At 34.9% G+C, this 288,358-nt stretch overlaps 1 pseudogene; it reads left to right on the top strand.

Moving 5' to 3' along the window:
• Window positions 1-81,959: 81,959 nt before the first annotated feature.
• Window positions 81,960-258,529, top strand: LOC122916744 (annotated as a pseudogene).
• The last annotated feature ends 29,829 nt before the right edge of the window (window positions 258,530-288,358 follow it).

Here is a 288,358-nt window from a genome sequence, read left to right as displayed (position 1 = left end):
CAAATGTCAAATAAGTAGAAAAATAGAGTAAAATAAAGGAAACTGTCTTTAGATATTGGGTGCACCTTTAATATGTCTATTTTTATTTGGTGTTTTTTTCCACACATAACATGGTTAAATCCTGGATCAATTTGGAAATGGGAAACAGTTCTATTTTTCTGAACACTTCAACTAATTGCAAATTATGTATCATCAAGGGTAAATTACTAATGAGTGGTCTGAAATCAGTCAGCATTCATCACTAGAAATATAAGTTTCTTTAAAAGAGAATAAGGTCAACCTTAGTGGAAATCTATAATTGCTTTGAAGCAATGCTCTTATGAAAATGTATAGTTGGGTAACTAACTGTTAGTATAAGGACTCCCCCGGAATCATCCGCGTTTTCAAAAAACTTAAAGTTGTTCTTTTTTCAGAAAAAAAGGGATGATAAAAATTATAGGTTACATCTAATGAAAATCAAAGTCTTACGTGTTAAGTTTTAAAGGACATTAGAGGACACTAATTTGGGGCAAGAGAGCCTTGGATTCTATGAATTATGATGTGATCCCAGTAAAACACTATTTCACATTTGTAAAAATTTGTATTACTATTTGGATTTTTATATAAGAATTAAATGAAAATTATATGTATATTTCTTGTTCTAGTATGGATTCATTTTTATTATCAAAAGTAATTGTAAATATTTTATCAATATTGGATTACAGCATTAAGTGCCATGAAAATTCAAGTAGGCCTATCCACTACTGAATCTTTAAAATATAATTTTTGAATATTGATTCAGTAACTATGCTGAATGAGAAAGATATACCAGAAAATACTATTTTAAATAAGTTTAAAGTTGTTGAAATAGAGGAGAAAATGATAGCTCTTTATTCCACAAAAGCTAAAAATAATTTCAAAAGCTTGTGCCTGAAATCTGAAGAAGAAATTTAGAACTGACATTATCTCTGGAACTACTTTGGTGGTATCTAGAGGTATGCTTGAGATCTATGATCATACTCTGCAGTATAAATAGAAATCAATACTTGAGGATCATAGATAGAAGAGTCTCACTCAATAAGACAAAAGACCCAAAGAAGTTAGACTACAACAAAAAACACAAAACATAATCTTCACAATCATGGTCTAAAACATTCTTCTTAAGCTATGGAAGTTATGAGAAACACAGAGGAGAAGATTGACTTCCCATTCTCATAAAAGAATATTAAATAATATTAATATTAATTAATAATCAATTATTAATTAATATTAATTTATATTAAATAAATACATGAAAGACTAACCTTCTTCTTGATTCTGGAAGTACCCTTCCCCTTTTCCCAAATACGCAAAGCACAGGGACTCATTGATGAAATACTGCATTCAACAATTGGGGAAAAATAAACTATAAGATGGGAAGGTAGGAGTTCTAGATACAGGATTCAAAAGGTTGATTAGGATCAGAGAACTGGAGAAGTAAACATGTGATAATTTCCAGTAAAGACTTTTATATGTCCTTTAAAATATATTTCTCTTCATAAAATCTTAATATTTCATCATAAGTCCATAAGCTATGGACTTATGATGATCTTTTGATAGAGGTACTATTTTTTGACCCTTTATAAATAATGAAATGGAAGCAGAGAAATATTTGTTAGTTTGATCTAAGTCACACATTTTGGAAGTAATTGAATGGGATTCAAATCAAATTTGTGTCTTTACCGAGTAATATATGAAAAAAAAAAAAAAAAGAATGACAGGAGTATGAACATCCTCCTAAGATTAGTCCTGGGAGTGGGAGGAAAGAGAGAGAGAAAGAGAGAGAGAGAATGAATAAAGAGAAATGGTAATTAAATAAATAAGAATAGGAAATTTCCCAGAACTAGGAGGAAACCTAAGATCTCTTATCAAAAGGGTTTATTGAGTTGTAAGCACACAAACATAGGGTAGTAAAATTTAAGCACATCTAAAAGAAGAGAAATTTTCAAAGCTCCCTAAATGAGAAATATGGGTCATAAATGCGTAAATGAGAATCAGACTTCCAGTTGCAATAAAAATATAAAGCAATGATTTAAAAGGTTTGAAGTAACAGCTTTTATTTTTTATTTTTTTAAGATTTTATTTATTTATTTATTTGTTTGACAGAGACAGAGATCACAAGTAGGCAGAGAGGCAGGCAGAGAACAAGAGGGAAGCAGGCTCCCTATCTAGCAGAGAGCTCTATCCCAGGACCCTGAGATCATGACCTGAGCCGAAGGCAGAGGCCTAACCCACTGAGCCATGCAGGTGCCCAGGTAACAGCTTTTAATTTAGAATTTTATGTATTGTTGAACTATACTATCTTTCAAGATTGTAGCTACTATCCGACTACATGGTTCTTTGACTTGGAGGAAGTTAGAGCCACCACCAGTCCACCCTGCTGTGACCCAAAAAACACTAATTATTTCACTTAGGTATAATTCTTTTTTTTTTTTTTTAAGATTTTATTTATTTATTTGACAGAGAGAAATCACAAGTAGGCAGAGAGGCAGGCAGAGAGAGAGGGAAGCAGGCTCCCTGCTGAGCAGAGAGCCCGATGCGGGACTCAATCCCAGGACCCTGAGATCATGACCTGAGCCGAAGGCAGCGGCTTAACCCACTGAGCCACCCAGAAGCCCCATAACTTAGGTATAATTCTTGCATGCTTATTTAGAAAATGACAAAATTTCAAGTCAAAACAGTCATATCAAGATATCTGTTTAAATTTCCAAATGGGACTATATTGTATTTTATTTTGAACATAAAAAATTAAGTACTACCTTAATTTTTAAAATAATTATGTAGCTAGAATTGATTGGAAGAATTCATATAAGTTATTCATCAATAGTGCCATTTCAATTAGAATTTTGAATCACTTTCTCATATTATGAATTACTGAAGAATTTATTTCCTCTTAAATTGATTAAAAGTGACTACAGTTGCCATACGATGAATGGAGGATTTAATTAAGCTCAAAATAATGTGTATTTTGTAATAGAATTACTTGTATTGTGCTTAATTGCTCACTACCTTTGGTAAGAGTTAAACAGAAATAGCATAGAGTACAACTGTTCAAATCTTTTAACAAGTCTTATCTGACACTTGAAAAAAAAAAACTCTCAAAGCATATGATTAACTATAGTACTTTATTTTCCATACAGAATTCTGAGGATTAAAAAATACTTAGGTTCTTGAGATTATTATTTATTTTTGAGAATTCCAATGTATCTTGAAAGTATCTTGAAAAATATTTTAATTTAGATTATATCCTTTGAAATATTATTAAAAGATATAGTTTACTTCAAAACCAGGCAGTTTCAAGTACCACTGCTTAAACAGATAAGTATAATATTATCCAGATAATATAATTATGTTGCCTGGTAATGTAAGTTATATGTTTGATATTTTGAAATGAAACTACATAATTCCATCTTTTTTTTTTTTTGCATTACTTGCAATATAAGTCCTTTGACAAAAAGGGAAAGAATTATTGAAGGGGATGTAGAAAAACTAGATTGTTTTACCAACAGATAAGTTGGTTTAAATCATTTATTAAACAAAACCTAATGAAATTTTGGCTCTTTTCTCTCTCTTTTCTAATTCTTACATATAGTTGTGGTAAATGACTTAAAACCATACTACATACTGAGATTCTAATTTTCATGTATGGAGTAAGTAAAAAAAATGATAAATCATTAGATGTAATTTCCAACTTCCAACAAAATTACCACAATCTATTAACAATACTCCTTAGTCTGTAAATTCTTCCTACAGACTTCAAAGAGAAACAAAATGTCTTGCTATTTATTCTATCCTAAACACTTTGTGTAATATATTGAAGCATTCACTAAATATTTAATACACATAATTCTCTCACTTCTTTTGTCCTCCTCCAGTCGCAAAAAGGGTATAGAAATGCTGTTCCAAAGTAGCCAGATTATCATTAATACCCAGGTAGAAGGGGAAAAAAAAAGACAGCTGGGGAATGAGAATTGAACCAAAATAGAATATATATTTGCAGGCTTGGGAGAGATAAATAACAGCTTTATAATGATTAGGATGAAATTTTCACAAGCTACACAGTATGTATTAGGAAGAAGTTTCACCCCATTGTCATGTTGAGTTAATTTTGTTGGTAAAATCTATCTAAAGCTTTAATTTCTTAAGCATTCAAATTGCTTTATGTCTCTAAAGCCAGAGCACAGTCAGGGTTCTATTTAACCTGCTGATTAAGCAGTGTATGTATCTACGTATATATTCGTAAATATATGAAATATTCTGTATAGGACAGTATGCTGGACATTGGGACTATATATATGAAGGGACACTCTTTAGTCTGAGCAATTTACTTTAAAACAAAACAAACAAAGCAAAAAGAGGAACACTGAAAAACAGACTCTTAACTACAAAGAGCAAACAGATGGTGACCAGAGAGGAGGTGAGTGGGGAGGGTGGGGGAATGTATGAAACAGGTGAAGGGAGTTCCGGAGTGCTCTTGATGTGATGAGCACCAGGTGTTGTATGCACCTGCTGACTCATATATTGTATACCTGAAACTAATATCAGACTGTATGTTAACTATAATAGCATTAAGATTTAAATAATTAACATCTTTTCAAAATAACTTAATACCCATGTAATACCTTATGCATTTGAACAGCAAGATTTTATATAAACATAGAACAGTATTATTTTAATTATAATAGAATGTATTCATTTAAAAAAGGGGGGAAAGAGGAAGATTTTGGAAGTAATGGGTATGTTTCTTACTCTAATTGTGCATGGGGTTACAAGTATATGTGTATCTCCAAACTTGTCAAATCTTATGCATTAAATATGTGCAATTTTCATATAGTAATAATTCCTCAATAAACATGTTTTTAAAATTAAAAAAATACTTTAAACTATCAAAGGCTAAATTTTGAAATAATGTATTTGTTTTAAAATAGCTATTATAAGTCACATGAATTACGGTAACATACTTTATGGGCAAACACATTTCATTCTCACCTTAAATTCTTTAGCAGTTCAGAGTAAAAGAGGGTCATTCAGTAGTAGTGTTCTAGCACTTTCTTTAGGGATTTGCATCCAGACATAGGCCACTAATACTAAAGGTCAAAATGACTAATTCTGCAAAGGTTCAAACTTTGTCTCAGTACATTCATACATATGCATAATTTTCTTAACCTTGGTTGTGACTCCAGAACATGTCCTCAAAACTACTCCTTAAAATATCTTTAATAACTATCAATGTAATAAATTCTGTGTTACTAAGCACTAAGAGGCTAAAGATCGAAAACATTTCTAAGTCTAATTACTTTTAGATACGTGTATTATAAAATAATATTTTTAAATGAGGATGAATTAAAATTGAGACATTTGCTCTAAACAGTGGATATATTCATTCATCTGTATTTATATTTTTACTAAGGTTTGAATTTTCATAGTAAGCAATGTATTATATCATTACCTAATAACAGGGATATTGAAAGTGTTGAAAGGGTAAGATATAGAAAGTATTACTACATGATATTTCCTCTGAACTTTTTTTTAACATCAACGTGTCAATTCAAATTATAAAATTTGAGGAATATTAACAAATGTACACTCACGAAACCATAGCAAAATCAGGAGACAGACATTTCCATAACCCATCAATATTTTTTTGTACCACTGTAGTCAAACACTTCCTATACCCTTGGCACCATAGAATCAATGATATATTTTCTTTTTTTATATATTAGTTTGAGTTATTTGGAATTTTATATATTCTGTTGATACATTTTGGTGTCTAGCTTCTTTCACCAAACGTTATGATTTTGAGATCTATCCATGTTGTCTTATGTATTTTTTAATATGTATTTATTTATTTATTTTTAATGAACGTATAAAGTATTATTATCCCCAGGGTACAGGTCTGTGAATCACCATGTTTTACACATTTCACAGCACTCATCATAGCACATACCCTTCCCAATGTCCATAACCCCACCTCCATCTACCGACCCGCCCCCTTCCCCCAAGGAACCCTCAGTTTGTTTTGTGAGATTAAGAGTCACTTATGGTGTGTCTCCCTCCCAATCCCATCTTGTTTCATTTATCTTCCTACCCCTTTAACCCCCCATGTTGCATCTCCATTTCCTCATATCAGGGAGATCATATGATAGTTGTCTTTCTGTGACTGACTTATTTCACTAAGCATGATACCCTCTAGTTCCATCCACATCATTGCAAATGGCAAGATTTCCTTTCTTTTGATGGCTGCATAGTATTCCATTGTGCATATATACCACATCTTCTTCATCCATTCATCTGTTGATGGACATCTAGGTTCTTTCCATAGTTTGGCTATTGTGGACATTGCTGCTATAAACATTCGGGTGCACGTGCCCCTTCAGAGCACTACGTTTGTATCTTTAGGGTAAACACCCAGTAGTGCAATTGCTGGGTCGTAGGGTAGTTCTATTTTCAACATTTTGAGGAACCTCCATGCTGTTTTCCAGAGTGGCTGCCCAGCTTGTATTCCCACCAACAGTGTAGGAGGGTTCCCCTTTCTCCACATCCTCGCCAGCATCTGACATTTCCTGACTTGTTAATTTTAGCCATTCTGACTGGTGTGAGGTGATATCTCATTGTGGTTTTGATTTGTATTTCCCTGATGCCAAGTGATATGGAGCACTTTTTCATGTGTCTGTTGGCCATCTGGATGTCCTCTTTGCAGAAAGGTCTGTTCCTGTCCTCTGCCCATTTCTTGATTGGATTATTTGTTCTTTGGGTGTTGATATTGTTAAGATCTTTATAGATTTTGGACAGTAGCCCTTTATCTGATATGTAGTTTGCAAATATCTTCTCCCATTCTTTCAGTTGTCTTTTGGTTTTGTTAGCTGTTTCCTTTGCTGTGCAAAAGCTTTTGATCTTGATGAAATCCCAAAAGTTCATTTTTGCTCTTGCCTTTGGCTATGTTCCTAGGAAGAAGTTGCTGTGGCTGAGGTCGAAGAGGTTGCTGCTTGTGTTCTCCTCAAGGATTTTGATGGATTCCTTTCTCACATTGAGGTCCTTCATCAATTTTGAGTCTATTTTTGTGGGTAAGGAAATGGTCCAATTTCATTTTTGTGCATGTGGCTGTCCAATTTTCCCAACACCATTTGTTGAAGAGGCCGTCTTTTTCCCATTGGATATTCTTTCCTGCTTTGTCGAAGATTAGTTGACCATAGAGTTGAGGGTCTATTTCTGGGCTCTCTATTCTGTTCCATTGATCTATGTGTCTGTTTTTGTGCCAGTACCATGCTGTCTTGATAATGACAGCTTTGTAATAGAGCTTGAAGTCCTGAATTGTGATGCCACCAACTTTGGCTTTCTTTTTCAATATGCATTTGTTATTTGAGGTCTTTTCTGGTTCCACATAAATTTTAGGATGATTTGTTGCATTTCTTTGAAAAAAATGGTTGGTACTTTGATAGGGATTGCATTAAATGTGTAGATTGCTTTAGGTAGCATAGACATTTTCACAATATTTATTCTTCCGATCCAGGAGCATGGAACATTTTTCCATTTCTTTGTGTCTTCCTCAATTTCTTTCATGAGTACTTTAAAGTTTTCTGAGTATAGATTCTTAGCCTCTTTGGTTAGGTTTATTCCTAGGTATCTTATAGTTTTGGGTGCAACTGTAAATGGGATTGACTCCTTGATTTCTCTTTCTTCTGTCTTGTTGGTGTAGAGAAATGCAACTGATTTCTGTGCATTGATTTTATATCCTGACACTTTACTGAATTCCTGTACAAGTTCTAGCAGCTAGGAGTGGAGTCTTTTGTGTTTTCCACATATAGTATCATATCATCTGTGAAGAGTGATAATTTAACTCCTTCTTTGCCAATTTCGATGACTTTAATTTGCTTTTTTTGTCTGATTGCTGAGGCTAAAACTTCTAGTACTATGTTGAATAGCAGTGTTGATAATGGACATTCATGCCGTGTTCCTGACCCTAGCAGAAAAGCTTTCAGTTTTTCTCTATTGCGCATAATATTTGCTGTGGGTATTTCATAGATGGCTTTGATAATATTGAGGTATGTGCCCTCTATCCCTACACTTTGAAGAATTTTGATCGGGAAGGGATGCTGTACTTTGTCAAATGCTTTTTCAGCATCTATTGAAAGTATCATATGGTTCTTGTTCTTTCTTTTATTGATGTGTTGTATCACATTGACTGATTTGCGGATGTTGAACCCACCTTGCAGCCCTGGAATAAATCCCATTTGGTTGTGGTGAATAATCCTTTTAATGTTCCATTGCATACTATTGGCTAGTATTTTGGTGAGAATTTTTGCATCTGTGTTCATCAAGGATATTGGTCTGTAGTTCTCTGTTTTGATGGGATCTTTGTCTGGTTTTGGGATCAAGGTGATGCTGGCCTCATAAAATGAGTTTGGGAGTTTTCCTTCCATTTATATTTTTTGGAACAGTTTCAGGAGAATAGGAATTAGTTCTTTAAATGTTTGGTAGAATTTCCCCGGGAATCCATCTGGCCCTGGACTTTTGTTTGTTTGGAGATTTTTGATGACTGTTTCAATCTCCTTACTGGTTATGGGTCTGTTCATGTTTTCTATTTCTTCCTGGTTCAGTTGTGGTAGTTTATATGTGTCTAGGAATGCATCCATTTCTTCCAGATTGTCAAATTTGTTGGCGTAGAGTTGCTCATAGTATGTTCTTATAATTGTCTGTGTTTCTTTAGTGTTAATTGTGATCTCTCCTCTTTCATTCATGATTTTATTTATTTGGGTCCTTTCTCTTTTCTTTTTGATAAGTCTGGCCTGGGGTTTATCAATCTTATTAATTCTTTCAAAGAACCATATCCTTGTTTTGTTGATTCGTTCAATTGTTTTTTTTTTTTTTTTGTTTCTATTTCATTGATTTCTGCTCTGATCTTTATGATTTATCTTCTCCTGCTGGGCTTAGGGGTTTTTTGTTTTTCTTTCTCCAGCTCCTTTAGGTGTAGAGTTAGGTTGTGTACTTGAGACCTTTCTTTTTTCTTGAGAAAGGCTTGTACTGCTATATATTTTCCTCTCAGGACTGCCTTTGTTGTGTCTCACAGATTTTGAGCCATTGTGTTTTCATTATCATTTGTTTCCATGAATTTTTTTCAATTCTTCTTTAATTTCCTGGTTGACCCATTCATTCTTTAGAAGGATGCTGTTTAGTTTCCATGTATCTGGGTTCTTTCCAAATTTCCTCTTGTGGTTGAGTTCTAGCATCAGAGCATTGTGGTTTGAAAATATGCAGGGAATGATCCCAAACTTTTGATACTGGTTGAAACCTGATTTAAGACCCAGGATGTGATCTATTCTGGAGAATGCTCCATGTGCACTGGAGAAGAATGTGTATTCTGTTGCTTTGGGATGGAATGTTCTAAATATATCTGTGATGTCCATCTGGTCCTGTGTCTCATTTAAGGCCTTTATTTCATTGTTGTTCTTTTGCTTGGATGATCTGTCCATTTCAGTGAGGGGAGTGTTAAAGTCCCTTACTATTATTGTATTATTGTTGATGTGTTTTATTTTGTTATTAATTGGTTTATATAGTTGGCTGCTCCCATGCTAGGGGCATAGATATTTAAAATTGTTATATCTTCTTTTTGAACAGACCCTTTGAGTATGATATAGTGTCCTTCCTCATCTCTTATTATAGTCTTTGGCTTAAAATCTAATTGATCTGATATAAGAATTGACACCCCTGTTTTCTTCTGATGTCCATTAGCATGGTACATTTTTTTTCCACGCCCTCACTTTAAATCTGGAGGTGTCTTTGGGTCTTATATGAGTTTCTTGTAGGCAACATATAGATGGGTTTTGTTTTTTATTCATTCTGATACCCTGTGTTTTTTGACTGGGGCATTTAGCCCATTAACATCCAGGGTAACTATTGAGAGATATGAATTTAGTGCCATGGTATTGCCTGTAAGGTGACTGTTACTGTATATTGTCTCTGTACCTTTCTGATCTACTAGTTTTAGGGTCTCTCTTTGCTTAGAGGACCCCTTTCAATATTTCCTGTAGAGCTGGTTTGGTCTTTGCAAATTCTTTCAGTTTTTATTTGTCCTGGAAGCTTTTAAACTCTCCTTCTATTTTCAATGATAACCTAGCTGGTATAGTATTCTTGGCTGCATCTTTTTCTTGTTTATTGCTCTGAGTATATCATGCCAGCTCTTTCTGGCCTGCCAGGTCTCTGTGGATAAGTCTGCTGCCAATCTAATATTTTTACCATTGTATGTTACAGACTTCTTTCCTGGGCTGCTTTCAGGATTTTCTCTTTGTCACTAAGACTTGTAAATTTTACTATTAGGTGACAGGGTGTGGATCTATTCATGTTGATTTTGAGGAGGGTTCTCTGCACCTCCTGGATTTTGATGCTTGTTTCCTTTGCCATATTAGGGAAATTCTCTCCAATAATTTTCTCCAATATACCTCTGCTCCCCTCTCTCTCTTTTTTTTCTTCTGGAACCCCAATTATTCTAATGTTTCATCTTATGGTGTTGCTTAACTCTTGAATTCTCCCCTCGTGTTCCAGTAGCTGTTTGTCCCTCTTTTGCTCAGCATTTATTCTCTGTCATTTTGTCTTCTATATCACTAATTCTTTCTTCTGCCTCATTTATCCTAGCAGTGAGCCTCCATTTTTTATTGCACCTCATTAATAGCTTTTTTTAAATTTCAACTTGTTTAGATTTTACTTCTTTTATTTATCCAAAGAAAGCTTTTATATCTCCCAAGAGGTTTTCTCTACTATCTTCCATGCCTTTTTCAAGCCAGCTAGAACCTTGAGAATCGTCATTCTGAACTCTAGATCTGACATATTACCAATGTCCGTATTGAACATGTCCCTAGCCTTTGGTACTGCCTCTTGTTCTTTTTTTTTTTTTTTTGTGGTGAATTTTTCTGCCTTGTCATTTTGTACAGATAAGAGTATATGAAGGAGCATGTAAAATACTAAAAGGGTGGCAAAGATCCCATGAAAATACGCTTTAACCAAATCAGAAGAGACCCCAAATTGTGGGGGGGAGAAAGGGGATAAAAAGAGGTTCAGAGGAAAGAAAAAAAAAAAAAAAAGAAACAATAAAAAAAGAAAAAAGAAAAAAAATATATATTAGATAAACTAGTTTAAAAACACTTTAAAAAAGAAAAGGGTAAATGTTAAAATAAAGGGCGCCTGGGTGGCTCAGTGGGTTAAGCCGCTGCCTTCAGCTCAGGTCATGATCTCAGGGTCCTGGGATCGAGTCCCGCATCGGGCTCTCTGCTCAGCAGGGAGCCTGCTTCCTCCTCTCTCTCTCTCTGCCTGCCTCTCTGCCTACTTGTGATCTCTCTCTGTCAAATAAATAAATAAAATCTTTAAAAAAAAAAAAGTTAAAATAAAAATTTAGCAGCAGAAGAAAAAACATTAAAAAATTAAATTAACTGTAAGACTAAAGAATCATAGGGAGAAAGCCATGAGTTCCTTGCTTTGTTTTCTCCTCCTCTGGAATTTTTCTGCTCTCCTTGGTATTGAACCTGCACTCCTTGGTAGGTGAACTTGGTCCTGGCTGGATTTCTTGTTGATCTTCTGGGGAAGGATCTTCCTGTTGTAGTGATTTTCAATTGTCTTTGCCCAGGCGGAATTGCACTGGCTTTACCAGGGGCCTGGCTGAGTAATCCGTGCAGATTCACTTTCGGGAGCTTTTGTTCCCTGAATGCTTTCCGTGTAGATCTGGAGGATGGGAATTAAAATGGCAGCCTTCCATTCTCCAGCCCAGAGAAGCCAAGGGCTCGGGGCCTCATTCCTCAGTGCGCTCTCAGAGAATAGCCCCCAATCATTCCCTTCTCCCTGGCCTATGGCTGAGCTCCGAGCTCACCGAGCCTGCGACCGGTTCAAGGTAACCCCAAGCTGAGAGCTCACTCCTCGGCTCTGCCTCTGTAGCCAGCTTCCCTATTCTAATACCTGCAAGCTCTGTGACACTCAGACACCCCCGATCCTTCTGTAACCCTGCGGGACCTGGGGCCACGCTGACCCCACATGGGATTCACCCCGGTTTAGCCTCTGGAGCGATGTCCTCAGCCGAACAGACTTTTAAAAGTCCTGATTTTGTGCTCTCTTGCTCCACCGCTTGCCAGGAGCTGGCCCCTCCCCCTCCCCCAACAATCTATCTCCCCGTTGCTTTAGATTCACTTCTCCACCAGTCCTACCTTTCAGAAAGTGGTTGATTTTCTGTTTCTATAATTGCTATTCTTCTTCTCTTCGATCTCCCATTGGATTTGTAGTTGTTTGCAATGCTTAAATAATCTATACAGCTGATCTCCTGCTACCTGATGTAGTCTCAGTCTGCTACTTCTTTGCCATCTTTCAGGAATTCTCTGTCCTTGTATTGATAGTTCCTTCTTAATACTGAGTAATATCCTATAGCATGGAGACACCACATTTATCAATTACCTTATTGAGAGGTATTTGAATTGTTTATAGTTTTTGGATGTTAGAATAAATAATAATATATAATAATTATAATTATAAATAAATAATAAATGCTATGGGCATTCTTGTTAATTCTTTCTGTGGCCTTCTGTTTTCATATTTCTTGGTAAACCCCAAGCTCTTTTGAATGGTGCATATTGAACTTTATAAGGAACATACCAGTGTTATCCAAAGTGTTCATAAAATTTTAAATCTGCTCTAGCAATGTATGAGAGTTCCAATTGCTTCATATCTAATATCATTTTTTGTGTTTATGTAAGTATCAACAACTTTGTTGATATTTAAATTTTTGTCTCATATATTGTACATGAGTTCTTTATGAGGTATATGTACTAAAATAATTTCTGCCATTTAGTGTTACATTTTTCATTTGATAGCTGTGTTTCAAAGAGAAAATAAATTATCACTTATTTTTTTTTATTTTTTTGAAGAATTATTTTTAATTATATGTCTATCTGTATAGTGTTTGAGAAATCAATGCCCATAAGCAAGACAGAAATAGTTTGTGCTGTTTCCTCCTAGAAGTATTTCAGTTGGTGTAACTTTTTAAATAAGATCTATGAAAAAAAATATATATAAGGTCTATGATTCCATGTTAAGTCAGTGGTATGTATAATGTGATGTATGTGTCCCCAGTGTGTTAATTTGGAACCTTTATTGAAGATTGATATATCATTTATGGGTTGGTCTTTAATTATCTTCATTGATATATATTTCTCTCCTTTAACAAATAGTACTACTACTACACTAGTAACTCAACTTTATGTATTCTAATTCATTATTTTTCACTTAAAAATTGTTTTGACTATTCTAGGAAAATCACACTTGCTTTAAATTTCAGAATAAACTTGTCCAATTCTCAAAAAGAGCTGCCTGGAATTTTTTTATTGGATATTTTATTGGAATAACTAAACTTATGTAGCATGTTGCTGTTTTGAAAATAAAATCTGCATCTGGCTTGTTGCTGGTAGACAGTATTTTGTTTAGGTAGCCAAATTATTTTGTATGCATATATGCAGTCATAAGTGAAAAGAAGCTTGACTGAAACCAAAAGTATATAGTCCCCAGGTGAAGAAAATATAATTTATGAATGTGTACAGAAAGAGACATTTAAAAGAAGGCACCATACATAATAAAGATTTTTTTCTAAAAATATTAAAAAGTACCTATGGTCTATAAAACTAAATTTTAAAAGAAAACTCTCCTGGTACTCATATCTAGTATTTAACCTGTTGGGTTTTTAAATTATTATTTATGGAATGTTTTATGTGACAATGGTTGGATTTACTTTTAGTCCTCAATTTTTTTTTAAAGATTTTATTTTTATTTATTTGACAGACAGAGAGCACTAGTAGACAGAGAGGCAGTCAGAGAGAGGAGGAAGCAGGCCCCCTGCCGAGCAGAGGGCCCAATGCAGGGCTTGATCCCAGAACCCTGGGATCATGACCGGAGCTGAAGGCATAGGCTTTACCCACTGAGCCACCCAGGTGCCCTTTAGTCCTCAATTTTAAAAATAAGTAAAATCTCTTTCATAAATATAAACAACACTGTGAGAGTAACTTACATCCAATTAGCCATTTTTCAATTCTAATTACTAATTGAAGTTGTTTTCATAATACTAAGGTGAAAATCACAGGAAATGAAGATCTTTGATATAATTTGTAGAAAATCATAAAGTGGATGTTAATGATGGGATAAATTCACCCTGTGATTATTTGTGAATATATTTTATCAAGTGAATAATTTCAGGACTGAGAACTAATTTTGTTTATGGTGAGGACAACTAAATAAACTATTTCAGAACACTATATTATATTTATACTATGCTGCTTATATACCTTTAATTTTGGAATTTCTTTTTGTATAACTCCATGGCTTTTCATTTATACTTAATCTGTGATTACTTAGAAAGGAAGTCATAAAAGAGGGCCAAGCAAATAAACATTAATATACACAAAGAAGGCCACACCACTACTATTTCTTCCCCAGGGATTTATCTTAAATCCTAATTTAAAATTGAGTTGCTAATAGTGTGATTAATATTTCTGAGAGGTTTGTAAGTCTACCTTAAGTAAGATCATCTTATAATCATTTTAAAACTGAAGTTTACAGTCTTTGAGACATAAATGAGTCTCTACATAAGTTATTTAAAAAATGATAAGGATTCCTATTACATACACGTATCTGTCTCTGGCTGCCTGCATTTGACCTACTTTTCATTGCCATCTCAGAAATATAACTTTTGCTTCTTTTTAATCCCCAGTAGTCATGGCATTTTAACCATTTATGACATCACCAAATTGATGTAATGATGTTTTATGTTTAAATCATCTATGACTTTTACATCAATTATTTTTGAAAACCATGGAATCCATTTTTAATATAGTTAATTAAACTATATTTAGGTTTAAATACTTAAGTATTTTGAGACTTTTGCCCAAATTAATGCATGTATGTATAATAGGCATTCATTATTAGGAACATTACTACTTAAACACAGGATTTTATATTTTTTATATTTTTTCTAAGAAAAGCTTTTATGTTTTATTGTTTTGTGTTTTAGTCCAATTTTTTCTTAGCAATTACTATAGTCAGAATTTGAGATATGATTTGGAAAGCTAGAAGGATGTCTTATCAGTCAATATGCACAGGTTTTATTTAATTCAGTTCGTTTCCATTCAGAACCTCATATCTGCTCTCCATTCTACTTTGTCTGTAAGTCCAGCTCCTCTACTGAAGGGCAATAATCTGATTACCAGGGCTGGAGAGTGATTCCCAGGTGTAACTTATACAGTGTTTAAAACAGTCTTTCTGTTTTCAATCTCACATTATACTGATTCCTTCACAGACATCTGGAACCTGGATTTATTGAATTTCTGGAATGGAGTTCCTCTAACAAAGTTACGGCTCTTCACTTTTTATTACATAAAATTCAGCTTTCTCTACTATGGTAAATTAAAAAAAAATGTTCAATACTCTTTCATCTGCAGGATTTTGTTGGCACCTTTTCTGTTCTCTTTTTCAGTATACATGTACATATTTATTTTACCTCATTTTATTGGAGTTTAGAGAAAGTAGAGTCACATATGATTTTCCAAAATGGTGGTTTCTTATAAATTGTGGTAAGAACATTTGAATGAGATCCTCTCTTTTAACAAATTTTTATGTGCCCAATACAGTATTGTTAACTGCAGTAACAATGTTGCACAGATCTCTGCAACTTGTTTATTTTGTATAACTGAAATTATACCTGTTGAAGAGCAACTCCTTACTTCCCCCTCCATCTAGCCCTTGGCAACCATCATTATGGTTTCTAGAAGTTTAACTATTTCAGATACATTATATAAGTAGAATCATGCTGTATCTGTCCTTCTGTCATGGGTTGGTTTTGTTGTTGCACATGGCAAGGTGTCCTTCTTTTATAAAATCGAATAATAGTCCATTATGTGTGTCTGCCACTTTTGCTTTATTCATCCACTGATTAGCATTTAATTGTTTCCATATCACGGCTATTGTGAATAATGCAGTAATAAATATGGGATTGCAGATATTCTTCAAAAGCCTGATTTCATTCTTTTTGGATTTTACACAGAAATTGTATTTTTGGAAGATATTTTTAATTTTTAGAGGCATCTCCATACTGTGTTTTTAGTAGCGGTTGTACCATTTTACATTCTCACCAGCATGTTACAAGGGTTCCAACACACACACACACACACACACACACACACACACACACACAGAGTTTTGATTTTATAATAGCTATCCTAGCAGGTGTGAGGTGATTCCTCATTGTTTTGAGTTACATTTGCCTAACGATTAGTGATGATAGCATCTTTTTTGTGTACACTTTGGTAATTTACATGTCTTCTTTGGAGAAATTCCTATTTGAGTTCTTTGCCCATTGTTTTCTTATTGAGTCATAGTGATTCTTTATGTATTTTGGATATTAAAACCTTATCATATATATGATTCGCAAATAATTTCTCTCTTTCCATAGGTTGCATTTTTTTCTATTTCTCTTGCTATGTAAAAGCTTTTTAGTTTGATGAAATCCAATCTATTTTTCCTTTTTTTTGTGTGCTTTTGGGGTAACACACAAAAAACATTGCCTACATAACTGTCATAAAGCTTGTCTCAATTTGCATTCTTCTAGGTATTTTACAGTTTCAGATGTTACATTTAAATCTTTATTCCATCTTGAACTGAGTTTTATGTATTGTGTAAGATAAGGGATGATTTCATTCTTTAGCATGAATCCAGTTTTCACAATACCATAGGTTGAGGACACTATCATTTTCCCATCTACAATAGCATAAAAAAAAAGATAGGAAGAGAGGAATATCAAATCAAGGAGTTGTAAACTGGAAACTGCATAACACCAACTGGGAAAGGAAAAAAAAAAAAAAGAAGGAAGACACAAATGGAAAGGCATTTCATGTTCATGGTTGGAAGAATTAATATTATTAAAATGTCCAAATTACTCAAAGGTTGTATACAATCAGTGCAATCTTTATCAATATCACAATGAATTTTTTACAGAAATAGAATAAACGATCCTAAAATTTTTGTGGAACCACAAAAAAAAAAATCAAAGCAATCTTGAGGAATAAGAATAAAGCTGGAGGGATCACACTTCCTGATTTCAAAATATATTATAAAGCCACTGTAATTAAAGTAGTTATGTTTTGGCCTAAAGGCAAACATATAAAATAATGAAATGAAACAGAAAGCCAAGAAATAATCCCATGCATATACAGTCAACTGGTCCTCAACAAGACTGTAAGAAAGTGTGTCTTCCTTCTTCTCTTATCTTAGTCTCTAAATTATTTATAGAATCCTATAAGTTAATATCTTCAATGACTATTATGTGTTCCTCCATTTCTTTCTGACATTTCTTTTGTTTATTCTTCATAACTTCTGACAAATCATCAGTTTACATTTGCACACACTACCCACATCTAACACGCTGCCAGTGTGATAAGAATAAAACCTAAATGCAATCTTTACCTTTTAAAGTATATATAATGGATTTTATTTTCATACATTAAAAATACCTCTCTTCTGTGTACACTGAATGAGATTTTGTTCGATCTTACATTTACATTTCTGTCAAGCTTTTGAGTTACCAATTTCCTTCTTTTCCAATTTATTTTTGTCATATTATACAATTTGTTATTTCTTGAACATATTCTGCTCCTTAATTGGTTTGTGTAGACCTAAAATGCACTTTCTCTTTGGGCTTGTTCTCTATTCATATTTCCTAATTCTTTTGGAATATAGTCTCTGTTATGTTTTCTTTGATTTCCCACAAGTAAAGCTGGTCACTTCGTCTTTCCTACCACTTTCTTCATTTGTGCATAGCCTTATAGTATTTATGCACAATAGCTATTATTAGTTTATCTCACTTTCTACTGTGTTGTACTCAAATATGTGAGAATGTGTGTATACATGTATATGTGTGTGTGTGTGTATACACACACACAGAGGTTTACTGTGTTAAATATACATATTTATTCCTTAGGTAATTCCATTTTTTTAAATTGTAAGTTTATATTGTGTATTTTGTTAGCTAATCTAGATTTGTCTTATTAAAAAACCTTATATAGAAAAAAAACACATCACATACTGTCATGTCTAAAGTGCCTTCTATATTAATTTTACATTGAAGTTTTATTTTGAAAGAAAACTATTCTTTTTTATTTTGTTTTTTTAGATTATAATTCAATTTTCAATAAATTAAGGGGGAATTTTATACAAGATAGTAAAAATTATGTTCTTTTATCTTAGACTATGAATTATTGGTATTTGTAAAAATAAATTCAAATTTTAGAAATCTAAGACTTGCAATTTAAACAGATTGTTCATAGATTATATATACACTGTGGTATACAGAATAGAATTAAACAATGGCTAATCACATGGTATTTAGAAAAACAACTTACCTAAGGCAACTTGCAATTTTTAAATGGAAATTTCATGATTATTTTGTACACTCACACTAAATTACATCAATATTTATCAGTACCAGCTCTTGGACATGACCAAGTGCAACTAATGATGAGCTAGGATGGGCATAGGAAAGTGGAGATTAAAGACTGATGTAGGTAACAGATACCTGAAGAGGATACAAGTCTAGTGAATAGACAAAATTATAGAAAAGTTTAGAATGAACATTTCTACTTTTAAACTAGCTTTTGTCAGTGAGTGTCCAAAGGGTCACATGAAGAATAGGGTAAAAATATGTCCAAATTTAGAGTCCAAATTAAAAAAAATGCAATTTCAGAAGAAATATTTTTAAAAATAGTATCATATGGACAAGTTGTGGAGTGTATTAGGTTTAAACTTGTGTAACAAGGCGATCTTCAGAGAAGAATGTATCTACTTTGTTCTTTTTATGCTTCATGCTTCAGTCCTGCCCCATCACCCGATTCTTAATAAAACACCTGTACTTTTGTCACTATATCAAGAAGACATAAATTTTTCATGATAATTTAGTCATTTGTATTGCAACAAAACATTTTGTCACAAATCATAAGTCCCCTGTTTATATGTGTATATAAATTCTACAAAATATACACACATTTTTTAAGATATAATGGAATTATGCATGTGCAGGCTTGTGTTTCCACAATTGTGTATTTTTCTTTAGATAAAAAAGCACTGTCCAAGATAAAAAATATCGTAACTTTTGTTCATAGCTCATGTTGCTCAGTCTCCACTCTGATACCACCTTGATTTTAGTATCAGTTACCAATATGTTTCATAATGCACACATACCAAAAAGGATGTCTTAGAATATATATTTAAATTTCATAGTTTAAACTGAGCTCTTGGGGCTCCTGGGTGGCTCAGTCCATTAGGCTCAGTTCATGTTGGTCTGGCTCAGGTTATGTTCCCAGGATCCTGGAATGGAACCTCACAATGGGCTCCCTGCTCATTGGGAGGCCTGATTCTCCCTTCTTTCTGCCCCTCCCCCTGCTTGTGCTCTCTCTGTCTCTTTCTCTCTCTCTCTCTCAAAGGAATAAACAAAATATTTTTTAAAAAATTAAAAATACAGGGGGCACCTGGGTGGCTCAGTGAGTTAAGCTTCTGCCTTCAGCTCAGATCATGATCTCAGGGTCTTGGGATTGAGTCCTCATCAGGCTCTCTGCTCAGCAGGGAGCCTTCTCTCCCCCCATCTCTCTCTATCTGCCTCTCTGCCTACTTGTGATCTCTCTCTGTCAAATAAATAAATACAGTCTTAAAAAAATAGAAATATAAACTGAGTTCTTATTATTGTAAAATATTTGACAGACAAATGAGGAATATTAACTAGAATCATTCTGTTAAGATAGAAATTGACATACAATATATTGAGTGTCTCTTTTTATTTAAAAATGACAAATACGGTAAGCAAAGACTTCCTGTTGTTTGAGAGAAAATATTTTATATCTCTTAGAGTGAACTGCTCATCATTAGAGAATATCCATGCATTCTGACACAACTCTGTGTCTATTTCTGGAAGGGACCTGACATTAAAACTCAGATAAAGGAAACCTAGATGGGTCTCCCAAAGTCTAGGAAGCTGCAGCAGAGACTAGAGCTTAGTCACAGCTCAAATTAAGACAGTTCAAATTCCCAGTATCCCTTTTATCTTTACCAAATATTTTAGCACAGCTTTTTGGCAACATAATTAGAGTTACAATTCCAATGGATATGGAAAAAAATATTTCTTGGTTTAATACATAGCATCAGGTATAAAAAGACAGCACTCTATGTTATCACTAATATGCAGAATCCAAGCAAAATAGAAATAGTGTAGATTGGTGGTTGTCATGGGAAAGGGTGAAGAAAATGGATGTTATTGTTCAAAGGGTATGTAATTCCAATTATAAACTGATTAGGTTCTGAGTATATAGTGTGGAGCATGGTAATTTAGTTAACAGTATTGCATTGTATACTTGAAAGTTACTATGAAAGTAGATCTTAAAAGTTTTCATCATACCAAAAATGTAACTGTGTGAGGTAATAGATTGTTAACTAACATTTTGTGGTATTATTTAAAATTACCTCTATATATCAAACCATCCTGTTGTACACCTTAAACTTATACAATGTTATATGATTATATGTTATATAGTTATATTTCTTTCATGCTGAGGGAAAAAGTGTCATTTGATACATTTTAATTTTATTTAAATATAGTTTTGCATACACTTAATCATATGGTAACATTATTATTAGAATGGTTTAAATATACAAAAATATAATCATCTTAATCCCTCTAATTAAACACTAGTATCTTCTTCATGTGGTGATTTGCACCCCATAAATTGTATCCCTTTAATCAAATAAACTGTTTGCCTGTAAAGAAGTCTTTCATTCATTTTCCTTTCTTCACATATTGTCTCCTCTAACCATATACTCTCAAACTCATTGTATAGCTGGTAATTTCAAATCAGGGAAACTGCAATTTTTAAAGGGCTATTTTAAGGGAACATTTCTTTTTTATATTTTTCATTGGAAAAAGGAGGTACCCTGTCTATATGCCTATGTTTCCCCTCCAAAAATTATGGTATATTATCATAATATTCATATATTCATTGTCATTTTCATCAGTAGATAAAAATTAAAAATTTGTAATATTTCATTTGTTATATAAATGAAAATCTGTAATATATTCATTGTAATTTTCATCAATAGTTATGTTGGCATTTTGTTTCATTCAGGCTGAGAGATCATTTGTTTTGTGTACCATTTCTTTCCTTTTTTTTCAATTTATTTATTTTCAGAAAAACAGTATTTATTATTTTTTCACCACACCCAGTGCTCCATGCAAGCCGTGCCCTCTATATTGTGTACCATTTCTTAAAACAAAAAATAAAGTCTAGAAGTGAAATACACTCCATAAATACATTATGTTAGTAGAAAAATAATAGGTGATCAAATTTCAAAAGTACTGTTGTTCACTGTTCAAATGATTTTTTACTGGGGATCATTTTCAATTTTATAAATTAAATATTTAAACATATCTACTCTTTTTTGAGGGATGTGAATGGCACTTGTCAGTGTGAATTCAGTTTTCTGAGGATGTAGGATGTGTGTGATTGCTTACAGTTACATGATTTTTAGAAATCAATATGCTACTTTGTAAAAAATAAAAATTCAAATGCTAATTATATTTTAACTTTGAAAATTGATTTAAATATTTTATTATATGTCAGGTTTGTAAAATTTAGTAATTTTACTTAAAAAAACTTTGTATAGGTAGGTAAGTTTCAGTAAACAATATGAATTACATTTATAAACATTCTCTTTCTGCACTTCCACCGTTTACCAAAATGCTCACGTATTTTAAAAATAAATTTAATTTTCTCTCTAAATATTATAAAATGAATATGTATATTTTATTTTTAACTCTTTGACTAACAAACATATCCTAGTCACTTACATAGTCCTATAAATCCTACATTGAAATTTATAAATCCAGTCATTTATGTTTTTCTGAACTTTTTTATGTTTACAAAATTTGCTGAATTTTCATCTTAAAATCACTAGTCTGAAATAAATTATTTAATTAACATTTTCATTTGGAATAAAAAATATCTGTTATCATGTAGTGTCAGATTATTTTAAATATTATATCTTAATAACCAAATAACCACAATTATTTATAAACTTATAAAAATACTAAAGATATAGATATGATTTAGCTTACTTGTATGCTTTGTCAGGGTGTTAAATCCTTATATATTATATAATACCAAGTGAATTTGGAGTTAAAATTACAGACCAGAATGTGTGAATTTCTCAGTGTACTTAAGTAGTCTAGAAATTAGATTTTGGGTCTGGTAATGGGATCTAGAGCCATAGGTATCTAGCATGAGTTCCCTGTGATCACAAAAGGCAGATTGACTTCATCTATATTTTCAATGTCAGTGTGGAGAACTTAAATGTAATTTCTAAAACCATGGTTTGTTTCACAGCCTAAATTCTTTGACTTTAAGATTCAATCATTTTTAACAACTTTGGACTTTATCACCTAATTAAGGTAGATAAATAACAGGAACCCTGCCTCAGGATGCTTCACCACTCAATTAGATTTAACTAACTTATTTACCGTTGATTCAACTTTTCAATTATTTGAATCATATCTATGGCTTTGCAAATATTTCTTAACCTATGTAGGCAGGAATCTAGCTTGTGTTTGTGTCTTCTTATATTGTAGTTCTAACTTGGCCATTTTTTCACAGACATGTAAAAAATATTTAATAAATATTTAATAGTATAAAAGGTTAAAAGTATAATTGTTTCACAGATAACTCTATGATTACATCATACCTATGATGAATTATTAAAATGGGCTTATGTATGCCTCAGTATTTTCAAGAACCGTTCCCTCCTCAAAGAAACATACACCTTGGAAATCCCACTATAACTGATGTTCAAAAACACCTAATACTTCAAAATATCTTAGCAAGTTCTTAGTCATTAAACAGTACTTATAGCCCTTAGAAATCCATAGTTTTACATACCACCTATGTGTTTAGAATTCTGAATAACATAATTTGAACAAAAACTTCTATCCTAAGGTCAAAATTCACTTAACCATCATTTGCTAGACTATTTGTACTTACATGGTCTACATGCAAGACAATTTCAACATGCCTATGTTAAGCAATTTATCTCCTCCAAAGAAGTCCTTTTTCTTAATGTTTCCAGTCCTATCTTAAGTTTGGAGAAACTTCTTCTAAGTTCAGAAATCCAAAAAGTAGCTTTGACAGCCTCCAAACATGTCACATGAATTTTCATTTTTCCTGACTTCTAAATATCCCCATTTATTTTACATCACCACTGCTGCTTCTCAACTTCAGATCCTCATTATTTCTTACCACAGTAAACAGCTGATAGTATTTATGTCCAGCATCTTTTCATTCGTACTGTGTCCTATGCCCAAGTGATCTTTTTAAGAGGTAAAACCCATCAGATTACTTCTTTACAGAACATCTTTAAATTGCTTCTCAAGTTTACAGGATTAAATTCAAATCTCTCAGGAGAATTTGCAAACACAGTAGGCTTTTTGCCTGCTTCTCATGCTCTATCTCAAGTGATTTCCAAAGCACAATTTCAGATCAGTGGTACTGCAGCTTTTACACATTTATTTATCATTATGACACTATTTTCCAATTACTTCTTCAATGAAGTATAATTGATGGAGATCACAACAAAAAAATCTGTTGTTTTGTTTGGTGAGTGTTGACACTTTTCTATATCCATATCTCACCACATAAAATATGGAAGTTCCTTCATGCTTTTTAGTCTGTTTCGTTTTTATCCCATAGCTTTCTAATTAGTGTCACATTAAATTGGTTTTGACTGCTCTTGGTCTTCATATATAGTATGGACCATTTTATGTTAAGATTATTATTTTTAAAAAAATTTATATATACATATATATGTATATATATATTTTTTTCAGCATAACAATATTCATTGTTTTTGCACACACCCAGTGCTCCATGCAATCCATGCCCTCTCTAATACCCACCACCTGGTTTCCCCAACCTCCCACCCCTCGCCGCTTCAAACCCCTCAGATTGTTTTTCAGAGTCCATAGTCTCTCATGGTTCACCTCCCCTTCCAATTTATTTTTTAAAAACTTTTTTATTTATTTGAGAGACAGAAAGAGTGACAGAGAGTGGGAGCAGGATGAGGTACAGAGGGAGAAGCAGAATCCCCACAGAGCAGGGAGCCTGATATGGAGCTTGATCCCAAGACTCCAGGATCATTACCTGAACTGAAGGCTTAACAGATTGAGCCAATCAGGCACCCCCAAGGCTCTTAAATTTAATAAAATATATAAGGGACTCATTACATAGTGAGTTGTTGAAAATCACCTACCTTGTGTTTTGGGTATAAAACCTAATTCATCATAATGTATTCTCTTTATTTCATATTGCTGAATTGGATTGCTAATATTTTGTGGAGACTGGTTATGGCTCTGTCATGAGGGAAATTAAACTGGGTTTTAGTTTCCTTTCTTTATTAATACTTTTCCCTTTTTTTTATATGGGGGTTTTCCTAACATCAAAAAATAGACAGGGAGAATTTCCACTTTCCTGTATTTTTTTTCTTGCAATAGCTTGTGTTTAATTTTTATGTAATCTTTGAAAAGTTTAAAATTTAATATAGAATACTTCTGCCTACTAATGCCATACCTGAGCTTTTGTTAAAACAAATGCAAAATATTTTCATAAGCATATACTTTAAAAACAGTTCAAAGCAATTTAGAAAACTAAGTTCTTTATAGATGAAAAAGTCATGAGTAAGCATTAATATAATCAATGAATTATACTACAGACGTGTATTCAAATATATAATCAATGGATATTGCAATAAGCAGAAGCAGAATATAAAATGGGTTTTTTTGTAAAAAAAAGAACTGAATTTTGATAAAGGAAGTTGTAATCAAGGTGTCTCTTTAAATTATGAGAGAGACATGAAAATCAATATATTTTGCACGTGAGTATATACATGGACATGTGTAGAAGCATTATTTTCACTATGCTGAGGATAAAAAAAATCTAAATGTCCATGAAGTGGAGAAAGGTTATCTATATTTTTAATATGCTTACAGCAAAAAAAAACAAGTAAAAAATAAATACACTTGAACTACATATATCAACACAGATAGATATAAAGTATACATTGGAGGTTGCAAGTTTATACTATATGATACTACTTTTATAAAGGCAATAAAATACAAAATAAAAAGAATAATGAATAAAATTTAATTAATTAACTATCATTTTTTATTAAAAAGAAAGAATGACCAAGGGAAAGGCATTTAGTGGGCAATGGCAAATACGCCTTTCAAAATACAAGCAATATTTCATTGAACTGTTGGGCACACTAGTATTCACATATTTTTGTATCCTGTATATTTAGCTTATATATTCTTTTAAAGTGTTGTATTTCAAAAAAGAACATAAGGTGTTCTGTTAATGTGTCCAAATCGTGAACAAGGCAATAAAAACTCAGATAGTTTACAAATCCTGCTTAAATACCATAACTGGAATTGAAACCCAAATCTTGAAGTTCTTAATAATTTTACTGTTTTATGTTAAAGAACTGACTAGGCATATTTAAACGTTAGTGGTCACAAAATCAAAAATATCTCTGGATATTTTTTTTAATTTATTTTTTATTTATTTTCAGCATAACAGTATTCATTATTTTTGCACCACACCCAGTGCTCCATACAATCCGTGCCCTCTATAATACCCACCACCTGGTACCCCAAACCCCCACCCCCCGCCCCTTCAAAACCCTCAGATTGTTTTTCAGAGTCCATAGTCTCTCATGGTTCACCTCCCCTTCCAATTTCCCCCAACTCCCTTCCCCTCTCTAACTCTCCATGTCCTCCATGCTATTTGTTATGCTCCACAAATAAGTGAAAACATATCATAATTGACTCTCTCTCCTTGACTTATTTCACTCAGCATAATCTCTTCCAGTCCCGTGCATGTTGCTACAAAAGTTGGGTATTCATCCTTTTTGATGGAGGCATAATACTACATAGTGTATATGGACCACATCTTCCTTATCCATTTGTCCGTTGAAGGGCATCTTGGTTCTTTCCACAGTTTGGCGACCGTGGCCATTGCTTCTATAAACATTGGGGTACAGATAGCCCTTCTTTTCACGACATCTGTATCTTTGGGGTAAATACCCAGGAGTACAATTGCAGGGTCATAGGGAAGCTCTATTTTTAATTTCTTGAGGAATCTCCACACTGTTCTCCAAAGAGGCTGCACCAACTTGCATTCCCACCAACAGTGTAAGAGAGTTCCTCTTTCTCCACATCCCCTCCTGTCTTGCTAACTTTGGCCATTCTAACTGATGTAAGGTGGTATCTCAATGTGGTTTTAATTTGAATCTCCCTGAGGGCTAGTGATGATGAACATTTTTTCATGTATCTGATAGCCATTTTTAGGTCTTCTTTGGAGAAGTGTCTGTTCATCTTCTGCCCATTTTTTGATATGATTGTCTGTGTTGTGTTTGTTGAGTTTGAGGAGTTCATTATAGATCCTGGATATCAACCTTTTGTCTGTACTATCATTTGCAAATATCTTCTCCCATTCCATGGGTTGCCTCTTTGTTTTCTTGACTGTTTCTTTTGCTGTGCAGAAGCTTTTGATTTTGATGGAGTCCCAAAAGTTTATTTTCGCTTTTCTTTCCTTTGCCTTTGGAGACAAAGTCAATGTACAGAAATCAGTGGCTTTCTTATACACTAACAATGACAATACAGAAAGGGAAATTAGAGAATTGATTCCATTTACTATAGCACCAACAACCACAAGATACCTGGGAATACACCTAACCTAAGAGGTAAAGGATCTGTACTCGAGGAACTACAGAACACTCATGAAAGAAATTGAAGAAGACACAAAAAGATGGAAGACCATTCCATGCTCATGGATTGGAAGAATAAACATTGTTAAAATGTCTATATTGCCTAGAGCAATCTATACTTTTAATGCCATTCCGATCAAAATTCCACTGGTATTCTTCAAAGAGCTGGAGCAAATAATCCAAAAATTTGTTTGGAACCAGAAGATACCCAGAATTGCTAAGGAAATGTTGAAAAACAAAAATAAAACTGGGGGCATCATGCTACCTGATTTCAAGCTTTACTACAAAGCTGTGATCACCAAGACAGCATGGTACTGGCATAAAAACAGACACATAGACCAGTGGAACAGAGTAGACAGCCCAGATATGGACCCTCAACTCTATGGGCAAATAACCTTCGACAAAACAGGAAAAAATATACAGTGGAAAAAAGACAGTCTCTTCAATAAATGGTTCTGGGATAACTGGGCAGCTGTATGTAGAAGAATGAAACTCGACCATTCTCTTACACCATATACAAAGATAAACTCAAAATGGATAAAAGACCTCAACGTGAGACAGGAATCCATCAGAATCCTTGAGGAGAACATAGGCAGTAATCTCTTCGATATCAGCCACAGCAACTTCTTTCAAGATATGTCTCCCAAAATATCTCTGGATATTATTTATATTTTATTTATATGGGTGTTGTTCCTTTGATGACACTAGAAAGTTCTTGAGTTTGGGTTAATGCCTTGTATTTCTTGTAAGTCCTCCATGCTAGGTTTAAGGCTCTTTCTATAGGAATCATTCAGATTTCTGGACCAAAAACCCTTTTCAATGATTTTGGCAAAATCAAAAGTGAAAAAAAGGGTCATACACAATCTTAATTTTTTATCCTACACACCCCTCATATTTTGCCTTCTGAAATATAAAAACAAAATTATTATAAATCTTGTCAACTGAGAGCTAACAGAACAAAAAAAATGAGAGAGAGAAAGAAAGAAGAAAAGAATAGAAAATAAAAGTGTCACATTTTAAATGTGCCTCTCATTCAGTTTCTGTGGCAACATGAATGAATAACTCCAAAATGAGCTAAATCCATTTTTGTCTACCACATTAACTTGAAAATATGCAGTTGATAAAGGCTTAATGGTACTTGCCTCCACCTTTACAGCAGGCTTAATGCTAGGAAAGATACATTTTCTCTTTTCTCAAGTGAAAAATAGAGGACCTTTATTTTGAAACTGCCAATCACCTTGTTTTCTGTGATTACTGGTATGATAGTACCACTATCACTGTTTATGGGAGTCTGTGTGTTTCACCACCTTAACCTCCACCCTTACAAAAAGAATACATTTATCAATTGTGTTAGTACCCTAGGGATTCTCTTTTGAAGCAGAAAGGCAAGTAGTCTTTCATGTATTTACCTGTACAAAATCCATGTATACATACACACACACAGAAGAAACAAGAGATATTGTGGTATCTTAGATACAGGTTACATTGCATGTCTAATTCTCCCACCATCATAACCCTCTACTTATCCTGGTGTATACAATTCTGTCTGCATCTTTCATATTATATTTCCAAAGCTCAGAATGCATTTTCCACTAGGAAAATATGATTTTTTAATATGTTGTCTCATTCTTAAAAGCATGTTAAATAATATGTCATTTATCATTTATTTAGAGATTTTTAAGTGAAAGTAGGATGCAAAGTGTATTTCCAATTCTCATGTATCTGGCCTTAAGGCATCATTTCTGCACTGAAAAATATTTGACACTGTGCTATGGTTTTCAAAGTATTTTGACATATACTATTTTATTTGATACACTAAGGAGTTTTGAAAAAGTACTGTACTATATCAGAGGTGTTAGGAAAGTTGTTACTGAAAATATCTGACTTTCTTAGTTTAAAAATTTAATGTAATTCAAGCAGTATGTATTTTATTTTTTCTGTTTTTTTCAAGGTATGCAATCTTTTTGCAAGCTCAGGTCCAGGTATGTCTAAAGAAAATTTCACTGAATGAGAACCACGTATTTTATATAGTGTTAACTCTTTAAACTCTATCTTTAAAAGATTTTATTTATTTATTTGACAGAGAGAGAGAGATCACAAGTAGACAGAGCAGCAGGCAAAGAGAGAGGGGGAAGCAGGCTCCCTGCTGAGCAGAGAGCCAGATGCCTGGCTCCATCAAAGACCCTGAGATCATGACCTGAGCTGAAGGCAGAGGCTTAATCCACTGAGCCACCCAGGTGTCCCTGAGCTCTATCTTTTAAAAAGTCACATGCCCACTAATATTAAGAGTAGGTGATCAATTAATGAAAGTAAAAGTTTAAAGTTTTCTTTATTGATAGCCTGTGTGTTCATACATCATTATTTATTTTTATTAAATGCTATGATCTTATTCTTAATCTAACATAGTAATTAGAAATCTGATCAGTAAAATTAAAAAAAAATTTGATCAGTGATTATGAATCCTCTATACTTCTTTAAATTAAGACTAACTTAGTCTAATCTAAATCTGAAAATGTACAATTATTTTGCAGTTACATGATTATAGTTTAGGTATTAGTTGACTCTTTTCAGATGACTAAAATTCTCCAAAATATTTTTTTCACAAATCAGTAAATCATCACAACACTGGATTTACCTACTTATTTCCATTTTCCCATTGAACAATGCATATATTTTATATATATATATTTTATATATACACAATATATATATTTTATATTATATATATATATATATATGTATATATATATATATAATCGAATCATTGGAAAGTTGTGTCAATCTAAGCCAGAGTCTGTCTGAGGAAAATTTAGTTTTTGTAAAGCGGAAATGCTTTAAGGACAATGGACATTTTTAGATACTGTGGCTCCTGGGTGGCTCAGTCTGTTGTCAACTCAGGTCATGTTTCCAAGTCCCTGGGGTGGACCCCTACCTAGGAATCCCTGATCAGTGGGGAGTCTGCTTCTCCCCCTCCCTCTCCCTCTGCCCCTTTCCTCTGCTTGTGCTCTCTCCCACTCTCTCAAATAAGTAAATAAAATCTTTAAAAAAGAGAGAGAGAAATTTTTAGGTACTGTCAATGACAAGCCAAAGACAGAAGTATACATTTGCTATTACAAATGTTACTATTTGAATCTGCAAGCAAGATAGCCCATAAAAAAGAAAAAAGACTAGATAATAAACCTTGTAAGATGGCTTTAAAATAGAAACATTAGGAAGGAAAGAAGCTATCCAGGAGACAAAGAGTTAACTACAGTGATGCAAGGACAAGCAACATAGCAACATAGCTAATAGCTAATAGCATAGAAAATGTTTACCCTGTGTCAATCCCTGTCCAAAAAATTTTCATACATTTTATTGCTTAATCATAACAGAAACCCCCATATGAGAAATATTTTTATTTCCATTTCCCAGATATTTTAAAAGAGACTGTGTGAATTTAAGTATCTAAACTTCAATATTTTGGAGTAAATGGCTCTAGAAACAGCTGAAACCAACTTTATTTTATATTCTGAACATATTACCTAAAATTATACAGGGAGAAATTTTTTTAAATGGAGAAAAGAATGTCATATAATATAGAATTATTAAGAAAAAATAGTACCAGATTGGTTACTTTCACAATCAAATTTATTAAATTCTTAGGCCGAAAAAAATCCAATTATCAAGAATAAATATACGGGGGATGGTGCGAAAAGATAGTTACACAGTAAAGACCTTCCAGTGAAGTTTGATATTTAGGGCAATATGGTCTTCAACAATGTAATGTTTTTGTTTTTAAGGTGTCTAAGAAGTGAGGGAGAAATTGAAGAGGGTGTAAATAAATATAGTTTTAAAGTCCCATAGAAAGCAATATCAAATTTAAATCTATGGACCATTCTTTTTTGAGATAAAAACACAATTTTCTAAAGGACACATATGAAATGGTATTTTAGGAGGATGACAGTTTGAATTCCAAATGTCTCAACTCAATGATCTTGTTTAAAAAAATCTCGTTCCATTTCCACTTACAAGGAATAGCTTAATAGGTTTCTGAAGGGATACAAGCAACAATTAAATTAATATTCACTAACAAAAGTTTTCATAAACACTAAGAGAAAAAATTAGATGTTACATATTTTTATCAAATATATACTAAACTTGCTAAATTTCTTAATATCAAATATATACTAAATTAATAAAATTGGGATGATTTTAATGTTCAAATACCTATGGAAGTTTCTAATTCACAATGGTATTTTTAAAGAATACCAAATCCCAAAAATATAAATGTATTAACATGTCAGTCAAACAAAACATTTTTAGATAAAAGGCATATATATGTCAGTATGTTCTTAGAGTTCCTTGATCTCCCTGTAGAACATACTCTAAAATTAATATGTCTTATAGCAAATTTCTCTTTGGAATATTTCACAGGTTATTTTAAGATTGTGAATAATGTCCTTTATTAGTCATTTTTTTCACATCTTATGCACATTTCATACATTGAAAAGTATATGTGAACATCTTGGCTTATAAACATTATTAAATGTGACTTATCTTGTTTTCAAGCTTTATATTGAAAATGCTTATCTCATAAAAGAAGATTAAAATGAAAATACCTTTAATGTATTCATTCAACATATGTTTTTTTAAATAAAATTCCAAATATAAACTGATATACAAAGAATAATTTAAAACATTCAGAAAACATTTTGGATATAACTTCATGAACCTGTTCTCCAATCCATCATCATTGCTTTGAGAGATAATTAAGTAACTAGTATAAGTAACTAGTAACTAGTACAAGTAACTAAACCTGCTGCCAAACTTCACAGAAGACTCACCACAAAAATGACAATTTGCAGTGTGGCTACCTTGCAATCATGCCTGAGATTTAGCCTACCTATCATAGTAACTTTTATCTTTGCAAGTATTGACTGGGTTTTCAATATATGCAGTGTTAATTTATAAGTTTTTTGTTTGTTTGTTTGTTTGTTTTCTAAATGAGCAACCCCTCAGGCTTGTGCTTGCTTTGAATTTTTTGGAGAATAACTGCCTACCTCTTTTAAGAAACCCTCCCAACATACACTAGGATAATTCAATGAGAACTTCATTCATTGGGAAAATGGCTTATAAAAGGTGAAGCATCAAAAACATGTATGTACAAATTTCAAATTCAGTAAAATATTATACAACACAGTCAGATGCTATTTTATTTGTATTTGTTACATGTATTGATTACACAGGCGATTGTATAACCTGCTTTTTTCATTTAAAAAAAAAGATTAGGGACATTATCACATAGTAATAAATATGTCCTCTTAGATTTCATCATTTTTTTTGAAGATTTTATTTATTTATTTGACAGAGAGAGAGATCACAAGTAGGCAGAGAGGCAAGCAGAGAGTGAGGGTAAGCAGGCTGCCTGCTGAGTAAAGAGCCCAATGCAGGGCTTGATCCCAGGACCATGAGACCAGGACCTGAGCCAAAGGCAAAGGCTTAACCCACCTAGGGGCCCAGATTTCATCATCTTTAAGGAACATATTTTAATGGTTTATTTTATTATTTGCTTATTTAATTTATTTCTTTTTTTTCTGTTTTAACTAATCCTGCAATAATATTTTCTTATAAATACATTTTCATGCATTTGCCCAATTATCTCTTCAAGCTGAATTTCTAGAAATAGAATATCTTTTGAGAAATATGCACATTTTAAGTTTGGACATTCATAGAAGCTACATGGCCAGAAGGAAGTTCCAATTTCTTTTGTTTTGTTTTGTTTTCTACACTGCCATAAGACTGCCCTTTTCCCACATTTTAGTCCACAGAGAAATGATTCACTTTTAAAAATTTTCTTAGTGTAATCTGTTAATAAAAACTATATCAGCTTAGTTGTTTTATTTTGAAATTTGTGATTACATGATGATTAAGGAGAGCTAATATATTTTCATAGGCTTATAGTTTTCACATTACCTCATTACTCGTATAGAACTGTGGTAATTAATGAATGAATTATGTTTTTACTTGTGAGCCATTTAAATTTTGTTTAAATAAATAATTTTGTACATCAGAAATATTTTCTTTTATACAAATCAAGTACTCTGAAAGTATTTGCTTATTATGTAACACATTTACTTACTAAATTTCCTAGTAATAATATTCACACAAGACCAATAATAAAGAGTAGGAACCTAGATTAAGTAAAATATAGTGACTTTTTGTGTGGATAGAGAAATTTTAAAACACTTTAAAGCCCTTTATTTAAAATTACAGAAGCTGAAAAGATAATCATGACACTAATTTTTAGTATGTATCATAGCCATTTTGAAATCAATCCTATATACACATTAAATATGCCTATCTCAAAATATAAATTTTATTTATATGAATTTACATAACTCTCTACAGAACAATATAAATTGTAAATTTTTTTCATTTCCATTTTGATATGAACCAACATTTTTAAGACTGCCACCACTGGAGATACAAGAAGGCAGATTTGGATTGTTGGTTTGCTGTTTGTTTCAAGGTGGTTTGGGGTATGCTTAGCTTAATGGTCATGGTCCAATTGAGTGATAGATAATGGCTTCTCTCTATTAAGCTGGGGCAGAGTGTCACCTTGTGTCACAGTCATCAAGCTTTCTCAGCCTGATCTATCTGCTATTTCCTGGTCTTAACATTCACTAGAAACCCAAGGTAATAATACTGATTTTTTTTAATCCAATAAAAATATAATTTGTATTTTTAAAAAATGACCAGGTCCAAAACCAAAAGGAACTTGATAATGGCTAGCAGTAGGTTGCTCCTCCACTTGATGCACTTCTGAGATTCTAGGCTACCCGTATCAAAGTGTCCCCTGGGTTATGTGTTGTGGTGTTCCTCCTATGCTTATTATGCGTGTGTCATTCACCAAAGTTTTGTTGTCCTTCCAAGTTTCTGGATTGGCTTTGATTTCAGGAGGGGTGGGAGCTTATTCATCACTCTTAATCTTATCTTTGTAAAACAAAACAAAACAAAATACATTAATTTAGTACCATATAAGGATTCTATTATTTTTTTTTTTTCTTTACAAATGCCAGTAGATCTGTGAGGTGAGAGAAAACTTCATTAATAAGTTTGCTAATCTTTATCAAGGCTGGTTTATCATTCAAAATCAAGTAATCAATCACATCAATAGGGAAAAAAATGACACTATCATACCAATACCATCAGAAAAAAAAGAAAAAAATACAAAATTCAGAACTCATTCATAATAAAAATGTTCAGTAAAGTAGGAATAGAGAGGAATTTCCTCAACTTGATAAAGTACATCTATAAAAAATCTACAGCTAACATACATAATGATAAGAACATGAAAGCTTTCCCACAAAGATGAGAATCAGGTAGGGATGTCCCCTCTCACTATTCTTTTTTTTTTTTTTTAAATTTGTAGTGAAAGCCTTAGCTAATGCAATAAGACATGAAAAGAAAATAAAATGTATGCAGAGTTGAAAAGAAGAAAACAGCTGTCGTGTTCACAGATGTCACGATTGTCTATATAGAAAACATAAAAAATTCAGCAAAAAACCTACTGACACTAAGAAATGATTATATCAAGGTTGCAGGATACACAGTTAATACACTAAGGTCAATAACTTCCTATACACCAGCAGTGAATAGTGGAATTTGAAATTGAAAGCACATCATTTACATTTGCACCTGAAGAAAAAAAAATTATATATCTGAAATAAATGAGATCTGTAATAGGAAAACTTAAAAAGAAAAAAAAAAGTCTTATTAGATAAATAAATAAATAAGCTAAATGGAGAAATATCCTATGTTATTGGGTAGAATCAATATTGTCTATGTTAGTTCTTTCCAACTTGATCTATAAATTTATTGCAATCTCAACAAAAACTAGTGAGTTCTTTTGTAAATACAGACAATCTTAGAAGACTGATACTTACCAACTTTAAGACTTATTTTAAAACTAAGTAAACAAGACAATACGGTAGTGGTAAAAGCACAGAAAAATAGATCAATGAAACAGAATACAGAGCCCCGGAATACATTTACTTAAATATTGTCAACCAAGATTTACAAAGAAGCAATAGCAATATAATACACAAAGGATATCCTTGTTAGTGATGACAATTGAAAAATTGGATATCCATATGCAAAGGGGAAAAAAAGAACCTAGATCTTATACACTTAACCAAAAATAACTCAAAATGTATATTAAACCTAAACATAGTATGAAAAACTACAAATTCCTAGGACCTGAGAAGGAGAAATTCTAGGTGGCTTTGAGCTTGGTGATGACTTTTTAGATACAATACCAAAAACACAATCATGAAAGAAATAATTAATAAGCTGTACTTCATTAAAATTAAAAACTTTTGTTTTGTAAAGTTTAATGCCAAGACAATGAGAAATGAGACTGAGAAAAAATATTTGCAAAAGATGCATCTGATACAGGACCATTATCCAAAATATACAAAGAAATCTTAAAACTTTATAATAAGAAAAAGAACAATATTATTTAAAGATGACCAAAAATCTGAAAAGACATTTCACAAAGGTGACAGATAGAGGGGAATAAGAATATGAAAAAGATCAATATCTTATACCATAAGGAAGTTACAAGTTCAAACAACAATCTGATACCCCTATACACCTATTAGAATGGTATAGATCCAAAACACTGACAACACCAAATGCTGGTTAATAGCAACTATTAGAAATTGCTGATACGAATAAAAAATGATTCAGCCACTTTGGAAGGTGCTTTGGCAATTACAAAATAAACTCCAGGGCACCTGGGTGGCTCAGTTAGTTAAGTGTCTGCTTTCAGCTCAGGTCATGATCCTGGGGTCCTGGGATTGAGTCCCACATCAGGCTCCCTGCTCAGAAGAGAGTCTACTTCTCCCTCTCTGTCTGCCACTTTGACCCTCTCTCTCTGCTTCTGCTTTCTCTCTCTTCCTCTCTCTCAGATCAATAAAAATCTATAAATAAATAAATAAATAGATAGATAAATAAATAAACTCTTCCCATACCATCCAGCAATCTCTCTCCATGGTATATACTTAAAGGAGTTGAAAATTTATGTTACAAACAAAAAAACAAAACTCTGCACACCAATGTTTATAGCAGATTTATCCATAATTGTCAAAACTGGGAAGTAACTAAACTGTCTTTTAGTCAGTGAATAGATAATTAAGTGTGTTTCATCCATTCAGTGGAATGGCATCCTATGTTATAACTAAATGAGTTATCATGACATGGAAAGATCCAGAGAAATATATTTTTTAAGATTTTATTTATTTATTTGACAGATATCACAAGTAGGCAGAGAAGCAGGCACCCCGTTGAGCAGAAAGCCCGATGCGGGGCTAGATCCCAGGACTCTGAGGTCATGACCTGAGCAGAAGGCAGAGGCTTTAACCCACTGAGCCACCCAGGAGCCCCGATCCAGAGAAATCTTAAATGCTTATTACTAAGTGAAATAAGTCAACCTGAAAAACTACATACTACATGATTCCAACTGTACGGTATTCTGGAAAAAGGCAACAGTATGGTGACAGTAAAACAATCAGTGATTATCAGTGGTAAAGTAAGAGAAGTGAATAGGTGGAGCAGAGAAAAATTTTAAGCAATGAAAGTACTCTGTATGATACTATAATGCTGGATACATATTGACACAGTTGTCAAAACCCATAGAAAGTACCTCATCAAGAGTTAACTCACTGCATACTATGGACTTGGGTGATAATGATGTGTCAATTTGGGTTCATCAATTGAAACAAATGTATCATCACTATAGCTTGGATTGAAAATATGAGAAATATTGAAGTGCAAATGTGGAGGCAGGAGACATATGTAAACAGTGTGTAGTTTCTATTCATTTGCTCAACCTAATCTTGTTCTAAAAATAAGGATAATTTAAAAAAAACAACAAGCTATTATTTAAATATAGGTAAAGATGTAAGGTCTTCTAGGTATTTATTAGGATTATTGGCTAATGTACTTAATGGTTATTAGTGGAAAAAGTTTATTAACAATAATTCTAGGTAAAATTTAATATTATAACAAAAAAGAAGGTACGACATGCTTTCTATATAGTTTTACAGTTACTTTACAATTATATTATTGGAAAAACATGGAAGATTAGGTGGTTCTCATATATATAATATTATATATTATATTAGAAATATATAATTATAACATACTAATTATATAATATATTATACATCATATATTATATCATACATAATATAATTAATATACATATTATACATAACATAATATATATATTATATATAATACACATAATATAATATACATATATAATATTACATATTATTATACGTATTATACATACATACATAATATAATATATATTAATTATTATACATAATATAATATATATTAATCATACATAATATATTATACATAATATAATATATATTATACATACTATATTACTATACATTATATATTATGTATATAGTATATAGTGTATATAATAATATACATTATAATTAAATAATAAATATATTATTATATATTATATAATCTATTAGGTGGTTCTCATATATATTATATATATATAATATAATATTATTATGTATATATGTATATATAATATTATATTATATATTATATTATATTATATATTATATATATTATATTGTATTATATAAATATTATATATTATATATATTATATATTATATTATATTATATATTATATAATATGTATATATTATATAATATATAATATAATATTATTATGCATATATATGTATATAATATAATATACTATATTATATTATATATATGTATATATATATTATATATATGAGAACCATATATTATATATTATATTATACATATTATATTATATATAATATATATTAATTAATATAATGATAGAATTATTATATTATATATGAGAACCACTTAATCTTCCATTGTTTTCCAAAAATATAAATATATTTCCAAATATATAATATATATAATATATTACATTTTTTAATAGCTAAATAAATTAGATATTGATATGTATGGAAAGTTATTTTCTGTCCTTACCCTAGAGACCATAATGTTCTCACAGTTCTGATCAAGTTCTCTTTTCAAGTAAGTAATCTCAGAATATTTGATTGCTTGATATTGTCAACATGTTACTTGAAACCAGATGACTTTGTAGATAAATACAAATACTACCAATTGTTGCTGATAAGTTAGGAAAAATTATTTTTTTATATTCAGAATTAGAACATTATTCTTTTTAATGTTTCATGTTTGTTTAACAAGTGCAAGCTGAAGAATGTGTCATATTAGCACTTGTTACAGTCTTTTCTAAAAGTTATGTAAATGTCATACCCTTCTAATCAATGTGTTAAGGTAATAAAAATATATAAATATATAAAATATAAAATATATATATAAATATATAAAAATATATAAATATATAAAAATATATAATTGAGAAAGGCCAAAGATTTCTTCCCCCTAAATATTATTGGGTTCTATTGCCCAGCAAATATAATGGTCTTTTCACTCACCAAATTCCTAAAAATGACCAGTTAGATAAGAATATTTGGTAAAAATGTATGTATGCCAGAAAAAGCATCTCAGAAAATAAAAAAAGGCATGAATTATAACAGGCATAAGTCAATCTAGGTAAAAATATAAAATTTAATTGCAAAGCAGAAGGTACATCTTTGGTTTGGGTATCTAAGTGTATTCCAGAATATATTCAATTTAGTCTGGGATGACCTATTATAGTATAAGATCTTTGATTTACACTTTAAAGCTACACAACAGTAGCATTAACATAAAATAAACTATAAAAATGCCCCCATCAGAATGTGCCAAGTATTATTTAAAAATTAAATAAAGTAAATAAACAGAAGGTGGAAATAAGCATTGTGTATAATCTACATAGATTTCATAGTAGCTTCTCAGAGAAAATGTTATTTAGCCTAATATTTATTGTGAAATGTATAAGAAAAAATTAAATATTCATATGTTTAATAGAGCCTGAGAATGGTAAAAACTCTAAGGAACTGGGCAATTATCTTGGAAACCAGCTTGATCTTAGGTATGACAAGAGTCTGAAGTACCTTCATTCTGCTTATAAAATGTCATGCAGTGTACTAAATTCTTAAAGTAGTTAAGAAAACAAGAACCCAGGATCAGGTTAAAAAAAAAAAATGAATCTTGACTTCACATTCCCAAGTCATGGGAAAGTAATTTAAGTTGAGTCTCCTGGACTTTTTTTTTTCAATCTTATTTTCTTCATTTATAAAATGGATAGAATAGTCTTACCTAAGGATCTCATGATGGAAGAGTGGTGGACGATGGAATACAGTAAATAATAAATAAAGTATTCCATGTCACCTTTTTAGCACAGTGACTGGCAAATAGTAAGTGTTTAATAAATATCTTTTTATTTGGAAAACAATTTCTTACTTAAAGTGCATTCTACAAAATTCTTTAGAAGAGGTATAATGTAAAAGAGAATAGTTTTGAATGAAACTTGAGGCATCATGAAGCAACAGAAACCAAAATGAGGTTTCCTAACTCTCAATACCTACTTCCCTGAGGTTTCCAGTGTGAGATAAAATCTAGACTCAAAAGGAATTTCAAACAGACCTTCCAATGAGAATGGATCTATCAGTTTTATGCCATTTTTGAATCCATCACATTAGAAACAAAAACTAAAATAGAATTTTGAAATGATTATAAGTGTTTCATATTTACTAGCCTATTTAATTTCTAACTTCTCATCATCTGCAATATAAAACTAAGGTGTTAAATAATAGATATTCTTATCAATTATCAGTTACAAGAGTGGTACAAAGACTTCTTTATTTTTATTCTCAGCTCTATTGAATGATGCTGATTTACCTTTTACAGTATCTTGCTTTGATTTAAGATGGCATTTAAAAGATATATTACCCTTTATTTATTTTTCAGTTGCCATTGTTCAGTTTCCCCTAAATTAGATTGCCATTTAATTATTTTTTGTTTTTATTGAAATTCCATACATTAATTTACATACAGTATGACATTAGTTTCAAGTGCAATATACTGATTCAATTATTTCATACATCACTGGGGAATCATCATGACAAGTGGACTCCTTAATCCCCATCACCTTTTTCACCTATCCCCCCACCACTTCCCTTCCAGTAACTACCAATATATATTTTTTTATTTTAATATTTTATTTATTTATTCGACAGACAGAGATCACAAGTAGGCAGAGAGGCAGGAAGAGAGAGAGGGGGGAAGCAGGCTCCCTGCTAACAGAGAGCCGGATATGGGGCTTGATCGCAGGACCCTGAGATCATGACCAGAGCCAGAGGCAGAGGCCTTAATCCACTGAGCCACTGAGGTGCCCCTCAATATGTTTTTTTTTAAATTATTATTTATTTTTATTTATTTGTCAGAGAGAGAACAGAAGCATGGAGATCTATAGGCAGAACAGGCAGAGCAGGCAGAAGCAGCAGGCTCCCTGCTAAGCAAGGACCCCCCCCACCCCCACCCCACAATGTGGGACTACATCCCAAGACCCTGGGATCACAACCTGAGCTGAAGGCAGATACTTAATCGATAGAGCCACCCAGGTGTCCCATCCATCAGTACGTTCTGTATAGTTAAGAATCTGTTTCTTGGTTTGCCTCTCTCCTTCATCCCACCCCCACTTTGTTCATTTGTTTTGTTTCTTAAATTCCACAAATGAGTGAAATTGTGTGACAATTGTCTTTCTCTAGTGGTCTTATTTTGGTTAGCATAACCCTCTCTAGCTCTATTCAGGTCATTACAAACAGCAAGATTTCATTCTTCCTTTTTATGGCTGAGTAAGTCCATTGTATACATACACTATATATTATTTATCCATTCATCAGTTGATGGACACTTGGGCTGTTTCCATAACTTGGCTATTGCATATAATGCTGCTACAAACATTAGGGGATGTGCATCTCTTTAAATTAGTATTTTTGTTTTGGGGGTGTAAATACCTAGTGTGTAGTTGCTGGATCAGAGGTTTTTCTATTTATAACTCTTTGAAGAAAGTCCGTACTGTTTTCCACAGTGGCTGCACCAGTTTGCATTCCCACCAACAGTGAAAGAGGGTTCTCCTTTTTCCACATCCTTGCCAACACATGTTTCTTGTTTGTTTGTTTGTTTGTTATTATTATTATTTTTATTTTTAATTTTATCCATTCTGACAGGTGTGAAGAGATAGCTCAGAGTAATTTGATTTGTATCTTCCTAATGACGAGTGATGTTGAGTATCTTTTCTTGTGTGTATTGGCCATCTGGATGTCTTCTTTGAAGAAATGTCTACTTGTGTCTTCTGCCCATTTTTAATTGGTTTATTCATTTTTTGTGTGTTGTTTTATATGTTCCTTATATATTTTGGATACAAACCATTAATCAGATATGCCATTTGCAAATATCTTCTTTGATCCCAAAGGTTGCCGTTCAGTTTTGTTGATTGTTTTCTTTGCAGTGAAGAAGCCTATATTTTGATGAAATCTCAGTAGTTTATTTCTGCTTCCTTTTCCTTTGCCTCAGGAGATATATCTAGAAAGAAGCTGCTATAGCCAATATCAAAGAGGTTACTACCAGTGTTCTCTTCTAAGATTTTTAAGGTTTCAAGCTTCACATATAGGTCTTTAATCCATTTTGAATTTATTTTTGTGTTTGGTGTAAGAAGGTGGTCTAGTTTCATTCTTTTGCATGTTGCTGTCCCGTTTTCTCAACACCATTTGTTGGAGTGACTCTCTTTTTCCCATTGAATGTTCTTTCTTGCTTCATCAAAAATTAATTGACCATACAATTGTGGGTTTATATCTTGGTTTTCTTTCAGTTCCATTGACCTATGTGTCTATTTCTGTGCCACTACCATACTCTTTTGATCACTACTGCTTTCTTTTTTTTTTTTTTAAGATTTTTATTTATTTATATTTATTTATTTATTTATTTGACAGACAGAGATCACAAGTTGGGAGAGAGGAAGGGAAGCAGGCTCCCTGCTGAACAGAGAGCTTGATGCAGGGCTCGATCCCAAGACCCTGGGATCATGACCTGAGCCGAAGGCAGAGGCTTTAACCCACTGAGCCACCCAGGCACCCCGATCACTACTGCTTTCTTATATAATTTAAAATCTGAATTTGTAATGCCTCCAGCCCTTCTTTTCTTTTTAAAGGTTTTATTTATTTATTTGACAGAGAGAGAGAGAAAACAAGTAGAGGGAGAAGTCTCCCCATGGAGCAGGGAGCCTGATAGGGGCTTGATCCCAGGACCCTTGTATCATGACCTGAGCTGACTGAGCCACTCAGGTGCTCCTAGCCCTGCTTTTCTTTTTCTTTTTTTTTTTTTTTTTTTTCCTGCTTTTCTTTTTCAAGTTTGCTTTAGCTATTAGAGGTCTTTGTGGTTCTATACAGTTTTAGGATTATTTCTTCTAGCTCTATGAAAAATGCTGGTGGTATTTTGAATGTGATTGCATTAAACATGTAGATTGCTTCGGGTAATATAGACATTTTAACAATATTTGTTCTTGCAGTCCATGAGCATGAAATATCTTTCATTTTCTTTGTGCCATCTTCAGGTTCTTTCATCAATATTTCATGATTTGGGGACTAGAGATCTTTCACCTCTTTGGTTATGTCTATTCCTATGTATATTATTGCTTTGGGTACAATTGTAAATGGGATTGACTCCTTAAATTCCCTTTCTATTGCTTCATTATTGGTGTATAGAAATGCAATAGATTTCTGTACATTGATTTTGTATCCTGCAAGTTGTGGGATTCAGTTTGCTAGAATTTTGCTAGAATTTTGTTGAGAATTTTTGCACCCATGTTCATCAGAGATATTGGCCTGTAGTTTTCTTTTTTCATATATTCTTTATCTGATTTTGATATCAGGGTAATACTGACCTCGTAGAATGAATTTAGAAGCTTTCCTTTCTTCTTCTCCTCCTCCTCCTTCTTCTTCTTCTTCTTCTTCTTCTTCTTCTTCTTCTTCTTCTTCTTCTTCCTCCTCCTCCTCTTTTTCTTCTTCTCCTTTTTTTAAATAGTTCGAGAATAGGTATTAACTCTTCTTTAAATGTTTGGTAGAATTTACCTATGAAGCCATCTGGTCCTGCAGTTTCGTTTTGGGGAGTTTTCTGATTACCAATACAATTTCTTTGCTGATGATCAGTGTATTCAAGTTTTCTATTTCTTCCTGGTTCAGTTTTTATAATTTATGTTTCTAGGAATTTGTCCATTTCTTCTAGGTTATCCAATTTGTTGTTATGTAGTTTTGCATTATATTCTCTTATAACTGTTTGTATTTCGGTGGCATATGTAGTGATTTCTCCTCTCTGATTTGTGATTTTTTTTTCTTTTACATCCTTTCTCTTTTCTTTCTGTTCAGCATGGCTAGAGGTTTACCAACTTTATTGCTTTTCTCAAAGAAGCATTGATTTGTTTCATTGATAAGTTCTACTGTTTTTGTTTGTTTTGTTTGTTTCTGTATCATATATTTCTTTTCTTTATTATTTATTTCCTTCAGCTGGCTTTAGGTTTCATTCATTGTACTTTTTATAGCCCTTTTTGGTGTAAGGTTTTATAGTGTACTTGAGTTTTTTCTTGCTGCTCGAGTAGGCTTGTATTGCTATATACTTGCCTCTTAGCACCACTTTTGCTGTATCTGAAAGGTTTTGGACCATTGCAATTTGATTTTCATTTCTATTCATGTGCTTTTTGATTTTTCCTTTACTTTCTTGGTTGACCTATTCATTGTTTAGTAACATTTTGTTTAACTTCCATGCATTTGTGGTCTTTCCGCATTTTTTCTTATAGTTGACTTCTAGTTTCATAGTGTTCTGTTCAGAAAAGACACATGATATGATCTCAATCTTTTTGTACTTGTTGAGGCCTGATATGTGACCTAAAATGTGATCAGGTGGCGTCCGTCCCATGGGCACTTGAAAAGAATGCGTATCCTGCTGCTTTAGAATGAAATGTTCTGAATGCATCTGTCAAGTCCATCCAGTCCAGTGTGTCATTCACAGTCATTGTTTCCTTGTTGATGCTCTGTTTACATGATCAGTTCACTGATGAAAGTAGTGTGTTCAAGTGCCCTATGATTACTGTATTACTGTTGATGAGTTCCTTTATGTTTGTTATTAGCTTTTTTTATGTATTTGAGTTCTCTCCTGTTGGCTGCATATTTACAATTATTAGATCTTCCTGTTGGATTATCCCTATTGTGATTATATAATGCCCTTCTTTATCGCTTGTTATAGTATTTGTTTAAAAGTCTAGTTTGTCCAATACAGATATTGCTACTGCAGCTTTCTTTTGCTATTCATTTACATGGTAAATATTTTTCCATCCCCTCGTTTTAAATCTGCAGGTGTCTTTAGTTATAAAATGAGTCTCTTGCAGAGGCTCCTGGATGGCTCAGTTGGTTAAGTGTCTGACTCCTGATTTCAGCTCTGGTCATGATCTCAGAGTACTGAGACAGACAGCACTGTGGCAGGCTTAGCTCTCAGTGGAGAGTTTGCTTAAGATTTTCTTTCTTGCCATCTGCCTTTTCCCACTGCATGCTCTCTCTCTATCTCCCATTTATTTCTCCCTCTCTCTCTCTCTCTTTCACACAGACACACATAAATGAATAAATAAATGAATAAATAAGTCTTTAGAAAGTCATAAAATAAAATGAGTCTCTGGTAGGCAACATATAGATTGGCCTTCGATTTTTTTATCCATTCTGACACCCTATATTTTTTAAATCAAAACATTTATTCCATTTATATTCAAAGCAATTATTATAGATCTGTATTTTGTGCCATTTTTTGACTTGGTTTCTCATTGTTTTTGGAGTTTTTGTCTCATCCATTCTTGTCTTTATCACTTTTGGTCTCTTCTTTGCACTCAATGCACTCTTTAATATTTCTCACAGGTCTGGTTTAGTGGTCACAAACTCCTTTAGTTTTTTTTTTTTGTCTGGGAAACTCTTTACCTCTCCTTCTATTCTTAATGATAGCTTTGCTGGGTAGAGTATTTTTGGCTGTAGATTTTTCCCATTCAGAACTTTGAATATATCATATACTCCCACTGGCTTGCCAAGTTTCTGTTGAGAAATCTCCAAATAGCCTTATAGGTCTTCCTTTGTACATTAACAGTTTCTTTTGTTTTACTGCTTTCAGGATTTTTTTTTCCTTTATCACTATAGTCTGCAAATTTGGTTATATTATACCTTTGTTTTGGCCTGCTTTTGTTACTTTTTGTTGTGGGAGTTCTCTTGCCTCCTGGATCTGGATATGTGTGTTTTTTAACCCAAATTAGGGAAGTTTGCTACTATTATTTCCTCAAATAAATTTTCTGCTAATTTTCTCTTTCTTCTTCTTCTGGGACTCCTATAATATAAATGTTATTATTTGATTGTGTCATTGAGTTCCCTATGTTTACTCTTGTGTTCCATAATTCTTCCTTTTCTTTTTTGTTCAGCTTCATTATTTTCCATTATCTGGTCTTCTAGGTCACTAAATCATTCCTCTGCTTCTTCCAGCCTGGCATTCATTGCATAAGGCCTCTTTCCAATCTCTTTGATATCATTCTTCATCTTCAGTTGATTCTTTTTTAACTCTTTAATCTCTGTGGTAAGGGTCTTTCTGATGTCTTCTATTCATTTCTCAAGCCCAGTGAGTATCCTCATCATTGTTGCCATATATTCTCCATCAGACATAGTCCTTATATCTGTTGCTTAGATCTTGGCCAGGACTTATCTTGTTCTTTCATCTGGGAATAATTTATCCATCTTTAGCATTTTGTCTAAGCCCCTGCCTTCTTCTCTGTGTTAGAAAAGCCAGTATGTCTCTTATACCTGAAAGCAGTAGCATTATGAAGAAGAGGTAATGTAGTTTCTAGGACCTGACATTGTAGGGAGTGTCTCTAGTGTGTGTTGCATATGCTCAGCTGTTGTGTTTTGTTTTCTCTATCCTTTAGGCTATTCATCTCCAGAGGTTCTTTGTTTGCAGTGGGTAGTGTTTGGTTCTTGACATGTGGCTTTTTTTTTTTTTTTTTTTTTTAACTAGGTGTCTTTGATTTGCTTGTGAAATGAGACCTGACACCAGCTCCACTAGAACTGAGGCCCTTTAGAACTCTCTGGTCAGGAGTTGCAGAGTGTGCATAGCGGTTTATTCTGGTATTCTGGAGGAGAGATCTCCTACACTGGGACTGAGGCAAACTTGACTCAGAGAGTTAGTCTCACCAGAGTACAGGGGAGTGCAGCTTAGTGTATCTAAATTAGTCAGCCAGCAGGTGACTGTTTTTGTTTGTTTGTTTGTTTTATTTTTGTTTTGTTTTATTTTCATCTGTGAAGGGAAAATGGCACTAGCCAGCTCCTTTGTTACTAGAGATATATCTCTGTTAAGACTATCTCTTAGGGGGGCGCCTGGGTGGCTCAGTGGGTTAAGCCACTGCCTTCGGCTCAGGTCATGATCCCAGCGTTCTGGGATCGAGTCCCGCATCGGGCTCTCTGCTCCGCAGGGAGCCTGCTTCCTCCTCTCTCTCTCTGCCTGCCTCTCTAACTACTTGTGATATCTCTCTGTCAAATGGATAAATAAAATCTTTAAAAAAAAAAAAAAAAGACTATCTCTTAGGGAAGTACTCCGAGAGGAGCAAAGAATCTCTCCACTGTGTGCCCCAGACTTTCTCAGTTTACTATTGACTTATTATCTGCCCCCAAGTTGTTTGCCTGCCTTCTCTCTAGGAGCAGCACAGTGCATTCTTGGCTCTATCAGAGCCAAGCCTACTGACCTTTAAATCTGCAGACTTTAAGCCTTGCTGGTTAAAACAAACAAGCAAACAAACAAACAAAAACTTATGAAATTTAGCCCCTGTCATTTACCAAGCCAATGAATTTGGAGAAAGGTTATCCTTTTTTTTTTTTTTTAGATTTATTTACTTATTATACAGAGAGAGAGAGAGTATGTGCAGAGGGAGGGTCAGAGGAAAGGGAGAGGGAATCTCAGATAGAATCCCTGCTGACTGAGGAACCCCATGTGGGGCTTGATCTCACCACCCTGAGATCATGACCTGGGGTACTTAAGATGATTTAATGGTGATATAGTAGTGTTTGTGGGATGAAACAAGCCTCCTTCTCTGCCATCATCTTCCCTCTGCCCTTGTTCTTTTTCTAATTAGTTCTTGGTTCCCATTCAGATGGCATGGAGCTGTCACTCACACAGCCAGAACCAAAGATTGGTGGTTAGTTCCTATTCTGGTCCTGTTTTCAGTAAGAACAATGATTTTCTGATATTTCAGATGAAAAAGAAGTCGATGTGTCCCTGAGCACAATGTAATTGGCTCACTGGATAAGTATGGTAATGGTAGAGACTTCTCCCACTTATTTTTATATGACTAAAGCCTTTTAACTGGGCCTTATCTAAAGCAGAAGCTCCTCTATGCTCTGAAGTTTCACTTTCTAACATAATATGGACCAGATCATCAATCTGGTTGTTAAATTACCAGGCACTAAGTCTCATGGTAAAGCAGATTTTATTCTTGTTATTTAAAAAATGCTTAATTATCTAACACTATTTTTGCCCCCCAAAATTACTTCTTGACTTCTTCCTAAGAATTGCCCTCTAATTCAAAAGTTATGAAGCTTTTGGGTTCAGTTCTTCCCCACACAGGTGCTGCATATCATGTTGAGAGATGACGTTTTAAAGGACTGAATCTTTTCATTTCTTTATTCATCAAAGCTTTGTCAAAATGTACATGGAATAATATAGTTTTTTTAAGTAAAATCATGACTTTCATGCTAATCTAAAATGAACACAGATGAAGACTTTATTTAACTTATTAATTCATGGGGGGGACCAGCAAGATGTTTAAAACCATTTCAAATGAGAATCCTAAGAGCAGACATATATAGGAAATCAAAAATGTTGAAATGAATTTAATAGAAAATACCTTCTTACAGGTGAAATAGTTTTCATCTCCATCTGACAAAATTAATTTGCATCACTATAGACAATAATTTCATTTGCATAACCAGCAGTTTTGTAGAATTTGAACAGTTGCAAAATAGCAGGAAGACAATGAGAAGTAGAGAGCTCTACAAAATCAGATAAGGAAGTGTACACTAAACAATCTCTAGCATTCCATTTCTTCCATTAAATCTTTCATAATTTGTTCTAAAACAATTTAGAAGCAGAGTAATGTGAAAAATTAAAGGACATTGTACTGACTATAGTGAATTGTTCCCATTATTCACATGATATATACAGGCAAAAGAGCAGAAATGCAGCTAACATTGCGTACCCACAGTGTAAAGGTCTTTGCTAATCAGTGTGCATATAATATTGCATTTAATTTTTTTTTAACTTTAAAGGAAGCACTCTTTTTTTTTTAAAGATTTTATTTATTTTTTTGACAGGCAGAGATCACAAGTAGGCAGAGAGGCAGGCAGAGAGAGGGGGGAAACTGGCTCAATGCTGAGCAGAGAGCCTGATGTGGGGCTTGATCTCAGGAGCCTGGGATCATGACCTGAGCTGAAGGCAGAGGCTTTAACCCACTGAGCCACCCAGGTGCCCTCTTTATTTTTTTTTTACTGGAATATATTTCATATACAATGTTAGATTAGTTGCAGGTGTACTACATAGTATATTTAATTTTGCTAAAACCAATTGAGTTAAGCAATTTTTGTGGGTTAACTATGTTATCCTACCCTGCCACACACATAATAAAGTTGTGTAGAACTTCCTATACCAGACACCTGTGAATGTTATCTTATTTGGAAATAGAGTTTTTGCAGATGTAATTAAGATATGAGTTAATATGAGGTCACATGAAATAGGGTAAGTCCTTAATCCAATATGGCTCTTGTCCTTATGAAAAAAAGGAGTGACAGAGACAGACACACCATATATGACAGAGATAAGCATAATAAATATGTGCATATAAGGCAAAGAACTCTGAGGACTGCTAATAACAGTAAAAACTAAGAAAATAGATTGGAACAGATTATCCCCTAGAGCTTTCAGAAAGAGCATAGCCTTGCTTAGATGTATTTCAGTCTTCTAACTTCCAGAACATTAAGAGAATAAATTTCTGTTGATTTAAACCGCCCATAATGTGGTAATTGTTTCGGCAACCCTAGGAAAGGAATATGGTATTTTTATAACTTTTTACAATTTAAGATAATAGTATAAAAAGAGTGAAGTAATTTAGTAAGTATCAGACAGATTCTAAGTATCAGAATGAAAACCTGCCCCAAGTACATTTGATCCAAATCTTGCTTTTTGTTCACTATACATTTTTGGTCAACAAAGTTTTGAGTGTTAATTAGTTGTCTTAATTTTCATTACATATTAAAATGATCAGTTTCTTATTTATTACTAAATAATGGTCATTAATAAAACTTCCTCAAACTGGTTCCTTTTCTGATTACTTGAGTAAATAAAACAGGTGATAACTGTATTTATTATAACAAATCTATTACTGTTTTTCTTTTCTTTTCTTTCTTTGTACAATATAAAAAATCTACTTAAAATAGTCTGAGAAAAGTGTTTTCAAATATAATTTGAAAACAACAAAAAATGGGGGAGCCTGGGTGGGTCAGTCAAATGTCTGGCTTCAGGTTAGGTCATGATGCCCGGGGTCCTGGGGCCAGGCTTCACGTGGGGCTCCCTGCTCAGCAGACAACCTGGTTCTCCCTCTCCCTCTACTTGCTGTTCCTCTTGCTTGTGTGCTCTCTCTCTCTCTCTCTCCCTTTCTCTATCAAGTAAATAAATAAAAATCTTTAAAAAAAAAGAAAGAACAAAAAATGGCAGAATCTATATGAGGAGTGTCTATTTTCTTCACTACTTTCTTATCTGTCACAGGCATTATTTTTGAGTTTATCTAACTATTACTGCCATGCAAACAGTGCAAGATAATAAGTAATTTTTTAAATTGTCAGAAAGATGTTCACATATACACATTTCTCCTTGATCTTAAAGAATAAATTTTATCCCCACCTATGAAACCAGGCAAGAAAATATGGATGTTTCAGCACAATACAACATCCTATTGCATACTATTCTTCTGGAAAGAACTGAAACTTATCTAGACATTGAATTCAGAGATCTACAAAAATCTTTATTAATAGAAAAACTGAATATAAACATACTAGTTTTTTAGTCATATTACTGAGCATTAATTCATTTAGAATAGAGATAAGGAGCCACTCAGTCCCACACCTTTAAACTTCTTGTGAATAGCAAAGAAACAAGGACATATGCATATGCAGGAACCCCCCAAATTTTTCAAAGTTAACAAAATAACTTTCATATTCCTTATAATAATTTTCATATATCCACTAGTATATCTTACTAAGGTACATTATTCCTGCTTTTCAGTGTGTCAATGGTAAAACTTTAATACTAGGTTAGTGCTGGGTTCAAAAGCTGTATGTAAAAAGTTTATACCAGTTAGACCCCCAAATCAACAAATTTTATATAAAAGTTTGTACTGAGACAAGAAGAATGGAGACTAGAGGGTTTTATTTTTGTTTTTGTTTTTGTTTCTCTTTTTCTCTCTCCTTTTTTTTTTCTTTTTGTTTGCTTCATTTTGTTTTGGAAGAAAGGAGACAAAAATAATGTTTCACATTGATAGAAATAATTCATTCAAAAGGAAAATAATGAGAATGTATGAGAAAGAAGATTGAATTCTTTGAGTAGAAGAGAGTGGATTTGTTCTCATGAACAATGGAAAGAGAATTTTAGATTTGGGTTTCAAAAATGGTCATAGAGTGACACCAAATTAGAAAAAAAAGAGTCCAAGTCTTTCACAGTATACTTTCTTCTGTATGTTGGGAATAAAACTATATTTAAGTAGTTATAGTCAATATGACTAGATTCACCCAATTGCAGTATAAAAACTTTACCCTTTGAATTAAGTAATATTCTTCAGTATTAAAATCCAGTGATAGTGTGCCCTATTCTATATATCAAAAAGAAATTGTTTTTCTTCTTCCCTCTGATCAAGCTAAGTGATCTTCATTCCATCTGATAAATCTAACATTCCCCTAGGTCTCATGTGGTCCATAATTTCAATCATGTATAGCCATTTGTATTGAAGATCGAAAATCAGAAAAAAAAAATCAGAAAAGTCCCTTTATTTTTAGTGAAACATGATCCCCTTTAGCCACTTAAAAATATAAACAAAACAAACAAGCAAAAAACAAACAAACAAACAAACAAACAAACTGACAACATGTCATTTTTGTATCATTTGCAATCAAACCATTAAAGTATGAACTCCTGTTTTATTCCTAGCAACAGTAGAGTGTGCCTCCGGGCATTTGAGGGAGAAGACCCCCACCATAGTTTTATATTTAAGTACTATAGATCTATACATTTAAATGCTTTTGGTCCACATGTTATGTAACTATGTGCTATATATTTTATGTTGGCAAGTAGCTCATAACTCTTAACATGTACGCACATAGCTATATTCTTCAGAGCATATCTGTAATGCTAGTATATTAGATTCCAATCATCAGATGAGCCCAGATCCAGCCATCATCCATTATATTTGATTTAGCCTCAAAAGCAAAGTAATCTGTCTTTAAATACCAGGGCCTATTCAGAAATACCAAGATAATGGCCTTTCTTTACAGTATATACATTACCTTGATATAATCAGTCTCCCTTTATTGATCTTAGAATCTTAGAGCTGTCAATTTCTTTCATACAATTTGTGATTATAGACCAGGTTCCCAGATCACAGCAGCCCTCCCCTATCCCTCCTCAAACAAACAAAGAGGACAAAACAGGATTCCAGTATTGTGATAGTAAACTAAGGTAATTTCACTATAGTCACTCAGAGCACATTATACATTTGTGTCAATCAGATTTCAATCCCTTAGTCATGGAGTTCTTTTGAAAGTATATCTAGAAGTCCCAGAGTAATTCATTATCTACCATAAAGCCATCTTTCCCACTATAATATGTCATGAAACAAGTTTGTTGTATTTTGATCTGGATGCTTATATAATGTCTGTGATAAGGCTGATGTACCATTTCTAGGACCTCTGAGGACTGAGTCATAGGTTCAGTTACCTGTGAAAAGCCTGTATGAAGCTCTTGAAAAGTGACTTCCTAGAACTGTCATGCCATTCTCAGAGACATCATTGATTCAATGCCGATGTACATCTGCTGATTCTGCTTTGATTTTTTTTCAAAGCCTCATAGGTTTTTCTTTGGAATAGAAGATTTTAATAACCTATTTTATTCCTGGTGTGATACTCTGCTTATGTCCCACAGGACCTAATTTATAAATTGGCTTTCAATAGTTTGTAATCACAAGTCGGTGTCAGTTTCTCTCCCTGTATCTCCAGTATATGTCAACAGATCTGAGTCAGGGGACAATCTGAGAGAAGGATTATAAATGATAATCAAAATAATCTTTCCTTCCACAAACTGAATCACTGTCCTAAGCCAGTCTTTGTATATTTAAAAACTTCCTTTGGGATAAAACGTTTTCCAGAACTTTTTCAAAGTTTCTTTTCCAGAAATGTCCCATGAGTCTTCCAGATATGCTCAAGGATATTTTGTTTCTCAGACAAACACAGCACAGATTTCTAAGTCAAGAGCTATACTAATCTATAGTCATTATATGAATTTGGTTGTAATCCACACAGAGTTGGAGATTGGGATAGATAATAGAAGGTTCATTAACCCTTAAGGGATTGCAGGATTGGCTAAAACCTCCCAAATCATGTCCAAGTCCTACAACTCCAAAATGTCTTTTAAGTCCTGGCAAACTTATATACACACAATTTTATTTCTCCCCCATTTATTTATTACCACGTAATTTCTTATCTGTGACCTTTAAATTGAGCATTACCCAATAAAAAATTGAGACTTTTCATTATTTCTTGTAAACATTAACAACTCAACCCTAGACAAAACAATCTCATAAATGCTTAGTTAACATATATACTTTTGCTAAAGATTCAGTGGTGGGAGTTGTTGCTTAACCTAATAAAATATCTTATAAAAGCCCTTTTTTAAAAAGCATTTTAGAACCTCTTAGTCTTTAAAATTTATTTTAGTATATCTCACTGAAGTAACATCTGGCTATGGTTTATGTGTAATCAAATTATCTTTTACTCTTTCATGTTTTTTTATATTCTCTTTAAATTTTACCTCCTTTCACCTGACTAGCTAAGAAAGTCTAATTTGTACAACTATTATGAAGACAGATGCATTTGTGTGTGTGTGTGTGTGTGTGTACGCACGTGATAATTTGGCATTAGCCATCATCCAGGCTCTTGATACCAACATTTTTCTTAAGTATCATCTAGTGATTTATCCAAACAAAAGAGCTTTAATCTCATTCAATTTCTAGTAGTAACTCTTTCGGAGATATTTACTTAGTTCTTTATTCTCTAATATAGTTAATATTGTACATCACAGCTATATAAAATGGAATCATAAATATTAGAGTGAGGAGACCATTTATTGACACACATGCACACATACACACACATTTTTCTCACACAGGTCTTTATTTTTATAAATGTTTTATTATATAGAAAGATATATGATATAGTATCTTTTCTCTCTGACAGTAAAGTATTCCAGAGTGTTGGTTACATGGTTTCAGAGGATATTGAAAAGTGAGCTTAAGGGGAAATAGTTTATCTTATGGTAAAAAAATAAGGAACCAGTTAAAGTATCCTTTCTTAATCATTAAAAACTGGTTGCTATGGTGTCCTTTCTTCCAAAAGAAAAGGAATGCAAGAAAAGATACCAGAGAATTTGGCAGAGTCATCATTTGATTTATGCAAAGGCATTGTTTTTCCTTTCTTTTAAGAACAGTTTAAATGATTTTTTCAACCACTTGCGAAGATTTTTTTTTCTGCAAGAATATTTACAATTTTAATGACATGTAGTTAAAAATTGAACTTTTATTTGTAAGAAGATGGACCCAAATTTATTCACACAAAACCCTTTTCAGAGAAGTTTTGGCTTTACCCTAGCCAGGGCAGTTGTTAATGGCATTCCATATGTATTTTTCTATAAAACAATTGCATTCCAAACATTTGAAAACAAGTAGGACATTAATATTTTGTTCAACTGAGCTGTGTAGCTAGCTGAAAAACAAAAATGAAAATAAAAACAAAAACAACTGGTGTTTGGTGACAGAAACTAAGAATGCAAGGGTACAAAAATAATAGCCCCATGATTTCATAAGAATAGCTGTATCTAAAAAGCCACACCCATATAAGAAATAACATTAAGATTTTATATAACACATCTCAGTCAACAATGAATCTTACAAATAGGATTCACATAAATTTTAAAAATACAGTAATGATGCAAAAATGTATCATTTGGATTCAAATGCATTCTTTAAAGGATAAATCTTCAAGAAAAATTATAAACCATGCATGACTTCACATATAAAGCTCACAATGGAGTGAAGCTCAAAACAGTCTCTGTGTCTCCCCTCGGACTATAATTCCTGTGGATGCACTGGTGTTGTGATGGATCTCTTACTTCGCAGGGGCAATAAAACAAGAGTGTTGTGCATAATAAGGGGCAGGATCTGGGTTGTAGAAGGTCCAGTCACTCTGAGTAGGCAGACCCTAAAACTTTACTTTTGTTCAACAAACGCTGATCTCTCCAGGTGTTTTTCAGGACATAGTTGAGTGCAAGACAGAGAACCTACTCAAGCTGAGGGAAGTAAAACAGGAGGCACATGAGTTTGAAAAGCACAAGAGGACAGTCATACAGAAGCCATAGGAGGAACACCAAGCTTCTAGAAGGAGCTGGAGACAACTGCCCCTCATTCTCTGTTGAGCTTGAACAAATGCTCAATGTAGCCCTTTCAACCTCAAATTTAAATTCCCAGATTTCATTAGGAACAAGTTAAATTTGGGGGCCCTAAATCCAAATTTCTGAGAGAGTGAATCTGTGTGGCTCAGGTTGGATCAGAGGTCTGTCTCTGGCCTGATCAGATGCAGAACTGGCTGTGTAGCAGAAGGAAGCAATGGGGGGAGACTTTCTGAGAGAGGAGTAGGAGGCAGAGCTGAGTGGGATAAGCATTTCTTGGAGAAGTTAGTATGAAACATTGGGATTCCTTACCAGGGTACAGAAGAAAATCCATTTTCTTGATGGTAAGTCCTACTGAGATGGGAGATAGAGGGTATGGATATTTTCATGAAGAATGCTGACTCAGAGGAACTCATTATCTATTCAGCTGTGAGCACAGTGGCCTCTTTATGAGTAGATGAACTAAGGATATGTTGGTGTCTTTTGGGGAAGAAAAGACCCAACTCTACCCCAGTAGGCTGGTGCTCAGAACTTAACATCTTTCATGTATTTGCATTTAACAAAACCATGTGTCTATACTGGCATACAAAAATACAGAAAACACATCCTTCAAAATACCATTGGCTTCCTCTGCAGCCCTGACAGTTCCAGCTGCCTCAAAAAACCTATTTAGGGACTCAGGCCTCAGCAAATTCAGTGCATTGTGGTGACATTTGACCTTGTTCTTCTAGCCTGAGATTGCTTAAAGGAATTCCCTGACCATTTGTCCTAGGTGCACAATAGTGTTGTTCGAATGGTATTCATGGGCTTTGAAGATGATAACTAAATCGAGGTACCACATGCCAAGTATAGCCTGACACCAGCTGGTTATAAATCTGTTCTCATCTCTCTGAGGAAGTTCTGTTTAAAATTCATGACTTAAAATAATTCCTTGTACACCGTGCATGTGTGTGTATTCATAGACAGTTGTATGAAAAGAAAAAAAACACAAGTGTATTTATTTCTCTAATCTAAACTATATTCTTTTAAAAATAAATAAAAATTAACATACATTTTTATTCTGCAGAGGAAATCTCTAGCTTCCCATTCTGGGATGTCATTGTACTGCTTAAACTCAGACCCAGTTCAAGGAGGGATTGGACAGGTGGTACACAGAATAAAATGTGTCATGCTTTTCTCTGCTCTGAGTCCAAGATAACTTGCCTAAGCTTGTTCAAGCAATCTTCTTTTAGCTCAGTTTTCTCCTAGGAAATTTATTGCAGCATAGACAAAATATGAAGGAAGCATCATACTGAAATAAAGTCTCTGTTAGATTTTGAGACATAGCAATGCAGCTTTCAAGTCTTCCCCAAGGAACATAACCCACAGGTGAGTAAACATTCAAATGTCTCTCACATCAGGCTACCAGGAAGCTATCTTCTTATTTTTCAAGAAAAAAAAAATCACAATGACTGTTGCAGAGCATCAGGGATGATACAGACACTAAGGAGTGGTGGCACATTTATAAGTGGAAATACAGGCACTAAGAATAAGGGCACCCATGCCTAGAGAAGAGCTACCTAATCTGGAAAGAGGAACACGAATCAAAGGTCCCTAGCACACTGTAACTAACTTCTTGGTGAGACTGAAATACAACGTGTAGAAAAAAGAACTTTGCAAGATCTTGGGGTCCTCATATAATAGGTTCAAGAACCAGTAACAACACTTTTGGAAAAACAAATGATTTTCAAAATGTATTTTAAAAGCCCAATTTATTAAAATATGACAGAATATAAAAGAAAAACAATTTTTAATCAATAGAAATCTTGGTTTAGTTTATGATTTGCATAGAAGCAGTCAAGATATAAGTTTATATTTCATTTTTTAGTATTTGAAAATACGAGATTTTTTTTTTTAAGTAGATTCCCTGCCCAATGCGGTTCTTAAACTCAAACCCCCCAAATTAAGAGTTACATGCTTTACCAACTGAGGCTGCCAGGAATCTTGAAAATGCTAGAATTCTTACTTTAGAATTCAATAGAGTTCTAATAGATGTAAATATCATTCTACTATAGGAAAATTTTAAAATCTCTCCAATTCTGAAAGATGGCTTACACTTTCTTATACTAAGTATTATGACCTGGGACAAATAATTTTACATCTATAGAATTGAATTTCCTTATCTATAAAATTAATGGTAGAGGTAAGGTTCTAAGGTTCCCTCTACCTCTAGATTTTAAACACTATTCCACAAGATATATTTCTCAAATATTAAATGAATGGTTTGAAATTCAATTCAAATGGGTTTCCAAAAGTCAGTCAGTCAATTTGACAAAATGGCACTACTAAAGATAGTGGAACTTTTGATAAATTATGGTGGTATATTTAAAAGGTCAGAGTTGGATTTTTTAGACCAGTCAGTAGACAAATGATTAGATTTAAATCGTCTATTGAGATTATAATATTGGATAATATATTTCAGCTATTATTTTTATCACTTAATTGACTTTAAAACATCAATTAAGTTTAATTACTAGATTAATTTTGATCATACTGGCTATATTTGCATTGATTGTAGAAGAGATTTTAATCTATAATCATCAGAAGCATCACCATCCTCACAGGTGACTTTGAAAAATACGGAATAAAAATCTCCCCTTAACGAGCATATAGTCTGTAAGTTTTCCAATATAAATAAAATGTTTATGCTAATGAATAGACACATTTCCAAAGATAATCTGGTTCTTTATCTTCTTTATGCTAGAATGCCAGGTTTTCTTTCATTTATCCATAAAGGTGCAAAGGGGAGCATTTTTTTAAACATGACTTATTGATAACAATAGTTATAATTAATTAATTTCTATATTATCAGGATTGTTCTACATAATCTTTAAGTCTGCAAGATAAGTATCTTTCATTTTATAGAAATTTTTCTTTTATTGTGTTATGTTAGTCATCATAAAATACATCATTGGTTTTTGATGCAGTGTTCCTATTTTATAAGAAATTATAATCAAGATATAATATAATTGAGTTTAATATAATATGTAATAACTAGTATAACAAAGTTACTAAATAGCAGAATTAACTTCAAAACATATTTTATTCATTCCATTGGCCATCCCATGCTTAACATGCTTTAACAACTCTTCATGAAACATTTTTTTTTTCTGGAAAAATAGGAAGAACATTTATTTGATCACAAGAGGTTAAAGATTTAATATCTACTTGTAAGTAATCTCAGACAAGTTTCTAAACTGTGTATTAGTTTCCTTGTTTTCCAGCTCATTTCCCAACATTATAAAGATAATGTTACATTAAAATAATTAATACACATTTAATTATTAATATAAGTAGTAATGGATGAAATACAGACAAAAGATGTCAAAATAAGAAGAATGGACACCAAGATGGCCCAAAGTTTGGGGACTTTTTGTTAGTCATTCATTTGCCTCAACACTGCATCATCTCTGATGCTGAGGCCATTTGACTTACTTCAGAAGAATCTACATCAGATTTTATGCTGTTGTGTGGCAATCATTAAAACAACTCTGACCAAAAAAAAAAAAAAATGTATTTTCAGGAAATGAATAAAGGAATGCTCATTTTTGCTTTCAGAATACATTTAACAGTAAGCATACTATAAATGGGAACCAGAAGACATATTACAGTTAAGAACACAGGCTTTGGAATAAACAGGCATGGTTCAAACCTTAGGTATACATCTCAATGATGACATGGTATTTGATAAATTACTTTATCGGCATTTTCCTATGTGTGATTGGAGATACTACTGTAATAATTAAATTAGCTAGGATATATAAATCAGCATAGTCCTTGGTTATCATGTAGTATCATGTATCATGGTATCAAGTGGTAGTTAAAGTGCTTTTGCAATTACTGTTTTAATAATATTTGACTGTATTACTTAAGAAAAGTCTTAGTAACTGGAAAAATAATGATCTTTTAAATTTTATCTAAACTGTCTTTTACTAAAGACATTTAAAAAACTAAAGACCTGGTTCTAAGTTGAAGAGAAAAGACTGATACCATATTTTTCAAAATTTTTACTTACCAGAAACACTCTGCACAATCTAATGTCGATTTCTCTTTAGGAATTAACCTCATAATAAATTTTAACATCCAGCACAGAATCAAATGCCATTGGAAAACGTTTGTAATATTATCCAAATTAGTAAATGAACCAGTAGCATATAAAACTGATTGATATAAAGGGTTCTGTTTTACTTTCTTGGATTGTCTACTTAGTAACTGAATTCATTTACTTAGTTGAGGAAAATGGTTTAAGTCAAAAAAACTTTTTTGCTTAAAGCAACAAACATTTTTTTTTTCCTTATAATTCTGCTACTTATAAGAGTTTATTATTCTTGAACTTGTGTGTGGTCAACAACTCAGGATGACTCACTCACACATATAGCTGTAGGCAGGCTGCTTTGTCTAAAAGAATTCAGATGGAAGAGTTTGAATTGGCTCCATGTGGTTTCTGTTACCCCAGTAGCCCATTCTAAGCTTTCCATTACATGAGCAATGCCAGGATTCCAAATAACATTAAGAAAGCAAGCTCCAGTGGACAAGAGTTTTTCAACTCTCTCTTCAGGTAGTATTTGCTAATGTGCCATTGGATAAAGACCAGTTGAGAAGCCCAGGTGTGAAGGGTGGAGAATTGATTGATGGGAGGAGTGGCAAAGTGATAAGGGAGCTGTGCATACAGCGATGGGTCAATTTTGTTGTCATTTTTGTTCTCTTCCACACTAACTGACCTTGTCCAAATTACTTAACTGAACTGTATGTGTATATTATCAATTTTGAGGATTTGCCACAAGATTAAAGGAGAAATACAGACTTACACAAACTAGTGCATAGATTAAAAGATATATTCTAGACAATGGCAAAGAGATTAGGATCTAAAAATAAAGAAATATGAAGTGTATAGTGATTATTGATAGATATTGTGAAGGAACAAGTTATTAAAAATGTGTTTTGTCACTCACTTTATCTTCATTATTTTACCTTACATGTAACCTCATCCCATTTCTTCTTTCACAATATTTTGCATAGGGCATGTGCTTTTAAATAGAGAATTCTTAGTATATCTAGCATATTGTGGTAAATACCACACTTATTCTACAAAATTAATTATGCATTAAACCTTTTTTTTTCAAATTACCTATGTGAAATATATCCTTGGTACTGTAAATAAAAGAAAGATATAGTTTGTAGACTAAAGGAGCTCATAGACATGGGAAAATAGATATAGAAACTAGTAATTGTAATAAAGTCTGACACACTGATTCTTCTAAATAGAGAAAATGGTTTGCTATAGGAACTCAGTTCACATTTGTTGAGCTAATGGATAGATTGTGGTTGAACAAGTTCATTAATTTCAGAGAAAGTGAGTTAACTATTGCACTCTTATGAGAGCATGATGGTTAGGACAATCTAGGGGAGCATCCAGGGTGACATCAGCTGAATTTTGTTAAGTTTTTTTTTTTCCTTGTAATCTCTATATCCTGTGTGGGGCTCAAACTCATTTGAGATCAACAGTTACATGCTCTTCCAATTGAGCCAGCTATGCTGAATTGTTAAGACAGGTCATTTTCAAGGTGATGATTTCATGAAAGAAGAATTTGATTTCCAACAATGATTCTTGCACATCCAAAAAAAAAATAAGTTTATTATAATGGAAAAATATGAAGTTTTATATATAGGCATGGAATGGAGTGGCATTAATGAAACTTTTAAGAAAAAATACATGTATAGATAAATAGATTACCAAGGTTACCAAACCTGGAGGGTGGAGGGATGTGTGCAGTGAACAACAGAGAAATAAATCAGAATTCCAAAAACAAAGTATTAAAAAATAGTTATGGGATCCAGATAAAGGAATATAACAAAAAGGAACGATGATCAAACAATAGTTAATATTACAATATCTGCAAATGTAGACTGGAGTTTTAATTACACTATACTAAATTTAGTAAGAATCCATAATCTCTTTAATCTGTAGTTAAAATATGTTGTCCATCTAAATAGAGTGCATATGCTAAATAAAAAATGCATTAGGGTTGAAGGAATGACTAAGTAGAAGGAGCAGTATTATAAATTCAAAACAAGAAATGTCCCCATTTGTCAAGTTCAGTGGCTGGTCTGAGAATTTAATCTAAAAAGAAGCAATGAAATGAAAATCCAGCAGTTTGTGGGGTGCCTGTCTTGGTACTTCTGCAATTGAAAAAAATGTAGAGATGGGTTTAAATACACTATAAAACATTCTACAGGGTGTGAAGCTCTTGGTTAAGAGGAAATTAAACGCATGTATACCCTTCACCAAAACCAAAAAATGTTATTTTAAATCAGTTTAGATATATTTTGCATCATTAAATAGTTCCCTGACATGAAAGCTAATGCTTTTTTCTTTCTGTACAAAATATCGTACAAGGTAATGAATTTCTGTGATGCACAGTTAGGTTTGTAGATGTTTATGCTCTATAACTTAGAAAAGCACCCTGATATTTGCATTCTGTTTCCTGCTTTAGAGCCACTGACAAAATTGTTTCCTTTGAAGTAATTCTGTTTTATTGGTGTATTAAAAATGTGGTGCAAGCTAATGTGGAGAATTTAGTCTGTCACTTTAAATCAATAGTGATCTACGGAACTATGTAAGGTCAAGCACTGTTCAGGCTACCTTTGCAACAAATCATAATGCCACATTAAGTACTTACGGAGTGTTATTAACCAAAGAAAACCTCATGGGGGAAAAGATTTGTTGAAGACAGCAAAAAGAAAGCTTTGTAGACAAGTATTAAAAAAAATATTTCAGTACAGAGAGCTAATGCAGCAGGAGATGGAAAACTGGGATAATAAACAATACAAATGGCATTAGGTATCATTTTAAGGTTCACATTTCTTTAGAAAGACTTTCATTTCTATAAATAAAGAGGGAAAAAATCAGCTCTTTCACTAGAGAAGTTTGCTAATCTGAATAAGTAAATGCTGTCCTTATGTTCCCTGGCCAGCTATCAGAAACACTTCTATCATTTCAAATTATAGAAAAAGAAAGGGAAAATAAGAACATGAGGAAAGTAATTGTGTGTGTGTGTGTGTGTGTGTGTGTGTAGCACAAAATGAGATGGGAATAATTTGCAATCTATCAAAACTTTTGAGTACAGTATTTTCCTACAAAATTATACATTTAGATGGGAACTCAGAGGTCAGTTGAAGTAATGCAATAATAGATGACTCTTGGATAAGAGGGTGCAACAACTATAATGAGCCACAGATTCTCTCGTGTGGTCCAATTACTTTAGTTGTGCCTCAGAAATCAGTATCCTCTACTCTTTTCTCTAGTGGATCTAAGGCTGTCTCTCTTTGCTCCACCAGTTCTCCGACTTTGCTTCTGATTCTGCTGACTTCTGCCACTCTATCATTGTCTTAATTCTGCAAAAGAGAGATTTGGGTTACTTATAAAACAACTGTATCTTTTAGGGTTTTATTTATGAGTAACAGTGTTCACACTAAATATTTTAATTATTTTAGGCAACTCACAATACATACAAGAGAGAGCAGAGAATCAGCCATGGAGTAAGGAAGACAGAAACAGTGCTCAAATTACCTGCACAGGACTAAGTTAACACAGGGCACAGTACCTGGGGGGCCATGATAGTCTGAACAATGGAGGATGCTCTCAAACCACTACCACTGAGACAGATCTATCTGTTAGCCCCCACAACAGAATGGGTCCTCTGCCATGCATGTTTCTTTGTGAGATTCCCTAAGCATGAGAAGGGTATTCAAATTTGAATCCCTATCAAATCCACTGTATTTTCAAAATGGAAGATTCCTATTGAATGAAGTTTTGGTGTCACACAACTTACAGATCCCTGGAGATCATAAAAATCTATTGATTTAAAAAAAAACCTATTGATTTTGTGTTGTGGTTTGGGCATTATTACTCTATCATATTAGTAGAGATGAAGGTAGCATAAACAAAAATATACAAAACATACATAAACAAAAATATGCAGACTTTCCTCTGTGACTATTTCTCTGGGAAAAAAATATATAATAGTCATAGGTGGCTAGAATTTCTTGGATTTAGCTCCATTACAATGTGCTTAATAATTTTTCATTTTATACCACAGTTGTGAAACTATAAGCATAATTACTTCTTTAAATACATTCAATTATATTCCAGAAAAGATGTATAACAAATTATGAAAAATTTGTGCAATACAATGAACAGAAAAAATGAAAAAGATGAAAATGTAAGTTGTGAAAATAAAATAACCCTTAAAATGATATTAAAGTAGAAAGGGATTGTCTTGATATCTCATTATATATGTTATATGTAGATTCTCAAAATTATATTCTGAACATTCTAGAATATAATTCAAAAATGGAAGCCTGGTAAATTACATTATCTGTAATTTCAAAACAGAGAGCTAATGCAGCAGGAGATGAAGATTAACCAATCACACAAATAATGCATAATAATACAATAATAATACAAATAAATACACATAAATAATACATAAACAAATAATACAATACAGATTACTCAATATAAGTACAACAGTTACTTCCAAAGTCCGAAAGGAATAGTTAAAGGAAGACAACTAGGTGGCTCTGTCAGCTAAGCTTCTGTCTTTGGCTCAGGTCATGGTCCCAGCTGGGATCAAGTCCCACATTAGGCTCCTTGCTCAGTGGAGAGCCTGCTTCTCCCTCTGTCTGCTGCTCCCCCTAGTTTTGCTCATGCTCTCTTTCTCTCTATGACAAATAAATAGATGAAATCTTTTAAAAATAAATATTTAAAGAATATTTCATAAAAGAATTACTGTAAAATAAGGAATAATGGTGATTATTATTATTATATAGATATAATGGGTGTAAGGGTTTCCTACAGGCAAACCTTGTACTATCTCTTATTATTAGTCTTAGGGTACATCAAAGCAAAATTCTATTCTATACCAGGGATCAATGCACACAGCCTATATTTTGCAGCTATCTGATGATAATCCCTAATCTAAGGAGAGATTTTAAATATTCCATGGCTACAGTGTTCATCTTGAGGAGCGTGTGGCTATTTATCATAATCCCCAAGGGACAGTGTGTTTTGAAAACACATATTTAATACTCAGATCATTGTAAAAATAAACTATAAAAAGTAAACACTGACAGATCTTCTCTAGTGTTTTTTACAGATTAGAGAATGAATAAGCATTGTAGAGAATCCAAGAAAAACTGCTGCAGAGGAAATGTTGGACTGCACACGCTCAGAGTCTATCATACCTATTGTAGAATCATAGCTATGATTCTCTCAACCATTTTGCAGGTATTAAGGAGAAGTGATTTTGGATCACACTCATTGGCAATTATGTAGGGCACATGATTCCTATGTTGTTAAATGCTCTATCAAACTGAGCTTGATACAGGTTTGCCAGCCTAAGTAAGGTAAGAAATCTGAAAGTGATTTTCACACATAACACACTAATATAAGAAGCTATTGCTTCCCAAATTTTATTTTTTTAATTTAATTTTTGCAGTGTTCCAAGATTCATTGTTTATGCACCACACCCAGTACTCCACACAATGCCATACTTTATTTCTAATCCTTACTTTATCTAATTTGATGTTAAGAGTTAATGCTTCCTATCATACTTATGGCCTGATGAGTAAAGATAATAGCTGTTATATTCCAAAAGTTCACCATGAAGATGTTTCAAAATAGGTGACAAAAATTAATTAGTTGGCTCTTAAATTAACAAGGTTGAGGATATAACATGGTCAAGAGAGTGACTATTTTAGAAGAGAAATTGTAGATAACTACTTAGGGAGCAGGGATAGTTACCCACACTTACTTCAGCCTTGAAAGTGGAACTTAAATAGAATAATTGATATGTGGGAGGAAAGAATTAATTTATGTATCTGATTTGAAAAATCCAAATATTGTGATATAGGTAAGCCAACTGAAGGCAGACTCACAAGAGGCTATTTTAGGGACTCAGGATATATTGGTGGTTCTTTTTTTTTTTTTTCCAATTTATTTATTTTCAGAAAAACAGTATTCATTATTTTTTCACCACACCCAGTGCTCCATGCAAGCCGTGCCCTCTATAATACCCACCACCTGGTACCCCAACCTCCCACCCCCCCGCCACTTCAAACCCCTCAGACTGTTTTTTAGAGTCCATAGTCTCTCATGGTTCACCTCCCCTTCCAATTTACCCAAATTCCCTACTACTCTCTAATGCCCCTTGTCCTCCATGCTATTTGTTATGCTCCACAAATAAGTGAAACCATATGATAATTGACTCTCTCTGCTTGACTTATTTCACTCAGCATAATCTCTTCCAGTCCCATCCATGTTGCTACAAAAGTTGGGTATTCATCCTTTCTGATGGAGGCATAATACTCCATAGTGTATATGGACCACATCTTCCTTATCCATTCATCCGTTGAAGGGCATCTTGGTTGTTTCCATAGTTTGGCGACTATATTGGTGGTTCTTATAAGGCATATATGGCCAAGAATAAGGATAGCACCCTAAGCGGCTCTCTTTCATTCTTTAGAATAGGGCCACCAGGAACAAAACTGGCTTGGCAGGGTGCAAGCATACCTTACAGACACTGTGGGTTCATTCCAGACTACTGTGATAAAGTAAATGTCACAATAAAAGGAGTTAAATGATTTTTTTTTCATTTCCCAGTGCAAACAAAAGTTATGTTTACACTATACTGTGGTTTACTAAGTGTGTAATAGCATTATGTCTTTAAAAAAACCCAAAACTGTATGTACCTTCAGTAAAAATACTTTTTGCCAAAAAAAGAAAAATGCTAACCATCATCTGAGCTTTTAGTGAGTCATAATCTCTGATCACACATCACCCTAACAAATATAGCAATACTGACAAAGTTCGAAATATTGTGAGAATTACCAAACTATGACACAGAGACTAGACGTGAGCAAATTCGGTTTTAAAAAACAGTGAGTGTCAATAGAATCATTCAACACAGGGTAGCCACAATCTTTCAGTTTGTAAAACAAAACAAAACAAAAAAACACACTATGTCAGTAAATTTCAATAAAGTGAAACTCAAAATAATGAGTTACACCTGTAATGTTTGTTTTGTTTTGTTCTTCAACTTTTTTTTATTTTTTTAATTTTTATATTTTTTCAGCATAACAGTATTTATTATTTTTTCACCACACCCGGTGCTCCATGTAATTTGTGCCCTCTCCAATACCCACCACCTGGATCCCCCAACCTCCTACCCACTGCCCCTTCAAAACCCTCAGATTGTTTTTCAGAGTCCATAGTCTCTCATGGTTCACCTACCCTTCCAATTTCCCTCAACTCCCTTCTCCTCAACATCTCCCTTTGTCCTCCATGCTATTTGTTATGTTCCACAAATAAGCAAAACATATGATAATTGACTTTCTCTGCTTGACTTGTTTCACTCAGCATAATCTCTTCCAGTCCTGTCCATGTTGCTACAAAAGTTGCGTATTCATCCCTTCTGATGGAGGCATAATACTCCATAGTGTATATGGACCACATCTTCCTTATCCATTCGTCTGTTGAAGGACATCTTGGTTCTTTCTACAGTTTGGTGACCATGGCCATTGTCGCTATAAACATTGGGGGTACAGATGGCCCTTCTTTTCACTACATCTGTATCTTTGGGGTAAATACCCAGTAGTGCAATGGCAGGGTCATAAGGAAGCTCAATTTTTAATTTCTTGAGGAATCTCCACACTGTTCTCCAAAGTGGCTGCACCAACTTGTATTCCCACCAACAGTGTAAGAGGGTTCCCTTTTCTCCACATCCTCTCCAACACACGGTGTTTCCTGTCTTGCTAATTTGGGCCATTCTAACTGGTGTAAAGTGGTATCTCAATGTGGTTTTAATTTAAATCTCCCTGATGGTTAGTGATGATGAACATTTTTTCATGTGTCTGATAACCATTTGTATGTCTTCATTGGAGAAGTGTCTGTTCGTATCTTCTGCCTATTTTTTGATATGATTGTCTCTTTTGTGTGTGTTGAGTTTGAGGAGTTCTTTATAGATCCTGGATATCAACCTTTTGTCTGTACTGTCATTTGCAAATATCTTCTCCCATTCCGTGGGTTGCCTCTTTATTTTTTTGACTGCTTCCTTTGCTGTGCAGAAGCTTTTGATTTTGATGAAGTCCCAAAAGTTTATTTTCGCTTTTGTTTCCTTTGCCTTTGGAGACATATCTTGAAAGAAGTTGCTGTGGCTGATATCAAAGAGATTACTGCCTATGCTCTCCTCTAGGATTCTGATGGATTCCTGTCTCACATTGAGGTCTTTTATCCATTTTGAGTTTATCTTTGTGTACAGTGTAAGAGAATGGTCGAGTTTCCTTCTTCTACATATAGCTGTCCAGTTTTCCCAGCACCATTTATTGAAGAGACTGTCATTTTTCCACTATATATTTTTCCCTGTTTTGTCGAATATTAATTGACCATAGAGTTGAGGGTCCATATCTGGGCTCTCTACTCTGTTCCACTGGTCTATGTGTCTGTTTTTATGCCAGTACCATGCTGTCTTGGTGATCACAGCTTTGTAGTACAGCTTGAAATCACGTAACGTGATGCCCCCAGTTTTATTTTTGTTTTTCAACATTTCCTTAGCGATTCGGGGTCTCTTCTGATTCCATACAAATTTTAGAACTGTTTGCTCCAGCTCTTTGATAAATACTGGTGGAATTTTGATTGGAATGGCATTAAAAGTATAGATTTCTCTAGGCAGTATAGACATTTTAACAATGCTTATTCTTCTGATCCAAGAGCATGGACTGCTCTTCCATCTTTTTGTGTCTTCTTCAATTTCTTTCGTGAGTGTTCTGTAGTTCCTCGAGTACAGAGCTTTTACCTCTTTGGTTAGGTTTATTCCCAGATATCTTGTGGTTCTTGGTGCTATAGTACATGGAATGAATTCTCTAATTTCCCTTTCTGTGTTTTTTATTGTTAGTGTATAAAAAAGCCACTGATTTCTGTACGTTGACTTTGTATCCTGCCACATTACTGAATTGCTGTATGAATTCTAGTAGTTTGGGTGTGGAGCCTTTTGGATTTTCCATATAAAGAATCATGTCATCTGTGAAGAGAGAGAGTTTGACTTCTTCATTGCCAATTTGGATACCTTTTATTTCTCCTTGTTGTCTGATTGCTGTTGCTAGGACTTCTAATACTATGTTGAACAAGAGTGGTGAAAGTGGGCATCCTTGTCGTGTTCCTGATCTCAACGGGAAGGCTGCAAGGTTTTCCCATTGAGGATGATATTTGCTGTGGGTTTTATAGATAGATTTGATGAAGTTCAGGAATGTTCCCTCTATCCTTATACTTTGAAGTGTTTTAATCAGGAACAGAACCTGGATTTTGTCAAATGCTTTTTCTGCATCAATTGAGAGGACCATGTGGTTCTTTTCTCTTCTCTTATTGATTTGCTTTATCACATTGATTGATTTGTGAATGTTGAACCATCCTTGTAGCCCAGGGATGAATCATATCTGGTCATGGTGGATAATCTTTTTACTGTGCTCTTGGATCCTGTTTGCTAGGATCTTGTTGAGAATCTTAACATCCATATTCATCAGTGATATTGGTCTTAAATTCTCCTTTCTGGTAGGGTCTTTGCCTGGTTTGGTGATCAGGGTAATGCTGGCTTCACAGAAAAAGTCAGGAAGTTTTCCTTCTGCTTCAATTTTTTGAAACAGATTCAGGATAATAGGTGTTATTTCTTTTTTGAAATTTTGGTAGAATTCCCCAGGGAATCCATCAGGTCCCAGGCTCTTGTTTTTGGGAAGTTTTTGATCATTGCTCCAATCTAGTTACTAGATATTGGTCTATTCAGGTTGTTGATTTCTTCCTGGTTCAATTTTGGGAGTTTATAGTTTTCCAGGAATGCATCCATTTCATCTAGGTTGCTTAGCTTATAGGCATATAACTGTTGATAACAACTTCTGATGATTGTTTCTACTTCCTTGGTGTTGTGATCTCTCCCTTTTCATTCATAATTTTATGAATTTGGGCTTTCTCTCTTTTCTTTTGGATGAGTGTGGCCAATGGTTTATCAATCTTATTAATTCTTTCAAAAAATCAGCTTCTAGTTTAATTGAGACGTTGTACTGTATCTCTGGTTTCTACCTCATTGATCTCAGCTCTAATCTTGATGATTTCCCTTCTTATGTGTGGAGTTGGTTTGATTTGTTGTTGAGTCTCCAGTTCTTTAAGGTGTAGAGACAGCTGTTGTATTCTGGATTTTTCATTATTTTTTTCCAATTTATTTATTTTCAGAAAAACAGTATTCATTATTTTTTCACCACACCCAGTGCTCCATGCAAGCTGTGCCCTCTATAATACCCACCACCTGGTACCCCAACCTCCCACCCCCCCACCACTTCAAACCCCTCAGATTGTTTTTCAGAGTCCATAGTCGCTCATGGTTCATCTCCCCTTCCAATTTACCCAAAAGCACATACCCTCCCCAATGTCCATAACCCTACCCCCCTTCTCCCAACCCCCCTCCTCCCAGCAACCTACAGTTTGTTTCGTGAGATTAAGAGTCAATTAAGGTTTGTCTCCCTCCCTATCCCATCTTGTTTCATGGGTTCTTCTCCTACCTACTTAAGCCCCCATGTTGCATCACCACTCCCTCATATCAGGGAGATCATATGATAGTTGTCTTTCTCCGCTTGACTTATTTCGCTAAGCATGATACACTCTAGTTCCATCCATGTTGTCGCAAATGGCAAGATTTCGTTTCTTTTGATGGCTTCATAGTATTCCATTGTGTATATATACCACATCTTCTTGATCCATTCATCTGTTGATGGACATCTAGGTTCTTTCCATAGTTTGGCTATTGTGGACATTGCTGCTATAAACATTCGGGTGCACGTGCCCCTTTGGATCACTACGTTTGTATCTTTAGGGTAAATTCCCAGTAGTGCAATTGCTGGGTCATAGGGAAGTTCTATTTTCAACATTTTGAGGAACCTCCATGCTGTTTTCCAGAGTAGTTGCACCAGCTTGCATTCCCACCTACAGTGTAGGAGGGTTCCCCTTTCTCCGCATCCTCGCCAGCATCTGTCATTTCCTGACTTGTTGGTTTTAGCCATTCTGACTGGTGTGAGGTGATATCTCATTGTGGTTTTGATTTGTATTTCCCTGATGCCAAGTGATATGGATCACTTTTTCATGTGTCTGTTGGCCATCTGGATGTCTTCTTTGCAGAAACGTCTGTTCATGTCCTCTGCCCATTTCTTGATTGGATTATTTGTTCTTTGGGTGTTGAGTTTGTTAAGTTCTTTATAGATTTTGGACACTAGTCCTTTATCTGATATGTCGTTTGCAAATATCTTCTCCCATTCTGTCAGTTGTCTTTTGGTTTTGTTAACTGTTTCCTTTGTTGTGCAAAAGCTTTTGATTTTGATGAAATCCCAAAAGTTCATTTTTGCCCTTGCTTCCCTTGCCTTCCCTTCCCTTCCCTTCCCATGTTCCTAGGAAGATGTTGCTGCGGCTGAGGTCGAAGAGGTTGCTGCCTGTGTTCTCCTCAAGGATTTTGATGTATTCCTTTCTCACATTGAGGTCCTTAATCCATTTTGAATCTATTTTTGTGTATGGTGTAAGGAAATGGTCCAATTTCATTTTTCTGCACGTGGCTGTCCAATTTTCCCAACACCATTTATTGAAGAGGCTGTCTTTTTTTCCATTGGACATTCTTTCCTGCTTTGTCGAAGATTAGTTGACCATAGAGTTGAGGGTCTATTTCTGGGCTCTCTATTCTGTTCCATTGGTCTATGTGTCTGTTTTTGTGCCAGTACCATGCTGTCTTGATGATGACAGGTTTGTTAAAGCTTGAAGTCTGGAATTGTGATGCCACCAACTTTGGCTTTCTTTTTCAATATCCCTTTGGCTATTCGAGGTCTTTTCTGGTTCCATATAAATTTTAAAATTATTTGTTCCATTTCTTTGAAAAAGATGGATGGTACTTTGATAGGAATTGCATTAATGTGTAGATTGCTTTAGGTAGCATAGACATTTTCACAATATTTATTCTTCCAATCCAGGAGCATGGATCAATTTTCCATTTCTTTGTGTCTTCCTCCATTTCTTTCATGAGTACTTTATAATTTTCTGAGTATAGATTCTTAGCCTCTTTGGTTAGGTTTATTCCTAGGTATCTTATGGTTTGGGGTGCAATTGTAAATGGGATTGACTCCTTAATTTCTCTTTCTTCTGTCTTGTTGGTGTAGAGAAATGCAACTGATTTCTGTGCATTGATCTTATATCCTGACACTTTACTGAATTCCTGTATAAGTTCTAGCAGTTTTGGAGTGGAGTCTTTTGTGTTTTCCACATAGAGTATCATATCATCTGCGAAGAGTGATAATTGGACTTCTTCTTTGCAAATTTGGATGCCTTTAATTTCCTTTTGTTGTCTGATTGCTGCAGCTAGGACTTCTAGTACTATGTTGAATAGCAGTGTTGATAATGGACATCCCTGCCGTGTTCCTGACCTTAGTGGAAAAGCTTTCAGTTTTTCTCCATTGAGAATGATATTTCTCCATTGAGAATGATATTTGCAGTGGGTTTTTCATAGATGGCTTTGATGATATTGAGGTATGTGCCCTCTATCCCTACACTTTGAAGAGTTTTGATCAGGAAGGGATGCTGTACTTTGTCAAATGCTTTTTCAGCATCTATTGAGAGTATCATATGGTTCTTGTTCTTTCTTTTATTGATGTGTTGTATCACATTGACTGATTTGCGGATGTTGAACCAACCTTGCAGCCCTGGGATAAATCCCACTTGGTCGTGGTGAATAATCCTTTTAATGTACTGTTGAATCCTATTGGCTAGTATTTTGGTGAGAATTTTTGCATCTGTGTTCATCAAAGATATTGGTCTATAGCTCTCTTTTTGGATGGGATCCTTGTCTGGTTTTGGGATCAAGGTGATGCTGGCCTCATAAAATGAGTTTGGGAGTTTTCCTTCCATTTCTATTTTTTGGAACAGTTTCAGGAGAATAGGAATTAGTTCTTCTTTAAATGTTTGGTAGAATTCTCCCGGGAAGCCATCTGGCCCTGGGCTTTTGTTTGTTTGGAGATTTTTAATGACTGTTTCAATCTCCTTACTGGTAATGGGTCTGTTCACGCTTTCTATTTCTTCCTGGTTCAATTTTGGTAGTTTATATGTTTCTAGGAATGCATCCATTTCTTCCAGATTGTCAAATTTGTTGGCGTAGAGTTGCTCATAGTATGTTCTTATAATAGTTTGTATTTCTTGGGTGTTAGTTGTGATCTCTCCTCTTTCATTCATGATTTTATTTATTTGGGTCCTTTCTCTTTTCTTTTTGATAAGTCTGGCCAGGGGTTTATCAATTTTATTAACTCTTTCAAAGAACCAGCTACTAGTTTGGTTGATTTGTTCAATTGTTTTTTTGATTTCTATTTCATTGATTTCTGCTCTGATCTTTATGATTTCTCTTCTCCTGCTGGGCTTAGGCTTTCTTTCTTGTTCTTTCTCCAGCTCCTTTAGGTGTAGGGTTAGGTTGTGTACCTGAGACCTTTCTTGTTTCTTGAGAAAAGCTTGTACCGCTATATATTTTCCTCTCAGGACTGCCTTTGTTGTGTCCCACAGATTTTGAACCGTTGTATTTTCATTATCATTTGTTTCCATGATTTTTTTCAATTCTTCTTTAATTTCCCGGTTGACCCATTCATTCTTTAGAAGGATGCTGTTTAGTCTCCATGTATTTGTGTTCTTTCCAAACTTCCTCTTGTGGTTGAGTTCTAGCTTCAGAGCATTGTGGTCTGAAAATATGCAGGGAATGATCCCAATCTTTTGATACCGGTTGAGTCCTGATTTAGGACCGAGGATGTGATCTATTCTGGAGAATGTTCCATGTGCACTAGAGAAGAATGTGTATTCTGTTTCTTTGGGACGAAATGTTCTGAATATATCTGTGATGTCCATCTCATCAGGTGCATCATTTAAGGCCTTTATTTCCCTGTTGATCTTTTGCTTGGATGATGTCTATTTCAGTGAGGGGAGTGTTAAAGTCCCCTACTATTATTGTGTTATTGTTGATGTGTTTCTTTGATTTTGTTATTAATTGGTTTATATAGTTGGCTGCGCCCACGTTGGGGGCATAGATATTTAAAATTGTTAGATCTTCTTGTTGGACAGACCCTTTGAGTATGATATAGTGTCCTTCCTCATCTCTTATTATAGTCTTTGGCTTAAAATCTAATTCATCTGATATAAGGATTGCCACTCCTGCTTTTTGCTGATGTCCATTAGCATGGTAAATTCTTTTCCACCCCCTCACTTTAAGTCTGGAGGTGTCTTCGGGTTTAAAATGAGTTTCTTGGAAGCAACATACAGATGGGTTTTGTTTTTTTATCCATTCTGATACCCTGTGTCTTTTGATTGGGGCATTTAGCCCATTAACATTCAGGGCAACTATTGAGAGATATGATTTTAGTGCCATTGTATTGCCTGTAAGGTGACTGTTACTGTATATTGTCTCTGTTCCTTTCTGATCTACCACTTGTAGCCTCTCTCTTTGCTTAGAGGACCCCTTTCAGTATTTCAGTAGAGCTGGTTTGGTGTTTGCAAATTCTTTCAGTTTTTGTTTGTCCTGGAAGCTTTTAATCTCTCCTTCTATTTTCAATGATAGCCTAGCTGGTTATAGTATTCTTGGCTGCATGTTTTTCTCGTTTAGTGCTCTGAAAATGTCATGCCAGCTCTTTCTGGCCTGCCAGGTCTCTGTGGATAAGTCAGCTGCCAATCTAATACTTTTACCATTGTATGTTAGAGACTTCTTTTCCCGGGCTGCTTTCAGGATTTTCTCTTTGTCACTAAGGCTTGTAAATTTTACTTTTAGGTGACGGGGTGTGGGCCTATTCTTATTGATTTTGAGGGGCGTTCTCTGAACCTCCTGAATTTTGATGCTCATTCCCTTTGCCATATTGGGGAAATTCTCCCCAATAATTCTCTCCAGTATACCTTCTGCTCCCCTCTCTCTTTCTTCTTCTTCTGGAATCCCAATTATTCTAATGTTGTTTCGTCTTATGGTGTCACTTATCTCTCGAATTCTCCCCTCATGGTCCAGTAGCTGTTTGTCCCTCTTTTGCTCAGCTTCTTTATTCTCTGTCATTTGGTCTTCTATATTGCTAATTCTTTCTTCTGCCTCATTTATCCTAGCAGTGAGAGCCTCCATTTTTGATTGAACTTCATTAATAGCTTTTTTTATTTCAACTTGGTTAGATTTTAGTTCTTTTATTTCTCCAGAAAGGGCTTTTATATCTCTGGAGAGGGTTTCTCTAATATCTTCCATGCCTTTTTCAAGCCCGGCTATAACCTTGAGAATTGTCATTTTGAACTCTAGATCTGACATATTACCAATGTCTGTATTGATTAGGTCCCTAGCCTTTGGTACTGCCTCTTGTTCTTTTTTTTGTTGTGAATTTTTCCGCCTTGTCATTTTGTCCAGCTAAGAGTATATGAAGGAGCAAGTAAAATACTAAAAGGGTGGCAACAATCCCAGGAAAAATATGCTTTAACCAAATCAGAAGAGATCCCAAATCTCTTGGGAGAAATCCCCCCTCACGATTGGGTGAGGGATCTCCTCTGATTGGGATCTCCTTTGATTGGGATCTCCCAATCTCTTCTGATTGGGATCTCTTCTGATTTGGGGATAAAAAGAGGTTCAAAAAGAAAGAAAGAAAAAAAAATAAAAAAAAGAATTAAAAAAAGAGATTGAATTAAAAATTCAATCAAGAATTTATAAAAGAATTAAGAAAAAAAATTGAAGAGATTAGGATCTCTTCTGATTTGGGGATAAAAAGAGGTTCAAAAAGAAAGAAAAAAAGAAAAAAAAGAATTAAAAAAAAGAAAATGAATAAAGAAAAGTATAAAAAAGAAAAAAATATATATATATTAGATAATCTAGTTAAAAAACGTTAAAAAAGAAAAGGGTAAAAGTTATAAAAAATTTTAGCAGAAGAAGAGAAAAAAAAATGAAAAAGAAAGAAATTAAATTAACTGCAAGACTAAAAAATCATAGGCAGAAAGCCATGAGTTCCGTGGTTTGTTTTCTCCTCCTCTGGAATTCTGCTGCTCTCTCCTTGGTATTGAAACTGCACTCCTTGGTAGGTGAACTTGGTCTTGCCTGTATTTCTTGTTGATCTTCTGGGGGAGGTGTTGATCTTCTGGGGGAGGGGCCTGGTGTAGTGATTCTCAAGTGTCTTTTCCCCAGGCGGAATTACACTGCCCTTACCAGCGGCCGGGCTGAGTGACCTGGTCAGCTTTGCTTTCAGGAGCTTTTGTTCCCTGAGCGCTTTCTGTAGAGTTCCGGAGGATGGGAATACAAATGGCGGCCTCCTGGTCTCCGGCCCAGAGGAGCCGAGAGCCCGGGGCCCCGCTCCCCAGTGCGCCCTCAGCTAACAGCTCCTAGTAACTCCCGTCTGCCCAACCTCCGGCCGCGCTCCGAGCTCACCGAGCCTGCGACCGGTTCAAGGCAACTCCGAGCTGCGAGCTTACTGTCGGCTCTGTCTCTGCAGCCGGCTTTCCAGTTCCAATATCCGCAAGCTCTGCGACACTCAGACACCCCCGATCCTTCTGTGACCCCGCGGGACCTGAGGTCACGCCGACCCTGTGTGGGCTTCGCCCCGGTTTAGCCTCCGGAGCGATGTCCCTCAGCGGAGCAGACTTTTAAAAGTCCTGATTTTGTGCTCCGTTGCTCCGCTGCTTGCCGGGAGCCGGCCCCTCCCCCCGGGGTCTCTCTTCCCGTCGCTTTGGATTCACTTCTCCGCCAGTCCTACCTTTCAGAAAGTGGTTGTTTTTCTGTTTCTAGAATTGCTGTTCTTCTTCTCTTCGATCTGCCGATGGATTTGCAGGTGTTTGCAATCTTTAGATAAGCTCTCTAGCTGATCTCCTGCTAGCTGAGGTAGTCTCAGCCTGCTACTTCTCCGCATTCTTGACTCCTGGATTTTTCATTATTTTTGAGGGAGGTTTGGATGGCTATGTATTTCCCCCTTAGGACTGCCTTTGCTCTATCCCATAGGTTTTGGACCAAAGTGTCTTCATTCTCATTGGTTTCCATGGATTGTTTAAGTTCTTCTTTGATCTCCTGGTTGATCCAAGCATTCTTAAGCAAGGTGTTCTTTAGCTTCCAGGTGTTTGAGATCCTTCGGATATTTTGCTGGTGATTGAGCTCCAGTTTCAAAGCATTGTGATCTGAGAATATCAGGGAATAATCTCAGTCTTTTGGTATCGGTTGAGTCCTGATTTGTGACCCATTACATGGTCTATTCTTGAGAAGGTTCCATGTACACTTGAGAAGAATGAGTATTCTGTTGTTTTAGGGTGGAATGTTCTGTATATATCTATGAGGTCCATCTGGTCCAGTGTGTCATTCAATGCTCTTGTTTGTTTATTGATTTTCTGCTTCACTTCTCTGTCAATTTCTGAGAGAGGCATGTTAAGATCTCCTACTATTAATGTATTCATATCAATATGACTCTTTATCTTGATTAACAGTTTTCTTATGTAATTGGCTGCTCCCATATTGGGGGCATAGATATTTACAATTGTTAGATCATCTTGGTGGATAGTCCCTTTAAGAATGATGTAGTGTCCTTCTGTGTCTCTGACTACAGTCTTTAGTTTAAAATCTAATTTGTCTGATATGAGAATTGCTTCCCCGGCCTTCTTTTGACGCCCATTGGCATGAAAGATTCTTCTCCATCCCTTCACTTTCAGTCTCAGTGTATCTTTAGGTTCAAAATGGGTCTCTTGTAGACAACATATGGATGGGTCCTGTGGTTTTATCCAATCTGCAACCCTGTGTCATTTTATGGGTGCATTTAGGCCATTCACATTGAGAGTGATTATTGATAGATATGTTTTTATTGACATCGTGTTACCTTTGAAGTCTTTCTTTCTGTATATTGTCTCTATATTTCTGTTCAATGCTATTATTAAGATTTTTCCTCTTTTATAGAGTCCCCCTTAATATTTCCTGAAGTGTTGGCTTGGTGGTTGCATAGTCTTTTAAGCCTTGCCGGTCTTGGAAACTCTTTATCTCTCCATCCATTTTGAATGTCAGTCTTGCTGGATAAAGTATTCTTGGCTGCATGTTCTTCTCATTTAGTGCCCTGGATATTTCTTGCCAGCCCTTTCTGGCTTGCCAGGTCTCTGTGAACAGGTCTATTCTTATGGGCTTTCCTCTGTAATTAAGGAGCCTCTTTGTCCTAGTGGTTTTCAAGAGATTATACCTACAATTATGATTCCTCAATTTGACTCTCAGGTACCTTGACGTTTTTCTGGAATCTATAATCTTAGGTGGAGACCGTTTGGCCTCTAGTACATGAACGCTGGTTCCATTCACGAGATTGGGAAAATTTTCATGAAGAACTTGTTCCACTATATCTTCTAGAATTCTTTCTTTCTACTCCCCTTCAGGGATTCCAATAATTCTGACATTGGAACGTTTCATGGCATCATTTATTTCCCTGATTCTGTTTTCCTGGCTTCTAAGCTGCTTGTTCCAGGCTTACTCCTGATCCTTTCTCTCTATTTGTTTGTCCTCCAGATCACTAATTCTATCTTCTGTCTCAGTTACCCTAGCTTTGAGAGAATTTAGATTAGATTGGAACTCATTGAGAGCTTTGTGAACCTCTTCCCTGGTAGCTTTCAGCTCAGCCCTAACATTGTGAACATCTTCCCTGGTCACTTTCAGTTCTGCCCTAATCAATTCCATTTGGTCATCCATGGCTTTCTCCAACCTAGCTATTGCCTGGATAATTGTTAGCCTGAATTCTCTTTCCAACATATTGTCTATGTTGATAACCATTAGTTCTGTTGCAGAAGGCCCATCCTCTGTATTTTTTTTCTGTTGGGCATTCCTCCTCCTAGTCATTTTGGTGAGAGATGACTCAATGGATGTAGCTGGATATATCGACCATGGTGCAGTCAAGGTGCAACCTGGAATGCTTCTGAGCAATCAGGATTCCCCACCCAAATGAGAGAAAAAAGGAAAGAAAAAGAAAAAAGATAGAGAGAGAAAGGAAAGACAGGAAAGAAATGGAAGATAAAAGAGAACGTTCAGCCCAAAAGGGCCCCAAGGTAAGATTTAGGAAGTATACAAACAAAAACAGACAAACAAAAAGACTGATAAAAGTACATGACAAGAGAGAAAAAATATCTATATCTATATCTATATCTATATCTATATCTATCTATATATATATAGATATATATATGCAAATAAGGGAAGAACCTCATCAAAAATAACCCCAAGTATAAGATTTATATACTATCAGGACAAACAGAAAAACACAGAAACACTGGTGGAAGAAAAAGATGGGAGAGTGGTAATAAATTTTCAGTGTGGGCGAGGAAGGTTGTTTTGATTCTTCCTGGATGTTTCTTGATATCTTTGTTAAAGGACTCAACTTTCCTAAGATAAAGGGGGATTAAAAATTGGTTTACATATATGGGTAGCATTGATTGGGGGAAGGGGATTACCTTGAAGTTTAACTCTATATGAATATTAGGAAATAAAAATAAAAAAGGAATAAACTAGACTAAACTAAACTAAAATTTTAAAAAAATTAAAAAATAGAAATGCAAAAGAAAAACACAGGTGTATGAATCAAAAAGTTCAGGTTAGAAGGTTATTATGGAATTTGATGTACTGGACATCTCACTGTGATGGTAAATAGGTTAAAAAATTATGTATAAAAAATAACTAGAATAGTGGGAACGAGTTAAAAATAAAAGTTGTCCTATGAAGTAGTGGTGGTTGTTCTCTTATCTTTTTTTTTTTTTCCCCTTTCCTGGTTGGTTTTCTGGGGATGGGGCCTGCCACATGGGTTGTCAGTCAATGACGTTCCCTGAGTTAAGTCCTCCTGCCCCCCTCAAGGGTGTGGGCTCTGAGGAAACCGGTTTTTTCAGGCTTTTGTTCTCTGGAGGTTTTTATGTTTGTTCACTTTTTTTTCCCCTTGCCTTGACCGCTTTTGATGGTTTTTGTAGGTTTAGAGGAAAGCAAACTGCACCCTGACCTCCCTCTCAGAGAGAAGCCTCAGTCTGGCTGCAGAGCCCAAATAAATTCCACCTTGGCTACTGGCAGAGTAGGTTCCGAGTCGCAGTCCCTGTGGATGCAGGATCTTCTGTTTGTACCCAAAACCACGGCAGTGGCGGCTGTCTGGGCAGCTCCAGACCACCAGAGAGGTTCAAGCAGTGATTGCACATTGAGATTTTCCTGCTGGCCTGGGCTGGGAGTGCCTGGTCTTTCTGGGTCTAAGAGCACTGGGCTTGCACGCACCTCTCTCAGGGGAGTGTGTGGGGCGCGTGCGCGCTCGTCTCAAGCTATGGTGGAATGGCGCAAGTCTGAGAGCACCAGGCTGGGCCTTTCCGCACCTCTCTCAGGGGGAGTGTGTGGGGCGTGGGTGCTCTCAGGCTCTGGTGGAATGATGCGGGTCTAAGAGCGCTCAGAGGGCTGGGGCGGGGTGAGGGTGTCTCAGGCTCTGTAGCACCTGCCCTCTGGCTCTGGAGCCTCTGCCTTCTGGTGAAGCTCGAGCCCCTCACAGGAGCCGGACCCCTTGCGATCTCAGGTGCGCTGGCGGCTCAAGACAAAGACCTGGTTTCTCCACCGCACTCTCTCTGGCTCAGCGCCAGGAGAGGCTGTCCTGGGTCTGGGGACTTAAGCCCCTGTCCCTAGCCGCCCTGATTCCACAATTTCCCCCATGATCCTTTGCTCTCTTTGAGTGCTTTCAACCAGACTCCAAGCTAATGCTGGTCCCCACATGCAGGGCACTCTCAGATTGGGGTATTACTTTCTAATCGGTCTCCTCTGGTGGCTCACTCCCCCTTTTGTTTATCTTCTGATATCAGTCTGAAGTTCCCACTCTGCTTTACCTGCCCACTGGCGTCTTCTGCCCCTGTAGAGATCCAGACATGTGTAATTCTGATCTCAGTCTGTTCTCATGGGTGATTGGTATTTTTTGGTAGGTAATCAGCTCACTTTAGGGTACAGGTTGAAAAGGCGCCTTCTCCTACTTTCCTGTCATCTTGTCTCCATTTGTAATGTTCTTTTGGCATTTCTGCATGTAGCAAAAGGAGTAAGGAATGAGTGATAAATACAATATCACCCAAGGACATTACAGGACAAACCCTAGTTATAGAGGATACAATTCAAAAATAAAAATAATACCAGAAGAAGCTTCCAAAGTACTTATTGAGAGAATGAATTTATTTTTAGGTACATTGCCAGGCCAGAGCTTATAAAGCAAAGTCAATCAGAATTTCTTTTATCAGATTAAAATCTTGTCTCACTTCATCCTTAATAGGGATGGAGGAAGAGATACAGTATTAAAGAAGAAAAAGCCAATTAAGTTCGCTTTTATGATGCTTCCTGACTACAGAAGGTCTTTGAAAAGGAGAGGGGAGAACAGTTTTCTTTGAATAAAAAATGAACAGTTGACTATTATATGGGTCTGGTCATTTCTTTTTCTTTTTCTTTTTTTTTTTTTTAATGTAAGACTGTGTTCTCTGACTTAAAGGATTAAAGCCTTTAAATTATACCTGACAGTGAGCATACAAATCATGAATATTATAAGAATTTTCATCTGGGGTCAAGGGAAGAAGAAGTCCACTAGAATTTCAGGGACAGCTGAAATTACAACTAGTTTCATGATTACTACATCCTACAAGTCATGCTTGTTCACATATCGTGTGTGTGTGTGTGTGTGTGTGTGTTTGTATGTGTGTGTGAATAAAGAACTTTATTTTTAATCCTGAAATCCAAAAATTATCAACATCAAGGTCAGTTAAATGTTGAAATTATCTCCCCATGCAATACTGAAGAAAACTCAGTTTCATTCATTTAAAAAAAAAAAAAAGTAGCAAATCACTAAAGAAAATGAATCCCGACAGAGGGTTTACATCATGACCTGATAAACAGTTAGCATCTATAATACTTATGAATAAGAAAGAAAGGATGCTGTATTCATGTTTGTTTATCATATTACAATGTAATAGCAGTTTGCTCTCATGATATCCTGGACATCTGCACTTGTTTCAGAAAATCATTCCTGCAATACACAGATAAGTGTACTTCCATTTTTTTAAAACATCGAGAAATGATTTGTGTCACACCTGAGGTCAGGGAAGGTGTTTAAAAGATTAAATTGAGAATGACTGGATAATAAGTAAAATATGAAAACATAGTTTGCTTCTAATACAAACTCCTACACAGCTGTCTCCCAGGACATCACACGTAAATCTAACAAATCATTTATAAATATATACCTCAGCCAGATAAGTAACAATTTACAAACAAATGAATTCTGTTTTTTTGTTCTGTGTCTACATTACTAATTCTCTTTTATGACTTCCAGTACATATCGCTCCAATGAAACAACCTCACGAACAAAGCTTGTTATAAAAGTGGACTTTGGGGTGCATTAAAAAAGATTGCATGTAGACAACAGTACATTTAAACAGGTTTTCTTTGGAATGGATGCCAGCTGGCAGGGAATAAAGTACTTTCTTGAGTTTTGTAACCAAGACAGTTTATGTGTGCTCTACAGATTCAGTATTACATATAGGACATTTTATTGACAGTGTCATGTTGAAAACATGACTTGACTAGACATATTCTTTTTTGGAATTTCTATTGTTTACATAGTAAAGAGAATCTGTATCATAGGTGCTGTAGCAAGAGTAATCATTACTAGAAACAAAAGCAGACGTATGATATTAAATGCAAAAAAAACACCAAAAACAAAGAAAAAAAAGAAAAAACAAACAATAATAACAAAACAAAACAACACAAACACTGCCAGTCAGATTAAAGTTTTGTATAATATAGTCCGAGGTGAATGACTCTTAAAGGTGAATCCTGATTTTTCATAAGGATGATCAAGTGTGGTACCCTCTCTGCTTTTAAAGATTATGTACTTGCTGGTTTGCAACCATGGCAGGAGCTTTCCTGGTATAATCTGAAACTGATCCCTGTACTCAGAGGACAAAGAGAGACATAAGAAAGAGGCTGGCCAGTCCAGGTTGGTAAATGGCAGTTTTAATAATAGCAGAAGGAACTTACATACTATTCTTGTCTTGGTTGGTAGTAAGATGAATGGGTTCCTGCACCTCTCTTCCCAGTCTTAAAGGTATGTAGAGGCCTTATCTGTGTTTAGTCACATATACCATGCAGGTATTTTCAACACGACTTCGAGACTATGTTTTTGGAGTGGAGCAGCCTCTATGAGTGGAAAGGTAAGCAGAATTCATATTCTAAGGACAGGAGAGGGGCAAGGATCCTCTGAGTGCCCGGGTCCAGCTCAAGAGTAAATTGACAGTCACTTCTTTTTGGTAATGTTCCCCAACATATATTATTACATGTTGTAAAAAATATAGTATGTAGGAAATACTGTTCCTTCTAATGGTCCAAATGACATTCCATTTAGAAATGATTAGAAAACAGAAGCAGAGCAAGCACCTCTTTTTACAATTACTCTTTCAAAAGGCTGATATTGGCCATAATGTCCCCTTTGAGTTTACTCCTCATTGCTAGCTATACTAAACTTTCCATAAGAATGTGTTATCTTACATTGAAATTGTAGTGCTGTCTAGGTTTGGCAATGTTCCTAGAGCTTGATCAGTGTATTATAGAGTCCTGGGCCCTTTCTATCTTCTGGATCTGTATGGTTATTAAAATCTTTATGGTTATTAAAATCTTTCTAATTATAAAGAAAGGAAATCAAAAGAAAGGGAAATCTGCCACCTGAAAATATTAAATATGATATTTTGAAAAGTCTTTGAAAATGTATGTGTAGATTTGTAGGTCGGTGGATGAAGCCCATGGGACCAGGATTGCAAAATGGAAAGCTATTGTGAAATTGTGAAAGCCCTAAGGAACCGGTCAGTCTTTGTAACTTTTGTTCTTGGGTAGTGATGGTTGCAAAGTGGTTGCAAAGTGGTTATGGTAAGAGAATATAGTGTATTTTTGTTTGTTTGTTTGTTTGTTTTTAACTTCAATGTCATTTGAAAACCAAATGCTAGTATTTCCACACTTGCTTCTCAGATACTATAGACTCTGTATTTACACATGATACCTCAAAACTGGCCATTAAATAGGAACTTGCCTCAGGGCTGAAAAATCACAGGTAATCATTCATGAATTAATTCCACAAACGTGGAAGGTGTGCTTATTTTATAGGATCTACTTATTTATTTATTTATTTTGATAGGAGGACATAACAATGACATTTGAATGGAAGAAAGACACAATTTTTTGATATATCGCAGAGGAGAGAAGTCTTCCAGGCAGGGCCACACACTAAATTGATCTGAGGACAAGACAATGTCAAGTTGCAACTGTAGAGGCCTTTTATGTGTAACAAGTGGAGTGGGCTTAAGTAGGTTTTGTGAGCTTCCTATGGATTAGCTGATTTGAATAATTTCTGGAAGAGGGGGATAGTGACTGGCACTAGTTTTCTGGTACCTGGCCTGAGACTCTTAAGACTGCTGCTGCATGGTGGCCTGAAGAGTGAGAACCCACGACCATGATGGAAGTATCTGGAATGTGAATTTAATAGGCTGCTCAAGAAGGAGAATTGACCAGACTTCAGTCAGTGGCTCAATACCAGGTAAGGATAGCATTCTTTTAAAAAGTCTATTATAGTGCTTACCATATTCTAAACATTTTCAAATATAAAAGGGGAAATTTTAGAAGAGTTATGATAAAATATGAAGTAAAGATTATAATTATTTTTAATCTCATAAATAAATATATAGTGAATGAATGCTAAAATATTAAAAACTATGTTAGAACTCTATGATATGATGACATGGTATTCTTTCCATTCATTTAAGAGCATTAAAAACCACAGGGCCCAGTCATAAACCTTCAAAGTGGAATATTTTGCAGTCACACAGCTGAACTTGCACTGCTGTGTGCCTGTCATTAATTATCCCTCTTACTTTACTTTTCATTTTTTCTCATGATCAATTCTTGCCACATGGCTAATGGTTCTGCTCTAAGTTTACCTTTATCAGCTTTGCCTACTGTTTATCATCCCAGAGCTGATCTTCAAACTCTGTAAGCCTATAGAGAAGTTCTGAAGAGGTCCCTATTCCCTGTGGGCACCCAGAAAAAGTTTTAGCACACAGTGCTAAATCATGACAAAGGTTGTGGTTTATAATATGAATTATTTCACATTATTTTATTGATACAAAAAAATAGAGCCACAATTTAATTATGTTGCATAATAAGTAATTTTTCAGCATAACTTTTCAGCATTCAGACAGTTCTTTATTTAGTGCAAATTATGTGAATGTAATATTTCAAACTAAAATGCTATTTTCTTTCCAGAATAGAATAATGCGAAATATGTCAGTGTATGGGAAAATTTAGAGATACGAATTTTTCCATTTTTGTTTGTTGATCCTTTTTTTCTTTTTTCTTTTTTTTGCTTTGCTTTATAAATCCACTTTCATTGGTGTAATCTGGTTTGTAATGTAATACAATAAGTTTTCTGGGAAAGCTGAATTTGCTAGTCAAAAAATGTTATGATAGAAAAGATAAATAAACAAGAAAGATAAAACAAAACAAAACAGAAAAGACCATAAAGCCTGTAAAGAGATACAATTCTAAGGCAGATAGCAATTTCAGGCTGTGTTAAACAGCATGATAATCTGTTTCTGCTTGGTAATAAGCGCATAATCTGAGGTGGGTATTAAACATTGGTACCAAATGTGATATTAAGGCTTGGAGTAAAATCTGCCTGATTTGTCCAAGTGACTGAAGGACATCTCACATTGCTATGTTTCCTGGAACACACAAAAATGTCAGCTTCAGAGAAAGATAGCGTTACTTAATGATATATATCCTTTAACAACTATGTCTTTATGTGTTTTTCTGCATTACTCTTTGCCTGGGCATATCTCTCTCAAATCTATTCAGTTTATACAAACTTCTCTTTCTAGGGAGTACCAACCTACCTCAATCCTTACCACAGTCCTATTGATGTCTTTGAGTTTAAAGAATTCTCTTCAAGGATGATTGACTTCATGAAATTTGGCCTTCATTTTCACTTGTCTCTACTCCAGTCAGACTTCCCCTCTTTTGTCTCGGTATAAACATTCTTACTCTTAAATATTATTATATGACATTAAAATATACCACACATATAATTTGAGAAGGAGGTTATGGTCAGAAATGATGCATGGTATAATAGAAAGAAAATGATCTAAATAAGCAGTCTAGGAGTTTGCCACTTACGTTTGAAATTCCTTTGAGGGTATTAAGTAACCCCATCAAGATATGAGATGGAACTCACATTCTCCACCTGTGATATAGGGTGTTCAATGAGCATAATACCTTTAATTGTTGATCTAGTTTCAAGGAAAGACTTCTAATCTCTTCCTAAAAAGAAAATTTAATTCAGAGCTAAAAAGAAATGAGCTATCAAGCTATGAAAAGACATGGAGGAAACTTAAAGACAATCTATTAAGTGAAGGAAGCCAATCTGAAAAGGCTACATGCTGTATGATTCCAACTATATAACATTCTGGAAAAGACAAAACTATGGAGACAGTTGTTGTGAGGGGCTATGTGAAGAAGTGAAGCACGAAATATTTAGGGCAGTGAAACTATTCTGTATGATGCTATAACAATGAATACATGTCACTACACATCTGCCCGATGCATAGAATGTACAACACCAAGAGTGAACCTTAATGTAAATAATAGACTGGATGATAGCGGTGTGGCAGCAAATATTCATGCACCACTCTGGTGGGAGATGTTGTTAATGAGGGAGGTTTTGAATGTTTGGAGAGTGCATTCCTCTCAATTTTGCTGTAAATCTAAAACTGCTTTAGAAAAAGTAAAGTCTTGGGATGCCTGGGTGGCTCGGTGGGTTAAGCTGCTGCCTTCGGCTCGGGTCATGATCTCGGGGTCCTGGGATCGAGTCCCGCATTGGGCTCTCTGCTCGGCGGGGAGCCTGCTTCCTCCTCTCTCTCTGCCTGCCTCTCCATCTACTTGTGACTTCTCTCTGTCAAATAAATACATAAAATCTTAAAAAAAAAAAAAGAAAAAGAAAAAGTAAAGTCTTTAAAAAAAGAGAGAAAACTGGTGACATGCATTTTTATTTTTTTCTTCAGAGAAACTTTATTTTTCAACCCTCTTTTCACCCTTCTCAATCTTTCTTGTGTGGATTAGTTGCAATCTTTTGGCCCAGGGTCCAGTTTTTTCACTCTCCCTAGCCTTTATGGGTTATATATTTCCTTTGAACTATCTCTTTGGTCCCTATTTTTGCCCATACCCAGGAGGCTTGAGAAGAGAATAGAAGTGGTGGCAAAAACCGTCCACTGTTTTTGTGCACAGAAATGATACTCTCAGACACCAATCTGAGGGGCCACGCAGGGCTGCCTCTATAAGGGAGAGTAGCAACAGCTGAATTCTACACATAGCTATTTATTTATTTATTTATTCATTTATATCAGCAAAGCAAGGACAAATGTATCAAAACATGGGAAAGGAATAACAAGGGATGGTCATTATCTCTAAGCCAGAAAGCAGGCCTGCACCTTCCCCTACTGATGGGCACACAGAGAGGCAATAATGGGATAAGGGACAAAAGGAATGTCTGTGCTAGCAATTGCTGGAGTTAGGAAGGGAAGTTGAGGTTTGCTTTCTTTCATAGCTCCTTCTCTATGCCCTGCCCCATGATATGATGTGATCCTGTTCCTATCGGAACATTGCATTCAACAGCCTGAAAACAGGAATGCTGCTGATATTTAGGTTGCTCCCACAATCACTCCTAGGGTTTACAGTACATTTTCTAACAGTAACTCCACACTCCACTTACAACATCAATTACAGCACCAAGCCATCCATTTCTGCCAAGACCTCAGGTGCACTTAGGCTGGATGTAAAGAGACCCTTGAGAGCAGTGACAAGAAAGCAGTGGGTCCTAGGAAAGGTCTTGATAATGATACATTGACTGGGAATATATAATATTACTGGATTAAAATGGTGTTTTGGAAGAGAATAGACATTCTGAAAGTAAAATTTTTAAACTATTTTGAGAAAACATTTCCTTTTGTTTATGGGAGAGGAAAAAAACTAAAAAACAAACAAACAAACAAAAAAAACAAAACAAAAAAACAAGACTCTTCCAAAAGTATAATGGTGGGCTTCTAAGTGTCTCAGTCAGTTAAGAATCTGCCTTCAGTTCAAATCACGATCTCAGGGTCCTAGGCTCAAGCACCCAGTGGGGATCCTGCCGAGCCTGCTTCTCCCTCTCCCTTTGCTTGCTTGTGCTATCTTTCTTTCTCTGTCAAATAAATAAATAAAATCTTAAAAAAAAAGTTATAATGACTAAGAGCATAGACTCTTAACACAAAAGTTCCTGGTCTTCAGTCTAAATTCTACTAATTATTGGTGGTGAAATTAATAATCATGAAACCTCTTTGTTCTATCATTTTCCACATTAGTAAAATTGTGGATGTGTTTATTTAAAGAAATATTTTTTAACCTAACTATATACCAGTCACTGTTCCAGTACTTAGAATATATTTGTAAACAAAACAACAGAAACCCATGCTGTCATTGAGTTTTAATTTTACTATGGATAATGACAGAGTCCATTTCTTAGGGCTTTGGTGATTATTGAATGTGTTATTATATGTAAAGTTCAGAGACCAGAACTTGACCTGCATTCAGTCTTCTGTAATGCTAGCTGTTGTTATTGCATGCAACTAGAGTGGAAGATACTGGAAGCATGCAACTGTTCAAAAGCTTCAATTTACTTGGTGAGTGGAAACAGTGAGGGAACAATTGCTATGTCTTCATGTAATACATATATGTTTTGTTTGTTAAGATGCACCATGAAATTGCATAATAATGTTAACTGATAAAGTGCAAAAGTAGAAAAAAAACTTCTACAGAAGGGAAAAAATACATACCAACTTAATCAAATTAGTTACAGATTTGGAAATAAATTTAAAAAATAATAAAATGAAAACAATGAAGTTTTGTTCATTTGGTTTATGAAACATAAGCAATAAAGGCATTATAAAAGAAAGGCATTTAAAAGAATAGAATCCATCAAAATCCTTGAGGAGAACACAGGCAGCAACCTCTTCGACCTCAGCCGCAGCAACATCTTCCTAGGAACATGGGAAGGGAAGGGAAAGGAAGGCAAGGGAAGCAAGGGCAAAAATGAACTTTTGGGATTTCATCAAAATCAAAAGCTTTTGCACAGCAAAGGAAACAGTTAACAAAACCAAAAGACAACTGACAGAATGGGAGAAGATATTTGCAAACGACATATCAGATAAAGGACTAGTGTCCAAAATCTATAAAGAACTTAACAAACTCAACACCCAAAGAACAAATAATCCAATCAAGAAATGGGCAGAGGACATGAACAGACGTTTCTGCAAAGAAGACATCCAGATGGCCAACAGACACATGAAAAAGTGATCCATATCACTCGGCATCAGGGAAATACAAATCAAAACCACAATGAGATATCACCTCACACCAGTCAGAATGGCTAAAACCAACAAGTCAGGAAATGACAGATGCTGGCGAGGATGCGGAGAAAGGGGAACCCTCCTACACTGTTGGTGGGAATGCAAGCTGGTGCAACTACTCTGGAAAACAGCATGGAGGTTCCTCAAAATGTTGAAAATAGAACTTCCCTATGACCCAGCAATTGCACTACTGGGAATTTACCCTAAAGATACAAACGTAGTGATCCAAAGGGGCACGTGCACCCGAATGTTTATAGCAGCAATGTCCACAATAGCCAAACTATGGAAAGAACCTAGATGTCCATCAACAGATGAATGGATCAAGAAGAGGTGGTATATATACACAATGGAATACTATGCAGCCATCAAAAGAAACGAAATCTTGCCATTTGCGACAACATGGATGGAACTAGAGCGTATCATGCTTAGCGAAATAAGTCAAGCGGAGAAAGACAACTATCATATGATCTCCCTGATATGAGGGAGTGGTGATGCAACATGGGGGCTTAAGTGGGTAGGAGAAGAATCCATGAAACAAGATGGGATAGGGAGGGAGACAAACCATAAGTGACTCTTAATCTCACGAAACAAACTGTGGGTTGCTGGGGGGAGGGGGGTTGGGAGAAGGGGGGTAGGGTTATGGACATTGGGGAGGGTATGTGCTTTTGGGTAAATTGGAAGGGGAGATGAACCATGAGAGACTATGGACTCTGAAAAACAATCTGAGGGGTTTGAAGTGGTGGGGGGGTGGGAGGTTGGGGTACCAGGTGGTGGGTATTATAGAGGGCACAGCTTGCATGGAGCACTGGGTGTGGTGAAAAAAAATAATGAATACTGTTTTTCTGAAAATAAATAAATTGAATAACAGGAAAAAATATATATTTAAAAGAATAAAGTTGAAACTAGTGTGTGAATTAAAGAGTTTCCAGACAAATGAAAATATCCCAAAACTAGGGTTAGCAATATTTGGATCAAATAGAGTGCCATTACAGGTTAAAAATTCTCAGAAAGAAAAAAATGTTTTGTAAAATAATAGATACACCTTTATGAATATGCAATTGCCATAAGTAAATATCCATGGATAACATGACTACACATTATATATTGCTAAATTTGTCAGAAGTCAATGAAAATTAGATAAAATGCAATTATATCTATAATTATACATATATGTTATTTAAAATCAAATATATTTGGTAAGTACAAAAATAAAAGTAGTAAATAATCCCCAAATCAACAGATTCAATTAAATATATAGACATGTAAAAGCATTACTCATGGATAGTTTTTGGTTTTTCTTTGTTTCCATACCAAAAAAAAACCAAAAAAACAAAAAACTGAAGAATATTTTAAATATAGAAATTTTGGAAACCATATTTTCTAATCATAATGCAGTAAAAATTTATATATGTATATACCTTTGCAAACAAATCTCAACCAAGTTCCTACATAAGCACTTTATCAAAATAAAGTGAAGGAAAAAATATATATATTACTTTCTAGCTAGGGAAAACTGTATCACTGTCTATGGGATAACAACAAATATTAAAAGGAAATGTGGTCTAATCCACAAAGCTTGTTTTTGTTGTTGTTGTTTAATTCTAGTTAACATACAGTGTTTTATTAGTTTCAGGTGTACAATATAGTGATTCAAAAATTCCATACATCAACTGCTATGCATCACAGGTGTTCTCCATAATACCCATCACCAATTTAACTCATCCCTCCATCTGTTAACAATCAGTTTGTTCTCCTTAGCTAGAATCTGTTTCATGGTTTCTTTCTCTCTTTCCCTCTCTTTTTTCTGTTTATTTGTTTTATTTCTTAAATTCCACATATGTGTAAGATCATGTACTATTTATCTTTCTCTGATCGACTTATTTTGCTTAGCATAATACTCTCTAGCTCCAACCATGCCATTGAAATGGCAAAATGTCATTCTTTATTATGGTTGAATAAGGTTCCATTAATATATATACCATATCTTTAATCCATTCATTGGTCAATGAACCCTTGGGTTGCTACTATAATTTGGCTATTGTTGATAAAACTGCAGTTGATAATACGGCATGTATCTCTTTGAATTAGTGTTTTGTATTCTTTGAGTAAATACCCAGTAGTGTGATTGCAGGATCATAGGGGAGTTTTGTTTATTTGTTTGTTTGTTTGTTTGTTTTTAACCTTTTGTAGACACTCCGTACTGTTTTCTAGAGGGCTTTTGCATTTCTCCATACCTTTGCCAACACCTGTTTCTTCTTCTTGTGTTGTTGATTTTAGCTATCTTGGCAGATGTGAGGTGATATCTCATTGTAATTTTGATTTGCATTTCTCTGATAATAAATGATGTTCAACATCTGTTCATGTGTTTATTGGCCATCTGGATGTCTTCTTTGGAGAAATATCTGTTCATGTTTTCTAACGATTTTTTCATTGGATTGTTTTGGGGATGTTGAGTTCTATAAGTTCTTCATATATTTTGATACTAACCCTTTAACAAATATGTCATTTGCAAAAATCTTCTCCCATTCTGTAAGTTGACTTTAGTTTTGTTGATTATTTCCTTGTCTATGCATAAGTTTGTTGTTGTTTTTAACCTGGGTGAAATCCCAATAGTTCATTTTTGCTTTTGTTTCCCTTGCCTCTGGAGACTTATTTAGGGGGAAAAAAAAAAAAAAGTTGTCATGACCAATGTCAGAGAAGTTACTGCCTGTTCTTTCTTTCAGGATTTTGATGATTTCCTGTCCCAAATTTAGGTCTTTCACCCATTTGAATTATTTTTGGGTATAGTATTAAAAAAAGTGGTCAAATTTCAATCTTTTGCATGTGGCTTTCTAGTTTTCCCAACATTATTCATTGAAGAAACTATCTTTTTTTTTCCATTGGATATTCTTTCCTGCTTTGTTGAAAGTTAGTTGACCGTGTAATGGTGGGTTTATTTCTGGGTTTTCTATTCTGTTTCATTGACCTATGTGTCTGTTTTTGTGCCAGTATCACAGTTTTGATAACTACAGCTTTGTAATATAACTTGAAGTCTGGAATTGTGATGCCTTCAGCTTTGCTTTTCTTTTACAAACTGCTTTGGCCACTTGGGTTCTTCTCTGGTTCCATACAAATTTTAGCATTGTTTCTTCTAGTTCTGTGAAAAATGCTGGTGATATTTTGATAGGGATTATGCTAAATGTGTAGATTTCTTTTGGTAATACAGACATTTTAACAATATTTGTTCTTCCAGGGTGCCTGGGTGGCTCAGTGGGTTAAAGCTTCTGCCTTCAACTTGGGTCATGATCCTAGGGCCCTGGGTCGATCCCTGCTTCTGTCTCTTTGCTCAACAGGGAGCCTTCCCCCCCCACCCGCCTACTTGTAATGTCTGTCAAATAGATAAAATATTAAAAAAAAAATTTGTTCTCCCAATCAATGAGCATAGAATATCTTTCCATTTCTTTGTGTCATCTTCAATTTCTTTTGTTAGTATTTTATAGATTTCAGAGTATAGGTCTTTTACCTCTTTGATTAGGTTTATTTCTACATATCTTACTATTTTGGTGCAATTACAAATGAGATCGTTTTCTTAATTTCTTCTCTACTGCTTCACTATCTGTTTAGAACAGGCAGTATTATTTTAGTTTATCTAAATCAATAAATTAAATGGAAAATATGTAGTTGATGCTTTTACTAGTAAGAGTCAAAGAGTGGACCCTGATGTTTAGTTGTATCATTCATGTTGTAACCTGGAGACCTTTATCAACAGAAGCTAAGGAGAAGACAGGGTGGATACTGCATGACCTATCAAGACACCTACTTCTCCAGTGCCTCATATTCTGCCTCAAAGATACTCAAAGATATTAGGAATAATTTCAACATTTTTTCCCTCCTTTTATAAAACATCAAAAAGATGCCTAGGTCTCTTAGGTTATTCCTCATTCACACCTTCCTCTACAAACCCACCACATGACTATGAGCTCTGTACTTACCCTAGTCCCCATTTAGGGGACTATACATATCCCATTCTAACACCTTCCCCCAATATTCTCCATATTGAGAACTTGCCCATATCTTCAAATTTTTCTGATTTTTCTTTCTCATTCATTTTTTAAAAATATTTATTTATTTATTTGACAGAGAGAGATACAGTGAGAGAGGGAACACAAGCAGGGAGAGTGGGAGAGGAAGATGCAGGTTTGCTTCTGAACAGGACGCCCAATTCGGGGTTTGATCCCAAAAACCTGGGATCATGACCTAAGCAGAAGGGAGATACTCAATGACTGAGCCACCTAGGCACCCCTTCTTTCTCATTTACATTCTAACAGAAGCCTACCACTATGAATATTTATTTAGAATTGTATTTTTTATTATGTTATGTTAATCACCATATTGTATGTCATTAGTTTTTGATGTAGTATTCCAAGATTCATTGTTTATGTATAACAATACATAAACAGTGCTCCACACAATACGTATATACCCATCACTGGGCCAACACATCCTCCCATTCACCCCCTCTCTAAAACCCTATGTTTGTTTCTTGGAGTCCATGGACTTTCATGGTTTGTCTTCCCTGGCAACCCCCCCTTCATTTTTCTCTTCCTGCTCCTAATATCCTCCATGTTATTCCTTATGTTCTACAAGTAAGTAAAACATATAATAATTGATTTTCTCTGCTTGACTTATTTCACTCAGCATAATTCCTCTAGTCCCATCCATGTTGATGCAAAAGTTGGGTATTCATCATTTCTATTGCCTGAGTAATGTTCCATTATATATATGGAAGACATCTTCTTTATCCATTCATCCCTTGAAGAGCATCTCAGCTCTTTCCACAGTTTGGCTCTTATGGACATTGTTGCTATGAACATTGGGGTCCATATGGCTCTTCTTTTCACTACATCTATGTCTTTGGGGTAAATACCCAGTAGCGCTATTGCCAGGTCATAGAATAGTTCTATTTTTAATTTTTTGTTTGTTTTCCAAAGTGACTGCACCAACATGCATTCCCACCAACAGTGTAAGAGGGTTCCCCTTTCTCCACATTCAGTCCAACCGTACTTGTTTCTTGCCTTGTTAATGTTTCCTTTTCTAACTGGTGTATGGTGGTATCTCAATGTGGTTTTGATTTGAATTTCCCTGATGGCTACTGATGATGAACATTTTTTCATGTGTCTGTTAGCCATTTGTATGTAATGTTTGGTGTCTGTTTATGTCTTCTGCCCATTTTTTTTAATGTGATTATCTGTTTTGTAGGTGTTGAGTTTGTGAAATTATTTATAGATCTTGGATATCAGCGCTTTGTCTGTAGTGTCACTTGCAAATATTTTTCTCATTCTGTGGATTGCCTCTTTGTTCTGTTGTCTTTTTCCTTTGTTGTACAAAAGCTTTTTATCTTGACTAAGTCCCAAAACTTCATTTTTGCTTTTTTTTTTTTTTTTTTTTTTCCTCCCCTTGCCTTTGGAGACATGTCTTTAAAGATGTTGCTGTGGCCTATGTTAAAGAGGTTAGTGCCTATGTTCTCCCTCTAGGATGTTGATGGATTCCTGTCTCATATTGAGGTCTTTCAGCCATTTTGAGTTTATCTTTGTGTATGGTGTAAGAGAATGGTCTAGTATCATTTTTCTGTGTATAGCTATCCAATTTTCCTAGCAGCATTTATTGAAGACACTGTCTTTTTTCCATTGGATATTTTTTCCTGCTTTCTCAAAGATTATTTGATCATAGAGTTGAGGGTCCATATCTAGGCTTTATATTCTGTTCCATTGGTCTTTGTGTCTGTGTTTGTGCCAGTACAATGCTGTCTTGATGACCAGAGGTTTGTAATAAAGCTTTAAGTCAGGCAATGTGATGCCCCAGCTTTTTTTCTTTTTCAACATTTCTTGGAGATTTGGGGTCTTTTCTGGTTCCATACAAATTTTTTAATTGTTTGTTCCAGCACGTTGAAAAATGCCAAGGATATTTTGATTAGGATGGTGTTGAAAGTATAGATTGCTCTGGGCAGCATATACATTTTAACAATGTTTACTCTTCTGATCCATGAACATGGAATGTATTTTCCATCTTTTTGTGTCTTCAATTTCTCTCAAGAGTGTTCTATAGTTCCTAGAGTATAGATTCTTTGCCTTCTTGGTTACGTTTATTCCAAGGTATCTCATAGGTTTTGGTTCTATTGTAAATGCAATCAATTTCTTTAGTTTCCCTTTCTACAGTTTCATTTAGTGTATTAGAGAGCAACTGATGGGGCACCTGGGTGACTCAGTGAATTAAGCCTCTGCCTTTGGCTCAGGTCATGATCTCAGTGTCCTAGGATCTGGCCCCATATTGGGCTCTCTGCTCAGCGGAGAGGCTGAATCCCCCCTCTCTCTGCCTGCTGCTCTGTCTACTTGTGATCTCTCTCTCTGCCAAATAAATAAATAAAATCTTTTTTTTTAAGAGAGGAGGGTAGAGGGAAGCAGGCTCCCCACTGAGCAGAGAGCCCTATGTGGGGCTCTATCCCAGGATCCTGAGATCATGACCTGAGCAGAAGGCAGAGGCTTTAACCCACTGAGCCACCCAGGTGTCCCAATAAATAAAATCTTAAAAAAGAAAAAAAAAAAAAGAAACTGATTTCTGTGCATTGATTTTGTATCCTGCCACATTACTGAATTGCTGTATAAGTTCTAGAAATTTGTCAGTGGAGCCTTTTGGGTTTTCCACATAAAGTATCATATCATCTGTGAAGAGAGAGAGTTTGACTTCTTCTTTGCCAATTTGAATCTTTTATTTATTTGATGTTGTTGTTGTCTGATTGCTTTTGATAGGACTTTTAGTACTATGTTGAACATAGTGGTGAGAATGGGCATCCTTCCCATGTTCCTGATCTTAAGGGACAATTCTCAGCTTTTCCCCATTGAGAATGATATTTGCTGTGGGTTTTTCATAGAAGTATTTTATGAAATCGAGGAATGTTCCTTCTATCCCTGTACTCTGAAGAGTTTTAATTAGGAAAGGATGCTGTATTTTGTCAAATGCTTTTTCTGCATCAATTGAGAGGACCATGTGGTTCATTTCTCTTCTCTTACCGATTTGTTCTATCACATTGATTGATTTGTGAATGTTGAACCATGCTTGTATCCCAGGGATAAATCCCACCTGGTCATGGTGGACAATACTTTTAATGTACTGTTGGATCCTATTAGCTAGGATCTTATCAAGAACCTTGGCATCTATATTTATTAGGGATATTGGTCTGAAATTCTTCTTTTTGAAAGTGTCTTTACCTGGTTTGGGGATCAAGGTGATGCTGGCCTCAGAACGTTTTCCTACTGTTTCTATTTTTGGAAAAAGCTTCAGGAATTATTTCTTCTTTGAATGTTTGGTAGAATTCCCCAGGGAACCCATCAAATCCTGGACTCCTGTTTTTTTGGGATTTTTTGATCATTGCTTCAATCTCATTATTAGATTCTGGTCTATTCAGGTTGCCAATTTCTTCCTGTTTCAGTCTTCGAAGTTTATAGGTTTCCAGGAATTCATCTATTTCCTCTAGTTTGCTTAACTTATTGGTATACAGCTGTTGATAGTAATTTCTGATTACTGTTTCTATTTCCTTGGTGTTAGTCATGATCTCTCCCTCTTTATTCATAAATTGTATTAATTTGGGTCCTTTCTCTTTTCTTTTGGATTAGGCTGGACAGTAGTTTATCAGTCTTATTAATTCTTTCAAAGAACCAGCTTCTAGTTTTATTGATGTGTTCTACTGTGTCTCTGGTTTTTAATTTATTGATTTCTGCTCTAATCTTAATTATTTCTCTTCTTGTGCATAGGTAGGGTTAATTTGTTTTTGATTGTTCAGTTATGTGAGGTGTAAAGAGAGTTTGTGTATTAGGAATTTTTCATTTTTTTGAGTGAGGCTTGGAGGCTATGTATTTCCCCATTAGGACCACTTTTGTCGTATCCCTTACGTACTCGACCAATGTGCCTTCATTATTATTGGTTTCCATGAATTGTTTAAGTTCTTCTCTGACTTTCTGGTTGATCTAATCTTTCTCAAGGAGGACAGTCTTTAGCTTTCAACTATTTCAATTTCTCCCAAACTATCTTGTGGTTGAGTACCAGTTCCCAAGCATCTGAAAATATGCAGGGAATAATCTCAATAATTTGCTATCATTTGAGACCTTATTTGTGACCCAGTATATGGTCTATTCTGGAAAAAGTTCCATGTGCACTTAACAAGAATAAGTATTCTGTTGTTTTAGGGTGGAATGTTCTGTATATATCTGTATATATATTCTGTATATACTTTATATTCTTTATATATAGTATATATATACTATATATATTCTATATATTCAGTATATATATAGTATATACATACTATATATGTATATATCTGTGAGGTCCATCTGGTCCAGTGTTTCATTCAAAGCTATTGTTTCTTTGTTGATTATCTACTTAGATGATCTGTCTGTTGAGAGTGGCATGTTAAGATCCCCTACAATTAAGGAATTATTATCAATATGTCCCTTTATTTTTGTTAACAGTTGGCTTATGTAGTTGGCTGCTCCCATGTTGGGGGCATTGATATTTACAATTGTTAGATATTATTGTTGGATAGACCACTTAAAAATGAGAGTGTTTTTCTGCATCTTTAACTACAATCTTAAAATATAAATTGTCTGATATGAGAATTACTACCCCAGTTTTCTTTTGAGGTCCATTGGCATTAAAGATGACTCTCCATCCCTTCACTTTCAGTCTGGATTTATCTTTAGGTTCAAAATGAGTGTCTTGTAGACAGGATATGAATGGGTCCTGAGTTTTTAAAAGTGCAAACCTGTGCCATTTTATGGGAGCTTTTAGGCCATTCATATTGAGAGTGATTATTGACAGATAAGACTTTATTTTCATCATGGTGACTGTGAAGTCCTTGTTTCTATGGATTGTCTCTATATGTCTCTATTCTGTATCACTCTTGGGGTCTCTTTTTATAGAATCCCCCCCTTAATACTTACATGGCCAGCTTAGTGGTCACATATTCTTTCAGTCTGCCATCCTGGAAGTTTCTTATCTCTTCATCTATTCTGAATGACAGCCTTGTCAGATAAAGAATTCCTGGATGCCTGTTCTTCTCATTTAGTGCTCTGAATATGTCTTGCCAGAACTTTCTGGCTTGCCAGGTCTCTTTGGAAGGTCTGATATTATTCTGATGTTCTTCCCTCTCTATGTAAAGAATCTCTTCCCTCTGGCTGCCCTTAAAATGGTTTCCTTGGTTCTAAGATAGGGAACTTTCACTTTAACATTCTGGGGGGTTTGTTTACCCTCATTGATATTGCATGTGTCCTCTCTGACTCTAGGACATTAACATTTGTTCCATTTCCCAGATTAGGGAAATTCTTACTAGGATTTAGTCACTCACTCTCTCCATCCCCTCAGGGATTCTCATAATTCTGACATTGGAATGTTTCATGGCATAATTTATTTCTCTAATTCTGTTTTTATGGGTTCTAAACTGTTTGTTCCAGGCCCCCTCCTGATCCTTCTTTTCTATCAGTTTGTCTTCTAGATCACTAACTTGATATTTTGCCTCATTTACCTTAAGTGTCAGAGTATCTAGATTAGATTGGATCTCATTGATAACATTTTTAAGTTCTGCCAGATTTGCTCTCACTCTGTCCTTAACAAATCTATATTGTCATTAATAGTTTTCTCTAGCCTGACTATTGTCTTCATAACTATTACCCCAAAGTCTATATCTGCCATTTTCCTTAGATCTGTATCCATTGGATCTGTTGGAGAAGCCATTGTCTCTGCATGTTTTCTTTGTTGCAAATTCCACCTCCTTGTCATTCTGTTGAGTTGTGTTTAAGGGGATGTGTAGCTGAAAATATCAACCACAATCCAGACAAGGTGAACCCTGGGAAGTTTTGGAGCAAATGGAAGTCATTGCCAAAAAGAAAGGAAAGAAAAGTAAACAAGAAAAGACACTCAGTCAAAATGAGCCCCATGAATAAGATTTGTAAACTACAAAAACTAAAACACACTAACAAACAAAAAGACTGACAAAGGAAAAAGAAAAACAAAATAAAAAGGGGGAGTGACAGGAAGGAGGTTATAATCCTTCAATGTGAGTGAGAAGTGTATTTCAGTACTTCCTGGGTGTATCTTGTTATCTTTGTTAGAGGACTCAACTTTCCAGAGATACAGGGAAATTAAAACTGGTGTTTATAAAGGCAATATTGAACAGGCAGAAAAGGACTATGTGTGTATATACACACACACACACACACACATACATATACATATTATATATATTTATAAAAAAGAAAACAAAAAAAGTATATGGATAAAAAAATTCACATAAAATAGTTACTATGGAATATGGTGTATTAAACATCTAGTTGAAATACAAGTAGGTAAAAAATATAAAAGCGGAAGAATTATGACAAAGAATTAAAAAGAGATAGAGAATTGTATTTAAGAAATACACAGGCTGTGAGGCAGTACTAAGAACTTAATATACTGTTTTCCCATGGTGTTGGGGTTTTACAGTTTTATGGGGACCCTGTGGTGGTTGTCTTCTTGTTCTTTCAGCTTGTATTCTGGGGGAGGGGCCTGCCACATTGTTTTTCAGTCAATCCTGCTTGGGTGGAGTTGCCCTGCCAGGTCTTAAGGGGTTGGGCTCCATGGAAGCCAGTTTTTTGGTCTTTTGTTCTCTGGAGCTTTTGTTTTCTGGTGGCTTTTCTGTGCCTTTTCAGAGGGTCAGAGCAAAGTAAACTGTCAGCACCAGGCCTCCACCTCATAGATAAGCCACACTTTGCTCCTTTCTGAGTGGTCCAGAAAATACAAACTCCCCCTCTGCAAGCCCCATTGAATACCACAGCCTCCCACAAGTGGTGTGCACCCCCAGCCACCATCTCAGTAGTCACTAGAAGCCTTTGCTTGTCTGTGTACCCCCATGCCACCAAAACCATGAGTGATACTGGTCTGGGTAAGTCCAGTCCTGGCAGCTGCTGTTCCCAGGACCATGGACTCAAGTCCATGCCAAGTCCTCTCAGCCACATCAGAGGCAGAGGTGCTGCTGTGGTAGAGGTTGCAGCCACAAGCCCTAGGGACTGCTGACTCAAGTTTGTTCCATGTCCTCTCAGACACAGGAAGGCAGTGGCTGTGGCTGGTCCTGGGACCATGGGATTAGGTCCACACCTGCTGCTGCCTAGTCCCACACTTGTCCATTAAGTCCCTTTGTTCTGTTTGAGTGCTTTTATCAGTCCCTTCCCATCGCACAGCCACCAGTCTCCAAGCTATTGCTGGTCCCCAAGTGCAGGGCACCTTTATACTAAGGCATTACTTTCTAATGTCTCACTTGTGGCTCCCTCCCCCTTCTGTTTATCCTTTGATATCTGTCTACGCACTCCCAACTCCTCTGTACCTCTCCACTGATGATCCTCTGCCCTTGTAGAGATCCAGACATGTATGGCCTTACATCTCAGGCTGATTTCATGGGTTTCCAGAGTGCACTGGTAGATATTTAGCTCAATTCAGAGGACTGGTTGAAATAGAGTCCTCCACTCTTTTGTCATCTTGCCCTTTCCCTCTCATATATCATATTTTAGCAAATTATAGGATGTTATATTTTTGCCAAGTAAGTTATTCCACAATTCTTTTCTCACATATATATTGTAGAAGGCATCTTCCAGAGATGTTAATATATGAAAGAATTAAGCCATGTGACTTAGGAATAAATAAAATAATGTAATTAGAATCCAAGACTGAGTGAAGTAATATCAGTTTTATGCACTAAGGAACCAAGTAAAAGATATTTAATCATTTTGCTTTGGGTAATAGTTAGTGAGAGAGCAGTTGAAAATCTATCTTTCAACACCAAAAGTCATTCACTTAAACACTAAACTCGTCCTTACTGCAGTAATGATACTCTTGAAACTAACTAACCTTTTATACATTTCCATTACATATAAAATTAAAAGCCTTAAAACAAAAATCTTTTTTTGCTTGTTTGTTTTGATTTTATATTGCAGCAGAATTCTTTAGTAAAGAATAAACACACACTGGTTCCCACCTTCTTCTTTCACCTTAAAACATTGAAAGAAACTCATTTTGTGGAGCTATTATAGAAATTAAGGATACCTGTCCTTAAAAGGAGCTTTCAGACTTAAAGATTACCACCATTAGAAGAAAAGTACTAGATCCACCATTCAGGAAAAAGTGATAGAATTAACTATTTGTGTTTCAAGAGTTAAAAATAAGCCTCTTGAAAAAAAAAAAAAAACACACAACAGGGTTTTGATTTTTAGTTTGATATTAAGAAGAAAAATCCTACCTCCCCTAAATATGAACGCCACAGTTGAGTCTCAAGATGAGAAATACTTGAGCAGCTTTCCATATGGCACAGTGAAGCAACACAGAGCAAAGCAGACCCTGGCCCAGTAGAATCACAACCCCAGGCCACTATAAATGGGCACTAAGAAGTCAGATGCAAGATTTTTGGGAACTTTATAAGCCTCTGGATTTGGATGGACTTGTTGATGTTGTTGCTTTTAATTTTTTGTTTGTTTCCTTATTTATTATTTAAGGTAGAATCTGATCTAAAAAATAATGTTAAGCATCTTTAATTTATCTGTGATTTAGGTATTCCATGTGATTTTAATTTAATTTAGAAAAGGAAGAGAAATGTGACCATAATACCAGTAATGTAGAAAAATGACCTTCTAGATACCTTTTTTCATTAGCAGAAAACAAAACAAAACAAGCAAAAACAAACAACAACAACACACACACACAGCCAAAATAGGAGATAGATTCCTATATTAGAGCTGGTCCTGGTAGTTAGACATGCCAATGTATAGAGTCGAAGATGAGAGTAATAAAGAGAAAAGGAAGCAGAGTGAGTCCCAGAGGCTTTGAATAAGACAGAAAAATGAACTCAAAAGTCAACCAGGGCTAAAAAAGCTGACCCTGGTAGTTAATAATAGAAAGATCCTTTTTGGGGTCTTTAGAGCAGGAAGCTCAAGAAACTATTTATTTGCCTGGGAGTTGGCACGCCAGCTGTCTCAGGTGCCACTGAGCCCAGTCCAGCCGAAGAGGCATCCTGCCAACCCAAGAAGCGGCTCAAAGAGAAGCAGCCTAACCTCCTGGACTTCCCTAAAAAAAAAAAAAAAAAAAGAAAGAAACTATTTATTTGGTTAAGTTTCAGAAAAAATATCTAAAGCTCAGAAGAAATACAGAAGCAGTTGTAGGCATTTGATTTTATTTTCCTGCTCTCTCTCGCTCTCTCTCTCTCTCTCTCTCTCTCTATATATATATATATATATATATATATAATCAAAACAGAACATAGTTGCCAGATGTGACTCTTTTACTATTGAAAGGGGCTTTTTATCCTGTAGACCATAAATGATGCTTTGAGTTTGTAGAGCAATTCTACTACACTTTATTTATATACAAAAATACATATGAACTGAAATGAATTAGTGGTTAAATAAAAGAAAAAGAATTAGTGATTGTCAAAATGTTAATATAAAATATAAAAATGTTACATGTTTAATTAAAATAGTCATTTACTTTTTTATTGAAGAATTAAGCCTTTAGCACAGAAAAAGTACAACACAGTACTTGCACAGAAAAAGACAGCTAGATCAATGGAATAAAGCAGAAAACCCAGAGATGAACGCACAGTTTTATGGTCAATGGACTATTGACAAAAGAGGAAAGAATATCCAATGGAAGAAAGACAATCTCTTCAAAAAATGGTGCTTGGAAAACTGGACAGTAACATGGAAAAGAATAAAACTGGGTGACTTTACTATACCATACACAAAACTAAATTCAAAATGGATGAAAGACCTAAATATGAGATAGGAAACCATCAAAATCCTAGAGGAGAACACAGGCAGTTACTCTTTGACATTGGCCTTGCAATTTTCTTTTTTTCCTAGGTAAGTCCCAGAGGCAATGGAAACAAAAGCAAAAATAAACTATTGGGACTTCATCATGATAAATAGCTGGGGTACCTAGGTGTCTCAGTGGGTTAAGCCTCTACCTTTGACTCAGGTCATGCATGACCTCAGGGTCCTGGGATCGAGCCCTCATTGGCCTCTCTGCTCAGAGGGAGCCTTCTTCCCCCTCTCTCTCTGCCTGCCTCTCTGCCTACTTGTGATCTCTCTCTCTGTCAAATAAATAAATTAAATATTAAAAAAAAAACATAAGAAGTTATGCACAGTGAAGGAAACAACAAACAAAACCAAAAGGCAACCTACAGAATAGGAGAATATATTTACAAATGACATATTAGATAAAAAGTCTCTAAAGTATAGAAAATTTACAAAACTCAACACCCAAAAACAAGTAATTCAGTTAAAAAATGGGCAGAAGACATGAATAGACATTTTTCCAAAGAAGATATCCAGATGGCCAACAGACACATGAAAAGATGCTCAACATCACTGATCATCAGGGAAATACCAATCAAATCTACAAAGAGATATCACTTCACACTTGTCAGAATGACTAAAATCAACAATACAAGAAATAGCAGGTGCTGGTGAAGATGAGGTAAAAGGGGAACCCCCTTATGCTGTTAGAAGGACAGCAAACTTATGCACCCAGTCTGGGAAACAGTGTGGAGTTTCCTTAAAATCTTAAAAATAAAACCTACCTCTCATCCAGCAATTGCACTACTACATATTTGCCCAAAGGATTAAAAAATACCCATGTGAAAAGATGCATACACCTCTATCTTTATAGCAGCATTGTCAACAATAGGTAAATTATGAAAAGAGCCCAAATGTCCATCAACCGATGAATGGATAAAGAAGTGTGTGTGTGTGTGTGTGTGTGTGTATCTTAAAAAGCAGCATAAATTTTGATAGCATACACACCATTTCATATATATAATTATTACTTTGCTATATTACTATACTAATACAGTATTAATATTAATATAAATGTTACTCAGCCATAAAAAAGAATGAAATCTTGCTATTTTCAATGACCTGGATGGAGCTAGAGTATCATGCTAAGTGAAATAAGTCAGACAGAGAAAGAAAAATACCATATAATTTCACTCATATGTGTAATTAAAACAAACAAACAAACAATCAATCATAGGGGAAAAAGGGAGATAGACAAAACAGGAAACAGATTCTTAATGATAGAGGACAAACTGATGGTTAGCAAAAGGGATTTGGGGAGGGATATGGGTATTAAGGAGTGTAGTTGCTGTGATGAGCACTGGGCGTTGTATATAAATGTTGAATCATTAATTTGTACATCTGAAAACAAACAAACAAAAAAAAGGAAAGAAAAAGAAAATGCTAATGTCAAGTGTATAACATGGAAATATAATGCTCCAGCATCTACCATATCTCCGTAGCATATTTTAGACACTCAATTAAACCTGCTTGAATTTCTCTTTGTGTGAAAAACAGTAATATGGGCCCTGAAATCATGATTTTCCTCATTTTATGATGATTGTGTGAAAATATCCAGATACATTCAAAATCAGCAATTTCTGAAATCAGAATACAATCTATGCTAACATAGGGATAAAAAGTTATCTATATGGGTTTTAAAAATTGATGGCACTAAAAAACTATTCAATTCAATTTATAATATTTTAAGTGACTGGAAAAAAATAAAGAAATGAAAAACTCATAATATTTAATATTTGTTTGAAGGCTTGGGAGATGACTATATTTTGCAGGTCTTGTAAAATAGAAAGTTAATTAAGCCAGTAGAAACCTTATGTAATGAAGTATCTGCTTACAAGTAAATGAATACCTTAATGCACCCATCTTTTGTTAATGAAACATTCATTTGGGAATGAAAGAAATCAAGTGTTTAAACAGGCTTAGGAGTTATCCAAACTGTTTTTTTCCCCCCAGCTAGAGCAGCTAAATAAATGATCCAATCACTATATTTTATAAAGTAGATTGCTTTATTCCTGAAATTTTTATGTATTATTTAGGAAGGCACCATTTAAAAAATCATATCTGGTCAATTATAATTCATTTGCATATTAATCTGAAATAGTCACAAGTTCAGACATGCAACACTGATAACAATACTTAGAAGGATGTTGATGGTGATGCTGAAGTGCCAGAGATGATGATATCTATATCCATATGTATCTATATACCTATATATAGATATATATACACATTTAAGATTTATTTATTTCTTTAAGACAGAGAGCACAAGAGAGAAAAGGGAAAGAGCATAGGGAGAGGGGCAGACCCCATGCTGAACTTGGAGCCAGACATGGCAACTCCATCCCAGGACCCCAAGATCATAACCAAGCCAAAATCAAGAGTCGGATGCTCAACCAGACATCTGAACAACCCAGGTGCCCCAGGATGATTACATGTGCATAATCTATGCCACAGTAATCCTTTGACATAGATGATAGAATAGTTTACTTCTCCAATAAGAAAGTCTGAGATAAAGTAAATAAATTGCTCAAAGTTACACATGAAGTTGTTGAATAGGGCTGGAATTTATACTATGTCTATATGATTCTAGAGCCCGTGTGTTTACCTAAAAACAAATAAAACTACTGTAACAGCAACTATATCCCTTTGTTCTCTGGTGATCCAAAGGAAAATTATGCTGCTGGTCTGGTTTTCAAACAACTTTTCTAGTCTGTTTTATAACAATAATATGATGGGATTAGAATGCCGTGAATTCAAGATAGATTCTAAGTAACATATCAAGTCAAAGACTACTTGTGACTGCACATGAAGTTTATAATTTTGTTTTCAGATTAAATATGAGCTAAACTATTGAGCTGAATTTGCTTTGGTATAAATATTAAGTTATGTTTATTTTCTAACCGCCTATTAAATTTTAGTTCATTACAAATTTGATATAGGTAATGTTGTTATTACTACTAGCAGCTATTGTTTACTATGTATGCATATGACCTGACATTATGTTAGAAGCTATAAAATCATTATCATTAAAACTAACCAGGATTCTGGGTGCCTGGGTGGCTCAGTGGGTTAAAGCCTCTGCATTCAGCTCAGATCATGATCCCAGGGTCCTGGGTTCGGGCCCCACATAGGGCTCTCTGCTCAGCAGGGAACATGTTTCCTTCTCTCTGCCTGCCTCTCTGCCTACTTGTGATCTCTGTCGTCAAATAAATAAATAAAAATCTTTAAAAAACAAAACAAAACAAAACAAAACAAAAAACCTAACCAGGATTCATTTTGTAGAAGAGGATATTAAAGGCCCGAGGTTGGTTGGTTGGTTGGTTTTTTGTTTAGTTTTTGTTCTGTATTTTGCTTTCTAAAGTAATAACTCAAGATTCTAGAACTGGAAGATGGCAGAGGTAGGATTCAAAGATATTTGACCACAAAATTCTTGCTCTTTAACCTATACTATACATCTTCCTTTAACTGTAAAATGAATTTCTTAAGGGCCAGCATAATTTTTGATAGAACACACAAATTATTTCACACTAAATTCATTATTATGAACTTAGTACCACCATATGAGGAAACAAACAGGTGAGAACCAAGAAAGCAGAGAGGACATCAAAGCTTGGGATGGATACTGAGGCCAGCAAAACATACAAATAGGTCATCACATACTTTCTGCTTAAAATCAGTACTAAATTTTCCTTGAAATGAAGGACATAAGAGAGAACAAAGTTAATTTCTGTGGTGTTGCAGCAGAATCCTTAAAAGAGAAAGTTTCTAAATAATACCTGAGTTGGATGGCCTTAGATTTAGTTGCATGACCTTAGAATTGTAGACCTTCAAGAGATTAAGTTTCTCACCTAAAATGCAATGGATAATGTTTTCTGATGTTCTCTTAATATGGCACAGGATAATGGTGATATAGTATTTATAATCAGTTCACACATTTGGTAAGAGTCACTAAGACCCTTCTAGTTCAATTTCATACATGATAGTGAATTCCTTTTGATACCTCTCTGTTGTGCATTAGCGTTGACATTAGTAGATAAAGATTGAGTTTCTAATCTCAACTCTTAACATGACTCTTAACATGAGCAAAGTTTTTAATGTTTCTGAATTTTTATTTTTTCTATGAAAAAATAGAGAAGGTAGTAACTGACCACACTGTATATGCTTCATAGTTTGTACTCTTTCTGATCCACCGTGGGTTCTCAAAAATTGTACCAATTATGATGATGATGATATTGATAATTATGATTATGACTGTTAAGTTATCTGTGAATTACTTATTTATCTGTTTTGGCACTATATTCCCTTCTGACCAATATTTTTTTCTCTGTGCTATAAATTTTTTTCATCAGATTAGTTTAGACAGCATAATATCCCTTATATCCTACTTCTTTCAAACTAGCTCCTTTCACCCAAACAATATATAATTGAATTCTTTATCCATTCATTCTCTTCATGACTTATCATCATCAAGTCATTGACACACTTCATTATTCCAGTGCTTAGAGAAAGACTTTCACATGTACTTGAAAAAAAAATTTATTTTTCCTGGGGCACCTGGGTGGCTCAGTGGGTTAAAGCTTCTGCCTTCAGCTTGGGTTATGATCCCAGGGTCCTGGGATTGAGCCCCACATCTAGCTCTCTGCTCAGCAGGGAGCCTGCTTCCCCCTTTCTCTCCCTGCCTGCCTTTCTGCCTACCTGTGATCTCTGTCTGTCAAATAAATAAATTAAATCTTTTAAAAAAATAAAAAAAATGCTTTTCCAAATATATAATTCCTTTCCATCACTGTGCTTATATTTTCACATAAATTTGTCCTACGAATTGCATAATATATATTCTATCTCTCTCATAGCATCACCTTTAATATTCGAATGATGCCATCCTTAACAAACATTCACTGAGGGTGCCTGGGTAGCTCAGTCAGCTGAATACCTGCCTTCAGCTCAGGTAAGTGAGTGATCCCAAGTTACTGGGATTGATTACTGCACTGGACTCTCTGCTCCATGGGTAGCCTGCTTCTTTCTCTGCCTCTCTCATGAATAAATAAATAAAATCTTTTAAAAAATCACTTAATGATATCTCCTTAAGTTGTTTTCAATACATGATAATAGAAAGGACTAAACACAGAAAGGAGTAGTTGGCTTTCTGAGTGAGTTCAGACAGAGAAAGCAAAGTAAAATTATAGAAGTTAATATAAACTTGCAGGAAAAGGTGAATTGCAGTAAGGACTCTCTCCTGTCTTAACTCAATAAAGACATAGGGGTTGTTTAGGTATCAGAAGATGTATGAGAAAATCTGTTCAATATGAATCTATTTCCTTCTGAATAGGCATAATAAAAACATTTGAAAATTATTTTAAAATTTAAAAGTCAGTATATTAAAATTTGCAATATTAGGGTTTTAAAATATTTTTATATCAAGATAATTCTATTTTAGTTTTTATTATAATTTTATCTGAACTTCTTGGAAGCAAATTCATCAATAATATTTTCAAAATCAACCTCTTCTACTTTAATGTTCTGGAACCAAGCTAGTTCCTAAACTAAAACTAAAACTAGATTAAATGTGTTTTTAGAAGTCTGCAGTTTCTCTTTACTGCCTTAGGCTCTGTTACTGTTCTGCATTGTACTGCTGTGTGCAATCCATTTGGAATTTTTATTTCATTGACTGTGATTTTTTAAATTTATTTTGAACTATTTTAAATAGTGAATTTAAATTATTATTTATCTTGATTTCTGATTTTTAGGGACCTCTAAAATTTTATGCCTGAGGTGAGTTCTACATTTCTTTCTAGCTCCAGGTCCTTAATTTACAAGAGACCCAAATAAAAAATCCAATCTTGCTAACTGACAATTTGTTAGAGGGATAAGTCAGTAGGTACAGTGAGAGAGGTATTCAATCTCTGGACAGTACTTAGTTGTGAGTTCCTCATATCTGACAAAAATCCAACTTATAGGTAGCTTGCCTAACAGCCCACATATTTTTAGTCTTCATATTTGCCTTACCTAGCACAGTGACTAAAGAATTATAAGTGATTAATGATCATCTCAGTGTTGAATAAATTATTTTAACAATTACTGAATAAAACAATTGATTTATATTGATAGTTCTTCCAGAGCAAAATTGAAGTAGTCTAATTGATGACATTTTTATTTCATAGTGGAACCACAGTAGAAATTAGGAAGAAATAATAACCTTTTTATATTTAAGCACTCAATTAGTGTATTTAGTTTCCGGTTTAAATGGCAAAAAAAGTAATCTAACCTGAGGAAATAAGTATCATTTCAAACAATTCCTATAGCTATTCTAGGATCTCAGTTTCTTTTCTATGATGAAAACCTCTAATGAAATCATGCAAGTTTTGATTTTGAGAAAGTTATTTATTAATACAATGCCAAACAAAAGTCAATAAAAATGTATCAAATTATAGCATTAAATAATTAATTAATAACTGCATTCTCACAAATAATGAAATTAATTAATATCAAAAACATTAAGTAGTATGGAATTAAACTGTTAAATGAATTACAAATAAATATATTTCTTTTCATGCCCTCATGAAAACCTATTTCCAAAATTTTTGAATTTCAAAATGTTATATATAATTTTTATATATTTATTATTAATATAAATATATATTGAATATATAAAATATGTATAATTTATATATGCATATGTGTGTAGAACTACATATATTTATATATAACATACATGGAATGCATATATAAAATATATATGAATGCATGTTAATGAATTATGTCATTAATATAGGTGATTTTACTGTGGAAGGCCTTAGTCATTTATTAAATGAGGGTCTAATTTAAAGATCTTCATTTTTAATAGTTGCATGGAGGGTATATGAAGGATCAAAAGTGGACATGAAATTTTGGAAGGTAGCATGGTTGAAGTATTACCTTTCTTTAATTATATTTGTATCTTTATTTGAGATAAGATTGATTAGATACTTTTTGAGCTTTTGTTATGTATCTGGTACATTCTGGAACCTTTATATACTGACTTAAGTACATTTATAAGGAATGAAAAATAGCGAAAAGTAAATAGACTAAACTCAAAACATGGAAAAACAACAAAAAGGGCAAGCTAAAAAAAATACAAAGTATGTAGAGGAAAAATTGCAGGTATCTATTTAAATTAAACAAAATACAAAAAGAAAATGTATAATATCAAAACATACTTTTATTTTTCCCAAGTTTTTTTTTTTTAAGATTTTATTTATTTATTTGACAGACAGAGATCACAAGTAGGCAGAGAAGCAGGCAGAGAGAGAAGAGGAAGCAGGCTTCCTGCTGAGCAGAAAGCCCAATGCGGGGCTTGATCCCAGGACCCTGGGATCATGACCTGAGCTGAAGGCAGAGGCTTTAACCCACTGAGCCACCCAGGTGCCTCTCTTTTCCCCAAGTTTTTATTTAAAGTCCAGCTAGCTATACATGCAGTACAATATTAGTTTAAGGTCTAGATTTTAGTGACTTATGACTTACACACAACACTTGGTGCTCACCACAAGTACCCTCTTTAACAACTATCACAGCTTTAACCCATCCCCCCCAACCACCTCCCCTCCAGTAACCATCAGTTTGTTCTCTAGAGTTAAAAGTCTGTTTTATGGTTTGCCCCTTTCCCCCCCTCATATTCATTTATTTTGTTTCTTAAATTCCACATGTGAGTGAAATCATATGATATTTGTATTTCTGACTGACTTTTTGACTTAGCATAATACTCTCTAGCTCCCTCCATCCATGTCATTGCAAATGGCAAGGTTTCATTCTTTTTTATGGTAGAATAATATTCTATTTCTTCTTTATTAATTCATTAGTCAATGGACATTTGGGCTCTTTCCCTAATTTGGTCATTGTAGATAATGCTCCTACAAACACCAGGGTGCATGTGTCCCTTCAAAGTATTACTTTTGTATGATTTGAGTAAATACATTGTAGTGCAATTGCTAGATGAGACAGTAGTTCTATTTTTAAGTTTTTGGGGAACCCCATACTGTTTTTGAAAGTGGCTACAATGAGTTTGCAATCCCAACAAAACTATAAGAGGGCTCTCCTTTGCATCTTTCCCAGCACCTGTTATTTCCTGTGTTGTTAATTTTAACTATTCTGACAGGTATGAGGTGATATGCATTATAATTTTAATTTGTATTTCCCTGATACTAAAGACTTTTTAATTTGTATTTCCCTGATACAAAAGATTTTTTAAAAGATTTACAAACACAGAACTTTGGAAATACTGATTTATTAGAGAAAGAGGAAGAGATAAATTATGCAAAGAAAATTCAGAATAAACAAAAAAATGCATATATAACATATTTTAAAATGATCAAGTTTATGGATTTTGGGTTCTAGGTATAATGTGGGAAGATATGCCAACTCTATGCTGTCATACTGAGAAGTAAAGATAAATTACAAAATCTTACTTTAAAGTTATTAGAGATTTATGGAAGCAATGAGGACAAGATAATTGGAATTCCAGAATCAGGAAAATAGTTCTGAGATGCGCAAATAATCACTGTCAATATTCTGATTGGAAGAATGTGTTGATTCTGGGTGCAGGCTGAAGATTTGGTTTTCTCACTCAGAGGAGTTCTCAGTGGGAAAACAATCAGGGAGAACTTTAGTAGTTGTATGGGGTTTGCCTGATCTGGAAACTTGGTGGGGAGTATTACAGAAACATTTTTATCACCTCATGAAATATATGCTGAGTTTGGGGCTATATATCAGAACATGTAGAGGACTAGGCCAATGCTTTCTTTCTTTTTTTTTTAAAGTTTATTTATTTATTTATTTAACACAAGGAGAGAGAGAGAGCACAAGCAGGAAGAGCAGCAGGCAGAGGAATAGGAAGAAGACTCCCTTCTGAACAAAGATCCCGACGTGGGACTCAAATCTCAGGACCTTGAGATCTTGAACTGAGCAGAAGGCAGAGGCTTAACTGACTGAGCCACCCAGGTGCCCTGGTCAAGGCTTTTTTTTTTTTTTTTTTGAGATGGATAGATAGATAATGATGATAATTAGATAGATAGATGGATGATGGATTAGATCAATCAATCGATCAATAGAATGAGAGGAAAAGTCAGATAGGGGGGAGAGGGAGTGGGAGAAGAAGACTTCCCACTGAGCAAGGAGTCTGATTTGTTTGGGGGCTGAATTCCAGGACCCTGAGATCATGACCTGAGTGGAAAGCAGATCCTTTTTTTTTTTTTTTTTTAAAGATTTTATTTATTTATTTGACAAGAGATCACAAGTAGGCAGAGAGGCAGGCAGAGAGAGGAGGGGAAGCAGGCTCCCCCCACTGGGCAGAGAGCTTAATACAAGGCTCCATCCCAGGACTCTGAGATCATAACCTGAGCCCAAGGCAGAGGATTTAACCCACTGAGCCACCCAGGGGCCCCAGAAGGCAGATGTTTAACCAACATCTATAGGTGTCTTATAGGCTAAGGCTTTCTAAAGTCAAACTGAAACTAGTCTGCAATGCTTAGATGATAACATGTTGTTGGAAGGAGAAACATTCTTCAATTCAAACACACAATTAAAGGCAGGAATTTAACGAGTTAAGGTTAAATTTTCCACCAGACAGAGATGAATATTCCACAGTCTTTCAAGTTGAAGATAAAAAGATCCACCAACTCTTAATTAGGAGACTAGAAATAAACATTAAGATAATAAAAATAAATAAATATTAATAAAAAGTGATGAAGAGATTAAAATTTCAATGAAGCCCAGCTCAACTCATATCTTGAAGGAATTAGTTCTTCACCATTTCTGACAGACACAAATGAGAATCTTCTCTGTCTGAAGATGTCATCCAGAATGTTTGCAGCTATTTTATAAAATAAAAACATCCAGCTAAATATTAACCATTACTAAACATATGAAAGGGAGGAAAATATTAAAAAATTATTTGATCTCTTTTATCACACAAGGTCTTAAAACAATCATTTATGTTATATAAAGTAAAGAAATATATCAACAAAATAGATGAAATCATGGAGAATTTCAACACAAATTCATCCAAAACTTTGATGATCAAAACACTAAAGTCATCTAGAAATAAAAGGAAATTAACTTAACAGTAAAAGCTATATATGAAAAAAAAAAAAAGCACAGCAAACATCATACTCAATTTAAGATTTTCTTCTAATATCTGGTCTGCTTCTACTACTTCTATTCAACATAGTATTGGAAGTTCTAACCAGGGAATTTAGGGAAAAAAGGAAAAAAAAAAGGAAGGAAAGAAGGAAGGAAAAAAAAAAAGGAAGGAAGGAAAGAAGGAAGAAATGTATCCAAATTGGAAAAAAAAAAGTAAAATTGTCCCCATTTGCAGACGATATGATCTTATATGTAGAAAACCCCTAAGATTAAAAAAAAAAACAAAACTGTTATAACTAACAAATTTACTCAGCAAAGTATCAGGGTACAAAGTCAACACACAAAAATCAACTGAATTTCTATTGTTCACTAATAGTGAACAATCTGGAAAGGAAATTATGGAAACAATTCTATTTATAATAGTATCAAAAAGAATAAAATTGTGAATTAATTTAACAAAGGTTGTCAAAAATTGAACAGTGAATGCTACAAAATATTGCTGAAAGTTATAAAAATATATATTAAATGGCAACATATCTTATGTTCATGGATTAGAAAATAGTATTGTAATCTATAGATGTGATGCAATCCTTCTCAAAATCTCATGGCATTTTTTGCAGAAATAGAAAAACTCATTCTAAAATTCACATATAACCTCAAGAGACTCCAAATATCCAAAACAATTTTGAAAAGAAAAAAAGAGCAAAAACTAAAACAAAAACAAACAAACAAAAAAACAAAAACAAAAACAAAAGTGAAATGATTTATACTTCCTGATTTCAAAACTTACTGCAAAGCTGGAGTATCAAAACAGTGTGGTTCCATCATAAAAGTAGATATATGGACCAATGGAATGGAATAGATAGCACAGGAATAAACCCTCACATCTATGTTCAAATAATTTTTGAAAAGGATCCAAGAACATTCAATGAGGAAAGCACCATCTTTCCAACAGTGGTGCTGGGAAAACTGGATATCTTCTTGAAAAAGAAATAATTTGCACCCTTATCAAATACTGTATACAAAACTTAACTCAAAATCACCTAACACTTAAATTACAACTTAAACCATAAAATTCTTAGAAGAAATCATTACTGTAAAAGCTTCATGTTATTAGACCTGGCAATAATTTCTTAGATATGATAGCAAAGTCACAGGCAACAAAGGAAAAAAAAATAGACAAACTAGACTTCATGAAAATATTGAAATTGTGTGCACCAAAAGGCACTATCAGAGTAAAAGGTCAACCTACAGAATGAGAGAAAATATTTGCGAACCAGAGATTATTAAAGGATTAATATGCAAATAGATAGCAAACTCCTAAAACTCAACAACAAAAAACCCAGTTCAGAAGTGAGCAAAAGACTTGAATGGACATCTCTCTAAAGAAGATATACACATGGCCTGTAACCACCGAAAAATTCTCATCATTACTAGTTATTCAGAAAATGCAAATGAAAACAATAATGAGATACCACTTCACACCCATTGAGATGTCTACTACTACTACAAAAAATGCTGTTTTGATTTTTTTTTATTATTATTAACAAAAGATGAAAAAAAGCAGATGCTGGTGAGGCTCTGGAGAAATTAGAACCCTCACAAAGTAATATGAGTTAGATATGTAAAATTGTAGAGCCAACAGGGTGGCAGAAAATATGATGGTTCCTCAAAAATTAAAAATAGAATTACCAAACAATCTGTCAGTTCCACTTCTGAATGTATAGCCAAAAGAATTGAAATCAGGATCTCAAAGAGGTATTTGTACACCCACATTCATAGCAGCATTATTCATAATAGCTAAAATATAAATACAATTCAACCATCCAAGTGTTCATGGGAAAGATGAGCAAAATGTAGTGCATACATACAATGAAATATTATTCAGCATTTTTAAAGGAAAGAAATTCTGACATATGATACAATATGGATGAACCTTTCAGACATTATGCTAAGTGAAATAAGCCAGTCACCAAAAGAAAAATATTGCATGATTTCACTCATGTGAGGTATGTAATGTAGTCAAAATCATAGAGACAGAAGGTGGAATGGTGATGGCTGGGGCTAGTGTGGGAGAGGGGAGAAAATAGGGAAGTATGGATAATGGGTATGGAGTTTAAATTTTACAAAGTGAAAAAAATTATGGAAATTATGTTGATAGTTTCACATCATTATGAATGATATTAATACCACTGAACCAAACACTTAAAAATGATTAAGATGGTAAATTGTGTTATGTGTATTTTATAAATTCTGAGAAGACTAAGAAAATAAAAGAGAAAAAAACATGTAATCTGTACTTGGTATGAAATAAAATATCACTAGTAGAATTTAAAGATATAAGAAGATTGGGCGCCTGGGTGGCTCAGTGGGTTAAGCCGCTGCCTTCGGCTCAGGTCATGATCTCGGGGTCCTGGGATCGAGTCCCACGTCGGGCTCTCTGCTCAGCAGGGAGCCTGCTTCCCTCTCTCTCTTTCTCTCTGCCTGCCTCTCTGTCTACTTGTGATCTCTCTCTGTCAAATAAATAAATAAAATCTTTAAAAAAAAAAAAGATATAAGAAGATAAATTTATAATGACTTTTACACTAAAACTAATAATTTTACAGCTAATTTTTAATAAATTAGAGCTAAAACTAATAAATTTCTTGAAAACTAAACCTTGAAAAAATTACACAATAAAGAACAAATAGAATTAATTGTCCTGGGACGCCTGGGTGGCTCAGTTGGTTAAGCAGCTGCCTTCAGCTCAGGTCACGATCCTAGCATCCTGGGATCGAGTCCCACATCGGGCTCCTTGCTCAGCAGGAAGCCTGCTTCTGCCTCTGTCTGCCACTCTGTCTCCCTGTGCTCACTCTCTCTGACAAAAGAAAAAAAAAAAAAAAAGAATTAATTGTCCTGTACCTATTAAAAAAAGTATATCCATAATCAAGCAGCAATCCAAATAAACCTAGAAATAAATGATTATGCCTAATAAGTAAGTTAATTAAGCAAATTGAACTGGATACAGAGGTATCACCAGAATTGATACAAAAATGACTTGTATTTACTTACATTATCAAAAATACAGTTAGGTAAATAGTAAACATATACTTTATATAATAGGATAAGAAACAATAAAATACTTACAAATGAATCCACAGACAAATCTAAAACATTATTAAGGTCAATTTTTTAAAAATTTAAATACATGCATGAACAACCATGTCCATGGACTGTAACATTCATTTCTCCCATTACTGAGTCATAGAATTAAAATCTTGAAAAAAGGGGCGCCTGGGTGGCTCAGTGGGTTAAGCCGCTGCCTTCGGCTCGGGTCATGATCTCAGGGTCCTGGGATCGAGGCCCGCATCGGGCTCTCTGCTCAGCAGGGAGCCTGCTTCCTCCTCTCTCTCTGCCTGCCTCTCTGCCTGCTTGTGACCTCTCTCTGTCAAATAAATAAATAAAAAACCTTTAAAAAAAAAAAAAATCTTGAAAAAAGAAGAAAGGAAAGAAGGGAGGGAGGGAAAAAGGAAGGAAGGAAAGATTAAAGGAGGCTTTCTTTGAGTTGTGTTCTATTAAAAGAATCCAGGTAGGCAAAAGATAGATTTCATTAGTAAGATTGATAAAGATCAGAAGAAAATAGGTGAAATTCTATATTCTATGTTTTAAGTCCTTAGTTGATAGATATTAAACATCTATTATTCAGTTGTCTTTTTTAATTTCTATATTTAAAAGAGCAAGCTAAAAGTCTTGAAGTTTCTCTGTGATAGATGACTCTAATATATTAATGAATAGCTACCTGTATCTGATATTTTTAAATAAAGGAAAATATTCATTAAAATAAGTAGAAAAGAAGTATATAATTACAACAGGTTTTCTGCTTTTGGAATATAAACAGATATATATTGGAAAACGTGAAAAATGCTTTTATTTGTCCCCTTATAAAGACTTCCATATCATCAGTCCCTGTTTATTTATATTATTTTGAAGTACTCAGTATTGTTTTTCAGATATGAGTTGTATTTACAGAATTCAGAATTTCTTTATCCCCCCCCATTCTTTTAATTGAGAAGTGATTTTATAAATGACAACTAAGATCTTTGGCCAGTTCACATAAACTGGAATATAATTTGGTGTGTGAAGACACTGTGTGCACAGTCTCCCTTTCATATTTGCCCACAACCATTATTTGCGAGAGCTTTCTTGATGGGGTTAAGTGTAGTTGTGGAACAGAGAATCACACTGATAACTATTAAGAGGACATTGTGTTTCTACACACAGAAATCTCTTGCTCCTAGAATAAAATCCTTTCCCTCAAATGAGTATTAGATTTGATAACCAGTCATCTCCTTAGGTCATGTATCAGGTGGCTGTCTACATATTGGGAATTGCTTAAAATGTTATTGCAATAACAAGACAGATAACTTTAAATTTAGAATGATGCGGAATCAAGATGGCGGAGAAGTAGCAGGCTGAGACTACTTCAGCTAGCAGATCAGCTAGATAGCTTATCTAAAGACTGCAAACACCTACAAATCAAATGGCAGATCGAAGAGAAGAAGAACAGCAATTCTAGAACAGAAAAACAACCACTTTCTGAAAGGTAGGACTGGCGGAGAAGTGAATCCAAAGCGACGGGAAGATAGACCCCGGGGGGAGGGGCCGGCTCCCGGCAAGCGGCGGAGCAACGGAGCACAAAATCAGGACTTTTAAAAGTCTGTTCCGCTGAGGGACATCGCTCCAGAGGCTAAACCGAGGTGAAGCCCATGCGGGATCAGCGTGGCCTCAGGTCCCGCAGTGTCAAAGAAGGATCGGGGGTGTCTGAGTGTCACAGAGCTTACAGGTATTAGAACAGGGAAGCCAGCTACAGAGACAGAGCCGAGTGAGCTCCCAGCTCGGGGTTACCTTGAATGGGTCGCAGGCTCTGTGAGCTCGGAGTGCAGCTGGAGGCCACGGAAACGGGAGTAATTGGGCACGGTTCTCTGAGGGCGCACTGAGGAGTGGGGCCCTGGGATCTCAGCTCCTCCGGGCCTGAGACCAGGAGGCCAACATTTTCATTCCCATCCTCTGGAACTCTACAGAAAGCGCTCAGGGAACAAAAGCTCCCAAAAGCAAACCAGAGCGGATTACTCAGCCCAGCCCCTGGTAAAAGCAGTGCAATTCCGCCTGGGGCAAAGACACTTGAGAATCACTACACCAGGCCCCTCCCCCAGAAGATCAACAAGACATCCAGCCAGCCCCAAGTTCACCTACCAAGGAGTGCAGTTTCAATACCAAGGAGAGCAGCGGAATTCCAGAGGAGGAGAAAGCAAAACACTGAACTCGTGCCTTTCTACCATGATTCATTAGTCTTGCAATTATTTTTTTTTTCTTTTTCAATTTTTTTTCCTCTTCTTCTGCTAAATTATCTTTTAACTTTTACACTTTTCTTTTTTAACGTTTTTTAACTACTTTATCTACAATATATATATTTTTCTTTTTTATACTTTTTCTTTATTCGTTTTCTTTTTTTAATTGTTTCTTTTCTTTGCTTTTTGTTTTTTTTTTCTTTCCCTCTGAACCTCTTTTTATCCCCTTCCTCCCCACTCATGATTTGGGATCTCTTCTGATTTGGCTAAAGCATATTTTCCTGGGGTTGTTGCCACCCTTTTAGTATTTTACTTGCTCCTTCATATTCTCTTATCTGGACAAAATGACAAGGAGGAAAACTTCACCACAAAAATAAGAACAAGAGGCAGTACCGAAGGCTAGGGACCTAATCAATACAGATATTGGTAATATGTCAGATCTAGAGTTCAGAATGACGATTCTCAAGGTTCTAGCCAGGCTCTAAAAAGGCATGGAAGATATTAGAGAAACCCTCTCTGGAGATATAAAAGCCCTTTCGGGAGAAATTAAAGAACTAAAATCTAACCAAGTTGAAATAAAAAAAGCTATGAATGAAGTGCAATCAAAAATGGATGCTCTCACTGCTAGGATAAATAAAGCAGAAGAAAGAATTAGAGATATAGAAGACCAAATGACAGAGAATAAAGAAGCTGATCAAAAGAGGGACAAACAGCTACTAGATCACGAGGGGAGAATTTGAGATAAGTGACACCCTAAAATGAAACAACATTAGAATAATTGTGATTCCAGAAGAAGAAGAAAGAGAGAGGGGAGCAGAAGGTATATTGGAGAGAATTATTGGAGAAAATTTCCCCAATATGGTAAAGAGAACAAGCATCAAAATCCAGGAGGTGCAGAGAACCCCCTTCAAAATCAATAAGAATAGGACCACACCACGTCGCCTAATAGTAAAATTTACAAGTCTTAGTGACAGAAAATCCTGAAAGCAACCCGGGAAAAGAAGTCTGTAACATACAAAGGTAAAAATATTAGATTGGCAGCAGACTTATCCACAGAGACCTGGCAGGCCAGAAAGAGCTGGGATGATATATTCAGAGCACTAAATGAGAAAAACATGCAGCCAAGAATACTATATTCAGCTATGCTATCACTGAAAATAGAAGGAGAGATTAAAAGCTTCCAGGACAAACAAAAACTGAAAGAATTTGCAAACACCAAACCAGCTCTACAGGAAATACTGACAGGGGTCCTCTAAGCAAAGAGAGACCCTAAAACTAATAGATCAGAGACAATATACATTAACAGTCACCTTAGAAGCAATATGATGGTACTAAATTCATATCTCTCAAGAGTTACCCTGAATGTTAATGGGCTAACTGCCCAATCAAAAGACACAGGGTATCAGAATGGATTAAAAAAAAAAAAACCCATCTATATGCTGCCTACAAGAAACTCATTTTAAACCTGAAGACACCTCCAGATTTAAAGTGAGGGGGTGGAAAACAATGCACCATGCTAATGGACATCAGAAAAAAAGCAGGAGTGGCAATCCTTATATCAGATCAATTAAATTTTAAGCCAAAGACTATAATAAGAGATGAGGAAGGACACTATATCATACTCAAAGGATCTGTCCAACAAGAAGATCTAACGATTTCAAATATCTATGCCCCCAACATGGGAGCAGCCAACTATATAAACCAATTAATAACAAAATCAAAGAAACACATCAAAAATAATACAATAATCGTAGGGGACTTTAACACTCCCCTCACTGAAATAGACAGATCATCCAAGCAAAAGATCAACAAGGAAATAAAGGCCTTAACTGACACACTGGACCAGATGGACATCACAAATATATTCAGAACATTTCATCCCAAAGCAACAGAATACACATTCTTCTCTAGTGCACATGGAACATTCTCCAGAATAGACCACATCCTAGGTCCTAAATCAGGTCTCAAACAGTATCAAAAGATTGGGATCATTCCCTGCATATTTTCAGACCACAATGCTCTGAAGCTAGAACTCAATCACAAGAGGAAATTTGGAAAGAACCCAAATACATGGAGACTAAACAGCATCCTTCTAAAGAATGAATGGGTCAACCGGAAATTAAAGAAGAATTGAAAAAATTCATGGAAACAAATGATAATGAAAACACAATGGTTCAAAATCTGTGGGACACAACAAAGGCAGTCCTGAGAGGAAAATATATAGCAATAAAAGCTTTCCTCAAAAAACAAGAAAGGTCTCAGTTACGCAACCTAATCCTACACTTAAAGGAGCTGGAGAAAGAACAAGAAAGAAAGCCTAAACCCAGCAGGAGAAGAGAAATCATAAAGATCAGAGCGGAAATCAATGAAATAGAAACCAAAAAAAAAACAATGGAACAAATCAATGAAACTAGGAGCTGGTTCTTTGAAAGAATTAATAAGATTGATAAACCCCTTATCAGACTTATCAAAAAGAAAAGATAAAGGACCCAAATAAATAAAATCATGAATGAAAGAGGAGAGATCACAACTAACACCAAAGAAATAGAGACCATTATAAGAACATACTATGAGCAACTCTACGCCAACAAATTTGACAATCTGGAAGAAATGGATGCATTCCTAGAGACATATGAACTACCACAACTGAACCAGGAAGAAATAGAAAGCCTGAACAGGCCCAAAACCAGTAAGGAGATTGAAACAGTCATTAAAAATCTCCAAACAAACCAAAGCCCAGGGCCAACGGCTTCCCGGGAGAATTCTAAACATTTAAAGAAGAACTAATTCCTATTCTCCTGAAACTGTTCCAAAAAATAGAAATGGAAGGAAAACTTCCAAACTCGTTTTATGAGGCCAGCAACACCTTGATCCCAAAACCAGACAAGGATCTCATAAAAAAAGAGAACTACAGACCAATATCCTTGATGAACACAGATGCAAAAATTCTCACCAAAATACTGGCCAGTAGGCTTCAACAGTACATTAAAAGGATTATTCACCAAGACCAAGTGGGATTTATTCCAGGGCTGCAAGGTTGGTTCAACATCCGCAAATCAATCAATGTGATACAACACATCAATAAAAGGAAGAAAAAGAACCATATGATACTCTCAATAGATGCTGAAAAAGCATTTGACAAAGTACAGCATCTCTTCCTGATCAAAACTCTTCAAAGTGTATGGATAGATTATCAAATTATCAAAGCCATCTCAATATTATCAAAGCCATCTATGAAAAACCCACCTCAAATATCATTCTCAATAAAGAAAAGCTGAAAGCTTTTCCGCTAAGATCAGGAATACGGCAGGGATGTCGATTATCACCACTGCTATTCAACATAGTACTAGAAGTCCTAGCCGCAGCAATCAGACAACAAAAGGAAATTAAAGGCATCCAAATCAGCAAAGAAGAAGTCAAAGTATCACTCTTCTTAGATGATATGATCCTATATGTGGAAAACCCAAAAGACTCCATTACAAAACTGCTAGAACTTGTACAGGAATTCAGTAAAGTTTCAGGATATAAAATCAATGCACAGAAATCAGTTGCATTTCTCTACACCAACAACAAGACAGAAGAAAGAGAAATTAAGGAGTCAATCCCATTTACAATTGCACCCAAAACCATAAGATACCTAGGAATAAACCTCACCAAAGAGGCTAAGAATCTATACTCAGAAAACTATAAAGTACTCATGAAAGAAATTGAGGAAGACACAAAGAAATGGAAAAATGTTCCATGCTCCTGGATTAGAATAATAAATATTGTGAAAATATCTATGATACCTAAAGCAATCTACACATTTAATGCAATTCCTATCAAAGTACCATCCATCTTTTTCAACGAAATAGAACAAATAATCCTAAAATTTATATAGAACCAGAAAAGAACTCGAATAGCCAAAGGAATATTGAAAAAGAAAGCCAAAGTTGGTGGCATCACAATTCCGGACTTCAAGGTCTATTACAAAGCTGTCATCATCAAGACAGCATGGTACTGGCACAAAAACAGACACATAGACCAATGGAATAGAATAGAGAGCCCAGAAATAGACCCTCAGCTCTATGATCTACTAATGTTCGACAAAGTAGGAAAGAATGTCCAATGGAAAAAAGACAATCTTTTCAATAAATGGTGTTGGGAAAATTGGATGGCCACATGCAGAAAAATGAAATTGGACCATTTCCTCACACCACACAGGAAAATACACTCAAAATGGATGAAGGAACTCAATGTGAGAAAGGAATCCATCAAAATCCTTGAGGAGAACACAGGCAGCAACCTCTTCGACTTCAGCCGCAGCAACATCTTCCCAGGAACATTGCCAAAGGCAAGGGAAGCAAGGGCAAAAATGAACTATTGGGATTTCATCAAGATCAAAAGCTTTTGCACAGCAAAGGAAACAGTTAACAAAATCAAAAGACAACTGACAGAATGGGAGAAGATATTTGCAAACGACATATCAGATAAAGGGCTACTGTCCAAAATCTATAAAGAGCTTAGCAAACTCAACACCCAAAGAAAAAATAATCCAATCAAGAAATGGGCAGAGGACATGAACAGACATTTCTGCAAAGAAGACATCCAGATGGCCAACAGACACATGAAAAAGTGCTCCATATCACTCGGCATCAGGGAAATACAAATTAAACCACAGTGAGATATCACCTCACACCAGTCAGAATGGCTAAAATTAACAAGTCAGGAAATGACAGATGCTGGAGAGGATGTGGAAAAAGGGGAACCCTCCTACACTGTTGGTGGTAATGCGAGCTGGTGCAACCACTCTGGAAAACAGCATGGAGGTTCCTCAAAATGTTGAAAATAGAACTACCTGGGGCGCCTGGGTGGCTCAGTGGGTTAGGCCACTGCCTTCGGCTCAGGTCATGATCCCAGGGTCCTGGGATCGAGTCCCTCTCTCTCTCTGCCTGCGTCTCTCCCTACTTGTGATCTCTCTCTGTCAAATATATATATATATATATATATATATATATATATATATATATATATAATAGAACTATTCTATGACCCAGCAACTGCACTACTGGTTATTTAACCTAAAGATACAAATGTAGTGATCCGAAGGGGAACGTGCACCCGAATGTTTATAGCAGCAATGTCCACAATAGCCAAACTATGGAAAGAACCTAGATTTCTATCATCAGATGAATGGATAAAGAAGATGGAATACTATGCAGCCATCAAAAGAAATGAAATCTTGCCATTTGTGACGACATGGATGGAACTAGAGGGTATCATGCTTAGCGAAATAAGAGAAGCGGAGAAAGACAACTATCATATGATCTCCCTGATATGAGGAAGTGGAGATGCAACAGGGGGGTTATGGGGGTAGGAGAAGAATAAATGAAACAAGATGGGATTGGGAGGGAGACAAACCATAAGTGACTCTTAATCTCACAAAACAAACTGAGGGTTGCTGGGGGGAGTGTCTTTGGGGGAAGGGGGGTGGGGTTATGGGGTTATGGGTGGTTGGGGAGTGTATATGCTATGGTGAGTGCTGTGAAGTGTGTAAACCTGGTGATTCACATACCTGTACCCTAGGGGATAAAAATATATTAAATGTTTATAAAAAAAATTTAGAATGATGCACTTTTCTTTATCTGTGATTATTCTAAATGTGTATTGTTCTAAATAAGCCTATTTATATATAATACACAATGTGTATTTTAACTGTATACTGAAGTTCATTAGTTTTTTACTAAAATCTGGTTATGATAAATCAGCAAAATGCTTGATTAAACTTTATACTAGATTCATGTAAACATTGATTATTCTTTTTAACAGACAGAATAACTTATTATAAGATAGAAAGATCTGTACATGTATTTGGACTTGAATTCTTAAAGTGTGTTTATTTGTATGTGTTGTGAAGATATTCATTTACTTACTTATTCATCTCTAACTTTTTTGGTTTTTTGGTCCTGGACAGATACAATTTTTTGAATTACAGATAACACAATATTATGAATCACCCCACACTTCACAAACAGAAATATATGTTGTGTTTATCCACATGGTAATATCTGAAATACCTGTACTCTAGGTAGTCCCCACCACCAGAAACACACACTCACACACACATCCATAATGAGGCTGTCCCCTTAATATTTGCTGTATCTGAAGATTGAGAATGTGCAAACAAGAAGACGTCATTCTGTTTCAGCAACTATTCTACTGCTCTTAAGAGTTTAACATGACTTTGAATCCCAACAATATTTTTTGGTCAAATTTTCATTTATGCATCCAAATTTGAAAAAAAAAATATGGTAGCCACTGTTCTTTGTTCTGTTTTAGTATGAGAATAATTAGGTGAATCATTCATGATAAATAGGCTTACACTAAATAGATACATTTATGTCATTAGACATCATATAGAACATAATGCTACATCAAACAAAATATGAATGTTTTTATTTGTAAGAGAATTATAGGGTTCAGGATCGACTTTCAGGTTTTTCTATGCTTTACTAAAGGTTTATGTAGTATAAATATATTAATTGGTTAAAAGAAAAGAAACATAACTGTAATAAATGGCCCTTCAAAAGATTATAAGAACCTGATCAATCTTCCAATTGGAGAGCCTCTGGTAAGATAATAGGAAAACTATGCCTCTTACATTACAAGAGGTTGATCTACTTTTTCCACATTGTTGAACAAATCCATCAAGAATTTGAATTGGTTTTCAAAATTTTTGGTTGAACAAAAAGGCAGAATAAACAATAATTTGTGATTTGAATTTAGATCTAACAAATAAACAGCAACTGAAAAATTCCCATTTTTTTTTTATGTTCCATAGAGGTTAAAATTGTGCTTTTCCAGATGCAATATATTCAGATAGAATAGTACCTTAAGAAATCATATGAAATAAAAATGCCAATTGGAATAATAATAAATTTACTCTAACTTTATGGCTGCTTAGGGCCTGTTTTGGTCACCATTATATTGCTAAAGCAAACCATAGGCCGAGCCAGGTATTAATTATTCAATAAAAGCATACATAAGTATCTTTTGGTAAAGATTCAGATTCCAGAAGCAAAATGATTCAGAGTTAATTAATAGTTTCTTTACTTAGTCTTATTTACTATCAGAACATTGTTTAATTTCCCTGAAAAGTCAAGCTGTAAAAATAGACATGATGATATAGAGATTCTAAGGTTGTTCCAAAGATAGAGGGAAAAGTGGTGTGGTGTGGTGGGCTATCAATTAATGATGATTTTGTACACCAACAGAGGTATCATTATCATCATTATCATCAAACACTCTCTTTGTTTAGAATATTTAGTCACCCACATGCTGGGTGACTGGGAGTAACAGAGAGGACCTGAATGAGGTAGTAATACCAAAACAAAATTTGACTGTTTCCCTGGACTCCTAAATTAGTGAAAAGTTGAGGAAATGTTTAGAACTGTCCTCAAACTCAACATTTTAATGCAGCTTTATCTATATAACACAAAAACTAAAAGTGTTATTTCAAGAAAAACAGGCAAAGATTTTCTGCTAAAGGAAGTTAAGTATTAAATAAGTAACAACAGAGGAGACTTAAGTTCTAAATAGAACCTAGAATCTCACAATGCTTTAACTCAGCAGAAAACTCTCAGACTAGAACAAGGACTCTAAATTTTTTGGTCATTGTACGGAAACCATCTGTCTCTTTAGTCTTCCTGCCACACATGTCAGTCATTCATTGATTTTTTTCTTTGTCATCATTATAATTTTGTGATTTGGAAACAATCACTAAATTAATCACATCAAGACTCAGTATTTAAAATATCCTTCCATAGCAGTACATGCATAAAGCTTTGTTTGAAGTTTATTTCTGTCATGGAAAGAAGACATTTCAAAGAAAGATATTTACATTTCAAATAGATGTTTGCAATGCTTGTACTTTCTTCAGTCGTTTGTAATTCAATCAGTTGGCTATGAAGTGCTGACATTGAAATACAGAAGCAGGAAGTTCCTATTAACTCAACTTTAAAAGTATCTAAATTAAATCTGGCCCTGGTCAGTAATGGATATGCCAACACTCTGAATGTTGCCTGTACTTAAAAGGAAGTTGTATTCAAATGCCCTGAAGCTTAGGACAAAACATGTTTATACTAACACAAAATAAAACAATCTCACTTCTAAAATTTCATGTAGTATGAATAGAACCCATTTGTTATTTAAAAAGTCATTGAGGGATATGGAGTAAGGGAGTGTAAGTTCTTTGACTACCACAGTGTGCACATTCACGTGAGTGAGTGGGAGGATGAAGAGGTAGTCCCCATTTTGTGAGTTGTAATTAATTATTAAATAATTCATTAATAAGTCAATGCATTATATGTAATTTGAATATATAATATAGTATATAGTAAATATGATATTATGTAATATATATGTTATGTGCATGCATATATAAATCTCTCTCTCTATATATATATGACATATATGTGTGTATATATATGTCATGCAAATATTTGTAGGAAGACAGTACATGGATTGAATCTCTTTTTGACAGTCTAGAAGTTAGTTTTTATCCATTTTCTTCAGCTACCATAATCCATTATGCATTTTTCTAACACAAGGTAGGTATTCAGTAAATATGTATTGAATGAATGTTTGGTGCCCTTTTAAAAGTGATTCCAGAGTGATAGGAAATTATTTTTGCTGATAGGTGACTTGCTGTTTCTATCCACTGCCATGAATAAATTTGGGTAAATGGATATAGAAATAGAATGTTGCATATAGGAAACAATAATTTGGCTGTGTTAAAAAAAATAAAAAATAAAAAAATAATACCCTGAAGATGAGCAACTGCTCAAGGACTCATTTCCTCCCAGTAAGTATCAGGAAAATCAGCCCTGTAGTTGAAAGAAATGAGGCAGTACAGGGTTTTGTGAGAAATGTCATCAGTTCTGCAGTATAAAGCGAGCCAATAAAACTAATCTACAAGGAGCTTTTAGATTTTGATTAGATTGTAGATTGCAAGCATTTTGTGAAGTTTTTGTAAAAATAGCAATTGATTTCCCCTCTAACCAAGCAATTTAATCTATGGTACAAGTCGCAAAGCCAGCTGTGGAATGGTGGGTTTCCCTGCAGGATCAGTGAGTTAGAAGCAATACACCTGCCACTAGGCTTCTAAAATAATCATTTGGCAAGGATAATTTTAATAGGCAGGAATAAAGGTTAACAACCTTTGTTAAGGCTCTTTAGAGCCAGAATGGTTCAAGTGCCACATTCATCTCCCCATCCCTTCCTCTTTCAGACTTGTTCCATTCTGTGCTAAGCAGAAATTGAGATCAGCAGGTTTTAGTTACACAGTTCATCATGCTGATTCAAATATGCATGTATTCATGCAGAATATATTAAATATAAAGCATACTTTGAGCTCCATGCTAGAAAATGGAAAGTGAATTTGAGAAAAGCAGGAGAGCTTATACTAGTGGTTATTTAACCAAGACAGTGCGGGAGGGGGAGAAGCTGAACCTGGACTGAGTGGCCAGACTGAGTGGAGAAGTTCCCATTTATAGACCTTGCTCTTTCCCTGGGTTAAGTGGGAATAGTGAGTGGTTAGATAATCTCACTGGGCTAGAATCTGGGGATATAACTTTGACAGAACAACTCTGTCCCAGCCACTGCTGTGGAGTAGCCCCTTGCCTGGGTTGCAGTTTTTCATCAGGAAGACATTTAGTTACAGGTTCTGAAGCCTGTGTGAAGGGAGGAAAAAATGGACTGGAAAAGGACTACTAGAGTAAAGATTAGAGAATGGGAGTAGCAGGAGAAGACAGCCAAGATGAGCAGTGAGTTACACATACCAATCCATTGCAGCCACAACGCCACTGATTGCTTGCACCACTGCCTCCTGGGAATAGGGGTTAATCCGCTCTCAAGAGGTCTTGATGGGTTCTTGGTAACCAGCACTGCATTGTATAAGAAAGAAAACATGTTTTGGTAATGCAAGACCTTCAGAAAGATAGGAGCAAATCTATCATGAATTGCCATTGACTCTTGTCTATTCCTGATATTAATTCAAGTGCCACTTTGAGCAACACATAATTATATGTCTTTGTTTCTTTATTTTGTAACACAAAAAGAATGACTCTCCTATCCACATTCCTGTACAGAGATATTGTGAAAACTAACCACTGACTTTATAGCAATTAAAAAAGTCATCATTATTATTATGTTAACCTAAGTATAATGAAGTATAATAAGTATATTGAACTCTTAAAATATTTCAGATATGAGGCACCCGGCTGGATTAGTTGGTAGAGCACGTGACTCTTGATCTTAGGGTTGTGAGTTTAAGTCTCATTGGATGTGGAGCCTTTAAGTGGAGAATGAAGTTGCATTGGATGTGGAGCCTACATTAAAAAAACAAAAAAATACTGAAGACATTTTTTAAAAATTACAAATTTCAGATATTTCAAGCATTTTATTGGTATCATCTTAATCATAAAAAAACCTATGAGGTAGAGTTATGAATATGTCCATCAATGAAAAAACATAATAATATAAAAATAATGTTGTTTTTCTGTTGTTATGAAGGTATTACAGTCAAAGATATAATTCAAAGCCAGGTGCTGTAACTCTAAATTCCATGTTCTTAATTGTGCTGATGAATATAAAGTAATGAATATAATGCTGAATATAAATATTTTGACATATGCTAAACAAAACCAAGTAAAATGTAGTATCACTTCATTTTTTTAAGATTTTATTTATTTATTTGACACAGAAGGAGAGAGAGAGATCTCAAGTAGGCAGAAAGGCAGAGAGAGAGAGAAGGGAGCAGACTCCCTGCTGAGCAGAGAGCCCAATGAGGGGCTTGATCCCAGGACCTTGGGATCATGACCTGAGCCGAAGGCAGAAGCTTAACCCACTGAGCCACCCAGGCGCCCCTATCATTTCATTTACCATGAAGAGCAGTATAGAAGTTTTCATAGGATTTTTATCTCCTTTATATGGTAAAATGTTCAGATATTAAAAGTCAAGGGTATGATAATTTTACAGAATTTATTCTACATACTGGTTAATATGTTCACAGCTTCTGATGCTATGACCATCTTCATGCTCTCAGAGACAGAGATTCGCACTGCACCTACCATTGGTGATTGAATGCAGGGGTAACTCCTAAATAGATGGGTGCCTGAAAAGATGTGTTTCTTCTGAGTTCTTGGTTTATTTTCTCAGGGATATAATGGATCTTTTGTTTTCTTCCTTTTTTTAAAAATTTTATTTATTTATTTGACAGACAAAGATCACAAGTAGGCATAGAAGCAGGCAGAGAGAGAGGAAGGAAAGCAGGCTCTCTGCTGAGCAGAGAGCCCGATGTGGGGCTCAATGCGGGGGCTCGATCCCAGGACACTGGGATCATGACCTGAGCTGAAGGCAGAGGCTTTAACCCACTGAGCCACCCAGTCGCCCCTCTTCCTGTTTTGACTACTGGCAAGCTCAGAGCAAATGTTGCTGCTGCCTTCTTTTAGAAATTGTACCTAATTTTATGTAAAACTTTCTTAAATAGTAATTTTACCTTTGTTTTTAAATTAAATTTATATTCTATTTGTTCTTAACCCACACGTATTTATTAATTTATGTACTTACCAAATTAAGTACCTGATTTATTGTCATGGATGTTTTTCATTGTTGAATTATAGTATTGGTTTTTCTTTATGTGCCTAAGATGAGGTAGCTCATAATTAAATAGATATTATTCATCAATTCTTCCTCTAATTCTGGCCTGCCAATATTAAGTGGAAATGTTTCTTTTTTGAAATAATGTTTTTTGTTTTGCTTTTGACTACTTTTGACAAATGAGAAAATGTATCTAACTGGCAATCATTCTTATCAACAGAAGCATTTTTCAGTTGCATATTTTCTAAATGGACAATCAGCCTTACATCATTTAGCTCCTTCCAGATCAGTTTCCTGGAGACTATCAGGACTTTCCTCTGCTTCTTCAGATGAAAGGGCTTATCAAGTCCTGGCATAATTCATAAAGATTTTCAGAACTTCTATCAGATTTTTTGCCTTTTAGTATAATGGTCTCTAAATTATTTTGTATAGCCCAACTACAGCTTATAGCCCAGTTTATGCTGCAGTTGGAGACACATGGAGAGTATAAGCTTGTTATAGACATAGGTAAATTACAAACATAACAGACTTGAATATAATCCAGAGATGAGAAAAGAGGTGTTAGAAAGCACAAAAAAAACTGAAAGCATATTGAATTATGTTGCCAACAGATCTAGTCTATAATGAAATTCTCTTTCTCTCAAATATATTTTCCCCATCAATGCAATAGGTAAATATTCATTATAAATTTTGATTAATAGAGAATCTAGAAAGAAGGAAGAAAAAAAAAACCCATATCCCCACCATCCAAAGATAATTCTTAATACTTAATTTTATAAGAATGACGTACTATTAATATCTCTTATTTCTTGGGCCTAAGTAATGTTAATTTAGATGGCCAAGTTTATATACCAAGTCTCTGTTATATTTCACACTGTACTTTATGAGGTATACATGCTACCATAAGTTTGAGTCTGAGTTCATTTATTTTGATTACTGGTAATTTAGGTTTCCATCCATTCCCACATATAGTTTATAAACATTTGTTTCCCTCCTTTATCTTTTTAAGTGAAAAGTCTGATGTTTATTAATATCTGGTTTTCCATATTCATTATTATGGCAATCAATAATTCCAAAGTTGTTTGGTATGGTACATTAAAATATAAAGATAGCATTAGTAAGCAGAACTCTCTTTGTTGTTGGCTTCTAATAAAGCTCAAGTATTTGCCATTGAGTAGTGTTTTTTTAAGATTAGATATTTCATATCCTAGTCTTAACACCAAATTAATAATTTCTTTGACTTTGTGTAATAATCATTTAGATAACAGGATGATATAATGTCATGAAAACTCAAATAACTTTAGTTTATACATTTTTTTAAAATAGTTTGGATACAATGTAAAGATATAGCAAAGCAGAAGAAATTGAACTCATTGCACAAAAAGAGCATTTTCTAAACAAACTAATTTTTATTTCTATTTCATAGAAGTCTTGATTTTTTTTAAATTTAGATATTTTACAAATTTTAGGTTATCTGTATGAGGCATATTATAAAAATATTCTAGAGTTACTTTATATGAACTATTTATAAAATACACCACATGAATTTTGAAACTTATAAATTAAGTAATATCTTACTATATTCCAGATGAATGACCCAAAGTAATTCAAAAGCTGTATTTATTATCATTAACATAATGTAAATTCACTTGAGTTTCACTTTTACCACTTACAAAATTCTTTCTGCAGAGATTCCTAAATAAGTATTTTGGAGCAAATTACTTTATTAACCCCGATACCTGAAAAGTTTGATGCTTAACAAAATACTCTTTTTTTATTACCTTTTTTTAAATTAGCATATTATGTATTGTTGGCCCAGGGGTACAGGTCTGTGAATCGTCAGGTTTAAATACTTCCCAGCACTCACCATTAAGAAAACACTCAGCTGTCTCACGAAACTTTTGAAAGCATACCTCTTTCTACTTGTCCTAGTCAGATTTGACTTACTTTAATAGAAACCATGGTATATCTTTTAATTATGCCTTAAATTATCACTTGACAATTCGTGTTTCAAACCATCTTTCTTTGATGCTGATTGGTGAAAAATGTTGAATTTATAAGCCATTAAGAAGCCATTTAATGATATGCCCTGCAATTAATTAGAAGCCAAGTAATAATAAAATGCAATTAACTCAATGACTATAAGTTAAAAAAAATCATCTCATGAAAAAGAAAAAAAATTAACATAAAGTCAGATGAAGAAATATAATTTTCACTCCAGGAAAGAATGTACAAAAAGCAATTCTCTAACTCCTTCAGTCTATCAATTTTTATCTTCTTCAGCCATTTTAATTAACATGTTAATAAATTCTTGATAGATTTAATAGCAAGTGACAATTGCAAAGTGCAAGCTGAAATAAAAACTAGCACAGCAAATTTGTCACTTGTAAAAATATCATTATTGTTTAGTTGACTATAACTTGCCCCCCATTAAGGGAAAGTTGCTGTTGGGAAGAAAATTTAAGCTTTAGCTTTCACCTATTAAGAAGAATTAATGACCTATTTGCTTAGAAGCCATATATTAGCTCTAGTTTATCCATCCACTGGGTAAATGGTAGACATTCCTTGGTCACTGTGATAGATTTGAATGCAAGCAAAAGCATCAATCAGTGTCGGCAGCTGATTAGTTGTTGGTGTCTTTGACAGGGTCCTCCATCTCCCTGAATGAAAGCCAGCTGATTGCTCTCACTTCTCTCTCTTCTGCCATCTCAGCCACTATATTGCATAGCTAATGCTGAGGGTAGAAAATTCTGTGTGTCAGCTAACAGTGAATTTCTCCCCCTTGCTATTATTACATCCAAGTTTGTCTCCCACTTCGAATTACAGAATGAGGCTGGTCAACAATGTGTGGTAATGTGAACCTTGATGAAGCACTGAGTAGTAATGGGTGAAAACAGTTGCATTTTAATAATAGCATCTGTTCTCCTTAAGGCAGAAAAGTGACATAAAGTGTGCTTCTTTAGATGTCATGATAAAAATTAGGTATGTCAAGATTTAGATTTAGTTGATAGTTAAGGAATAAAATATTTTTATATGAGGAAAATATTACCCTTGAGATGAATTCAGGTTCTGTAGTACAATAGTAATTAGCACTAAAGTGATCATTAAATTTATATTCATTTCCTCTTTAAAGTTTGCTCAGGCCAATCTTTCATTACTAGGATATGTTTTCAAACTCCATTATGAAAACTGTAGCTTATCTGTGAGCATGAAGAACAGATGGAGTGAATTTATTTGTAGAAATATTTGAGCAAGTGGAAAAGGTATGAATTTTGACTTTCTTGACACTCAGAATTGTCTAGCATATGTGCAGCTCTTGTCACTAAACACAAAGTCAGAAGGAACAGATCAAATAAAATCAGAATTAAAGAGTACTTAATCAATTTTAACTTCTACTTGTACATAGAAGTCAGTTTGACAGTATCAAGTACTAAGAAACCATTTAGATATGATTCAAATGATATTACATAGATTTAATAATAGTGTAATTCCATGTGTTTCCTGTTTTCCTTTATCTATATCTATCATATACTTATGTTCAGTGTTTGAGGTCATCCCACAAATAAATGTGGACACCCATTATCTTCAATACCAGGGATTACAATTTCTACTCAATAGTATATAACTAATAAAAATAAAAATTGAATACAAGTGTATAGTTATTAATTTTTAAATTTTGTTAAAATCACTTTTCTTCTCAAGAAATTAAAATATAAAGTTAAATATAAATATGAATAAGTGTAAATATCATCACATAATAGCATTAATCTTAATTTCTGTTTGAATTATATAAACATCTCATCTGACAATTTTTTGGAGCAGGAATATAATATTTACGTATAAAGGTAAGGCAATTTTATCAGAACTTTGAAGAGAGAATTCAAAGTCTATGAAGAGTATGAGGCTGATATTGGTCAATGGTTAACTGAGCTGATGATTTCCCAGACTGAGTTATTCAGAAATGATGCATTACCTAGGCAAGAATGTACAAAAAAATATTAATAATGGACAAGTATAAATTGAAGTAATGGGTTACTAATTTCTAAATTTCAAATAATTTTGTGGAAAAATTCTATTTAGTTTAAATGGTTGAGAATCAGTTCAATTTTATTTACTTTAAACATTATTTAAATATAAAATATTAAATATTACTTTAAATCTTTAAATTTATCATTAAATATCAATATTATTTTATATATTTATTTTAAATACTATCTTTATTTAAATAAATGTTATTTGCTTTAAATGCGAAGTAAGCAGATATTTATTTTAAATATTTTACATTTTAAATTTTATATTAAATAACATTAAATATTATCAGAGGGGAGAGGGATTGTTTTTCTTTTTTTTTAAATACAAAATCAGGGACACCTGGGTGGCTCAGTCAGTTAAGCATCTGGCTTTGGCTCAGGTCATGATTCCAGAGTCCTGGAATTGAGACACACATTGGGCTCCTCCTTGCTTAACAGAGAGCCTGCTTCTCCTTCTGCCTGCTCTTCTCCTTGCTGTGAGCACACTCTCGCTCTCTCTCTGATAAATAAATAAATCTTAAAAATACAAAAATACAAAATCAATGTCAGAAAATTTTTAAGAATGTTGCAATATTAGCACAGAATAAAATGTGACTATTCCATGCACATAGTAAGCTGTTAGTCCAAGGATTGTTAGATAAGTAATATTCAAGTTTAACTAGATGTATAGATCAGATTTCACCAAGCTTCAACCTAATAAAATATTCTCTGTTAAGACCTGTGTAAGAAAGAATTCTTACCCCCAAATTATATCTAATTACTTACCTTATAATACATAGGCTAATTAGAATCATAATCAGAAATCACTAACTAGGGGCGCCTGGGTGGCTTAGTGGGTTGAGCTGCTGCCTTTGGCTCAGGTCATGATCTCAAGGTCCTGGGATCAAGTCCAGCATCGGGCTCCTTGCTCAACGGGGAGCCTGCTTCTCTCTCTCTCTGCCTGCCTCTCTGCCTACTTGTGATCTTTCTCTGTCAAATAAACAAATAAAATCTAAATAAAAAGAAAAAAAGAAAGAAATCACTGACCAGTGAGAAGGAATTAGAAAAATTGTTCCAACTAAGTAATTACTTGGCCCATGGGTTAGGGCCCCTCTTCTTCTCTGTGGTCAGAGTGTCTGACTAAAATAGATTAAAAATTATGAAACAAGATGTGGACACACTAAGATCAAGTGAGCTTCCACTTTCAGGAGTTTTTAGCCTCAAAACAGTGATTAACTAAAGTCATTGTTTTTGCTAATATTACTTATCCATAATCAATTAACTGCATCAAGAAACTGCTTTCTAAAAAAATATATATATAGAAAGAAAGAAATAAACTGCTCTCTATTTTAAACTAAAGTCATAAATTATAGAATATCCCAACAGTATATGCTACTTTAACATCAATGACTTAGTTAGAGTAAACTTGTTGGAATAAGGGAACAGAGGCCAAATTATGATGAATTGAGATGTGGTAGAGTGATGGGTAGTTTTAGTTTTCTGGAAAGTTGGGTGATGTGGAAATGAGATAGAGATTATAAAGGCAGAGGACATTTATCCAAAAATACCATTTCATTTATTCAACAAATGTCCTAGAAAAATTGTGTGACTATGTGTTAAAAGTAAAAACCTAGATAGAGAGATTAGACTATTAATGAAAATTAATTCAATATGGATCATGGATCAAAATTTAGAATGTTAAAATAGCGGTTCCTCAGTGACTAGTTGGTTAAGCTTCTGCCTTCAGCTTAGGTCATGACCTCAGGGTCCTGGGATTGAGCCCTGAATGGGGGCTCCCTGCTCAGCGGGGAGTTGCTTTCTCCTCTCCCTTTTCCCTCTCCCCCGACTCATGTTGTCTCTCTCTCTCTTTCTTTCTCTCAAATACATAAATAAATAAATAAATTTCTTTAAAAATGCTAAAATATAAAACTTCTAGAAGAAAACACCAGAGAAAACTAGGATTTGGTGACAAGATTTTAGAGACAACATCAAAAGCATGACCCATGGAAGAAAAACAAAAAAAGGTATGTTGAATTGTACTAAAATAAGTGGGTAGGAGAAGAATCCATGAAACAAGATGGGATAGGGAGGGAGACAAACCATAAGTGACTCTTAATCTCACGAAACAAACTGTGGGTTGCTGGGGGGAGGGGGTTGGGAGAAGGGGGGTAGGGTTATGGACATTGGGGAGGGTATGTGCTTTTGGGTAAATTGGAAGGGGAGGTGAACCATGAGAGACTATGGACTCTGAAAAACAATCTGAGGGGTTTGAAGTGGCGGGGGGGTGGGAGGTTGGGGTACCAGGTGGTGGGTATTATACAGGGCACGGCTTGCATGGAGCACTGGGTGTGGTGAAAAAATAATGAATACTGTTTTACTGAAAATAAATAAATTGGAAAAAAAAATGGGATCTGCCAAAGTCATTATGATGAAGATGAAAAGACAAGTCATAGACTGGAAGAAAATTGTTTGCAAAACACATATCTAATAAAGAATGATTCATAAAACTCAATGATTACAAGATTCAACACAATAATTAATGGGCAAAAGATCTAAATAGACATCTCATCAAATGATATCTGATGTATAAACATGTGAAAGATGTTCACTTTAATTTGTCACTTAGAAGTTGCAAATAAAAATGATGCACCCTTACACATTGATTAAATTGGTTGAAATCCAAAACCTGATGATCTAACTTTGTGACAAGAATATAGTACAACGTAAGTTCTCATTACTTGCCAGTGGAAGTACAAATTGATAGAGAGACACTGGAAGACAGCATCTTACAAAATTAATCAAAATCTTACTCTATAATTCAGCAATTGTACAATTATATAACTACCCAACTAGGTTGAAAAATTATGCTACCCCAAAAAACCATCAAGAAAACTTTTATAGTGGTAGCTTTTTAATCACCAATAAATGGAAGCTATTTGCTACAAATGTTCTTTGGTAGGTGAACAGGTAAGCAAACTGAGTTGTATCCATTTAATGAAATACTATTTGCAATAAAGTGAAATGGGTTCTCAAGCCACTTGAGAACATAGATAAGTCTTAAGTACATATTGATAAGTACAAGAAACCAGGGTTAAAGGCTGTACACCATAGAACTCAATTTAGATGACCTCTGGAAAAGACAAAACTATAGAGATGGTAAACAGATCAGAGGTTGCCCGAGGTTTGTAGAGAAGTTATTGTAGAAGGGAAATTTTAGAGGTGGAGAAACTATTCTGGGTGATACTGGAATGGTGTACATGCAACACTATGCATTTGTCACAAACCAAGATAATTTGACTGTACAGAATGGACTTTAAGATTTACCAATTTTTAACAAAATCACTTACTTGGTCGAAGTATCCCAGGATGGAATGGAGAATATGCCAGAAGCATTCAACTGTATTTCAAACATAGGAAACAACCTCAGTGAGGGCAGTGAAGAGAAAAGTTATGGTTCTAAGTAACTTCAGAAATTAATGGAGTCTGTAAGAATAAATGTAAAAATATATATTTATAGTCAAAATATTCTAGTTGATATAGTTGTTCCCAAGAGTGTACAGGTTAGCAGTTATGAAACTATTTTATATGTATACTGAAATTGACAATTAAGTAAATAGATGGTTAAGTTTAGTTGTTGGAATGGAGTTATAGGTAAACATGGGGAGGAGACCAGAATGACATATATGGTAATGACTTTCAGCTGGAGGTGTCAGCATGAACAAAATTTAGCATTATTAATATAATTATGTGTGGTTACATATTTATATTAAATACATATTAAATATTTATAGATATATGTAATGCAGAGTTTAGCATACATACATGCATACATGAATTTCTTTGCTATATCAATTGAGAGTATCAAAGCAAACATTCCAATAAGAATGAGCTTATCTAATGGCCAGATATTAGTTTCTAAAATCATTTGCTGATAAAAGGAACTAGGGTTCGTGGACTGATTTTAGGACTAGCAGTGAATATACAAGATAAGCTTGGAGTGTATTATAAGGGGATGTAAGGAAAACCTTTAAAAAAAAGTAAAAAAGACAAACACATACACACAACACACAACACACACACACACACACACACACATACACACAATGATGGGGTACACTAAAGAGTCACAGGAGCAAATGAAAAAGCTCCCAACAGTTAATCCTGAAACAATATGGGTGAAACAATAACATAGAGTATTGGATTATAGCCCAAAGAATTAGAAATATCTGTGTCAGTATTGACAGAATGAAAGGATTACATACATACCTATATAGATAGAAAAGTAAATGAGTAAATACATATATAAGTAGAAGAATAAATTAAGATAGAAGTCTCACGCAAAAGGTTTCAAAACTATATCTATAGCTATCTATCTATCTATCTATCTATATATATATAATACTCAGTCCACAAGGTGGTGGAACATAACTTCCCTTCCTTATGTCTGGGCTACCCCCAACACAACTTTATCCTGGAGAAACCTGACAAATACTTCTTCAGCCAGGTAATCAAGGTTAACATATTCAGTGAAATCATGTTGACAGTATATGCACTTGATATTATGTGATGAAAGTGGCAGCTTAATTCTGTGATGATCTTTCTCCAAAAATCTCATAATCCCATTCTAATCATGAGAAAACGTCAGCCAAGTCTCAACTGAGGGACATAAAACAAAATACTTGACCAACACTCCACGCACAGTCAAGGTCATCAGAAGAAGATTAATCATGTATATATATATATGGTATATGTAAGTAAGTCATTTAATTTTATATAAATACTTATGAATACAAACATATATACACATATATTTTATACATATGAAAATAAATATATAGTTCTATATTGAAATTTATATGTATGTGTGTATATATGTATGTATGTATGAGAGTATCTCAAGTATAGTAATCTCAAGTATATTATTCAATAGCCACTTCAGTGGCTCAATTGGTTAAGCATTGGCCTTCAACTCAGGTCATGATCCCGGAGTCCCAGATTTTAGCCCTGCATCTGGCTCCCTGATCAGCAGGGGAGTGTGTTTCTCCCTCTGCTTCTCATTCCACTCATGCTTTCTCTCACTCTCTCGCTCTTTCAAATAAATAAATAAAATCTTTAAAAAATAAAGTATAATGATAATTCATGATATGCTAGTTTTGTTAAAAAATAAGTAATTGAATAAATTTAAGTAAGACTTGCAAATGAGATGGACACATTTTAGAGTAAGGATGATTTTGTCTAAAAAGTAATTGGTAAATAAGCAATTTTAAATCACTGAAAACTCTAAAATTCCATTACCTCCTTTGTGGCAAAGTAGTTATATTTTTGTTTAATGACAACTTTATAATGTACCTATAATTTCTTCTAGTACAGTAAGATGTAAATTTTTATATTAACAATTCTTCATATTAAAAAGTTATGGCTGGGATGCCTGGGTGGCTCAGTGGGTTAAAGCCTCTGCTTTCGGCTTAGGTCATGATCCCAAGGTCCTGGGATCGAGCCCCGCCTCGGGCTCTCTGCTCCGTGGGAAGCCTGCTTCCTCCCCTCTCTCTCTCTGCCTGCCTCTCTGCCTACTTGTGATTTCTCTCTGTCAAATAAATAAAATCTTAAAAAAAAAAAAAAAGTTATGGCTGATTATGGGCAGAAGACATGAACAGACACTTCTCCAAAGAAGACATACAAATGACTAACAGACACATGAAAAAATGTTCATCATCTTTAGCCATCAGGGAGATTCAAAACAAAACTACATTGAGATACCACTTTACTCTAGTTAGAATGGCCCAAATTAATAATACAGTAAACAACATGTGTTGGAGAGGATGTGGAGAAAGGGGAACCCTCTTACACTATTGGTGGGAATGCAAGCTGGTGCAGCCACTTTGGACAACAGGTGGACATTCCTTAAGAAAGTAAAAATAAGTCAAGCAGAGAGAGTCAATTATCATATGGTTTCACTTATTTGTGGAGCATAACAAATAGCATGGAGGACAAGGGGCGTTAGAGAGGAGTAGGGAATTTGGGTAAATTGGAAGGGGAGGTGAACCATGAGAGACTATGGACTCTGAAAAACAATCTGAGGGGTTTGAAGTGGCGGGGGGGGGGGCATGGGAGGTTGGGGTACCAGGTGGTGGGTATTATAGAGGGCACGGCTTGCATGGAGCACTGGGTGTGGTGAAAAAATAATGAATAATGTTTTTCTGAAAATAAATAAATTGGAAAAAAAAATAAATCAACTGTCAAAGTATAGAAAACAAAAACAAAAACAAAAACAAAAAAAAAAAGAAAGTAAAAATAGAGCTATCCTATGACAGTGCAGTTGCACTACTGGGAATTTACCCCAAAGATACTGATGTAGTAAAAAGGAGGGCCATCTGTACCCCAGTGTTCATTACAGCAATGGCCACAGTTGCCAAACTGTAGGAAGAGCCAAGATGCCCTTCAACGGACAAGTGGATAAAGAAGATATGGTACATATATACAATGGAATATTGTGCCTCCATCAGAAAGGAGGACTACCCAACTTTTGTATCAACATGGACGGGATTGGAAGGGATTATGCTGAGTGAAATAAGTCAAGCAGTCATTTATCATATGGTTTTACTTACTTATGGAGCATAAGGAATAATATAGAGGACACTGGGAGTTGGAGAGGAGAAGGGAGTTGGGGGAAATCAGAAGGGGAGATGAACCATGAGAGACTGTGTACTTTGAGAAACAAATTGAGGGTTTTGGTGGGGAGGTGGGTGGGAGGTTGGGTGAACCTGGTGGTAGGTATTAAGTAGGGCATATATTGCATGGAGTACTGGGTATGGTGCATAAACAATAAATCTTGGAAAACTGAAAAAAATAAATTAAATTAAAATGTCAAAAAAATTATGGCTGATTTTCACAATCATTAAAAACTCGCAATTTGAGGGGTGGCAGGGGCTAGGTGGCTCAGTGGGTTAAGCCACTGCCTTTGGCTCAGGGTCCTGGGATTGAGCCCAACACCAGGCTCTCTGCTCAGCAGAGAGCCTACTTCCCCCTCTCTCTCTGTCTGTCTCTCTGCCTACTTGTGATATCTCTCTCTTTGTGTCAAATAAATAAATACAACCTTTTAAAAAAGCTCACTTTTAAAAAAGATTGTATTCATTTATTTGAGAGAGATTGAGAGTGAGAAAGACTTTTTTTTTTCAAATTAGCTAAGATAGCAGTTAATAGAGTCAGATTACTCTTTTTGAAATTTAAATATCAGTATAAGTCAGTGAACTCTAACTGCAATTTTTTCCAAAGATTTTTTTATCATGACAAATTTATATAATATAAATGAGTTAGTATGGACTAACTATTCTACTATTCTACTATTGTAACAAACAATCATCAGTGACTGTGTGATAAAGTAGACAGTGTTTTTTGTTTTTTGGTTTTTTTTTACTCATAAATATTGTACTAACTTGTCAAAAATTAAAATGTGAGAGATGCTAAAATAAATAATTTTTGCAATGAAGCACTGTAAGTACCAAATTAGTTAATATTCATTGAATAGTTAAAAATATTTTCCAAGTAAAGTATTATGTACCTTTTGGTTGTAATGATAATGTAATATTTAATATATAATTCACTTTGAAATAAAGGTAACACAAATACAAAGGCACCATGTGTCTGGAAATTTCAGGATAAAAATACAAAAAATCTTTTCTACTATTTTCAAAAATACATTAAAAAGTCTCCCTGGTGCAAAAATTACAATTATGCCATGAGTTAAATTACAAAGTGTTTTTGTTTTACTTAAAAAGGAAAGAAAATTCACAATTTTTATTTATTATATAAACAAAGTGGCTATCAGTATATGCAGTTTGGGTCAACCAGAATAATTAGATAAATGAACAAATAAATATATAAGTATAAAAATATATAAATATAAGTATAAAAATATATAAATAGAAATATGCACAGAGCTATTGCCTATATATAATACATACAAACATATATAATGTAAATTACATAAAGCTATATGTAACTTTATATACAAACTTTTCAAAAATAAACATAAAATATAAAATTCAGGAGTATTTTTAGTTTGTTTGTTAGTTTGTTTGTTCCCAACATTGTTAGTTAGTTAACACTACATTTTTCAAACAAGGAACCAACAAATGCTATTCACTAATCTGAAAAGTAAATAGTTTTTACTTTATTAGACTTTATTGCAAGGAGGATGACTATTTTAGTTATATCTTAAACTACCTCTCTGTGATTACAAACTGTATCCTTTGTTCATTTTATGTCCATTAGAGAGTTATTTACTTATTTTGTATTTTCACTGGTCATTCCTACTTTCTTGCTCAGAGATTCAGAGAATTAAGTAAGCCTGTGTATTTAAAATAGAAAAAAGCTGGAAAAATAAGAGTGCCTTATTTATCTCCTTAGAATTAATTAAAAAACAAAATCTTATAATACTTAAAGGTATTTTCTCATCTCTAACTCGATTAAAAAAAAAAAAAAGTGGTTGCTTCCAGGGTGTCTGGGTGGCTCAGTTGGTTAAGCGTCTGCTGTCGGCTCAGGTCATGATCCTGGGGTTTTGGGATTGAGCCCCACATTGGTCTCCCTGCTAGGTGAGGAGTCTGCTTCTCCCTCTGCCCCTCCCACACTCTATCTCCCTCTGTGTCAAATAAAAAAATAAAATCTTTGAAAAAAAAAGTGGTTGTTTCCTTGATTTCATGCAGACATCAGAGTACACCCAGTTTTGTGAATCCACACTTTGCCTATATCCTCAGTTCTTTACTCATAATGCTTTTAATTTGTCTATATCAAGTTTCCACCAAGGATAAAAAATAAACCCACAGCCTACTATAGAATATAGTGATTATAAAATTGGATCCCTATCCCGATATCTAATGGTTGAGACTACTAAACAATAATAATGTTTACATGAACAAGATATTTAAGTTCTTTAAATTAACCTCTTGTTCAATACTCCATGGGCTATTCAGTTATGGAAGCTATCAAAAGAGTAGGCCTTAGTTGATTGGCAGAGAGACCATCAGGTTGGATTGTTATAGCAGAAAGTAAGGAGATTTTTTTAGGAGCAGAAATCGGGGTTCAGTAAATATTTTCATTTAAAGAAGTGAAATATATAAGCTACTCAAGTGTACATTGATAGATGAATGGAGAAATATTATATATATATCCATCTATAGATCTATATATAGATCTCTGTAGAGAGATCTATAGATTGATAGATAGATCAATAGAGATCTATAGATATCAATAGATCGATAGATATTCATATATAATATGCCACATAGATATCCATATATCACAAGGAGATATATATATGATTTATATATTTGCATATATAAAATATATATAATATAATATAATATATATATAATATATAATGGATATTAATCAGTCATAAGAAAAGAATGAGATCTTGCCATTTGCAACACTATGGATGGATCTAGTGGGCATAATGCTAACTGAAATATGTCAGAGAAATAAAAATACCATATGACTTCACTCATATGTAGAATTAAAGAAAAAAAAAAAGAGAGAAACCAAAAAATAGTGGCTTAAATATAGAGAACAAATTGGTGGTTACCAGAGGGGAGGTTGGTGGGGGATGGCCAAAATGAAGGGAAGTGAGGAGAATTAAGGGTACACATCCTACATGCACTCAGTAATGTATAGAATTGTTGAATTTCTATATTGCACACTTGAAACTATATGACAATGTTGGTGGAATTTAAATAATTAACTAATTTTTATAAAAGGATATGTACTATGTAAATCTTTAATATAGAGAGGTGATTTTCTTAATATACCATCATGATAAAGATCATGTAATTTATAGAGGGCACGGATTGCATGGAGCACTGGGTGTGGTGAAAAAATAATGAATACTGTTTTTCTGAAAATAAAGAAATTGAAAAAAATCATGTAATTTTTACAAATTATTATTTATTTATTTAATTTATTTTTCCTAGCAAGGGCAATGAATTTAAGTTCTATTGTCTGGGGCATCTAGGTGGCTTTGTCAGCTAAGCGTCTGCCTTTAGCACAGGTCATGATCTCAGGGTCCTGGGATCAAGTCCTTGTGGGGTACCCTGTTCAAGGCGGAGTTTGCTTCTCCCTCCCGCTCTGATGCTTCCCCTACTTGTGCTCTCTCTCTGACTCTCACTTTCACTCTACCTTTCAAATAAATAAATAAACTCTTAAAAAAAAAAAAGTTACATTGCCTATATTCATGTGTCCAGACATCCCAGAGCATGTATTCATGTGACTTTCAGGCAATATTCACTTGTACATTTAAAGAACAAACTAACCCTAAATATTCTCTTCTCGGATTACTTACTGTCTTAATTTCAATGTCATCATTCTCAAAATATTTAAGCTTATTACTTAAAATTTGAAAAGAAAAATACAAAAACAAACAAACAAAAAAACCCAGAACCCAAAAACAAAAACAGAACATGTGATAGGACACAAATTTTGCAATTGCCATACAATCCTCTCTTAGCCTTCCATTTCACCCTGGAAATTAGATGCCTATATTTTGTACCACAGTTTTCCAGAAAATTCTCTTAACTCATCAAATGTTCATGTGGTTATAAAGCAATATTCAGGTTTATGAATGTGACCCGACATATCTGTTCATAGGATTTTGATTTAGCAAAAGCCTCCTACTTAAGAAAAGTCATTCAGAGATAATCCTCCAGAAACATGAAATTGATCATATCTCCTTGGTGTGCTAAATGAACTTGGAACATATAGAAAGCCAAAATGAGAGAAAAGTAGAACTCTGATGACACCGAGACAGGAAACTTCTGGGTTATATAGAGCTCATACCTGTGATCTGACAGAATATCTTCTGTTTAGTTTTATGAGATATGTTTTTATTTATGTTTATATATTTTATACATACAATTTATATATATTATATAATTTATAGTTATATAGAATATATTATATATTTATAATAAATGTATATTATAATATTAATTATATAAATTAATATTTATAATAGATTTTCACTTAAGTTTTAAGCTGGGAAGCTTTGTATCTATTATTGTGACAAAAAGTGCTTTTACTAGTGATGTCACTACACACTATATAAATGAAAAATTACAAAGTATTTTCATCAAAATTATAACTGGAGTTAAACTGACAAAATCCAACAGTGATATAAATACTGAAAAAAGTTATGCAAATAAAGAGCTGAAACAAGTCAGGGCTGCACAGTTCATTCATTTATCATTTACATATAATTATTCATTTATTTATTCAATTTTTTGATTAATCAATTAATTAATTTGAGAGAGAAAGCCTAAGCAATTAGGGAGGGGCAAAGGGAAAGGAAGAGATGATCTTCTTTTTTTAAAATTTATTTTAAAGATTGTATTTATTTGAGAGTGAGCATGAGTGAAGGGAGGCACAGATGGAGAGGGAGAAGCAGACTTGCTGCTGAGGAGGGAATACAATGTGGGGCTTGACCTCAGGATGCTGAGATCACAACCTAAGCTGAAGGCAGACACTTTAATGACCGAGCTACCCAGACACCCCAAGAGAGAGAAAGGCTCCACACCCAGCGCAGAGTCCACCCAACACAGGGCTCAGTCTCATGACCCTGAGAATTTGACCTGAGCTGAAGCCATCAGTCAGACACCTACCCAACTCAGCCACTCTGGTGCCTCTACACATAATTATTTAAATATGACCTATTTAGAACTTTCTTAGAGGGGGGAAATGCCCTATTTACATTTCTAACCTTGAAAGAATTTCTGATATTCAATGTCTCTCTGCTGTCAAAAAACAGAAAAACAGTGAAAATGCATGAAAAAGCCAGTTTCAGAGAATGAACAGGCCACAAAGAATTTCAATTATTGAGAAAATATGTGAGTTCTATCATTGCCTTGTATTTCTCTTTGGAGGCACTTTCTAGATGGGGTGCTGAGTGGTGAACCCAAGCTGAGAAGATGGATCTTGTTGAGTTAAAGAAACACAAACAGAAGCTAAAGGAATTTGAGACATTTGGAATTCTCAGGACAGAGCAATGAAATGGCAGAAGCTACACGGAAAATATCTACTGAAATCTGCATCTGCCATCTTGAGTCTGTTCCTCAATACCAACCTACACATACATAGGACAAAATTTCATGAGCTTAACAAGGAACAATGGCTTCAGAGTAAGATATATTATTCTCAGGGTTTACACAGAACGAAGAGAATTCAAACTTCAAACAGCCAAAGTTGAGAGATCTTATTGAACACCTCTGACATCCAATGCAATGTGGCAGAAGAACTGTATATTAGCATTAATGCTAGGGTTAAGGTTACTCTTAAAAAGTTTTAAAAACAAAAGAAACAAACAAAAACAAAAACGGTTCTTAAGAAGATTGAAATTATCTGCAAGTAATTTAACTTCCTTCTGAGGAAAATTCTGTCACTATTTATAGGAAGGAAAAAAAAATCCAGGTATTAAGAAATACATAATTCCCAATGCCATCATCCAATCAAATACTATCAAATATGTAAATACTAGATAAAGCCTATAACCAGAACGAATATTAGTCAACAGAAACAGAGACAGAAATGACAGAAATAATAGCTTTGCACAAAATAATTCAACACGCTTATTAAATATTTTCTTAGCAATTTAAAGTAAGCATGGGGCTGCCTGCAAGGCTTGGTTGGGCATTTGAGTCTTGGTTTTGTCTCAGGTCATGATCTTAAAGGCATGGGATAGAGGCCTGCCTCAGGCTCTATGTTTAGGTCAATCTGTTTGAGATTCTCTCCCTCTCTATGCTTATGCTCTCTCTCTCCCAGATACATACATAAATAAATAAATAAATAAAATCTTAAAAATTTTAAAAAAGTAAGCATGGATATAGTGAAAAGCAAAATAACAACTATAAAATACTATTAAAATGAACAACAACATCAACAACAACTCTGTAAAAGAAAAAATAGAGCATTCCAAAAACTTTCAGGGTATGGCTAAAATTTAAAATTAAAGATGGGTGACATCACCAAATGTTGGTGAGGATGTGGAACAACCAGAATTGTTAGCTATTCTTGGTGAGACTATAGACTGGTTCAATAACTTACCCATTCTTGATGAGGCTATAAACTCATTTAAGAACTCGTGCCCCTGGGCACCACCACACACCACACCCTAGAGGCCACCATACTTTGGCAATCTGATCTTAGCCCTAGTAGCTCAGCATAAATTTTGCTCACACCACTGCCATACTCCTGAGCCTTCATGTGATCAAGTGCCTTCAGAGGCAGCCTATCCAGGTCTCAATGACCTACAGAGAGAAAGCACAGCCCACAACTAGCAAAGAGTCAGTGCAGATAATTGTACAGAGAGAAAAATTAACTCTAACAGAAGAGTTGGGCATAAACAACACACATAAGAGACTCCCTAGAAGTGCCATGTTCTGGTGAACAGAGGACACTGCACTCACTGCAGGGTACTACAGGACTTCTTCTTCAGAAACCTATTACTTTCAAGAGTAGAAGACAGAGATAACTTTCCTAACAGAAAAACAGACAAGGAGCTATGGACAAATGAGGAGTTGGAGGGATATGTGCCAAATGAAAGAACAGGACAAAATCACAGTAGGAGTTGTTAGTGAAACAGAAATAAGTAATATGGCTGATAGAGAATTTAAAGTAATGATCATAAGGATACTGCACTTCAGAAAGGGTGGAGAGCATCAGTGAGACCCTTGACAAAAGGATACAAAAATAACATTTCAGAGATGAAGAACTCATTAAGTGAAATTAAAAAAACACAATACATGAAATATATAGGAGGCTACAGGAAGCAGAGGAATGTATCAGTGACCTGGAAGGTAGAGCAATGGAAAGCAATCAAGCTGAATAGGTGAGAGAGAAACAAATACTGCATTAAAATAACTTAGAGGACTCAGTGATACGATCAAGGGTAATAACATTCACATTATAGGGGTCCATCTACCCTCCCCAGAAAAAGAGAGACAGAAAATATATTTGAAGAGATAATGCTGAAATCTTCCTTAAACTGGGGAGAAAACCAGAGATCCAAATTCAGAAGGCACAGAGATCTTCCAATAAATTCAACACCAAAGCATATAATAATGAAAATGGCAATAATTAGTGATAAATAAGAATTATAAGAAAAAAGAACACAGTTGCATACAAAAGAAATCCCATAAGGTTATCAGATGATTTTTCAGCAGAAACTCTGTAAATCAGAAAAGAATGGCATGATATATTAAAAGTGCTGAGAAAGAAAAATCTTCAGCCAAAAATACTCCTTTCAGCAAGGCTATCATTCTGAAGAGAAGGAGAAATAAAGGATTTCTCAGATAAACAAAATTTAAAGAATTCATAACCACTAAATCAACCATACAAGAAATATTAAGGGGAACTCTATGAGTATAAAATAAGAACCATAAGTAAGATATATATATTACAAAAACCTATAAATAAGTAAACCTGAGCACACCTGTAAAAATCTGCCCAGAGGAACACAAAGTAAAAAAAAAAAAAAATGTAAAATATGTACCAGATTTCTGAAACATTGGAGTGGAGATGGAGTTTAAACTTTAGCGACCATCAGCTTAATATAGACTGCTATATGCAGAAGATGTTATATATAAACCAAATGATAGCCACAAATCAAAAAACAATAATAGATATGCAAAAAATGGACAATAAAAACCTAAGTATATCACTAAAGAAATCCAGCAAACCATGAAAAAGAGGAAAAGAAGAAAGGATCAGAGAAAAGCTACAGAATAACCACAAAGAAAGTAACAAAATGTCAATAAATACATATTTATCAACAATAAGTTTGAATGTAAATGAACTAAATGTGTTAATCAAATAATAAGGGTAACAGAGTGGATGAAAAAACAAGATCCATTTAAATACTGCCTACAAAAGACTTATTTCAGACCTAAAGATACATACAGATAGAAAGTGAGGGAATGGAGAAACATTTATCATAAAATAATGTCAAAAGAAAACCATGAGAGACTATGGACTCTGAAAAACAATCTGAGGGGTTTGAAGTGGTGGGGGGGGTGGGAGGTTGGGGTACCAGGTGGTGGCTATTGTAGAGGGCACGGCTTGCATGGAGCACTGGGTGTGGTGAAAGAATAATGAATACTGTTTTTCTGAAAATAAATAAATTGGAAAAAAAAAAAAAAGAAAACCAGACTAGCAATACTTGTATCTAAAACAAAGATTGTAAGTAGAGGCAAAAATGGGACAATCCAAAGAGAAGATAAAGAAGAAATAACAATTTTAAACATTTATGAACCCAACATGGGAGCACCCATATTCATACAATAGTTAATAACAAACATAGAGGAATTAATTGATGATAATACAATAGTAGTATAATAATTCCTTGTTGGACAGGTCATCAAAAAGAAAATCAACAAGGAAACAGTGACTTTGAATGCACACTGAAACAGATGGATTTAACAGATATATTCAGACTATTTTATCCTAAAATAGAATACATATTCTTTTCAAAACACATGGATAATTCTCCAAAATAGATCACCTATTAAGCCATAAAACAAGGCTCAATAAATTCAAGAAGATTGAAGTCATACCATGTATCTTTCTGGATCACAACATTATGAAACTGGAAATCAATTGCAAGCTTTATTACAAAGCTGTGATCACCAAGACAGCATGGTACTGGCATAAAAACAGACACATAGACCAGTGGAACAGAGTAGACACCCCAGATATGGACCCTCAACTCTATGGTCAATTAATATTCAACAAAGCAGGGAAAAATATACAGTGGAAAAAAGATAGTCTCTTCAATAAATGGTGCTGGGAAAATTGGACAGCTATATGTAGAAGAATGAAACTCAACCATTCTCTTACACAGTACACCAAGATAAACTCAAAATGGATAAAAGACCTCAACGTGAGACAGGAATCCATCAGACTCCTAGAGGAGAACATAGGCAATAACCTCTTTGATATCAGCCACAGCAACTTCTTTCAAGATATGTCTCTAAAGTCAATGGAAACAAAAGTGAAAATAAACTTTTGAGACCCATCAAAATCAAAACCTTCTGCACAGCAAACAGTCAAAAAAACAAAGAGGCAACCCCCGGATGGGAGAAGATATTTGCAAATGACAGTACAGACAAAAAGTTGATATCTAGGATCTATATTGAACTCCTCAAACTCAACACACATGAAACAGGCAAACATATCAAAAAATGGGCAGAAGATATGAACAGACACTTCTCCAATCAAGACATACAAATGGCTATCAGACACATGAAAACATGTTCATCATCACTAGCCCTCAGGGAGATTCAAATGAAAACCACATAGAGATACCACCTTACACCAGTTAGAATGGCCAAAATTTACAAAACAGGAAACAACATGTGTTGGACAGGATGTGGAGAAAGGGGAACCCTCTTCCACTGTTGGTGGGAATGCAAGTTGGTGCAGCCTCTTTGGAGAACAGTGTGGAGATTCCTCGAGAAATTAAAAATAGAACTTCCCTATGACCCTGCAATTGTACTCCTGGGTATTTACCCCAAAGATACAGATGTCGTGAAAAGAAGGGCCATCTGTACCCCAATGTTTATAGCAGCAATGGCCACGGTTGCCAAACTATGGAATGAACCAAGATGCCCTTCAACGGACGAATGGATAAGGAAGATGTGGTCCATACACACTATGGAGTATTATGCCTCCAACAGAAAGGACGAATACCCAACTTTTGTAGCAACATGGACGGGACAGGAAGAGATCATGCTGAGTGAAATAAGTCAAGCTGAGAGAGTCTATTATCATATGGTTTCACTTATTTGTGGAGCATAACAAATATCATGGAGGACAAGGGGTGTTAGAGAGGAGAAGGGAGTTGGGGTAAATTGGAAGGGGAGGTGAACCACGAGAGGCTATGGACTCTGAAAAACAATCTGAGGGGTTTGAAGTGGTGGGGGGTTGGGAGGTTAAGGTACCAGGTGGTGGGTATTATAGAGGGCACGGATTGCATGGAGCACTGGGTGTGGTGAAAAAATAATGAATACTGTTTTTCTGAAAATAAATAAATTAATTAAAAAAATAATAAGGGGGGCGCTTGGGTGGCTCAGTGGGTTAAAGCCTCTGCCTTCGGCTCAGGTCATGATCCCAGGGTTCTGGGATCGAGCCCCACGTCGGGCTCTCTGCTCCGCAGGGAACCTGCTTTCTCCCCTCTCTCTCTTTCTGCCTGCCTCTCTTCCTACTTGTGATTTCTCTCTGTCAAATAAATAAAATCTTTAAAAAAAAAAAAAAAAAGAATAAGGAATCTAGAAAGACCATAAAATACATGGAGAAAAAATTACATGCTACTAAGCAATGAGTGGATCAACAAAGAAATCAAAGATGAAATAAAAAAGTACATGAAGAACAAATGAAAATGAAAACAGAAACACAATGGTCCAAAACCTTTGGGATACAGCAAAAGCAGTTCAAAGAGGTAAGTCTATAGCAATGCAAGCTTACCTCAAGAAGTAAGAAAAATCTCAAATAAACAATCTATTCTTATATCTAAAAGAGTTAGAAAAAGAGTAACAAATAAGTCAAAAGCAACAGAGGAAAGATATAATAAAGATTAGAACAGAAATAAATGACAAAGGAACAAAAACAAAATAAAATAAAGCAATAGCCCAAATCAATGAGACCAAGAGCTGGCTATTTTAAAAGATCAATGAAACTCATAAACCTCTGGCCAGAATCAGAGAGAGAGAGAAAGAGAGAGAGAGAGAGAACTCAAACAAAATACAAATGAAAGAGAAATAATCAACATCCCCAAAATATAAATAATTGTAACAGAATATTATGAAAAACCATATGCCAATAAGTAGACAACCTAGAAGAAGTTAGTAATTTCCTAAAAACATACAACCTACCAAAACTGAAGCAGAAAGAAACAGAATATTTGAGCAGTCTGATCATAAGCAAGAAGATTGAGTCAAAAAATTCCCCAAAACAAAAACCAGGACCAAATGGCTTCACAATGAAATTTACCAAATATGTAAAGAAGAATTAATACCTATTTTCTCAAAGTATTCCAAAAAAGTAGAAGGAAAACTTCCAAATTAATTTTATGAGGTGAGTATCACCCTGATACCAAAATCAAATAAAGACTACACACACACACACACACACACAAATCCACAGCCCAACATCTTTAATGAAAAAATCCTCAACAAAATACCAGGAAATAGAACCCAATGACACATTAAAAAAATAATTCACCACACTCAAGTTGGATTTATTCCTGAAATGCAGAGGTGGTCCAATATTGATAAATTAATCAGTGTGATAAATCACATCAGTAAGAGAAAAGATAAAAACAGTATGAACATTTTAAGAAGCATTTGACAAAGTACAACACCCTTCTTGATAAACACCCTCAATAAAATAGGTGTAGAGGAAACATTCTTCAACATAATAAAGGCCATATATGAAAAACCCACAGCAAACATCACACTTAAGGGGAAAAAAAAACTAAGAGCTTTCTCCTTAGGATCAGGAAGAAGACAACAGTGTCTATTCTCACCACTTTTATTCAACATAGTACTGGAAGTCTTAGCCACAGCAATTAGATGACAAAAGAAACATAAATATCCAAATTGGTAAGGAAGAAGTAAAACTTTCACTATTTCTGGATGGCATGATATGTTTATATAGAAAACCTGAAATACTCCTCCCAAAAAAACTAGTGGAACAGATAAATAAACTTAATAAAGTCATAGGACACTAAAATCAATGTGCAGAATCTGTTGCATTATTATACACTAATAATGAAGCAGCAGAAAGCGAAATTAAGAAAATAATCACATTTACAATTGCACTAAAAAACAATAAGATACCTAGGAATTAACCTAACTGAAGAGGTAAAAGACCTGTTCTCTGAAAACTATAAAACGATGATGAAAGAAATTAAAGGTGACAGAAAGAAATGGAAAGATATTTCATGCTCATTTATTGGAAGAACCGAGATTGTTAAAATATCTGTGTTACCCAAAGCAATCTATACTTTTAATGCAATTCCTATCAAAATACAAGTAACATTTTTCACAAACCTAGACTAAGCAATCCTAAAATTTGTATGGAATGACAAAAGACCCCAAGTAAAAACAATTTTGAAGAAGAAAAGCAAACCTGAAGGTATCATAATTCCAGACTTTAACTTATATTACAAAGTGGTAGCAAACAACACAGTTTGGTACAGGCACAAAAATGGACACATAAATCAATAGAACAGAAAAGAAAACCCAGAAGTAAACTAGTTAATCTTTAATAAAGATCAGTCAGTTAATCATTAACAAAGCAGGAACTAATATTGAATGGGAAGAAGGCAGTCTTTTCAACAAATGGTGTTGGAAGGGGGCTTCGGCGGCTCAGTCAAGTGTCCAACTTTAGGTTTTGGCTCAGGTCATGATATGATGGGTCATGAGATTGAGTCCCACTTTGGGCTCTATGCTCAGTGGGGAGTCTGCTTGAAGATACTCTCCCTCTGCCCCTCCTCCACTCCCTCTTTCTTTCAAACAAATAAATTAAAAAAAAAAGTGGTGTTGGAAAAACTGGTCAGCTACATGCAAAAAATGAAACTACTACTTTCTTACACCATACACAAAAATAAATTCAAAATGGTTGAAAGACCTAAATGTAAGACTTGGAAGTATAAAAATTCTAAAAGAGAGCACAGGCAGAAATATCCCTGACATTAGTCATAGTAACATTTTTTTCTAGCTATGTCTTCTGAGGCAAGAGAAACAAAGACAAAAACATTGTTACTACATTAAAGTAGATAGTTTCTATACAGTGAGGGAAATGGTCAACCAAACTGAAAGGCAGTATAATGAATGGAGGAAGATATTTGCAAATGACTTGTCTGATAATGGGCTCATATCTAAAATATATGGAGAACTGATACAAATCAACAACCAAAAACAAATAATCCAATTTAAAAATAAGCAGAAGATATGAACAGACATTTCTCTAAAGAATACATCCAGAAGGCAAACACAAGAAAAGGCACCAAATATCACTTATCATCAGGGAAATGAAAATCAAAACTACAATGAAATTTCTCACACTTGTCAGAATGGCTAAAATAAAAAACACAAAAAACAATGCATTCACAAGGATGTGGAGAAAAGGAATTCTCCAGTTTTTGAGAATGCAAATGTGTACAGTCACTGGGAAAATAGTATCAAAATTCCTTATAGAGTTAAAAATAGAATTACTAAACAATCCAGTAATCATATTACTGGGTATTTACCCCAAAACTCCAAAAACACTCATTCAAAGCAATATGCATACCTGTATGTTTATAGCAACATTATTTACAATAGCTTAATTATGGAAGTGGCCCAAGTGCCCATCGATTGACGAATGGATAAAAAAGAAGTCGTGTATGTATACAATGGAATATTATTCAAACATATAATGAATGAAATCTTGCCTTTTGCAATGACATTGATGAAGCTAGTGAGTATAATGCTAAGCAAAATAAGTCAGAGAAAAACAAATGCCATAGGATTTCACTCTTATGTGGAATTTAAGAAACAAAGCAAAGGAGCAAGGGAAAAAAAGAGAGAGAGAGACAAACCAAGAAACAGGCTCTTAATGATATAGAGAACAATCTGATGTTTATCAGAGGGGAAGAGGGTGGAGAGATTGGTGGAATAGATCATAGGGATTAAGGAGGGTACTTGTGATCACCACAGGATGATGTTGGGGACTGTTGAATCACTGCTTCATACACCTGAAACTAACATAACACATATTTGAATTAAATTTTAAAATTTAAAAATCAGAAAAAGAAGTTTGGAAAGAGTTCATGCCATTTTTTTCAAACTAAATATACATCACCCTATTACCAAGCAATTCCTCTCCTCAGCATTTATTTAAGAAAATGAAGGCATAGGTTTACAAAACAAAAGTGTATAAGAATGCTGATAGTAGCTTTATTTACAATTTCAAGAAACTAAAAATATCCCAGATGTCCACTAAAAAAATGTTTTAAAAATGTGATGTATTCATATATTCATATATTCATGCATACAGCTACTTGAATAAATCTCTAAAATATTTTGCTGCATGCAAGAGGGCCTATACAAATGTGTAGACACCATATGATTCTGGTTATATTAAGTAAAGAACAAGCAAAACTAAACCTTTGTGAAAAAACTCCAGAAAAGCAATTGCTTCTCTAGGGTAAGGTGGGGAATACTTATAAAGCACTAGAGAGAGATTTCTTAGGGATAAAAAAAAATGTTATTTTTTATAAGGATTTGGGGTACCAGTACCATCCCTGCACTGGGTAAGCAGGTCCCTCCCTCAGACTCCATACCTCAGTACACCCACACTTTGGGGTACCTTTTTAAAAATTATCTGGATACCATGGGTCTAGCTATACCATCTGAGTAAGGTGATCCAAACCTCATTCTGCATGTGTTGAACTTTGTTTTAATTTGGTGGGTTTGGTGAGGGGGGGGGATGAGGGGCGGGGGAGAGGGGCTGTGCCTTACAATCCTCTACTGACATGTGAGATAGAATTGATAGCCCAACAGTGTCTTGCTGACTTGGACAATGTAATTGTCTTAAAGCCCTGTGGACCTGTAACAAGGTGTGCAAATTGTCCTACTTACCAGAGAGATATTTCTTTCATATAATTGCATAAAATTGAACAGTTGGAATGTTTCAAACATTGTCGGTGCCCGAGCGGCTTGTAGCGCATGCACGGTGATGCTTCTGGGCTCCGCCGTGCCCGCTCGTTGCCTGGGCTGCTACTGCCTCAAGCCCTCGCTGCTCCAGCTGGGCCTGCGGGGGGGGGGGGGGGGGCAGGTGCCGGAAAGTAAACACGCCATTAAGATGGCAGCTGGATGCGAGCCAGTAGGCAGAACTTAGGATTTTGTATCTATGTGGCTGCAAGTGATTGGTTGTGCAACCTTGGTATATATAGACATGCACGGGCGGGAGAGAGAGAGATCCCAACAGCTACGCAGAAATAAAGCTTGCTTCGCTGAGGTCTCCTGGTCGTTCTTGCTGGCGAGAGCGACAAAACATAATGGTTTAGAATGATTAAATTTGTTTATAGAAAGGTTCCCCACAAATAATAATTACTACAGTCCCATACATCTCAGCTGTCCTTCTGGACATCACAGGTGCTCGCATTCATCAAACTCAGTTAATTCATAGTTAAAAGATATGAATAACATTATTTGTTGATTTTATATGAAAAGAAACCCAAACTTATAAACAAATACCAAGCTCTAGTTAGTGCTATTCCTGTTAATTATTTAGAGTAAAGTGCACTGATATCTGAAAATTCCTTTGAGGTGAATTAAAAATGGTGATGGAATTTTGGATAAATAAAAGGAAAATAGATGTATAGATATATTAACGTAGTGTGTTAATAGAAAGTGGTGGATATGAGTATTTATGGTAAAATTCTTTCAACTGTGCTCTATATTTGAAATTTTTCATTAAAAAAGTTAAAAATAACAATTATAATAAAGATACATAAGGATTGAAAAACGTGAATGGAATAGGGATGGGAAAAGGAAGTAAAAGAAATTAAGATGTGTCCATTAAGTTCTGTGATGGGCAGAGTTTTAAGATAAGCCCCAAGATTCCTGCTCCCTATTGTACACACCATGTACAAATTCTCCTCTGTAGTGTGGTGAGATCTGTAAATATAATGGTGTATAACTTTTGGTATTAGAATACAGATTAGCTGAGTTTGAGTTAATTAAAAGATTATTCTGGGTGAGCCTGGACTAGTCAGATGAGGCTTAAAAGAACATGAAGAGTCAGAGAAAGGAGTTCTTGATGGCCCAGAAGGATGGCCATATTGTGAATTGTCTATGGGGCCATGTGGTAAGGAACAGCAACCTCTAGGATCTAAGCGTAGTCTCTGGCTAAAAGCTAGCCTGGATCCAAACACTTTAATCATACAGTTACAAGGAAATGAATGCTACAAACAATCAGTGAGTTTCAGTGGTTCCTGAGCCTCAGCTGAGAATCGGAGCACCAACTGACACCTTGATTTCAGCTTGGCGAATCCCTGAAAAGAGGCCCCTCCTAACCCATACCCAGACATCTGACCTAATAAAATTATGAAATAGTATATTGTGTGGGTTTAAGGCAAACATTTTTTGGTAATATGCTGCACAGAAATAGAAAACAAATACAGATGCCTATTGCTATTAGAGTGTCCCTGCTCCTAAGCCATCTCAATGGACGGTTAGGTTGGTTTCTTTTTTTGTTTGTTTGTTTGTTTTGTTTTGTTTTTGTGTTTCTTTTTGTTTTTTGTTTTTTTATTAAATTAATTTATTTATTTTCAGAAAAACAGTATTCATTATTTTTTCACCACACCCAGTGCTCCATGCAATCCGTGCCCTCTATAATACCCACCACCTGGTACCCCAACCTCCCACCCCCCCTGCCACTTCAAACCCCTCAGATTGTTTTTCAGAGTCCATAGTCTCTCATGATTCACCTCCCCTTCCAATTTACCCCAACTCCCTTCTCCTCTCTAACACCCCTTGTCCTCCATGATATTTGCTATGCTCCACAAATAAGTGAAACCATATGATAATAGACTCTCTCAGCTTGACTTATTTCACTCAGCATAATCTCTTCCAGTCCCGTCCATGTTGCTACAAAAGTTGGGTATTCATCCTTTCTGATGGAGGCATAATACTCCATAGTGTATATAGACCACATCTTCCTTATCCATTCGTCCGTTGAAGGGCATCTTGGTTCTTTCCATAGTTTGGCAACCGTGGCCATTGCTGCTATAAACATTGGGGTACAGATGGCCCTTCTTTTCATGACATCTGTATCTTTGGGGTAAATACCCAGGAGTGCAATTGCAGGGTCATAGGGAAGTTCTATTTTTAATTTCTCGAGGAATCTCCACACTGTTCTCCAAAGAGGCTGCACCAACTTGCATTCCCACCAACAGTGGAAGAGGGTTCCCCTTTCTCCACATCCTGTCCAACACATGTTGTTTCCTGTTTTGTAAATTTTGGCCATTCTAACTGGTGTAAGGTGGTATCTCAATGTGGTTTTCATTTGAATCTCCCTGAGGGCTAGTGATGATGAACATGTTTTCATGTGTCTGATAGCCATTTGTATGTCTTGATTGGAGAAGTGTCTGTTCATATCTTCTGCCCATTTTTTGATATGTTTGCCTGTTTCATGTGTGTTGAGTTTGAGGAGTTCATTATAGATCCTGGATATCAACCTTTTGTCTGTACTGTCATTTGCAAATATCTTCTCCCATCCGGGGGTTGCCTCTTTGTTTTTTGACTGTTTCCTTTGCTGTGCAGAAGGTTTTGATTTTGATGGGTCCCAAAAGTTTATTTTCGCTTTTGTTTCCTTTGACTTTAGAGACATATCTTGAAAGAAGTTGCTGTGGCTGATATCGAAGAGATTACTGCCTATGTTCTCTTCTAGGATTCTGATGTATTCCTGTCTCACGTTGAGGTTGGTTTCTAAACACCATGACACGGTATAAGGAATCACAAGTCCTGGCACAATTGCCTAATACAAGGGTTGAAATTAGGAAATACAAGATGAGCTTAGAATATGTTTCTATGCCAGAGCAAGGGTGTGTTTAAAAGATGATCTGAGGGGGTACCTGGGTGGCTAGTGGGTTAAAATATCTGCCTTCAGCTCAGGTCATGATCCTGGGGTCCTGGGATTGAGCCCCGCATCGGGCTCTCTGCTCAGTGGGGAGCCTGCTTCCCCTTCTCTCTCTGCCTGCTTCTCTGCCTACTTGTGATCGCTCTCTCTCTGTGTCAAACAAATAAAATCTTAAAAAAAAAAAAAAAAACAAGATGATCTGAGTATGCCACAACCATATAGAAGTAAGCTTGAAAGGGAGGACTTCCAAAGGGGAAATATATATGTATATTTATATGGAATATAAATATATATTCCATATATATATGGAATAATTTCAGCCTCAGAATAAATATAGTTAGTATTATATTATTACCCAACAAATTAAACAGGAAATAATCCATCCATATTTATATAACCCAGTCAATAAATTTAAAGATAAATGAGGCATAAAATATATACATATTTTTAAATACCTCTCTAAGAATACAAGCTATTTATAGAATATAAAAGGGTATCTTTTGAATGCAATGGAGAATCCTGGCAGACAATGCCTTAATCAAGTGATCAAAGTGAATTCTATCTGCATTGGGACAAATTGTATCCTGGTAGGGTACATGAGAAGAATACAATATTACTCTATGATAACTCACTTGAAGTTTCACAAAACCTTGAATCTAATAGTGAAGAAATCTTTAAAAGTGACTCGCTATAAATCACCATTGTATAATCTTTAATACATACCAAGACCATGAAATTCAATGAAAGACTGAGAAACTTGTCCAGATGAAATTTGATTAAAGATGTATGTCAACTGAATGCAGTGATGATTCTTTATTGGATTATTTTACTATAAAAAATGTGAGGGTAATGTGAATGGAGTCCGAGAAATATACGTATCACTAATATGTAACTGTTAATGTCCCTATTTTTAGGTTCCTGTTTTGGTTATGCAGGGGACGTTCCTGTTTATAGAAAATACACACTGGTCAGCAAATTGTTCCAAATCGATTTGAAGAAGAGTTTTTTTACACTTCTATTTGCAATTTTGCTTTGAATTTGATACTGTTTAAATGATTAAAAATTGTTTGTTACATTAAAAAGAGTATAAAAAGGAACACCAAAAACTAGAAAAATACACTTATAATATATATATGTGAGAGGACTTATATATTCAGAATTTTAAAGAACTTACAAAATCAAAAGTAGGATGGCTAACAACCCATTTTTTTTTCATAAAAGGAATACAACAGACACTTCACAGGAAAAGTATTTTAAAAAAATTAAATAATCACATGAAAAGGTGCTCAGTATATTAGTCATCAAGGATATGCAAATACAACAAGGTACACCTAGACCCTCACTACATACCCACAGTGGCTAATAGTTCTTAGAGTCTGTCAGTTCAAAGTATTAGAGTGGGTGTGGAGCAATTGTAATTCTCATGCTTTGCTGGTTTTATTTTTGGAAAACAATTTTAAAACATTTTATATGTTAAAGTTACGCTTGCTATATGACCCACTGATTCCATGTCTAAGATTTACCCAAGGAAAATGAAAACCTGTACACAAATGCCCGTAACAATTTTATTCATGTTAATCCAAAACTGAAGAGGGCACAAATGCCCATCAACAAGTAGGTGCATGAACACATTGTTGTGATTAGTATGATAGAATATGGGCTGACAATAAAAATAAGAACATTATTCATTTATGGAGTTCTTTTTATGAATCTCCAAAACAATGTATTATGTATACAAAGCCAGAAGTTAAAGAGCTCATGGAGTATGCTTCTGTTTCTATAATATGTTGAAAAGGGGGAAAACAAGTTCATAAAGGCAGACTACAGGTTGGTGTTTGCCTTTGCTGGGTGAGGTGGGGTTGACTCTGCTGAGACACAATGGAACTTTTTAGATGTATGGATGTTTTATAAAATGATTGAGATGGTGGCCACATAAGTTTATATACTTGCCAGAATGCACAGGGAAACTGGTGTATCTTATCTATATAACCCATATGACAATAAAATAGATTAAGTGCTAGATGTTGTGATATAGACTAGACATCAAAATAGATGACATAGGTCATATGGAGTTGGTCATGAAAGTTTATATATTAAAAATCTGTAGCTTTTGTTTTGTCTATTTCTTGACAAGTGACAAACTATGTTGCATGTTTAACTTTGCAGTTGTGAATTCCCTGCTGGATGCACGATACTCATCATCATTCATAGACTTCATTCTGGGGCTTAATCTTACTCATCAAATGTGATCATCTTTCCATCACTTGACATCAGTGCAAAACTACAGAGGAAACCTTTGTGGAAAGTGGATAGATTTCCCTGTTAATGCAATGATGTATCAGATACTCATGGATAATTTGATAAAGAAAGCAGATTACTTTTTTTTTTTATTAGGACTTTGCTGCTTTATCACAATCTGGTCAGGGCTCCTGCTAGTAATGAAAAACCTTTGGCAACAAAATTTGCAGTAGGAGTATTTACATATCCAGATAGTTAGCCTACGAGCATTTAGATGAAATTAATTTCCATCAGTGTGCATGCTGGAGCATTTATCCTCCTTAAATGAAAGTGAAAATGTGTCAAGGTCTATTGGAAACTTGCCTTTTAGGGTTAGAAAAGCCAACACAGAAAAGGTAATGAATAATATTAGAAATGAAAAATGCATAGCAGAGGATTTGTTAGAATTCATGCAGAGAGAAAGAGAAAAAGAGATGCTGTTGTATTTATTAGAGCTTTTTAAAAATATCTTACTTAAATCCTATAAAATTATTGAATAGAAACTACATTTGGTATTTCATTTCATTATTGTATTTTCATTTAACAAAAATAAAGTCAGTTTCATAAGGATTATGACCAGCTATAGTCTCATTAAAAGTGACTTCTATTGTACAACTATTCTTTTTTTATACAGCAACTGATATTTGTATTATTGTGTCTCCTTTCCAAGGCCTCAAAGCAATTTCTCTTATTTCCTTTTTTTTTCCAAAAGGATGATTCCCTCTTGGTATCTCAAAGTGAGGATAGCTAGAGGCTACTTTCACAGCCAGTGGTTACCTTCGGTCTGCTTGGTTGAACAGCAGAGATTGGAATTGCAAGCAGCTATATTCTTTTTCCTTTTTTGTAGTTTGCCCATAACTGCTGTTCTACCAGAGTGGAATCATTGCTTTCCCTGTCCTCACATGCATCTTCCCTAATCTTAGACACTACAACCACATGTCTGACAGCACAACAAAGAAAGCAATAGCAACATTTAGCTCCAAATGTTAACTAAATATTGCAATCAAAAAGATATAAAACACAAGTTATATATACATTTAAAAAAAAAGCCACCAGAAACTCCTGTCAATCAGGAAAAATAAATTCTTATTTCCTGTCTTGCAAATTCATTTTCTAAGACAGACAATAGCTACCATTCATTACTTTCATTATCTGTCCATGGGTGGGGAGAGGGAAGAATTGAAGACAGAAAGGAGTCAGTTTGAATAACATGGCACAATTACTGAAGAAAAATAAATAAATAAATAAATAAATAAATAACTGAAAACAACTAACAATTTATCTGGGAGTTTTTAAAAAAATAACATGGTATTTCAATATAATACACATAGCATCACAGTCACTTCACAGGAGGAAAAAAATATCCTAATTTCTCGTATATGCTGCTCAACTAGACAGCACAATTAGAGTGATTATATATTCAATTTGCAAGAATGTATATGCAGCACAAATTGGCGATACAGAACAAATTACTGGGAACACATCTGAATTCTAATACAAAGAGTTTGGGCCCTGTGTTATTTTTAAATCCATATTTCACCTTAAGCCTGAAAGAAATAGAAAAATAACCCTTTCACTTCATACCAAGAAAAATGCAAAATGAGAAAACAATGGTTACAAAGTACACAAAATATTTAATTTATAAATATTAGTTGTGACATCTGGAAAACAGAGATTAAATGAAAAGAAACAATGTCACCAAGCAACAAATTAGTGTAAAGTAGTCTGAAGCAAATAACAAAAAGGAGCAACTTACAAAACACATCTCTCTTCTAATTTAAATAAGGACTCAGAGGTTAAGTTTTCTGTTGCAAGAAAATATTATTGCAGAAGAGGTCTCTTAGAGTAGAAACTCAATCATACTGAAATAAGAGAAATCCAAACTAAACAAGAACCATGACTTCTCTCTTACTCTAAATACGTAGAAACCTTCATTTGTTCTTTTGTGAATATGAACTGGAAGCTTACTCCTGGAAAGCACTATTATTTATGTATGGATTCATTCATCCAACAGTGTTTTGTTGTTGTTGTTGTTGTTGTTGTTGTTGTTTTTGAGCCAAATAATGTGCTATGTCCTCTGGAAGAATTCTTATACAAGATAGACAAAATTCTTTCCTACAATGAGTTTTTTTTTTTTTTTTTTTTTTTGGAGATTACACTATAATAATACCAAATAAGGACCAAGAGAATCTTAAAATTATTCTCAGCTTGATTAAACTTTAGACATGGCTTCTTTCTGCCTTAAGGCAGAGATATCCCTTCCTTTAGAACATTTACTTTAGAAAACTTATAATTGTACATTCTTTGTCAGCCCTTTAGAAATGTAAATCTTTTGAAAAGCCTCTTGCTAGTTTTACAATCCAGAATGCTTTTCTCAAAGACCAGGGCTATCCCTTTAAAATGCAATCACCAAGGAAAATAGCACCCCTATTTCCTACTCCCTGGGATGAAGCTAGAGTCCTAACTTCTGGGACACTTCTCTAAGTTGTAAAACCACCTGCAGTCATGAGGATACTAAAAACTTTACTTTTCTTTTGGGTAAAGCCAATTAACAAATACACGTGACTAGAGATCTTCTCATCCCAATGAATTACCAGAAGCTAAAGGAGAGACATGGAACATGGTCTTTTTCACAACCCCTGGAATGAACCAAGCCTTCGAATAACTTGATTATAGACTTCAAGGTCCAGAACTGTGGATGAAAAATTCCTGTTGCTTAAACCATCCAGTTTAGGTTACCTTGTTGCAGCAACCATAGCATACTAATACACAATAATATACATATATCTAGCAAGGGTTTTGTGAGAATTATATGAGAGTATAGTAAGCATATATGCAGGGACGCTATTAATTTTGTCTCTGAAGTTTGAAACAGGGTGCTCGGCCCAATTCAGTTGTATACGAATACATTAAAACCTATTTAACAACTTAAGGAAAACTAAGGAATTATATACTCAGAGTGGAATTATCATAAGTGTTTAAAAACATAAGAAAGACCTAGGTGATACAGGTTAACTCCTTTACTTAATTCTGAGTTTTCTTTCTGTGAACACTATTTATGATATAATTTGTTTTCTCTGATTTTGGTAATTTCAGCTGTGTGTTAAAAACAATGATCTCCCATTGCGAATGATAAATAGAGCTACCCTATGACCCTGCAATTGCACTACTAGGTATTTACCCCAAAGATATAGATGTAATAAAAAGAAGGGCCATCTGTACCCCAATGTTCATAACAGAAATGTCCACAATCACCAAACTGTGGAAAGAGACAAGATCCCTTTCAACAGAGGAATGGATAAAGAAGATATAGACCATATATACAATGAAATATTACACAGCCATCAGAAAGAATGAATACCCCACTTTTGTATTAACATGGATAGAACTAGAAGAGATTATGCTGAATGAAATAAGCAAAGAAAGTCAATGATCATATGGTTTCACTTACTTGTGGAGCATAAGGAATAACATGGAGGACATCAGGAGAAGGAAAAAAAAAGTGAATTGGGGTAAATTGGAGGAAGAGATGAAGCATGAGAGACTGTGGACTCTGAGAAATAAACTGAGGGTTTGGGAGGGGAGAGGAGTCGGGGGACGGGTGAGCCTGGTGGTGGGTATTAAGGAGGGCACATATTGCATGGAGAACCGGGTGTGGAGTATAAACAATAAATTTTGGAACACTAAAAAACTAAAATTAAATTTAAAAAATAAGAATTAAGAAAAGGAATGTAATTTAAAGAAAAACTGATCTCAGCTGTGTGTTTAAGTCTTTAAAACATTTGCTTTAGTGTTAGCAGTTTGTATAATTAAATTACTGAAAATCACAAGGTATTTACAGTTTTGAAAGAAGACATATTGATATAGAAGAATAAATTACTTAGGATGGAATCCAGAATTCTAGCAATATAGAACCAAAGGTATTCATCACAGTCTTTTCTTACTATCATCAAATTGTGTTATTATATTCAGGATTTTTTTTAATTCTCAATGTATATAAGACTTAAAAACCATTTGTAGAAGTAAATGAATTCTTTGTTCCTGAGATGATATGTTATGGGAAATCTTTGAGTGGTAGTGAAGAAGGAGGCCACAAAATTAGAAAAATGACCTTGAAGATGAACACAATGATGAGTATTTGCCAAAGAATATGTGAACATAAACAATGGAAATAAGAGAAGGGAATGAACAGATTTTACTCATTTTCTGAATGAAAACAAGAGATTTCACCTCATCTATAATCATTTTTGAAGTATTTTGATGTTTTTGGAAAAGGAATTTATTATTTACAATTTCATCAGTCAATGGCCCTTTGATACTCTTGCCTATTGTTACTCTACAGCACTTAGCTGATGACAATACTCACAAATTAATTAAAATCATTCTGACCTTTGGAATTCAGAAAGGAAGAAACAGAGTAGATAGAAGCTTTGATGTAATTAGGCTAATTTCAATTAAAAAACTTTTAATGAATAACCTACTAGAATATGTACAGTGGAATAGTGGGTCTCAGTAAGCATAATAAAATTAAATGAGAGCATAATTTCTTTTTCTTTTGAAAATGGAGAGAAGTTTACACATTGTTTTAAAAAGGATGCATTCCAGTCAAATGTTTTCATTGTGTTTTGTTCTTCACAAAATCAAAATCCAAAAGTGTTAAGAAAAAGTATATCAAAGTTGAATAGAGTGTCCAAAAGGAATATTTAGAATTTAAATGCAAGCAATGTGAGGATTTACTCTCTATGGACAGTGAAGAGAATGCATATTGCAATGTATAAAATGATAAACCTCATGGATAGAAATAATACACTCATGATACTTCAGAAAATGAAAGCTTTGGTTCACTCTTGGAAGTAAATTCAAGATCAACATTAACATACATTCACATTGCAAAATAAACATCTGCATTTCCCTAGAAAACAATTCAGAGTCAGAATGTCCCATAGTAATGTTTATAGCCTGTTTCATAGAAATTTATATTACTGCTTCAACAATTTGAAAAGTGATTTATTTTATTTATGCTGAAAGGTAAAGATAGAATATAAAAAAACTTAAGTGATATCTGTGTTCTGCAGAGTGAATTAAAACATGAGTTTCACACACTAATTGATGTGCTGTATAATATAATTTCCTACAAATTTAGCAATCATTTGTAATAATCTATGGTCAGTGCCAAATTCCAGCACAAGAACAATTTGTCATATATCAATCTTTCTTTAATATGTGAAAATAACAGTAATAAAATATTATTTAAGACATGAAAAGAATAATAATAAAATTCAGCTCTATGAAAAGAATAGTGGTTAACTACATTCCATTTAAAAAAGGAAATTTTGTATGTTTTAAGTAATTTGTTAGTAGTTTGACTGCTTTTTATAACATATATTGTTTATTTCACTATTATTAGCAAATTACACTAAAAGTTTGAAACTTTAGAATAATACAAACATGTACATTTAGTAAAACTCAGAAGTGTCAAAAAAAGACCTTGGTATTGAGAAAAATATAATAATGCAATTTAAATGGGTTATCATTCTAATTAATGTTCTTTATCTTTTAATTAATTGGCCATAGAATCTGGTATTAGATCTTTGTATACTTAAGTGTGTGTATATGTGTGTGTGTCCCAGTTGTTTAAAAATGTAAAAATATGAAGTTGTATTGGTTTTTTCTTCCTACATAATTCAGACATCGGTCAATAGTTTACACCTAATTTCTTAGATCTGCTTGTAGATCTGCTGAAAAAGGACAACCATATGTCAACTTTGGCTTTAAAATGTGCATATTACTCTTTAGAGATATGAAACATAGAATATACAAAGAATATATTTACATTTTAGGGCCTTATTTTCTCATCAGATCTCATGGCAATATATTTGCTTATCTTTTTTTAAAGATTTTGTTTATTTATTTGACACACAGAGAGAGAATACAAGCAGGCAGAGGGAGAGGGAGAAGTAGACTCCCCACAGAGCAGGGAGTCTGATGCAGGGCTTGATCCCAGAACCCTCGGCTCATGACCTGAGCAGAAGTCAGATGCTTAACCAACTGAGCAACTCAGGTGCCCCAATCTTTGTATATATTTATTAATACACCTCTTTCATTTTTTTCTGAAGATTTATAATGCTTTGTTTTGGCAGAATCTTTGAGCAGTACCAATGTGGAAAAGGTGAAATGGTACATAGGCTGTAAAATATCATCTTAATTACTTTGAATTTTTTAATAATACACTTTTTGAAAACATATAACAAAATAAATATTTGAATTTTAATTGTTTTTAAATGTTTAAATGTTTATAAATGTTTTAAATGTTTATAAAAGAGGACAAATAGTATTTATTTATAGAGATTAGAATCAATTATTACCATTCTAATAACTTTAGCCTTTTATTTTTTATTTTTTTAAAGATTTTATTTATTTATTTGACAGAGAGCGATCACAAGTAAAGATCACAAGAGAGATCACAGGTAGAGAGAGAGGGGGAAGCAGGCTCTCCACTGAGAAGAGAGCCCAATGTGGAGCTCAATCCCAGGACCCTGGGATCATGCCCTAAGCTGAAGGCAGAGGCTTAAGCTTCTGAGCCACCCAGGCACCCCAACTTTAGCTTTTTAAAATATTATTCTTGTTATCAAATTAGTATGGAGTATAAAATGATTTTTTTTTCTTTTGAAAAATTGAATTCTTAAAAGGAAAAAAAAAAGAATAACTGCTTTTATTGAATACCAGAGTGAAAAAACAAAAGCTTATATATTGTTTAATTTTCTAAATTATTATAGGTCCAGGGTATTCCTACATAAATTTTGGCAGTGCAAATGATATATCATGGTCCAATTTAAGAAGGTAAGTGCTTGGATCCTAAGATATTGAAAAGTAAAGAAGTATAAAAGTTCAAATCACTCTGTTACATGTCTATAATCTACCATCTGATACATCTTCCAAGTAAGCAATTTTATTGTTTAAGGGAAACTTAAAAGAGAATTCATGTCTTCTTGACCTTATCTCTGTCAAACTAAAGAAAACTATGGCACCTGGGTGGCTCAGTGGGTTGGGTCTCTGCCTTCAGGTCATGATCTCAGGGTACCAGGATCGAGCCCCACATTTGGCTCTCTGCTCAGTGGGGAGCCTGCTTTCCCTTCTCTCCCTGCCTGCCTCTCTGCCTACTTGTGATCTCTCTCTGTCAAATAAATAAAATCTTAAAAAAAAAAGAACTGAAGAAAACTGATTATTGTGAAGAAACTAAACTTGATTTTCTCCTCCATAGAAGTTGAGTTAAAATTGTTGATGACCATAACTGTCTTTTATTTGTAGGGATATATTCACTCCAGAAGTTCAGCGTTTGGTGGTAAGTTCCCATCAGTCAGTATTATGTCATGTGAGATACTCTCAAGTAAACACACCAGAGCCTATCAGAATAAAGTAATTTTTATTTTTCCACTCTGGGAAGAAAAGTACCCCAGAAAGAATACCCAAGTCATTAATACTGAAATAAATCTCTTCAGTTCTCTCTCAGCTCATAGGTACTATGCAGAAATGATTCAGGCTTTCTTGAATGAGTGCTGTTAATATTGAATGTATACTATGTCCAGCCATGTATTTTGAGAACTGTTCAGTTCCAGGACATAATGTTCATATAGACTATAATGGGTATGGCATCCACTGAAGTTGTATAACACAGCAACCTCACATTTTCTATGTGAGGCTTTTTAAGACAGACATGATTGTGGGACTTAATTACTGATTAGGATAGTAGAAATTCATAACAGAATGTTGCTACCACCCTTATAACAAGATATATGAGGGAAAAAAATAAACCAAACAAGTTTATAAAAATCAGAGAGTTGAAGGTAAAAACAAAACAAACAAACAAACAAAAAACCCTGAGTGAATTAATTTCTAGAACAAGCATGTCCTTCCTGAGAGAAAAGATATCCATGGCTGGTATTATTTCTGGTAGAGTATCAAAATGAGGAGGAACTCACCATAAATGAGATAAGGAGAAATAAGCCAAGTAGTAATGAATTTGTAATGTCCATGCATGGCAGGAATTATTGATTCAAATCCCAGTGAATCCCAGTTACAAAGCAAGTCTGAAACTTTCTGTCAGCATTCCCATGGACTTCCTTGCTGTGGCTAAGGATGGGATGCTGGGTCCTGGAGGCATATGGTAGATAGTTCCCACATTCCAATGCACACAAAATTTTAAACAAGTGGAAGGTCGTATCTTCTAAGATGGACAGGCACAGGGCAAGATGTCACTCCAAGGCACAAGACTATATCGTAAAGGGAAAGCAGACCACTTTTTTAAATGCAAGGCATCTATCCATTGAATCCTGGAGGAGGGCAAGAGAAATAACAGAAATATCATCCTAATAGTTATGTTGGGGGGGTGCTCATCTAATGAAAAGGCAATGGCTTTCTGTCCCCAAAAGATGGGGACAGAGCGAGAGTGCTGGAGGAAATTCTTCAAATCTCTACATGTCTGCAGTGAGTACCTTACAGCAGTTCTGTGAAGGATTACTCTGTGACAGGAAAGTTGAGTGTTGTGCCTTAAGTTGTGCTCCCCTTTACCATCAAATTATTATTTTTTCCCACCAACTTATTATGTTGAAGTCTTAACCCCATCTCAAAATCTCAGAATATACAGTTATTTGGAAATAGAGGCACTGCAGCTATATTTAGTTAACATGATGAGATCATACTGGAGTAGAATGAGCCTCCAATCCAATATGATCAGCATCTTTGCAAAAAAAAAAGGGGGGGGGTGGGGGAGTTGGACACAGGCACGCATACATACAAACATGCACACATGCATGCACACACAGAATGTCATATAAATATGAGGAAAAGATTGGGGTGATGTGTCCATAAGGGAAGGAATGACAAAGATTTCCAACAATCCATAGGAAGCTGGGAGAGAGATGGAACATACTCTGCTTCACAGTCCTCAGAAGGAACTACCTCTGCTAACACCTTGATCTCAGATTTCTGGACTTCAGAACTGTAAGACAATATAAGTCACCCAGTTCGTGGTACTTTGTTATGGCAGCTCTAAGAAACTAATACACTGAGATATGTACATTGGAAGAAAACTGAGTCTTCACTCTCTGTGTTACAACTGTCTTCCAAAGTATGAAATGAATCTCCTAATGTGCAGGAATTCATGATTAAAGAGAAAAACTCAAGAACTCAAAATATGGATAGCTTAACACTAAAGGAGAGGGGAGGAAGGGAGAAAGAGAGAAAAGGAGGGAAAGAGGGAAGTTGGGGTGACAGGAAAGAAAAGAAAAGCGATCTTCCATTATTCAGAAAGCTAGTATCTGTGCTATAAAACCATACAACATCGCTGGCATCTTTCTCAGATCCCAAAAAATGTTGGAGACATACCTCTGTCACACAAAATATTTAAAGCTTTTGGTGAATTTAACTGAAACTAAGCACAGCTTTCTCAGTTGCAGATTAGAATGACTCGGATCCCCATGCAAGTGGACTGACAGTATAAGCAACATTTTCTAAGGATCACTATTTTAAAGTTTTAATTAAAAAAAAATAGAGCTTAATTTCACTGTCCTTTTCTTTTTTCTTTTTTTTTAAGATTTTATTTAGTTATTTATTTGACAGAGAAAGCACAAGCAGGAGGGGTGGCAGGCAGAGGGAGATCCAGGCAGAGGGAGAAGCATTCTCCCCTCTGAGCAAGGAGACTGATGTGCGGTTTGATCCCAGGACCCTGGGATCATGACCTGACCTGAAGGCAGATGCTTAACCAACCAAGACACCCTGGCTCCCCTTTACTGTCCTCTTCAACACAATGTCCAATGTATGATTCTAAAAATGTATGAGATAGCTGCAGATGTATGGTTATAAATAATCAATATTCAATAAAAGAAAAAAAATGAATAGAGATGCAAAGATGACCCAGTTGTCAGAGTAACTCATTAGGGATTTTAAAGTAACTATAAAAATGGGTACTAAAATGTATAACAAAACACTGGAAAGCATACATGGAGAAACAGTAAATTATAGAAAAGAGATTGAAACTATTAAAAATAATCTAATGGAATGTTATAAATGAACAATTCACTTGAAGGATTTCATAGAAGAATTGAAAAGAGAAGAGCATCAAAAATTTCAATGCAATTAGCAGAAATTACCTAACCTGAAGCACACACACAAACAACTAAGAGTGAATAAATGGAATAGAATGTTCAACCTCTGAAAGAAATTACCTAATATTAGATATTAAAAATATTAGAAAATATTGAATATTAGATATTCTAATGTTAGATAATCTAAATGTCTAATATTATATATCTAATATTTAATATCAATTAATCTAATATTGGCTTACCAGACTGTCAAAGAAGATGAAAAAGAATGGGACAGAAGAAATATTTAAAGAGATAATTATCAAGATTTTTCCAAAGTTAGAATGAACTCTTTTTTTTTTCAATTTATTTATTTTCAGAAAAACATTATTCATTATTTTTTCACCACACCCAGTGCTCCATGCAAGCCGTGCCCTCTATAATACCCACCACCTGGTACCTCAACCTCCCACCCCCCCGCCACTTCAAACCCCTCAGAGAATGAACTCTTAACCAGGAGATCCAAGAAGTACACCAAACTCAAGTAGAATAAATATATAAAAGTGGGACAACATCATTAAAATGCATGAAAGATTTAGCATACAATTCTAAACTCAAGAAAAAAAATCTCCAAAATTGAAAGCAAAGTAAGACAATTTTAGACAGTTAAATGTGGGAAGCTGGGAAAATTCATATACAACAAGACTACATGGCAATAAGTATTTAAAGGATTTGTGCAGGTGTGGGGTCCCTGGGTGGCTCAGTGGGTTAAGCCTCTGCCTCTGGCTCTTGTTATGGTCTCAGGGTCCTGGGATCAGGCTCTCTGCTAAGTGGGGAGCCTGTTTCCCTCTCTCTTTCTGCTTGCCTCTCTGCCTACTTGTGATCTCTCTCTCTGTCAAATAAATAAACAAAATCTTAAAAAAAATTATTTGTGCATGTGAAAGTGAAAGGCACCAGGAAAAAATTCAAATCTTCAAAAAGAAATAAAAACATGGGTGCCTGAGTGGCTCAGTGGGTTAAAGCCTCTGCCTTCAGATCAGGTCATGATCCCAGGTCCTGGAATCGAGCCCCGCATCAGGCTCTCTTCTCAATAGGGAGCCTGCTCCCCCCACCTCTTTCTGCCTGCCTCTCTGCCTACTTGTGATCTCTGACTGTCAAATAAATAAATAAAATCTTAAAAAAAAAGAAATAAAAACATGACAAAGCACAAATATATAAAATTACATGATCTATATTTATGTTCGTGTGATACATATGCATGACGATAATTCACATACACAATATTAAACTAATGAAAATATGCATCCATATACATAGATGTGTGTACATATATACTTACATGCTATATGTGTGTTTAATATTGATGTATATAATATTATGCTAGTAAACATGTATGCATGCATATGTGCAGCTATGTATGATTACTGATTGTTTAGAGCAAAATAATGACAATGTATTGCAGGGTTGTAGCATAAATTAAACACACAACAATAATAGGACAAAGTTCGTGGAAGTTATATCTATTTGCTATTATAAGATTCTTACTATTAATTATCAACTGTGATTAAAAACAGTTACAGAATATAATCTGTAGAGCAACTACTAAAAATAGCAAACAAAATGTTAAAAGTCATTTATAAAACAGATCAGACCTAAAACAGTTATTTCAATAGGTGCCTCAAATACATTTAACAAATTTAACATCTATTTAAGATAGAATACCTCAGAAAATTTGGAATAGAATGGCATTTTAGCAATTTTTTAAATGGCATCTATTAAAACATTCAGGTAAAATCATATTTAATATGGAAATATTGACCAATTTCTCTTGAGATTGTAAACAAGGTAAGGAAGACCACTATAGTTCCTTCTATGCAATATTATACTGAAGTCCTAGCTAGTACATTAGAACAATGAAATGAAATAATAAACATAACATTTGAGAAGAAAGAAATGAAACTGTCATTATTGCCTCAGAGAAGGCAGGATTAACACCCCATCCCAAATTTTGTTTGGATGTTAAGATTGATGATCCCACGCATGCTGTAAGATTATGTGAATTAAAATATTTGTTAGTCACATAAGGAGTCTTTGTGGGAAGACCAGAGAAGATTCCCAAGCAGGGTCTCAATATCTTGAGAGAGCTGAGAGAAGAGACTTGTTTTGTTTTGTTTTGTTAGATTTTTTAATTATGGTTAATTAGTGGGGCTGGGGAAGGGATTTCCATGCACTGGCAGGAGTTTGCATGGCTGCAACTCCCAGCAGTACCAAGAGAGGAACTCTGAAATTTTCTATTCAGCTTGCTCTGATATGGGCAGACGAAAAAGGCTGATGGTGGCAGATTTGAAGGCTATCAGCAAACAGAAAAATTGAGTTAGACTATTATAGATTCATTGAAAACCATTGGAATCTTAAACAAATCAACTAGAACTGATACATGAATTTAGGAAGTGCTGCTCAATACAAAGACAGTATACAAGAATAAATACTGTTCCATTATTCTTGCAATGAAAAAATGGGAGAAAATATGTAAATGTTGCAATGTTGTTGGGGAGGGTATGTGCTTTTGGGTAAATTGGAAGGGGAGATGAACCATGAGAGACTATGGACTCTGAAAAACAGTCTGAGGGGTTTGAAGTGGCGGGGGGGGTGGGAGGTTGGGGTACCAGGTGGTGGGTATTATAGAGGGCACAGCTTGCATGGAGCACTGGGTGTGGTGAAAAAATAATGAATACTGTTTTTGTGAAAATAAATAAATTGGAAAATAAATAAAAAAAAAAAGAAATCAGGAAAAAAAATGTGAAATTTTTAAAAAATGATATCTGAGAAGGTACATATGAAAGCACATTGACAAGTACAAAATCTTGCTGAAAAAAATGACATTAAAAATTGTGAGACTGGGGCGCCTGGGTGGCTCAGTGGGTTAAGCCGCTGCCTTCTGCTCAGGTCATGATCTCAGCGTCCTGGGATGGAGTCCCGCATCGGGCTCTCTGCTCAGCAGGGAGCCTGCTTCCCTCTCTCTCTCTCTCTCTCTGCCTGCCTCTCCAGCTACTTGTGATTTCTCACTGTCAAATAAATACATAAAATCTTTAAAAAAAAATTGTGAGACATATTGCATTCATGAGTGAGAAGTTTTAATACTGTAAAATTGTTCACCTCCCCACTGATCTGTAAATAATTGCAACAACAATCGAAATCGTTAGAGAAGCTTTGGGAGAAAATTGGAAATCTGATCCCAAACCTTTTATGTTAATGTATAGAATTTAAAATAGCCAAAACTAGCCTTGGAAAAGAAGAGTTAGAAAATATATTATATTTCAAGATTTCAAGATCATAAGTCTCAGTAATCAACACAGTGTTTTATTGACATAAAGTATGAGCAATCAGATCAATGGAACAAAATCGAGAGTCCAAAATTGACCAATGATCTACTGATATTTTAAAAAAGAGACAGTCCAACTCAACAGAGAAAATAAAGTTTGCTTTTAAAAATGGCACTTGAAACTGGATATCATTGTGGCAAAAAATTTTACTCATTACTCATTTCATGTATAAAAATTAACTGGATGTGTATTGTAGACCTAATCTTAAGAGTAAGAAACATAAAGATTGTAAGAAGAAATATTTCCTAAAGTTCGAAAAAAATTTTCTTATTCAAGACACAGAAGGGATTAAACAAATAAAAACTGTTAAACTAAACAATAAAAATTGGTAATTTATTTTTATCAAAAGACTTCATGAAGAAGATGATGTGTGCAATAATTTGGATCAAAACATTAACAATACATATATCTCTTAGAGGACATATTTAGTATATACAGAGCTATGAGTCAATAGCAAAAAATAAAATATGTACAAAAATACCTGAACTAACACTGGACACACACACACACACACACACACACACACACACACTAGAATTGAGTAATAGATTCATGAAAATTGCTCAAAATAATTAGTCTACAAGAATTTCAAATAAAAATAGTAAGTCATTTGGTACAAAATAAATAGTAATTAATGAGGCACAACATTTTTGCAACACATTAATGGACTACTATTGATAAAAAAAAGGACTGAACTATTTATACATACAAAGGCATGGGTGAATCACAAACCAACATGCTTTGTGCAACAAAACAGATAAAGAATACAAAATGTATGTGCTCATTGCTGAATTCCAAAAAGAAGTAGAGACAGTATTCAGTAACAGAATTATCCTACAAAAAATTGACCAAAATGAAACACAAGAGCATATTCTATGGTGAATATATCTACTCATATATATATGTAGTGTTTGTAGAGTGGACAAATAGCATACCACTGTCAAGACTTACTGAATTATATTTTTTAAGATCAAGATATTTTACTGTATGAAAATTAGACCTAAAAAATAAAGTTCAAAAACATATACAAAGTCAAACTTCATGGTTTGCTGTAATTATATTCTATAAAGTTGGCTTGAACACTGAATTAGCAAGTACTAAAATATTGATTCTAGAAGGAAAATGAAGGACTAGGTTCCCATGAACTGTGGACACAAACTTTTTGTCAATTTATCAATATACGACCTTATGTTTTGGAGGGTTTTTTTTTAGTTCTTTTTGCTTGTTTGTTTCTGTTTTTGTTTGTTTGTTTGGTTTTTTTTTTTTTTTTAGATTTTACTTATTTGAGAGAGAAAGAAAGCACAAGTGAGGGAGGAGAGGCAGAGGGAGAGGAAGAAACAGACTCCCAGTGGAGCAGGGATCTCGACATGGGGATCCATCTCAGCAATCTGAGATCATGACTGGAGACAAAGTCAGACCCTTAACTCACTGAGCCAGTCAGATGCCCCGTAAATCACGTCTTTTTTTTTTTTTTTTGAAATCTACAAACTACATCTTGAGGTGAAGTCTAAGCCCAGGCTATTAAATAAGGCCTTTTATTATTTTTTAACGACTTTATTTATTTATTTATTTGAGAGAGAGAGAGAGCACACAAGTGCATACTAGCAGGGAGAGTTAGAGAGGGAGAGGAAGAAGCAGATTCCCAGCTGAGTGTGTCCCTATCCTGGGACCCTAAGATCATGACCTGAGTTGAAGTAGGGCACTTAACCAACAGCCATCCAGGTGCCCCTAAATGAGGCTTTTTAGAACAATTAACCACTCAGTACACCCCTCCGTCCTTCCTATTAAATTACATTATAGTGTTATAGCATGAGATTTATTTACTGTTGATGTTGTTTGTTTGCTTGGTTCTTGGGGCAAGTGAGTAGGGTCAATTTAGTTTGGTTGGTCTTGTTCTCATCAAAACACAAAAGATCTGATTATTTAATCTTCACTCAGAACAACTGGGATTAATTATAATATTCATTGCTTTCCTAAGGGATGCTCTCCTCTGTCACTCCAAAGTAATCTTGCCAAGATAAATTGAATATTCAAAACAATTTTAAGATCCCCTATTCCCATTTTACTAAGAGAAAACTTTCTCAGTGATAATGGCACTGAAAATGAAGAAATTTTAACATCTAAAAAAGACTTTAAAAATAACAAAATTTAATGTCTATTAGGCATCTTTTTGTAAGACACTCAATTGCAATCACAAAACTATGCAAACTATATGAAAAATGAACTTTTATATTGATTGTTGCCATTATTTTAAGGTATTCTCTTTGGGGAGATACTTAATATATCATCACTTAATCTTTGATCATAACACAATAAATTTGTGTTAACAGAAGCTAAATAATATAATGAAATAAACTACTTTGATTCAGGGAAGAATTTGCTCTCTCTATTTCTTTATTCATTCCCTTCTCTGTGTTAAGTCTTCCATGAGATAACAAAAAGAATACACTGAGTTGGGGAGCCCCTGGGTGGCTCAGTGGGTTAAAGCCTCTGCCTTCAGCTTGGGTCATGATCCCAGGGTCCTGGGATTGAGCCCCACATCAGGCTCTCTGCTCATCGGGGGACCTGCTCCCCCCCACCTACTTGTGATCTCTGCCAAATAAATAAATAAAATCTGAAGTCCTAGCTAGCACATTAATTTAAAAAATAATATACTGATTTGGGAAATTATATGTATTTCTCATAGTATAAAAATGGAAACATATAGAAGTCATTAATGCTCATAATTTACTAGTCCTGATATAGATCAACTAAATTTAAATGTTGTGCTTTTGGTCTTCTAAAATTCTTTTTTTTTTTTAAGATTTTATTTATTTGACAGAGAGCAAGAGATTGCTAGTAGGCAGAGAAGCAGGCAGAGAGAGATAGGGAAGCAGGCTCCCTGCTGAGCAGAGAGCCTGGTGTGGGGCCCAATCCCAGGACCCTGAGACCATGACAAAAGCCAAAGGCAGAGGCTTAACCCACAGAGACACCCAGGCACCCCTGGCTTTTTAAAATTCTAAAAGAGAAAGAATGGAATTTTAATAATAAAGTCCAAGTGTCTGGGGAATCATTATTTTCTTTCCTCTTAGATAAGCATTAATTTTGGCTCTTTCATTGGCCAGTGACCAAAAAGACTGGTGTGGCACACTCCACTGAGGCCAGTGTGTAAAACTGATTATGAGAAGAGTATTGCAAGTTGCACACTGGAAACACTTTAAGGAATTTCATGGTGATAAATGCTAGAGGTTAAGCACCTTTAGGATTTTCCTAGGAGCTCAACAATTTACTCAGAATTCTGAGAATTTAGATAACTGAAGCAAATATTTTTAATCTGTGGTAAAATACATTATCTCAGAAATATTCCTAGTTAATGGCTCTTTTTGTTTATAAGTTTATATGTGCATTCCAACTTTCCTTTCATCTAAACTTAATATTCTCATCAGTCATAATATATGGGCTATTTCTCCTGGATTGTCCCAATTTTCTTCCATAAAGAGTTGTATGCTACTGAATCTTCTATTCTCACACTCATTAAAAGCAGCAACAGCAAAACTGCATAACAAAAGATATAGCGAAGCAAAATTCCTATTTTTCTGCTTATTACATATCATCAAAATATTTATTATCTGATTATTATCTTCCTGCTGAGATTATCATTCAGATTAAAATATATATGATTTTAATAAAGTATTGTGCAATTTTGATTAGCTCTATGCCACATGATCACAATTTAAAAACAGTGTAATAGAAAGTAGCTTTTCAATAATTATCTGTGAAGCAAACAAATGCTAAAAATTTGAACATGAGCAGATTGCTAAATGACTTTCTTATTTATTTATTTGTTTGTTTGTTTGACAGAAAGCGAGATCACAAGTAGGCAGAGAGACAGAGTTGGGGGGTGGGAGCAGGCTCCCTGCTGAGCAGAGAGCCCAATGCAGGACTCGATCCCTGGGCTCTGGGATCATGACCTGAGCTGAAGGCAGAGGCTTAAATCACTGAGCCACCCAGGTGCCTGACTTTCTTTAAACCAATGCCATAAAGTAGTATAGTTACACTAAAAAATCTGTAGAACTTGTTACAAGGTATCAGATGGATTCAGAATGTTTATGAATTTGGTATTTGACTGAACAGAAAATAGTGAAATAATACGTCTTCACTCATTTCTTCCCTGGGAAACAGTACTCAGTATCAACTCATGAGATACACACAATAAATGACCAAGTAGTAAGTACATTTTTATGATTCTTGGACTTGCCAATGATATGTTGCCATCTAAAAATAAATATAGTAATATATAACATCTCTATTTCGTGACAAGCTTATTTTGATTAAAAGAGAGAGAGAGAGAGAGAGAGAGAGAGAGAAACATAGGTGCCTCAAAATCTTTCAGAAATCTTGTTTTAAATAAGTAATTTGACATTTGTGGGCTTGGGTATTCTTGACAGTAGGTAGTTAACTATTGACAAAGATGTCTATGGCTTGATTTGAAGAAGTTGTGAAAATAATACTTTACATGGTGAAGGGACTTTTCAGGTGTAATTAGGTTTAAGCACTTTACAACAGGGAGAGAAGCCTGGCCACTACTAGTGGGTTCAACCTAATCATGTGAAGCTCTAAAAGCAGCTAGAAAAGGAAGAAATTAGTAAAATACAGCAGAAAAGTATGGCAAGACACAGCAGACAGACGAGTCAAGGAAATTGCACTAGTCAGATTGGTTCCAAGTATCATAGCTGGTTCTGTGAAGGAGAGGGCCACGTGCAAGGAGTGGGAGGCATCTTTTAGGAGCTGAAATCAGCCCATGGCTGAAAGCTGGAAAGGAAATGGAGATCTCAGTCTTTGAACTTCACATCGAAAATTTCTGAGTTCTGCCAACAAACTGAATGAGCTAGGTTGAAAGCAAATTCTTCTCCAGAAGAAAGAAGGTGGTCTTGCCAATACCATGATTTTAGTTTTGTAAGAATTAGAGAAGAACCAGCTGAGTCCCACTGTACATAGAGATATTTTAAGTATTTATGTAAGGTGACATAATGGACTGACAACATTAAATATTAAATATAAAATAAATAAGAATGGGAGAAGATATTTGCAAATGACAGTACAGACAAAAGGTTGATATCCAGGATCTATAATGAACTCCTCAAACTCAACCCACACGAAACAGACAAACACATCAAAAAATGGGCAGAAGATATGAACAGACACTTCTCCAATCAAGAAATACAAATGGCTATCAGACACATGAAAAAATGCTCATCATCATTAGCCCTCAGGGAGATTCAAATTAAAACCACATTGAGATATCACCTTACACCAGTTAGAATGGCCAAAATTAACAAAACAGGAAACAACATGTGTTGGAGAGGATGTGGAGAAAGGGGTACCCTCTTACATTCTTGGTGGGAATGCAAGTTGGTGCAGCCTCTTTGGAGAACAGTGTGGAGATTCCTCAAGAAATTAAAAATAGAGCTTCCCTACGACCCTGCAATTGCACTCCTGGGTATTTACCCCAAAGATACAGATGTCGTGAAAAGAAGGGCCATCTGTACCCCAATGTTTATAGCAGCAATGGCCACAGTCGCCAAACTATGGAAAGAACCAAGATGCCCTTCAACGGATGAGTGGATAAGGAAGATGTGGTCCATATACACTATGGAGTATTATGCCTCCATCAGAAAGGACGAATATCCAACTTTTGTAGCAACATGGACGGGACTGGAAGAGATTATGCTGAGTGAAATCAGTCAAGCAGAGAGAGTCAATTATCATATGGTTTCACTCATTTGTGGAGCATAACCAATAGCATGGAGGACAAGGGGCGTTAGAGAGTAGTAGGGAATTTGGGTAAATTGGAAGGGGAGGTGAACCATGAGAGACTATGGACTCTGAAAAACAGTCTGAGGGGTTTGAAGTGGCAGGGGGGTGGGAGGTTGGGGGTACCAGGTGGTGGGTATTATAGAGGGCACGGCTTGCATGGAGCACTGGGTGTGGTGAAAAAATAATGAATACTGTTTTTCTAAAAATAAATAAATTGAAAAAAAAAGATTAGTAAATGAATCTTCTTCACATATAGTATAGGCATTTTCAAACTGCTGCTCTTTTTTGTTTGTTTGTTTGATTTTGAAGGTTTATTATTCATTTTAGAGAGAGAGAGAGTATGTACAAGCAGGGGGAGGGGCAGAGGGAGAGAATCTCAAGCAGACTTCCTACTGAGTGTGGAGCCCAATGCAGAGCCAAAACCTAGAGTTAATCACTATTTAAATGATATAGTCACAAAAGCTCAAGGCTGATATGGAAGAAAAAGCAAATTCACTATGACTTTCATGTAGGAGGGTATAAATTTCAATCTTTAGGCAATGATCCCTAGGTTTTCTAGTTTACCACTACTAGATCTCTTCTTACAGTATGCTGTATCATATTCTACAAAAATACATATTTATTATAGCAATTTGATAACTTAAAAAAGAAATTAGATAACTTAAAGTAATAAAGAAAACATAACATCTAAAAATATAAGTATATTTTTTGAAAAAAATCTGTATCTTCTAAAACTTTACATATTAGATTTACTGAATCATATCCATTGGAGCAAAATTAAGCACTTTATTAACTTATATCATAGTTTCAAATAGTCTTGATTGCTTGTCTTCCTTTTCCTCGTGTAACTTCAAACAGCCTTGGTTTATTCTTCCTTATACATTAAGACAACAGGAAGAATCTTTGGGACCCTCAGGCACTCTCTGCAGTCTGAGGAGTGTTTGCCATAAGGACTTGTTTGATTTTCTCATGGATCTCTGAACAGTTTTCTCTCTCTACTCACTCCTTTACATATATTTTATTTTATTTTTCTAATTTTGTGATCCAGTGAGTTTTTTTTTTTTTTTGCTTACTCTTTCCCAAGTGGTTAGAAAACCTTGAATATACTCCTTCTATAGTCCCTATTCTTCTCTGTAGTCAAAAATCTTGCAAACATAGGTGATGAAATGGTATGTGTGATTGTGTATGTGTGTGTATATCCTACAGCAGATCTCTGGGTCCTCAGATGGAACACACACGGGGCTCCCTGCTCAGCAGGAAGACTGCTCCTCCCTCTTCTCCTCACTTGTGTTCTCTTTTGCTATCTCTCTCTCAAATAAATAGATAAAATCTTTTTTTTTAATTCATTAGCAGAAACAGGCAAAGGAAATAGATAAACATCATAAAATTCTGGCATGATTCTGGACAGCCAAGAAATCCCTCATGCCCTTCGTATACTTCCTCCCAGAAGAGGAATAAGGAAGGGACTAATTATACCCATGCTGGACAGAATAGCTGTTTATTTAATTTGTACTACATAGAAAGCAATTTCCAGTTTGGTTTTTTTTGTTGTTTTGTTTAAGATTTTATTTATTTATTTGATCCTACAGCATATTGAAAGCAGAGCTTTCAAATTTTCTATGTGTTTCCAGTTTATTAAATATTCCCTTTTTTAAAAATTCCTTTTGGGATGCCTGGGTGTCTCAGTTAGTTAACTGTCTGTCTTAGGCTCAGGTCATGATCCTAGGGTCAGAGCTCAAGCCCACATCAGGATCCCTGCTCAGCAGGGAGTCTGCTTCTTCCTCAACCTCTCCCTCTGCTCCCTCACTCCCCAGCTTATGGTCTCTTTCTCTTCTATCTTTCAAATAAATGAATAAAATCTTTAAAAATTTCATTTTTATGTTTGGTTCTCACCAAAATTATTCTTTCTTTGAAATTTATTTTGTGTTTCTTCCTAAATGCTTTAACATTTTTCTTGTGGATAGTGTTTATAAAAAGAATGCATCATTTATCCTATCCATGGACAATAATTTATTTAAAAAATCCCTCTAAGAGAATTTTATCAGTTGGCTCTGTTCTCCCAACAGTGTTAAATCACTCAAGAATGGTATTTCCTTTTTCAGAAGTCAAAGAAAATAATGTTCCAGTTGTGTAATGCAGGTGTACAAGTCCTGTTCCATGAAACAAACTGTACAAGGAGTCTCTTTAACAAAGGGTTGACCAAATGACATAGCCAATCATTAATGTAACTTCTTTAATTCAGTACTTTTCTCAAATATAACACTCATCCAAAGTTCTTGTATTATGACTACAAACATCTACAAATTACCTTCTCCAACTGAGAAGTATTTTCTTATTTTTGTAATTAGTCATTTATAAGTATTTTTAACATTTTAACATAAGTATTTTAACATAAGATTCACCTCTAAAAGAGCGATTGTTACGAAGAGGTGTTAATAGTTCATCAACAATCTATAAATCATGTTTGGAAATCACTGTTAGAGTATGCAGACCTGAGGACTTTTTTTATAGATCACTAAACTTTAATCTGAATGTCTATGAACCCCTTAAACTACCATGTAGAATTTTATGTATGTGTTCGCTTTTGTGGAAAGGGGGCAATCATGGTCTTTATCCAAGAGATTAAAAATGTTAAGAATCTCTGCTGTAGGGATGCCTGGGTGGTTCAGTTGGTTAAGTATCTGCCTTCAGCTCAGGCAGTGATCCCAGCGTCCTGGCATTGAGTCCTGTATCAGGCTCCTTGCTCAGCTGAGATCATATGATATTTGTCGTTCTCAGGCTGATTAACTTCACTTAGCATGATACCCACTAGGTCCATTCATATTTTCAGAAATAGCCTGATCTTATCCTTTTTATGGCTGCATACATACACATATATCTATGTAGATAGATAGATAGATAGATAGATAGATGATAGATGATAGATACTGTACCTTCATATCCTTTCCTTTATTGATGAGCTATGAGTTTGTTTCCATATCTTGGCTATGGTAAATAATGCTGTAACAAAGCATGCATATATCCTTTTGAATTAGTGTTTTCATTTTCTTTGGGCAAACACCCAGTAGAAAAACTGTCGGTCATATGACATTTCTATTTTGAATTTTAAGGAAACTCCGTACTGTTTTCCTCAGTGTCTGCACCTATTTACATTCCCATCAACAGTGTTGGAGAGCTCTTTTTTCTTCACATCCTTGCCAACACTTGTTATTTTTTGTCTTTTATATTTTAACCATTCTTATGGTGTGGTGTCTTATCATTGTTTTGATTTGCATTTCCCTGATGATGAGTGATGTTGAGCATTTTTCATGTATCTTTTTGGTCATCTGCATACCTTCTTTGGGAGAAAAAAAATCTGTTCATGTTCTCTGCCTATTTATTAATTATATATCTAGGAATTTTGACATGATAAGTTTGACTTATTTTAAAGTTTAGTTATTCTCTAATACCTATTATGATTTCTTTAGCCCATATGTTCTTAATTTCCACTTTTCTGGCTGTGTTCATTATATGTATTTTTTTTCCACAAGTTTTTGCCATTTACATGGTGCTCCAAGTATCCTGTATGTTACCAACTGTCTGAAATATGTAAATGCTTGCTTTACAGACTACCATATGTTAAACTTTCATAAATGTCCATGCATACTTGAGAAAAATAAATATGCATTTCCTACCTAATTGTTGAAGGAGGTGTATTGCATATATTTTATACATATTTAGCAATATTTTATCTTTGAAGTCTTATTTTAAGAAGAGATGAATATAACTGAATTATTCAGTTATATTTATTACTTTGCCAATAGCTCTTTTAATCTGTCACTTTTTATATCATATAATTTGAAGTTATATTATGAAGATTGTATGGATATGAACTTAATTAGAATTTGATTCTTTAAACTTAATAATTATTTTTGCTATAAAGTTTATTTGAGTTTAATAACTTTGTTCAATTTAAATGGCCTAGAATGTATTTCCATATATAGAAACATAAATACATATTTATGTTTCCATATACACACATAATTCACACAATTATGGAAGCCTAGAAGTCTCAAGATCTTCAGTCAGCAATCTGGAGACATAGGAGAGCTCATGTAGCTCCAGTCCTAAAGTTAATGACTGGATACCCAAGAAGAACCAATGCTTCAGTTTGAGTTCTGGAGGCAGAAAGAGACCAATATCAAACTCATGCACTCCAGCAGAAAGAGTCTCCCCTTGCTTATGGAAGGGTAATGATTTTTGTTCTATTCCATTATTCAACTCCATAGATGAAGGCCTTCTATGTTAAGGGAGGAAATCTGGTTTACTTAGTCTGCCAATTTAAATGTTCATCTCATCCAAAAACACCTTCACAACTGAAGACAACAAGAATAATGTTTGACCTAACACATGGATATTCCTTGGCTAAACCAAATTGACATATAAAATTAACCATTCTACTGTGTGTCTTATATAGTATTTGGATGAATTTTTTTATCTAAATTAATGAAATTAGTTTACTTAATTTTATTTTATATTAATATATTTGGATTATTTCTATCATTGCCTTTCATGTCTCTGTCATATTTTTGCTACATTTCTTTTTAAAACCCATCTTGTTGATTATATAACTTACCTTCACATCTGAAAAATCTGGTATAAGAGAAGGTAAGATAAGATAGTGGAAAAGTAGGAGGACCTTGGCTAATCTCATCCCTGGAGCAAAATTAATAACTATCAAAACATTTTGAGTACCTTTAACATTAAACTGACGACTGACAGAACAAATTCCACAACTAGAGGGTGAGAAAATGTCATATCAAAGAAGGTAGGAGGGTAGAGATATGGTTTGGTGGAGAAGTGACTCTCTGATATTACAGAGGGGAGAGACTCCTGGTGGTGGAGAAAATCAAGAGTGCACAAGGAAACACACAAGGAAAATACTTGCCTAAAGCCATTGGCTGGGAATATAAAAGGAGTGGGTTTTCATGAGTTCTTACAACCAACAGGGTTTGAAGACTGGATTTAAAGATCAGCAGGCTTGTCTGTGATAGAGCCATGAGGACATTGCCCTGCTTCTGGAAAGATGGCAGGCAAACAACAGGGAGGCAAACAGTGTGGAAAAAGAAATCTGAAAAATTCCTGGGACCAGAAAAGGGAGATTATTTGCTCCTCTCAGAGTGTTTTCCTCAGAACAGCAGGCACAGAGAACTTTCTCTGGGGACAAAGTTCTTGGTTGACAAGATTTCCCTCCCCTGCTCCTCAGCATAAACAGAGATACCTGAAATAAATAGCACAGTGCCAATATAGAATGTCTAACTTGCTACACCAAGTTCCCCTGTGCTCTGGTTATGCTGACCTTCTTGATTAAATTTGACTCAGTCCCTACACAACAGGCTCCTTTCCCAGAAGACCAACAGAAACTCCTGCCTACATCATGTCCAAAATCAGAGTTCTATAGGGTTTCATTCTGGTAGAAATTGTATCAGGTCTCATTTAACAAGCAGACCAGAGTACACCTAGTTAAAACTTGCCACATTCTAGCCAAAGAGCAAACACTGCTCACTAAAGGCAAGGAGAGTGTCTGCAGACCACTGCGCTAAAGGATAGAGCAGCCAAAGCACAACAGCAGAGTGCATGCAAGACACACCAGAGACAATCCCTGAAGCATCAGGCCCTGGGAACTATATGACCTCTTCTTTAGAAGAGCATGACTCTTAGGAACAGGAAACATAATAGGCTTTTCTAACATACAGAGGAACACAGAGACTTAGACAAAGAACCAAGACAGAGGAATTAATCTGAAATGAAAGAAAAAGATCAGGTCACAGCCAGAGAACTAAGCAAAATAGATATAAGTAACATGCCTGATGGAAAATTTTAAGAAACAATCTCACTGGACTTGAGAAGAGAATGGAAGACTTCATAGAGGCCCTTACCACAGAGATGAAAGTTTAAAAAAAAAAATCACTTAGAAATGAAAAATACAATAATGAGATTCGAAACAGTCTTGATGCAATGAAACAATAGAAGAAGTAGAGGAATAAAAAGAGATATAGGAGATAAGATAATAGAAAATAATGCAGTGGAACAAAAGTGAATAAAATGATTATGGAACACAAGAACAGATTTAGGGAACTCAGTGAGTCCATCAAACATAATAACATTCACATTGTAGCTGTCCCAGAAGAAAAAGAGAGGGAAGGGTGCAGAAAAGTTATTTAAAGGAATAATAGCAGAAATCATTCCTAATCTGGGGAAGGAAACAGATATCCTGATCCAGATGGCACAGAGAACTCTCAACAAAATCAACACAAGAAGGTCAACATCAAGACATATTGTAACTAAATTTGCAAAATATACCAATAAAGGGAAGCAAAACAAAAACAAAAACAAAAAACACACCCTAAAGCAGCAAGACAAAAGATGTCAGACCCAAAGTCTAGCGGCAGATGTATCCACAGAAACTTGGCAAGCAAGAAGAGAGTGGCATGATATATTCAACATTCTGAATGGGAACAATCTATAGTCAACAATACTCTATCCATCAAGGCTATCATTCAGAATAGGAGAAATAAAGAGTTTCCCAGAAAAACAAAAACTAATGTAGTTCATGATCACTAAACCATCCCTGCAAGCAACATTAAAGGGGACTTTCTGAGTGGAAAAGAGAGACCAAAAGTGACAAAGACTAGAAAGGAACAGAGAAAATCTCCAGAAACAATGAAAGAATAAGTAATAAAATGTTACTAAATATATATCTATCAAATAACTTGGAATACCAATGGACTAAACAATCTAACCCAAAGACAGAGTGTCAGAATGGATTAAAGGGGGGGGAACCCATCTATATGCTGCCTACAAGAGACTCATTTTAGACTTAAAGACACCTGCAGATTAAAAGTGAGAGGATGGAGAAACATTTGTAATTCAAATGGATGTCAAAAGAAAGCATGAATAGCAATATTTATTATATCAGACAAAATAGATTTTAAACCAAAGTCTGTAACAGAGATGAAGGGCATTATATAATTATAAAGGGGACTATCCAATACGAAAAATAAACAGTTTTAAATATTTATACACCTAACATGGAAGCACACAAATATATAAAACAATTAATAACAAACATAGAGTAACTAAATGATAATACTACAATAATAGTAGGGGAATTTAACACCCAACTTACATGATGGGACAGATCATCTCAGCAGAAAATCAACAAGGAAGCAATAGCTTTGAATGACACATTGGACCAGAAGGACTTAACAGATATATTCAGAATATTTCATCCTAAAACAGCATAATACACATTACACATATTTTCAGGTGCACATGGGACTAGAATAGATCACATACAAGATCATAAATCAAGCCTCAAAATGTACAAAAACATTGATATACCATGCATATTTTCTGACCAAAACACTATGATGTTTGTAGTCAGCCACAAGAAAACAATTGGAAAGACCACAAATACTTGGAGGTTAAAAACAAGCTATTCAACAATGAATGGGACAACTAAGAAATCAAAAAAGAAATCAACAAATAGATGGAAAATTGAAAATGAAAACATTATGGTCCTAAAATTTTGTGGATGCAGCAAAAGCGGTCCTAAGAAGAAAGTTTATAACAATACAGACTTACCTTAAGAAATAAGAAAAATCTCAAATAAACCACCCAAACTTACACCTAAAGTGTCTAGAAAAAGAACCACAAACAAAGCTAGAAGACAGTAAAAGGAAAGGAATAATGAAATTTAAAGCAGAAATAAATGATATAGAAACACTACCCCCTGAAAAACAAAACAAACAAACAAACAAAAAAAAAAAACAAAAAATAACAGATCCATGAAACCAGGAAATTGTGATTTGAAAAATAAATAAATAAAATTGATAAGCCCTTAGCCAGACTTATAAAAAAGAAAAGAAAAAGGACCCAAATAAATATCATCACAAATGAGAGAGGAAAAATAACAACCAATGCTATAGAAATACAAACAACTGGAAGATTATGAAAATCTACATGCTAACAAATTGAACAACTTGAAAGAAATGGAGAAATTCCTAGAAACATATAAACTACCAAAACTGAAACAAAAAGAAATAGAAAACATGACAAGATCAATAACCAGTAAAGGAAATGAATCAGTAATCAAAAATCTCCCAATAAACAAAAGTCTAGGGCCAGATGGCTTCATAAGCAAATTCTACCAAATATTTAAAGAAGTCATACCTATTCTTTTCAAACTATTCCAAAATATAGAAATGGAAGAAAAACTTCCAAATTCATTCCATGACAGCAGTACTCTGATAACAAAACCAGACAAAGAGTCCACTAAAAACAGAATTATAGGCCAATATCCCTGATGAACATGGATGCAAAAATTTTCAATAAAATACTAGCAAATCGGGGGTGCCTGGATGGCTCAGTGGGTTAAGCCTCTGCCTTTGGGTCAGGTCATGATTTCAGGGCCTTGGGCCCTCATTGGACTTTCTGCTCACTGGAGAGTCTGCTTCTCACCACCCCCATCTGCCTCTCTGCCTCCTTGTGGTCTCTCTCTATCTGTCAAATACATAAATAAAATCTTAAAAAAAATACTAGCAAATCAAATACAACAGTACATTAAAAGAATCATTCATCATGATCAAGTGTGATTTATTACTGGGCCACAAGTGTGGTTCAATAGGTGCAAGAGAATCAACAAAAATCATTTAAATAGATGCAGAAATGCACCTATTGCACCCATCCATGATCAAAACCCTCAGCAACATAGGGTTAGAGGGAACATACCTCAACATAATAAAAGCCACATATGAAAAACCACAGCTAATATCTGCAACGGGGAAAAACAGAGCTTTTCCTCTGTAGTCAGGAACAAGACAGGGATGTCCACTCTCACCCCTGTTATTTAACATAGTACTAGAAGTCCTACCTACAGCAATCAGATAATAAAAATAAATAAAAGGCATCCAAATCATCAAGGAAGAAGTCAAGTTTTCACTATTTGCCAGATGACCTGATACTCTATATAGAAAATCCAACTCTACCAAAATATTGCTAGAACTGATACATGAGTTCAATAATGTCAAAAGATACAAAATCAATGTACAGAAATGTGTTGCATTTCTATATATCAATAATTAAACAGCAGAGAGTAATCAAGGAATTAATTTCATTTACAATTTCACCAAAACCAATAAGATACCTAGAACAAACCAAACCAAAGAGGTAAAAGATCTATACTCTGAAAACTATAAAATGATGAAAGTAAGTAAAGATGATTCAAAGAAATGGAAAAACCTTCCATGCTCATGGATTGGAAAAACAAATATTGTTAAAATGTATATATTTATCCAAAGCAATCTACACATTTAATGCAACCCCTATCAAAATACCAACAATGTTTTTCACAGAGCCAGAACAGTTTTATAATTTGTATAGAACCACAATATATTCCAAATAGCAAAAACAATATTGAAAAACAAAAGCAGAATGGAGTCATCTCAATTCCAGACTTTAAGTTACATTACAAAGTTGTAGTGATCAAGACAATATAGTCCTGGCACAAAAATAGACATATAGCTCAATAGAACTTAAGAGAAAAACCTCAAAATGATCCCACAAGTGTTCAGTTAATCTTCAACAAAGCAACACAGAATGTGCAGTGGATAAAAAGTCTCTTTAACAAGCGGTTTTGGAAAAACTTGATAGAAGCATTCAAAAGATTGAAACTGGAACACTTTTTTACAGCATACACAAAAATGAATTCAAAATGGATGAAAGACCTGAATGTGAAACAAGGAACCAATAAAATCCTAGAAGAGAAAAGAGGCAGTAATCTCTTTGATATCAGATTACTCACTTCTTGCTATATTTGTCTAAATTGAGGGAAACAAAAGCAAAAATAAACTATTAAGACTTCATCAAAATAAAAAGTTTCTGTCCAGCAAAGGAAACAATCAGCAAGACTGAAAATCAGCCTACTGACTCAGAGAAGATATATGCAAATGACATATTAGATAAATATATAAATATCCAAAATATGTAAAGAATTTATAAAACTCAATACCCCAAAACAACTAATCCCTTAAAAATGGGCAGAAGACATGACACATGAAAAGATGATTCATCATCTGGGAAATACAAATCAAATAGACAAGGAAACATCACTTCACACCTGTCAAAATAGCTAAAATGAATGACACAGGTAGCAACAGGTATTGGGGAGGTTGCAGAGAAAAGGGACCACTCTTCCACTATTGGTGAGAAAGCAAAGTGGTGCAGTCACTCTGGAAAACATTATGGAAGTTTTTCAAAAAGTTAAAATTAGAATCATCCTAGGATCTATCAGTTGCACTACTATCTATCCCAAACAATAAATAAAATTAAATTTTAAAAATGCCTTGGCCAGGTCGCCTGGGTGGCTCCGTTGGTTAAGCATCTGCCTTCAGCTCAGGTTATCATCTCAGGGTCCTAGGTTCCAGCCCTGTGTGGGGCTCCCTGTTTTTCAAGGAGACTGCTTCCTTCTCTCTCTCTGCCCCTTCTTCCACCCCTGCTTATTCTAGCTCTGTGTATCAAATAAATTATTAAAATCTTTAACAAAAAGACTTGAAAAAATACATAAATAAGTAACAATCTGAGGTTAAAAAATCCATCTTATTTGTATAAGTTAGTGTTTATTTTTAAATATCATATTCTGTTACCTATTTGAAAATTAAATATTATTTGAGTTGTTATCCTCAAAAATTGAACCTGTGTGGTTGACTTTAATTAAAAGTAACTAATACATGTTAGCTAACTTTCTCTACAAGTATACAAATCTTCCTCAGCTTATGATGTGGTTAGTTCCAATAAACTCATTGTAAGTTGAAAATATCCTAAGTTGAAATGCATTTACTACACCTCACCTATCAAACATCGTATCTTAGTCTAGCAGATCTTAAACGTTTAGAACACTTACATTAGCTTATAGTTGGGCAAAATCGTCTTTATATTATTTCATAATAAAGTGTTGAATACCTCATGTAATTTATTGAATATTGTATTGAAAGTGAAAAAAGAATGCTCATATTGGTCTAGAATGTTTATAACTGTATTGGTTGTACACCCTTGTGATCCTATGGCCAACTGGAAGCTGAGGCTTGCTGTCACTGTGCAGTATCATAAAAGGGTATCCTACTGCATGTCACTCACCTGGGGAAAGATCAAAATTCAAAATCTTAAGTATAGTTTAGACTGAATGTATATCATTTTTGTGCCATTATGAATTAAAAAAAAATTTTAAGTCAAGCCACTGTGAGTCTGGGCTGTTTGAACTAGAAATACCTGTTATCATCCATATTTTACAGACAAAGAAGCTGAGACTAAAAGAGTTTCAGTGATTTGAACACAATTTTTAGTTTGTTCCAATTTCAAATCACATGATTTTTTTCGTGTGTGTGTGTGTGTGTGTGTGTGTGTGTGTGTGCCTGTGTGTCTTTTGTTTGTTTTACTTCCCAGGCATTAGACCAGAGTTGTACTTTCAAAACTGTGTTGAAAATAATTGCTGTTCTAACTATTTTATAGTTTGCTATATGAATAAATTAGATCATGTATAACAGAAATTATGTAAAATTTAAGATGTGTATCATGTGTTATTGCTCAGATTATCCAGGTTGCATTTCTCATGATGATTATTGCAATATTTATAAAATTGGTGGTTTTGTACTTGAATTTAGTTTGGGAAGATGGCTTGTACATACTTCTATGAAAATGTCCAAGTGTGATTCTCCAGTGGAGGGTCTAACTGAAAGTTAAAGCACTCATCCAGCTATGACAGGATAATATTTTCTAATATTGCATAGAAACCAAAGGGGTACTCATTGAACAGCAGTCAACAAAAGCACAAGTTTAAGTGACTTCCCTGCCTTTATTCTTTGTTAGACAAAATCATCTTTCATTAGGGACCAGACTTATTCGTAATTCATTTGCTTGACCCAGATGGTGAAGTCTAAATGTAATTTGCGATATCAGCCTAAATCACTCCATGCTGTTTTGGGTGACTCACATAGGCTATACTACACACAGTTAACAAGAATAAAGCAATACTGAGTTCAAACATTTCCCAAAGAAATGAGCACATGGGGCAAACTGGGTTCACAGAGAATTCTCATTAAAACCACTGAACATTTTGCACTGGTAAGGATTTTGGTATTGTGCCTGTGATGTCCATGTTACTATGGCAATAACTATTATCACTTGATGTAATGCAGTTCTCACCTGCAGTGTTTAATAACACTCACCCACCTCAAAGAGATGTAATCAGAATTTACTAATTTTTGTAAAACAGTATCAACTTAAAAATTCAGTGTAAAGATCTAAGCATTATTTTTTTTCTCAGTGTACCTTAAATTTTATCTGTGGGGCAATATTCCATATACCCTACAGCATCAATTAAAACTTTACATCTTTGATACTAGTGCTTCTTTGGTCTCCCTTTTAAGCGAGAATCTTCAAAAGAACAGCTCTGCAATTTCTGGTCTTATACTTATTTGAGCTTTGCATTCAATACCTTCCATCCTCTGCTTTTCTCTGCTAGAAGAAAAACTAAGAATGCTCTTTTGAAACTTAGAGTGGCTTAGTCCACTTTTAAAAATCAAGATAGAAAATTTATTACTCTTGCCATTACATATTACTGTGGGACTAATACACTGAATTTAATATATATCAGGGCATTTAATTTAAATGCCAGATATATATCTGGGCAGCTATCTATCCCAGAAAAAAATTATCCTTATAAATTACTAGTGACATTAGTAAGTCATATATTAAAGAGCAACATGTATGGAACTCAAATAAAAAGCCACTTTAATGACCCAGTAGGGATAATGTAAAATAAATTAAACAGTTACAATCTAGCATTTGGCTAAGCTCTATTAGGGCTAATATACTTATATTTATACTTGATACTTTTGAGCATGTAGTCAAATTTTGAGCATATATTTATAGATTAGCAAATGAGTAATGATTTTAAGTTTTCCTTATTGTCTACTGCTAGGCATTAAAATATCAGTACCAGTTTACAAGTTTATGGCTAGGAACCCAGAATAAATTTCATGGGTGTATAGTAGACAAAGAGATAAGGGAAATCCTAAAAGCCTTACAGAAAGAGAATTTTAAAAATCTCAAATATTAACATTAGCTCTTTGTCCAACCAACACAATGTCTTTGGGGAAGTCATTTTGGATCTGCTTCCACAACTCTACAATGAAGTTCATCTTAGAAACTACTCACTTGTACCTTCTGGCTTTAAATTCAAGGGTTGCTGCTCATGATACAATGTAGAACACTGAGAAAACCTAAAGAATGAAAGAGGATATAAGAGAGAATCTAAGTACAGAGTAATATTCACACTTGGTGATGCAATCTAGCCACCAGACCAGATGCAAGCACTGCTAGTAATGTCTTTCCATTTATGTGAGAGACAGAAAACTATTGCTATAGATGTTCTAAGCTCATGGGATGCAAGAATGGAAAGCTAAGACTATTTCTGTGGAATAATAACAACCAGTTGGAAGGTGGAGGTGATCAGTAGACTTGAAATAGAGAAAACTGGGTGATTTGGCCATTCTGCAACTGTGGTTTTACAAACTATAATTTCGTATTTAGAAATGAATAATTAATAATTTGAACATTCTTTTAGTTTAACAAGTTCAAACTTCATAAAATGTTAATTTTTTTGCAAGCAGCTCTATCACTTTCTAATAATTATCCTTTAATTTCTTCCTCTCCATTTTATGTATGTATATATGTATGTATGTATATATATGTATGTATGTATGTTTTAAGTAGGCTCCATGCTCAACATGAAGCCCAACAGGGGGTTTGAATCCAGAACAATGAGGTCAAAACATGAGCTATGATCAGCTTAACTGACTGAGCTTCCCAGGTTCCCCTCTCCATTTATTATCTTTTACTCTTCCCTCTTGCTATTTACATTGGTTATAATCTTTGCTATAATGACTAATACAAGTGGAAATGTCAGGTTCCATTCTCTTGTTTCAACTTTCCAGGAAAAAAGACAATTAGTCAAAACTAAGTATAATGTCTGTGTTATATTTTTTGGAAATTTTTTATTATAACTCTATGTAATTATATAATACATATGATTGGCTATATATATATATAATATGTAAAACCATACATATATGTAATATACATGTGTGTGTGTATAAAGAACATCATCATGAATGGCTACAAAGTGAATACATTTGTATAGGTAATCTAATAATTCAAGAGATAGAATATTTTTAGATTCCAAAATCCTCCTTCATGCTATCTTTACAATTCCCTAAATGGAACACATTTTTTGACATTTATACATGTAGAATCATCCACTATATATTCATTTATGTTTTGGCTGTTTTCCTCAATATTATGTCTATCTGAGTCACCCATGTTGTCACATACTTCTTATTTCACTCTCCTCCATTTTAGTATAATCCTCTACAATATGAATCTATCATACTTTATTAATTACACTGTGTTTTAGGGGTGTTTTGTTTTGTTTTGTTTTGTTTTGTTTAGAGAGAGAGAGAGAGGGAGTGACAGATGGAGAGAGAGAATCTTAAGCAGGCTCCATTCCCAGTGTGCAGCCTGATGCAGAGCTTGATCTTACAACGCGGAGATCATGACCTAAGCTGAAATCAAGAACTGGATGCTTAACTGACTGACCCACTGAAGCACCCCTATTTATTCCATTATTAACTGAAATATTTTTTCAGTTATTTTCAGTTTGACCCTACAAAAAGAACAAAATAAAATGATGCTATAGGACTTCCAATTATGGGAATTTGGAGAAGACATACTTTTCCTTTTTCCCTACTAAGTACAATTAAATACCCGTACATCAAAAAAATACACACACACACACACAATGTATATATGCATATATATATATATATATACACACACATACACACACATACATATATACATACACACTGGACATTATATATATATGATACTGATATATATAATATACTAATAATACTAATAATAATACTAATGCTAATTATACTTATCTATACATAATACCAATACTAATAATATAATAATACACACACACACACACACACACTAATAAGACCCTGAAAGGTGAAGAGAAAAAGACAGGTTAATGACTTCAGGATCCAAGGAATAATATAATTGTGATTTGCTTCAGATTTTTTTTTGTCTCATGTGTCTCAAAACTGGAGATGAAGAAGCTGGCTACCTAGAAATAGTGCAGACCAAAGGGGGGAAAAAAAGCCTCAACAAACTGTATTCTCACTAGCTAAAAGATGAAGAAAGGGGCAACCTAAGAGGACAGAAAACTTTAGATAAGAATTGTTCTATTTCAGCATAACATAAAACATTTAAAAGAGCTGTAACCCAATTATTTAACATTTAAGGAACTCATTAATGACTATGTTTGTTTGTAGTGTACAATGATCTTGTACATTATCAAATGTAAATTGTGATTTCCATTTGCATGACAATAATCATGTACTATAAAAAATGAAAAATATTAGTGTTACTAAAAATACAGTCTTCATTGAGTATTGGTTGATGATATATCCATGAGAGGCTAACTCTCAAGAAAAAGTTGGGGAAGATCATAATAATAAATGCATGATACACTTTTTTAAAGATTTTATTTATTTGACACAGAGAGTGATCACAAGTAGGCCGAGAGGCAGAGAGAGAAGGGGAAACAGGCTCCTCGCCAAGCAGAGAGCCTAATGTGGGCCTCAATTCCAAGACCCCCAGATCATGACCCGAGCTGAAGGCAGAGGATTCACCCACTGAGCCACCCAGGTGGGTGATACATTTAAATGGCATGAAGAGCAAATGGAAGCTTCCTGAGAAAAAGCTGAGAAGTAACTGCAGAGCCCTCTGCATGTTCTATTTGTGAACTTAACTAAAGCATGTTGCACTCCTGGAATGCATGTGGCTTGATTATAGCAAAGTTTTTATTCACATATTCAATTTTAAAGAAAAAAAGTTATAGAAACTGTTTTGATGGTGAGAATTTCAATAGCAAGAAGTAGGTATATTTTGGGAACATGATTTTATGATTTTAAATTACCTCATGAGCTTTGCCCAGAAGTATTAGTTATAAGTCACCCTTATGTCCTAATTATGACCAAGTGAAAAATGGTTACTTAAATTGTTAATGTAATCAAATACAAGAAATACATATAATCAAATACATTAGCATTTCTGAGTCCTAACTACCTGACTTGGATTCCCTGAATTAATGTTTATCAGGAGACTCAAACCATGTGTTGATCAGTGGATGCCCTAAAAAGTACAATATTCTATGGTATAATGGAAGGAATCATGAAGCTAGAGTCAGGAAAATAGGACTTATTTCATGATGCAAGACATCCAAATTTCAAAAAGTGTTTTATATTCTTAGAGCAGCTATTTCTTATCAGCAAAGGTATTTCTAGAACTTACAAAATTTTAATGGTGACAAAATGAAATAATGTAGAAGTATATTTTATACTGGAAAGTGCTAGATAAGTGTAGCATGTTTAACTAGAATGAAGATGATGTACTTCACATCATACTTGAGGTGTAAACAATGTTTTTCTGTGTTACTCACACAACGACTTTTTGTCCTAGGTTGTAATGCACACCAAAGATGGATATGGAATTTTAACTAATATAGTAAAACAAACCCATGCCTACTATATGTCTTGTTGGATAACATAAACAATATTGCATCTGTTTTGCCTGTTTTGATGAATTTGAACCCCAAAAGAGTCAATATTAAAAAGTTAACATGTCTTAGTACTATGTTAGGGAAGTTGCATACGAAAGTATAATTTGGTTAATGAGAAGAATTTCCTATTTTTATTTTTCATATTAAACCTACATTTTAATCAAAAGATGTTCTCTGAAATGAATTCTGACACTGTTTAAAATAAAATCCTATCATGTAAGAGTGCACATATCAAGTTTTCTTAAAGAGATGGAAAAGCATTCTACATAGTATTTTATTTTAACATGCTTTAGTTTTTCAGATTATACTTAGATTATATATTTATATATATTATATCTATATATAATATATTTCAGATTATACTTAGAATGAATTTGTACACACTCTAAAGATGAAATTTATGGAAATCCCAGTTAGTCAACCATAACAGATATGACTTGTCATAGTCCTGAAATCTCTGATAAAATTTATCCTGAGCTAGCAAAATGGAGATCATGTTTTAGTACATACATCTGATATTAGAAGCCCATCTTCCTCAAGCTTTGAGCCTGATGGCAGATGTATAGAATCACATTTTTAGATATGTGTTTACGAATGGAAGCAGAAGAAAGAATCTTAAATCCATTTTTGGATAGATTTAACATCCATCCAAACAGGCTCACTTTCAATTGAAAATACCTCTACATTGGAATACAGAAGTTTCGTTCATACTCCTAATTCAACAGCAGTGCTAATGCATTGTACTATACCAGATTTGACTCTATTACTTTATCCAAAACAACTCACTGTGTATTATGGTGTCAGACCAAGCATCTGTAACTTAAAACAAGTTTATAGTTTGTACATGAAAAATTAACACAAAAGTACTTTAATGATTAATTTCTATTGTATGTTTTTTTAATTTAGATTGTTAAAAGTCAGAATATAAAGTCTAGAGTTTCCATTTCAAGAAATGCTGATTTTGGCATAGTAAATTTATCTATTTATTTGGCTTATAAAATATTGGATGAAAATGATATTTTTTTGACTACTGTAAGGATTTATTCAAACTGAATTAGGAAAAAAAAAACTGAATTAGAATCTACATGGGGAAGAATTTGTGACCTCTAGATGAAATGGCTTCTTCTGAACTTTGGAGCTATTCCAGAAATGTTAGTATACTCACCATCCAGCAGCAATGGGAATTACTATGCTTACAAAGTAGAATAAAACTACAGAAAGTCCAGACTTTTTCTGTAAAAAATTACAAATTTAACTTTTGGAGACTACTGTGTTTGAAGAGCTAGGACTGTAATCTTTTGGTATTATGTATTTGGAACATTTAAACTATAGAGCTCAGGGAAGAAGCAGAAAAAAATTGAAATTATATAAAACCATAAAAATTAGGGAGAAGCAGAATATAACTTTATTCTCCAAATCCTTGAAATATGAGAATAGCCTTATAAAGATTCTTCTCTTTGACACTCAGGTGAGGTACATAGTAGGATACACACAGATACCATTTCCTGAGCAGCCTTGTACATTTCAAGTGTTTGTACACTGCTTAATGCAATCCTTACAACTGGCAACTGTTATTAGTTTCTTTTGAAAGTTGAGGAAAGTGAGACTCCAAGTTTTAAAAATACCCAGAAGGGTAAAAAGCCATTAAGTGGCAGACCTCAGTATACCGCTATTTTTTTTTTTTATAATTTTTACCTATTTTTGAAAACAGTGAGGCCTCTATCTTTTTTTTTAATTTTTAAATTTTATAAACATATATTTTTATCCCCAGGGGTACAGGTCTGTGAATCGCCAGGTTTACACACTTCACAGCACTCAACAAAGCACATACCCTCCCCAATGTCCATAACCCCACACCCCTTCTCCCAACCGCCTTCCCCCCAGCAACCCTCAGTTTGTTTTGTAAGATTAAGAGTCACTTATGGTTTGTCTCCTTCCCAATCCCATCTTGTTTCATTGATTCTTCTACCCACTTAAGCCCCCATGTAGCATCACCACTTCCTCATATCAGGGAGATCATATGATAGTTGTCTTTCTCTGCTTGACTTATTTCGCTAAGCAAGATATGCTCTAGTTCCATCCATGTTGTCGCAAATGGCAAGATTTCATTTCTTTTGATGGCTGCATAGTATTCCATTGTGTATATATACCACCTCTTCTTTATCCATTCATCTGTTGATGGACATCTAGGTTTTTTCCATAGTTTGGCTATTGTGGACATTGCTGCTATAAACATTCGGGTGCACTGCCCCTTTGGATCACTACGTTTGTATCTTTAGGGTAAATACCCAGTAGTGCAATTGCTGGGTCATAGGGCAGTTCTATTTTCAACATTTTGAGGATCTTCCATGCTGTTTTCCAGAGTGCTTGCACCAGCTTGCATTCCCACCAACAGTGTAGGAGGGTTCCCCTTTCTCCTGGTGTGAGGTGATACCTCATTGTGGTTTTGATTTGTATTTCCCTGATGCCGAGTGATATGGAGCACTTTTTCATGTGTCTGTTGGCCATCTGGATGTCTTCTTTGTAGAAATGTCTGTTCATGTCCTCTGCCCATTTCTTGATTGGATTATTTGTTCTTTGGGTGTTGAGTTTGCTAAGTTCTTTATAGATTTTGGACACTAGTCCTTTATCTGATATGTCGTTTGCAAATATCTTCCCCCATTCTGTCAGTTGTCTTTTGATTTTGTTAACTGTTTCCTTTGCTGTGTAAAAGCTTTTATCTTGATGAAATCCCAATAGTTCATTTATGCCCTTGCTTCCCTTGCCTTTGGCGATGTTCCTAGGAAGAAGCTGTCACGGCTGAGATCAAAGAGGTTGCTGCCTGTGTTCTCCTCAAGGATTTTGATGGAGTCCTTTCTCACATTGAGGTCCTTTATCCATTTTGAGTGTATTTTCATGTGTCGTGTAAGGAAATGGTCCAATTTCATTTTTCTGCATGTGGTTGTCCAATTTTCCCAGCACCATTTATTGAAGAGGCTGTTTTTTTCCATTGGACATTCTTTCCTGCTTTGTCGAAGATTAGTTGACCACAGAGTTGAGGGTCTATTTCTGAGCTCTCTATTCTGTTCCATTGATCTATGTGTCTCTTTTTGTGCCAATACCATGCTGTCTTTAAGATGACAGCTTTGTAATAGAGCTTGAAGTCCGGAATTGTGATGCCACCAACGTTGACTTTCTTTTTCAATACTCCTTTGGCTATTCAAGGTCTTTTCTGGTTCCATATAAATTTTAGAATTATTTGTTACATTTCTTTGAAAAAGATGGATGGTACTTTGATAGGAATTGCATTAAATGTGTAGATTGCTTTAGGTAGCATAGACATTTTCACAATATTTATTCTTCCAATCCAGTAGCATGGAACATTTTTCCATTTCTTTGTGTCTTCCTCCATTTCTTTCATGAGTACTTTATAGTTTTCTGAGTATAGATTCTTAGCCTCTTTGGTTAGGTTTATTCCTAGGTATCTTATGGTTTGGGGTGCAATTGTAAATGGGATTGACTCCTTAATTTCTCTTTCTTCTGTCTTGTTCTTGGTGTAGAGAATTGGAACTGATTTCTGTGCATTGACTTTATATCCTGACACTTTACTGAATTCCTGTATAAGTTCTAGCAGTTTTGGAGTGGAGTCTTTTGGTTTTCCACATATAGTATCATATCATCTGCGAAGAGTGATAGTTTGACTTCTTCTTTGCCGATTTGGATGCCTTTAATTTCCTTTTGTTGTCTGATTGATGAGGCTAGGACTTCTAGTACTATGTTGAATAGCAGTGGTGATAATGGACATCCCTGCCGTGTTCCTGACCTTAGTGGAAAAGCTTTCAGTTTTTCTCCATTGAGAATAATATTTACAGTGGGTTTTTCATAGATGGCTTTGATGATATTGAGATATGTGCCCTCTATCCCTACACTTTGAAGAGTTTTGATCAGGAAGGGATGCTGTACTTTGTCAAATGCTTTTTCAGCATCTATTGAGAGTATCATATGGTTCTTGTTCTTTCTTTTATTGATGTGTTGTATCACAATGACTGATTTGCATATGTTGAACCAACCTTGCAGCCCTGGAATAAATCCCACTTGGTCGTGGTGAATAATCATTTTAATGTACTGTTGAATCCTATTGGCTAGTATTTTGGTGAGAATTTTCGCATCTGTGTTCATCAAGGATATTGGTCTATAGCTCTCTTTTTTGATGGGATCCTTGTCTGGTTTTGGGATCAAGGTGATGTTGGCCTCATAAAATGATTTTGGAAGTTTTCCTTCCATTTCTTTTTTTTTGGAACAGTTTCAGGAGAACAGGAATTAGTTCTTTAAATGTTTGGTAGAATTCCCCCGGGAAGCCATCTGGCCCTGGGTTTTTGTTTGTTTGGAGATTTTTAATGACTGTTTCAATCTCCTTACTGGTTATGGGTCTGTTCAGGCTTCCTATTTCTTCCTGGTTCAGTTGTGGTAGTTTATATGTTTCTAGGAATGCATCCATTTCTTCCAAATTGTCAAATGTGTTGGCGTAGAGTTGCTCATAGTATGTTCTTATAATAGTTTGTATTTTTTTGGTGTTAGTTGTGATCACTCCTCTTTCATTCATGATTTTATTTATTTGTGCCATTTCTCTTTTCTTTTTGATAAGTCTGGCCAGGGGGTTATCAATTTTATTAATTCTTTCAAAAACCAGCTCCTAGTTTCGTTGATTTGCTCTATTGTTTTTTTGGTTTCTATTTCATTGATTTCTGCTCTGATCTTTATGATTTCTCTTCTCCTGCTGGGCTTAGGGTTTCTTTCTTGTTCTTTCTCCAGCTCCTTTAGGTGTAGGGTTAGGTTGTGTACCTGAGACCTTTCTTTTTTCTTGAGAAAGGCTTGTACCGCTATATATTTTCCTCTCAGGATTGCCTTTGTTGTGTCCCACAGATTTTGAACTGTTGTGTTTTCATTATCATTTGTTTCCATGAATTTTTTCAATTCTTCTTTAATTTCCCGGTTGACCCATTCATTCTTTAGAAGGATGCTGTTTAGTTTCCATGTATTTGGTTTCTTTGCAAACTTCCTCTTGTGGTTGAGTTCTAGCTTCAGAGCATTGTGGTCTGAAAATATGCAGGGAATGATCCCAATCTTTTGATACCTGTTTAGTCCTGATTTAGGACCGAGGATGTGATCTATTCTGGAGAATGTTCCATGTGCACTAGAGAAGAATGTGTATTCTGTTGCTTTGAGATGAAATGTTCTGAATATATCTGTGATGTCCATCTGGTTCAGTGTGTCATTTAAGGCCTTTATTTCCTTGTTGATCTTTTGCTTGGATGATCTGTCCATTTCAGTGATGGGAGTGTTAAAGTCCCCTACTATTATTGCATTATTGTTGATGTGTTTCTTTGATTTTGTTATTAGTTGGTTTATATAGTTGGCTGCTCCCATGTTGAGGGCATAGATTTTTAAAATTGTTGGATCTTCTTGTTGGACAGACCCTTTGAGTATGATATAGTGTCCTTCCTCATCTCTTATTATAGTCTTTGGCTTAAAATCTAATTGATCTGATATAAGGATGGCCACTCCTGCTTTCTTCTGATGTCCATTAGCATGGTAAATTCTTTTCCACCCCCTCACTTTAAATCTGGAGGTGTCTTCGGGCTTAAAATGAGTTTCTTGGAGGCAACATATAGTTGGGTTTTGTTTTTTTTATCCATTCTGATACCCTAGGTCTTTTGATTGGGGCATTTAGCCCATTAACATTCAGGGTAACTATTGAGAGAGATGAATTTAGTGCCATTGTATTGCCTGTAAGGTGACTGTACCGTATATTATCTCTGTTCCTTTCTAATCTACCACTTGTAGGTTCTCTCTTTGCTTAGAAGACCCCTTTCAATATTTCCTGTAGAGCTGGTTTGGTGTTTGCAAATTCTTCCAGTTTTTGTTTGTCCTGGAATCTTTTAATCTCTCCTTCTATTTTCAATGATAGCCTAGATGGATATAGTATTTTTCGCTGCATGTTTTTCTCATTTAGTGCTCTGAAAATATCATGCCAGCTCTTTCTGGCCTGCCAGGTCTCTGTGGATAAGTCAGCTGTCAATCTAATATTTTTACCATTGTATGTTATGGACTTCTTTTCCCGGGCTGCTTTCAGGATTTTCTCTTTGTCACTAAGACTTGTAAATTTTACTATTAGATGATGGGGTGTGGGCTTATTCTTATTGATTTTGAGGGGCATTCTCTGAACCTCCTGAATTTTGATGCTCGTTCCCTTTGCCATATTGGGGAAATTCTCCCCAGTAATTCTCTCCAGTATACCTTCTGCTCCCCTCTCTCTTTCTTCTTCTTCTGGAATCCCAATTATTCTAATGTTGTTTCGTCTTATGGTGTCACTTATCTCTCGAATTCTCCCCTCGTGGTCCAGTAGCTGTTTGTCCCTCTTTTGCTCAGCTTCTTTATTCTCTGTCATTTGTTCTTCTATATAGCTCATTCTTTCTTCTGCCTCATTTATCCTAGCAGTGAGAGCCTCCATTTTTGATTGCACCTCATTAATAGCTTTTTTGATTTCAACTTGGTTAGATTTTATTTCTTTTATTTCTCCAGAAAGGGTTATTATATCTCCAGAGAGGGTTTCTCTAATATCTTCCATGCCTTTTTCGAGCCCGGCTAGAACCTTGAGAATTGTCGTTCTGAACTCTAGATCTGACATATTACCAATGTCTGTATTGATTAGGTCCCTGGCCTTCGGTACTGCCTCTTGTTCTTTTTTTTTTGTGGTGAATTTTTCCGCCTTGTCATTTTGTCCAGATAAGAGTATATGAAGGAGCAAGTAAAATACTCAAAGGGTGGCAACAACCCCAGGAAAATATGCTTTAACCAAATCAGAAGAGATCCCAAATCGTGAACGGGGAGAAAGGGGATAAAAAGAGGTTCAGAAAGAAAGAAAGAAAGAAAAAATAATTAAAAAAAGAAAATGAATAAAGAAAAGTATAAAAAAGAAAAAATATATATATTAGATAAACTAGTTAAAAAACGTTAAAAAGGAAAAGGGTAAAAGTTAAAACAAATTTTAGCAAAACAAGAGAAAAAAAATGAAAAAGAAAAAAATTACTTTAACTGCAAGACTAAAAAATCACAGGGAGAAAGCCATGAGTTCCGTGCTTTGCTTTATCCTATTCTGGAATTCTGCTGCTCTCCTTGGTATTGAAACTGCACTCCTTGGTAGGTGAACTTGGTTTTGGCTGGATTTCTTGTTGATCTTCTGGGGGAGGGGCCTGTTGTAGTGATTCTCAAGTGTCTTTGCCCCAGGCGGAATTGCACCGCCCTTACCAGGGGCCGGGCTGAGTAATCTGCTCGGGTTTGCTTTCAGGAGCTTTTGTTCCCTGAGCGCTTTCCGTAGAGTTCTGGAGGACGGGAATACAAATGGCGGCCTCCTGATCCGGCCCGGAGGAGCCGAGAGCCTGGGGCTCCACTCCTCAGTGTGTCTCAGAGAACAGCGCCAGTATCTCCCGTCTGCCTGACCTCCAGCCGCGCTCCGAGCTCACCGATCCTGCGACTCAAGGTAACCCAGAGCTGCAAGCTTACTGTCGGCTCTGTCTCTGTAGCCAGCTTTCCCGTTCCAATACCCGCAAGCTCTGCGACACTCAGACATCCCTGATCCTTCTGTGACCCTGTGGGATCTGAGGCCATGCTGGCCCCGCATGGGCTTTGCCCCGGTTTAGCCTCTGGAGCGATGTCCCTCAGCAGAACAGACTTAAAAGTCCTGATTTTGTGCTCCATTGCTCCGCCGCTTGCCGGGAGCCGGCCCCTCCCCCCGGGGTCTATCTTCCCGTTGCTTTGGATTCACTTCTCAGCCAGTCCTACCTTTCAGAAAGTGGTTGTCTTTCTGTTTCTAGAATTGCTGTTCTTCTTCTCTTCGATCTGCCAATGGATTTGCAGGTGTTTGCAATCTTTAGATAAGCTATCTAGCTGATCTCCTGCTAGCTGAAGTAGTCTCAGCCTGCTACTTCTCCACCATCTTGACTCCTCCGAAAATGATATTTTGATAGAAATGCATTTATCATATTCTACTCATTTGGGGAGCAGAGTGACAGGAGTCAGAAAAGTGAAGTTATGTTAGTAATCAAAATAGAGTTTACCAGATATTTTTATTATTCCTCCTCCACTTGTAGTGTAGAATTGCTTTAAACAGCTCCCTTGTATTTAGAAGCAGTTATAACCTTGGTTCTGGATCATGGCTTATGAGTACAGTGGTACCTGCCATTTTCAACTTGGATACTCAGTGTTAGTATGAGACATGTCAGAACTCTCTTTTCTTTTGCCACTCTACTTGTTCTAGGTTAAGGAGATATATACTAGAGTCTCTGGGAGACCCAAAATGAAAAGGTAATGCGACCAAGAAACAGACTCTACTTTAAACCAATAAGATCTCGGGATTGTTGGGACGCCTGGGTGGCTCAGTTGGTTGGGCGGCTGCCTTAAGCTCAGGTCATGATCCTGGCAACAAAAAATTTTAAAAAAATAAAAAAATAAAAAATAAATCTGGGGATTGTTTATTATTGACACATAACCTATAATCCTTGGTTGATTAATACTAGAATTGTAACACTGCTAATAACAGGAAAACTCTACAGAATGTAGCATGGGCTAGAAGTGTGATAGTGACCAGAAAAGGGTATTTTTGATGGACAACAGAATAGCTATCTATGTTATATAGTTATAAGATATTTTTGGTTAATAGTATCTCATGATTTGTTTTCCTTCTGATCCTCCCCTTCATTTTTCCCTTCCTTTTCCTAATGCCCTCCTTGCTACTCCTATGGACTCCAAGAAACTGAGATTTTTACAGGGCAGAGGGGTAGTGGGATGGGTTAGCCTGGTGGTGGATATTAAGGAGGGCAAGTATTGCATGGATCTCTGGGTGCTTAATGCAAACAATGAATCTTTGAACACTACATCAAAAATAATGATGTACTGCATGGTGACTAACATAACATAATAAAAAAATTTAAAAAGAGAAATATTTGGTCAAAACGCCACCTTTGGTAACATGGAAGGAATTTAATATAGTTAGTGAATACCTCAAAGGGAAAAGATTGGAAAACAGAAGTCTAATTGTATATATGGATTGTCATTGACTGAATCTATAAAGGATTGGAAGAGTTACATGAGTTATTCTAAGCTCAATAAAGAAAAAAAGTCCAAATTTAAGAAATATAAAGGTAATAACAAAAAGAGTAGAGAAATTATAGGCACTTCAAGTTGAGAAAACAGCTTACAACTTGTAAATCTTTGACAAGCATCAAATCAAGGATATAATAATCACTTACATTGTTGAAATCTCAACATATATATGATCAAGATGGCCTTAATGTTAACTTCAGCTTGACTAAACTTTAGACAGTTTTCTTCCTCACGCTAAGCCTTTGACATTCCTATTTTAGAGTACTGGCTTTGAAAAACTTCAGCTGTAATTTCTTTCTCTGTCTCTTTGTATGTAAATCTTTTTCCAGCATATTGGCTGTTTTAGAATCCAGGAATGTCTTTCTCAAAGACCTGAGCCATGTCTTTGAAGTGTAATCATAACCTTAAGTATACAAAATTTTTATTTGTCAATTATACCTCAAAGCTAAGGAATAAAGAAATATAGGGTTTCTATCTTTTGGTATATGTGGGGCAACAGGAGTCTAACTTCAGTAAGCACCAATTAGCAAACAATTTATCTAATCGCATTGACAAAATCTTTCCCCTAATATCCCCCAGTACTTTTCCACTAGCTCAATTTAGTGCTTAAGAACTCCCCCATCTTTTAAGATAAGACTTAGATAATGAATAAGTTGTCAAAGAACTCTTCAGAACTTACACTGGAGAATTAATATGAAATAGATCTTCTTAACTTGATTTGAAGTGCCTATCTTGAAGAACAATGAAGATAGGGACATACTAAGAGTTGTCAGCCAGGGGATCTGGCTGCCTCAGTCAGTGGAGGGTTTAGCTCTTGATCTCGAGTTTGTGAGTTTGCACCCCACATTGGGTATAGAGATTACTCAAAAATAGAAAAAAAAAATCTCCCTATTAGGAGAAAAAAAAAAAGTAACTAATTAACTATCTGGGTGGTTCTAGTTTAACTTAAATTATAGGCAGTACATAGGGTTTTTGTTTTGTTTTGTTTTGTTTTGTTTTGTTTTTTACCAACAGTAATTATCAAATATATATGAACCATGATGAAAAGCCTTCCTTTTCATTCCAAGTAAGATTTAAAGTTTGTTCATTACAACAGCATAATTTATCTTACCTAGATCTAAGCATTACTTAATATGAAAAAGAAATAACAGCAAATATGTCTGGATCATGTTTTTAAGAGAGTGGTCCCATGAAACAATCTTTCAAACACAGAATAGCATATTATTTTAAATAAAAGTATAACAAAAATGTTCTGAATAAAGCAGGGTCATTACAACTAGTGATATCCATCACTGAAAAGTTTATCCTTAAGTAAACATTATAACAAAGAGGAAAAAAGATTCTCATCAAAGACTTTTAGAATTACTTTGAAATTCCTCACATCACTCAATTTTTAAAATGTTTTGATTTAAAGGTAAGAAAAACAATAAATTATTATATTTCAAGCTATAGGAACAATTCCAAATATATAGATGTGTATATATTTAGAAGCAAAAGCAAAGTGCTATCATCTAATATAACTACTGTTTTAGAAAAATTCTCCCCAAGCTACAGCTACATGTCTCTTTATTTAAATTTATAGGCATGCATATAAGGGATACTGAACAATAGATCATAAAAGAAAAAGTCAAATTACAGAGAAGATGTTGTTACATTCAAACCTGTCTGCATGATTAGATATGTTACTTCCAAAACTGAAGTATTACTTAGATGTTATTAGTTTCACAAAGCCATTTTGCTTGGTATGGCTTTGTAAATTCTAAAATATATCACACCATAAAAATGTGTTTTTCTTTCCCTCCATTTCTCCCAACTTACCCAATATATTCTTGGAACCTACAATTTTAATTAAAAATTAAAGTGTGTGTTCATCTAAGAGAACTGTGGGATATTAAAGACTAACTGTAACCTTCACAGCTTGTGATATATGTAAAGAGATGTAGAAGTATCCCTAAATCCCTTGTATACCTTAGTATAAACACTACTCTAAAAATACATCTTTAATGCAACATATTGATAAGCTGATTATAATGATCACTTGTTAACTTTTCTCAATGCCATATCCAAATTTCCTTCTTGGTTTTTAGGAATGCTACATTTCATTGATATCTGCCTTTGCACATTGAAGAAAGGGAGGCAAACCAAGGATTTTCTATGAGTGTTGAAACATGGGAACATTAGTTAAACTTGGCCAGGTGGATCCCCAACTGGGATTTTGTTGAACAAGTATTTATTTTTTTAATAAAGAGATGGCAATATTAGATTCTCATCAGCAGTATTAGCATCAGATAATAATGGCAAGATCCTGACCAAACTTTTTTGCTGCTTATCCTCCTTTGATTCATATTCAGTAGTGGAGCCTGGTCCAGTTAATCAGCCATTCCTTTTCCTAACAATGAAGTAACCCAAATAATACAGTACATATTAAAAATACGTCTAAGAAAAAACTAATGTTAGAGCTGTGCACAACAAAAAGAAATTCAACAAGGCATGAAAAAATATCTCTGAGTGTTCTCACAAGCAGAATTCCTTAACCTCATCAAATAGCTCTTATAAAACTGCTGATAACTACTTTATCAAAGTGTAGTAAAAAGATATAGTTTCTCTAGCACAGTTATAATTTTACACTTTGTCACTTGCAGTTGTTTAAGCAAACAGAGACCTACTATATAATTCCTATAGTAAGATTGAAAAATCTTTAATTCTTTCAAGATGTCAGCACATAATAGAGTTAGACTCTAGCTTGATCTGTTTATCTCTAGTTTTTTGTTATATCATGTAGTAAATTTTAACTTACATGTATGTGTTAAAAGGGTGCTAGCTGCTGTAACAAGCAAACCTAAAATCTAATATGGGTCAAATATGATGGAAATTTGTTTTTCACTCACATAAATTCTAAAATGTATGTTCCTGATAAGGGTGGGGGCGGGGGTCGTCTATCTTCCAAACAGAGATTCAGGGACCCAGACTCTTCCCTTCTAGGGACTCTCCTTTCCAAACCCAGCCTGAAGAAAGAAAAATAATTATAAGCCATTATTGTAAAGCCTTTAGGCTCAGGCCTGGAAATGGTGCAGCTTAACCTTCTACTGGCCAAATTTCAGCTATATATGGCCATTTCTGTCAACAATCTGGGAAATAAAGATTAGCTGTGTTCCAGAAAGAAGATTGATTTGACAAATAGCCTGCGTATACACATCACATGAAACTATTGTTTCAATCAATTCATTGTACAGTCAGAATGAGCACCATAAAACGGCACAGGGTTGCAGATTGGATAAAACGACAGGACCCATCCATATGCTGTCTACAAGAGACCCATTTTGAACCTAAAGATACACGCAGACTGAAAGTGAAGGGGTGGAGAAGCATCTTTCATGCCAATGGGACTCAAAAGAAGGCTGGGGTAGCGATTCTCATATCAGATAAATTAGACTTCAAACTAAAGACTGTAGTCAGAGATACAGAAGGACACTACATAATCCTTAAAGGGACTATCCACCAAGATGATCTAACAATTGTAAATATCTATGCTCCCAATATGGGAGCAGCCAATTACTTAAGAAAACTGTTAATCAAGATAAAGAGTCATATTGATATGAATACACTAATCGTAGGTGATCTTAACACGCCTCTTTCAGAATTAGACAGATCATCGAAGCAGAAAATCAATAAAGAAACAAGAGCATTGAACGACACATTGGACCAGATGGACCTCATAGATATATACAGAACATTCCACCCTAAAACAGCAGAATACTCATTCTTCTCAAGTGCACACGGAACCTTCTCCAGAATAGACCACATACTGGGTCACAAATCAGGACTCAGCCGATACCAAAAGACTGAGATTATTCCCTGCATATTCTCAGATCACAATGCTTTGAAACTGGAGCTCAATCACAAGGAAAAGTTCCGAAGGAACTCAAACACCTGGAAGCTAAAGACCACCTTGCTTAAGAATGCTTGGATCAACCAGGAGATCAAAGAAGAACTGAAACAATTCATGGAAACCAATGAGAATGAAGACACTTCGGTCCAAAACCTATGGGATACAGCAAAGGCGGTCCTAAGGGGAAAATATATAGCCATCCAAGCCTTGCTCAAAAAAATTGAAAAATCCAGAACACACCAGCTGTCTCTACACCTTAAAGAACTGGAGGATCAACAACAAATCAAACCAACTCCACACATAAGAAGGGAAATCATCAAGATTAGAGCTGAGATCAATGAGGGAGAAACCAGAGATACAGTAGAACGTATCAATAAAACTAGAAGCTGGTTTTTTGAAAGAATCAATAAGATCGATAAGCCACTGGCTACACTAATCCAAAAGAAAAGAGAGAAATCCCAAATTCATAAAATTATGAATGAAAGGGGAGAGATCACAACTAACACCAAGGAAGTAGAAACAATCATCAGAAGTTACTACGAACAGTTATATGCCAATAAGCTTAGCAACCTTGATGAAATGGATGCATTCCTGGAAAAATATAAACTACCAAAATTGAACCAGGAAGAAATCGACAACCTGAATAGACCGATATCTAATAACGAGATTGAAGCAGTGATCAAAAATCTCCCAAAAAACAAGAGCCCAGGACCTGACGGATTCCCTGGGGAATTCTACCAAACCTTCCAAGAAGAAATAACACCTATTCTCCTGAAGCTGTTTCAAAAAATTGAAGCAGAAGGAAAACTTCCAGACTCTTTCTATGAAGCCAGCATTACCCTGATCCCCAAACCAGGCAAGGACCCTACCAAAACGGAGAATTTCAGACCAATATCACTGATGAATATGGATGCTAAGATTCTCAACAAGATCCTAGCCAACAGGATCCAACAGCACATTAAAAAGATTATCCACCATGATCAGGTGGGATTCATCCCTGGGCTACAAGGATGGTTCAACATTCGTAAATCAATCAATGTGATACAACAAATTAATAGGAGAAGAGAGAAGAACCACATGGTCCTCTCAATTGATGCAGAAAAAGCATTTGACAAAATCCAACATCCGTTCCTGATTAAAACGCTTCAAAGTATAGGGATAGAGGGAACATTCCTGAACCTCATCAAATCTATCTATGAAAGACCCACAGCAAATATCATCCTCAATGGGAAAAAGCTTGCAGCCTTCCCGTTGAGATCAGGAACAAGACAAGGATGCCCACTTTCACCACTCTTGTTCAACATAGTATTAGAAGTCCTAGCAACAGCAATCAGACAACAGAGAGAAATAAAAGGTATCCAAATTGGTAATGAAGAAGTCAAACTCTCTCTCTTCGCAGATGACATGATTCTTTATATGGAAAACCCAAAAGACTCCACCCCCAAACTACTAGAACTCATACAGCAATTCAGCAGCGTGGCAGGATACAAAGTCAATGTGCAGAAATCAGTGGCTTTCTTATACACTAACAAGGAAAATACAGAAAGGGAAATTAGAGAATCGATTCCATTTACTATAGCACCAAGAACCATAAGATACCTGGGAATAAACCTAACTAAAGAGGTAAAGGATCTATACTTGAGGAACTATAGAACACTCATGAAAGAAATTGAAGAAGACACAAAAAGATGGAAGACCATTCCATGCTCTTGGATCGGAAGAATAAACATCATTAAAATGTCTATACTGCCTAGAGCAATCTATACTTTTAATGCCATTCCGATCCAAATTCCACCGGCATTCTTCAAAGAGCTGGAGCAAATAATCCAAAAATTTGTATGGAATCAGAAGAGACCCCGAATCGCTAAGGAAACGTTGAAAAACAAAAATAAAGCTGGCGGCATCACCTTACCTGATTTCAAGCTTTATTACAAAGCTGTGATCACCAAGACAGCATGGTACTGGCATAAAAACAGACACATAGACCAGTGGAACAGAGTAGAGAGCCCTGATATGGACCCTCAACTCTATGGTCAATTAATCTTCGACAAAACAGGAAAAAATATACAGTGGAAAAAAGACAGTCTCTTCAATAAATGGTGCTGGGAAAACTGGACAGCTATATGTAGAAGAATGAAACTCGACCATTCTCTTACACCGTACACAAAGATCAACTCAAAATGGATAAAAGACCTCAACGTGAGACAGGAATCTATCAGAATCTTAGAGGAGAACATAGGCAGTAATCTCTTCGATATCAGCCACAGCAACTTCTTTCAAGATACGTCTCCAAAGGCAAAGGAAACAAAAGCGAAAATAGACTTCTGGGACTTCATCAAAATCAAAAGCTTCTGCACAGCAAAGGAAACAGTCAAAAAAACAAAGAGGCAACCCACGGAATGGGAGAAGATATTTGCAAATGACAGTACAGACAAAAGGTTGATATCCAGGATCTATAATGAACTCCTCAAACTCAACCCACACGAAACAGACAAACACATCAAAAAATGGGCAGAAGATATGAACAGACACTTCTCCAATCAAGAAATACAAATGGCTATCAGACACATGAAAAAATGCTCATCATCATTAGCCCTCAGGGAGATTCAAATTAAAACCACATTGAGATATCACCTTACACCAGTTAGAATGGCCAAAATTAACAAAACAGGAAACAACATGTGTTGGAGAGGATGTGGAGAAAGGGGAACCCTCTTACACTGTTGGTGGGAATGCAAGTTGGTGCAGCCTCTTTGGAGAACAGTGTGGAGATTCCTCAAGAAATTAAAAATAGAGCTTCCCTACGACCCTGCAATTGCACTCCTGGGTATTTACCCCAAAGATACAGATGTCGTGAAAAGAAGGGCCATCTGTACCCCAATGTTTATAGCAGCAATGGCCACAGTCGCCAAACTATGGAAAGAACCAAGATGCCCTTCAACGGATGAATGGATAAGGAAGATGTGGTCCATATACACTATGGAGTATTATGCCTCCATCAGAAAGGACGAATATCCAACTTTTGTAGCAACATGGACGGGACTGGAAGAGATTATGCTGAGTGAAATCAGTCAAGCAGAGAGAGTCAATTATCATATGGTTTCACTCATTTGTGGAGCATAACCAATAGCATGGAGGACAAGGGGCGTTAGAGAGTAGTAGGGAATTTGGGTAAATTGGAAGGGGAGGTGAACCATGAGAGACTATGGACTCTGAAAAACAGTCTGAGGGGTTTGAAGTGGCGGGGGGGTGGGAGGTTGGGGTACCAGGTGGTGGGTATTATAGAGGGCACAGCTTGCATGGAGCACTGGGTGTGGTGAAAAAATAATGAATACTGTTTTTCTGAAAATAAATAAATTGGGAAAAAAAACAAAAAAACAAAAAAAACAAAAAAAAAACAAAAAAAAAAAAAAAAAAAAAAAAAAAGAATGAGCACCATAAAAATGCAAATCCATATATGTAATTCTCTAAACTTGAAATCTTTAATGTCATTATGTTGTTTTCCATATGAAGTCTAAACTCAATAACATTATATAGAAAGTTCTGTAAGGTCAAATTTTCTTCTAAATTGTTTAATCTCATTTCCTGTGCACATTAAACTCCAGTAATTTCAAACTAAATAATTAAACAAATGAATCCACAAATTTGCAAATTTTCAATCTATGTCTCAAATCTGACCTATTGCACATACTATTATTTCAATATGAAATGACTTGATGTTCCTCCTCATCTGATTAACTCCTCTTTATTCTTCACATCTTAGATCAGGTTCATCTAATTTAGCAAACATGTATGGATTCCATTCCTTTCTATGCTCTCAATTTATGTTTACTACATATCATACAACTCCCTGTGTAATTAGACAAAAATGGAGCTCTCTCTTCTTCCTGTACACTAAAGAAAGATTCTATGTTTATGTCTTTATTTACTTGTTTTGATTCCTTAGAGATAGAATTTCACCAGCCAAAAATGAGTCCACAAGCTTTTGTGAATAAAATCAGAAGTATGTTGGGCAAGAACACCACTCAGGACCATTTCTTGGGAAAAACAAAAACAAAAACAAAAGAAAAAGAAATATGTTGGCAGGAAAAATACCAGTTAGGTGGGTTCTTCCAGGAATACCAAGCAAAAGGAAGCTAATCCCATTGTTCATATGTGGATTATAGATTAAAACAACAACAACAACAATGACAACAACAACAACATTCCTCCTTATGAAAGCAACAAATTTGGAAGGGCAGGGAGAAGAAGATGGAGAGATCACAATAATGAACCTTATGCATGAGGAAAGAGAAAGTGTGAAGAGAAAAAAAGACATTAGAAAAGAAAAGATTATTGTTTTCCATTTTCTTAGAAGTCTCTTCAAGAGTGAAGGGAGGTAAATATCAGAATTCATGTTTGTATTATGCTCCTTTGAAAGTGAAATCACTCTGCAACTGGTCTACACAGGTCAGGACTTCATTTGAGTTGGATTTGTTCACTTTTCTATCCCACTAGACTCCAGGGAACTTGAATTTCTAGTCTAGTGACTATTTGGAACTCATGAATCTTCACTCAGATTCAAAGTAACAGTCTTTTAAGGAGAACTAATATCATACATGAGAGAACACAAATATATACACCATAGTCTTAAAGCTAGATAAAGATAGAACTAGATGCAGAAGAAAATATAAAGCCTGACTGCTATGCATCCATTATATGGGAAGTCTATATTCCTCTCTCCCTATTTTCACAGAGAAGAGGGAAATCACACCCTCTTTTCAGATGGAGTATTAGAAGAATAGCAATCCTATGGAATATTATTGGAAGAATAATTCCAGTCCAGCCCTCTCTCCTCATGGTTTTCTCTTCCTTATGGAAGGACTGATACATAATTGTTGAAATTGAGACAAAGCTCCAGCTTGCATAACTCAAACATGTTTCAATTATGGGACTGGGGAAATCTGTCTGCAAACAATGTGGTTTCTTTTTGCTCTTATTCTCAATTCAGTTAGCACTGGGGAATGGCAGGAGAAAATTCTAACATTCCCTTCTGCTTTGCATGGTGCTATTGAGAAAACAATTAAGAAGCTTATTTTTCTTTGGATTCAAGCAAGACTCTCCAGTCTAGCTTTAAATGTAAGATAACTGATCCTTGGCTAATTCCAGTGTATATAATTTTTATATTTTAAAATGGTGAGGTACAATTTATGGTTAAGTATCATCTTCAAGCTTCCCCCCAAATTTTCGGTACAAACCCAGAATTTTAAATCAGCAATTATTATTGAGGAGGACCTTTCTACTTCCAGGGGATTATAAAGCCTTCCTCCATATCTGAATCTTATGGAGTTAATTATATAATACATTTTTAGTTGCCTAACACCTTTCACCTAAGAAACTCAAATTTTGTATAGAAAAAAAGTCTCTTTTTAATGTTAGGCTGACAAAATTGGACATGCCCTGCCAAACCACAGAGAAGTTAAAACGTTTGACAAAGACTACAAAATACACACCCAGTAAATTACAGAGCCAGTGGCTGAATTGTAATTCTCATTTTTGCAGGCAAAGTTTCTCTCTCTCATGTTAAAAGAATCTCTAATAAGAACTATTATTTGCAATGTTCTGTTGTAATATATTCTAACAGGTTAATTGTAATCCTTAGCAACCAGTTATATCATAGAACAAGGTTAAATTCATATGATAGTGAGGAATAAATATTTTTTTAAATTACTATGACAGCTTCTGCTTATGAGAGAAGACAGCTGTTATCCATTTTTGCCTTGGAGACAACCACACTCCCAAATTTAAAGAATTTAAAGCATTAAAAATGTGTCTTTCATCTCATGTATCACATAGAATGAGAAATTTGTCCAGCTATTCCTCACTCTCTTTCCAATTTCAGATTTTTCCATCTAAGAATTGGAACAATACACAGGGTGTGAATTGAAATAAAATTGAAAAAGAAACAAGTGCTTTTTCTTCCTATATAGAGTTTCTGAGTTTTATATATACTATAATCTTGTGTGATTTTTTATAAATCTAAATAAATATTCAAAAATGCAAGATTTGTTGAAATAACTTACTAAATAGTTATGGTGATTGGCTAACAAAGAAATGTGAGATAAAACCAAATTTACTGATATAAACTATTGACTTGTATGAAAAATATTATGAGAAAATTACTACCTTGGCATCCATCATATTATCAGAGATTATCTGAGAATATAATGATAAAATTATTTGATGCTATTAGCTAATAAAAGCAGAAATTCATATATTCTTTTAAAAAATAACTTCTCCAACATGAGATATTTACAGATATCCCAACATTGCTTACATTCCTATACTTTGTAATATGTTAGGACATGTGTCTTATAATTATATAATATAATCAAATAAAATATCATATTTCTATTTGTTTCATTTTTCTATTAAATACATGTTTGCTAAAAGTTATGCAGTACTTCACTCTAGTTGTTCCCACTCACTATAAAAATTATCAAATTGTGTTGGAACAACTAAGTTTTTGTATTAACTATAGACATTTTAATTTGGTAAAAGAAAAAAATATATATATACACACACACATATATGTATGAGACAATAATACATACTATTGCAATATGCCACATTCCTAAAAATGTTAGCTAAAGGGACCATGACATATTTAATGGTATTTGAAATGTATTTTAAAGAGAATTTAATAATATGTGTCATCATAAATGCGTCCCACTCTTGGAAAGAACTACAGAAGTTTTATATCAACATCTAAGGGACAATAGGACAAATGACATTACTCTGAAATACAATAGAGAAATAATAAAATACAAATATTAGTTTAAAAAGAATGGTAAAATGAGAGTGTGGATTATTATATAACTGTGATAACACTGTTAATGTAAAATGAGGCTCCTAAAGATGAAGCTGAGCACACTCTAGGTTGATGTTTGGTTGAAAATGGATAATGTACAAAGTGAGAAAGTTTAAACCTGCTTGATATTCTTAATACAATCTCCCATCTATGAAAGCTACACCATGTATTTGAGAAGAAAGATGAGATTTTGGATTATGTCCAGGATTTGAAATCAGACAAATGCGAGATTGAATGTAGATTTTGCCTTATCACTTAGTTTTCATTAATTCAACAAATACTTCCCAAGCCCCTGCTATATATGACAAATCTATAATTGCAGTCACAAAGTAATTGTGAACAAATCCAATCAAAATCTTTTTATTCTCTCTAAATGTCATTTCCTCACAGATTATTGATTGCAATAATTTAAATTACAAACTATAATACTGTAGTATAAAATAATAAAACAGCTGTAGCTTATATATGTAACTATTAACACAAACAAAATTTTGCAAGTAAGAATAATGTAGCAGAAAAGGATTTCACACATTCTAGACATCAAACACAAACACAGTCAGAGTTAGTTATAAATAAACTGTGCATCCTCAGCACTGTTAAGAATGAACAGCTAAAAGTGAATTGTGGTTAAAAAAAAGTTTACTTTCCAAATCTCACAGTGATTTTGACACATAGCAGGAAAAATACTGACTTGATATGTGTGTTAATAATGTGAATAGATGTATGTATATGTGTATGTGTGTACACACACATATGTATTTATTGTATATAGGCGCACACATATGTACTTATTGTATATAGACATAGAACATTTTTACTCCATTTCTGTTGTTTGGTATATACACTTTTGTTATGCATGGAAGGTCAGTAGGTAATACCATCCCAAACCACAGAGAAGTTAAAACGTTTGACAAAGACTACAAAATACACACCCAGTAAATTACAGAGCCAGTGTTTGAATCTAATTCTAATTTGACTCAAAAGTCCCTTTTTCTATATACCTCTCAAACACTAATGACAACTTTGTCATTAATTGACTCTCAGACACTTGCTATTCTATAGATCCCACATTTTGGGATGGTCTTAAATGGCTATAATTGAGCAATTGTAAATCAATGAGAGGGCACAGGAAAATATAAACAAAACATTAAAAAGATGTGAAAAACTACTATATTACTTTATATATTTAACTCTTTTCTTCCACAGCCAAACACTCCTCTCACCAGGAACTGTGCCACTAGTAGGCTGCCAACATTTTTCCCATCTTACCTTCCGTGTATAATTCTGATATGCTCATTATATCATATTTCTCTTTACCAGATACTCCTTCAGATTTATGTTAAAAAGACATCAAATGTGCAAGTTTTTCTGGGGGGGTAATGAATAAAATATATTTTAATTGATTCAACAAATAATAATCTGGCTTGTGCAAAGTATTGTCACAAACAGATAATCTATCCAGAATTTAAAACATGTAGGATGTTAGATATTAAACAAGTAATTAAAAATAAAGTACAGTGACAAATAAAAGAGAAAGAAATGTAATAAAAAGAGAGCATGAACAGAGAGATTTAATCTACACTAGGTAGAAGGGTTTACCAGAATAAACATAAAAGGCAATTAACAATAGGAAGCAGATGGTGGAAGGAAGGAAATCTTCAGACAGAAAAGATATATAAGTTCAAAGGCCCCATGCAATGAAGAAGCATGACACTATTCAGAATCTAACCCTCTGAGCCAGAAGCCCTGACAATGAGGGTAAGTGTGTGGACTTGCAGAAAAAGAAATAAACTAGATTGTTCCGGACTTTGAAGCTATGCTAAAGATTTTGCTCTTAGAAGCAAAGGAAAGTGATTTAAGGATTCTAAAATTGTATTAATACACTTTTGATTTTAAAATACTATTCTGGCAAAAAGTTTGGAGAAATTAATAGTGGATGTGATGGGACCAGTTCAAAGATAATTGCTTTTTAACTCTTTGGGGGAGGGAGAAACATTTTCATGAGTTTTGAATTAAAGTAATAAACATGGAGAAGGCTATGTGTATTTAACATACATAAAGAAGATAAAATAGACAGGACTGCTCATGGATTATCCAGGGGTCATAAACAAGAGAACAGTGTTGAAGGTGAATCCTAGGTTTCTGCCCAAGATAATAAAATGAGGGGCGCCTGGGTGGCTCAGTGGGTTAAGCCACTGCCTTCAGCTCAGGTCATGATCCCAGGGTCCTGGGATCAAGTCCCGCATCGGGCTCTCTGCTCAGCGGGGAGCCTGCTTCCCTTCCTCTCTCTCTCTGCCTGCCTCTCTGCCTACTTGTGATCTCTCTCTGTCAAATAAATAAATAAATTCTTTAAAAAAAAAAGATAATAAAATGAGGGATAAGGCTATGGTCTGAACTGGGAAGTATGTTTAATTTTAAGTATCATGAGTTTGTATTTAGACTTTAGAAACGCCTGAGACAGAGTTTCAAATTTAACTTCAGGAAGTGAACAATGAGATGGAGATTAATATACAGATTTATATCTGGGATGTTCTTAGAATGATAACCTTTGGAAGGGAAGGAAGCAAGTATAGGCGGAGAGATGAAGGCTTCAGAACACACCATGAGGAATATGACACTGAGATAGACCTTCAGAGTTTTTCTGTGTTGGGGGACAGTGAGAAGGCCTTTATACCGTTTCCACAGTCTTCCATGCAATTGTGTCATTTTTTCTCCCTTAGAGTCAATATTTATGTTTTCATGTTCCTATGAACTATCCTGTAGAACAAGTTTCTACCAACTCCCAACATTATGCCATCATATTCAATCTTGAATCCTGGGGAGTGTTCCCACATTAATAAATCCTTAACCAACCTCTTTTGATCTCACCAATTCAGAATATGGTCCTGGGGTACTCATGGGACCATTGCTGGTTCCTGCTATTTAAGTACTACAACTCTTTTGGTATATAGTCCTATGCATGGGTTACGAAGCCACATGACCTTAGTTATCAACATCTGCTGTATCATATTCAAGTAGGGTGTGGGTGTACTGCCAATCTCTACTAGGGAGGAGTGAACATCTTCCTCAGGGTCAGTAGGTTCAGGACAATTTGGGAATTCAAGATTTCAGGTGTTTTCAATCTAGATACTCTTATCCACACGTCAGGGTCACATTTTCTTCTGTTCTAGCACCTTAATGACAGGACAGCAGGGCGGTATTGGAAGTTTAACACCCTTTGAATTTCTCTAGATTTTCGACTATGATAAGCCTCAAACCTTGCTTTTACCTTTTTAACCCTCAGGCTGCAAAAAATGATAGTCTCTTTGCAACCTATGGAGGAGGCCTTCTGGCTTACTCTTAGCTTTTTATTGCAGATTAATCATGCTCACCCTTTCATTATCTTTTTTCTAAGGCCTTGAATAGCAGTCAATATTAAGAACAAACACCAAATTTTTCTCTTTTAAGTATTATTTCCTAGACATTTTTAACCATTTGATACATCACAGCAGTTAGTGGCTTCTCCTGCATCAAAATATCATTCCAGTTCATCACTAGGGAAAGTTTTATTATTGTCCTACCATCTTGTGCTAGAGACTGTATGAGGTTGCTGGAGTAGGTGAAGGTGTCTTCACTGCTAGCTGGGTGAGGTAGGATCTAGCTGTATATTTCTATCCATTTTATAGAACCACAATTAGTATGGATTGACACAGATTGTGTTCTGTGAGGAGAAAGTTCTAGATAGAGAACCACCTATGGAAGGTAAAGAAAAAACAAAAAAAAGAATTGAGCAGAGAAATAAGTTCCTTTATAATATAGTCTCAGCAGAACAATTCAGCTAACCACTCTGATTGTCTAAATATAGTGATCCTCACATAGGGAGAGAGTGGTGGACATTATGTCCTCTATACAGGTGATATTTTATGTGAGCTACCCTAGATAGAGGGAAAGATCTTGAGAGTGATGACTCTCTTCTGCTGAATATAGTTTTAAAAGACTAATAGCTAAGAGTTGGTTGCTGGTAGGATTTCTGGGAGTGTGTAAGTCTCTCATTCCTAAGGAGCTATCCATCTGGGCCTTACAGTGTCCATTACAACAATGAAGCCAAGTTGGATAAGACAAGTGGCTGTATGGATTTGGAATATCAAGAGGTGGATTTATGTTGGAAACCAGTGTGAGTTATCCCTGTACATTTATCAGTGGTGCCCTGACCTATTTAAAACTACCCCAGGAAGGAGTAGAAAGAAAGGACCTCAGTCTAAGTCTCAGGGAGTCAACAAATCAAGGCATATACATTTACAAAGGAGAGGGAAAGGGAAATCTAAGAAGTTTACAATTAATTCAATTTAAATTTAGAGACTTTACTTCTTAAAATTAGACTTTTATTTTCTTAATGATATTACTGTTTAACTCTTTTGAATTATGTGTGTGGGTTTTTAACAATATGAGACTCAGAATTTCAGAAACAAATTTTTTTTTAAATGTTATATTTACTTCAGGAGAGATAAGGTTTTATTTGAAAGAGCATGAGTAAGTTTAAAAGATCCTACACATAGAGAATTAGTGCAGAAACTTTCAATGAATGTGAGAAAAACAGAAAAAGAGGATTAATATCAATGCAAAAAAGATTCTATTGTTGCTTCAAATAGTTTTTAAATTATATATGATCTCAAGCCTGAAAAGCTCATTTGGAATCCTGTTCTAAGGTCTTTAGAAAAGTTAGGTTCAGGTCTTAGGGAGTTCTGAATGAACTAGAATCACCACCCATGCTTCTTCAGATTGAAGTAAAAATACAAATGAAGAATTCTTGTTTAAAGCACATAAATTCATTCTTATTTCACAACCTAATACAGCTAGTTTTAAAATTAAGGAAGGGATATCCTTACCAGATGAATGGGGTTAATGCTTGGTGGACAATGTAAAAAGTCTTTATAATGTATGTTATCTATCTGTCCTTATTACATATACTATCTCACATGTAGAATTTCTTAACTCTTAATTTTAATATATAATATCATATAGATGATAACTTTTTTATTTTTAGATAATTGTCAATTCACACACAGCTATATGGCATAATCCAAAGAGATTTGCTATACCTTCCACCCAGTTTTTCTCAGTGTTAAGATCCTGTAACTATGAACAATATCAAGATTTGAAAACTGACATTGACACAACGCACTCACTTTACTCAGATTTTACTAGTATCACCTATACTCATTTGTGTGTTTACATGCATTTAAATTTTAATTTTTAAAGACTTATTTATTTTAGATAGCGCAAGTGGTGAGAGAGGAACAGAGGGAGAGAAGCAGAATCCCCGCTCAGTCCAGAGCCCCATACTGGGGCTGGATCCCAGGACCCTAAGATCACAACCTGAGCCAAAATTAAGAGTCAGTCACTCAACTGGCTGAAAGACCCAGGAGCCCTAATGCATTTAATTTAATATAATTTTATAACATGTTTTATAACATGACACTATGTTTTTACAAGTATGTATAAATAGACTTTATATCTTGACATTTGATGCAACTATGTTGATTACATTCCTATTTAAAGATGGAAACAAAAATAAACTCCCTGAGAATTTAATGTAATCGTATGATTACAAAGAGGTGATTTATAAAGCATATATCTAAGAAAAAGGAAAATATCAATCTATATATGCAGAGATATTATTCCAAGGTGACACCTTTTAGTATGAGGCATACATGAAAAATATATATTATTTAAATTTTATTCATAATAAATGCTTATATATTTAGCTTTTGTTATTATTTAGAAAATACTACTAGGTAAAGTCACTCTGATATTTTAGCTTCCCAAATCTTAAATCACTGTTTAGCTGAGAAAAGCATATGACTCAGTACTAGATATAAGTCTTAATTATTTTTTTTAAGATTTTATTTAGTTATTTGACAGAGAAAGATCACAAGTAGGTGGAGAGGCAGGCAGAGAGAGAGGAGGAAGCAGGCTCCCCACTGAGCAGAGAGCCCGATGTAGGACTCGATCCCAGGACCCTGAGATCATGTCCTGAGCTGAAGGCAGAGGCTTTAACCCACTGAGCCACCCAGGCACCCTAGATTTAAGTCTTAGATACAAGTACTAGATACAAGTCTTACTTTACTTTTATCAGATTGAAAAAAAAAAAAAAAAAAGTGAAACTCAGAGTGCAAAAAGGTGTGTGAGGACATAGATTTTATCCGGAATTAATGTTCTAATGTGACAATAATAGAACACATGCTGAGGTTTATTACGTATATTCTAATTATTCCTCAAGGAACTAAAATATTATACATGTATTTAATAATATTCTCCTTTCCCTTCTTCATAACTCTCCTATTCTTAATTCCTTGGTGAAACATTTTTTTAGGTGCAAATATTATTTGTTGATTTCATGAACACATAACTATTAACTTGGATTAGTGAGAACTCTGTTTGTACTAAGAGATTTAAATCAAATTGTGTCACCTTTTAACTGTTTCCTAAACCATAATTAAAAACCAAACGCACAGAGCACCTGGGTGGCTCAGTAGATTAGGTGAACCCCTCTGCCTTTGACTCAGGTCATGATCCCAAGGGCCTGGGATTGGCTTCCTGCTCAGCAGGGAGCCTGCTTTTCCTTCTCCTTCTGCAATTCACCTCTCCCCTCTTGTGATCTCTGGCTCTAGCTCTATCAAGTAAATAAATATAATCATTTAAAAAATAAATATAAATAAAAATAAAAACCAGACTCACTTTTTATGTTCATCTTACCATCTAAAACTGTAAAGATAGAAGTAGAGAGTGACAATATTATTTCTAGTGGTTGTTTTCAGGACTTAAAAAAAAATAAACAAATTAAAAAATGGATGTAGATCAACAACACCAATCTAAATTCTAATTAATAAATTAATTTTAAAAATAAGTAAAATATTTGCACTTGATCTAAGATTCTAAATTTCCTCATTTGGAAAAATTGATAGTATTTTGTATTCAATATTTTAATGATGTCTAATTTTAAAAGTAAATAATTTTTTGTATCTTTGATGTGGGAAGGAAAAGAGAACATTCTGGAAGTAATTATTTTGTCTCTTATTTTATTTTATTTTATTTTTAAATAGGCACTGATCAGTATTACTGTCATTGGAAATCCAAAAACAGTCATGCATTCAGATTTTTCATAGACTATCAGGTATCAATATAAGGATATTATCAACATAACTTAAATTACTTCCCTTCTTTAATAAGTTTGCACATTGCTTAAAATATCAAATAGGAAATTTGGTAATATAGTCCAGAAAATTCTTTAATACACAAATGAATGGCCAGATTGATGATACATATTCAAAGAGAATTGTGGCTACCAAAAATGGTTACATAATCTCCTTTTCACATATTCGGAATCTGTTAGCTGTTGGTCAACTAAAATCTTTTGCAAAACTATGACCTCATAGTAACTAAATATATTGTGTCTTTCTGAATTATTGACATTATACTTGTTTATATGTTGTTAGTAATTATATGTTGCTTACAGAGGAGATTACAAAGGATATAAATATGGATTTCCATTCAAAATGGATGGATAAAAGCAATATAACTCATAAGGAAAAGCAATGTAGACATTACTGAGTTATGAAAATGCTTTATAAATAAGATTTTTAAAAGCCCAAAAATATAAATCAGAAGACATTATTCACTCCTACTTAAATTGCTGCTCTGCATAACTGCTGATAAAATGTTAGTATTAATTATCTGAGGAATAAAAATGCTGTCTTTAGGTCAGAGGAAGCAAGATGATGGAGGAGTAACAGACTGAGATAGCATTAGGTCCCAGGAATTCAGCTTGATAGTTATCAAATCACTCCAAACACCTACAAACTCAATAGGAGATAAAAGAGAAAAAGAGTAGCGATTCTAGGTACAAAAAATTGACCACTTTCTGGAAGATAGGATGTGTGGAGAAGTGAATCTGAAGTCATGGGAAGATTTACTTTTCCACACATCCTATCTTCCAGAAAGTGATGTGCTGGCTCCCACAAACAATGGAGCAGCAGAGCACAATTTCAGAGCTTTTAGAAGTCTGCTCCACTGAGGGACATTGCTCCAGAGGCTCGGTGGGGGTGGAGCCCTCATAGGGACAGTGTGGTCTCAAGATCCATGGGGTTATAGAAAGACTGGGGTTGTCTGAGTGTGGCAGAGCTGTCAGGTATTGGAGCTGGAAAGCTGGTTACAGAGACAGAGCCAAGGAATAAGCTCTCAGCTCAAGGTTACCTTAAACAATGATCTAAGGCACAATTGGGCCACTGCTCTTTGAGCATGGAGCCCACAAGTGGCAGATCCAGGGAGACCCCCTGGGAGGAGAAGTGTGTGGCATGCTGTAGGAATCTGCTGAGTTGGCAGATGGGGCTATGCACCAGATATAGAAATGCTTGGCACAAGCTAAGTGAGCTCAGAGTGTGGCTGGAGACCAGGGAGACAGGAGGCATTGACTGCTTCTCTCTGAGGGTGCACTGAGGGTTGGGGCCCCAAGCTCTCAGCTCCTCTGGGCTGGAGATTGGAAGGCCCACCATTTTTGCTCCTGTCCTCCAAAGCTGCACAGAGGGAATTCAGAGAAAAAAATCTCCCAGGCAAACCAAGCAGATTACTTAGCCTGGCTGCTGGCAAGTGTGGTGCAATTCTGCCTCAAGCAAAGACTCTTCAGAGTCACAGCAACAGGCCCTTCCCCCAGAAGATCAGCAAGAACATCCAGCCAAGACCAAGTTCACCCTATCAATGAGAAATGTGGAACTCTAGAGCTAGGGGAAAGCAACCCCTATAATTCATGGCTTTTTTTCTCATGATCCTTTAGTCTTGCAAAGTTAATTTTTTTTTCTTAATTTTAGTTTTCTTTCTTATTCTTTTTTAAAAAATTTCCTTTCCTCTTTAAACCTTTTTTAAGCTACTTTATCTTAACAATACCTTTAAAAATAATCTCTTTAAATTTTCATTGTTATAGTCATATTGTATCCCTTCATTGTAATTAACCTTATTTTTTGTATACATATAGCTTTTTTTAAAAACAAAATTTAGGATACAATTTCTTCTAATAGATAAAAACACACCCTAAATCTAGCATTGTTCTAGGCTCTAGCCTGATCACATTCTCTCCAATGAACTTTTCCCCAATGAACTTATCTTACCAATTCCTTCTTTTTTTTTATTCCAATTTATTTATTTTCAGAAAAACAGTATTCATTATTTTTTCACCACACCCAGTGCTCCATGCAAGCCGTGCCCTCTACAATACCCACCACCTGGTACCCCAACCTCCCATCCCCCCGCCACTTCAAACCTCTCAGATTGTTTTTCAGAGTCCATAGTCTCTCATGGTTCACCTCCCCTTCCAATTTACCCAAAAGCACATACCCTCCCCAATGTCCATAACCCTCTTTAGAATCTTTTTTTTTTTAAATTTTCATCTTTACAGTCATGTTCCATCCCTTCATCCTATTTACGTTTATTTTGTGTGTGTGTGTGTGTGTGTGTGTGTGTATATATATATATATATATATATATATATATATTTCCTTCCTTAAAATTTTAGGAGGTAGTTTTTTCTAAGAGATCAGAATACACCCAAAATCAAGTAGGTGGCTCTCATAGATAGACAGAGAAATAGATACCCCCCTTTCTTTCCCACCAGTTTTAGGTCTCTTCTGATTTGGTTAGCACATATTTTTCTGGGGTCTTTGCCACCCTTTTATTATTTTATTCTCTCATTCACATATTCTTAACTGGTAAAATGACAAGGTGGAAAAATGCACCACAAAGAAAAAAACAAGAGGCAGTACTGAAGGCTAGGGACCCAATAAATACAGACATTGGTAATATGTCAGAATTAGAGTTCAGAATAACAATTTCAAGGTACTAGCTAGGCTGGCTCAAAAAAGGCATGGAAGATATTAGAGAATCCCTTTATGGAGGAAAAAAAAAAACACCCTTTCTGGAGAACTAAAAGAACCAAAATCTAACCAAATTGAAATTTAAAAAGTTATTAATGATGTACAATAAAAAATGGAGGCTCTTCTTACTAGGATAAATGAGGCAGAAGAGAGAATTAGTGATATAGAAGAACAAATGATGGAGAATAAAGAAGCTGAACAAAAGAGAAACAAACAACTTCTGGACCACAAGGGCAAAATTTGAGAGATAAGTGATACCATAAGATGAAATGATATTAGAATAAATGGGATCACAGAAGAAGAAGAGAGAGAGAGAGGAGAAGAAGTATACTGGAACAAATTATAGTACAGAATTTCCCTAATATGGCAAAGGGAACAAGCATCAAAACACAGGAGGCACAGAGAAGTCCCCTCAAAATCAATAAAAATATGTCCACACCCCATCATCTAATAGTAAAACTTACAAGTCTTAGCTACAAAGAGAAAATCCTGAAAACAGCTTGGAACAAGAAGTCTGTAACATAAAATGGAAGAAATATTAGATTTGCAGAAGACTTTTCCACAGAGACCTAGCAGGCCAAAAAATACTTGCATGATATATTCAGAGCTCTAAATGAGAAAAATATGCACCAAGAGTACTATATCCAGCTAGGCTGTCATTGAAAATAGAGGAGAGATAAAAACTTCCAGGACAAACAAAAATTAAAAGAGTTTGCAAACACCAAACCAGCCCTATAGGAAATATTGAAAGGGATCCTCTTAGCAAAGACAGGGCCTAAAAGTAGTAGACCAGAAAGGAAAAGAGACAAAATACAGTAACAGTCACCTTGCAGGTAATATAATTGTACTAAATTCATATCTTTCAATAGTTACCCTGAATGCAAATGGACTAAATATCCCCAATCAAAAGACACAGGATATTAGAATGGAAAAACAAAACAAAACAAAACAAACAACAACAACACCACCAAAATCCATCAATATACTGTCTACAGGTTATTCATTTTAGACCCAAAGACACCTCCAAATTTAAAGTGAGGGGTGGAAAACAATTTACCATGTTAATGGACATCAAAAGAAAGCTGGGGTAGCAATCCTTATATCAAATAAATTAGATTTTAAGCCAAAGACTATAATAAGAGATGAGGAAGGACACTGTAGCATACTTCCAACAAGAAGATCTAAAAATTTTAAATATCTATGCCCCTAACATGGGATGAGCCAATTATATAAATCAATAAATAACAAAATCAAAGAAACACATTGACAATAATGCAATAATAATATGCGACTCTAACATCCTCCTCTTGAAATGGACAGATCATCCAAGAAAATGATCAACAAGAAAATAAAGTCTTTATGTGACCCACTGGACCAGATGGGCATCACAGATATACTCAGAACATTCCATTACAAAGCAACAGAATACACAGTCATTTCTAGCGCACATGGAACAGACCCAAAATAGAGCACATCTGCGGTCACAAATCAGGTCTCAACTGGTACTAAAAAATGGGGATCATTTCCTGCATATTTTTAGACCACAATGCTTTGAAACTAGAACTCAACCACAAGAGGAAAGTTGGAAAGAACTCAAGTACATGGCTAAAGAGCATCCTACTAAAGAATGAGTGGATCAACCAGGAAATTAAAGAAGAATTGAACAAAATTCATGGAAACAAATGAAAATGAAAACACAACTATTCAAAATCTGGGGGACACAGCAAAGGCAGTCCTGAGAAGAAAGTATATAGCAATATAAGCCTTTCTCAAGAAACAACAAAGGTCTCAAGTATACAACTTAACATACCTAACAGAGCTGGAGAAAGAACAGCAAAGAAACACTAATCCTAGGAGGAGAAGAGAAATAATAAAGATCAGACCAGAAATCAATGAAATAGAAACCAAAAGAACAGTAGAACAAATCAATGAAACTAGCAGCTGGTTCTTTGAAAGAATGAATAAGATTGATAACCTCCTGGCCACAGTTACCAAAAGAAAAGAGAAAGGACCCAAATAAAGAAAATCATGAAGGAAAGAGGAGAGATCACAAGCAACACCAAAGAAATACAATCAATTATAACATATTATGAGCAACTATATGCCAGCAAATTTAACAATCTGGAAGAAATGGATGCGTGCCTAGAGACACATAAACTACTACAACTGAACCAGGAAGAAATAGAAAATCTGAATAGGCCCATAACCTGTGAGGAGATGAAGGCAGTTGTCAAAAATCTCCCAACAAACAAGAGCCCAGGGACAGATGGCTTCTCAGGGGAATTCTACTAAACATTTAAAGAAGAATTAATACCTATTCTCCTGAAACTGTTCCAAAAAATAAAAATGAAAGAAAAACTTCCAAACTCATTTTATGAGGCCAGCATTATTGTGATCCCAAAACCAGACAAAGATCCTGCCAAAAAGGATAATTATAGATCAATATCCCCGATGAACACAGATGTGAAATTTCTCACCAAAATACTAGCCAACAGGATCCAACAGTACATTAAAATAAGTATTCACCATGAACAAGTGGTATTTATTCCTGGACTGCAAGGTTGGTTCAACATCCACTAATCAATCAGTGTGATACATACATTAATAAAAGAAAGAAGAAGAACCATATGATACTCTCAATAGATTCTGACAAAGCATTTGACAAAGTACAGCATCCTTTCTTAATCAAAACTCTTCAACATGTAAGGATAGAGGATACATACCTCAATATTTTCAAAGCCATTTAGGAGAAACCCACAGCGAATATTCTCAATGGGGAAAACTGAGAGGTTTTCTCCTAAGATCAGGACATGGCAGGGATGTTCACTATCACCACTGCTATTCAACATAATACTGGAAGTCCTAGCTTCAGCAATCAGATAACACAAAGAAATAAAAGCATCTGAATTGGCAAAGAAGAAGTCAAAGAAGAAGTCAAGCTCTCACTCTTTGCAAATGATATGATACTGTATGTGGAAAACCCAAAAGACTTCACTTCAAAAGTGCTAGAACTCATACAGGAATTCCGTAAAGTGTCAGGATATAAAATCAATGCACAGAAATCAGTTATATCTCTATATACCAACAACAAGACAGAAGAAAGAGAAATTAAGAGTTAGTCCCATTTACAATTGCACCCAAAACCAGAGATATCTAGGAATAAATCTAACCAAAGAGACAAATAATCTATATGCAGAAAACTATAAAGTACTCATGAAAGAAATTGAGGAAGCCACAAAGAAATGGAAAGATGTTCTATACTCAAGGATTGGAAGAACAAATATTGTGAAAATGTCTATGCTACCTAAAGCAATCTACACATTTAATGCAATCCTTATCAAAATACCATCAATTTCCTCCAGAGGAATGGAACAAATAATCCTAAAATTTATATGGAATAAGAAAAGACCCCGAATAGCCAGAGGAATATTGAAAAAGAAAGCCAAAGTTGGTCGCATCACAATTCCAGACTTCAAGCTCTATTACAAAGTTATAATCACCAAAAGAGTATGGTTTGGCACAAAAACAGACACAAAGATCAATGGGACATAAAGAGCCCAGAAATGGACCCTCAACTCTATGGTCAACTAATCTTTGATGTAGAAGTCAGGAATGTCCAATGGAAAAGACAGTCTCTTCAAGAAATGGTATTGGGAAAATTGCACAGCAGAAGAATGAAACTGGACCATTTCCTTACACCACACACAAAAATAGACTCAAAATGGATGAAAGACCTCAATGTGAGAATGCGAGACAAGAATCCATCAAAATCCTTGAGGAGAACAAAGGTAGTAACCTCTTCGAGCTTAGCCACAGCAACTCCTTCCTAGAAACATCACCAAAGGCAAAGGAAGCAAGGGCAAAAATGAACCATTGGAACTTCATCAAGATAAAAAGCTTTTGCCCAGCAAAGGAAATAGTTAACAAAACCAAAAGACAACTGACAGAATGGGAGATGATATTCACAAATGACATATTGGATAAAGAGCTAGTATCTAAATCTATAAAAACTTAATCAAACTCAACACACAAAGAACAAGTACCCCAATCAAGAAAATGGTAGAAGACATGAACAGACATTTCTACAAAGAAGATATCCAGATGACCAACAGACACATGAAAAAGTGCTGCTCATCACTCGGCATCAGGGAAATACAATTCAAAACCACAATGAGATACCACCTCACACCAGTCATAATGGCTAAAATTAATAAGTCAGGAAATGACAGATGTTGGGAAGGATGTGGAAAAAGGGGAACACTCCTACACTGTTGGTGGGAATGCAAGCTGGTATAGCCACTCTGGAAAATAGCATGGAGCTTCCTCAGAATGTTGAAAATAGAAGTACCCTATGACCCAGGAATTGCACTACTAGGTGTTTACCCTAAGGATACAAATGTAGTGATCCAAAGGGTCATGTGCACCCGAATGTTTATAGCAGTAATGTCCACAATAGCCAAACTATGGAAAGAACTTAGATGTCCATCAACCAGATGAATGGATAAAGAAGATGTGATATACATATACAATGGAATACTATGCAGCCATCGAAAGAAATGAAATCTTGCCATTTGCAATGACATGGATGGGACTAGAGGGTATTATGCTGAGCAAAATAGGTCAATCAGAGAAAGACAATTATCATAAGATCTCTCCAATATGAGGAATTTGAGAGGCACGGTAGGGGGTTTAGTGGGGTAGGGAAGGAAGAAATTAAACAAGATGGGATTGGGAGGGAGAAAACCATAAGAGACTTTTAATCTCACAAAAACAAAAAAACTGAGGGTTGCTGGGGGGTGGGGATGTAGGCAAAGGGTGTTTGGGTTATGGTCATTGGGGAGTGCTATGAAAGGTGTAAGCCTGATGATTCACAAACCTGTACCCCTGGGGTAAATAATACATTATATGTTAATAAAAATAATTTTTAAAATGCTGTCTTTAAAAGAAAGGGGAAAATAAATATGCAATAGGACTGCATATCCTTTTCCTATTCACCCTTTCCCCAAAGAAATAGATTCCTTTGCCACTTGGGGGCTGAGTCTAAAAGTAGATCTAAAAGTGGTATGGAATTCCACTGTTCATTTTAATAAACTCTGAGTTTTGCTTTAATTACTTCAAGTTTTCAAGAGGTGCTGTTAAATAAATCACAGTAACATTTTTTTAAATTTGTGTTTATTTTATTTTATTATGAATTAACTGAGGAGTTATAAGCTGGTGGAGGGGGGTTGATAAAAAATTAGCACGAACTAAAACTAAATGGGTTTATTGAAAAAGAAAAACAAAACTGGGGACATCACATTGCCTGATTTCAAGCTTTACTACAAAGCTGTGACAACCAAGACAGCATGGTACTGGCATAAAAACAGATACATAGACCAGTGGAACAGAGTAGAGATCCCAGATACAGACGCTCAACTCTGTGGTCAAATAATCTTTGACAAAACAGGAAAAAATATACAGTGGGAAAAAGACAGTCTCTTCAATAAATGGTGCTGGGAAAATTGGACAGCTATGTATACAAGAATGAAACTCGGCAGCTCTCTTACACCATACACAAACATAAACTCAAAGTGGATAAAAGACCTCAACGTGAGGCAGGAATTCATCAGAATCCTAGAGGAGAACATAGGCAGTAACCTCTTTGATATCAGCAACAGCAACTTCTTTCAAGATACGGCTCCAAAGGCAAAGGAAACAAAAGTGAAAATGAACTTTTGGGACTTCATCAAGATCAAAAGTTTCTGTACAACAAAGGAAACAGTCAACAAAACAAAGAGGCAACCCACAGAATGGGAGAAGATATTTACAAATGACACTACAGGCAAAAGGCTGGTATCCTGGATCTATAAAGAACTCCTAAAACTCAACACACACAAAACAGACAATCATGTCAAAAAATGGTCAGAAGACATGAACAGACACTTCTCCAAAAAATACATACAAATGGCTAACAGACATGAAAAAAAATGATCATCATCATTAGCCATCAGGGAGATTAAAACCACATTGAGATACCACCTTACACCAGTTAGAATAGCCAAAATTAACAAGACAGTAGGCCGCATATGTTGGAGAGGATGTGAAAAAGGGGAACCCTCTTACACTGTTGGTGGGAATGCAAGTTGGTGCAACCACTTTGGAAAACAGTGTGGAGATTCCTTAAGAAATTAAAAATAGAGCTTCCCTATGACCCTGCAATTGCACTACTGGGTATTTACCCCAATGATACAGATGTCGTGAAAAGAAGGGCCATCTGTACTCCAGTGTTCATAGCAGCAATGGCCAGGGTCACCAAACTGTGGAAAGAACCAAGATGCCCTTCAGTGGACGAATGGATAAGAAAGATGTGGTCCATATACACTATGGAGTATTATGCCTCCATCAGAAAGGATGAATACCCAACTTTTGTAGCAACATGGATGGGACTGGAAGAGATTATGCTGAGTGAAATAAGTCAAGCAGAGAGAGTCAATTATCATATGGTTTCACTTATTTGTGGAGCTTAAGAAATAACAAGGAGGACATGGGGAGATGGAGAGGAGAAGGGAGTAGGGGAAAATTGGGAGAGGAGACAAACCATGAGAGACTATGGACTCTGAAAAACAATCTGAGGGTTTTGAAGGGGTGTGGGGTGCGAGGTTGGGTGAGCCTGGTGATGAGTATTATGGAGGGCATGTATTGCATGGAACACTGGCTGTGGTACATAAACAGTGAATTCTGGTACACTGACAAGAAATTAAAAAAAAAAAAAAACTAAAAAAAAAAAACCACTAAACATGTTTAACTATTTGAATTTCAGTGAATTCATACTAGCATTTTCTATCTTGACACATAACTAGTCAATAAATAGTGTATCTTTGATATAGTTTAGTTTTCATGATAACCTCCATGAACATACAATTCTAGTAAATATATCCCCCTTTTCACTATTAGCTGTACCAGCCAGTTCTCTTTTACTATTTAATTTGATGTTGAGCAGAGGGTTCTGAGTACACTAACAACTTAATAAAAATTGCTTAAATTTAATAGAGCCTTAAATGGAAATGTATTCCATAGAAGAAATCAGCAGGATATAAACAGACAAATCTTGTCTCCTTGAGGGTTAGGAACATATATTACATAAGTTATTTAACAATGCCAAGCATGGCATATGACATAAAGTCAATATTTATTAAACATTGTATTCTCAGTTTTTAAATGTTCAGGGAATTATGTAACAGAATTATAAAATTAATGTTTCTGTATATGGTAATCTGACCTGGATAAAAGCATCACCAAAATGATCATTTATAATCTCAGTAGTGTATTTTCTACCTAACTCAAAAATTCTCTAGTGCTATGGACAATGCAGCCAGTAGCAGCAGCAAATTGTCCTTGGTAATCTGAGAAGATAAAGTCTAAATATTTCTGGTCTCCTAATCCTCCTACTTTCAGGGCTTTAAAGAATGAAATGTTTGTGGAAATTTGAAATTTTGACACTTTTTCCCTAATCCATAGTGAAGGACCTATCTTCCCAATACAACAATATCAGTGGTTCTAAATGGGTGATAACAAAGAAACAAAAATCCAAGTCAACAAACAAAAATATTATACAGATGCTTCAAAAAATTATCATTGTGGGACACCTGTGTGGCTCACTTGGTAGCTGCCTTAAACTCAGGTCATGATCCTGGGGTCCTGGGATCGAGTCCCACATTGGGCTCCTTGCTTGGTGGGGAGCCTGATTCTCTCTCTCCCTCTGCCTGCTTGTGCCCTCTCTGTCAAATAAATAAAATAAAATAATCATCATTGCTACATATATACTATCAACTCAAAAGTCTTTTACTTAAACCATGAGAGATAAGATGGAGAACCTCATCTAAATGTTGATTAGTGTTAGGGAACTGGGTGACAATTGAAATAAGGTTTTGGGGGGGGTTGTTTTAATTAAAATGTTTGACAATTCAGTAATAATAGGATTGTGGGGGGGCAAGTTTAGGAAAACAAAATCTGATACAGAGAAAGAAAGTAAGGCAATATTTAAGATTAAGCATTGTAAATTTGAGGCACTAGCTGTTTTGACATATATTACCTATTCTTCACAGCTAATAATATCAGATTGAAAAAGGATATTTTGCAAATACTCTTTGCGAAGGTCTTATGGCTAGTGAGTGGTAGAGCCATGATTTTAATAAAGGTTCTTTCTTCAAACTCCAAATTATAATTTTATACCCTTAAGATAAAAACCAAAAACATCAAATTTCATACAGGTCAAAGAAGAGAGGTGAAGAAAGTAGTAATATGCTTCTGGAATGTAAGTTGCATGTAATATAAATTGCACATACATATTTACCATTTTTGGTGCTCTTTGTTCCTTGTGTAGTTCTAGATTTCCATCTGTTACCCTACTCCTCATACTTAATATTTCCTGTACTAATGTTCTGGTGATAATTTTTTTAACTTATATTTGTTGAGAAAACATCCTTATTTTGTCTTTTTTTGTGTGGTTTGTGTTCTTTTACTTAACTACGCATGATCAATGATTGTGTTCTTTTATTTAACTACACATAATCAATGATTGTATATTTACATGCCATTGTAACAATGCAAAACAATCCTGTGTATCCTTTATTCAGATTCCTACAATGATGACCTCTTGCAGAGCTAAAGTATATCACATTCAGGGAACTTGAAATTGTTAAAATCCATCAATCTTACTCAGTATTGTCCTATATTATGTAACTCCATTTAAGCTTGTGTGTATGTAGGTCTTTACAACTTTATTACATATGTAGTTTGTGTATCTATCACCACAGACAAAACAGAAAACAACACTTCCATCACTATAAGGAACTCTCAAGTTGTGCTTCTATTTTATTATTTTTAACATTTATTTCTCAGGCTTATTTTCTTACAGTTGACATAAAACCTTGTATAAGGTTAAAGTACAATGTGATGATGGTTGTATACACGTATGTGTTGTGACAAGTCTAAAAGAATAAGGTTAGTAATCAAACATTTTTCCTCTTGTAATACCACTGTTTGTTAAAATGAGAGCATTAAATCTCCACTCTCGTGATAGCTTTCAATTTTACAAGATAATATATTGTAGTCACTATGTTGTACATAAGATCTCCAGAACTTATTCATTTTATAACTGAAAGTTTCTCTTTCTTTCTTTCTTTCTTTCTTTCTTTCTTTCTTTCTTTCTTGTCTTTCTCTTTCTTTTTCTTCTTTCTTTCTTTTCCTTCTTTCTTTCTTTCTTTCTTTTTCCTCTTTCTTTCTTTCTCTCATTCTTTTCTTTCTTTCATCTTTTTATTCTTCTTCCTTTCTGCTTTAGAATTTCTTTTTAAGCCATCTCTACAACCCAACATGGAGCTCAAACAGGAGTTGCCTGCTCTACTGACTGAGCCAGCCAGGTGCCCCGATTACAACATCTCTCCATTTTTCCCAATCCTAAGGCCCTCGCAACCTTCATGTTATTCTCTTAAAGTTGATTTTATTATATTCCGCACAGAAGTGATAACGTATGGGATTTCTTTCTCTGTCTGAGTTATTTCAATTAGTATAATGCCATCAAAGTCTATTTATTGTTGCAAATGGCAGGATTTCTTTTTTATATCTGATTTATATCCCTGTGTGTGTGTATGCACCACCCTTGTCCATTCATCTGTTGATGGGCACTTAGGTTGTTTCCCTGTATTAGCTACTGGGACTAAGGCTATTATGAAAACAAGGGTACAGAAATCTCTTAGATGGTGATTTATCTCTTTTAGATATATACCCAGAAGTGAAATTGCTGCATCAAAATAGTGGTTCTATTTCTAGTTTTTTGTGGAAATTCCATACCTATTTTCTATAGCCACTATACTCAAAATTGTCCCTTTACTTTTGCCACTTTTTAAAGATTGTTCTTATTGGTATTAATTATTTTATAGTCTTTATTTCTATTGTCAAGTACTATTTGGAATCCTGATGGAAGTTTCTTTTTTTTTTTCTTTTTTTCCTTATCCCCCATGAGTTTTTTGCTGTTGTTGTTTGTTTTTTAAGATTTTATTTATTTATTTGAGAGAGAGAGAAACAGACTCCCCATCGAGCAGAGAGCTTAATGAGGGGCTGAATCCCAGGACCCTGAGATCATGTCCTGAGCTGAGGGCAGGCACTTAATCAACTGTGCCACCTAGGTGTCCCCCAAGAGTTTATCATTTTCTGTTTGAAGAAGTTCACTTATACATTCTTTAACAGTGGGTTTGTGAAAATAAATTCCTTTGGCTTTTCTTTATCAGAAGAATGTTTTTATTTCTCACTTGAGAGACTAGACAACCAAACAGACAACAACCATACATATTTTAAAATAGAACACTATCCCACAATCTGCAGAAACCAGCATAAGAAGACAAACCACCATATGCCACAACTAGCCCAAGAAGTCAAACTATAACCTCTGTAGCAGTCAGGACTTCATCAATAACTGACAGTTTATATTCCCAGTTTCCAACAAATGACCAAATGGTGAAGGCCAAATACGTTCCCTTATCTAATCCTTTAGGATGCCTTGCTACAAACTGGCTTGCTTCCAGCTTTTTCATTTAAGCAACTTCCAATCAGGGCATACCTAAAGGTTTTCCCTTTATTTATTATAATATTTTTCCATTTCCTCTGTTTGCCTTGGAATCTTTGCCAAATGTAAGTGATGGTATCTTACTCACTTTCTATAGTAAGCACTGAGCAAATAGTTTTCACTTGTTCTCATTTATTTAAATACCTTTATTCCTGAGAAATAGTCCTGACAGACATAGTTTAACAGTTGGCAGCTCTTTTTTTTTCAGCAGCTGAAAAATACTGTCCCTTTCTACATGGGGGAAAAATGGTTATAATTTCAATTTGTGTTCTCCTATAGGTAACACATTATTTTTATCTGGCTGCTTTCAAGATTATTTTTTCCTAGTTTTCAGAAGTCAAACTGTGTCTTAGCATGGATTTATTCGGATTCATTCTATTTGTATTTTCTCAGTTTCTTAATCTGTAGATTTATATATTTCACCCAGTTTGGAAATTCAGCCATTATTTCAGGCACTCTATATTTCCTCTCCTTCTAGGACTCTGATGGTATGGATGATGATCCTTGATCCTTTTCATTGTCCTATAAGTCCTAGAAGATCTTTATTTTTAAAATTCTATATTCTCTTTGGTGTTGCAATTGGGTAAATTTTATTGGTCTGTCCTCAACTTCACTAATTGTATCCTGTGTCCTCTCTACACTACTATCAAACTCATCCAGTGAGTTTTTTCAGTAAGTGTTTTTAGTTTTTTAATTTCCATTTTATTCTCTTTTTTTAAGGTTTTATTTATCCCTTTTACTGAGAGAGACACTGCAAGAGAGGGAAGACAAGCGGGGTGAGTGGGAGAGGGAGATGCAGGCTTCCCGCTGAGCAGAGAGCTGGATGCAGTGCTGGATCCTAGGACCCTGGGGTCATGAGCCCAGCCGAAGGCAGGCACAACAACAGAGAAAGATCACAAGTAGGCAGAGAGGGAGGCAGAGAGAGAGAGAGGAGGAAGCAGGCTCCCTGCCACGCAGAAAGTTCAATGTGGGACTCAATCCCAGGACCCTGAGATCATAACCTGAGCTGAAGGCAGAGGCTCAACCCACTGAGCGACCCAGGCACCCAGAAATTTATGATTTTCTAAGGCATTGGTAATTTATTGAAACTTTTTTTCTGATGCTGCTTTTTAAAGGCTTATTGGATCATTCCCTGATCTGATTCTTCTCAATGTTGATGTCAGTTATTTGTCTTTTCTCATTCCATATAATTTTTTTTCCTATCTCCTGAAACAACAGGTTTTTTCTTTGTGTGTGATGCACCCATTTAATCGATTGATTGATTGACTGATTTTCCCCCCTCCTGGGTATTTATCTGTTAGGAGACTTTGAGTCTTATTTAACTCTTCTATTTAGCATTCAGTCACCCTGCTTAGGTTTAGAACATGGGTCCTGGTTTATTTTTATGGGGTTTTAATGAAAATTCAATTTTCAGATACTTCACAGTGATATTTGTGTCTGTTTGGTATCTCTGGTACCACTGAGACTCCTACTATCCTGATGGAGCTGACTTAGGAAGGAGTAGAAATTTCCCAAGCTGTGCCTCTATATAGAAGAAAGTAGTCTCTGATCTATGAAGACGGTATCTGTTTTCCAGTTTAGGCAATTGTGACAGGATCTTCCTGTCAGAGCCACCTTGTCAGTATGCTCAGTAGGAGTCCACAGGGATGAAAAGTACATCTTGGCTTAGGCTGAATGTTGTGGTAAGACCTCCTTTCTTTGTGTACTCTGTCCACTTGATGTCTCTGTGCTGAGCTAGGGTGTCTCAAAGCTATAAAAATGAAAAGGCTTCCCAGGCTGGACAATTGTTCTGACATAATTCCCCTTGCCAGTAACTCCCAGCTGTCTAATATCTTAGGGTGAGGGAAAGGATCATCAGGCCTAGAGGGAAAACAAGGGTCTTTCTTTGACCATTCATAGTTAATGAGATTCCCAGCTGACACCCTCCCCAGTATTGCTTGAGTCACCTAGTGTTGTTGCCCAGCACACCTGTACCATCCTGGGGGAAATAAACCAACTGGGCCACCTTCTTTTGTTCAGTGGGTGGTTGGAAGATGCATTTCCTTAAGAAGCCTACCTGGGCAGACCTGCTATTGTTTGGGGGTTTGTAGAACTCCCCACTGAATATAGTTTCTCTAATCTGGGATTCATAAGCAATCACTCGTCTTTCCACAGTCATACTTGGTTGCATTTGTATTATTTCCAGGGCTATAGTTGTATTTAGTGGGGAGGACCAGGGAGAGAATTTATTTCATCTTCTCTATAATGTTCATTTTTATAAGCTATTTTTGATGGATTATAACCTCTACTTTTTTTTTTCTTACTTTTAGATGTCTAATGACTGTTGGGTCCCCCAATAATGGGTTCATGGTCAAAGGACTGAGAATGATAAAGGGGAAGGTCAAGCAAAGCTTTATTTTGCGCCAAGCATCAAGAATCAAACCAACCATCAAACAGACTGGTTGGGGCCACTCTAGAGAAGGCGACCTCTCTCTTCTTTACAGATTAACTTTTAAGGGCAAAGGCCATGTGGTTGGGCCTGGCCACGCACAGGTGACCAATGAGATTGTAACACAGAGAAAGCTGCACACTCCAGCTAGGTCACACATAAGTGACCAATAGAATTACAGTTTACTCTATAGTAGATATTTGAACTAGCCTATCACTTTGGTCAGAACTGGTGCCCAAAGGGCACCCAAAAAGCAGGACCCATACTCCTTGGTCGCTAGGAGACAGTGTGTGCCCCCACTGATTGGATACCTCCACCTGGTCTGACCCACCCTTGTATTTGGGCTTTGTTATCTGGGACTGGTTTCCGGTACTTGTTTTTAAGTAAGGTCCCTGAAGGGGAGTGGGGGGGCAGGGTCAGGATGGAGCTGCTCTGACTAAATAGGCCCTTACAATGACATTGCTCTACTGTCTTTGCTTTCTTTCTGATAAGTCTGTTAAATTTTAACCTTTTTTCTTTGTGTGTGATGCACCCATTTAATCCTGCTTCTCTTAATATTTCTCTTTATTATTGAAGGAAATTATTTATGGTATAATTTTAAAATAATTTTCGTCATGCTTCTTGTGCTTAAATTTGTTGATTTTTTTTAAATTAGAGTTCATAGTTTTCATCATATTTGCAAAAAGATGACCTAGGTTTTCAATATTTTTTCTATTCCCTCCTTCAGTCACTCCATTTATATTAATATTAAGCAGTTTGAAGTTGTATTACTGCTCAATGGTGTTTTGTTTATTTATTTTTTGCTCATTTTTTTTCTCTAAATGTTTAATTTTAGATACTATCTTTTGCTATGTGCCGATTATTCCTTTACATTACAAGATATTCAACAGGATCATTTGCCTCTATTCACTAAATGCTAAGAGCATTTTCTAAGTGTAACAACCAAAAATATTTCCAGACATAGTCAAATACCACTGAGGAGTGGAAGGCAGAATTACTCCCAGTTCAGAACCACTGCTCTAGGCCTCAGAATTGGATCATTCTATATATTCCATCTCTGCTTAACAGGCTCATCTTCTACTCTGGATTGCATCCATGCTAGCTTAGTTAAACTTCATTCTCTTAGCAGTATTGTATATGTAAGGAAACTTTAATTCATCTATTTTCTCCCCAGTGACTTGTACTTACTAGAGTCTTGTCCTATAAACACAATTATAATTCAGACAATACCTGTGGGGAATCCACAAGCCCTTAAAATTACAACCATTTTAGCAGTAGCACCCTTGAATTCTGATGATTTCCTGTGTGCAGTCATACCACCATTCTATGCTTATGATTCATTTGTATGGGCTACACTTTATAGATCACCCCAGGCATGAAGTGGGGGTGAATGTGGAGGTTTCCTCAGGTACTTCTCTCAAGACGCTTTACCTTCTTTTTCCAATAACTGAAATGAATTACTTTATAGGTTATTTACATTTGTTTTAATTCTGGGAGAGTAGGTTTGATACCAGATACTCTTATTATGATTGAAATTAGAAATCATTCCAGTGGTGCCTGAGTGGCTCAGTTTTTTAAACATCTGACTCTTAATTTCAGCTCCAGTCATAGTCTCAGGGTTCTGGGATCCAGCCCTGCATAGGGATCCACACTCAGCAGAGTGTCCTTTTCTCCTCCTCACTCTCCCTCTGTCCCTCCTGCTAGTCTCTGTCTCTTTCTCAAATGAGTAAGTCTTAAAAAAATCTCTAATCAAAAAACAAACAACATAAACAACAACACCTCCCAGATACAGAGAACAAATCAATAGTCTTTGGAGCAGTGAGTGAAATGGGTGAAAGGGTCAAAAAGTAGAAATTTCCAGTAATAAAATAAATACATCATGGAGATGTAATGTGCAACATGGTGATTAAAGTTCATAGTCTATTGTATATTTGAAAATTAAGAGATCTTAGAAGTTTTCATTACAAGAAATTTTGTCACTATGAAAATTTTAACTATATATGGTGATGGATGTTAACTATACTAACTGTGATAATCATTTTTCAATCCACATAAAAATGAAATTATCATGTATATATGAATATATAATATATTTATGTTTATGTATATATGTGTATGTATATATGTATATGAATATACATAATATATGTGTATGTTTTATAGTTGTTCATTTTTTAATAAAAATTCAACATAAAATTGAAATCATAACTGATGCCTTAATCTCCATCTATCCATTCAAATGTCATTTGAAATTTATGCGTATCTGTACTTTGGGCTTTTTGTAACCAACAAAAAACACTGCACAGATATCCCATATATACACACAGAGACATGAATGGGTAGTTTAGGTAGAAATCAACACAAATTTACCAACTAGGAAAGAGAAAAAATTCACATATAAGGTACTTTCTAAGGAATGTATGTATATATGAATATACATGAATATTAGGTATATATGAAACTAATATGTTATATATCAATTAAACCACAATAAAATTAATTAAAATTTATTCAACTTAAGAATGGAGAAACAAAGTAAAACATGTGCCATAAAATTTTAAAAAGAACAAGAATATATTTCAGTTTGATTTATTTTAGTTTATACCAATTACTCTTTTCAGTTATATTCCATAGGTCTATAATTATACATAGGATAATTATATTTGGTCTCAGTAGATAAATGTGGTTATTAAAATGGACATTTAAAACATATCAGTTTTCAATCTGAGCTTAACTTAAAAAGTATCAGTGGTGAAGTAAATATTAAGAAAAATAGATTACAGAAAAATGAGATTATATATAATATAAAATAGGACAGTAAATATAATGAAGCAGAATGTTTTTGTAATTACAAAATATCTTTTAATCAAACAGTGTGTTATTTTTATGACATAGGCTGTGACTTTTTGTTTGTTTGGGACTTTTTTAATTGTAGTTTTGTTTTGTTTTTAATTGAACTATAATTAACACACACTATTACATTAGTTTTAGATATACAACATAGTGATTCAACAAATCTATGCCTTATACTCACTCACCACAAGTAGCTACTATTTATCATCCTACAAATGCTATTATAATACCATCAACTATAATCCCTATGCTGTACTTATTTCTGTGACTTATTCCAAAACTGGAGGTCTATATCTCTCCCTCCCCTCTGAAAGCCATCAGTTAGTTTTCTGTATTTTGGTCAGTTTCTGCTTTTTGTTTGTTCATTCATTTGTTTTGTTTTTTAGATTCCATGTAGAAGTGGTAAAATCATATGACTTTTTTCACTTAACATAATACCCTCTAAGTCCATTTATGTTATCAGGCATAGCAAGATATTCTTTTTTGTGGCTGAATCATATTCCATTGTGTGTGTGTGTGTGTGTATCACATCTTCTTTATCCATTCATCTACTGATGGAGAGTTGGGTTACTTCCATATCTTGGCTATGATAAATAATGCTGCAGTAAACATAGGGGTTCATATATCTTTTTGAATTAGTGTTGTCGTTTTCTTTGAGTAAATGCCCAGTAGTGGAAATTATGAGATCATATGGTATCTATTTTTTTAATTTTTTGAGAAAACTCCATTCTGTTTTCCATAGTGGCTGTGCCAATTTACATCACTATCAACAGTGTAAGAGAATTCATTTTCTCCACATCCTTGCCAAAACATATTAAATACTGTCTTTTAGATAATAGCCATTCTAACAGGTGTGAGGTGGTATCTCATTGTAATTTTGATTTGAATTTCCCTGATGACTAGGGACTGCTTCTTTGTATTGTCTGTTTGCCATCCATGTGCCTTTTTTGGCACAGTGTCTATTCAGATTCTCTCACCAAGAAAATTCATTTCTTTTTATAGACTCTTGCAAACAAATATGACAAAAATATTGTCTTCTTTTTTTTTTAAGATTTTATTTATTTATTTGACAGAGAGAAATCACAAGCAGGCAGAGAAGCAGGCAGAGAGAGAGGAGGAAGCGGGCTTCCTGCTGAGCAGAGAGCCTGATGCGGGGCTCGATCCCAATCAGACCTGAGCCAAAGGCAGAGGCTTCAACCCACTGAGCCACCCAGGCGCCCCGATATTGTCTTCTTTAAAAAAATTTTTTTTTGTTGCATCACCACTTCCTCATATCAGGGAGATCATATGATAGTTGTCTTTCTCGGCTTGACTTATTTCGCTAAGCATGATACACTCTAGTTCCATCCACGTTGTCGCAAATGGCAAGATTTCATTTCTTTTGATGGCTGCATAGTATTCCATTGTGTATATATACCACATCTTCTTTATCCATTCATCTGTTGTTGGACATCTAGGTTCTTTCCATAGTTTGGCTATTGTGGACATTGCTGCTATAAACATTCAGGTGCACGTGCCCCTTCGGATCACTACGTTTGTATCTTTAGGGGGGCTTAAGTGGGTAGGAGAAGAATAAATGAAACAAGATGGGATTGGGAGGGAGACAAACCATAAGTGACTCTTAATCTCATGAAACAAACTGAGGGTTGCTGGGGGGGAGGGGGGTTGGGAGAAGGGGGGGTGGGGTTATGGACATTGGGGAGGGTATGTGCTTTGGTGAGTGCTGTGAAGTGTGTAAACCTGGCGATTCACAGACCTGTACCCCTGGGGATAAAAATATATTATATGTTTATAAAAAATAAAAAAATTAAAAATTAAAAAAATTTTTTTTGTTTATTTTTTTGAGAGAGAAAGAATGAGAGAGAGAGAGAGAATATGAGAGGTGGGATGGTCAGAGAGAGAAGCAGATTCCCTTCTGAGCAGGGAGCCCTACTGGGACTCAGTCTTGGGCCTCCAGGATCATGACATGAGTCCAAGGCCTTCACTTAATCAACTAAGCCACCCAGGCTTCGTCCTGCAAACCAAAGAAGCTTTCTTTCTGTCTTCCCTATTTACCTCCCCCTCCCCCTCTTTTTTTTAAACCTCACCGCATTATTAAGGACTTCCAGTATGATGTTGAATAGAAGTAATGAGAGACAATATCCTTACCTTGTACTTAATATTAGTGGAAAAGATTTGAGTTTCTTACCATCAAGTAAATATTAACTGTAGGATTTTTGTAGATAGTCTCTATAAATTGAGAAAGTTTCTTTCTATTCCTGGTTAACTGAAAGCTTACCATGAATGGAGTTTGGATTTCATCTTTTTTTTTTCTACATTTACTAATATGATCATATTTTTTGTTCCTTTTTAGTTTGTCAATATGATTACATTAACTGATTTTTTGAAAGTTGAACTATCCTTGCACATTCTTTGGATAAATCTGACTTGGGCAAATAATTCTTAGTTTACTATTTTGGATTTGGTTTGCTAATATTAAGCTAAATTTTGTTTTCATAGACAAATACTATCTTCTTGTTGCATGACCTACATAATAGCTGTAAATTTAAAAAAATAATTTCCATTATAACATTGCTTAGCAAAGACAATTAGTATTAATATATTACTCTCATAGAGGTTAAATTGCTGATCCTTATAGAAAGAGAAATAGTTGTTAGGGGTTATTCTTAAAATTCTCAGTGTGTATAGAGTTAAATAAAAACAATAAAATTATCAGATTTTTAAATCATGTTTAAACTTTTCATAATAGCTAAGACTCTGAAATAAGAAATTTTGAACAGGGTGCCTGGTTGGCTCAGTTGGTTAAGCATTTGCTTCAGTTCAAGACAGGATCTCCTGTCCTTGGGATTAAGTCTTGCATAGGGCTCCTTGCAGAGCAGGGAGTATACTTCCTCTCTCCCCGACTGTCCCTCCCCTCTGCTCATGCTTTCACTCTCTCTCTCAAATAAGTAAATAAAATGTTTTTAAAAATGTGGATTTATTTTGAATTTTCTTCTTTGAGATTATTCTAGAGAATAGCACATCTGGTTGCTTCAAGCCCATTCACTTTGTGGACTCAGCAAGCTGTAAATAAACTATAAATAAATTAGTGCTAATTTTGAATTAATGATGGAAATAGTAAAACATTGTGGATTTACTCCACTTTTAAATGATCTAGGTTCTACTAGTACTGATTTTAGTGTTATGCTTAAACCTTTTGTTGCTGAAGTTCCTAAGGAATAGATTATTAGAATACCTTTAGTGATTTTCCCAACATTTATTCATCTTCTTTCCTTCCTTCATTCCTTCTTTCCTCCCTTCCTTCCTTCCCTCCCTCCCTCCCACCCTCTCTCCAGATTTTTCCCTGTCCTAACATAAAAATAATAATAATAATAATAATAATAATCTAATATCCCCACATACCAATTTGCTCTACCTGACAACAGTTCATCTGGAAAGCTTAGAAACCAGTCAATTACTTTGAAGACAAACAGTATTTATTCCCACCTTCCTATACAACATATTTAATTCAGTATTGTTCCAATCTCAGATCACACTTTCACATCTGCTACCAAATCCAATTCTACACTGAATATGAAATTTTCAGTAGAGTTTTCTTGAAATTTTTGAAAAAATTTTATCATGCAATGAAACTCTAAAGGTCAATTTAAAGTCCATACAGTTGCATCCAGTGATAGCATTAGACAAAAACAAAGCTAAACTAAAAAACCAAACCAAACCAACCAAACAAACAAATAATAAAAAAAAAAAAAAACACAAATGTTACTCTAGGAATTCAACCTTAAACTTGTTGCCTGAAACTTTGCTTTCCAGTTAAAGAGCTTTGGTTTAAATAACACCTTCTTCTATTGACACATTAATCTTTAAAAGATTAATTTTTATTGAGAGCTTTCAGTACCATGTATTTGGATGTTTGTCACCCTCCATTTAAAATCACATTCTCAGTAGTCTTAGGGAAATACCATTTCCCAATATTCTAATTAACAAGATTTCCTGAGAGTATATTTATGGATTAAACCAAACCTCTCATTACATACTTTAAATGTGTTAATGTGTTATTAAAAGATAGATGTCTTTAATAAATGAAGTATAGTATCCATGGAGAGTGGTAAATAACAAAGAAAATACAAAAATTATGAATTGATATTTATAAGTTTCTTGCTGCCTTCATATTTCATAGTATGATTTAGTGGAAATACTACTAGAATGAAGAATTATCCTGTCTTTTAGTTAAAGGACAAAAGAAGAAGGAAGAACTGGAAGAAATATTTATCTAGGACTGTTATGGTAACCAAAACATAAAGAATGTTTTCATTTAATAGCTTAAGAATTTGCTCTGCTTGTCAGGTTTATGACCAGTGTATTATATGTGTGAAATAATTATCTAAGATGCAAGAAGTAAGCATGGTTTTTATTTACTTTAGGAAAACATGGAGGATTTAGAGAACTGTCATTTGGAGTCTTTGGAATTTTATTTTATTTTTTTAAGATTTTATTTATTTACAGAGAGAATAAAAGAGCACAAGCAGAGGGAGTGGCAGAAGGAGAGGAAGAAGCAGGCCCTGAGCAGGGAGCCTGATGTGGGACTTGACCCCAGGACCCTGGATCATGACCTGAGCCAAAGCCAGACGCTCAACCATCTGAGCCTCCCATCTACCCATCCTTTGGAATTTAAAACAGTTTTTTACACCCAGTCTGGAAGAAAGTGTCACAATATTGTGCTGGAGTAAATTACAATAAAGAGTTATCCATTTTGATGCCATTACTATAGGAATTGTTTATATCTAAAAACAAACTATAATGTCTCACATATAAATCTCCCTCATGTCACAGTTCTGTAGCCTGAGTTGGTATCACTGAAAGAAGTCAGTGCTAAGGTTGTTAATGGTCTTTCTAAGATGTAGATTGCTTCGTACTCCCTTCTAAATTTTCTTTTTGCTATATCTAAGTACTTTACAGAAAAAGAAAATAGCAAGGTTTATTTTTTAAAGTAGACAATTCAAGAACCTAAAACCAGTAGGAGCAGTGACGTGTAAAATAAATTTAAAAGACTTTCCTCTCCTCATAATTTACCAGAATCTTTTGCTTCTTTTTGAATTTATTTAATAGTTTAGCCTAAACTATTGAATTACAAAAGCCCCTGGAGGTTTCATGAGTATTCATGTTATTGTTGTTCAATTTATAATTTTTCAAAACTAAGGAAAGTGTTAAGTAACTTAAAACATTTTCTAGTTTTACTTAGTATATGTGAACACCATGTTATCTATATATTTCATGTCTCAAGAATATATAAGAATGTATTTTTAAAATAATTGGGATATATATGTAAATAAATACTTTATGCATCTGTGTTTTTATAATTTTTTTAAAAATTTTTTTAAAGATTTTATTTATTTATTTGTTAGAGAGAGAGAGAGAGAGAGTGAGAGAGCAAGCATAGGCAGACAGAGTGGCAGGCAGAGGCAGTGTTCCCTCCTTGCTCGGCAGGGAGCCTGATGTGGGACTCGATCACAGGATGCTGGGATCATGACCTAAGCTGAAAGCAGCCGCCTAACCAACTGAGCCATCCAGGCGTCCCTGGGCTTTTTTTTTTTTTTTTTTTTTAAGATTTTATTCATTTATTTGACAGAGACACAGCTAGAGAGGGAACACAGGCAGGGGGAGTGGGAGAGGAAGAAGCAAGCTTCCTGCCACGCAGGGACCCTGATGCAGGCTCAATCCCAGGACCCTGGGTCAATGACCTGAGCCAAAGGCAGACGCTTAATGACTAAGCCACCCAGGCACCCCGCATCTGTATCCTCAAATGATCTTGTATCTTTGTTATTTGTGTTTCCAGAAGAAACTTATCATGATCTAATGACCCCAAAACAATATTGTTGATTTCTCTATAACTTTTACTACTGCAATTTCACAGTCAGCATCTACCAACCTATGGAATAAATTGTCATGTATCTCAATCCTGGAAAAAAAATGTTTTCTGTTGGTCTTCAGAATTTCTTCTCTTCTGCCCCTTAATTACTTTTTTTATCAAATTGTTGTTGTTGTTGATATTGTTTCTTATTTATTAACACATTATTAAAAGTATTGCGAACAGAATAATGCAAGCATTGATGATAGCTTAATAAGAAAAATTGATAAGTAGGCATGAATTTGATTTCATATTCAGTAGACTTCACTCTGTGTAGAAATAAAGTAAAATGTCATTTTCTTTTAGCCCTATTCTGTGAATGTATAACATTTTTTTATAAAAGGATCCATGAAAGACAACACACAACCATTTTACTTTTGGGTTATGTTGAAAGATATATATTTGCTAATATTTACCTAATTTTAGACTTAAAGATCAGCTGCATGGAAATAAAGAAGAAAAATATATCTTTAGGTAGAAAAATACATCTTTATTGATTTTATGAAAATTCTAAGGAAATAAGTAAAACTTGATCTATCAATTATTAAATATATATGCATCCAACATCAGATCTCCTAAATATATAAAGGAAATTTTAAATCTAGAAAGAATAGGCAGCAATACAATAATAATAGGAGACTAAATATCATACTTTCAATAAGGGATAGAACATACAGACAGAAAATCTATAGACAGCAGACTTGAGCAACATTATAGACCAAATGGACCTAACATACCTATAAAGAACTTTCTATTTGACAACAGAATAATTCTTCACAATCACACAGAACACTCTCCAGGCTACATCACATTTTAGGTCACAGATCAAGTCTTAACAAATTACATAAGCTTGGATTGATGTTTATTCATGGCAATACTCCAAGCCTGAAATTTACTTGTTATGATTACTAACTTATTTTAGGAATCCTCTCTTTTCAAAAATTCCAAAATTCACTGGGAATGGATGGAGACAAAAAACACAATTTGGAAAACTTAGTGGTTTTTAAATAAGCATTTCATAGAGTTCTGTAACTATCTCACTGATGAAAATTTCAGTATTATTAAGCAAACAGTGAAAGTACATTTATGCATGATTTCTTAATATTCTTTACTAACATTTCATATCAGGAAATAGGTTGTGCTCCATAAACATCAAATTGATTATTGAAGGTTATATTAAAAAGTTGAATGCATTTTAGTTTTGCACAATTACATTTGGAGAATCCTACTCATTTGTATTAATAACTAAGTGCTGCCACTGTTATCATTGTAGATATTTCTCCACAACTATTGGAAAATTTTTATGAGAATACATATCAACTATAGTGAGGGCTGAATCTGTCTTGAAAAACCTTTGTTCCAAATCCACATATATAGACTAGTGATGTAGTTCATAATAGCATCTGCAAAACTGCGAAATATTATACATAACAATTAAGAGAGATGGAATGGGTTGAATAGGTGGTGGTTATTTAAGAGTGTATTTATGATAAGTACCAGGTGATGTATGAAATTGCTGAATCACCTGAAACTAATATGACACTATGTAAACTCACTAGAATTAAAATAAAAACAAAACAAAAACAAAATAACATACAAAAAGAAGAAGCAGAAGAAGAGGAAGAAGAAGAAGGAGGAGGAGGAGAAGAGGAAGAAGAAGAAGAAGAAGAAGAAGAAGAAGGAGGAGGAGGAGGAGGAGGAGGAGGGGGAGGGGGAGGGGGAGGGGGAGGAGAAGGAGAAGAATGAGAAGAAGAAGAGGAGACGGAGGAGGAGGAGGAAGAAAGAGGAGGAGGAGATGGAAAGGAGAAGTATGTACTTCAAGGTACTGTCAACGTAACCAGTTCAACTGGCTAAATTTTTCTGTCTTTAAATTAGGTTGATTGTTCCTCAGGGAAGGAAAATGTTAAGAGAAGGAGGGAAGGTTGCTGTATATAATGTATTATGCATTGGTTTGGTAATAATAAGCACTTCTTTGAGTTTATACTCCCTCAAATTTTGGAAAAATATGGAATAGCTTTAAATCTAGTAAAACAAAATTATGTATAAAAATTATCTAAAACCCCCAGTTATTTCTATCTGTTTTAATATCTGAAGCACAGATTTTAAAATTAATTGGGATACATGTAGAAACACATATTTTATGCATCTGTGCCCTTAGATGATCTTGTATCTCTGTTATTTAGAGTTCCTGAGGAAACTTCTCATGATGTAATGAGCCAGAACTAATTCCATAAGCAAGATAAATTCTCTCATTTAACCTGTATTACTTATAACCACCAAAGTTAAATTCATGAGCTGATGTAGTTCTCAACTGCAGCTTTTTCTTAAAGATAGTTACAGTATTTCAAGCAGATAGTGCAATGTATCCAACATATCTAATAAGATGTGTAGTATAATATGAATTAGTAATACATGATATTTTTGTAGTTTGCTTAACTTCATTACCTTTCATCTATAATAAAATGTGAATTCCAATAGCATCTGAATGTATATGCCTATTTTGATCACTTATAAATTTTTTTAAATATTTATTTTTCAGAGAGAGAGAGAGAGAGAGTACAAGCAGGGGGAGCTGCAGGCATAGCATGCAGAGAGAGAAGGCTCCCTGCTGAGAAAGAAGCCCAATGTGGATGTGGATCCCAGGACCCCAAGATCACGACCTCAGCCAAAGGCAGAGGCTTACTAATTGAGCCACCCAGATATCCTGATCCTTACAGATTCTTACAGCGGGTTGTTAAAATTCATGAGTATACTCTATATATAACTCATCCTTTTATATTTAACTCTATTATAATACATTGTGTTCTAGACACAGATGTTCTTACTCTTTTTACAATTTTTCAAGCATCTTGGAAAACTAAAATACTTAACGTAAACTACTGTGAAGGAAATTTAGTCAAATTACAATACCTTAAGTCAGTAGGCTGAACAAAACATTTTGCACTCCCACCAGCAAAATATGAGAGTTTTAGTTGTTATATATCATTGTTTGTTATTGGTGATATGTGTGTGTACTTTTTACTTCTGTGGCATATCTTATAACTGGAAGTTTCTACCTCATAATCCCTTTCACCCATTTTACTTATTTTACTCCCTACTCCCACCTGGCAACCACCAGTTTGAGTCTGATGCTGATTTTTGTTTTTATGTCCATTTGTTCTTTTATTTATTTATTTTAGTATTTTATTTATTTAAGAGGGATAATGACTGAGAGAGAGAGAGAGAGAGCATGAGCAGGGGGAGGAGCAGAGGGAGAGGGAGAAACAGGCTCCCTGCTGAGCAGGGAGCATGATGAGGAGCTTGATCCCTAGGATTCCAGAATCATGACCTGAGCTGAAGGCAGACACTTAACTGACTGAACCATCCAGGTGCCCCTCATTTTTTCTTTCAGAGTTCCCATATGAGTGAAATCCTATGGTATTTGTCTTTCCCTGTTTGACTTACTTCATTTAGCATAATACCCTCTAGGTCCATCTATGTTGTCATGAATGGCAAGGTCTCATCGCTTGTTGTGACTGAGTAATAGTCCGGGGTGTGTGTGTGTGTGTGTGTGTGTGTGTGTGTGTGTGTACATCTTTGCCCATTTATCTATTGATGAAGATTTACATTGCTTCCATATCTTGGCTATTGTAAATTATGTTGCAACATATACTTATGATTTAGTAACCACATGCATATATATTTTCCCTAGAGAAATTTAAATGTATGTCCACACATAAACCTGTACAAAATATTTATAGAAGACCTATTTACAACTGCCACAAGAAGGGGAAAAAATCAAATTTTTTTTGCAGGTAAATGGGAGAAAAAACCTGTGTAACATCCATATTGTTGACTAATACTCAGCAATAAAATGTAATGGACTTTCGACCCTTGCAAAAATTTGAATAAATCCCCAAAATATATTGACATGAAAAAATAAATAAAAGAAATCTCAAAGGCTAAATACTACATAATTCCATTGATGGGAATTTCTTAAGAAGATCAAAGTATTAGGATGGAGGATAAATGAATAGTTGCCAGTAGTTAAAGTTAGTGGTGGGGGGACAGGGACACTAAAGGAACAGCACAGGGAGTATTTTTGGCATGATGGAGTTGTTTAGTACCACAATTATAAGAATAAAATAAATATAACTCTACAAATAAAGGTCAATTAAAGGTCAATTGTATAGTTAATTTTAAAACTTTTAAAAAATCTTAAAAATATAAGTCACTGAGCTGAGACCCAGAGAAGTTATGAGCCTTTCTCTTTTCCATAGCTAGTCTGTGGAAATCCAGTCCTGGAATACAGGTTCACTGATGAAGAAGCCAAGTTTCTTTCAAATGTATGATTCTCACAAAGAGAATTTCGTAGAAGGTAATATATATTGAATAAATCTCCTAATATGTGAATTTAAAGTGGTATTTCTTTGTATTTAGTAAGCTTTTTTAAAATAATGATGGTGGATGGACTAAAATTATCTTAATGGAAGAATCATGCCTACTAAAAGAAAATGAGGGTTTAAAAAATATTGTACACTTTAATTAACTAGGTTTAATAAGCTTCTGTAGGTGAAAGTTTCTGTGTAAATAAAATAACTAATGTCGGATGTAAGGGCAATCTGGCTGTAACATCTGTCACCCCATTGGTCATCAGGATTGACTCCACTGATCTGGGTGGCTACGGGATGTCCCTCCCCTCCCTAACCACTCCATGTGCACCTTTCTGGAACTGCATGTTTGGTCCAAAAGGATGACCTTCCCTGATAGGGGAGGACTTTTTGATCAAGGGTATAGGAGTAGCTGTGCTCCCCAACTAGAACATTCAAACATGCTCTTAAGGTCCATTTGTAGGAGAATGTGCAGTAGTCAAACTTCTAAGGCTCCAGACACATCCAAATTAGACACCACATGTTGCAATCATTATTTTTAAAAATTAATTAATTAATTAATTAATAAACCAATGTCTTCTGTTCTTGGAAAGTGAACTTTCAAACTTCTAATATTCATGGACCGACTGGATGGATTTCTGCCTTTTTTTTTTTCTTTTCTTTCTTTCTTTTTTTTTTATTTTGATAATTGTTAAATATCTTTGAAGAGTTTTAAAATAGATTATAAAAGTTTGAAGGATTAGCATTATTCTTTAACTAAAGTTTTTTTCAACTTTGGGAATGCTTCATACACTGCTTCTCTGCTTTTTTTTTTTTCCCCCTCTTTTTCCTCCTAACCTGTCACTTCATAAACCTCTAACAGTAGGTAAATGACAACCTAAAAACATTTCAACATACATATGATTTTATATATGTCAAATCAAATTTCACTGAGACATCTTCCCAAGACCTGACATGAAACCAGTTTCAGTACATTAAATGAACAGGAATAGGAGTAAAAATTGTTTGTGAAGTATATTTTATCAGGTACTGCTTGTTGATAAAGTTTAGACTGATTTTACTTTTTAAAATACAAGTATGTTTGTCTTAAAAAACAAAATAGGGACCACAGAAAGTAAAGAAACTGTTTATTGAATCTTAATAGAGAGATTGTGTGTTAAATATTGAACACACTGATTTCATCAAATTCTCACAATAATCTAAAGAAGTCATTTATATATAAAAACAGGCAATACAAATTTTACAAAAATTTACTAGATGGGAAAAGATACAGTTGAAAATAGATTGCACTGTTAGATAACAGATTTAACCATTTCTGAGGAACTTCATTAAAATTCAGCATTAGGTATATATATATTTATTTATTTATTTATTTATTTTATTTTCAGCTTAACAGTATTCATTGTTTTTGCACCACACCCAGTGCTCCATGCAATCTGTGCCATCCCCAAACCCACCACCTGGTTCCCCCAACCTCCCACCTCCCACCCCTTCAAAACCTTCAGGTTGTTTTTCAGAGTCCATAGTCTCTCATGGTTCACCTCCCCTTTCAATTTCCCTCAGCTCCCTTCTCCTCTCCATCTCCCCATGTCCTCCATGTAATTTGTTATGCTCCACAAATAAGTGAAACCATATGATAATTGACTCTCTCTGCTTGACTTATTTCACTCAGCATAATCTCTTCCAGTCCCATCCATGTTGCTACAAAAGTTTGGTATTCATCCTTTCTGATGGAGGCATAATACTCCATAGTGTATATGGACCACATCTTCCTTATCTATTCGTCCACTGAAGGGCATCTTGGTTCTTTCCACAGTTTGGTGACCCTGGCCATTGCTGCTATGAACACTGGGGTACAGATGGCCCTTCTTTTCACTACATCTGTATCATTGGGGTAAATACCCAGTAGTGCAATTGCAGGGTCATAGGGAAACTCTATTTTTAATTTCTTGAGGAATCTCCACACTGTTCTCCAAAGTGGCTGCACCAACTTGCATTCCCACCAACAGTGGAAGAGGGTTCCCCTTTCTCCGCATCCTCTCCATCACATGTTGTTTCCTCTCTTGCTAATGTTGGCCATTCTAACTGGTGTAAGGTGATATCTCAATGTGGTTTTAATTTGAATCTCCCTGATGGCCCAAATGATGATGAATATTTTTTTTCATGTGTCTAATAGCCATTTGTATGTCTTCATTGGAGAAGTGTCTGTTCATGTCCTTTGCCCATTTTTTGATATGCTTGTCTGTTTTGTGTGTGTTGAGTTTGAGGAGTTCTTTATTGATCCTGGATATCAACTTTTTGCCTATACTGTCATTTGCAAATATCTTCTCCCATTCCGTGGGTTGCCTCTTTGTTTTGTTGACTGTTTCCTTTGCTGTGCAGAAGGTTTTGATCTTGATGAAGTACCAAAAGTTCATTTTCAGTTTTGTTTCCTTTGCCTTTGGAGACATATCTTGAAAGAAGTTGTTGTTGCTGATATCAAAGAGGTTACTGCCTATGTTCTCCTCTAGGATTCTGATGGATTCCTGTCTCACACTGAGGTCTTTTATCCATTTTGAGTTTATCTTTGTGTATGTGTAAGAGAATAGTCGAGTTTCATTCTTCTACGTATAGCTGTCCAGTTTTCCCAGCACCATTTATTGAAGGGACTGTCTTTTTTCCACTGTATATTTTTTCCTGTTTTGTTGAAGATAATTTGACCATAGAGTTGAGGCTCCATATCTGGGCTCTCTACTCTGTTCCACTGATCTATGTTTCTGTTGTTATGCCAGTACCATGCTGTCTTGGTGGTCACAGCTTTGTAGTAAAGCTTGAAATCAGTTATGTGATGCCATCAGTTTTATTTTTGTGTTTCAGCATTTCCTTAGCAATTTGGGGTCTCTTCTGATTCCATACAAATTTTTGGATCATTTGCTCCAGCTCTTTGAAAAATAAAGCCACATTGAGATATCACCTTACACCAGTTAGAATGGCCCAAATTAACAAAACAGGAAACAACATGTGTTGGAGAGGATGTGGAGAAAGAGGAACCCTCTTCCACTGTTGGTGGGAATGCAAGTTGGTGCAGCCTCTTTGGAGAACAGTGTGGAGATTCCTCAAGAAATTAAAAATAGAGCTTCCCTATGACCCTGCCATTGCACTCCTGGGTATTTACCCCAAAGATACAGATGTCATGAAAAGAAGGGCCATCTGTACCCCAATGTTTATAGCAGCAATGGCCACGGTCGCCAAACTATGGAAAGAACCAAGATGCTCTTCAATGGATGAATGGATAAGGAAGATATGGTCCATATACACTATGGAGTATTATGCCTCCACCAGAAAGGATGAATACCCAACTTTTGTAGCAACATGGACGGGACTGGAAGAGATTATGCTGAGTGAAATAAGTCAAGCAGAGAGAGTCAATTATCATATGGTTTCACTTATTTGTGGAGCATAACAAATATCATGGAGGACAAGGGGTGTTAGAGAGGATAAGGGAGCTGAGGGAAATTGGAAGGGGAGGTGAACCATGAGAGACTATGGACTCTGAAAAACAATCTGAGGGGTTTGAAGTGGCGGGGGGGTGGGAAGTTGGTGGGTGGTTGGTATTATAGAGGGCATGGATTGCATGGAGCACTGGGTGTGGTGAAAAAATAATGAATACTGTTTTTCTGAAAATAAATAAATGTGGCAGGATACAAAGTCAATGTACAGAAATCAGTGGCTTTTTTATACAATAACAATGAAAATACAGAAAGGGAAATTAGAGAATCGATTCCATTTAGTATAGCACCAAGAACCATATGATACTTGGGAATAAACCTAACCAGAGAGGTAAAGGATCTGCACTCGAGGAAGTACAGAACACTCATGAAAGAAACTGAAGAAGACACAAAATGATGGGAGACCATTCCATGCTCTTGGATCGGAAGAATAAACATTGTTAAAATGTCTACTGGCTAGAACAATCTATACTTTTAATGCCATTCCAATCAAAATTCCACAGATTTAGATTTATCATGAAGTGTGACACATACTAACTAGAATTGCGTATTGATAGATTGTTAAAAGGTAGACATCATATGCTAACAAACTGATACATCATGTATTTGAATGGAGAATCAGGTTAAATTAATATTATCATCATTTAGGAATAGATAAGATTAGGTGAGTTGGTAAAAAGAACAAGGCACTTAGCTTCATGGGCAAGGCAGACTTAGTGATTGCTAAAAAGAGAGTTTGAGATCAAGACAGGAACTGTGTCCACTGGAATTTAGCATGAATTTTCTTAATAGGAATCACATTAGACTAACCACATGGAATATAGCAGGTGATGAAATCCTGCAGACATGTGTTCTTTCATCACAGCTTTGAGGAAAGTAGGGGAAAAGTGGGCCTATTAACAGTAGTTATATGGATGGCTTGGTAATTAGGTGTATGAATTTAATTTTAAGATAAAAATTTATGGTCAACTTTTTTTGGGTAAATCTACAGGGAATTCTCCCCTTAGTCTTGCCTTTTTCAAGTTTATAAAATACATTGACAAGAAACATACATCTCACAAAATACATAGAGGATAGATAACTGGGAAGGAAAACAAGTACAGTAGTCCCTGAAACAATACAAGGGTTGGGGTACTAACCCTCATAATCTGTGTATAACTTTTGATTCTCCCAAAACCTAACTACTAATAGACTACTGTTGACTGGAAGCCTTGTCGACAACATAAACAGCTGATTAATACATATTTTATATGTTGTATGTAATATATACTGTATTATTTTTTATTATATACTGTATTCTTACAGTAAATAAGTTAGAGCATTGAATGTTAAGAAAATCATAAGAGAAAATATATTATAGTACCATACTGTAAAAAATGCATATATTAAAAGGACCCATATAGTTCAAAACTGTGTGGTTCAAGGGTCAACTGTATATTGGATAGCATAATTAGGATCCAACAATATGATAATGTCTATAAATCCATTGATTCTGTGATGAAACATAGGTGAAACATATGAAAGTTAATTTCTGAACTTCTGCCCTAAAAACATGTACCTAAAAACAAGCCTATGAGTCTGCAGGCCATCCATCTTTCTCCATTTCTGAAAAAGTTCGTGTAAAGTTTTTCTGATTGCCTTAACATACTGGAAAAATTCATCATTTGAGCCATCTGCATCAGGAGTTTTCTTGGGAAAAAAATTAAAAATTGTAGATCCTACAACTTCAGTAATATGGAGCTATTCAAATATTTATTTCTTTTCTATTTCTGGTATGTTTTATTTTTCAGTGTTTTGTTTTGTTTAGTCTTGTTTTTTTAGATCTAAGTTGTCATATTCTTGAGCATAAAGTTGTCATAGTTTAGAAAATACAGTTGTAAAAATTGTGAGTCACTGGACATGTCTGTATGACAAGAAACATCGTTTCATGATAAGGCAGAATTGTGATTTTCAATTAAGCTTGAAAAATAATGTGGTTAAATGATAAACACTGTTCTATGGAGGAAAAAATAAATTCTTGATATATGTCCATCTCATTTATAAATAACAAAGGATTTTTTAATTGAAAGTAATATGATCTTGTGTTTATTTGTCCTATGTTTGTAGTTGTCCAACCATATCATTTTTAACTGTTAGTTGATAATATAGAAATAGTCAAGCATTAGATGGCTGGTCCAATATGGTGTCCTTTAAATAACAATTTGGAGACTTAGATATTTTTGTTGTTTTTAACTAAAAAGAAGATAATAAATTACGCATTTCTTTTAGCACTTGGAGATTTTGAGAATATCACTTTGGGTTAGAGATAATAGAAAGAATAAGCTAGAGTTCATTCAAGCTTAGCAAAATTATTACTGTATTATAAATAGTGAGCATAAAAGAGTATAAAGTGGAAATTTTGAATCCTCCCAGGGAAGGAGAAAAGCTTTTGGTACTAGATGTTGATTATACGTTATTTGACCATAGGTCTTGTGCAGAGACTGGAGTAGAATTATGCGGCCATATCTTCACAAGTTCCTAACATCTGCATATGAGGATTATGACATTGTTATTTGGTCCGCAACAAATATGAAGTGGATTGAAGCTAAAATGAAAGAGCTGGGAGTGAGCACAAATGCAAATTATAAGATTACCTTCATGTTAGACAGTGCTGCTATGATAACTGTGCATACTCCAAGGAGAGGATTAATAGATGTAAAACCTCTTGGTGTTATATGGGGGAAGTTTTCAGAGTTTTACAGCAAAAAAAATGCCATAATGTTTGATGACATAGGAAGAAATTTTCTAATGAACCCACAGAATGCACTAAAGATAAGGCCTTTTATGAAAGCACACCTAAATTGAGATAAAGACAAAGAACTTTTAAAGTTAACTCAGTACCTCAAGGAGATAGCAAATACTTTTTAAAAATAATTAATTAATTAATTAAAAAAATAGTGGGCATTTTAAGGATAAATAAAATGTGTAACTTATCGGGACACCTGGGTGGCGCAGTTGGTTGGACGACTGCCTTCGGCTCAGGGCGTGATCCTGGAGTCCCGGGATCAAGTCCCACATCAGGCTCCCAGCTCCATGGGGAGTCTGCTTCGCTCTCTGACCTTCTCCTCATTCATTCTCTCTCTCACTGTCTCTCTCTCTCAAATAAATAAAATAAAATCTTTAAAAAAAAATGTGTAACTTATCTCTGAACTCTTTAATCACTTTTCATTGTAAATAAAGGGGAAATTAAATATATTTTTGCTTTTATACAAGTAAAATTAGATGATTAGGAAAGATGAAGTGTCTTGACATCAAAATGTTTTTTATAATATCTCACAAAATATGTGTGGTGAAGTTCAGCTAAATGGCAGACAGTGATGCTTTTCCATAGCACTTCCACATTCTATTCTGTTGTGGAATAGAATAAGAATAAGAATATAGAATAAGGATATATATATACATACACACACATATATGTGTATATATATATATATATATATAGAATAAGAATATAGAATAAATTCTTATTTTTATTAAATAGAAACAACAATATCTGTGTTATTGGGAAAGGCTTAATTTATGTATATATACATATATATATATATACACACACACATATGTATGTATATATATAAATATATATACACACACATCATATATTATATTATATGATATATATTTTATATATATTGTTATATATGTATCTGTGCATGTATAGGGTACATAGAAAATACTACTTTTATCAATCATAATTTAATGTTTGTAAGCACATGTTTTGTAATGTAAGCACAATGCTTGTAGTAAATTAAGAGGTATGAAATTCATTTAATCTTTGAAGATATTCATTCGAAGATATAGTCAGTAGCTTGACCAATGGCAAATAGCTAATAAATTGTAGAATTTGCAAGGCAAGACAGATTTGTCTTGCTGTAAAATCTTCCCTTGTTTTAATATTGAGCATTATCTTTCCTGTTGTAAACTCATCATGTAATCATGAAAAAAATATATAATTCAACTTTCCTGTTCCAAAGTAAATGCTCAATTTAATTCAATTCATATTAAACCACGAGATCAGAAGGATAAAGTACAATTTTCTAACCCATATACTATAGAATGTAGCTATTTTTCTCTTGATTGAGAGTTACAACTCTTTCAGTAGTACTAAATTGCCTTCGCCTGTCCTGGATTCCCAAACTAAACAAATGTACATTGTCATGTAAACTATTATCTTTTTTTAAAAAAATGATGGAAATAAAGATAGAAGTCCTCAACTATATCACAGAATTTTGCCTTGTTACTGACTTGGTTAGGACTTTGATTTGGATACAAGTCTGTCGGGACACAATATCTGGGTTTTTTCTCAGACTATTTAATAACTTGAGACTAAAGGGACAAGAATTAGAGGCAAAATTAGAGAAAATATCTTTTCTCTTGAGAATAATATGTTGTCTTTAGATATATGTAATGCATATCTCTTCACATGTGGGGGAAAAAAGTACTCTGAGAAACATTAGCTATATAGATCAACAAAAATAAAAAGTCTTCAAGTCCACAAAAGGACTATTTTCACTGATGTTCACAACTGCTTTGCAGAATTATCCCAGAGCTCTGTATATATTTTCTTTCTTCCTTTCTCTCTTTTTTTTTTTCAATTTAAACTAAGTATCAGTTTTCTGGGTAAAGACATACCATGGTCTCATTGAATTGAATTATTTTAAAATTTCCATGTAATTGCAAATAATATAATACAACTTGCCAGAAAACCATATTACACTGATTTAAAAAGTAGTTTTGGTGTGTTTAACCGTGTTTTAATATCTAATAAAGGCAACATTAACATTATTTTCCACTGATTTAAAATACAGTCTTTAGCACTATGAATAATTACGTAATCAGTTTTTCAATTAGTGTAAAAATCTTTCTTAATTTATCCTAGGAAGAAAATATACCATTGTAGATTGATGAACTTAAGTTCATACCTCAGTTTGAAAATTAGTAAATCTGTGTGAAAAATCTGTGTGAAAAAATTCATGGGTGTGTATGTGTATGTGCTTATTTATACAACCGTAAGCACATATGGGGTTTATAAGATAAATGTACATAAGCATACTATAAGATCTTATATAAAAAATTGCAGATACAACAAAAGCAGCAAGATACCCGGGGAAAAGCATAGATTTTTGGAATTTACTTAAACTTAAAAGCCATAATTCCATAGTTTACTACTGAAAAAATTCTGACAAATTACCTAATACACTGCTGAGACATATCTTCTTTAGAATGTTGCTGCAAAGATCAAATGAAATATTACATGAAAATTGTATTACATGCAAAATAAAGTACTTTGATATAAAAGTTGCTGATTATGAATATATTTGTAACACATTGGTGTTTTTCTAAAAACTTATACTTTTTAACCCATTTCCTGACTCTGTAATTTTTCAGGGTAGAATGTTGGCACACCTATTTATTCTATACACATATAAATTATTCTCTGGCTATTAGTTTGCAAACTGACCTCTTACACAGAGGGAAAAGGTAGAAAGACAAAAGAGGCAGATAACTTCTGATTGGTAGGTAGCAGCTTTAATAAGGGAACTTAATAAGGTTTATTTTAGATGGCTGTAAGAGGAGATGTTCACTTCCCCCTTCCCAGCCCTAGGTACCCACCACTGAATCTTAAAAGTTTCTATAGAGACCATAACTGAGCTCAGTCATATATACCATCCTGATGGTCTGGACAACCCTTTAACCCCTCAGGTTATGCTCTTGGAACAGCCCCCACTGTGGGAACAGTAAGCAGAACATATATTCCAAGGACAGGGGAGGGATGTCAGGATCCACTGATTGTCTAGACCCAACTCAAGGGTCAACCTGCAGTCATGTTCTCTTGATTACTTCTTCCAAGGCCAGCTGGCAGGCAAAATTATTGGCTAAGAGTGTCCAGGTACTTTGTTATACCAGTATTTTATGTGAGAAGGATTTAAGCTAGAAAGAATTGATCTACAATAAGAAAAGCATAAACATTTTTTTTAACATCCTCACTGGCAGGATGACAGAAGGTTTTTAAATTTTTGAGTGCTTGGCTTATAAATAATTGATGAAATCTGAAGCAATAGTAAGTTTAATGGCTTGAGTGGAAGCCATCAATTTAGGTACACAGCTAAAATAAGTAGGTAGGTAGATAGGTAGTAAGCAGATAGAATATGTTCTCAGTATATTCCCTCCAAGCACAACAACGTGTCTTTACAGGAGCCCCATAAGAATAAGCTGCTTGCAGGAACAATGATTATTTCTAAATGGGAAAATAAAAGTACTTCGAGTTGTGGATAACATTTCTAGAACCTGACAACCGGTTGATCTTCTCACTCAAGTGATGTATTATTTCTGCTCAAAATAAGTATTTTTTTTTAAAAATCCAGTATGAGACATTCCATAGCTTCTGAAAAATTCTCTAAAGAAAAAAAGTCATAGTAAGATACCATGTGAATAAGCACAAGATAATACAACAAACTCCTCTCTCCCATTTTCTGCTATTCATAGAACATACCAAGGAGCCTCTAGTACAATAGGTAATAGCTCTTACTCATCAGGCAAAAGACTCCAGTGTATGTTCTTCTCCAAGGGCATCTGGGTCAAAACCAAACACAGAAAGAAAGTCCAATAAGAAAATACTTTCATTCTATAGCACTAAAAGGACAGAGTTTTCCAGAACTATCTTTTGAGAAATGTTGGCTATCCTTACCCAAGTCATGCCTTAACTAAGGCAGCACTACTGATGTAATTGTTAACATCAGAATAAATAAAATATCATTATTTTTTCATTAGGGAAATAGAACTATGCTTCCCTGATCACCATACTTTGCAGCCTGTTCAGGTCTTCCATTTATTTGGTTGCACCATCCATCTATGGATGTTAATGGGTGCACAGCCTGCTGTTTCCATTTACTCTCAAGCTAACATGCATACTTCCTAAATAACTAAGATTCAGAGACCTGATGTCGAATGTTCAGATCTCAGGAGCAGGAAAAATTTAATAATATTAATATTTTTAGCAGTGCTTTAAGCCACACTACAATTAGTTAACAAAGACAATTACTGTGTAATGAAGGGGAAAATTACTTTTATTGAATTAGTTGATGATATTTTTTCTAATTATAGCACTGCAGGTGTTTATATCTACAGATTGTATTGGTAAGGTAATTAGGTCCAGCAAGTATGTGAATTATGTTAGGTTAAATTAGTTTATCACAAGATAGGAATTTAATGAAGTGGAAATGTGTTCTTCCAGGTTATGCACTAGTCATCAGCAGTTGCAATGACCAATTAATATGATGTTAGGAAATAACCAGTTCAAATTAGGAAGCAGAATTGACTTAGAACAAATCTCATTCTTTAAGAGACTTTTTTGTTTTTCCATTTTGGGAAACATAAATCAAATGATGAATGGTGCAAATCTCTAATTTCCCTTTAATTATCCAATCACTTAATATGATAATATCTTTCTCAACACCAGTTGACTGTATTAAGATACATATTGACTCTGTATATATTCAAGTAGAATAATCAAACCATTATCTTCTTGACTGAGTTACTTCAGCTACGGAAGAAATTTAGTAAGTTTCCCTAGAAGTCAAAACAAAATAGAAAAACACCTCAGTCATTGATTTGTTGTAATATTTCCACAAATGCTAAAATAAGACTCGCCCATAAGGCTGACTTCTCTAACACTCAGAAAACTATTTATATGAAAGAAAAATCAGGTTGGGGTGCCTGGGTGGTGCAGTCAGTTAAGTTTCAGACTCTTGGTTTCAGCTCAGGTCATTATCCGAGGGTCATGGGATTCATCACTCTGTTGAGATCCCCACAGCATGGAGCATGTTTAAGATCCTCCCTCTCCCTCTGCCCTTCCCATTCATGCTCTCCCTTTTCCTCTAAAACACATAAAATCACAAAACAAACAAACAAACTAAAAAAAATAAATAAATAAAAATTAAAACACCTCAGGTTATATTTTTGTCCTTATGTTCTTCGAAAGTAGCACACATAGTTATCATGTTTCTACTTTTCCCTGCCTATTAAAACAACAACAACAACAACAACAACAACTAAATTTTACACTTATTTAAGGTTCTCATGCTTTCTCCTTTTTTTAAGATTTTATTTACTTTATTCACTTATTTATTCGAGAGAGAATGAGAGAGAGAACATGAGAGAGGGAGCGTCAGAAGGAGAAGACTCCCTGCTGCACAGGGAGCCCAATGCAGAACTGCATCCCAGGACTCCAGGATCATGACCTGAGTTGAAAGCAGTCACTTATACAACTGAGCCACCCAGGCACCCTATTTAATGTTCTCTTAACACCATTTCTCCATGGGGCACCTGGGTGGCTCTATTGATTAAGTGTTTACTTTCAGCTCAGGTCATGATATTCAGTCCTGGGATCAATCCCCGCATCAGGTGTCCTGCTCAGCTGGGAGTCTGCTTCTCCCTCTCTCTCTATCTTCCTCTGCCCCTCACCTGTGCTCATCTCTCTGTCTTTCAAATAAATAAAATCTTATAAAAATCAATTCTCAAAAACAAACAAAAAAAGTCATGTCAAGGTACAGGCATTATAAGAAAAACTAAAGTTAACACAAAATTGAACATGCAGACATTTCATTCAAAGGCTAAAATTGCAAGTGGACATGGCCTACTTTGAACCATTCTCTAACCCCTACTTTGATGCTTTTTACCTTTTAATCAAAGGTTTTAAGATAATAGTATTTGCATTTTATTATTCATCTACTTATATTCTAAATAGGTTGCTTCAAGCTTAATTTTAGCTCTGTGTGCATGTGTGTTTTGCAAAAGATCTAAATCCTAAACAAATAATGGAAAACTAAAATATTATAATCATGCTTGTTGTTTCCTAGCAATGCTTTTACAAAACTTTTTCCAAGCCAAGATGGCTATACTAACTAGAATGCACTCATACAAAGATCAATAATACAGGAAAGCTACCAATTAAATGATGCTAAACAAAGCATCAGGTTACACATTGTCAGATATCTTGTTAACTTAGAGGAATATTAAGTCTCTGGTAAAATCAAAAGGAAACATAGAAAAAAGTTGCTCATTATGATTATATAATGCTCACACTTGAAAAGTCTACGTGAGGTGAGTTTCTCTCATATTTTATAAGATGCTTGAAAGGATCACTAAGATAGGGATTTTTCCTTAATAGAGAGATCAATTAGAAATTAACTGGAGCAAGGTTAACTAACACTCATTAGAGCATAAGATAGGTTTTGCAAGTATTTTGAGGCCATTTCTTGGTACCTCATCAACACTGTGAACTTAAACAAGACCAAGTTACAGATTTGAAACTACTGTAAAAATAACAATATACATGGGATCATGCATCTACATATGTTATTTAATACATGATTTCATAATCATCTCATTTGATCTATTCAGCAACTCTTGGAGGTAAATGAGGTTATATTTTAATATTAAAAGTAATGAAAACTGCAACCTAGTGATTGACATATAAAAGGCTGGAGATAGGGGTGCCTGGGTGGCTCAGTGGGTTAAGCCTCTGCCTTCGGCTCAGGTCATGGTCTTAGGGTCCTGGGATTGAGCCCCACATTGGGCTCTCTGCTCAGCAGGGAGCCTGCTTCTCCCTTTCTCTCTGCCTGCCTCTCTGCCTACTTGTGATCTCTCTCTCTCTCTGTGTGTCAAATAAATAAATAAAATCTTTAAAAAAAAGTTGGAGATATTGGGGGTTTAAATGTAATATTGGGGTTAGTTTTTTTTTCAGTTCTAAATCATTAGAGTTCTTGTCAAAGACTACATACCTTTTAACAAGACAAAATAGCTTTTTAAAATGCCTGTTTCAGAGGGGGACAAGATGGCGGGGTACTAGGAAGAGGCGTCTTTTCAGCTGGTACCCCAAAGTGAGCTGATTACCTACCAAAGAACTCCGATCACCCATGAAATCAGCCTGAGATCAGAATTATACACGTCTGGATCTCTACAGGGGCAGAAGACACCAGTGAGCAGGTAAAGCGGCATGGGAACAGCGGACTGATATCGGAAGATAAACAAAAGGGGGAGGGAGCCACCAGAGGCGACCGGTGCGAAAGTAATACCCCAATACGAGCGAGAGTGCCCTGAGTCTGGGGACCAGCATTAACTTGGAGACTGGTTGAAAGCACTCCAAAAGAGCAAAGGATCGCGGGGGAAGTTGTGGGAATCCGGGTGGCTAGGGACAGGGGCTTAAGTCCCCGGTCCCAGACAGCCTCCCCGGCGTGGAGGCAGAGAGAGTGCGGCAGAGAAACCGGCTCCTGGTCCCTAAGCCGCCAGCGCGCCCCAGAGCGCGTGGGTTCCGGCTCCTGTGAGGGGATGGGAGCTGCGCTGGTCTGCAGAACGCGCGCTAGCCCTACCACAAAGCTTGAGATGCGCGCGCACGTCCCTCCAGCTCTCCTGGGTTACTAAGGCCCGGGGGCGCTTCTTGACCTGCGCCATTGTTTCAAAGTCTAAGCCGCGCACGCAAGAAACTCTTCCCCGGACAGAGGCACGCAAAAGCCCAGCCTGCGGCTTACGGACCAGCGCCCCGTTCTCAGTGCCCCAGACACGCGCCCGACCCACAGCCGCCTCTCAAAAGAGGTGTGCACAAGCCGGGCACTCCCAGCCTGGGCCGGCGGTAAAATCTCAGTGTGCGATCGCTGCTTGGAACCTCTCTGGTGGTCAGGAGCTCCCAGACAGCTGCCACTGCCTTGGCTTTGGGGACGAGCAAAAGATCCTGCGCCCCCAGGGTCTGCAACTTGGAACCTGCGCTGCCAGTGTCCAAGGGGGAATTTATTCAGCTTCTGCACCCAGAATGAGGCTTCTCTCTGAGACGGAGATCAGGGTGCGGTTTGATTTCTTTTAATACTACAAAAACCATCAAAGGCGGTCAAGGTGAGAGGAAAAAAAGTGAACAAGCAAAAAAAACCCGCCAGAGAACAAAAGCCGGAAAAAAACCAGTTTCCCCAGAGCCCACCCCCTTGAGGGGGGCGGGGGGACTCAACTCAGGAAACATCATTGACTGACAACCCACGTGGCAGGTACCTCCCCCAGAAAACAAACCAAGAAAGAAAAAAAAAAAAAAAAGGACTACAAGAGAACCACCACTACTTCATAGGAAAACTTGTATTATTCACTCGTTTCCACTATTCCGGTATATATATATATATATATATATATATATATATATATATATATATATATATTTTTTTTACACATAGGTAATTTTTTTAACCTATTTACCACCACAGCGAGCTGCACAGTACATCAAATTCCATAATACCTTTCTAACCTGAACTTTTTGATACATACACCTATGTTTTTCTTTTGCATTTTTATTTTTTGAATTCCTTTTTTTAAAATTTTAGTTTAGTTTAGTCTAGTATATTCTTTTTTATTTTTATCCTCTAATATTCATATAGAGTTAACTTCAAAGTAATCCCCTTTCCCCAATCAATACTACCCCTATAGGTAAACCAATTTTTAATCCCCTTTATCTTAGGAAAGTTGAGTCCTTTAACAAAGATATCAAGATACATCCAGGAAGAATCAAAACAACCTTCCTCGCACACACTGAGAATTTATAAGAACTCTCCCATCTTCTTCCACCAGTGTTTCTGTTTTTTGAGTTTGTCCTGATAGCATATAAATTTTACACTTGTGGTTCTTTTTGACGAGGTTCTTTCTTTATTTGCATATATATATATTTTTTTTTCTTTTCCTCTTTCTCTTGCCATATAATTGTATCAGTCTTTCTATCTCTTTTTGTTTGTCTACTTCATAAATCTTACCTTGGGGCCCATCTGGGCTGAACCTTCTCTTTCATCTTCCCTTTCTTTCCTGTCTCTCTCTCTCTCTTTTATCTTTTTTTCTTCTTCTTTTTCTTCTTTTCCTTTTCTTCTTTTTCTTTTTCTTTTCTTTTGTCTCTCATTTGGGTGGGGAATCCTGACTGCTCAGAAGTGTTCCAGGGTGCACCTTGACTGCACCAGAGTTGATACATCCAGCTACATCTGTTCAGTCATCTCCCACCAAAATGACTAGGAGGAGGAATGCCCAACAGAAGAAAAATACAGAGGATGGACCTTCTGCAACAGAGCTAACGGCTATCAACATAGACAATATGTCGGAAAGAGAATTCAGGCTAACAATTATCCAGGCAATAGCTAGGTTGGAGAAAGCCATGGATGACCAAACAGAATTGATTAGGGCCGAACTGAAAGCGACCAGACAGGATGTTCACAATGTTAGGGCGGAGCTTAAAGCTACCAGGGAGGAGGTCCACAATGCTCTCAATGAGTTCCAATCTAATCTAAACTCTCTCAAAGCTAGGGTAACTGAGACAGAAGATAGAATTAGTGATCTGGAAGACAAACAGATAGAGAGAAAGGATCAGGAGGAAGCCTGGAACAAACAGCTTAGATCCCACGAAAGCAGAATCAGGGAAATAAATGATGCCATGAAGCGTTCCAACGTCAGAATTATTGGAATTCCTGAAGGGGAGGAGAAAGAAAGAAGTCTAGAAGATGTCGTGGAACAAGTCCTTCATGAAAATATTCCGAATCTCGCGAATGAAACCAGCATTCATGTACTAGAGGCTGAACGGTCTCCACCCAAGATTATACACTCCAAAAAAAGATCACGACACCTGATAGTCAAATTGAGAAATTATAATTGTAGGTATAATCTCTTGAAAGCCGCCAGGGCAAAGAGACTCCTTACTTACAGAGGGAAGCCCATCAGAATAACGTCAGACCTGTCCACAGAGACCTGGCAAGCCAGAAGAGGCTGGCAAGATATATTCAGGGCACTAAATGAGAAGAACATGCAGCCAAGAATACTTTATCCAGCAAGACTAACATTCAAAATGGATGGAGAGATAAAGAGTTTCCAAGACTGGCAAGGCTTAAAATACTATGCAACCACCAAGCCGATACTGCAGGAAATATTAAGGGGGGGTTCTATAAAAGAGGAAAAATCCCAAGAATAGCATTGAACAGAAATATAGAGACAGTCTACAGAAAGAAAAACTTCAAAGATAACTCGATGTCAATAAAAACGTATCTATCAATAATCACTCTCAATGTGAATGGCCTAAATGCACCCATAAAATGGCACAGGGTTGCAGATTGGATAAAACGACAGGACCCATCCATATGCTGTCTACAAGAGACCCATTTTGAACCTAAAGATACACGCAGACTGAAAGTGAAGGGGTGGAGAAGCATCTTTCATGCCAATGGGACTCAAAAGAAGACTGGGGTAGCGATTCTCATATCAGATAAATTAGACTTCAAACTAAAGACTGTAGTCAGAGATACAGAAGGACACTACATAATCCTTAAAGGGACTATCCACCGGGATGATCTAACAATTGTAAATATCTATGCTCCCAATATGGGAGCAGCCAATTACTTAAGAAAACTGTTAATCAAGATAAAGAGTCATATTGATATGAATACACTAATCGTAGGAGATCTTAACACGCCTCTTTCAGAATTAGACAGATCATCAAAGCAGAAAATCAATAAAGAAACAAGAGCATTGAATGACACATTGGACCAGATGGACCTCATAGATATATACAGAACATTCCACCCTAAAATAGCAGAATACTCATTCTTCTCAAGTGCACACGGAACCTTCTCCAGAATAGACCACATACTGGGTCACAAATCAGGACTCAGCCGATACCAAAAGACTGAGATTATTCCCTGCATATTCTCAGATCACAATGCTTTGAAACTGGAGCTCAATCACAAGGAAAATTTCTGAAGGAACTCAAACACCTGGAAGCTAAAGACCACCTTGCTTAAGAATGCTTGGATCAACCAGGAGATCAAAGAAGAACTGAAACAATTCATGGAAACCAATGAGAATGAAGACACTTCAGTCCAAAACCTATGGGATACAGCAAAGGCGGTCCTAAGGGGAAAATATATAGCCATCCAAGCCTTGCTCAAAAAAAATTGAAAAATCCAGAACACACCAGCTGTCTCTACACCTTAAAGAACTGGAGGATCAACAACAAATCAAACCAACTCCACACATAAGAAGGGAAATCATCAAGATTAGAGCTGAGATCAATGAGGGAGAAACCAGAGATACAGTAGAACGTATCAATGAAACTAGAAGCTGGTTTTTTGAAAGAATCAATAAGATCGATAAGCCACTGGCTACACTAATCCAAAAGAAAAGAGAGAAATCCCAAATTCATAAAATTATGAATGAAAAGGGAGAGATCACAACTAACGCCAAGGAAGTAGAAACAATCATCAGAAGTTATTACGAACAGCTATATGCCAATAAGCTTGGCAACCTAGATGAAATGGATGCATTCCTGGAAAAATATAAACTACCAAAATTGAACCAGGAAGAAATCGACAACCTGAATAGACCGATATCTAATAACGAGATTGAATCAGTGATCAAAAACCTCCCAAAAAACAAGAGCCCAGGACCTGACGGATTCCCTGGGGAATTCTACCAAACCTTCAAAGAAGAAATAACACCTATTCTCCTGAAGCTGTTTCAAAAAATTGAAGCAGAAGGAAAACTTCCAGACTCTTTCTATGAAGCCAGCATTACCCTGATCCCCAAACCAGGCAAGGACCCTACCAAAAAGGAGAATTTCAGACCAATATCACTGATGAATATGGATGCTAAGATTCTCAACAAGATCCTAGCCAACAGGATCCAACAGCACATTAAAAAGATTATCCACCATGATCAGGTGGGATTCATCCCTGGGCTATAAGGATGGTTCAACATTCGCAAATCAATCAATGTGATACAACAAATTAATATGAGAAGAGAGAAGAACCACATGGTCCTCTCAATTGATGCAGAAAAAGCATTTGACAAAATCCAGCATCCGTTCCTGATTAAAACGCTTCAAAGTATAGGGATGGAGGGAACATTCCTGAACCTCATCAAATCTATCTATGAAAGACCCACAGCAAATATCATCCTCAATGGGAAAAAGCTTGCAGCCTTCCCATTGAGATCAGGAACAAGACAAGGATGCCCACTTTCACCACTCTTGTTCAACATAGTATTAGAAGTCCTAGGAACAGCAATCAGACAACAGAGAGAAATAAAAGGTATCCAAATTGGTAATGAAGAAGTCAAACTCTCTCTCTTCGCAGATGACATGATTCTTTATATGGAAAACCAAAAAGACGCCACCCCCAAACTACTAGAACTCATACAGCAATTCAGCAACGTGGCAGGATACAAAGTCAATGTGCAGAAATCAGTGGCTTTCCTATACACTAACAATGAAAATACAGAAAGGGAAATTAGAGAATCGATTCCATTTACTATAGCACCAAGAACCATAAGATACCTTGGAATAAACCTAACTAAAGAGGTAAAGGATCTGTACTTGAGGAACTATAGAACACTCATGAAAGAAATTGAAGAAGACACAAAAAGATGGAAGATCATTCCATGCTCTTGGATCAGAAGAATAAACATTGTTAAAATGTCTATACTGCCTAGAGCAATCTATACTTTTAATGCCATTCCGATCAAAATCCCACAGGCATTTTTCAAAGAGCTGGAGCAAATAATCCTAAAATTTGTATGGAATCAGAAGAAACCCCGAATTGCTAAGGAAATGTTGAAAAACAAAAATAAAGCTGGCGGCATCACCTTACCTGATTTCAAGCTTTATTACAGAGCTGTGATCACCAAGACAGCATGGTACTGGCATAAAAACAGACACATAGACCAGTGGAACAGAATAGAGAGCCCTGATATGGACCCTCAACTCTATGGTCAATTAATCTTTGACAAAACAGGAAAAAATATACAGTGGAAAAAAGAGAGTCTCTTCAATAAATGGTGCTGGGAAAACTGGACAGCTATATGTAGAAGAATGAAACTCGACCATTCTCTTACACCGTACACAAAGATAAACTCAAAATGGATAAAAGACCTCAACGTGAGACAGGAATCCATCAGAATCTTAGAGGAGAACATAGGCAGTAATCTCTTTGATATCAGCCACAGCAACTTCTTTCAAGATATGGCTCCAAAGGCAAAGGAAACAAAAGAGAAAATAAACTTCTGGGACTTCATCAAAATCAAAAGCTTCTGCACAGCAAAGGAAACAGTCAAAAAAACAAAGAGGCAACCCACGGAATGGGAGAAGATATTTGCAAATGACAGTACAGACAAAAGGTTGATATCCAGGATCTATAATGAACTCCTCAAACTCAACCCACACGAAACAGACAAACACATCAAAAAATGGGCAGAAGATATGAACAGACACTTCTCCAATCAAGACATACAAATGGCTATCAGACACATGAAAAAATGCTCATCATCATTAGCCCTCAGGGAGATTCAAATTAAAAACCACATTGAGATATCACCCTTACACCAGTTAGAATGGCCCAAATTAACAAAAACAGGAAACAACATGTGTTGGAGAGGATGTGGAGAAAGGGGAACCCTCTTACACTGTTGGTGGGAATGCAAGTTGGTGCAGCCTCCTTGGAGAACAGTGTGGAGATTCCTCAAGAAATTAAAAATAGAGCTTCCCTATGACCCTGCCATTGCACTCCTGGGTATTTACCCCAAAGATACAGATGTCGTGAAATGAAGGGCCATCTGTACCCCCAATGTTTATAGCAGCAATGGCCACAGTCGCCAAACTATGGAAAGAACCAAGATGCCCTTCAACGGATGAATGGATAAGGAAGATGTGGTCCATATACACTATGGAGTATTATGCCTCCATCAGAAAGGATGAATACCCAACTTTTGTAGCAACATGGATGGGACTGGAAGAGATTATGCTGAGTGAAATAAGTCAAGCAGAGAGAGTCAATTATCATACGGTTTCACTTATTTGTGGAGCATAACAAATAGCATGGAGGACAAGGGGCGTTAGAGAGGAGTAGGGAATTTGGGTAAATTGGAAGGGGAGGTGAACCATGAGAGACTATGGACTCTGAAAAACAGTCTGAGGGGTTTGAAGTGGCGGGGGGGTGGGAGGTTTGGGGTACCAGGTGGTGGGTATTAATAGAGGGCACGGCTTGCATGGAGCACTGAGTGTGGTGAAAAAATAATGAATACTGTTTTTCTGAAAAATAAATAAATTGGAAAAAAAATAAAATAAAATGCCTGTTTCTATGCAAATAATAAAACATACACAAAATTTTAGAGTTCAGAGTTTCAGAAAAATTCTAGTTCTTACTTTTTGTCATAGTCTCATAATATTTTATAATTTCTCTTTTTTAATTTGATTCATTTTTTGTTAAAAAGGTATGTAAGGGAAACCATGTGACAATATTACCTTAGAGTGTTATACTGCTCTAAGCATGGGAAATTTTATTATTACCCTTGCCTATATCCTTTGAATGTAAGACCAACTTGAGTCTCTTTTTTTCCCCCTCTCATTTATAGTTTCTCACTATTGTATTGCCTTCTTATTGGTAAGTCTTATAGCATTCAACTAACACCTACACACTAAATAAAAAACTAGTTAAGTAATCCCTATAACAATCCTTGCTTCATGGCATATATGAATTAGTCTTTCTTATCCATAGACATATCCCATTTTTGAGGGTAGGGGTTAAGAAGGGCAATTCAGAGAACAGATCCAGGAAAGAAAAAAGATAGTTATAATAATAATGATAGTTTGAATATCAGGAATAATGGTAAATCATTTCATAATTTATCACAATCATGTTGCAACTAGTTGATAGTTGATAAAATAATTTCTGTTCTGCAAGCCATTATGAGAAAAATAAAACATTTATAAATGTTGGTAAATTCCAAATGCAATAGGTGGCCAATAAATTCTGGTTTATGTTCTCTATAGACTGATCATCACAAGAGGTGAGATAAAGGCAAAAAAAATGGTTACTTTTTTATTATTATTATAATTCTTGAGGCAGAATTCTATGTGTTTTTGTTATGCTAGTACCTTCAACTGCACAAAATTGTCCGCTCATAATACAAATAATCACTATATATTTTCAAAAATTGACTTTATTTTATAGAGCTTTTTTAAGTTCACAGCAAAAATGAGTGGAAGATAAAGATTTCCCACATATCCTCTGCTCCCACACATGCATAGGTTCTGCATTATCAAAATCTCTTATCAAAGTTGTACATTTTAATTCCATGGTTATATAAGAGCAGACTTTGTACAATTTATCTTCTTTTAAATTTGAAATGTCAGGGAGCCTGGGTGGCTCAGTGGGTTAAAACCTCTGCCTTCGGAGGTCATGATCTCAGGGTCCTGGGATTGAGCCCCACATCAGGCTCTCTGCTCGTCAGGGAGCCTGCTTCCTCTTCTCTCTGCCTGCCTCTCTGCCTACTTGTGTTCTCTGTCTGTCAAATAAATAAAAAAAATCTTTAAAAAAAATTTGAAATGTGTTTTATGACTCAAAATGCTCAAAATGTGTTCTTAGTGAATGTTCCATAAGAACCTGAGAATAATCATCTATCTATTGTTGTTGGACAGAATAGTCTACAGATGTTCATTATTTGACTGATGCTATTATTGAGTTTATTTCTTTACTGATACTCTGCTTATTGTACAAGTTCATTTCTGATAGGCTGGTATTAAGTTCTGCCTAATAGTAGATTCATCTATTTCTTCTCAAAGTTCTATGCACACAGTTTTTCCCTCATATACTTTGACACTCTTGTTAGGTGGATATATTTCAAGTGCATTAGGTGCATATACTTCAATGTCTTTTTGGAGATTTGATGTCTTTACCATTATGTGATGCTCCTCTTTTTTCCTGATAACTTTTCTTTCTTTGAAGTTGATGTATCTGAAATTAATAGAGCTACTCCCATTTCCGTTTAGTTAGTGTTAGAATGGTAAATTTTTCTCCTTCCACTTACTTTTATCTTATATTACTTGACAGTTTTGTTTTTTTCTTTTTTGTGAACAATATATATTTGGGTCTCAATTTTAGATTCATTCTAACCATCTCTGTCTTTTAATTGTTCACTTAGATCATTGAAGTTCAAGGAATTATTGATACAGTTGGATCAATAACTGCAGCATCTGTAACAGGATTTTTTTCTTTTTGTTGCCTTTACTCTTTGTTCTTAGAATTACCTTCATTTTTTTTCTTCTTTTAGTCTTTTGTGTCTATAACTGAACATTTAATATGATTCCATTTCTTCTCCTTTCATAGCATATATGTTACATTAAAAAAATTCAATGGTTGCCCTAGAGTTATCAATATATGTTTACAATTTGTCCAACTCCAATATCAAATAGCCAGACATGATATATTGGATAAAGGGAACTACTGTAAATAGCCTTTGTAATGTGGAGAAAATATGGAAGAGTTGGAAATGTTTTGTATTCTTATGGCTAAGTCTTAGTCTTTAAGTGATCTGGACTATAAGTTTCTTTTTTTTTTTTTCCAATTTATTTATTTTTCAGAAAAACAGTATTCATTATTTTTTCACCACACTCAGTGCTCCATGCAAGCTGTGCCCTCTATAATACCCACCACCTGGTACCCCAACCTCCCACCCCCCCCGCCACTTCAAACCCCTCAGACTGTTTTTCAGAGTCCATAGTCTCTCATGGTTCACCTCCCCTTCCAATTTACCCAAATTCCCTACTCCTCTCTAACGCCCCTTGTCCTCCATGCTATTTGTTATGCTCCACAAATAAGTGAAACCATATGATAATTGACTCTCTCTGCTTGACTTATTTCACTCAGCATAATCTCTTCCAGTCCCATCCATGTTGCTACAAAAGTTGGGTATTCATCCTTTCTGATGGAGGCATAATACTCCATAGTGTATATGGACCACATCTTCCTTATCCATTCATCCGTTGAAGGGCATCTTGGTTCTTTCCATAGTTTGGCGACTGTGGCCATTGCTGCTATAAACATTGGGGTACAGATGGCCCTTCTTTTCACGACATCTGTATCTTTGGGGTAAATACCCAGGAGTGCAATGGCAGGGTCATAGGGAAGCTCTATTTTTAATTTCTTGAGGAATCTCCACACTGTTCTCCAAAGAGGCTGCACCAACTTGCATTCCCACCAACAGTGGAAGTGGGTTCCCCTTTCTCCACATCCTCTCCAACACATGTTGTTTCCTGTTTTGTTAATTTGGGCCATTCTAACTGGTGTAAGGTGATATCTCAATGTGGTTTTAATTTGAATCTCCCTGAGGGCTAATGATGATGAGCATTTTTTCATGTGTCTGATAGCCATTTGTATGTCTTGATTGGAGAAGTGTCTGTTCATATCTTCTGCCCATTTTTTGATGTGTTTGTCTGTTTCGTGTGGGTTGAGTTTGAGGAGTTCATTATAGTTCCTGGATATCAACCTTTTGTCTGTATAAGTTTCTTATACCCTTATGAGGTTCCCCGCCCCTTCCTTCTTTCCAGTGGGACAGGATGGCTAGAACAGCCTGGAGTTGGTTATTTCCCTTCCCTCATAGTGGCTAGAAGGCTAGAAAGGGAGCTGAAGTTGGGCACTTCCATTTCTCTAAGTAGAAAGCTATCCATTTATAGTTGTATAATTCCCCTCCCCTTGACTAGTTAAGCTCTGTTACTAACACAGTAAGCACAGGTTAATTAATCTCTTCTGAAGGTTTCTTATTGAGGAGAAAAGAATAATTGAATATTCAAAATGGTCCATTTTCCCTTCCATATGTTGGAAGAATCTGGAGGGGATTTTTCTCATATTTTGACTATGATAACTGGTGAGAGTTCCATGAGGTAAAATTCAACAAAGTGTGGAGGGTCTCCAATGACTGGGTCTCTCTGGATTTTTTTTTAATACTTAGATTAATCTACTCTAATTCTCTAGCTATTTGTCTATTATAGTCTGATTTCTCTTCCTAGCCCTGTTTATGGGAAGTTCCTTTTTGGTAAGCTTTGATAAGAGATTATGTGTCTCTCCAATTATATAGGCAGTGGTTTGTTTTGTGACCTCCCTTCTTAAAGAACTAAGGAGAGTTACTGATTTTCAATTTGTTTATCTTCTTATTTGTTGTTAAAACAGCTTGGCAACTTCTAAGCTTCTTATAAGCCTGGCTTATAATCTTTTTAAACTGATAAATTTTATTAAAATAAATATAAAATAACAATGAGGGCCAGAGAGGACCAAAACTCAGAACTCTCATTTTATCTTCATTTAATACTTTGAATATATTTGAGAGTTGCATATAATTTGAAAGGTGGAAAAGGATTTGACAGTAACAGAGTGTCATCATCATAACATTTTATTTTCTTTCATGTTTCAGATATGACACATTAATATAAAAATGTGTTATATATTTATTATATTCTATTACTATTCCATTTCCCAAACTGGAATTTGGGAAATGTTCATACATTAATATAAAAATCTCACACATGCATGCACACACACAAGAACATGCAAATCTGGTACAGATGTAAACATTGACAAAATCTTCTTAAAAAGTGAAAAGCCTTTGGAAACCTAAGTTTCTCACCCATTAAAATTAATTGATATTCATAAAGTCCAATGGAGATTGTTTAAGTAGCAGCAAAAATTTGTACCATTGAGATAGAAAAAAATTTTTAAGGAAAACCTGGGTGACTCAGTTGGTTAAGCATCTGCCTTTGGCTTGGGTCATGATCTCAGGATACTGTGATCAAGTCCTGCATCAAACTCCTTGCTCCATGTGGAGCCTGTTCCTCTCTCCACCTTCTGCTTCCCCTGCTTGTACTCTTTCTCTCTGACAAATAAAATATTTAAAAAAAAAAAGAAAAAAGAAGACATTTATTTTAGATAGACATGAGTGAGTGAGGGACAGAGGGAGAAAGAGAGGGAGAAAATCCAAAGCAGATTTCATGCTCAACATGGAGCCCATCATGAGGCTGAATCCCATGACCTTGATATCATGACCAGAGCTGAAACCAAGAGTTGAACACTTAACTGACTGAGCCACCCAGGTGCCCCAAGATAGAAATTTTCATACATGCCTTGCTCTTCTAAAGCCAACTTGTATTTTAACATAAATAGTAGAAAACCATGTTCAGGATTGGAAGGACTATTGATGATTTCTCTCTATCTTCTACCTTTACACATTAAGAGAAGCTATTTCTATTAAGACTCTATCTTGTTAACTCATCTTCCCCAAAGGAGAAAGTGTGTAACCTGATTAATTGTGTGTAATCTTTAATAAAATGTGATCACCTTTTATTACATTGTTTCAAAGAAGGATCCAGAAAAACTTTATAACCTCTTTCACTAAAATGCAATTTCCTATCTCTTCTTGGTCTAGACACAATCTTCTTTTGCCCATATTCATAACATTCCACAGGCACAGGTGATAAATTTGATCTATTTTTCTAAGAGCTCCTGACAATTCAAAGGCAAAATTTATGATGAGGATTCAGGCAAACTAAAAGACTTAACCTGCCTCATTTAACTGAATTTTAGTAGTATGTCTTTCTTAGAAGCATACATTTTTATATAGAGTAATAGAATTGATCATTATTTGTTTGGTTTATAGTATTTCATTAGCAAAACTTTTGAGGGATCAATGGTGGCTTTTCAGAACACCTGATATTTCTACTTGGAAGATTGTATTAATTTCGTAAAACATCAAATTTGCTTTTATAAGAAAATATTTATATGTATGTTCATTACAGTTAGTTAAAATTGGTTTATATCTAAATAGAATATTGAGTTTATGCTACTGTAGTTCATGTTTGTTTTTCAAAGCAAAGTTGCTATTATTTATGACATAAATAAAATAATTTTAAAATTTAATTAAAAATTGCACTTATTTGCATTCAACTTTCCCCCCTCAGTTCTCACAAGTCTCTTCATATTTCTACTGGAAATTTAATTATACACACCTGTCTAACAGCAACATTTGTCTTAACACAAACTATGTCTCCACTTTTTTCTGATTGTCTCAAGTGGGATGCATATAGAAAATGTCAAATAAGTCTTAAGAGCTATCTCCAAATATTTTGGATTCTTTTATATTTTCTTTTCTTAAATATTTTATTTATTTATTTTACAGACAAAGATCACAAGTAGGCAGAGAGGCAGGCAGGAGGGTGGGGAAGCAGGGTCCCTGCTGAGCAGAGACCCAGATGCTGGGCTCCATCCCAGGACCCTGAGATCATGACCTGAGCTGAAGGCAGAGGCTTAACCCACTGAGCTGCCCAAGTGTCCTAGGATTCTTTTATATTTCTTGAGTGATTTTTTTTTGTTTGTTTGTCACAGTTCAAATTTTCTTAAAGAGCACAATTCAAGCTACAGAGATACTTTTATAATTAAAATCACCTTACAGTCCCATAAAATCACACATACAGTCCCATGTATAAACTATTTTCTTAATCCAAATATTCATGATGTGTGTCAAATAACATGAAAATTGTTATTGACATATTTCTTTATATTTGAAATTTAAATAAAAAAAAACACAATACATTTCATCAACCTGAAATAGCTTGAGATGAGGAAATTCAAAAAATAGTCCACACATGGTCTTTTGATTACCCAAGTGTTTTTGAGGTTTTTATGTTACAAGAAAGAAGAAAAGTGAGAAAAAGAAGCAGGAAATGAATCTACGACATCTACTATTATTAATTTAATGAAACAAGAACAGGTGTCACATCAAAAGTGTTATATAACTATTCCTATGTTTTCCCCCCTCCCCTAACTAGGTGAGCTTATTTTTCATGGAGACTGACAATAATGGCAACTTTGAGTTTTGCTTGAAATTGCTTAAAATGCTATTCAGAAATATTCACACTAAAAAGAGAAAATGCATAGACAATATTACATGCACAAAGATTAAATAACTGAAATAGAGTTAAATATGAGGTTTGGTTTTGTTTTGTTTTGTGTTTGTTTTTATTTTTTTCTAATATTGTGCCTTTAAATTAAAAAAATGATTTGAAGTTTTGTTAAATGATAAAAGCTCAACTAATGCTTTTAAGTAACTGAAAAAAAATGATTGAATTTATTCATGATTCTATAACCCTCAATAAGGAAACTGCAATTTTTTAAAATCTTGAAGTCTTTGCTTTCTTAGTGTTAACCTGTAACAAATGCTAGACATCTCATAGGAAGGGGAAACTTTCAAATAATACTCTATTGATTATAATCTAAATAAATATAGAATACCAGCACAAATCCCTACCCACACCACCTCTTCCAAACAGAGAGTTCTGCAAGGCCAAAGTTCTGTTAGAGTTGGTTTTCAGTCTCATTTCACAAGCAGAACAAAGGAAACCTAGTTAAAACATACCACATTCAGATTAGGAACCAACACTGCACACAGAAGACAAGGATAACCTCTGTAGATAACTGGCTTGAAGGATAGGCCAGCCATAGCACAATAGCATAACAAATGTTGCACACACTGGAGACACTGCCTGAAACACCAGGCCCAGAGCACTACATGACTGCATCATAAGGCCGTTACATCATAAGGCCACTACTTTCTGGGTCAGGAGACATAACTGCCCTTTCTAACAGAGAATCATATAGAGACTTAGATAATATGCCATGAAAGAGGAATTTATCCCAAAAGAAAGAACAAGATGAGGTCACAGCCAGAGATCTAGGCAAAACAGATATAAGTAACATGACTGATGGAAAATTTAAAGCAACAATCATAAGAATACTCACTGGGCTTGAAAAAAGTAGAAGACATAGGGAGATCCTTACAACAAAGATAAAAGGAATCATGAATGAAGAATGCAATAAATGAGATTGGAAACAGGCTTGATGCAATGAACAGTAGGCTGAAAGAAGCAGAGGAAAGAAATAGTGAACTAGTAGACAAAATAATGGAAAATAATGAAGTTGAAAAAAAGGAGAGAAAAAATATGTAACATGAGAATAGACATAGTAACTCAGTAAGTCCATTAAATATATTAACATTTGTATTACAGTCCTAGAAGAAGAAGAGAAAGAAGGAGTAACAAATGTAAGGAAATACTAGCTGAAAACATCCCTAATTTGGAGAAGGAAACAGACATCTCAGTCAGGAGATACAGAGAACTCCCACTAAAATCAACAAAAGCAGGCCAATACTTGTATTATAGCTAAATTTCCAAAGTATACTGATAAAAAAAAAAAAAAATCTTAGAAAGCAGCAAGACAAAAGTCCTAAACTTACAAGGGAAATCCCATAAGGCAAGCTGAAGTTTCTTCAACAGAAATCTGGTAACCCAGAAGAAAGAGGCATGATATATTCAAAGTTCTGAATGGAAAAATCTGAAGCCAAGAATACTCTATCCAACACGGCTGTCATTCAGAATCAAAGAGATAAAAACTTCTTTCCCCCCCCCAAACAAACAAAAACTAAAGGAATTCATGACCATTAAGTCAGCCTTGCAAGAAATATTAAAGGAGTTACTTTGAGTGCAAAGGAGAGACCAAAAGGGACAAAGAAAAGAAAGGATCAGAGAAAAAGTCAAGAAACAATAACAAAATAAGAATGGTAATAAATACATGTCTATCAATAATTACTTTGAATGTAAATGGCCTTAATGTTCCAATTAAGACATAGGACGTTTTCACCTATATCCTGTCCAAAAGAGACTCATTTGAGACACTTGGAGACTGAAAACGAGATGGTGGAGAAACATTTGGCTTGTAAATGATGTCAAAAGAAAGCCGGAGTAGCAATATTTTTTTTCGGTCAAAGCAGACTTTAAAACAAAGACTGTAAAACGAGGTGCCTGGGTGTCTTATTTAGTTAAATGTCCAACTCTTGGTTTTGGCTCAGGTCATGATTTCATGGTCATGAGACTGAGCCCCACGTTGTGCTTCACCCTCAGTGGGAGTCCACTTTACTCTTTCTCACCTACTCCCTCCCTCTCCCTCTTCACTGCCTGCTCATGCTCCCTCTCTAAAATAAAATTTTTTAAAGAAATAAAAAGACTATAAAGACAAACAAGGACATTATATAACCATAAAGGGGACAATTCAAAAAGAAGATGTAAGAATTGTAAATGTTTATGTCCCCTACATGGGGACACCTAAATATGTAAAATAATAACAAACATAAAGGAATTCATTGATATGAACACCCTACATACATTCATTAATGGAAAGATCATCTAAGCAGGAAATCATCAAGGAAACAATGGATCAGATGGACTTACCAGACATAATCAGAACATTCCATGCAAAAACAGCAGATACACATTCTTTTCAAGTGCACATGAGACATTCTCCAGAATTGATCACATATTAGGTCACAAAAGACTGAGATCATACCATACAATTTTTCTGATTATAATACTCTGAAACTAGAATTCAACGACAGAAAAAAAATTGAAAAGACCACTAATACATCAAGATTAAACAATACACTAGTAAAGAATTAATGATGCAGCCAGGATGTCAAAGAAGAAATTAAAAAAAAAAAAAAAAAAAAAAAAAAGGAAGGAAATGGAAATGAAAACAGGACAGTCCAAAACCTTTGGAATGAAACAAATTGGTCCTAAGAAGGAAGTATATAGCAATATTGTCCTACCTCAAGAAATAAGAAAAATCTCAAATAAACAACAGAACCTTATACTTAAAGCAGTTAGAAAACTAACAAACAAAGCCTAAAACCAGCGGGAGCAGAGATGTAAGATTAGAACAGAAATGAATGATATAGAAACTTAAAAATTACATATTAGAATAGAACAATGAAAGCAGGAGCTGGTTCTTTCAAAAAATCAATAAAATTCATAACCCCCAACCAGACTTATCAAAAAGAAAAAAGAAAGGACCCAAAATAATAAAATCACAAATGTGAGAGGAGAAATAACAACCAACACCACAAAAATACAATTTTAAGATTATAAAAAACTATATGCCAACAAATTGGACCATCTGGAAGAAATGGATAAATTCCTAAAAGTATATAACCTACCAAAACCAAAAGAGGAAGAAATAGAAAACTTGAACAGACCAATAACCAGCAGAGAGATTGAATCAGCAATCAAAAATCTCCTAACAAACCAAAGTCCAGGCCAGATGGCTTCACAGGTAAACTCTACCAAACATTTAAAGAAGAGCTAATACCTTTTATTTTCAAATTATTCCGAAGGTAGAAATGGAGAAAAAACTTCCAAATTCATTCTTTGAGGCAAGAGTTACCCTGCTACCAAAGCCAGACAAAGACTTTGCTAAAAATAAACAAACAATCAAAAACAAAATAAACAAATAAAAACAAAAAAACAGCTACAAGCCAAGACCTCTGATGAACATGGGTGCAAAATTTCTCAATAAAATACTTGCAAATCAAATATGACATTACATTAGAAGAATCATTTCCTACAATCAAGTGGGATTTATTCCTGGACTGCAACAGTGGTTCAATTTCCACATATTGATCAACGTGATATACTGCATTAATAAGAGAAAGGATAGGAAGCATACGACCCTCTCAATAGATGCAGAAAAAGAATTTGACCCTCTCCATCTACTGCTCCCCCTGCTTGTGTTCTCTCACTCTCTCTCAACTAAATAAATAAAATCTTAAAAAAAAAAAAGCATTTGGCAAAGTACAACATGTGCACATGATAAAAACATTCAACAGAGTAAGGATAGAGGGAACATACCTCAACAAAATAAAGGCCATATATGAAAATCCCAGAGCTAATATCATTCTCAATAGAGAAAAACTGAGAGCTCTTCTTCTACGGTTAGGAACAAAACAGGGATGCCCCTTCTCACCACTGTTTGTTTATGGGTTTTTTTTTTTTTAAAGTTTTGTTTATTTTCTGGAGAGAGAGAGAGAAAGAGAGACAGCACAAGCAGGAGGAGTCACAGGGGGAGAACCAGACTCCCCTCTGAAGGACTTGATCCCGGGACACTGGGGTCATGACCTCAGCCTAAGTCATGTGCTTAACTGAATGAGTTACCCAAGTGCCCTCACCAGCTATTTAGCATAGTACTGGAATACCTAGCCACAGCAATCAGAAAACAAAAAGAAATAAAATGAATCCAAATCAGCAAGGAAGAATTCAAACTTTCACTATTTGCAGATGGCATGATACTTTATGTAGAAAACCCAAAAGACTCCACCAAAAAAATTGTTAGAACTAATATGAATCCAGTAAAGTCACAGGATACAAAATTAATGTAAAGAAACACCAGCGTGGTTTGGTCCTTTAAGTTCTGTGTTTGGGTCAGGTCATGATTACAGTGTCCTGGGATCCAGCAGTGTGTCAGCTGCTCTACTCTGCAGGGAGCCTCTTTCTTCCTCCTCCCTGCTCATGCTCTCACTCACTATCTCTGTCTCTTTCTCAAATAAATTAATAAAATCTTTTAGGAAAAGAAATCTGTTACATTTCTTTTTTTTTTTTTTTTTTAAAGATTTATTTATTTATTTATTTGACAGAGGTCTCAAGTAGGCAGAGAGGCAGGCAGAGACAGAGAGGGAAGCAGGCTCCCTGCTAAGCAGAGAGCCTGATGCGGGGCTCTATCCCAGGACCCTGGGATCATGACCTGAGTGGAAGGCAGACGCTTTAACCCACTGAGCTACCCAGGCGCCCCTGTTACATTTATATACACCATTAATGAAGCAACAGAAAGAGAAATCAAGGAATCATCTCATTTACAATTGCACCAAAAACCATAAGATACCTAGGAATAAAAGATCTGTATTCCTCAAACTATGAAACACTGATGAAAGAAGTTGATCACACACACACACACACACACGGAAAACTATTCCTTACTCATGGCTGGCAGAACAAATATTGTTAAAATATGTACACTACCCAAATCAATCTACACACTTAATACAATCCTTATCAAAATACCAATAGGATTTTTCACACAGTTAGAACAAATGATCCTAAAATGTGTTTAGAACCACAAAAGACCCCAAACATGCAAAGCAATCTGTAATAGCAAAGCAAAGCTGGAGGCATCATACTTATGGACTTCAAGTTATATTTCAAAGCTTTAGTAATCAGGATAATATGGTGGTGACGGAAACACAGACACATAGATCAATTGAACAGAATAGAAAACCCAGAAATGAACCACAAGCCTATGGCCAATTCATCTTTGAGAAAGCAGGAAAGAACATCCAAAGGAAAAAGATAATCTCTTCAGCAAATGGTGTTGGGAAAACTGGACAGCAACATGTGGAAAAATGAAATGACCACTTCCTTACATCACACACACACACTAAATTCAAAATGGATTAGAAACCTAAATGTGAGCCTCGAAAACATAGAAATCCAAGAGGAAAACAGGAGTACCCTCTGTGATATTATTGTAGCAACATCTTTCTAGATACTCTTCTGAAGCAAGGAAAACAAAATCAAAAATAAACTATCGGGATTCCATCAAAATAAAAAGCTTCTGCATAGCAAAGGAAATCATCAACAAAACTCAAAAACATTAAAAAAAAAAAAATGGGACGCCTGGGTGGCTCAGTTGGTTGGACGACTGCCTTCGGCTCAGGGCATGATCCTGGAGTCCCGGGATCGAGTCCCACATCGGGCTCCCAGCTCCATGGGGAATCTGCTTCGCTCTCTGACCTTCTCCTCGCTCATGCTCTCTCTCACTGTCTCTCTCTCTCTCAAATAAATAAATAAAATCTTTAAAAAAAAAAAAAACTCAAAAACAGCCTATGGAAAGGGAAAATGTCTTTTCAAATGACATATCTGATAAAGGATTAGTACCCAAAATCTATAAAGAACTTACAAAAACATCCCCAAAACAAGTAATCTAGTTAGGTAATAAGCAAAAGACATGAATAGACATTTTTCCAAAGAAGATATCCAGATGGACAACAGACACATGCAAAGATACTCAACATCACTAATTATCAGGGAAACACGAATCAAACTCCAAGGAGATATCACCTCACACCTGTCTGAATGGCTCAAATCAACAATACATGAAACAACAGGTGCTGGTGAGGATGTGGAGAAAGGATAACCATCTTCCACTATTGGTGGAAAAACAAATTGGTGCAGTCACTGTGGAAAACGATATCGTGTTTCCTCAGAAAGTTAAAATTTACCATATGATCCAGCAATTACCCAATTATGGAATTACACCCAAAACACTAAAATACTATTTTAGAGGGATAAGTGCAGTCTGATGTTTACACATTATCTATTGTAGCTAAATTACGGAAATAGCCCAAGTGTCCATCAGCTGATGAATGGATAAAGAAGATGTTGTGTATGTGTATAATGGATAATTATTCAAACATAAAAAAGATTGAAATATTGCCATTGCAATGACATGGACAGATCTGGAGAGGATTACACTAAGCAAAATAAGTCAGCAAAGGACAAATACCATATATCACTCACATGTGTAATATAAGAAACAAATGAGCAAAGGGGAGAATGAAAGTGAGATAGGCAAACCAAGACACAGACTCTTAACTTAGAACAAACAGATGGTTACCAGAGGGGAGGTGGGCTGGGGGTTGGGTTAAACGGGTAATGGGAATTAATGAGTGCATTTGTACACCTGAAAGTGATACTACATTCCTGTTAGCTAACTAGAATTAATTTTTTTAGAGAATTATTTAACTTAGAAGAAAAAAAAAGAATGAGCCCTGTTTAAGGCTCTGCACTCAGCAGGACATCTACTCAGTATTCTCTCTTCTCTCTATTTACTTCTCCTTCACCCTTTTCCTCCCACTCTGTTCCTCCCCTTGGACTCTCTCTCACTCTCTCAAATAAATAAATAAGTATATAGCACATTTTTTAAAGGGAATTTCAAAGCCAAGTTTTCAGGACCTTGAAGAGTCATTTGCTATTATCTAGTAAAACTTTAGTCCTGAGACCCTTCAAACAAAATCTCAATATAGGTACTCATGACTACTGTCCTGTTAAAATAATCATGAATGAAGCTAATAGGCACAGCTAAGTAATATACTACTTGACACTCATAAAGGAGTGCATTTGTGTGTATGTGTGTGTGTGCATGCATGTATGTGTGTGTATTTGGTAAACACAGGAATGCTAAACTCAAAATGAAACATAAATGTGAATTTTAAAGAATTTTAAATATCCTTTGGGAAAATTATGTATGTGAGTATAATTACTTATATGTATATATTATACATATAATTACTTACTTACATGTAAGTAAGGTATTTAGATGCATAGTACATTTCATTTGTCAGATAGAATATCATTGTATATTATCTAGCTTTCTAAACTCATATTAGAGCAATAATTTCAAATATTCATCTTTAACCAATCAACACAAATATAAAATTTATATATTTTTGATTTAGTAAATAAAGGATAATACATATTTATTGATTAATCTTTTCCATCAAATAGCAAAACTTTAAATGCTATTTGTTTTACATTTGTTATTTTTGTGACCTATGTAATCATTTGAAACATATTTTGGGTTGTTTTGAAACAATAAAAATAAAATTTATTTCTCTTAAAAACCAAAAAATTAATTTTAGTAATCTATTTGAAGTATTTATCTCCTTCTCAAGACAATTATCTGGCCTTAGTCTCTCATAATAAGTTCTTTTCAGCATTTCCTCTTTTAGAATTTTTTCAAGGAAATTTTGTTTCATATCTATCTTCCCCTGTTTCTTATTGAATGTATTTTTCATCATTTCTAAAAATGTATTTGACATGATTTTTTCATTACTAGGCCTCTGCAACATAAAGTCAACATTTAGTATTTCATGCAAGCATCAACTTACCAACAGTGTTAGAAAAGTTACCCATGGGGCGCCTGGGTGGCTCAGTGGGTTAAAGCCTCTGCCTTGGGCTCAGGTCATGATCCCAGGGTTCTCGGATCAATCCCCGCATCAGGCTCTCTGCTCAGCGGGGAGCCTGCTTCCTCCTCTCTCTCTGCCTGCCTCTCTGCCTACTTGTGATCTCTGCCTGTCAAATAAATAAATAAAATCTTAAAAAAAAAAGAAAAGAAAAGTTACCCATGCAATTGTTTTTCAGTTTTCAATGAGCCAAGAATTATAGGTATAAATGTGATTTAAAATTAAGTCAAATAACTTGGTTATGCTCTTGTTTACCTAGAGTGGGTTTGGGTGTTTTATTAAAACAATATTGTTATTTCTCTAGTGAGATTTTGAAAATTAATTGTTCTCCCTAGCTGTTTAATTATTACAGAAGTAAAGTAAAGGATCTTAGTTGTTCTGTTATCTATTAGAGATGTCATTATTGTACCCAAGGTAACATTTTACAAAGAAGTTGTGGATAGCATAATGAACTTTTTATGCCTAATATATCCTCTGATAGGAAGGAAAGAAATAAGTATTTATTTTATTTAAAAAAAATAAATATTTTATTTATTCTTTTGTTGGAGAGAGAGAGAACACACAAGCAGGAGGAGCAGGATGCAGAAGGAGAAGCAGGCTCCCTGCTAAGCAAGGAGCCTAATGCAGCACTCCATCTGAAGACCCTGAGATCATGACCTGAGCTGAAGGCCTATCTTAACCAACTGAGCCAGCCAGGAGTCCCATAAGCATTTTACTTTAGAGAAGGAGTGGTGATTAACAGACTCTCAGGACAAAGATAGCCAGAACCCAAAGCTGCCTAATAATGAAGTTGGGAAGATAGTAACCTGAGGAATGAATGAAGTGTACTCTACACTTCTGTGAGATTGTAGAGAATGCAAAATGTCACACTGTAGAATACATTTTTCTGTTCTTTGAAGTTTTAGTTTGACATCTAAAATGATTTAGCTTTGATTGAATTTTGATTAGACATTTTTTAAAAGGTTTTATTTATTTATT

Source organism: Neovison vison, chromosome 9 (genome assembly GCF_020171115.1).
Source record: "Neovison vison isolate M4711 chromosome 9, ASM_NN_V1, whole genome shotgun sequence".
In the NCBI taxonomy this organism is placed as follows: Eukaryota; Metazoa; Chordata; class Mammalia; order Carnivora; family Mustelidae; genus Neogale; species Neogale vison.
The sequence above is the reverse complement of the archived record's forward strand: the minus strand, read 5'-3'. Positions and strand labels throughout refer to the sequence as shown.